At 41.9% G+C, this 225,157-nt stretch overlaps 1 protein-coding gene across 5 annotated transcripts; it reads left to right on the top strand.

The window, feature by feature from the left end:
- The first annotated feature begins 23,054 nt into the window (after positions 1-23,054).
- Positions 23,055-182,531, top strand: add3a (adducin 3 (gamma) a). Of its 5 annotated transcripts, XM_080030203.1 has the most exons (17): positions 23,055-23,148; positions 64,220-64,364; positions 67,765-67,802; positions 138,653-138,893; positions 151,292-151,430; positions 152,108-152,259; positions 154,613-154,693; positions 159,003-159,152; positions 159,461-159,604; positions 160,725-160,823; positions 162,002-162,178; positions 164,583-164,834; positions 168,823-168,927; positions 171,750-171,836; positions 173,576-173,672; positions 177,503-177,595; positions 179,515-182,531. In XM_080030203.1, the coding sequence occupies exons 4-17, from the start codon at positions 138,699-138,701 to the stop codon at positions 179,757-179,759; spliced, it is 2,016 nt and encodes a 671-aa protein (XP_079886329.1). In that variant the 5' UTR covers positions 23,055-23,148; positions 64,220-64,364; positions 67,765-67,802; positions 138,653-138,698; the 3' UTR covers positions 179,760-182,531. The 5 variants fall into 5 exon arrangements, with proteins under 5 accessions (XP_079886329.1, XP_079886331.1, XP_079886330.1 ...); XM_080030205.1 differs by lacking the exon at positions 64,220-64,364 and having other exon boundaries at positions 23,103-23,148; XM_080030204.1 differs by lacking the exons at positions 23,055-23,148; positions 64,220-64,364; positions 67,765-67,802 and adding an exon at positions 83,692-83,824.
- The last annotated feature ends 42,626 nt before the right edge of the window (positions 182,532-225,157 follow it).

Below are 225,157 nucleotides of genomic sequence, written 5' to 3'. Positions count from 1 at the left end.
TAGTTACTTTGTGGTGTTCAGTTTACTGTAAGAGCATGGCTTAAAAAAGACCTACCTGCAACCAAATGTCAGCCTTTTAGGTGGTTGCATGACTATTTGAGCTAGTAGAGTAGTACAATAATAGTAAATGAATTATCTTGTAAAATTCACAACAGGTATACTATATGGGTATGATTTGTGGGAATGCAGACAAATAAGGTGCCCAGAATCAAATCATATCGATTTAAGCCTGTTGCGAGTTGTAGTTTCATGATGCCTTCTTTTTCTTTCCCCGTTTACGAACCTATTTCTGCCTCTTCCTCTTTCTCCTCACAGAATAGATTGCAGCTGTCCTTATGACACCGTTGAGGGGCAAACATAGGGGAGAAAATAGTAACTTGCTCTAAAAATAGCATGCCCGATGGCTCATCATTGTGGGCTGTTTGGGGTAGGCCACAAAGCCATTTACACATATTGGAGGGCCTGTGAAGTGGCTCAGGTCCTTCACTTTGCTTGTTTAGATCACTGATTGCAGGCAGGAGCTTAAATCGTGACATGACCAGCGTCTCTGTCTCTGCACGTACACATAGGTTTTCCATTTTGCCCACACACGCACACACACACAGGCACGCACACACACACACACACACAAGGAGACCATTATAGTAATTTAGCCTACTCGTAATAAAGGCATGTACAAGTTTTCTAAAACAACAACAAAACAAAGACAAGCACAGGGTTTGGGTGAAGCATCACGATACATGGGTCACGATATGATATACAGTATCAAGATACAATGCGAGTGATACAATACAACTTGCCATATCGTTAGCCTCATAGCATAATCTACTTTACCCTCAGAGCGGCCAAGTCTCACGCTTTGGCCGTGAGACACACGCATATCAACCATGGATATATATATCAACCAGTTCACACGCTCACACACCACACCTCCAATTTCTCATGCAGAGAAATGAATCCCCGTAATATATATATATATTTTTTGGTACTTTTACTTTGAAAGTCTTATTTTGAAAAGCTAAACGGACTGAGTTCCGTGACATCCTCTTTCTGCCATGCTTTCTGCACGCGCGGTTTCTTTATAGGCCCATGGCCGTGTGCAGCCCGTTGCCGCAGCAGCCACTTGGCAAACCACCACGGCCACGCCCCCCTGCGTTACACTACAAAACTAATAAAAGCCCAGACATACAAACAGATCGCGGAACATTCACTAACGAAACAGTTAGTGGCTGAGCGAAGAATGTGGACTACTGTAGGCTACTGGTGCAAATTCCACAACTCATTACTTGTGTTACAGTTTAGTACAATATGTATTCATTTATATTTGGCTGCTCCACCAGTCCAGGCAGGACAGGACAGGATAGTTAAGTTTCAGTTTCGTTTTTCATCTCCGTGTCGGACAGCTGTTCACTAAGCTGATGGGCTCGAGCCTCACGGAGCAGACAGCACGACTCAAGGTGCGAACACACTAGGCATTTTACACGCGTAAGCTTTACGTGCGTAACGCAGCTAAAATGTTGCTTCATCATTTTGTGTCAAAAATGGTTCTACGCGCGTAACGTGCCTAGTCTCCCTCCCGATATTGTATTTCCCTAATCAACCATGGCTGACCCGACCCGACTCAACAGCGTGCATGTCCGCACAAAAACAACAACAACACGGCCAACAACTGTGCCAAAAGACAAACTGAACAGCACAAATAGCCTAGCATTAAAACAGCATTGCATATTCACAGCAGCTACATAACAAACACAGTTACAGCAGCATCGGTGCACGGCGGCACAACATAAAGGCAAGTAGCCAACATTACCCTACCTGGCTGTGACTGAGGACCGTGGCTGGCGTAGATCAACACCTGTGCTTCACTGTACTTGTCGTGAAAGTCCCCCGGACAGTCGTCATGTTTGGGTTTATAATATGAGGCGCTAGCCGCCCGCACACAACAAGGTGAGTTAACTAATGCTATACGGCGCTAACTTTGTTTATCGGCTAAAGCACAGCCGCACATATTCACTGAATTAACCAGGAAGTCCATTCTCCTGGTTTACTTTCCCCACGTCTTCTAACCCCGAGCGGCTTCATACAGCATTATGTTTTATGCAATACAGTTTCCTCCTCGGTGTCTCTCATCAGCAGCCTCTGTGTACAGTACACTGTTCTCCGACCCTGCCAATGTATGTGACGTCGGGTCAAGCTCAACGCTGATTGGCCAACGCGGCTAATCGTCTCGCGTAGGAGCAACAAAAGTTAAATTTTTTGAACTCCTCGCATAGCTGCGTAATATATACGCACGTAATATATACGCGCGTAAAAATTTTGCTTTAGCGCGAGTGAAAATGTTGCTTTAGCACGAGTGACGCATTTACGCGCCATGTACGCGCGTAAACCAATGGTTCCCTATGGAAAAACGGCCGATTTCATACGCGTCTGTACGCGTGTAAAGTGCCTATTGTGTTCGCACTTTCAGTCTAAAGTCAGCGGTGATCACTCACAAATCAAAAAGCTAAATTATAAAATAAAGCTATCTCTTCCTCCCTCTATCTGTCTGTATAGGGCCTATATTTCTCTCTCCACTGCACACTTAGTTACTACCACTAGTTTTAAGGAAGCAGAAGGAGGATTATACCCTCATTTTGCACTTTATTATTTTTAAATATTAGAAGATTGCAGGCAAGTAAAATACCACCAGCCACTACATTCTCAATGATAGAGACGAATAATTACTTTTTTTTTACAGTTTAAATCAAATATTTGAACAATACAGGAGAATAAATATTGAAAGCAATACAGAATGCATAATATTACTGCATTGTATTGTATTCTATTTTTGTCACCAGGAACCTAAATGCTGTTAATTAGCCAACTTTACATATATTTGGTGCATACAAATTCACCAGAATGCAGGAAATGAAGTGTTGAATGCTCAAAAATGTATGGGGGGACACCCCCAGACCTCCACATTAAAATGTGTCCCAAACCAAGGTTTAATCACAACCTACACCCTTGAAATTCATGATTTTTTTTGTTTTATTTGTATCTATAGGCCTTTGTATAAGGATACTTTGTAATTTTTATCACATTATTTTAAATTAAAGTCTTAGGTCCTGCTTATCAATTGCTCATAATAACCAGTAGGACTACTTCTGGACATTACTGAACCTCTTCCCATTTATAGCACCTAATGTCCCTGTCTAGTTCCATGTCCCCAAAAAATCAAATAAAGGAAAACCCCCAATTTACCGTGTCGTCTAGAGGGGTCGGGTATTTATCACCTTTTTCACCTCTTATGAGTTTGCAGGTCTGGTTTAAGCATTAAGCAAGAACTGTAAATAAATTGTGCAAATCATTTTCTGCCTTGTGGCATTTTGTGTTTAGATATTAATTTCTATACAAAAATGTCAAAATCTGTAAATAAAGACACAAAAGGCAAAGTTGCAACACCAACAATCCCATCTATCTGAATTGTAATTAGTGCATATTCTCCTCTCAAAGTGCACTAGATCAATGCATTCAAATGTAAAGGGTACAAAAAAAAATTGGGCGGGGGGGCATGCCCCCGGACCCCTCTAGGAGCTTCGGGGACCACGCCACCGCTGCTGAAAAAAATCCTGCAGGAAACACTGATAATGGTGAATTGAAATTGGATAATTGGATAACCCATACAATGTTGAATACATATAGAATAATTACCTTTATTACAGTTTAACCAAATGTTTTAACAATAGGCTACAGGAGATATTTGAAAGCACTACACATGCATTGTAGGCTATTCAACTAAATTTGTGTCAGCGAAACCGTGAATGTTCTCTTTTACTTTACATAAAAATGAATGCAGAAAAGGCACACATTGCTTCATAAAAATTCACCAGAATGCAAGAAATTAAGTGTTTAATGCTCAAAATTTTCTGGGGGGGAACCCCCAGACCCTAGACCCCACTTACAATATGTCCACACCCAATGTTTAATTAAAACATGTCCTACGACTTTGCAATTCATGAATTCGTTTATTTTAATAAGATTTTTGATGTTTTATCACATGTTCCAATTGTCTTTTATTTCTGATTTATTATGAACAATATGTAAACTCACAGGACACTAGCAAAAATGATTGGGTGGGAAAGAGGACACGGTTTTGGGTCCCTCGGCCAAAAAATCTCACTCCAAACTGTTGGTGAAACTTGGCAGCCCTGTTTACCCTACTTTATAACCTTTAAAATATGACTTAGGCAATTATGATATTAGGCTAACGAAATGTAGATGTAGAATAGAGTAGATGTAGAATAGAGTAGATGTAGAGTAAATATGATTTAGGCAATTATGCTATGAGGCTAACGATATATTGCTATGTTCGGCTTTGTATCTGAAAGGGCCGCTCTGATTTGGTCATCCTTGTTGACCATTCTCCTTCCAGATTTCAATCTGCCACAACACTGCCATACTGTAACATCAACATTCTCTCTCTTCAAAATATACATTTTCAGTATAAAGAGAAGTTATCACAGTTTAGAGGACTATGCTAAATGTTGGGGCTTAAATTGTCAAATAGCTTCCCCAGGACTGTTAAAGTGCAGACTGTTGTGGTCAGGGGATAAACAAGAGTGTCATATAGATTGAAGTAAACCTATGACGTTATGTTAAAAAGCATACATGGTTTTAACTGTCATAATATCTGTACTAGGCAGAGAACCTTAGAAAAACAGGTCAAGAGGCAGCTTTCTAGTGCTGATACTCAAGAGAAACTTGAAGACCTTACTCACATTGCATTCGCTCATTGATGGCTTTCTGTAGAAGTGCAGTATTTACACCATTGACATAGATAAGCACACAGACACAGACCATCACACAGGCCTCTAGAAGAGGTGAAATAGCCTGGGAGTCACGGATGTATTTAAATCATTTCAAGATTTCAATACATGCATGGAAGTGAAATTTTAAAATAGGCCGACAACCACTTTCCATTTCCAAGTTCTATTTAAGCTTAGTCCTTGAAATGTACATTATTAAAGCGATGACATCAGATCCACCACACATGATGTCTTTGAAACAGCTGCTTAATGTTTTATATCTTTGCGTGTGAATTTCCCCTAGAATATTAATAAAGTATCCCTTCTTTTCTTTCTGTTCTATGCATGGTCATCAGAATGCCAACAAACAAGACCCAATATCCAGATTTTTTTCTTAATATATTATGCTATGAATGGAACTCATTTTCCCACAAAGTGAACAATATGTTTCCTATACCACCGCACTACAACAGGAAGACAAAGACTGACAGGAATAACATCTAGGTCATCTTCAGTGCTATCAGTCCGTGGAGCAGATAAACTTGTTTACGTGTTTGGATGTCATTTATAGGTTTCAATGGGAAATTGCTTTCCACTGAAAATTGCATACAAAAAAAGATGCGAACAAAAGATGAAGGAACACATAAACTATGCAGACTCATGTCGTGCAAATTATTGATAAGATCGAACTCAGAGAGAGAGAAAAATAATACTCACGCAACCACAATGCAGGGACAATGCATACAACTGAGGTAAAATACATATACAGTATTATCTTAAAAGTATAATTAAGTTCAGTGTACACACACACACACACACACACACACACACACACACACACACACACACACACAAACACACACACACACACACACACACACACACACACACACACACACACACACATGGGGAGGGGGTATATGTATTCAGTTATTGATGCAGAATATGTTAAATAGTTTCTGTACGTAGCACTATTTCTAAAGCTATACCTCTGGGTGAGCTACTTGTATGTAATTAAAATAGGAACAGACAGCCCAAGAGTTATTTTTTCCCGGAAGACCTGCAAGGAGACCATTATAGTAATTTAGCCTACTCGTAATAAAGGCATGTACAGGTTTTCTAAAACAACAACAAAACAAAGACAAGCACAGGGTTTGGGTGAAGCATCACGATACATGGGTCACGATATGATATACAGTATCAAGATACAATGCGAGTGATACAATACAACTTGCCATATCGTTAGCCTCATAGCATAATCTACTTTACCCTACTTTTTAACCTTTAAAATATGACTTAGGCAATTATGATATTAGGCTAACAAAATGTAGATGTAGAATAGAGTAGATGTAGAATAGAGTAGATGTAGAGTAAATATGATTTAGGCAATTATGCTATGAGGCTAACGATATATTGCTATGTTCGGCTTTGTATCTGAAAGGGCCGCTCTGATTTGGTCATCCTTGTTGACCATTCTCCTTCCAGATTTCAATCTGCCACAACACTGCCATACTGTAACATCAACATTCTCTCTCTTCAAAATATACATTGTCAGTATAAAGAGAAGTTATCACAGTTTAGAGGACTATGCTAAATGTTGGGGCTTAAATTGTCAAATAGCTTCCCCAGGACTGTTAAAGTGCAGACTGTTGTGGTCAGGGGATAAACAAGAGTGTCATATAGATTGAAGTAAACCTATGACGTTATGTTAAAAAGCATACATGGTTTTAACTGTCATAATATCTGTACTAGGCAGAGAACCTTAGAAAAACAGGTCAAGAGGCAGCTTTCTAGTGCTGATACTCAAGAGAAACTTGAAGACCTTACTCACATTGCATTCGCTCATTGATGGCTTTCTGTAGAAGTGCAGTATTTACACCATTGACATAGATAAGCACACAGACACAGACCATCACACAGGCCTCTAGAAGAGGTGAAATAGCCTGGGAGTCACGGATGTATTTAAATCATTTCAAGATTTCAATACATGCATGGAAGTGAAATTTTAAAATAGGCCGACAACCACTTTCCATTTCCAAGTTCTATTTAAGCTTAGTCCTTGAAATGTACATTATTAAAGCGATGATATCAGATCCACCACACATGATGTCTTTGAAACAGCTGCTTAATGTTTTATATCTTTGCGTGTGAATTTCCCCTAGAATATTAATAAAGTATCCCTTCTTTTCTTTCTGTTCTATGCATGGTCATCAGAATGCCAACAAACAAGACCCAATATCCAGATTTTTTTCTTAATATATTATGCTATGAATGGAACTCATTTTCCCACAAAGTGAACAATACGTTTCCTATACCACCGCACTACAACAGGAAGACAAAGACTGACAGGAATAACATCTAGGTCATCTTCAGTGCTATCAGTCCGTGGAGCAGATAAACTTGTTTACGTGTTTGGATGTCATTTATCGGTTTCAATGGGAAATTGCTTTCCACTGAAAATTGCATGCAAAAAAAGATGCGAACAAAAGATGAAGGAACACATAAACTATGCAGACTCATGTCGTGCAAATTATTGATAAGATCGAACTCAGAGAGAGAGAAAAAATAATACACACGCAACCACAATGCAGGGACAATGCATACAACTGAGGTAAAATACATATACAGTATTATCTTAAAAGTATAATTAAGTTCAGTGTACACACACACACACACACACACACACACACACACACACACACACACACACACACACACACACAAACATTGGGCCATGTTTGTGTGTTTCCTTGTAAGTCTCAAAGAATGTTTCCAAATAACCCTTTCAAATGAAATGAAACCACTAATGAGATACATTCCTTTAGACAGAGCTGTGCCAAGTTAGACACTGATCATTGAGTTTTTCTTGGCAACCAGCTTACATTATTGCCTTTCTTGCAACAGTTACACCCATGCCATCGCTAAAACAACATTTGTGATAGAGTGTTAATTAAAGAAGTGACAGGTACACATGCGTCCAGGGATTTTCCTGCCACACACTTTGGGTCTGACTATGAGGTTGGTTAACATTTCTTAACACAATAACTTCCTGCAGAACTGGTGCTCGAAGATGCTTCTTGGTTTGTCCCATTCGATAACAAGATATCCATATAGTTTATATATATATATATATATATATATTATATTATTATTTTTTCCAGAGTGAATATATTGCTTTAATAACCAGGGCTTAGAATAAATAGCTTTAAAATTAGAATTATGCATATTAGCAGTTAGCACACCAAGGAATCACCAGTTTACAATAGCAGCTTGAGATGATTTCAATAACAGAAATTAAATTAGTTCTATTAATTAAACTTCATGCCCCTGTAAAGCACTTTGAATGGCCTTGTGTCTGAATTGTGCTATATAAATAAACTTGCCTTGCCTTGGAGGATATAATGCAAATCATTTTGTAAATTTAGCTAAAAACTGTGCCCACACATTCTAGTGGGGCATAAATGATCATTGACAAGGATTTTTTTTGTGGGAATACTTTGTTTTTTAATGAAAAAACAGACACATAGTGTGCCTTTTAGATCAACTTGCAAAGACATGACATGACAATTAATCGAGCAAGGTCAACATTTAGACCAGTTTATACACCAGGGAATGTGTGTGTGTGTGTGTGTGTGTGTGTGTGTGTGTGTGTGTGTGTGTGTGTGTGTGTGTGTGTGTGTGTGTGTGTGTGTGTGTGTGTGTGTTTTTCGTTTGCACATTAAATGTTCTCCATTTCTATTATTTTCACTTTCAGGTAAAATATTTTTAGTTTTTTTTTTGTATCCAGATGCAGCAAGAGACCACAAAATCAAACATATGGATTGAATGGTACAGTTTAAAGTATGATACACACCGTCTTTGCCAATGACACACACAAAAAAAAGTTCGTATGTAAAATCAACATGAACAAGACTTTCAGCTGTGAGAAGAGAATCTGCTGTACAGTAAAAGATTGTTATGGTGTCACTGTCTCAGTTTGTGTCCCCGCTTATGACATCACCATGACCATTTATTTTTAAAATTAAAGTGCTGTTCCTGGATCAGCACTGGCACCAGCACCTTAAAGTGGCCACTAGGTGGAGGCAGTGATGCATATTTTTTTTTAGACGAATTTGATATTTTCTTGGACTCTAAATTGCTGCCCGGATCATCAATCTGATTATATTCACACATTATATGCACCATTGCACTTTTTTTTGACAATATAAGGCTTGAGCCACAACAGGCACCTTTAACAATAGGATACAGATGATCTAGGCCTATAGGCTATACAGCAGAGGAGTCATGAATTTGATGACTTGAGACTCGACTTGACAAAATGTAAAGAGACTTGCAACTTGACTTGGACTTTAACATCAATGACTCGTGACTTGACTTGGACTTGAGCCTTTTGACTTGACAAGACTTGCTACTTTCCCCAAAACACAAAGATTAAAAAGTATATTTTTAAGTAGGCCAACCGCTCTGTATCTTTCATCATGTAGTGTAGCGGAGGAAACTGGTGGATGTAGCCTACCGATACCGCGCTGATCTGCTTATCACTGGTTTCACTTCAGAGGTGTCGGGCAGAACTCCACTTAAAGGTCACATATTATGCTAAATGCACTTTTTAAATGTGTTCTAACATATCCATGGGTCCACGGTGTGCCTAGAGACTGCCAAAATATAAAAAAAATAACAATCTCTCCTTTTCTCACTCTCCCCCTTTCTGAAACCCCCACCCCTCCCCCCCAATATACTCCAGTCAGAATTCTCGCCGACTATTACGTAATAGTCGGCACAGCCACATCCCCATATTTTCTTTATATGTCCATGCTTCCCCCCCAGAAACGTCCACCGTGCACTAGTCTATGATAACCCCACCCCCCCATTTCTTATTGGTCCACGGCCCCGAGATCCGATGGAAAATTTTCCGAGCGACAGCCATGTTGTTTTCCCCGCTAAGCGACAAGATGCCCTTAGTACAGCCTGAATGTTACATACACCAACACAGAATTCTTTTGCTCATACTCCACTAATTTATCTTAACCACAGCAGTCTATTAATGCCTCGTTTTTAATAACACAACGGATAGGAAGCTACCTGTGCTTTTTTTAAACGGTGAAACTAAAATAATAGTTTTTATTGGTAGTTTTGCCTGACTGGTGTATAGCTATTAGCTTTGGGACAAGCAACCAGCTTTTGCTCATAACACGCTGATTATATTCCCCACAGCAGTCTGAAAATGACTCGTTTTTAACATGACAAAGGATGGGCAGATATTCCTGTAGAAATCACACTTTGAAGCTACTGTTTTCACTGGTTTAAATCGTCTGAGTCTTATTTTTAGCGTTAGCGCCCATGTAGCTTCGGTTGTAGCACCAAGTTTTGCTCCTAATACACTAACTTAGCTTTCCCCTTGCAGTCTAATAATGCCTCGTTTTTAATAACACAACGGATAGGAAGCTACCTGTGCTTTTTTTTAAACGGTGAAACTAAAATAATAGTTTTTATTGGTAGTTTTGCCTGACTGGTGTATAGCTATTAGCTTTGGGACAAGCAACCAGCTATGGCTTAGCTCCGGGTAAACACTGTGTTCGCAGTCACGCAGTGTCTCTCTAGTATCGCGAGAGCACGGCAGAGACGGTGAGAGAGCCTCATGGACATATAAAGAAAGCCCGGCAGAGAGGTGGGAGGGGCCAGCCAGATCGCACAAATATAGGTCATCCTGAGACCAGAGGACAATCAGGGTATAGAGGCTTGCTACAATAAATGATCTGAACGGGTTTTTCAGCAAACATCTAAAAAAATAAGTATTAGGGACTACTTAGACCATATAAAATTGACAGCAAAGTGCATAATATGTGAGCTTTAAGGCCAAAAACGTAAGACTATGAGCATGCGAACTAGGAGAGGAGGAGTATGGTTGATCCGCTCTTTATTTTCCTTCTTTCACAGAAACAGCAGCATATAGATCGTGGGAAAAGAACAAAAGCTTACATTCCGCTTGTGAGGAGACGTTAGAACAGCTGTTGCCACCGGCGAGTCGCGGCCGTTAATAACATCCATAAACTGTAACTTATAACAGGGACTGCATGTACTTACTCACACACGGGTGATTCACATAAACTCAAATAAACACGTTTCAACTGTGGAATGATCGACTACTGCAGCAACATGAACGCTCACACGTACCGAGAGAGAAGAGAAAAGGAAACTAAAAAGACTCTCCGGCCGACTGACGTCACTGCCACTAACTGACAGCTATAATGTCATCCACACTGAACAAAACACATCTTAACACACTATAAGAAATAACAACACTGTAACCTATAAACTTTGGGGCCTTTTCTACATGTAGCCTATGTGTGAGTGTCTGTGCGTGTATGTGCTGTCGGCACAACATCCAATCAAATTAGACCAACGTTGTTTTGATCCGACAGCATTCATCCAATGAAATTGTCAAACAACGTGCCAGTTGGAAAAAATTATTCCAAAGATAGTTTTGTTCAGGCAGGCCTGCCCACACAAATGGCTGGGTCCCTGAAAACCTCCAGTCAATGGGCCCCCCTTACCCATTACTCCTATCAACAATGAGTGTGAGTGCGCTCATCCCTCAATAAACACATACATGTATTTGTAGAGAGACTAACTATCTTATCAACCAGGGACTTGCAGGGACAGTTGGGGGAGCAAGGGCTCATTATTATTTTAAAATAGTAGCACATTTATGACTTAGCCCAACATACATACCAATTTATTTTGATTCCCTTACACTCACACAATTGTTTAACAGATCAACAGATCTCTACAAAATAACCAGTTCACACAGAGACATTGTTCTTCTTTAGTATTCACTAAAGCAAACAGTTTTTTCACAATTTGCACGTTTTCTATGCTACTAGTTTCTGGTAAGATACATTTACACTAATTGACTGCACCATATATTGCACTTTTTTGTATTTCTGCACATGACATTAAATCATTTGAAATCTGTTGGTGGTATTGTTGAAATAAATAACACTTAAAAAACAACATCAACAACAAATTCTTCACACACAAATGAAAAAAGGCGGTTCTCTACATGAATAACCAAACCAACCTACCCTCAAAACTATAAAGTTGGCCTATGTTTGGTTGCAACATTTAGGCTTAGTTCATTCTGCTCTCATCACTGCAAAAGCACTGAAATCATTACAAAAAAAGTTCTTAATCTTTGAACTCAAATCTGTTCTTTCAATTATTTCCAACTTCTTTGTGTCTTGTGTCTTTCTTTGCATTAAGAACTTTTTTAGGTCTATTTTTATTTTTTATTTTTAGAAACAATACAGAAAGCAGGACCTTGGTGGTTACGGCAATAATTAAAACAGGATGATGCTGCTCGTCAGCTTCATTGTGGTATGACCCGGCTGGTTGGTCAATTGGCCAGGTTTCTGAAAAACTGGTCAGACTTGGCTGGTCGTGTCAACCTGAAGACTTATGTCAAAGCCTTTAGAAGGTATAGTCCCCAAAGGGAAATTATTTTTCACAAAAATTTACATTATGTGGAGAGAGAATTTAAACCTGTTTTTAGACTCAAAGACTTTGTAACTTAAAATTACAGAGTAACTAATGTAGAAGAACTACAAAAGGTACCCAGTGTTTCCCCCAGCGCTTTATAGCTAAGGCGGCCGCCTTAGCAACAATTATTTTTATTTTTTTTAGTGCTGCACAATTAATGTACTAGCAAGTACAAAGTGTGTGTGCATGGTCATAACTGCGCGAAAGGCCGCAATTTGCGGTAAAAAGCATGTGTCTCCAAGCATGTCTCGATCAGCTGCTCTGTGTCTGCGGCTTTGCGCGCGTGACCGTACCGCACCGCGCGCGACTACGGCATGTGCGCAGGAGAGTTAAACGAGCAGAAGCAAACCGACATTTAACTGGTGGCGATAATAAACGTAGTGCAGTTCTATGGGGATATTTAGCTGAACAGAAAGAAGTCTGTGCAAAGCTAGAACAGTTTAAGACTCCACATCACCGTGGCAACACAAGTTCACAACCTATTTATCAGCTCAGACAGGGCAGATAAAAGTTTGATGAATGCATGAGAGTGATGGCCCAGCCAAGTTTCAGTAAGTTTACAGAAGTGCCACACTGTTACTGTCTTTGAAATGCATTTAGTCATTTTAAGGGGAAAACACATTGTATTTATTATTTCAACTATTGAGTTATTTTTCAAACAGTGTAGGCCAAGAAGATTTATTTTCAGAATTTTCAATGCTGCTTCATTTTTATGTTTTAAATTGGGAAATACATGTTCCAAAATGACCTATAACCTCTGTATTTAAAAAGAAATCAAGCAAGTAGGCTCAGAATAACCATTAATGAATTATAGGCTATCGCATCAATCGCAGCAATATCAAAACCCAATCTTGTCACCATTTGGCACACAAAGGGTTTATAGGATGGATTATGTTTGAAAGAGTTACACCCCGCTGTGCTCAATCTGAAACATTTTGAACATTTCTGCTTTTCTACTGCTTTTTAAATGGCCGTAAGCGGAGCCGCGGCTCTGTGTAAACACCCAACTTTGAATAGATATTGACATAAATATCTAAAAATAAAGTTTAGCTTAGTTAGGTTCTTGGCTTCCAAAGACCATGGGCCCCCCAAGTTAGTGATGGGTCGGGCAACACCGATGCGTCGGCGCATGTGTCGAGCTCATAGAGCGAAGCCCCGTGTCGGTGCGCGTATCGCTTTAAGAAAGTCACGTGACGATACAGTTGCAGTATCGTTTGTCGATGCGGCTCGCCGGGCGCGCCAAACTGTGTTTAAAAGGAAGCGTATCTGTGAACGGGATGCTTCTGTGCCAAAACAATCACGCATCATTTCAAACGAAAACCTTGTCTGCAAGCCATAATGGAGCCAGAGAGAAAAATAAAAGTTTCCGCCGTGCGGGACCATTCTGATCTTATATCCGCAAATAAGGTATTTGTTTTTATTTCCTTGTAATTTCATATGGTTCTTCCCAGTTCCCACTTGATCTATCAGAACTCAACACCCCAACTTTCACTACAATATCAAAGATATTCAAACTTTGATTAAGATATGAAATAATACAATATAAAATACAATAAGTTAAATTATATTATTGTATAGCCTATCATGGTCATTAAATCAGTTGAGTCTGTCGTTGGGTTGTCGGTAATGATTTTAAAGATCCAGCAGATGTCAGTATGGAGCAGCACAGTGACACAGTACCGACACAGTATCAATACAGTTTGGTAATGTGTCGAAACGCTTCACGAGGCTTCATCGACCCATCACTACCCCAAGTGTCTGGGCCCTAGAAAGCCTTCCCACTTTCTACCCCTTATGAGCGGCCCTGTGTTCGGGTATAAAAACTACGAGGTGGTCAACATAATGTCATGATCCCGTTTGGGCTCCTTGGCCTTATATGTGTTTTCCCTTTTCACCTGTGTTTGTGTGCTGAGCTAATTGCAGGGGTGGAGCCTGGTGTGCTGGAGTCAATTAACAACATTCGCAGCTGCCTTCAATCTTCATCAACTGCGCTACTTATACCCGGGCCTACCTTCCAGACACTGCCAGATTGTAGCTTCTGTTTTTCACACAGTCAGTTCACTCTCTCGCTCACTTGTTTTCAGCTATGCTCTGTTCCACTTTTTCCTGGTTAACCCCTGTTTCTCTGCCACAGTTCTCCCGGCCTGACTCCAGCCACCAGCTCCAGCCCTAGCTCTCCAGCACTACTCCTCGGACCCCTCCTGCCTGCCCGCTCTAGCCTGCTTCCACTCAGCCCCCTGGACTTGCCCCGTTGCTCTCTCCCTGGACCCCCATGCCAGCCAGTTTCCCTCCCCGGATCCCGGTCCTAACACCCTGCTGGTTTTCTCCTAAAATAAATCTTCTTTTACTCACACTGTCTCTGCGCCTTTGTCCTCCAGACCCAACCGTAACACATAAAACTAATTAAAAAATGTGTTTATTCTGTAAAGGAGTGGTTTAAAATGAAGAATATTATTGCAAAATACGAGTCAAATGTTAAAAATCACTGGTAAATTGCACTTGTTCTAATAAATAAAGATAGATTTTAAAAGCGTAGATGATGTGGGTAAATATAGTACAGGGTTCGACATAACGAATGGCCCGTAGGCCCGGGGCCAGTAAAATCATATGCAGGGCAAGTTGATTGGCCAGTCACTGTCCCGCCCGGGCCAGTAACGGCCAATCACAGTTCAGAATCTTTTTGTAGACTACATCATGGTTCATTGAAATGCGCGTTGAGAGTCGTAATGAAAGCAGTGTTTATTTAAGACTCAATATAATAAACCTAATATAAAATATATTTTTTAATTTAAGGCCAGTGGACAAACGATGCGTGGGCGTTTTGACAGGCGGAGCAACAAGCGGGCGCACTCTCGCTCCGTTGGCAGAGCTGCCTACCGTCCGCCTGCGAGTCGACAAATCAATCGACTTACTTTGCCCCCTTTCTTTCTTCCCACAGCAGAGGTTGAGGTGCAGAAAATGAAGTGAAAACTGCGCTTTTCCTTTGGCTGCCGCCGTAATGTTACAGTATTTGCATGCAAGCCCCAATGGTAATACAAATGAGAGGCTTTATTTAAACGCTGTGAATGCGTCTCCGGTGATTGTGTCGGTTGTAGACAGAAACCAACGGAGGGACTCGGCTCACTGGACAGTTCCTATAGTCGCGCAGTTTGTCTGCCGACATGGCACTGTGTTTTCAGGCTCGAGACATACAATCAGATCGCGGAAGTCTTTCCCATTGAAATCGCTAACGGGGGGAATATCCCCGGTTATTATTTTAGCCACAAACCACAGTTCATCTGCGCGACGGCTCACTCACTGGCGAGATCTCACGGTGAAACGCTGCTATGCTCGGACGAAGGCATTGTGTGTTTCTAAGGTGATTTAACGTCATAGTCTCAGACGAGCGTTTAACTTTTGCTGCATATTTTGCACTGCATTGTTTTTTATCAATAGTTTGAAAAAATGGTCTCACACCGGACTCTTATGTGAAGCTGACACTTCATGCTGAAGTGACACTCCTGCAGCGCGCTCACGACCTTCTCGTGAAGCCCCGGGGGACTACAATAAACATACTCGTAAAAGATTAGTAGGACAACTTGAAAAACATGGCCGCCATTGACCAAATAGTTTACGCAGGGGCGGGGCCTATCCACAAATTGGCCATAACTCCTCAACCATTGTTCCTATCATCATCAAACTTGCTGGGTATGTGCAGAAGTCATGTGATAGAACAACGACAACATTAGGCTCCTCCCCTTTACAACATTAAGCTCCTCCCATTTACCATGTTAGGCCCCTCCCCTTTACGACATTAAGCTCCTCCCCTTCACCACATCAGACTCCTCCCCTTTACCATGTTAGGCCCCTCCCCTTTACAACATTAGGCTCCTCCCCTTTATAACATTAAGCTCCTCCCCTTTACCATGTTAGGCTCCTCCCCTTTACCACGTTAGGCCCCTCCCATTTACCATGTTAGGCTCCTCCCCTTTACAACATTAAGCTCCTCCCCTTTACCACATCAGACTCCTCCCCTTTACCACGTTAGGCCCCTCCCCTTTACAACATTAAGCTCCTCCCCTTTACCATGTTAGGCCCCTCCCATTTACGGCATTAAGCTCCTCCCCTTTACAACATTAAGCTCCTCCCCTTTACCACATCAGACTCATCCCCTTTACCATGTTAGGCTCCTCCCCTTTACCATGCTAGGCTCCTCCCCTTTACCACATTAGGCTCCTCCCCTTTACCACAATAGGCTCCTCCCCTTTACCATGTTAGGCTCCTCCCCTTTACCACAATAGGCTCCTCCCCTTTACCATGTTAGGCCCCTCCCATTTACCATGTTAGGCTCCTCCCCTTCACAACATTAAGCTCCTCCCCTTTACCACATCAGACTCCTCCCCTTTACCACGTTAAGCCCCTCCCCTTTACAACATTAAGCTCCTCCCCTTTACCCTGTTATGCTCCTCCCCTTTACAGTGTTAGGCTCCTCCCCTTTACCACATTAGGCTCCTCCCCTTTACCACATTAGGCTCCTCCCCTTTACCATGTTAGGCCCCTCCCATTTACCATGTTAGACTCCTCCCCTTTACAACATTAGGCTCCTCCCCTTTACAACATTAAGCTCCTCCCCTTTACCGCATCAGACTCCTCCCCTTTACCACGTTAGGCCCCTCCCCTTTATCACATTAGGCCCCTCCCATTTACCACATCAGACTCCTCCCCTTTACCATGTTAGGCCCCTCCCCTTTACAACATTAAGCTCCTCCCCTTTACCATGTTAGGCTCCTCCCCTTTACAGCATTAAGCCCCTCCCCTTTACCATGTTAGGCCCCTCCCACTTACCATGTTAGGCTCCTCCCATTTATAACATTAAGCTCCTCCCCTTTACAGCATTAAGCTCCTCCCCTTTACCACATTAGGCTCCTCCCCTTTACCACAATAGGATCCTCCCCTTTACCACAATATGATCCTCCCCTTTACAACATTAAGCCCCTCCCCTTTACCACATTAGGCTCCTCCCCTTTACCACATTAAGCTCCTCCCATTTAGCATGTTAGGCTCCTCCCCTTTACCACATTAGGACACTGACTCTGATTGACCTGTATTACACTTGTACAGCTCATGGTGCTGTACAATACAGCCTCTCGGACAGTTTTTTGAATTTCCGCTAGGGGGCGCTGTTATTAAGCCCCGACTGAAGAAAGTTTGAGAGGCCACGCCCCGCACACCGTAAGTCCGATTGACTTGAAATATCTCCCACAGGTGTATTTTAGGGTGCTCTACAAAAAAGCCTCTTGGATCATTAAAGTCAACCTGGAAATATTTTCGGCTAATTAGCATAAACTGAAAAACAGGGTTTTATCCACAACTTTCTCAAGTTTTACTTTATCAACACCAAATGTCTCACGAAGCCCCGGGGGACTATGACGCATGTCTCCGAAAAATATTAGTATGATAGCTTGGAAAACGTTTATGCAGGGGCAGGGCTTAATAACAAATTGGCCATAACTAATTGACCATAGGTCCTATCATCATGAAACTTGCAGGATATGTGCAGAAGACATGTGGTAGCATGGCCCACCGAAGCGGGGATTGGCGGCCTGCGCAGGGCTGCCCATACTTTCAAAATCTCCGCGGGATTTTCTAGTTTTTCTTTATTTTTCTAATACAGGTATTATAATTATTGACACTAAATTATGAAGAAAAAAAAAGTGTGTGCAGGGCCAGTGGATCTCCTTGGCATGATGGCTTTTCTACAATGTGTATGACATTAAAATAAAACATATGTCATGTAATATTACATTAAAATATGTTTAAGACTAAACTTAGCTTGTGCCTCATGGTGGGGGAAAGCGAGACAGTGGCTCACTTTCCCCCACAGCATTTGGCTCACTTTCCCCCACCACCACAATTTGAGAAAAAACTACCTCTCTTAGCATTTCAGGCTAATCTTCAGTTATCAGCATCACATGGTTTCATATGTTGGTAGTTCATCAACACGTATGATAGAAGTTTTTCTACGTGAATAAATTTGCTTTGGCACAACAGTTGATTAAGTTGACAGCACGAAAATGTACTTATACATGCAAAATACCTATTTTGGTGAAAAAAACATGCTTACCACAGCACCATGAGGTCCTCTCTTTCAGGGCCATGGGGAAATGAGAGGGACTTGAAAACATATATCTCACATGACCACAAATGTTTTCCGTTGCCTAGATACAGGGGGTGGCTCACATTACCCGATGCCTCAGATTCCCCCGTTCTCCCCTATATATGTTTTTTTTACATTCAAATAAACTAAAATAAAATATACAATTGTGGCTGTGTTTCCGCAGCTGTGTTATCCTTGGATATTACGGCGGTTATCATCTATATATTTACATCTGCATTAACTCAAAAATAAATATACAATTGTCCTCTCTTTTTATCTCCTGTCCACACACAGAAATCAATCAATCCATCAGCGGTACAGTATGGCTGAAAACTCAGTAGCATGACAGCCCAGCTTTACACTGTATATGTAATAATATAGGGGTAACGGTAATGATTATGCGATGTTTACAATTTAAATAAATGTTTTTCCATCAAAAGCCTTCCCCTAGGTGATCCTGTCCGGCTGGACAAATGGGTGACCGACATGAAGAGACAGAACTGGACACCCAGAGGGGGAGATCGTCTTTGTAGTGACCATTTCAAGCCTCAGATGCTCACCACTGACTCAAGGGTAGAAACCTTTTTTTTTACCCAACAAAGGAGGGAACATTTTACTTTAAAAGTACAGGCTATCAATAAAGTCTCTTTACAATTCAACAAATTTATTACAAAAGCAAATAAATAGACAAATATGTTCTAATTATTATATATATACACACATACACACACCTATACCTATATCCCACTTTACTTAAGTTAGGAAAAAATCCCACAAAGAAAACGTTGAAAGATGAAGAGCTACAGAGCAGGAATACTTCTCCCAGGATGGACAGTGCAGAACAAAATATATCACAAAAGATCACAATCAATGACAATTATCACAAGCAGATAAGATGAGGATAGCGTGAATGTAGGTGGACTTCAGTTGTTGCCAGCTGAAGGGCCACACCGTTGCTCTTTCACCGTGGAGATCAGGGAGAACAGAGGCACACATTCATTCCTCCATGTTAACCTGGAAGAGGACAAAGAGACAACCACTGAGTCCAACAATATAGGCCAGGCAAAGTAACCCATTTTTGGGACAAAATACAGACAAATTGTAAAATAATTTTTTTCAGCTCAGATCATTTCTATGAGGTGTCCAGAACAACATACTAAAAGTCCTAAGAAATCCTAGTTGAGGAAATATTAATTCTCATCAATCAGAGATGTGTGCCAATAAGGCGAGACACCAATCAATCCCAATAGGGCTATTTTTTTCCTTTTTGTCCTATCAAAATGAAACTTTACACAATGAAAGTATCCATGAAAATAAAAATAAATTGTATTACAAGTTTCTTTGAAAATTAATTTTAATATGTAAATGAGCTATACACTAATCGTACATGCCCAAAATAAACCCAAATAGGCTTAATTTTTTCCTTTACTCCTACCACAATAAAACTTTACATAGTAAAAGTATACTTGAAAAGTCACCTTTTTTGTATTACAAGTTTCTTTTTAAATGAATTTGAATATGCACATCAGCTCATTGAATATCCAATCATCCTACTGCCAATGGGTGATGGCAATGCTGCTTTTAGACTGTTTCATTTATAAGAGTTTATATTTGTATGTGATTGACCTACTTGTGATAATTGTGAATTAAAGAGACGGATTTCGGAAGATGTACACAAAGCTTCGTTGCTTCATTCATCTTCTACCTCAACATCTACTTTTTACCACCGTCCTGGGCACTTGGGACCCTTAACAAACTGACTTATTTTACTGTCTACTAGCACCATAACCGGTGGAAACTGTGTCTTGTTATTATTCACCGCTAGGTGAACGCCGGCAGTAAAACAAAAAGAAGAAGAAACGCTGGGTGATCGCCGCCAGTAAAAAAAAAACGAAGAAGAAATTTCGTATTTCCGGTGGAGCTCCGTTTCCCCATGTCACTACCAAGCCCCAACCTCAGCGATTTTACCGGCATCCAATAAGGAAGTGACCTACAACTGTAGTAACCAGAAAGTGCCACTGGGGGTGGCGCCAAGACTAGCAGTTTTTCTTTGACTCACTTGTTAGATAGGCCGTTTTCAAAGTCTTATTAAACCTATTTACAGCCTGGGCCACAAAACAATTTTAGTCTGTATGTTTAGGTCATATCTCCATGACAACACTAAGGGGGGTGAATTTCTTTGGCCCACGCTAGTTTTTATTCTTTTGGAGGTTAAAATGTATTGGCGCGATCTCTTGAGTGACAGCTCTCCGCCCGTTGTCCCTCACTTTGCCTCGGAGGTATACGTCAGCTATCTCCCTCCCCCCAACGTGACGTCGATTCCCCTTTTCGGCCGTGTGAATAACTGAGGTCAGCCCGGATGCTACATCCATATTATTTACTATCCATGGTCACTACACGATCTGAGGAGCCTGCACGATATGAGGACCGCATGCGCAGAACGGCCGCCTTTGAGCTAAGCGGGCTGTCAATGATGGCGGCCATTTTGCGCACGCGCACCTCATATAGTGCAGGCTCCTCAGATCGTGTAGTGACACCCCATGTGTCTGCAAATAGGTGCCTCTCGAAAAAATGCGTCGCCTATTTGTACTGAGTGACATCACTTCCTGCCATATTGTGAGTCGGTGTTCCTGCTTGAGCCGGCAGCAGATCTATAGCCTACAACATGTGCACTGCTTTGTGTGGCCGCGGGGAGCAGGCTCACACCGCCATGCTCACTCAACACTCAGGCAAAGCGCTCCGACCATAGACATAATAAATCCTTAATAAATCCTTTATTATGTCTATGTCGACAACCACCATTCCGACTTGTTGTCATTGGTTGTGTCTGTCTTTCACAAATTAAGGCTGCACCACATTGCCAAACTCGCGGTAAAATGCGATTGTAAGGATGGTTAACTTTGAGTAGCCTATTATTGTTTGCTGTTGTTGTTTGATTTTCCCTTAATTTAATACTTTTGATTGCTGTGGTTTTGTATTGAATGTGTTTTTAAATGTACCGTGCTGCAAGGCACGCATTGATTTCCTGTCTGTGTCTGAGGAACCAACTCGAGACTAGACTGAACTTGGTATTCCCCCCCTAGTATAGAACATTGGACAACCAAGAAGACTTTGCTTTTAAATAATCCCGTCCTCTTTTATGAGGCAATTGCCTAACAAGCTTGTGTTTTAAATTTGAGAAATAAAACATATTTTTACATGAACACTTATGTTGTCCTTCTCTTTTAATGAGATATTATATACACTGGTTTTTATTTATATTTAATGCCTTCATGGGAAACATCCACCCTTCATATGTACCATGCTCGACTACTCCTCCTAAATTTCCCCAAGCTAACTCCAGTTTAGGAATAACTGCCTTTTCATGTAGGCCTAGTGCCCCTAATTCATGGAATGCTCTGCAGAGCAACTTAAAAATGACTGCTCTTCCTACTCTTGGTTTATTTGAATCTATGATTTCTGAATTTTACACATCTGACTGTAACTGTTTTAGCTGAATTAATTGTTCATTTAGTGTGATTGTCTTTATGCTCGTCACTGTAAATGAATAAATATATTTATATATAGCCTAATCATATATTGTTAACTTATTAAAATAGCTGGCTTTACTGCCCCTATCTGTTTCTGCTTCTCTATCATATTTAGTCTATAGTGTGTGATTTGCAAAATACCTATCATAGCCTACATCACATATCATAAAGGTGACCAGACGTCCCCATTGTTGGTTGCCTGTCCCTGGCTAAACAGAAACAACTACCTGTTCCCGTTTTGTTGACACCTCATTAGGTTTTTCAATCAGATTGCTAGTCAAACTGGAAATGTCTCCGTTTTCCCCCTTTTCGGGGGATGTTCCTCGTTTTGATCTCGGACGTCTGGTTACTAAAGGCTGTTACATACTCCGCGAGAAGAAAGAACAAAGTTCTCGGTGACAGAGCTGCGAGAAGAAAATGACGTCATTTTCTTCTCTCAGCTCTTGATTAGCTGTTCTCGCAGCTTGTTCTCGACACATCACTCGGGCCGAACTTTCTTCTCGCAGCTTGTCCGAGAACTATTGTGTGATTGGTCAGTCTGAAGTCAATGAGGAAAGCGAAGTGAAATCAGCTGGCGCTACTGGGTAAATTACCATGGTAACAATGCGCCGCGGTGAGGAGTTCGGCAGTTGAGTTCTCGTGAAGTATGTAATGTCAGACCAGAAAGAACTTCTCGCAGCTGTGTCACCGAGAACTTTGTTCTTTCTTCTCGCGGAGTATGTAACAGCCTTTAGCCTATAGCCTATCATATCAGAATCTTCTATGACTTAAGCCCACTATGAATATTAAAACACGTCGAAACTTGTGCCCTGTATCTTAGCTACATGTATGATCTTTGCAGCAAAGAAAACCGCGTGAAAATCAGTTTGGTATTTAATGAGATATGATTAATTACATGCGCTGACAGTTCATTGCACCTGCCAAACAGACTACACTGAGTGGAAGGTTTGACCGGTTCAAGATGGTGGCCCCACGGCTCGTCAGCGCCAATAGGCAGTAGCGGCCAACGCGGCGTCTATCCTTTATTATGTCTATGGCTCCGACCATAGACGGAACCATTGAATTCAAACCGTCAATCAGAAGGTCCGGGGACGGCCAAAGGGGGACACTTGTGTTCCGGAGGGAAGACTTTCACCGGTTGAGGTTGTCCTAACTGAAGGTATTTCTGTCTGATTTCATCCATATAGCGGCTAACCCTATTGGTCTTAAGTAGCCGAACATATCGTGGGAGAAACGGGTGGCTGTGTAGCGACATATCCCTGCTTTGCATGCTTAAAGGTCTCTATTGATGTTTACATGAGTAACATGCTGCCACCTAATGACACTTTGTACAGCAGTTCGCGACAATATGCAACATTGTTGTCCGCAGTTGAGTTACATGGAACGTCAAAATAGCTGAAATATAGTTCACTTTGAGTCCATAGTATAGCCTACTCATTGAGTAGCCTGTTTATATGATATTGTTGGGATAGGAGGCTCTCTGTTTGCTCTTTTGAAGCAATGGCTAGTTATTCCATCATTTGTGTATTTACTGTGTTGTGAGAGTGTAGGCTACCACATTATTATCTCATAGGATTATGAATAATGAGCTATCATTCTGTATTAGCTGTCAAAAAATAGGCCTATATATTTGTATTTATTTATGCATGATTTCTAAACAAATTGTGTATGTTTTAAGTTGGAGGGAAACCAAATGTATTTTCTGTATGGCTAAAGCTCTTTAACTCTCTCTATCCCTGCTTTCCAAATCACATACTCTTTAATTTACTACACGATATACTTAAGTAGAAGAGTTTTAGGGCCACAGGATGGGAAAGAAAAAAAACAGATAACGAAGATTTTTTCGTCATTATGTCAAGAAATGTCAAGAATAAAGATGAAAACTCCAAAATGCTATTGGAGTTAGTGGGGCATTTATGTATTTTCAGCATACTACAATTGACGTGCATGTATTGGGGCATCCTAAATCTTTTTCTGGCATACTAAATAGTAGGGAAGTATGGGTATTGGAACCATAGATAGTATATAAAACACAGGAACGCAGGGTGTCTCTCTTTTTATAAATCAAGGAGGTCAGGGTCAGCTACAGCTCAGACTAAACATTGATATCAGTGAGATTTCACTTGTGCTACCACCACCAGTGGTATAGAGGTTTTTAAAATGTGTTTTGTCTTTTGAAAAACTAGTTAATTCCAGGGAGAAATGCATTTGGCCTGGCCAGTTATGTTCTTTGCGTCTACCACTATGAGTCGCCAGAGTAAGAGCATCAAGTCTTACACAAGGGGGGGCTTTGAAAAGCAAGCAAAATGTCCAAAACCTCACTGTCAGTTATCATGAGTTGTGCTATACGTTTTACATATAGGTTAGGTTATTAAAAAACAACAACGTTATTGTCACTTTAATTTACAGTTTTCCGATCAGGTTGCAGATACAATTCTTCATTGGCTGAACTATCCATAAATCATTCAAGTTAACCGAGTTATTGTAAATTATTCACGATTCAATAATTAGTCCCACATAAAAGAGAAAATATGTTAATGTGTCCATGGAAACCATTCACTTCTAGTTTATGTCATCAAAACCTTTCTTTCTTTATATGTCCATGATCAAAACAAGCTCAGTCATTGATGTTAAGAAAAAAACAGTGCCTCAAGCAGTGCCTAATATTGTTACTGGAATTCTATTATCCCCCCTTCCCCTTCAACCCCGGAGCACCTCCGCAGCACCTCTGACACTTGGAGATTTCTCAACCTGCGTTGACTCTGTGAGGGGATCCACTTCCACACCAAAGCCAAATATGAGAATTGTCTCCAAAAAACCACTGCACTCTGACATACTTGATTTTTCATTTCTCTTTCTTTTTTCCCCCTCTTCTTTAATTTGCTGTGCGGCACTTAAAAACTGAAAACAGCTGTGAAAGTTCACCATGGGCCATGAAGTCTAAAACAGTGTTCCCCCTTCATTCTCTGATTTTCTCAGATCAAAGAAGTGGGCCTTCGTTCAAGATCCTTCCGGGACTTTTCTTTGGGTGAAATATTTTAACCCAGAGCTGATAACGGAATAGAAAGAAAAATGCAAACATACTCTTATCTGAGGCAGTGGCGAAGTGGGCAGGGAAGTCGCCTCTGGAGTGCAGGGTCGGAGGTTCAATCCCCTGCCTACCCGCCACAAGTCGAAGTGTCCTTGGGCAAGACATTGAACCCCGAATTGCTCCCGATAGTTAGCTTGCACCCTGCGTGGTTATTGCTGCTATTGGTGTATGAGTGTGATTGGGTGAATATGTAGGAAACAATGTAAAGCGCTTTGAGTCTGTGAAAAACCAGGGAAAAGCGCTATATAAGTGGACTCCATTTACCATATATTTATCCCCCCCCCCCAACCCTAACCCTAACCCACCTCCGCACTTCTTCTTTTATGTGACCTCTATTTTCTGCTCGGAGTGTTTCATAAGGTGCTCATGAATACTGCAGCTGTTTAAGACTCTAGGGAGAGGAGACAGTGATGGGTTACTGGATATGGCCCGCCACGCTTCTAAAGCTTGACAATGAAGTTGTTTTAAATCATGTCAAAATGTATTGAGCTTCAAATAGGAAAGCTTATGACACCAGTCTCTGTAAACTGATCATAGCCTTATTTTCCCCGAAAGATTGATGGTTCATTGGTCATCTTTGCAGCCCCTTCAAAATGCCCATTACAGGCCCATTGTATTCCCCTTTAAAAAGCACATGCAAATGACTCCAACCACCATGTATACGTTTCATTGCACGCATGGGTTCAAAGGCCTAAAGTGTGACCTGTTATTTCCATTTCTAAATCGGTTATAATATGTATTTCTGCAAGGCACCTTCTGTAGCACACTTGATATCCTTTACAACTAGTCTCTCCATGCATCCCCTTCATGCAAATTGCTAGTTGCCTTGTTTCAATTTGCCGTTTGGATTGGAAGACAATTCATTTGTCCACCCCCAGTCGGGGAATGGACACAGCCTTATAGATTGATAAGAGTTGCAGCAAGCGGTTGACTGGGTCCAGTCTGCAGGGAGGGTCAATGAGGTGTGTCCATACTGAGACTTGATTGCTTAGGAATGTTTTGGGGAAACAAGAACCGAAGAACGAGGAGGGAGATATCAAGTAGCTTGTTTCTGTGGAGCGCGTATACTTCCACAGGTGTTTAGAAGAAGATGAGCTACACACATGTTACAGCCCCTTCAGTCATTTTCTGGTCTTGATTCATACTGCAATCTCAAATATACTGTTTAGCACCCCAGCAAAACAACAAAGCCTGTGTGCGTGCGTGCGTGTGCGTGTGTGTGTGTGTGTGTGTGAAGCTTTTCAGCCCCGTGAATTTGAACTTGTCCAGAGGACAGATGACTTCATCATTACCTCACCCTGCTCTGCTAGAGGACTTATCAGAAACATGTGGCTCCACTCTCCCTGTGCAATGCAAAGTGATGAAGTCTTGGACTCCACTGTTTTTCCTTTGTTAGAGGACGTGTGTGCGCTTGTGTTTCTTCATTTTATTACCTTTAGGATTTTCTTGTCTCTCTCTCTGAGTTTTGACTTTCATTCATTTGGCTGTTTTAGCGTTAAGGTCTGGGATTGGTCAGGCAAGGCTGAGGCCTGCCCAGTTGGACAGGATTATAGGCTACACACCGTGCCTGTGCACACAAGCTTGGGTGTATGTGTCTTTTTACGCCTGTGGAAATCACATGAAAAACATTATGGAGATTGACGACTCGCATCTGCACAGTTATTTTGAATCTACCACTAGTCGGGCAAACAAGCACAAGATAAAAACCAAGCTTAAAAAAGTTTGTTTTTAAATTTTCTTTCAAAGGTGTATTGAAAAAAACTTACTTTGTAAATATTACTGTGATGTCTTTTACTGTGACATCACAGTAATATTTACAAAGTACGTTTTTTTTAACCCTATATTTCTCTTTCTGTGATGTCACGAGAAAGAGAAATATAGGGTTAAAAAAACACTCTTTCTGCCTTTTCTCAGGCTAGGATGAACCGATTTTTTTTTTTTTGCACATTTATACTACATAGGATCTCAGAATTCAATACACCTTCATATTCAAACCGGTGAAGTAGGCCTTTAAGTCAGAGGCCCAGAGTACCAATGCAGATCCAAATTAAGATGACTTTGCTGTGACATGGTTAATATTTTGTATACGTATCCCTGTTGTACTAATGCTTTATTGTTTTTATGCTCTGATTACTCTGACTGAAGGTCTCTTGTTTCATGCTATTGTGCGTCCACAGTGAGGGTGTTGTTTGATGTGATACATGTGTGGGCTGAGTGTTTAGATTCCAGGGTTGTTTGGTTGCCGGAGAGTTTCCCAGCGGGGTGGGGTTAGAATAACCTCATTATACACTAGTGGGTGGATGAATATCTGATAGAATCTGGCCAGACATGTCGTATACTGGAGCTGGGGAGTTGTGTACGTCGACCCCATGTGCATCCACATGCCATCACTTTGGATGAGCATATTTTAGCTTGAGTGTGGTATAAATGTAAATGTGGTCTCTTATGAATTGTGTTTCTGATACATTTGTGTTTAAACACACAGGACTGCCAGCAGTGGGTCTTCCCATGCAGCGAGAAGGGGCTTGCATAGATATTAGAGTGGAGTAACCACGGCAACGGGGTCAGCCTCTGACCATGGGAGAAGAAGAGGTGCCAAGTTTTGGGCCAAATGAGCTTTTGAAGCTGTTGATCCCGGGGCCGCCATCTTATTAAAGACTCTCTCTGAGGGTCAAACATGTGAGGTATAAGAAGAACGAAGCAGGGAATGTTGACCCAAGCAGACCAATAGTACTCTTAATCATCTGGAGTCTGCATTTTTTTCATTTTGAAAATGTTTTATTTGAGGATAAGCCCTTTGAGATGTAGCATCTCGTTTTCGAGGGGGTCCTCAAAATGAATGATAACACTGAATAAGTAAACTTGTATCGCATTTGAAATCAATCATTCAAAATGCGGTATTTCCGTGGAGCTGAAAGTCAACAGTTCTGCCATGTGGAAATATCAATGATCTAAAGGTTTTTGTTAATTATTGTGCCCCCTTTGGACAAAGGCGGTAGTGTTTTTACTACACCAGCTGTAGTTCCAGGGTGAGAGACCCATGACAAAGGAATTAAGAAAAAACATAATTTTATGCACTGATGGTCTTGTTTGCTGTAATGTATGATCATCAGAGGGAAAATGAGACTGCTTCAGAAATATTAAAAAGTTCCTCGTAGCGCCCATAACATCAGACGTCAAGATTATAAAATCACAACAATCTATTAATAATGTCCTTGCCAAGTAACAACCATGAAGTCTTAAATTGCAAACATTTAGTTAACTGTTGATGAGCAATGAAATGCTAGGTATGTAGTTCTGCCTGGGCCACTTGCAAGTCACGAGAGTGAGTCGGCTGCCACTGTTTGTGGAGGAAGGGGGGGACCTCCCTATTACTGTGCCCCCGGGGTCTGCATTATTATGGAGATTAGATCAGAAATTTTCCAGGTCACTTAATCTACTCAATTATTTCACTGTCATTTTGCATATTTACTGGCAAAGGAAAACTACTTGTGTGTCCAGTACAGTCAGCCATGTTCATTAGCCAACATAAATCCAGTCATTGCTTTCATGTGAGCTTCTATAATAGTTTAGCTCTCTCCCTCTTTTATTAGCCCACACCTAGGCCTACACACACGGTAATTCTCACACATGTTATGTACAAGTCCAAGTGGTGGGCAATTCTGGTGCCGACTAGTAAGGCAGCGGACGTTAACGGACTATGCATCCTTAATAAATTCACGTCAGGAACGCCGCCTGTTTGTGCGAGTGTCATCTCATTAGCATCTGTACTTTGGCCACGGCACACCTCTCCCAGTTGTGCCGTGGCCAAGGGGGTGTTCCGTGCTGGAATACGGATGGCGTGGTCACACTAGCCAAACGTTCTAGACTTTAGTATGCAAATGAGCTCGGGCACGGAACAGCGGCCCTAGTGTGAGTGTGCCCTAAACTTAACTCTTCAAAAAACTCACTTGTATAGTGCAGTTTACCTTCTAGGCTTGTTGACCACCATTTGAGCAATTTCTGAATTCATCCACTGATCTGTGCTGGTCTACATTCATTACAATGGAATCCAGTGTATGTTCCAGTTTTGCTTTTGTGCATATTTGAACTGTCATTGACCTCATGTGCCCAGGAAACATGCTTTATTGCCTCTCTGACCAAAATATCTCCACTTACCATGCCATCTGCCACGCTTTCAGTAGGCACACCCATGCCTCTGTTCCTGTTTGTCGACACACACAAACACACCCCATGGTATTGTCACATCACACACCCAACGACAAATCATAGTTGGCAGCGCTGAGCTTCTAGCTGGCTGCTGAATCCTGGTGTGGTTGTTGTGGGTTTGTACTGCGCTGTCCTTCTCTGTTGTCTGGTTTCTAACTGGGTCAGCCTGTGAGCTAAAGGATGGTTCTCATCCTGGCTGCCACTGAACTAAAACGCTGTGTCAGCGCTGCCCAGTGTGGTCGTGGTGTTGTTATTTGTTGTGTTTAGGCATGGTTTAATGTGCTTTACTTGGATGTGTGGTATGGTGCTAGGCTAGGGCATTTCATGCCGTGACACCAAGCCAATCGTCATCCTACAAAACTATCCCTGCGTTCCATATCACATACTCTTTCTTTTTACTACACTACATACTAAAGTACAGAAGAGTTTAAGGGCCACAGGAGAGAAAAAAAAATCAGATAAGGAAGATTTTTTCTTCATTATGTTGAGACATGTCAAGTATAAAGAGGAATACTCCAAAATGCTATTGGAGTTAGTGGGGCATTTATGTATTTTCAGCATACTACAATTGACGTGCATGTATTGGGACATCCTAAATCTTTTTTTGGCATACTAAATAATAGGGAAGTATGGGAATTGGAACGCAGGGATAGTTGGTGTTTTACACAGCAGACAATCAGAGTTGTTCTGTTTTTGAAGACATCTGAGATCTATCACACGCTCAATACTGTCCCTCATTAACCATGGTGTGTGTGTTTGTAGCAGGTGTGTGGCTTGTATTTAAAGGAACGGTACGTGGTGGTGGTGGAGGGTGAGCTATGTGTGTGTAGGCCTGTCACGATAACACATTTTTCTGTGCGATTAATTGCACCAGAAATTATTGCGATAAGCGATAATATTGCCGTTTTGAGACCATTTTCAACTAATATAATGATAATGGCATAATAATGCAAGTACACCCTTTAGAAGATCAATAAACTTTCATTTTTAAAGAACACTGGAACTGGACGTCTGGAAGACATTTTAAATATCCAGAATAAATTAACAAAACAACCAAAAACAATAAATAAAATTGACTCAGTCTATTTGTTTTTTTCCCAAACTGGGAAAACTGCATCGGGTGATTGTGTTTAAGGTGAAGATTCAGTGTGTGTTGTATTGGTGCGTTTTGGTGATATTAGCCTTGTTTGAGAAGGAGCCATCTTGCTCAGACCTGCGCAATTATGACGCGCTTCTTGCTGAGTGCGCTGCAAAAATGCTGTGCTCTCAGCAAGACACGCATTATAATTGCGCAGGTCTGAGCAAGACGGCTCCCACTCAAGCGAGGATATTGTTTTCAAACAAATGTGACACGTCGGCTCGCTCAGATTAGTTGGTTCGCCCCGGCCGTTGGGTTCAAAGCCGAAATGCTCCCACACGGCAGCTGTCGCGTTCGGCTTTTTGTTTTGTTGCTCTCTTCCTCACGGGGCTCTCATGCTGCACTGTGTGTAACGCCGGGGCTCCGCCTCCCACACAGAGACCAATAGGCTCGTTCGACCTGTCGCCGTCTTGCTAAGACCTGCGCAATTATGACGCTCGTCTTGCTGAGCGCACTGCATTATGGTTAGACTTTTTGTCCCACTTGCACCCGTGGCTGGCTGCGGCTCGGCTGCTTGAGACTTTGAAGTCCCGCGGTATCAAGACGGACACAGACACTGGAGCAAGTCGCTGCAGTTGCTCCCAGGCCCCCAGGACTGTGCCTTCTCCGAGCAACCAGCATGGACATGTGGCCAACCCATTAGTATTGCATGGTGAGGGGTGGAGCTTATTTTCATACGGCCCGTAGGCAGATTTCCCTGTCCACACAGTACAAGCGGCGAACAAGATTGTGTCTCTGCAAAATTTTTCTGGATATCAATCATAGGCTCATACTTATCTTTAGACCATATACTATTAAAACTGAAGTTTTCTCATTTCAAAACGCCACCTCAAGCGTTTTATTAGCCCAACGGCTTTTAACGGCTTTCAGTTTGTTTTCGCCAGGCTAGATGCTACAGAACGAGAATGATTCTACTCCCGCCTCCAGTCCGCTACGCTTGCCGCCCTCTTTCTTGATAGGTCCATAATGCAGCTACGTCGATGCTACGTCATGCTTTGGGCCGTATGGAATTTCCGGATTATACTTCCTTGTTGCTTCTCTGCGCCTATGAGCAGCTTTCATAGGAATGAATGGGCGCCATGTTTCAATACGGTGTCCATTTCTTTATATGTCCATGGTTGCTCCCCACGGGCTGCGGGAGCGAAATGTCTGATGGGAAACGTCTTGCTGACAGGCGGAGCTGAGCGCTAATTGGGAGTTTAAACCTCGTGCCTTTGATGCGTTTCCCCAATTGGTTAGGCAAAAGTCTGACATCACCGCTCAAAATTAAATTACGATCCATTCTTTTTGATTTTAATTTATGTTTAATCATTAGGCCGCCACAATATGCATTTAAGCAGAAATGTACTTAATCAGAGTTAAACCTCTGAACCCTTGACATAGAAATAATTTGGATGTGTAACTCTCCTGTATAGATATATTTAAAAGTGAACGCAAACTTGAGTCACATAAGATCTTGGTGAAGTGATTTTTATACCATTAAGATTAAATCATAGGCTTATTTCAAGTGATCTAAATGGTCTGGGAATTGTATTTTACATGTAGTGTCGCAAAGCCAGACCAAAACTACAACAAGTAGTTTGTTTGTTACACATCATAATACAGTTCATCATATCCATCTCTACAATAATAATAAGGGATCTTTTCTTAGACCTTCTTTATTTAGGCCGATCATATTCGTTATGTGAAGGGAGAAATACTAAACCTCCTTTATTTGGATTTGTAAATTATTCTTGTAAATTATTCTTTATCACTTAAAAGTAGGTTTTCTAGTAAAGTAACAAGAAAGATAAAGATGTGTGGGGAATGGGGATATTATATCTCGTTTCTTGTTTTGAAAATGCCCCTCGCTTTTAAAGTGTTTACTCGTCTTTGTGTTGTGTTCTGCTTCTAATCGGTTGTAGCATGTGTGACTCTCCTGCGAATATGTTTCTAATAGGCCTTCAAAATAAAACTAGAAAACGAACTGCATCCGCAACAAGGACGCTACTTCCGACTCGGAGCTGTCCGGCTTCAGTCAGGCATTTTCGTCACTCCCCCGACTGCACTCGGCTACTCTCGTCTACTTTCCAGACGAGCTGAAAGTTAGGTCGAACGAGCCTCATAGGCTCGTTCGACCTGTCGCCGTCTTGCTAAGACCTGCGCAATTATGACGCTCGTCTTGCTGAGCGCACTGCATTATGGTTAGACTTTTTGTCCCACTTGCACCCGTGGCTGGCTGCGGCTCGGCTGCTTGAGACTTTGAAGTCCCGCGGTATCAAGACGGACACAGACACTGGAGCAAGTCGCTGCAGTTGCTCCATGAGTTGCTCCCCACGGGCTGCGGGAGCGAAATGTCTGATGGGAAACGTCTTGCTGACAGGCGGAGCTGAGCGCTAATTGGGAGTTTAAACCTCGTGCCTTTGATGCGTTTCCCCAATTGGTTAGGCAAAAGTCTGACATCACCGCTCAAAATTAAATTACGATCCATTCTTTTTGATTTTAATTTATGTTTAATCATTAGGCCGCCACAATATGCATTTAAGCAGAAATGTACTTAATCAGAGTTAAACCTCTGAACCCTTGACATAGAAATAATTTGGATGTGTAACTCTCCTGTATAGATATATTTAAAAGTGAACACAAACTTGAGTCACATAAGATCTTGGTGAAGTGATTTTTATACCATTAAGATTAAATCATAGGCTTATTTCAAGTGATCTAAATGGTCTGGGAATTGTATTTTACATGTAGTGTCGCAAAGCCAGACCAAAACTACAACAAGTAGTTTGTTTGTTACACATCATAATACAGTTCATCATATCCATCTCTACAATAATAATAAGGGATCTTTTCTTAGACCTTCTTTATTTAGGCCGATCATATTCGTTATGTGAAGGGAGAAATACTAAACCTCCTTTATTTGGATTTGTAAATTATTCTTGTAAATTATTCTTTATCACTTAAAAGTAGGTGTTCTAGTAAAGTAACAAGAAAGATAAAGATGTGTGGGGAATGGGGATATTATATCTCGTTTCTTGTTTTGAAAATGCCCCTCGCTTTTAAAGTGTTTACTCGTCTTTGTGTTGTGTTCTGCTTCTAATCTATGGAAGAGTTTATTAGACTTTAATATCTGTGAAAGCAAAACAGTTTTGTAAAAGCACAGAAGACAATTGACAAGTGTGTATCATGATTCACACGTATTTCACTATCCACAAACCTGTAATTTTTGACTTGCAAATATGTAGAACTTACTCTGAAAATACAAAGTCATATTTACGCATTTACGGATCTGTTTCTGCTTGTGAAAAGGGGTTTGCATATTTGTGGATTGCCTCCTGTGAGTTTGTGAGCCACATTACATTTTTACATAATTTTGTCCAACTTCTACCACCGAGATCTGTAGAACAAGCGTTACAAATGTGAAGTGCAATAATTTGTATGTGTGTAATTGTGTTTTGTAAAGTTATATCCACACAAAGAAAAAGCGATTTGCAAATATGTAGAATTTAGTCTGTAAATGTGTATTTTAATTTTGCATAATTTTTTAATTTTTTTTTAATGCAAATAGTTTCACCACAAAAAAAGACATGTCAACTCTTATTTACACATTTACAGAACCATTTCTACATGTGAAACTGGCTCTGCGCATTTGTGGATCGCTTCCTGTGCGCTCACGGAATATTGTCCCATTCGTGCCGCAGGGATCTGCAAAACGGCACCTGTAAAATGAGACCTGTATTTTGAATTCTGTACTTTAGGTGCAGTTAGACAGGTCCACCAGCAGATGGCGCACTCGCGGCGCAGCCTTTATCTATCGGCGAACCACATGGTCCCCTTGACCAATCAAAAGAGCTTGTTTAGGGGCGGCCACCTCATTGGTTCATTTGGAGGCCTGTCACACGAACAGAGGAGGGAAAAAAAGCTGTCCACAGCTCAAGCTCATTCTCGAGTTCGTCGGACATTATTCCTCGTTAGTGAGCAGGAAAGCAGCTGGCTGCAGACTAGCGGAGCTGAGTATCGGTGATAAGAGAGGTATGTTGTTATGCTGACCCACCATTATACTATCATACAGTAGTTTGTGCGCTGGTCACCTGCGAGGGTAATCAGCATTTCTTGCTAGGCTATTTAGCGAGCTAGCTGACATGTTACACACTAAGCATGATTATTTGAGTTTGTCGCCATCATTTTTAGCACACAGACATGCCGCGACCCGCGACAGGCAAAGCTTCTCCCTTTCATATAATATTTCAATTGTAATACAACAATATGCCAACTAATTAGATGGTCATTTAAATGCAGGCTATACATGTGTGGGGCATACCTCTAAAAAAAATTAACGTTTTACTCTTAGTAATATGTGTGTTGGTCACCTCCTGTGTATCTAGTAAATGGTGTTACAGGGTTAAAGTGATAGTATTGTGAGCTTGGTGTAGTTAAAGAATTGCAGTAACATTGCCAAAGTATTGTGATCAGACGAGTTTCATAATTATGCACTTCAGGGGAGATTGCCATTATAAGAATTTAGCATGGTAAAACATGATTAGCATCACCTTGTTTATTTTTATATTATCCATAGTTTACAACGTAACACATGCTGTCAAAGAAAGCCTCCCCCTGACTGTTATGGTGCTTTCAGCTAGACCTGATTTAAAATAAAATAATGCTAAGAATACCAAGAGCCACTCGAAGTGTAATGAGATTGTTATTAAAACATGTATATTCGTGTCACATGATTGTGTAACCTATAAGGTTTCTGTCATTCTTGTAACATATGGTATTTTTCCTCCTTTAGGAAATGCTGCTGAATCATTGACTGACTGCACTACGGACCAGCAAAGCTGTCACCATGGTGCACCTGTGGACCTAGACCATCTCCAGTTTATACTGTTACGGGACCAAACCAACTTCAGATCCCACATGCAAATCATTGGTTATGTGAAGGGTCATCTCTCTCATATCCCGGTTAAAATTACCCTATAGATATCACACTCAAGGACTAAAGGCAGTGCATTAACCCAATGCTCATTACTTGGTTACCCATGTACATTTTGCATTAGTCCATTGTATACAAGTTGGAAAATTACAGAAATAAAATAAACAAGTGAATGTAGTTGAGCATATGGTTTCATGTTTTGCATGTTGATGAAGTGGGATGTTCCACTTGCTTCCACTCATGTCAGCCCTGGGAATCTCCCAGCCAATCCAGAATTTGACCATTTTAAAGCTTGTGGAAGTGCAAACGACTAAAGGACTGTACTAACAATTACCAAAGAACTGGAAACGGAGATAATTGAGTAACTGCATGCTTGACACAGACACATACGGCTAGTTTGAAAATGGTTAAGTGGTGAAAATATTGTATTTATACTGTACACATTTTATTTGTTTTAGGGGGTAATTGTTTTTTGCTGCTTGCCCTGTTCACAGGCGTTACATTGCTATGCTCGGGCACTCCTGCCTGCTTGTACAAACTGTGTGATGTCGACCACAATCTACTGCAGCTAAACACAATGACTATGGATAACCAAATTCTGCAAATAATCTGAACTGAATCCAAACACTGTATCCTGAGGATGTATGTTTATTTGACATGTTTCTTTACTTTTTATGCATCGCTATGGACCCATTTGTGAATCTGAAATAAATTATGGATATCCCTTGAATGGCCACATAGTGTGTTGCTGTGAGTTCACTTTGTCCATGGGCCAGACCAGAAATCGGTACAATCTTGGTGCTCATGTGCACCTCTCGAATATGTATTGATGCGATATACCTTTTATATTTTAAGCTTTATGGTGGTTTTCCCCTCTTACAGCAAAAGTAAGAGCTAGTCATTGAAGGTGAGACACTGCAGGGGAATAGGATATGTTATATTTGTAGATATCATCTTGAAACTTTTCCAGTTGATTACTAGCATTAAAACAATTCGTTTTTGTGTTACCATTTGTTCAGAAATGCTTTATAAATATTATATTCTGACTGCAGAGATGCTAATTCACGGAAAGGGGTGCATAAAGGGCAACTAGTGAGCTCTTGTAAAGCTGTTGGGAAAGTCCTAAGCCCTCAATTAATTAACATGCTGAAAATTGCTTTTAATTTAAAGGCTCTATCCATCCTGGCTTTATCCAACATCTATATTTTGGTTTGATTTTGCTTTTGCAAATGTTCACAAAATAAGTCACTGTATCCTGAGGATGGATGTTTATTTGACATGTTTCTTTACTTTTTGGCATTGCTATGGACCTATTTGTGAATCTGAAATAAAGAATGATTGGTAGGGTGAGTTGCCCTAATGTGGGACACTTTTTGCAATTTCAATTTATGTACGATATTAACATATGAAGCCAATATATTTGACCCATACATGATACCATTCTGAAATCCCCAAGATGTTGGCTAATTAAAAGAGAAGAATTAATATCATACTCAGAGAAGTGATGGCACGTATATTAGTGGTCCATGTGCAAAATTGCTCAAGAAAAGGTGTTTGCTTTAATCTGGGACAGTGTGTCGCTCTAATCTGGGACAGTCTGTATTATGCAGAAAAAAACAATATCCCCTTTACTAATTCAAATCAAACGTATCTGCTAACACTCATGGTCTTAAGTACATTACTCAGGTTTGATGGTTTCAATTTGAACAATACTTTTCTTGCACTGGCTTCATGTCCCAACTCTGCGCTTTGCCATAATAGCCTGACCTGTAATACATTGCATTGAGTTAACATAGGACATGAGAAAATTACTATTTCCTAGGCACAGGGTTTAGTTAATTTCTATTTGCTTCAGGGATGCTTTCTTTATAAGAGTATTAGACCTGTAAACCTTGAATAAAATTCATATTGCACATTTGATTTTCCTGCATGTGTATTTCCCCAATTTAAATGACTGTCCCAGATTAGGCAAATCATGCTGTCCCACTCTTGGAAACACCTTTCCGAATGTGGGACAGCTACAGATTGATTGAAGATGAAAAACAACTTAAAACATTTTCCCAATATCATTGCATACTTTGATGCATAGTTGTATCATAAACATAATCTGATAACAAATGGCAACATTGTTTTGTTAATGAAAAATGTATAGCCTTAGCATTGAGTTCCTCTCAAACCATGTCACTGTCCTTTGTCTGGACTTCACATGGTTTACTTCCTTTTTGACTCCCTTATCTTTAAAATCAAAATTGTAAATTCATGTGATTTCAATCACATGGAACCCCTGCTTGGATTTGACAACAATATTATCTATTTACATGTGTTAGAAATAAAAGATAAATGCTCTAGACCTTAGGTGTCCCACATTAGGCAGTGTCCCACATTAGGGCAACTCACCCTACCAATCATTCTTTATTTCAGATTCACAAATAAGTCCATAGCAATGCCAAAAAGTAAAGAAACATGTCAAATAAACATCCATCCTCAGGATACAGTGACTTATTTTGTGAACATTTGCAAAAGCAAAATCAAACCAAAATATAGATGTTGGATAAAGCCAGGATGGATAGAGCCTTTAAATTAAAAGCAATTTTCAGCATGTTAATTAATTGAGGGCTTAGGACTTTCCCAACAGCTTTACAAGAGCTCACTAGTTGCCCTTTATGCACCCCTTTCCGTGAATTAGCATCTCTGCAGTCAGAATATAATATTTATAAAGCATTTCTGAACAAATGGTAACACAAAAACGAATTGTTTTAATGCTAGTAATCAACTGGAAAAGTTTCAAGATGATATCTACAAATATAACATATCCTATTCCCCTGCAGTGTCTCACCTTCAATGACTAGCTCTTACTTTTGCTGTAAGAGGGGAAAACCACCATAAAGCTTAAAATATAAAAGGTATATCGCATCAATACATATTCGAGAGGTGCACATGAGCACCAAGATTGTACCGATTTCTGGTCTGGCCCATGGACAAAGTGAACTCACAGCAACACACTATGTGGCCATTCAAGGGATATCCATAATTTATTTCAGATTCACAAATGGGTCCATAGCGATGCATAAAAAGTAAAGAAACATGTCAAATAAACATACATCCTCAGGATACAGTGTTTGGATTCAGTTCAGATTATTTGCAGAATTTGGTTATCCATAGTCATTGTGTTTTAGCTGCAGTAGATTGTGGTCGACATCACACAGTTTGTACAAGCAGGCAGGAGTGCCCGAGCATAGCAATGTAACGCCTGTGAACAGGGCAAGCAGCAAAAAACAATTACCCCCTAAAACAAATAAAATGTGTACAGTATAAATACAATATTTTCACCACTTAACCATTTTCAAACTAGCCGTATGTGTCTGTGTCAAGCATGCAGTTACTCAATTATCTCCGTTTCCAGTTCTTTGGTAATTGTTAGTACAGTCCTTTAGTCGTTTGCACTTCCACAAGCTTTAAAATGGTCAAATTCTGGATTGGCTGGGAGATTCCCAGGGCTGACATGAGTGGAAGCAAGTGGAACATCCCACTTCATCAACATGCAAAACATGAAACCATATGCTCAACTACATTCACTTGTTTATTTTATTTCTGTAATTTTCCAACTTGTATACAATGGACTAATGCAAAATGTACATGGGTAACCAAGTAATGAGCATTGGGTTAATGCACTGCCTTTAGTCCTTGAGTGTGATATCTATAGGGTAATTTTAACCGGGATATGAGAGAGATGACCCTTCACATAACCAATGATTTGCATGTGGGATCTGAAGTTGGTTTGGTCCCGTAACAGTATAAACTGGAGATGGTCTAGGTCCACAGGTGCACCATGGTGACAGCTTTGCTGGTCCGTAGTGCAGTCAGTCAATGATTCAGCAGCATTTCCTAAAGGAGGAAAAATACCATATGTTACAAGAATGACAGAAACCTTATAGGTTACACAATCATGTGACACGAATATACATGTTTTAATAACAATCTCATTACACTTCGAGTGGCTCTTGGTATTCTTAGCATTATTTTATTTTAAATCAGGTCTAGCTGAAAGCACCATAACAGTCAGGGGGAGGCTTTCTTTGACAGCATGTGTTACGTTGTAAACTATGGATAATATAAAAATAAACAAGGTGATGCTAATCATGTTTTACCATGCTAAATTCTTATAATGGCAATCTCCCCTGAAGTGCATAATTATGAAACTCGTCTGATCACAATACTTTGGCAATGTTACTGCAATTCTTTAACTACACCAAGCTCACAATACTATCACTTTAACCCTGTAACACCATTTACTAGATACACAGGAGGTGACCAACACACATATTACTAAGAGTAAAACGTTAATTTTTTTTAGAGGTATGCCCCACACATGTATAGCCTGCATTTAAATGACCATCTAATTAGTTGGCATATTGTTGTATTACAATTGAAATATTATATGAAAGGGAGAAGCTTTGCCTGTCGCGGGTCGCGGCATGTCTGTGTGCTAAAAATGATGGCGACAAACTCAAATAATCATGCTTAGTGTGTAACATGTCAGCTAGCTCGCTAAATAGCCTAGCAAGAAATGCTGATTACCCTCGCAGGTGACCAGCGCACAAACTACTGTATGATAGTATAATGGTGGGTCAGCATAACAACATACCTCTCTTATCACCGATACTCAGCTCCGCTAGTCTGCAGCCAGCTGCTTTCCTGCTCACTAACGAGGAATAATGTCCGACGAACTCGAGAATGAGCTTGAGCTGTGGACAGCTTTTTTTCCCTCCTCTGTTCGTGTGACAGGCCTCCAAATGAACCAATGAGGTGGCCGCCCCTAAACAAGCTCTTTTGATTGGTCAAGGGGACCATGTGGTTCGCCGATAGATAAAGGCTGCGCCGCGAGTGCGCCATCTGCTGGTGGACCTGTCTAACTGCACCTAAAGTACAGAATTCAAAATACAGGTCTCATTTTACAGGTGCCGTTTTGCAGATCCCTGCGGCACGAATGGGACAATATTCCGTGAGCGCACAGGAAGCGATCCACAAATGCGCAGAGCCAGTTTCACATGTAGAAATGGTTCTGTAAATGTGTAAATAAGAGTTGACATGTCTTTTTTTGTGGTGAAACTATTTGCATTAAAAAAAAATTAAAAAATTATGCAAAATTAAAATACACATTTACAGACTAAATTCTACATATTTGCAAATCGCTTTTTCTTTGTGTGGATATAACTTTACAAAACACAATTACACACATACAAATTATTGCACTTCACATTTGTAACGCTTGTTCTACAGATCTCGGTGGTAGAAGTTGGACAAAATTATGTAAAAATGTAATGTGGCTCACAAACTCACAGGAGGCAATCCACAAATATGCAAACCCCTTTTCACAAGCAGAAACAGATCCGTAAATGCGTAAATATGACTTTGTATTTTCAGAGTAAGTTCTACATATTTGCAAGTCAAAAATTACAGGTTTGTGGATAGTGAAATACGTGTGAATCATGATACACACTTGTCAATTGTCTTCTGTGCTTTTACAAAACTGTTTTGCTTTCACAGATATTAAAGTCTAATAAACTCTTCCATACTAATCGGTTGTAGCCGTAGCATGTGTGACTCTCCTGCGAATATGTTTCTAATAGGCCTTCAAAATAAAACTAGAAAACGAACTGCATCCGCAACAAGGACGCTACTTCCGACTCGGAGCTGTCCGGCTTCAGTCAGGCATTTTCGTCACTCCCCCGACTGCACTCGGCTACTCTCGTCTACTTTCCAGACGAGCTGAAAGTTAGGTCGAACGAGCCTTGAGTAAACCACCTTGTCACGTGTCAGTCACTTGTTGCATGAGGCTCGTTCGACCTAACTTTCAGCTCGTCTGGAAAGTAGACGAGAGTAGCCGAGTGCAGTCGGGGGAGTGACGAAAATGCCTGACTGAAGCCGGACAGCTCCGAGTCGGAAGTAGCGTCCTTGTTGCGGATGCAGTTCGTTTTCTAGTTTTATTTTGAAGGCCTATTAGAAACATATTCGCAGGAGAGTCACACATGCTACAACCGATTAGAAGCAGAACACAACACAAAGACGAGTAAACACTTTAAAAGCGAGGGGCATTTTCAAAACAAGAAACGAGATATAAGCTAATATCCCCATTCCCCACACATCTTTATCTTTCTTGTTACTTTACTAGAACACCTACTTTTAAGTGATAAAGAATAATTTACAAGAATAATTTACAAATCCAAATAAAGGAGGTTTAGTATTTCTCCCTTCACATAACGAATATGATCGGCCTAAATAAAGAAGGTCTAAGAAAAGATCCCTTATTATTATTGTAGAGATGGATATGATGAACTGTATTATGATGTGTAACAAACAAACTACTTGTTGTAGTTTTGGTCTGGCTTTGCGACACTACATGTAAAATACAATTCCCAGACCATTTAGATCACTTGAAATAAGCCTATGATTTAATCTTAATGGTATAAAAATCACTTCACCAAGATCTTATGTGACTCAAGTTTGTGTTCACTTTTAAATATATCTATACAGGAGAGTTACACATCCAAATTATTTCTATGTCAAGGGTTCAGAGGTTTAACTCTGATTAAGTACATTTCTGCTTAAATGCATATTGTGGCGGCCTAATGATTAAACATAAATTAAAATCAAAAAGAATGGATCGTAATTTAATTTTGAGCGGTGATGTCAGACTTTTGCCTAACCAATTGGGGAAACGCATCAAAGGCACGAGGTTTAAACTCCCAATTAGCGCTCAGCTCCGCCTGTCAGCAAGACGTTTCCCATCAGACATTTCGCTCCCGCAGCCCGTGGGGAGCAACTGCAGCGACTTGCTCCAGTGTCTGTGTCCGTCTTGATACCGCGGGACTTCAAAGTCTCAAGCAGCCGAGCCGCAGCCAGCCACGGGTGCAAGTGGGACAAAAAGTCTAACCATAATGCAGTGCGCTCAGCAAGACGAGCGTCATAATTGCGCAGGTCTTAGCAAGACGGCGACAGGTCGAACGAGCCTTCATTGTGCCCTCAGCTCGGCCTTTAAGGCAGCGCTGCAGGAAAGGCACCATTAACCATCACCAACTGAATGCCCTAACCCTGCGCGCTGCCTTGAAGAAATCAGTTGGGGCAAAAAAACACCAATTAGGCGAGAGGGCAGATACACCGGAGTTTGATATCCAGTGTCTTTGATAGAGAGAGACACGAGGAAAACAAACAAGCGTGCGAAAGGAAATTATCGCAGCTGGCAAAAAATTATCGCTCATTTTAATTTATCGCGCAATTAATTGATTTATTGCATATCGCGACAGGCCTATGTGTGTGGTGACACTGGAGCCGCAAGACCACCGTGGTCCTAAACCACAGACTGTTTATTTCCTCTCCTGCTGGACCCTAAATATTCCTGTTATGCCCTATGTTTGTGTTTGTTCAGTTTCATTTGCTAATATGATCTCTCATCCTTTCATTTATGTCCAAAGATACCACACACAGGACACATACATCATTTGTAACTGTGTTTGTTCTGGATATGGTTGGTTTAGATCAGTCTTTATCACTGGATAGATTCAAAATACAATTTCTAAAGAGTTTTTTGTTGAAATGTGAAATAAAACGCAACACAATTATGTATGTTGTACGAAATAAGTGACATATAATATTTAAGTAGCATGCTGTACAGTATATTGTTAAATCTGACATTTCAATTGGACTGACAACACACATAAAGGAGGTTGTCAGTTTTAAAGAGCAACTTAACACCAGTGGAAAATCTTGTTTTTGCCGACTGACTGTCGGCAAAGCAATGCTGCAGTCGTAGAGGTTTAATCTAATCTATTCTATGTAAGTATGACATCACTGTTCAAATCTAAACTCAAAAGTCACCTTTTCAAATTTGCATTCCCCTCCTGATCTTCCCTTCCCATTTCACCATATCACAATAATCCATTGCCCACTTTATTTTAACTGTTTCTAATTCAATTGATTGTACTGTATATTTCTCTGATTGTACGGTGTCCTTGAGAGTCGTGAAAGGCGCCTTTAAATAAAATGTATTATTATCATTATTGTTGGATCTAGTCAGAAGTGCAACATAACTGAAATGTCATTGTTGTGAGCAGATGAATTGCATCACACCCTGTGTACATGATCTTAACAATGGAACTGATTGATAGACATTTGCAGACCGAGCAGCCATTTTATTTTTGCCAGGCCAGCTCATGCATCCAGATTTATCTTTATGTGATAAAAATGACAAGAACATGATAGCATAGTCAACGTTTGTCTGCAGGCTGAGGAAGTGTGAGGATACCATTTGAACCAAAATGAAAGAGCATTAAAATGCTACATGTTTATCACGTTCAGACTACACAATCTTTTTTGTCTGTACACATGGTCACTATTGCCACGACTTGGCCGAGAAACATGACAGACTACATGTTGATATTTAAAGGTGAAGAAAGCAATTTATTTATGTTAATATAAGTGTTAAATTTATTCATACAGTGATCACTTAGTGTGCGCGTTTCATAAAGCCGATCTCTCAGTCACCCGCTCTGCATGTAATCGGCAAATAAACTTTTTGGGGATCCCACTACTGATATAACTAATCAGAAGAGAGAACGCTACACACCGGCACCCGTCTCACTGCCGGTGCACGTGCAGAGCGACAGATGGGTGAATGTAATGTGTATGCGCCTATAATGGCAGAGCAGGTAAAAATCCTTCCCAAAGTCTGTTTTGATGGTTTTTATCATGTTTTATCACACTTACAGATCTGAGATGATGCTAGATGACTCGCTGCTCGAAGACCGCAGTGCATTAATGTGGTGACGTAGGGACGAGCGAGGGGACTGCTAACTGCAGTCACTGACAGGAAGTTAGCTAAAAGAACCATTCCGCTTACTGAACCTTTAATCAGAATCACATTGTGATTTGTGAATGAATGTACATTTCATTCCTCAACCTTTGAGGTGATATTAAGCTGTGTCGTCACCTCAGTGTTGTATGTATTCAGGTCAATGTTTCTGCAAGACAAATCCCTCACTGTACAATTAGCTGTGCTGTTGTTAACGTTACTGCACTTCTCCTGTGCTTGAGGGTAAATGCATGTCATTATTGATGCACGTTGCTTTCTGTTCAGTAGCCCCCTTTGGGCATCTCCGAGCAGTCTGCCAGTTTCTTTGTTTTTTGCGCTGTGCGTTGTGTGCACACATTACACAATTTGATGTTTGTTTGTGCTTGGTGTGTTAACGTTCTGACGTGCAGCCAAGCGAGCTCCCTTGTGTATTTGTTTGAATTCACCGACTAGTTATTTGCACACTGTAAATGTTTATCTTCTTACAGTCAGAGAGTGTGTTGGGGCTTGCTTTTGTCTATATGCATAGTGTATACAGTATACTGTATATCCTCAGCCACTGCAGGGGAGCACCTGCTGAGGCTGAGCAGAAATAAAACACACTGATCATCAGATAAAGGATCTTACTCTGACACACTCAGTGTTCTGTTACCAGTTTCGGTTACTCAAGGAGTGATGTTGCATTACATCCTGTGCATTCATATGGCAACACAAAGGAAATATCCACCCTAATGAAAAGTTGCGAAAAACAGTACTTTTTTTGTCATTGTTGTTTTTTTGGTCATCCATGTAGGGGAGAATGGGGTAATCTGAGCCACTTTTTACATTTCCTCCCCTCTAAGCGAGCTAAAATGATTTATCACTCAAATTTACACATTTCCCATTAATTCAGGATGTTTCCTAGAAATTTGCATTAGCAGAATTTGTTCAACACAAATGGCAGTGAAAATATGATTGTTTTAAAAAAAGTTGTCATGTGGCTCATTTTACCCCAGCTGTGGGGTAAACTGAGACAGACCAGAACAATCAAGGGGGTAAAGTGAACCAGCTAGGGGTAAACTGATCCACTTACTTTTTCCACTCTGAAACTACCAAGACAACACATATTGTAACTGTTAGAATCCTGAATGCTAGCCACACATTCCAGAACTAATGTCGGACAAGTAAAAGAATGATGGGGTTTGGTCAATTAAGCAAAGCAAATTTTCTTAACACTTGAAAGTAACTCTGAACAAAATCAAATACAACATATTATAATTCAAAAGGTTTTAATAGGATTCAAATGAAACATAGAACCAGTTAGATTAGAACACAGTCTGGGGGTCAGAACACAGGACCCTTAGAGCCAGCTTGTGTCTGGGGGTCAAAGCATAGGAAAATCAGAACCAGCGAGAACAGCCTGGGACTCAGAACACAGGAGAAGACCCAACTGGATAATAACATCAGCCTGTCATACTCTACAACTAGGCATACTCTAAATTCCAGCCCTGAAGGTTACAGGGAAAGATGAGAAGGTGCTCTTTCCGTGTGGTTGCCCCAGGTCGTCTTCCTGGTGTATTTCCTTGGCATGATTGTTTTTCTACAATGTATATGACATTAAAATAAAACATATGTTATGTAATATTACATTAGAATATGTTTAAGACTAAACTTAACTTGTGCCTCATGGTGGCCACAGCATTTGGCTCACTTTCCCCCACCACCACAATTTGAGAAAAAACTACCTCTCTTAGCATTTCAGACTAATCTTTAGCTAATATCATCACATGGTTTTTATATGTTGGTGGTTCATCAACACGTACGATAAAAGTTTTTCTACGTGAATACATTTGCTTTGGCACAACAGTTGATTAAGTTGACAGCAAGAAAATTTACTTTTACATGCAAAATACCTATTTTGGTGAAAAAAACATGCTTACCACAGCACCATGAGGTCCTCTCTTTCAGGGCCATGGGGACATGAGAGGGGCTTGAAAACATATCTCACATGACCACAAATGTTTTCCGTTGCCTAGATACAGGGGGTGGCTCACATTACCCGATGCCTCAGATTCCCCCGTTCTCCCCTATAGGTGGAGCCAGCCGTTGTGGAGAATGTTCCAACATGTATCACACTCTCTGCCTTTTTATAAATGATTCCAATATGACTCCTACCTTGCATTATAGGACAGTGATATGCACTCTGTAAATGGGCAGTTGCTAGCTACAGTGGGCCCCCTTTGTTTACATACCCTTTGGATACATACCCGTTTACAGAGCCTAGGCTGTGAATTAACAAAAAAAAAGCCAGCTCTAACACAGTACCGACAGGTATTGGATCATGAGGAGATATTCACTGATGTTTAGAAGAACAGATTTTGACAACAAGAGTTCTCTAGAATCGCGGACGCCCCTACATAATAACAAAAAACACGATGTGAATACATTTTAGGGAGGTAGCCATACATTTTCCATCACACTGAAATAAAATGTACATTTTCTAATCACCCTAACTTAACTAAATGATTAATCTTCACACCGCTACTCGGGAACACTTTGATTGATCACAACAAAGAAAGAGAGAAGACAACGTGCTATTTCTGCCAACAAAGATGTGCTCTATGCCTACAATTTATTTATTATCCTTCTATATACTACTCGACATCATTGTAAATGAGGTTCAGCCCTCAATTGATCTTTCGAGGTTAAATAAATAAAATTAAAAAGAATGAAATATGGATTAAATAATAGATAGTTTTCTTATGAAAAAGTAAGTCCCCCATTTAACTCCCGACAGTGCTGCTTCCATTTTATTTTAGATCAGTTTTTCCTTCACAAATGCACTTTCAGTTATCTGTCCTGATGGGATCACAGCCCACACAGTCGCACAAACTCCCAGTTTCCATTGAGGAAGTATCTGGTCAGAGTCAGGGAGAGATACCCTATCAGATGTGCGTGGTGCCGTGTCACATGTCTCGGACACTTGTCGCAGGATGGGACGAATGGGACGGCTGTATTTCCTTTACTCCAGCAGAGGAAATCACTGGAAGGGATCCATCTTTTGTTCTGTCCTTCCGCGACGGTCACTGATACGCTCCGGGTGGGAAGTCAGACAAACACAACATATAGCACAAGGCCATGTGATATCTTCCTCAAACCGTGTTTCTGTGTCCTTTACGGACCAAGTACACAATATGTTTTTCAAAATCAATTGTTGTGGATTACTTGACAATTGATGTCATCCATGTTGTGGTCAAAGACACTATGGTGATGATGTCATCAGTTTGAGCCTGATGCTGGGTTTTGTTCTGTTCCGGAAAAATGTGTTTCATGGCCTCTGGGACAGTGAGTGGAAAAGATGACAAATAGGCTTGGCTTGTGACGAGTGTGCGTGTGTTACAGTTTGTTTTTCATGTGTAAATTGTTCCCTGCTTGAACTCAAGAGAAGGATAAGAAGTTGGGTTAGTGGTGGACCACCTTACCTATAAGTCACACCTAATTAGTTGTCTTTCATTAGTTGGGAACTGCTGTTAATCTGTTTTTATATGATAACCAGAGACTCTCCAGTATGGCTGAACCCCAACCCTAGCCTCTGGGAAGAGAAGAGTTTACCTTTTTAATGTATCACACTTTTGATTTGTTATTATTAATAAAACAAACTACAGTGGGTGTTTAATGGGGCTGTAGCCATGCTGGTCATGTACTCTGCCTGAACTCATCCTTCAGCGAGGCCCTCTTCCTGTAAATACAGCTGTTTGGTGATCTGTTCAGAATGGCAGGTTGCCAGATCAACACAGGTCAACCTGGGGGAGGAGGAGCAGGAGACTGTGTCACCTCACCAGAACAATAGGCAAGATTTAACATCGTACACAGCACTGCTGAATGCATGCCTTGTATTATCAATGTAAGAAATGAACAGTATGAAATTGACTCGACCTCTAATGGGTTTCCTTATATTCTGTTAACCGAACCCACTTAAAGCTGGGGTATATGATTTCTGATTGGTCAAAGTGAACATGAGCTGTACACTTTGACCAATCAGAGCGAGGCTCCGATTCTCTGTTCTTATTGGCTGTTGGGACTGTCCATTCACTTTGGCACAACATTGTTGGTGTGTAGAGCGTGTCAGGGAGGGACCATAGGGGAGGGACCAAAGAGAACAAGTGGAGCGGTTGAGGTATTTGGATTCAAATTTCTATCCCAACTGCCATTTTCTCCCCAAATTATATACCCCAGCTTTAATGGAACATCTTTATTCAAACAGAACTTAAGTTGTTGTTCAGACGTTTACAGTACCATCTCTCGACCCACAGTTATTTACAACCCCAGTGTTTCTCTGCAGCCTGTGTGGCGGTGTTTTCCTCCCAAACAAGTTGTTTCTCGGGTGGTTACCCAAATTGGTTTATAATGTTGTTGGTCTGGGATAGAGAGGTTCCTGCTGGGCTGGGCTCTGTGTTTATGAGTGTTTAGTTAATTCTTGCCTGTTTGTGTTTCTCATAGACCTTTAAAATCCTAATGTTAACAATGGGTTATCTCCACCAAAAAAAGAAAACTCTGGTTTGGAAGTTTGTACACATTTTCAAATGAATGAGCTCAGGAAACTATTGGTTTCGTAGGAAATGTTCCTATATGCAACCCTTAACCTTACTTTGGTTTACATACCTAGATGAGCAAAATCTCACACACTAAACTAAATAGTTTTGCCTCACAGTTCAGAATTTGACCAATGCTGGTATGTTATAGTTCAGCCTCCCTCTCTTTGCCTTTCCTTTGACTGTCTCTCCAGCTCACTCACTTACCCTCAATTGATTTCAAAGTCACAAGTTACACAAATCAACTCAGCAGCAGTGAAAGGATCACCTGTCAGAACACTGCGGTCTAGCACAACCGGTCTGACTGAATCACATTAATGAGATGTTGGGATTATTGTGTAACTGTGACAAAACGAACAAGGCCCACAGAAAATAAGTAAACCTTCCCTTATCAGGTTCTTTCCGACTATAAAAGGTAATAATTGGTTTAAAAATAGCACAATCAATTTGTCTGGATTTTCTATAATGAGGCCATGCTGCGTGGCTGGACAGTCACATCTACCAAATCACAGAGACTCCCTTTGACTGGTCTGTTTTATATTGTTTGAGTGGAAGGTTCAAAAAGATCTCTGCACACAGGAGTGAGAGCTAGAATCAACAAACCTGAGGGAGTTTGTCAAAAAAACACAAAAACTACAAGAAAGGGTGCGATGATGTGCAACAAGATGGTGTGCTCTTAGGGGACCAATAAGGATTACCTCTTTCTAAGGATGTAGGCGAGTGATGGGAATGGAACGATGGAGTAATTTTTTTGACTTTGTATGACAATGCTTACCGGTACTTTGTTTTATACTCCCAGCAAAAGTCTGAAGAATTTCCTATGGTGACTGGTTTTTAGAAGATATTTGCACAGATTGCAATATAGATCTTCGCCTTTTTGTGTCCAACTACTATTTTTTTTGGCATTTTTATGCTTTACTGATAGTGTAGAGACAGAGTTGAAATGGGGCAGAGAGGGGAGTGACATGCAGAGAACGACCGCGGGCTGGAATCAAACCCGGGTCTGCTGCTGGCCGAGGCCCATGGGGGGGACGCCCTACCAACTGAGCTAAGGGTGCCCCCTTGTCCAACTACTTCTTCTCAGCACTAATTTTGAAGCTCATCCCCGCTTTCGGACACACAAGGGAAGCCATTCACCTATGCATCCTTCTGAAGCGTTTGTGGTCTAGTGTCTTGTTCAAGGACTGTTCGAAATGTGGGCAGGAGAGGCCATGGATCAAACTGCCAACCCCTGCGATTAGTGGACAACCTTCACTACCTACTGAGCCCTAGCTGCCATGCAAATTTTAAATCTAGTCGCTAAAAAGATCTGGGGCCGTATTCACAAAACATTTGATCTTAGCTCTAACAGTACTCCTAAGGAGCACTAAAAGTTCTTAGTAAGGAGTTATTTCTTAAAACCTATTCACAAAGCTGATAAGACCAACTTTTACTAAGGAATGGGAGGGACTCCTAAGCTAAGACTAGAGGGCGGGGTTGACCCTGTTGCTATGGATGACGTCATGTTCATACCTTCTATGCCTACAGTGATTGGCTGAGAGGGAATGAGAGCTAAGAGTGAATTTATGATAGAAACACTGTGGGAGATATCCATATCTTGTTGCTCTATTAAAGTAAGCCTAAAGGCCTTTTTATATACAATTAATGACAAGTGACACTGGTCTATTCATTTTAAATGTTACAATGATTTGAATCGGAAAAAATATCCTCATTGAACAGCTGCACGCCATGCACTCTCACTGTATTTCTCTGAACGGCGGACTATGCAGCAATAGTCAGACAGCGACGAACCGGGAAATTCACCATTTAGAAACAACAGCCGGCGAAATCGTAAAGTGCATGCGGAAGGAAAAAGGCGAGACGCGCAACTATACAGTAGCGGACCTGTGGAACGGAGGAGATGCTGCGAAGCGCCACACAGGCCCGGATTAAGAGGAAAGAGTACACTAGGCATAACGCATTTTTTCGGGCCCCCTCCAAACGGATACTTCACGATTTGGTGAAAAAACTACATACATTTGAACTGCCACAAGAGTATTATGCTCATTCATTTGTTTAAGAGTTGCGCGTTTGTAAATGGGAGTAAAGAGAAACGTAACCGTGTATGCAAGTTCACGTCTGTTCGTGAGCTCAGTGCAGGAGCATTTCTGTAAAGTGCGTGCAGAGTCCAGTGTGGGAGAAATTTTTCAAACTGGATGAAAAGCAGTGCAGTGCAATGCTTTATTCAGCATAAAGTTAAAACGCTCGTGCAAGCCTGAACACAAAAGCCTTGCGCGTGCGAAGCAGCGATTCACCTGGTAAAACCTGGCGTGGAACTCTGTGGTGGGTAATGGCGAAATTCACAGTGAGACATCGCCGGTGTGAGCTGCAGCACAGAAAAACTCTGGTTTGACCATGGACATATTGACGGCTAAAATAATAACCGGGGAGCAGAGCCGGCCAAAGCCTTTATAAGGCCCTAAGCCGAATTTGATTAGGGCCCCCCTCTCCAATGTTATCATGGGCAAATTATTGACTATTGTTAAATGTCATTCACACACCCAGTTCATCGCTAGTGCCTCCAATGTCCAGCTTAGTGAAAATAGTAGCCAGCCGAGATCCTGACTTTCCTAGGGGGGTCCGGGGGTATACCCCCCCGGGAGATTTTTTTACCTTTTTAAAGTGAAATGCATGAATTTGGTGCACTTTGAGAGGGAAATTAAGAGGCTAAATCTGAGGAATTTTGTGTGAACAAATACTTTGGAGATACTGGCTCGAATGAAGTAGAATTAAAAGCAATTGAAGAAAGACATATGGATTTTCCATAAAAATATGAATATAGAAAAAATATAATTCAGTATCCTCTGTGATGGGTTTGGTGTAGGGATGTAACAATATACCGCAAAACGGTCGTTCGCGATATGAAAAGGCCACGAATGTCAACCGTAAGTTTTTTCTTGTTATACCGCGTCACGGTATTGAGGCGAGCGTGCATGGTAAATGTGCTCCCTCATTGTGGAGAGTCTGGTAAGCAACGTTGTCATAAACGTAGCACTCAATCTAACACTGTATGGGCCACACCAACATTGGAAACCAAACAATAACACATTGACACAACATCTTATCACTGAAACATGACTTCTAACTTTAAACTGAACAGTCACGTCTCACGTGGGCCGTTGTTTACACTAGCGCGTGCAGCTTCACAACATTGAGTCACGTAGCAGCAAAGAAGAGAGAGAAAGAGAAAAGGGAGAGATAGAGAAAAAGATCGACTAGCTTACCAGACTGAAGGGAAAGTTGCTCGCGGGTCAATTATATCATTATGAATCCAGGCGAACGTGAGGAAATGAGATTATAAAAAAAAAATAAAAATAAAATAGAACAGAATAGAATAGAATCCACCGCCACCGCGCGTTAAATCCCCGGTAAAGTCGGCGAACTTCCGTGAAAGGCAGATGAAGGAAATAAGTCCAAAGATCCTTGATATATTCATCACAACTTCACGTGAACTCAGCAGACAGTAGCTAACAGCATGTTGCGCAATACTATGGAATCCCTACTATGTCAAACTTAGGTGACACTACTTTGGTCAAATGTGACGTTGCGAAAGTGTGAGGAAGGGAGGGGGAGAGGAGTGCACTGCAAAAACATTGATTTTGAGACTGCAATTTAAGTTAATAACAAATAAAAATCATAAATAAATATTTTACAGAGTTAATTGTGCTTGTCATAATGTAGGCCTAATAAGGTAAAAGCATGGCTTGCAAAAATAGAGTTGATAAGCAAATAAAACATAAATAAATGGGGAAATTATCACACTATTTAAATTATTTTTATTTTATACATACTTTTACAGTTACAGACAAGTGACTAAATTAAGTTTAGATTTAAAATTCCTATTTCAGTTTGAAAAATATAGATGTAAAGCTTCTTTAAAAACAGCAGTAGAGAAGCAGTGTCTTTGTTTTGGTGATAAGTTGTTTAAATCTCTCAGAAATCTCTTCTTCATATTAAGATATAAAAAATTTGAATTATTCTTGCGTTTATGTTTTATTTAAATCAGCGGTACAACATTTCATTTGAGGGGGTAGAAATGAATTCCGCGCTTAATATCGTATCGTGATATCGTGATATCAATCGCAATATCGTATCGTATCGTATCGTACCCAAAATTTCATATCGTTACATCCCTAGTTTGGTGCTCTTTTTCTTTTACGGGACATATTTTTCTGTAATATAATGAATGCATTTAAATGCAGTGAGAGGAACGAAGCAGAAGAACTCTCTTGTCCAGCTATCTTTTTTTCCACAGATGAGGCTGAAATAGGCTATAGACTATACACAGTGCATGGGCAACTGAGGGCAGCCCAATTTCCATTTTTTTTAAATAAACGCAATACCGAGTGATAAGTTAACCTTGGATGAACTGATTCAATTATTAGGCTTTTAACTATCCAGACCAAAATACTGTATTCCTTTTTTTGTATGATAACTTACATTTGCATAATATGATGTTGATATCAAACACACATACTAAAAAAAAAAAAAAAAAAAGATTTTTCTCACTGGGCCCCCTAGTGGAAATGGGCCCTAGGCACGTGCCTAGAATGCCTATGCCTAGATCCGGCCCTGGCGCCACATATAGGCCTACTCTAGCAACAAATTAAACCCAAACGTGACACCAACAGTAACTTTCAGTGCATCGTAAACCCAAAGCAACTGCAGGAAAAGGAACGTAATAAATATTTTTTTATATAAATGTGTCTATACTTTCTAAATATAGCTTTACTAAGATCATTAACCCCTGACAGCTATTAAGGTACCTTTTGTAACGCTCACTAGCATTAAATCTCTCCAAAACACCATCAAATGAGTGTCTGTGATTTACTCTTAGTGACTTAGGAGTCCTCTCGAGGACTCCTAGCTTTTCATAGATTTAGGAGCTAGTTTTAGCACTAAAATGCTTTGTGAATTACACTTATCTTAAAAGTTAGGAGTCCTAAAATTTGGAGTGAAACGCCCCTTATTTTTGAGAGTTACTCCTAAATCAGCACGTTAGGACCTACTCTTAGCCTTAAAATATTTTGTGAATACGGCCCCAAAGCTATGGAAGAATGCTGACTTGCTGTCGTGAGTTTCATGCTTTTCACAGTTCTCATTGTCACCTGAGAACTGAAGGAAAACTAAATTGTTCCTCCTCTACTAATATGAAAAACATCCCCACCAGATTCGGCAGGTGGTTTCAATTCCCGTTCATTGAGCCAACCTGGGCAGAAGTGTGTTTCAGCAACGGCCGTGCCATTTGGGGCTTCTCACATTTTCAGGTGTATTACAACCTCTCGTAAGACTCCCAGAAGTCACAAACACTTCATTACACAGTCATTGTGCCCAACGTTACATCATTTTGACCGCTCAAACTCATACTACATTCAGCTTTTGGCTGTTTTGCTGAATGCAATCTAATATGAGTTCCGTGGATTCATGCCGGGTTAATCACTTTATCATTCATGGTTGCACAGATTTTTCTCCCAACACATTTTTTCGTAATTCTCTTAACCCATTGATGACGGCTGCTGCGTGACGCCACATTGTATCTCCCGCCGGTTACTGCATTTTGCAACTCAGACTCTCCTGCCGACAAATGCTTCGCGAGGCAACATCGTATCTCCCGCTGGTTACGGCGTAGCGCAACTCTAACTCTCCTGCCGGCTGCTGCATGGCGCTGCATTTTTGTTTTGTTGACATTTTCATGGCGCGTGGAGCATAGAATGATCTGACATTGGTTCAAATACACATGAGGCGGGTCGTGTTGAATTTTTAAAACCACGTGACCATCCAAATGCTGTCTGGTTGGCCGAAAATCACGTTAATCAAACCGACATACACGTGCGTTTTTTTTTTTGAAAAGAGGCGAGATGGCTGAGTCAGCGGACGAGTTTGACAGCGAGGGCAGCGACATAGAGTTGGGAGAAGAGTTTGAGAGGGAGGAAGAGGTTTGTGGTGTAGTGGCGGATGATCCTTTGGATCGAGAACAGGAGTGGGATATGTGGGGTGAAGTAGAGGAGGAGGAAGACTTCCTTGGATTCCAGGACTGGAAAACCGAGGGCTATCACCCTCGCCAAGCGAAGCAGTTCACCCGCAAAGCGGGGGTGAAGCAGCCGATTCCCGCGGACGCTACCCCCCTGGATGTTTTTTTGTTAATTTTTGGCGATGAGCTTTGGGCCTTGTTGGTGGAGGAAACAAATTGGTTCGCCGAAATGACACGCTTTCAGACCCCCACCAAATCCAAGTGGAACCCCGTCTCTAAAACGGAGATAAAGACATTCGTCGGGCTGTGTTTCGCCTTCGGAGTTATGAAGCTACCAGCACGCAGGGACTGCCGGAGGCAGACCAAATGGCTATATCAGACCAACGTCGCCAAGGCCATGGCAAGGGACCGGTTTGACATGATCTGGAGGTAGGTTTTTATTTTTATCTTGCGCTTTCTTGCAAGTTTCGTTCTCTTCTCTTAGTTAGCAGTAGCGCACTAAAGTCTCAGTCATGGCTAGTTATGATAGTGGTGACTCTCTCTCTCTCTCTCTCTCACACACACACACACACGCACACACACACACCTTTTTAATGTTTAATTGTATTTTCTCATACAGTACATGTATTTTCTTGATACATTTAGAATTTTAAAATATTTACAGTAGCTACTAAAAATTATTAATATTCAGAAATGTATAAATTAAGTTCTGAATCGGCCCTGGTGCTATAGCTATATCTACTATATTATAAATACAATAATGGCATAATGAATAAATAGTTATTAATTAGTAGTGATTTATTTTATTTCTGGACATATATAAAATAATACATAAAAATAAATACAATTAACTACAATTAAACTCATTGATCTTGACATTTGCATTTTCAGATATCTCCATCTCCAAGATATCTCCTGCCGTGGACAAATCTGACAAGCTCTGGAAGCTCCGGAGGTTCATGGACCTCCTCCTGGTTAGATTTAGAGGACTGTACGAGGTCAATGGCTTTGTGACCGTCGATGAGTCTATGGTTAAATTCAAGGGACGCCTGGGCTTCCGTCAGTACCTCCCCATGAAGCCGGTGAAGTAGGGAATCAAAGTGTACACGGGCAATTCAGGGAAAGACAGAGAAAAACCCTAGCTCACCGTATTGTCTCCGAACTGGCCGAACCATATTTCGGGTCCAACCTGTCCATATATATGGACAACTTCTTCACTGGTGTAATGTTGATGGTGGACCTCAAGAGCAGGGGGGTGCAAGCTTGTGGAACGGTGCGTGCCAACAGAAAGGACCTCCCCAAGAACAAGGACCTCACAAAGAACACTGGCTTGAAGAGGCATGAGTTCAAAGTGGCGCAGCAGGATGACTTGACCTTCTGCGTCTGGCAGGACACCAAGGCAGTGATGGTCCTCTCCAACTACCATGACCCGACAGCTTATGGGTCAGTGAAGAGGATGTCCAATGGTACCCAGATGGAGGTTCGGGTGCCAGCATGCCTTGCTGACTATCAGCAACACATGAAGGGGGTAGACCTTCTGGACCAGATGATGGGCTACTACCAGATCCAACATCGGTCTTCAAAGTGGTGGAGGAGGCTGATGTTCTACTTGTTGTCGGTGGCGTGCTACAATGCCTTTGTGGCTGCCAGGTCTGCAGGAGGAGCTGAGTGGAAGTATAGGAAGAGCGGCTACAAGGACTGGCTGGAAGATCTGACCCAGGAGCTGATCGTCCCCGTCACTACAAGAAGTGCTCCCCAGGTGCTCCCCCCTGTGCTCCCCCCTCCCAGCCCATCTGAAGCTTCTACTGAGCATGAGCTGGAACGGATCAACACCAAGAGGAAGACCTGCACTGATAGGCCTTTCACACCGCCGCAAAATCGGCGCTAGTTCTGGGCTTGTTCGGAGTTAGAGCCAGTGTTTTGGTTTCACACCGCCAGAGAGCCTGCTCCGGGCCGTAAAAACCGGGGGAACTCATACCCCAGGATTGAGCAGGGTTTGATAAGAACTGCTTGCGCGAACGGTTGGGGGAGGGATTATCCTGACCAACCAGAGCAACTCAAACCTCATGCCCGCCATATTTAAAAACACCGCTACTACGAGACGTAAACATAACATAATTACCGAACGTAGCGATCAAATTGACCGGCGAGAATACCCTGTATGGGTCCTGTTTGCTTAAGAAAGCAAAGCGAGAGCCAACAAGTGTAAAAATAAGACGTATTCGCCGCTGTTGTTGTGCTTAACCCTTTAGGCGCCGGGTTTTATTTTTAAAAATACTAGATTTTGACACTTACATTTCAGAAGGCTCTGGATTGAAAGTGGTTTGAGATAGAGACAAAGTGTAAATGAGACAAATATTGAGAATGACCTAAAGTTTATCTGGGGAGTACATTTTCTGATCTAATTAGCATATTATGACGTCATATGGTGGCGGCCATGTTGGATTATGTAATTTGCATGAAATACCTGATATTTTGAAAGAGAGTTGAATTTATTTAATCAGATTCACCCCTCCATCCATTTGTAATGATGTCCACTTTGTTGTAAGCCAACAGTTGTAAACTAGAACTAGAACTACACAACAAAACTCATGTAAACAGTAGGCGTTTTTTATTTTTTTACCCACCACCATTTTTATTTCCTTTTTTCTTCTATTCTTCATTATTATTATGATGATTATTATTATTATCATCATTATTATCATTATAATATGATAATATTGATATATATAATGCTGCGTTGCATGGCTGCACCACTGCTGCGCATGGACGCACCGTGACCGGGGCCGTAGAAAGAGTGAACACCAACTCCCTACTCGTCAACTTCAGCATAAATAGCTTCGTGGCACACTATCTCCGATTTCGCACCTAACAACAGCGCGATTCATTTGCAGCCTGGACGCGGAGGTGTTTCTCCTCTCTGCACTGACAGCAGGCTGGGACTCGCTCCGAGGGGCTGCTCCGAGACTGACCGCCTCGTAGTGCTTTGAGACGGGGAGGGGCTCTCGGCAACACCCGCTGCTCGTTGAGCAATGAGCACAGTAACTGCAGAGTGAAACGTGCTTTCACGTCAGAGTCTCCAAACACCACAAAAGTTTTCAATAAAACCAGAAAAAATCGCTAGGAGGATATGACAAAAAAAGTTTTGATGGGATTTTTTTTTTTTTTTTTGGATGGGATTTCCGGATTTCCGCGAATATTTTGCATTGAAGGATGACGTTTTTCTGAGCTAAGGTCTAGGTATGGGATGTCTGCCAACTAGTGGAGGGGAGTTTGAACAAAATATAACACTCTATTTAGAGAAAACAGCTGTTTGATTCAGTAAAGCGTCTTGTCGCAATTTTGCGACTTTGGCGCCTAAAGGGTTAAAGCTAGCGGTAGCTTTAGCGTTAGCCACAAGAGCAGCGGCGTCGGGTGACGTACACACACGTTTACAGTGACGTCATGACGTTGCTCTCTTGCCGGCTCCATGGCTGTCTCTGGTCGATGTGAAACCAACCGGTTCATAACTGGGATAAGGCTGTAACCAGTTTTGAACTGACCCCAACACCAGCCTGGAACTGACTCTTGGTTCATTTTGGTGTGAAAGGCCTATGAGTGTTCTGTCAAGCACTACGGCACCAACGTGCGTCCTGGGTCAACTCAGATGGGGTGCAGGCAGTGTGACCTTCCTATGCACCGCGAGTGCTTCATGCGCCACGTCCTTCGCCACAGATGACTTGCTCTCTGTGTGTGTGTGTGTGTGTGTGTGTGTGTGTGTGTGTGTGTGTGTGTGTGTGTGTGTGTGTGTGTGTGTGTGTGTGTGTGTGTGTGTGTGTGTGTGTGTGTGTGTGTGTGTGTGTGTGTGTGTGTGTGTGTGTGTGTGTGTGTGTGTGTGTGTGTGTGTGTGTGTGTGTGTGTGTGTGTGTGTGTGTGTGTGTGTGTGTGTGTGTGTGTTTCTGTCCGTCTGTACGTGCGTTAGGGCTGCTCGATTATGGCAAAAATGATAATCACGATTATTTTGATTGATATTGTAATCACGGTTATTAAAGACGATTATTCATTGTAGGGATGCACCAAAATGAAAATTCAGCCAATTCTTTCAACATTACATAAACAAAACTCCCAATTGTGTTCCTCAAACATAGCCTACAACAACTAAAAAGCCACACAAAATAAATAATCAGTAAAACCTTCGAATCTAAGAGTAAAATTAATATTTTACTAGGGATGTGATTGTGAACCATTCATTGATTTGTACTTCGACTTATAAGAGGAGGTAGGCTATGAATCTACAAAAAGATCGACTTATTGCCTTCTTTTTTTTTGCAGTGCACGTTGAGTTGCTGTAAAAAAAACTACACCACAGCTGACACCGTAATGTTCAGACTTCAGAACTTGCATCAGAGCGCTGATCATAAAAATTAGACGCTTTATTTAAACGAAGTCCATGCTTAGGTGCTGGTTGTAACTTTTCGTCTGTAGACTGAAAGTAACGGAGGGGGTGTGTCTCACTGTATATTTGCTCTTGTCGCGCAGATAGTTTGCCGACATGGCACAATATATTCAGGCTCGAGAAATGCAATCAGAAAGCGGAAGCCTTTCCCCTCAACAACGTTAACGTGCAGGAATCCCCGATTATCATTTTACCCGTAAAGCCACAGAGCTTTTCTGCGCGGCGGCTCACACCGGCAAGTTCTCACAGTGAATGACACCGTTACCCACCGCCATCACAGTGTCTCACTCACACCATGTTTCACCGAGTGAAACGCTGCTTCAATCGCGCAAGGCTTTTGTGTTTCGGTGTAACATCCTGGACGAGCGTTTTAACTTTATGCTGAATAAACAATTGCACTGGAATCGCTGAAAGCGACAGTGTTCGGGCGGGGGCGGGGCGGAGCGCAGGTGGAGACAGAAGGGTGCGCTGCATTTACTACACATGACCCGGCGTGCCGCACAATAACCGTTTTATTACGATTATCTTGTTTTCATGATCGAGGGAAGCCAAAATTGTAACCGAAATCGAAATTCAATTAATCGCCCAGCCCTAACGTGCGTGCGTCAGTCAGTCAGTGTGTCTGTCTGTGAAGGATAATGCTATGCAATAGCCAAAGAGGAGAGATGTGAGCCATGGGGTACAGAGACTGGGACTGTTCCCAGTTCAAACTCAGGACTTTATCCACCCTTCCCCACTCCTTCCCCATCTCTCACTCATACCAAGGTGCCTTGGTCTGTGTGTTGGCATGTTAAAAAAAAACAAAATTGTAGCCTATGTTATATTTTATATTTTATATTATTTATTCATTTTTTTCGTTTCTTTTTCATCTGTTTAAATAAAAACCTGTGAACCTTACCTTTTTAAAAGTATTTTATTTCATGCTTCTATGTGCTACAGAGACTTAGATATTTAGGTTTTGGTTTTCAGAAAACCCTCAGGAGATAAGCATATGTATCCTAGATTGCCATAGGGTTTAAGAGGTGTTTTTTACAGGTGCTATAGTCATCAATGGGTTAATACATAGAAAGCAATTTTTTTTTTTTTTTTTTACTTTTATTTGAATGGTTTTTACAATTTTTTTGCATACGGACAAAAAAACTGAACAAGTAGACACATACAATACATACACACCAATAGTTATAACAATTCGGACATTCCCAAAAGTGGTGAGCAAGTGTACCCTCTGCAATCTTACACCTGTTACATAAAGGCGAAATATTTGGGAAAATGTTATGCAGTTTAACCTTAGAATAGTGCAATCTAAGTGTGACCTTAAATTGAATTAACTGAAGCCTTGAGTTTATAGAGCAGGATTTTATGCTTTTTAGCGCTCCCTCCCAGACATCGTCAGCTATTCCAATGTTTAAGTCTTTTTCCCAGGCTTTCTTTATTTTTAAAGTAGACTTGTCCTGCCGGTCTAAAAATATTCCCACAAAAGATGAAATCAGGTTTTTAGCTTCTGGTGAGCCCAGCAAAGTTTTGGACAATGAATCATGTGCGGGCAGGGACTCAAAGGATGGTATATTCTGTCTGACATAATTCCTCAACTGCAGATACCTGAAGAATTGAGCTTTCAACAGTGAAAACTTTGATACTAGCTGATCAAATGAAGCAAAGTGACCATTTATATAAAGGTCCTCAACTGTTACTATTCCCTTCCGTCTCCAATCTCTGAATGCTGAATCTGTGAACGATGGGGGGGAAGGCATGATTATGCCAGATTGGGGCATGTATGGTCGTGCTCGGTAGTTCACAGGCCTTCCTAATTTGGTTCCAAATTCTCTTACCGTTGGACAGGATAAAGTGGTCTCCTCTAAAGGAGGCACGCGGTCTGGGAGAAGAGAAAAGGAGGGCAGTAAGAGAAGTTTTTGGGGCCAAGCTTTTTTCAATAGCCAACCAGGGGGGCAGATCAGTTCTAACGTCTTTTTCATATGTAAATTGCCAATACACCATGACTCTAGCATTGGCAGCCCAGTAATAATGTGAAAAACACGGTAACCCCAGTCCGCCATGCTCCCTGGGTTTCTGAAGATGGGCTTTTGAGATCTTATGTGCTTTATATCCCCAAATGAAAGGCATTATAATAGAATCAATTGACTTAAAGTAAGATTTAGGAATATACATTGGCACATTCTGAAATAGATACAGGAATCTCAGCAGGGAGACCATCTTTACTGCGTTCACACGGCCAATAAGGGAGATCGGTAATGTTCTCCATTTCTCTATGTTCTCCTTTAGTTTGTTCAACCTTTCCGTAAAATTTAACTTAAAAGGTGTCTTTGGGTTTTTAGATAATTTAATGCCCTGGTACTTTATACTGACCAGATTTGTTTTAAACTGCGTATTGGCTAGGAATGTTGGGTCCAGTTCTGCTGTTAACGACAAGAGTTCACTTTTTTGCCAGTTTATGGTGTAACCCGAGACTTCGCCAAAAGAGTTAATTAGCTGAAGTAGGTGAGGGATGGAATTCTCGGGGTCGGCTACAAAGAGGGCGATGTCATCTGCGTACAGAGAAATCTTATGGTCCATCCCACTTAGTGATATTGGCTTTATAAGTGCGTGCCCCCTTATGCTATTAGCCAGGGGCTCGATGGCCAACAAAGAGGAGCGGCGAGAGGGAGCAACCCTGGCGCGTGCCCCTCTGAAGGGCAAAGGGTGTGAATATTTCCTGGTTTGTTAGAATGGAGGCGGTGGGATGGGCATATATTAAATGCACCCAGGAAATAAAGGGGGCCCCAAGACCGAACTCCTCCAACACCTTGAGCAAGTACCCCCACTCAACCTGATCGGAAGCCTTTTCCGCGTCCAGACACAAAACGGCTTGTTTGGAAGAGCTGTCGAATTTGTTATACCGTACTTTCCGTACTATATGCCGCACTGGACAATAAGCCGCAGGTGTTTATAATGTTTAATTACCACATGTAAGAGTTCGTGCACAGAGGGGATTGTCGGGAAAGCATGGGCTGTAGTTGGCTAACATTCAAAATAGACATTTAAAATAAGAAGGGCAGCAAATACAATAAAATTATTGTCCTACAATTTAAACACATAGATAGGCTTAATAACTCACCAAAGCAGTAGAAGTAGTAGGCTAGTATATCCAACCGCGTAATGCTCACTCCTGTCCGTGACTAATTACCGCGACTAATTCCTCGTTAACGGAACGTTACACCGTCGGCTTTTGAATCTCAATCCTATATTCCATAATAAAGGCTTCTTAAATGTCGTTTGCTCGAATGTGCCCGAAGTCAGCCTGCCTTCTTTACGTGACTTTCCAAGTTTTCCAGCACCGCATTCAGATCCGCGGTGCTGTGGAGACCACACACTGGCTGCGCTGCACGGAGGTGGCAGTTATTTGCGGTTTCTGTTTGACACAACGCTTAGTTTATTTAACTTGGATCAAAATATTTAATTTTGTTAAACTTTATATCCGTTTTGTGCCGTTTTGTACACGTAGGCCTATATAACATTTTAAAATAGGGGCGGCCCGCCGGCCGGCCTAAAGGCTACAAACACTAAAAAAAACAAAAAACGATTTTCCTCATCCACCAATCGAGATCATTTGAAACGAGGAGTACTCGAGTACTCGATTACTAACGCCCATCCCCAGTAGCTACAGAATATATACTGTGCTGTGTAATAACAGGGTCGAAAAACGGGGAAAAAGTCGCGGCTTGTAGGCCGAAAAGTACGGTACATAATATTTAGGACTCTCCTAACATTAAAAAATGAAAACCTATTGGGGATGAACCCGGTCTGATCTGTGTGGATAATGGATTCTATACATTTATTGTTTAGTCTATTTGTCAGAATTTTTGTGAACATTTTGAAATCCAAGTTAAGCATAGAAATTGGTCGAGGACGGGTTAGTTTCATCCCTGTCTTGTTTTAACAAGAGAGAAATGTTTGCGTTATACAGTGTTGGTGGGAGCCTATTCGCTTCGGTTGAGTGGGAGAACATTCTGCAAGATCGGGGTTACTTGGTCAGCAACTTCTTAGAAAATTCAACTACGAAGCCATCTGGCCCAGGGCTCTTGCCGTTATGCAGTGATTTGATAGCGTCTGTGATTTCTGCAGGGGACAATTCAGAGTTTAAGGCCTCGCGGGAGGCGCTGTCTAGCTTTGGTATGTCTAGCTTTTTTAACCATGCATCGATATCAGAGCAAAGGTAGCCAGTTACTATAAGGAAACGACCAATCGGGTCACTTATTGTAGAGATATGTTTAAAATCTATGTTTTTCTTAATAATAATTGCCACACCGTGGGCTTTGCTTGAAAATGTGGATTGAAATATCTGGTCAGCCCATCTGCACCACTCTGATGGTCTAAAAAAATAAAAAGGGGCATGGGACGCACAAAGGATCAGTGTTCGGCCACAGGGTGATGAGCAAAAATATCAGTAGCCTGCAAAGGATATCTTAATCTGGATGTATATTAATTTTTAAATAACTATATAATAAAATAAATGTATTTAAAAAAAAAAACTCTGGGCGACTGGATGGGGCGGGATAACAATAATCCACAAAACGATGTGTAACAAACAAAAGAAAATCCCAAAGCCCGTGTGGGGATGGAGTAGCCTAGATATATGTAAAAAAAACAAAAACAAAAAACACCCCACACACATCAGCTGGGAAAATATTCTTTAAGTGGCCAATATCTAGGGTAAAGTCTGTTTTTACCTTACAGGATGAGAGAGTTCAGTAGTCTGTAAATCCTCAGTGAGCAGAAAAGTGCGAATCGTAAAATGCCTGGGCTTTTCGGGCACTCAAGAAATCTCTTCTCCCCGCGGTGTTCCACGTGCAGACGGGCCGGGTACAGGAGGGAAAACCTGACTTGCTTCAAGTAGAGGCAGCGTTTCACACCGTCAAAGGATGCTCTCTTCTTAGCGATGTTAGCGGTCATGTCGGGGAAAAAGTAAACCTTCTGTCCATGGTACTTGAGCTGCTGTGCATCCCTCTCTCGTCTCAGAACACGGTCCTTATCGCTGAAGTAGTGGAATCGGAGTCTGGACCCCCTGCCCTCCTCAGCCGAGCGCGCTGCGCCGATGCGGTGAGCTCTATCCAGAGTCGGTGGGGAAGAAAAGAAGCTGGCGCCGAGGACCTCGGTGAGAAAGGTAACCATAAACTTTACTGGGTCTGCTCCCTCTGTCTTCTCTGGGATTCCAATCACGCGTAGGTTATTGCGACGTGACCGTGATTCCAAGTCTTCGGTCTTAGCCATCAGCTGTGTATTTTCAGACTGCAAACGAGTACATTTCTCCTCAAGGGCAGTGATCCGGTCGCTGTGGTCAGACAGGGCTGTCTCCATGACGGCTATCTTCAGGTTGAGCGAGTCGGTGGTAGACTTGACGGCATCTAAGGCAGCGGAAATGGGCCTCAAGGCTTCACTCACTACCATTTTCATGGTTGTTGTAAGGGTTGTTGTTAGTTCGGATAGCAGCACAGCGCGGAGCTTGTCGAGATCAGGCGGCAGGGAGTCGACTCCGCCATGACAGTGCAACATCGTGGCTGCCTCTTTTTCCGGCGAATTCTGCCCTTTCTCTTTCTGCCTGCTGCGACCCATCAACGCCAAACAGTCAGTGGTCGCAATAACCAAGCAAAAAAAACTTATTTTAAGTAGTGTGTGGTGCTAAAATATGTCAAATAATAGTGCAAGCTTGGGAGCCCCCGTCCTGCACGTCCTTCTCCTTCACATGCTAACCCGGAAGTCGAAAGTAAAAATATTTATAAGTATGGGCCCTCAAGTATTTGTATTTATACTTATTCTTATTCTTCCATGACATTTTTCTAGCTGCTACTCCTCCCACACTGATGCACTTAGACATTCCAAATTTTCACAGAACGTGCATCCCCACCCCACGGGGTGTGTTTTTATTCATATTTTTGAATTTCCACTAGGGGGCGCTTTTATTAAGCCCCGACTGAAAAAAGTTTGAGAGGCCACGCCCCGCACATCATAAGTCCGATTCACTTGACTTTTCTCACACAGGTTTTCGTTAGGGTGCTCTTCAAAAAAGCCTCTGGGACCATATAAATCCTCTTGGGAATATTTTCCGCTAATTAGCATAAACTGAAAATCTGGGTTTTGACCACAACTTCCTCAAATTTCACTGTATTGACACCAAACTTCTCATGAAACCTCGGGGGAATAAGATGCACATTTTCGTAAAATATTAGTAGGATAGCTTGAAAAAAATGGCCGCCATTGACCAAAACGTTTATGCAGGGGCAGGGCTTATTAACAAATTGGCCATAACTCATTGACCATAGGTTATATCATCATAAAACGTGCTGGATATGTGCAGAAGACATGTGGTAGCATTTCTCTCCAAGCTTGTCGAGATTAACCCATAGGGGGCGCCACAAATGCGAAAACCATAATTCAAAAATGCAATGTTTGACAGGCCAAGGCTCTTTCCCACTCACTCTGATTGACTTGAAATTTTTTACACATGTACGGCTCATGGTGCTCTACAATAAAGCCTCTTGGACCATAGGGGTCAGCCATGAGTTTTTTTCTTCCCTAATTTACATGACATGAAATAGAGTCAAGTGATCTACTTCGTGGTTTTCCAAACTATCATCACCAAATTGTGTACAAAGCATCAGGGGACCAACATACACAGTTTTAGCGAGATAGCTCAAAAACATGGCCGCCCTTAACGAAAACATCTTCGCGAGAGCGGCCATCTTTCTGAAGATTTGCCACGATTGCAACCTTCAATTGGCCACAACTTGGGACTCAAGTTTGGAAAGCGCGCAGCGGCGGTTCGTAGAAGTGCTTGAACCCGGCCAACGGGTGGGGCGCCGCCGATGTGGGGCTGGCGGTCGGCGCCGGGTGGCCCGTACTTTCAAAATCTCTGCGGGATTTTCTAGTTTTGATGTGTTATTTTGGGCAGATCCCAAAGTTCCCAGTGTAACGGAATGCAGGAACCAGGACCCCTCAGCAATAACACATCTCACATGCTATTGATAGCTCTAGTGGTCTCCTAAGGTGAGCATGCTCCCCTGTGTTGACACAGTTGGTGTTTGTGTGGATGACATAGATGACTATCAAGGGCAGACCAAGTCCCTAAGGCCTGCCTGCTGCTCCGTGTAGCCTCCAGTGCAGTATAGAGGCACAGCCCACTCTCTCTCTAATGGAAACTCCTGAAAACCGCTGTGACCGATAACAAACACACCGAGACCTTGGCAGTTATTCAGCTGCCTCTAGAGATGGTAGGGGTTCCTGTAGTATAGAATGCATACTAATAAATGACCTGCCCATTCTACAGTCTTCCCTCCTGGAAATGAATCATAGGAGAGGAGGAATTTCTTTGTAGGGCAGTTAGAAGTAGTTGTTTGAAGTAAGTCTGCTGAATCTCAAATAGCGGGTGCCCAGTTTGTAATTTGGCCTGTATTAATAAAAGGACGCCTAAGATAGCAAATGTGAAAGTATCAAATCCTTTTCTGTCACCTGAGGTAAAAGAAAGATATCTTCTTTAATTATATATATATATTTATTTTATTTATTTAACCTTTATTTAACCAGGAAAGTCCCATTGAGATTAAAAACCTCTTTTTCAAGGGAGTCCTGGCCAAGAGGCAGCAACAAGTTACATGTTCACTCACAATAATACACTCACAACATATAGACAAAAATTTAAATTATAAAAAGCTGTTATCAAATAAAATCAGAAAAAACTGTTTTCAATTAAAATAATAAAAACAGTTCCAAGTAAATTAAAAATCATAAAAAACAACTACAAGTAAAAGAGGTGGTCTGAAATGCTCTCAGCTTAGATTTAAAAGCGTTCAAAGAAATAATTTCGGTTAATTTAAAATCTTTTTGTAGCCAGTTCCATGTGGTGGGAGCAGAATGGATGAAAGACCTTTTTCCTAATTCTGTGCGTGCAAATGGAACTGACAGAAGCATCTGATTGTTTGAACGCAGATTGTGGGAAGCAACACTTTTCTGTGTGATTAAGTTACAAATATAGGAGGGAAGTAGCCCTAACATGGCCTTATAAATAAAAGTGCACCAGTGTCCCAGCCTTCTGGTGGACAAAGAGGGCCAACCCACTCGAGAATACAAGTCACAGTGATGGGTCAGGGCTCCACAATTAGTAATGAACCTCAGAGAAGCATGATAAACAGCATCAATCTTACATTTCTTGAGTATGTCAAATATGCTGAATTACAGACCATACCGAGTTTATGAGGATAATGAAAAGGGTTCACGTTTCAGGCTATGAGGTAGACTTTAGAGTTGTAATGGTCTTCCCTTGATTTCAGGTTTTTATTTCATGCATTCCTATGTCATTTTTACTTTTGTATCCTGGAATTACAGACTTCAAAAGCAAGCAGGAGTAAATAACATTTAAAGCAAAGGAATCTGTCTGATCCTAACTATGACAGATCTCCTCACCTGAGACACATTATAAGGCTCTGGGTTTTAGTGGATAGCTGTTGCAGCCCCCAGAAGACCTGGATGCAGAAAGTAATAATGTGTTTGTGTCTGTTTTTTCCTTCTAGTTGGCGAGACGTTATAAAGTTAAGCAGTCCCCTGGGAGGTAAGAATTTCTACTTTGAACACTCACAATTTCAGCTCCTGCTCAAGCTTTTAAAATACCTGATGACTGCATCAACAGCAAGGCTCTGCTTCTCGCTGTTATTTTACACTAACAGTTGTTGGGGAAATAAAATTAAAAAAATTGTCTGAAAGGTTGTTCTTTGGTAGCCTGGTTCTACCAGACCATCGTACTTCATTTCATTTGTACAGAAGGTCTGGAACTGCTCAATTGACAAACTTTCACTCACTTGGAGGCGGGTGTCATTTGAAGTTTAAAATGATAGGATCTGCCCAGTGCCACTCCGGATCTACCATAAACAATCGCATAGCGTTTGGTCATGACATATGTCTTGCGCCGGGACCGGCCGGGAACCAACAAAACTCAGCAAAGCTTGTTCTTGCTCCGACTTTAATTTATCGATATATGGCAGCGTTGCCACAACAGACTGAATAGCTTCTCTCGTATCCTTATCTATTGTCTTTCTGTGACTACAACTTAAACTGGCGCACAACCTCGACGTCATTGTTCTCAGCCACTCCCTCTGTTCTCTGATTGGACTGGTAGAAATCTGTTCGAGCAGGAACACATGACTATACCGCAGACCCAGACTGACTACTGAAGGGAAAATAAAATTTGAGCGGAAGTAGGTAGGCGGGCGGAGCCAGGCTAGTGCTTTGGTCCCCTCCGCCCTCCTCCTTTGGTTTTCTCAAGGACACCATAGGCAAATGGGGAGTAGGAGTGACTCTTTTAGAAAGCCTTGAATAAATGAGACAGCTTTGGTCAGTGGTAAGTTTACAAAGTGCTTCTGGCCAGACATTTTACTATGCTGGAAGTTATCCATTGAAGGAAATAGTGACAACTGTCTCTCCCTCTCCTTGAATATGATGTATATTTATATATATTTTCCTTCCTCTCTTTCCTTTGCCCACTTGTGGTCAGGAAAGCTTACCAGGATCTTGTTTTAACAACCACTAATGCCTTTTTGTATCTTGGCTGGCTTATTGAGTCTTGTAATATTTTTTCTCAACCTGCAAGATTTACTGAGGTACAATTTTAAGTATTTTTTCCTGAGATTGTCAAAACATTTTGGCTCTCGTTGATTTGATGCATGGAAATAATGAGAACGTGAACCTCTTTTATTTGCCAAGTACACTATGGATGAATGACCGATTGGGGGCATAGCACGTGAATTGCCACTACACCAAATGACGATTGTTTCACTGAATCCAGGGAGTTCTGATTTGCTCTCGGTTCTCAGCCAGAGTTGGACTCATCTTCAGCTGACAGTAAAAGGATCTTCATGTGTGTTTTGCAGCAGTTTGCTACAGAGCTGGAACTTGGGCCTTTAGATATTACTATGTTGAATGTGTCATGAGGGACACAAGAATCCATGTTATCGTCTCTCTCTGTCCCCGTATCCACCCTGTGTGACTCCTCACCTCTCTTGTCTCCCAGTCTCTGTGTCTCAGTCTTATCTTTCCCTCACACTCTCCCCCCTTTGTCTGTCAGATACTTTTAGCACAACTCTCTCATCCTCTGGGTCCCAGTTTGGCATATCTCCCAGGTCCTGGGCTTGCGTGGACATAGGGGAAAGAAAAACAATGCAGCTCTTCTTGTTCTCCTCTGTCATGTCTCCTTTAGTTCAGAGTCCCTCTGAGTTCTGCTGTGTGCGGTGACAGTCGTCCTCATATCTGGGTACTTCGTCCCTGCATGGGTACAGTTTGAAACCCTTGTCAGGTTTAAGCTGCTGAAAGCTTAAGTTGTGCTCAAGATTTTATTACTGTGTATCTCTGATGACTTTGGTGGCTCTTGCTTGCTGATGATACTGTTCTTTATATTTAGAGCAGTATGTTGAGTGGCTTTACACACATTACCATTGTATCTTCTACTGAGCATGTGGTCAGGACGCAGGGTCAGTTTGCAGAAACAACCTTGTATGGTCTCAAATCAGACTGGGCGAAATGTCCTTTTTTACAAACGTATGGTAATTGTTAAATAAAATACGAGTTAAATAATGGAGGAAACATCATTTTATGAACTGCCTCTTTCTTTTGAACATTAGGCAACACAATTCCTTGCAGGAATTCTTGAAGTGGTATGAAGATATGTCAACATTTCCTCATTGGCTCCTTTAAGCACTTGACCCATGATTGTTGTGTATTTGTGACGTTTCCCAAATTAACACAAATGTGTTCAGATTTGATAATAAGACGTAATCTTGTTATAGAAAATGTCATCGTTCTCTCCAACAAGTTGATTCAGTGTATTGTCAACAATGACTCAGGATTGGAGCTGACAGCTTTATGTTTTGGACATGTTTGCCATTTAGAGTGCAAACAACAGCTAAGCCATCTGGCTAAGCTTCTCATGCTGCATTTCTAGTACACAACAATAGAAAGTGGATTAACAGCTGTTGGTGTTATTCCTTAATGATAGGGATTTCTGTGATTTTGAGTTTATCCCGCACTGATAGTAGAGTTCATACACACGATTGAAGTGGTAAAGAGTCTTGTTAGTACTTTTTAATTTGTTCATCCTTTAAATCTGCCATTACCAAGGTTTTGGCCATATGGGGGCAGGACAACAAGTTGTGAGCTACATTTTGACATATTATCACTGTAAAAAGTTGATGTAGCGGACGCCTTAGCAAGCACTTGCTTAATTAAACATTGAGCAATGTGGAGCAACATTAGCGTTAATTTTTTGTTTATTTCACCTGATAAATTCAAGTGCTGAGGGAAGTTCAGGCGTAATAAAGCACTCCTCGGGGGGTTCAGAGGGTTTATGCAGAACTTGGGAGCGCTGAAATGAAGATTCAAGGACCAAGGAAAAAAGTACAAAGGAGGAGAGAAGAGATAGAAAACCACCTGACTGCTAAAGCGTTTAGGGTGGTAGGGGACACTAAGGTCAGGACTTTCCACAGGTCATTCGTATTCTTTTGTAAGTCCTTGATATATTTGTCTTTATCTGTTGTCCTTTAGTCTCTGCTCTTGTTTCTCTGTCATTCTACATCTAGCACATGCTCCTCTCAATGTCTCTGTCTGTTAGACCCCGTTTCCACTTGGCATTAACATCTGATTTTGTCATCTGATCACATGAATACAGCTCAAACTACAGGTGGAAACACTCTCAAGACACATTGAAATCGGATCACAAAAAACACATTTGGAGGTGGTTTACGGCACTTGTGTCTGATGTGTCCGCATTCAAATCGTAACAGCAATGTGACTCTTGTCCACATTAGGGACCTCCTACTCAACTGCCGCCACCTGCCTGAGCGGAAATACGTTGAAAATGCATCACTGGCGTTCATGCAGTTTTTATAGAAGCCTCATGAACGTTAGTTGCATCCGCCAGTATTGCAAATGACAAGCTTTCTGTCCTCTGTTTTCATTTCACTGCGTAAATCTGAAAACACGGAACTTCCTGTTCTTATCTGCTTAAAAATAAAAGTCAACTCGCGTTTGGCTAGTAACAGGCTTTTAATGTGAAGGTGCACAGGAAATATTCTGTTCGCACGTAAAGTAACTTAACTGCATGTAGAAAGCCATGTACTGGTGGTGGTGACAAGAGTGTATCAGAGGCAGACGTTAGAAAAGCCGCCCGGCGAGCACACATCTTTCACCAGCCAAAGTGGCGTAATAACTTACTCGCCTAAGAGTTTTTACTTTGATATACTATCTATGATATTTACCCGCATTTGGCGAATGTGAATGTAGAGCCCTCTAAGCAGTGTTGTGCATCGCTCCTCCTTGTCTAAATGAGACAGTAGCCTATCTTGTCAACCTAGACTTGCAATTATCTTCCCACGTTATGCATTTTAATAGCAAATGCGATTAAAACTGTGTCACTGTACAGCCCTGCATGTCTACTTGTTTGAACCCCACCGGTTAAAAACACCAATGCAAACGGAAATTATGTACGTGTTGATTTACATACAGAGCGGGGAAATGGTATCCGATCACAAGTAGACAAAGAAGTCACATGTGGAAAGACAAGTGTGAAAACACGGACTGAGAGCTGGCAACCTTTGATCGGATTACCAAAATCACATCATAATCCCAGGTGGAAACAGGGCCTTAGTCATCTGTTATTCTCCTGCTTCCCTCGCCCCATCTCTCTCTTCTCTTTTACACATCCTCCAGTAAGACAATCTGTCTTCTACTCAGCCGGTCAGCAAAGGGACTCCAGAGTCTCCCTTTGGTCCCATTTAGAATCCCCTGGTCCTCTGACAGTGGGTAAAAAAGACCCAGCATGCTCTCTGGTTCTGTCTGCTTCCACCTGTTGATGTCCTGCCAGGGCCGCCGTTCCCTATACGCAGGGTACGCAGAGCGCGTAGGGCACCAAGTACCTGCCCCATCTGTACACCCTGGTTTTTCCTCCCCATTAACTATCTTACCTCTGCACTACTATCTTTGTTTATATGTGGATGTCTGGGCTTTATGTCTTTTATTTTGGTTATTTTTATTTTACCTTCATTGTTTACCTCCTGAATGCACTAAATTCAGCACCTTGGACAGTGCAAACTGTTATAAATGTGCTTTTATAAATACATTTTACTTACTTACTTATAACTCACCTAGGCCCTTTGGCACAAATCACCCCAACCCCAGAATTTGGGATAATAAGCACGATGCAGCAGTTTAGGGCTGACATCGTGCTAACTATATAGACACAAAGTGTAGTATACTAAAGCACTAAAACATGTGTCAAATGTTTTCAAACGTGTCTATAATTGTTCAGACACAATAATCAAAAAACCTTGATCATGGAAATTTTACTTTGAAAGGCAAACAACTGTTTTTTTTAGCTTAAATGTGCTTATATCTTATTCCATGTTTCTCCCTTAATTAAGCTCCTCCCCTTTACCAAATTAGGCCCCTCCCCTGTACCACATTAAGCCCCTCCCCTTTATCAAATTAGCCCCCTCCCCTTTACCAAATTAGGCTCCTCCCCTTTACCAAATTAGGCTCCTCCCATTTACCACATTAGGCTCCTCCCCTTTACCACATTAGACTCCTCCCCTCTACCAAATTAGGCCCCTCCCCTGTACCACATTAAGCTCCTCCCCTTTGCCAAATTAGGCCCCTCCCCTTTACCAAATTAGGCTCCTCCCCTTTACTAAATTAGGCTCCTCCCCTTTACTAAATTAAGCTCCTCCCCTTTACCAAATTAGGCTCCTCCCCTTTACCAAATTAGGCTCCTCCCATTTACCAAATTAGGCTCCTCCCCTTTACCCCATTAAGCTCCTCCCCTTTACCAAATTAAGCTCCTCCCCTTTACCACATTAGACTCCTCCCCTCTACCACATTAGGCTCCTCCCCTTTACCACATTAAGCTCCTCCCCTTTACCAAATTAGGCTCCTCCCCTTTACCAAATTAGGCTCCTCCCCTTTACCACATTAGACTCCTCCCCTTTACCACATTAGACTCCTCCCCTTTACCACATTAAGCTCCTCCCCTTTACCAAATTAGGCTCCTCCCCTTTACCAAATTAGGCCCCTCCCCTGTACCACATTAAGCTCCTCCCCTTTACCACATTAGACTCCTCCCCTCTACCACATTAGGCTCCTCCCCTTTACCACATTAAGCTCCTCCCCTTTACCAAATTAGGCCCCTCCCCTGTACCACATTAAGCTCCTCCCCTTTACCAAATTAGGCTCCTCCCCTTTACCACATTAAGCTCCTCCCCTTTCCCAAATTAGGCTCCTCCCCTTTACCAAATTAGGCCCCTCCCCTTTACCAAATTAGGCTCCTCCTCTTTACCAAATTAGGCTCCTCCTCTTTACCAAATTAGGCCCACCCTCTTTACCAAATTAGGCTCCTCCCCTTTACCACATTAGGCCCCTCCCCTTTACCAAAGTAGGCCCCTCCCCTTTACCAAATTAGGCTCCTCCCCTTTACCAAATTAGGCTCCTCTCCTTTACCAAATTAGGCTCCTCCTCTTTACCACATTAGACTCCTCCCCTTTACCACATTAGACTCCTCCCCTTTATCAAATTAGGCTCCTCCCCTTTACCAAATTAGGCTCCCCCCCTTTACCAAATTACGCTCCCCCCCCTTTACCACATTACGCTCCTCCCCTTTACCAAACTCCTTAACCATAGGTCCTATCATCATCAAACTTGCTGGGTATGTGCAGAAGTCATGTGGTAGCATGTCCCTCAAAGCTTATCGAGATTAACCCATAGGGGGCGCCACAAATGCTGTTATTAAGCCCCGACTGAAGAAAGCTTGAGAGGTCACCGTAAGTCCGATTGACTTGAAATTTCTCCCACAGGTGTATTTTAGGGTGCTCTACAAAAAATCTTGGATCATTAAAGTCAACCTGGAAATATTTTCGCTAATAAGCATGAACTGAAAAACAGGGTTTTATCCACAACTTTGTCAAGTTTTACTTTATCAACACCAAATGTCTCACGAAGCCCCGGGGGACTATGACGCACGTCTCCGGAAAATATTAGTAGGATAGCTTGGAAAACATGGCCGCCATTGACTAAAACGTTTATGCAGTGGCAGGGCTTAATAACAAATTGGCCATAACTAATTGATCATAGGTCCTATCATCATGAAACTTGCAGGATATGTGCAGAAGACATGTGGTAGCATGGCCCTCTAAGCTTGTCGAGATTAACCCATAGGGGCCCCCACAAATGCGAAAACCATCATTCAAAAATGTAATGTTTGACAGGCCACGCCCCTCGCCCCCTCTTCTTTCTTCCCTAACTTACATGACCTGAAATACAGTGAAGTCACATTCACTCTGTGGATTTCCAACCTATCATCACCAAATTGTATACACAGCATCAGGGGCCGGCCACAACTCGGGACTGGAGTTCGGAAAGAAGCGGCGGTTCGTAGAAGCGTTCTGGCCCGGCCGACGGGCGGGGCGCCGCCGAAGCGGGGATTGGCGGCCTGCGCAGGGCTGCCCATACTTTCAAAATCTCTGCGGGATTTTCTAGTTCTTACTTCTTACTTCTTCTTACTTCTGACATCTTCCTCACATTTCTAGCTGCTTCTCCTCCCACACCGTTGCACGTCACACAACGTGCGCCCCAACCCCACGGGGTGTGCTATTATACAGTTTTTCCCATTTCCGCTAGGGGGGCGCTGTTATGAAGTCCCGATTGAAGAAAGTTTGAGAGGCCACGCCCCTCACACCGTAAGTCCGATTGACTTGAAATTTCTCACACAGGTGTATGTTAGGGTGTTCTACAAAAAAGCCTCTGGGACCATAAAAATCCTTCAATAAATATTGTACGCTAATTAGCATAAACTGAAAAACAGCGTGTTATCCACAACTTTCTGCAATTTGACTGTATCAACACCAAATTTCTCGTGAAGCCCCGGGGGACTACAATAAACATACCCGTAAAAGATTAGTAGGACAACTTGGAAAACATGGCCGCCATTGACTAAAAAGTTTACGCAGGGGCGGGGCTTAATAACACGTTGGCCATAACTCCTTAACCATAGGTCCTATCATCATGAAACTTACTGGGTATGTGCGGAAGTCATGTGGTAGCATGTCCCTCGAAGTTTATCGAGATTAACCCATAGGGGGCGCCACAAATGTCACCCGACTCCAATTGACTTGAAATTGATTACACTTGTACAGCTCATGGTGCTCTACAATATAGCCTCTCGGACAATAGGGGTCAGCCATGATTAATTTTTCCGCCGCCATTGCCCAAAAAGTTTACGCAGGGGCGGGGCCTATTAACAAATTGGCCATAACTCCTTAACCATAGGTCCTATCATCATGAAACTTGCTGGGTATGTGCAGAAGTCATGTGGTAGCGTGTCCCTCTAAGCTTATCGAGATTAACCCATAGGGGGCGCCACAAATGTCACCCGACTCTGATTGACTTGAAATTGATTACACTTGTACAGCTCATGGTGCTCTACAATATAGCCTCAAGGAATTTTTTTTAAATTTCCGCTAGGGGGCGCTGTTATTAAGCCCCGACTGAAGAAAGTTTGAGAGGCCACGCCCCGCACATGCAAAAATTTCGCACAACGTGCGCCCCAACCCCACGGAGTGTGCTATTATACAGTTTTTCCGAGTTCCGCTTGGGGGCGCTGTTATGAAGCCCCGACTGAAGAATGTTTGAGAGGCCACGCCCCTCACACCGTAAGTCCGATTGACTTGAAATTTCTCACACAGGTGTATGTTAGGGTGCTCTACAAAAAAGCCTCTGGGACCATAAAAATTCTTCAATAAATATTGTACGCTAATTAGCATAAACTGAAAAACAGCGTGTTATCCACAACTTTCTGCAATTTGACTGTATCAACACCAAATTTCTCGTGAAGCCCCGGGGGACTACAATAAACATACCCGTAAAAGATTAGTAGGACAACTTGAAAAACATGGCCGCCATTGACCAACAAGTTCACGCAGGGGCGGGGCTTAATAACACGTTGGCAATAACTCCTTAACCATAGGTCCTATCATCATGAAACTTGCTGGGTATGTGCGGAAGTCATGTGGTAGCATGTCCATAGAAGCTTATCGAGATTAACCCATAGGGGGCGCCACAAATGCCCCCTGACTCCGATTGACTTCAAATTTCTTACACATGTACAGCTCATGGTGCTCTACAATATAGCCTCTCGGACAACAGGGGTCAGCCATGATTAATTTTTTCGCCGCCATTGCCCAAAACGTTTACGCAGGGGCGGGGCTTAATAACACGTTGGCCATAACTCATTGACCATAGGTCCTATCATCGTGAAACTTGCAGGATATGTGCATAAGACATGTGCTAGCGTGGCCCTCTAAGCTTGTCGAGGTTAACCCATAGGAGGCGCCACAAATGCGAAAAACGTAATTCACCAATGCAATGTTTGCCAGGCCACGCCCCTTTCCCCCTGACTCTGATCGACACATCGTTTGTCAGACGTGTACAGCGCGTGGTGCTCTACTGTAAAGCCTCTCGGACCACGGGGGTCGGCCGTGATTTTTTCGCTTCCCCGATTTACGCGGGCGGCCCGTACTTTCAAAATCTCCGCGGGATTTTCTATTTTTCATTTACAATGCACTGAAGCTTTAAACTAATTAAAAAAAAATACCGTTTGGTTTTACACTATACATTTAAGTAAAATAATAGGCTTTCTGTTGAATTTAACAGTAAATGTACAGACACATCCAGAACTCCATTAGAACCTTAAAAAAAGATAGCTGGAGTTAAGAATCTGTGCCCACATATTGTTTGTGTTTTGGATCTTACTCACTCATTCACAAAAGCAGTCAACACACACGCTAAGCTGGTTTGAGTTTAGAGAGCACTGGGCGAATGTGCAGGACTAAGGAGGTTTTGAATTATACACATTTGTTCTGTAGAGATGGGCAGCTGACGCTACAGCAACATAAAAAGACGGCCGGCATCCAGCCAAAGGGATGGATTTTAAACAATAAAAGGCGTGAAGTGTGAGACTTTCAGGGAGAGTCTGCGTTGTACATCAATAAAGGCCAGGCACATCAGATATAGATGATGGTGTAATAATGTTCAACCCAGACCTCCCGTAGCTTATTACAAGTTTTTTTCTTGTTGGTCTTGTACATTGATTTTGAGGGCTTTAATGAATTCAATTTGAAATGCCCAAACTTTTAACTGTGTTGCCAATTTTAGTTCATAAGTTTGTTTTGTGTAGTGTGGTTAGGTTGCGTAAAAAAAGATGACGGCATGGTTTGACACAGATGAATCTGGAAAAGTTTGCACTCTGACTGACTGCTCTCTCTGTAGACCTGAAAAGACACACGCACACACACACACACACACACACACACACACACACACACACACACACACACACACGCTGACTTACTGACACACACTGATTTATAGTAACAAACTGCTTTAATCATAATCAGAATGGGTGTTCCCCTGATAAATAACAGCTGTTTCCTCTGACTCATCAGTCCTGACAGCACCCGGAGGGAGGAGTTGGCTTTGTGTCTTTGCCTTAAATTGCTCATGTACTGCATTTGGTTTATGTTTTACAGCCGTATTTTGATATGTTTGGTCGGCCTCTATTTGTAGTCGTGTTGAGATGTGGGGAAACAGTTCTGGTCTTGTTGCATATCTCTAGCTTTATGGACGTCTCTGTGTGCCATGCTTTGGTGGTTGGGTTTGTGTCAGACTCTGGTTCTGGGCCACATGATATGTCTGTAATCATTAGGCGCATCCTAGTCAAATGCAGACTTGGTGTATGCGGTCACATACTGACCCCATACACCAAAGGTTGCATGCACATGCGTGAAAATACTAATATTAAAAAGCTGTGGATAGCTTTTGCTCATACCCATCCACATGCACATACACAAATAATTTGTCAATCCAAGCGCATATAGACCTATAGTCAAAGACACACTTACTTACTCACACACATTCACTTTCAGCCCTGGTGGCCTGTGGGGCCTTTTGTAGTGCTGTACAAACGACAGCTTTGTGTTCGGTGAGGCTGGGAAAGTTGGGCCACAACACACACACACACACACACACACACACACACTCTTTGACTCTCACACAGACACATACGCTTCGGCAGTGTCAAAGCATGTGCACAGTTCTCCCCGGCTCAATAGGCTGATTCATTAGAGTCTCCTCATGACAGTAGAGGAGAAAATGGACTTGTATTAAAGGGAGGACGAGGACACGGAATGTTGTCGGGCACTGGATCTTTCTTTTTCATGTTACAGTATAGGGCCCTCTTGGGAAAGAGCATTAGCAACATTCCTGTAGCTTCATAAGTGTCAGCTATAAACATATATTTGTCACTTAACTTGTCCTATCCTTATTAGGTTTTTGGTCACAATTTAACTTGTAATGAGGCGAGCACAGCCAAGGATCTCTCACAATACAGGTACAATCATGCAAGTTGTGCCAGTGCCTTGTTCACTTCCACATCACCTACCTCTGCAGTGCTTTACAGGTGTTATATTTGTGGAACTTGGAACGATAACATATCTTGTTCCTGAATGACCCAGGTGCTGCGTGTGTGTGGTCTTCTTCAGGCAAAAAAATAAATAAAGCTAGTTTAGTTTAGTGTTTGACCTCCTCTTGAAACACTCAAAAATAAATGAACAAACAGAACCAAGGGTTTACTGTCTCAGTTGTTGCCCAACTCTGCGTTGAGGGTCCAGATGTTTATTAGTTTTTTTTACTAGCGTCATCATGGCTGTCCTAAAAGTGCACAATGAAAACATCAGTCTGCTTTATTTTATTAACCGCACATCCAAAGCCCCACAACATTGACTGACAGCCACCATTACCCATCATTATTCAAAATGGAGACACAAAAAGGATTCAATATTGACACTGTCATGACATTGACATTGTCATTGTGACTTAATGCATAAAAATCACACTGACAATGTTTTTCATTCCAATGGCTCATCTCTCTGAAATGAATTTAATTGGCTCTGCAAGAGGTGCTGTTTTTAAAAATGTTATGAAGGAGTTTGTTTTTATCTAATATCATGATTACTCAACCTGGCAACCAGCAGTGGAAATGTGCTGTGGATTGGAGCAGGCTGGGTGTTGTGAGTAACGATGCTTGGCAGAGAGCTGTGTTTGTCTGGATCTTTCCCTTGCTGTCTCCACTGGAGCCAGGCTGACTTGAAGCCCGGGCCTCCTTTCAACCAGGGTCTCAACCTCCTCCTGAATGGCTTTTAAGCTTTTTGCTAAACCTGACATTTGTTGGTATTAAGACGCCTACAAGATACATTCCTGGCTATTTTTAGGAATGGGATTATTACATTTTAAAGCGTGGACAAAGATGTATACTATCACATGGTGTTGTTAAAGTCCCTGTCACAGTGTGCTTTTTTAATGTACCATAATGAGCAACTCCTGACCTTGGGCCAGACATGGGCTCATTAGTTGAAACGCCATGTTTACCTCTGTCACATGGTGTTACAGTCAACATAGGGGAATTAAAAAGAACCCCCTCACTCCCCAATACAAATAGGCCAAGAGTCTCCACACCCCATGCTGTGAGGGGTGGGGGTGGGGGTGGGTCGCCTCTGGACTACAGTCGCCCACATTCTGCCAATAAACAAGGAAAACTAAATCTGGAGGATTAATAAAGGCGTGCGCTTGGGGCCATTTTGTCAGGTTTAGTTAAGTAGTAATAAAGTATGAATCAAACCCATGACTTATTTAAACACACACACACACACACACTTTTTCTGTACTGTGTTTGACAACATATTTGACTCATATTTCTTTACAAAATAGCTGTCAGCCAATGTAATAAAGGCCCTCTTGCATCAACTTCACTCTCATCCACAAACATACGTTATTCCAATGCTGGACACATGCCAGTGGGCCACTGCAGGCTGCTGCAGGTGAATCGTAGCAACTCCTCTGGGTTTTAGGGGGATTTGAGCTTACGTCAGCAGTAACGTGGCCTTGCTCTAGTGCCTGTAGGGAGGAGAAAGGGTTTATTCACTTTGCATGCGCAGATCTGGAATCTGGCATGCAACACAATTATTTCTACTTTTAGACAATCAAGAGTGTATTCTCTTTCAGAAGAATACATTCTGACAAATAAAGGAAAACTTTCATATTATTTAATTCTTCTTGTTGCTGTGCTTTTTTCTACTGCTCCTGGCTGTGAACTTTTCTCACAAATGTAAAAGCGGACAGAGATCCAAGAATGGTCTATGTTGGCTCTACTACATGTCGGCCTGCTGCTGCTGTGACAAGGCTTATGTCAGTGAGATGTGGCAGCAGAATCATACGCATGCACGTGAACACACAGATGTTGGTACTGCAGTGCTGAGTTGAGTGATAATATGTCAAGATCTATGAATGAAAGGATACTGACCGATACAAGCATATTACAATTTGATGATTTAGAGAGCATGGATCCTACTATGGTATGCACTATCATATACTGTATATACACACATAGAATTACCAACTGGCATAGATTTATAACTTCTTCTTCTGCTGACTTAACAACTTTATCATGACCTGCCTGTGAGGTTCGATACACAGTCTGCCAAATGCAAACAGCACTTTCCCCTTCCTCTCATTAAAGGAGCTATTGTAGAAAGTAACAACTGTGATCTCGCCCATAAATAATATAGACGACGTGCATCCCTTTTTAACCCATGGGGACTGCCAGGCCCCTGCACTGCATTTTGCTCAGATATGTGCTAATGTTAGACCAGGCATCCAGCGCTGGCTATGCTGTGGGAGGCCATAGGGGCAGGGGTTTATTCTGGGACTGGTATGCACGGTGCCAAAGAGCTGGGGGGGGGGACCTTGGGAGTGGATGCAGTGCTGGTTCGTGTGTGTGTTTTGCTGTATGTGTGAATATATTTTTTATATGAAACATCTTACCGTCAAGAAGTAAGGCTTATAGGTTAGGCGTTAGGTCATGAGACAATGCAGGATAGCATTAGCTGTCAAATGATTTCTGACAACAGAGAAGATGTGGTTTAATACAGCGCAGCTTCAACACACCACAACAGAATAGTTTCCAGAGTGGCAGATTCACTGCTCTGTATCCTTGACATAGTATGACAAAATAAAAATAAAATGCACTCGCCGAATAGACAGGCGAAGTAAGCAGGGAATCCCTTCCACTTAAAGATTGACAGCTGGGTATACAGTCGCTTGGCCAGAGTGTGTCCACTCATAATCCCCCCCTCTCTTAGCTTGAATAATTGATTCTGAGTTGATTTAGTCTCAGCTGTCTCACTTGCTTCTCTCTGCCGTCTCTTTGGACAGTAACATGTATTTTTGTCTCCTATAATTATTGTCCGTCTTGTGTCTGTGCTAGTCAGCGAAAAAAGGCAAATTTTTTACTCTCCAAATGGAAGCTCCCAAGTGTCAATTAAAAATTCATTTGGGATTTGTTTGTTGCTCTGACTGACCATAAATTACACACACGGCATCAATTTTCCTTTACATTAGGGAAGCTAAATGGCAGCAGATGCCCATTTTAAATCTTCTGAACGGAGCTCTAAGAAAGCGCAGGCGTCTTGGAAAGTGGTTATCCTCCATATACATTTTCGTACAATCAGTTGAAAACCAACTAATGAAATGATGTCCATAAAAGCCTTTTAATGTGCGGAATGGGGTTTTCTCTGGTAACCTATACATGCTTAATCCAGGAAAGTGTGTTAGGAGGCATGGTAGGGAGAGATGTGAACATGCCCTCAGCCCCTTCAGTGGGAAAATCATTAAGTTAGCCTTTCACATGCTAATCTAATGTCATTCCCCTGGCCTCTTTTTTTACCCCCTCCGTTAACAAATTGACGAGCTGTGACACAGAACAAATGAACCATCAGTGTCATCTACACGTCTCAATTTTCATTAAAGGGAATGGGCTAATAGTCCTCGCAATGTTGGTACAAGTAGTATTGAACATTTTACCGTTTATTTTTGTGTTTGAGCTTCCTTTTAAACGGAGTAATAAAATACACCTTTTTATTTATTTTGCCGAGTGTGTGAAGTGAGTGTGTAGATTGATGTCACTCTCCTGTCTGCACAGTACATTTGAAACTGGCCAGCTAGCTTAGCAAAATACTGTAAACCTAAGCTGTCTATGTCCAAATGTATCAAACATAAAGCTCACAGCTTAACAAGTTGTAGCCTATCTTATTTATTCTATACAAAGACTAAAGTTTAACAAAAACAAATTATGTATTTACCTGATTATTTCTTCAAGCTAAATACATTGTTTATGCTAAGCCAAGCTAACCGCCTGCTAGCTCTGCTTTCATTATCTCTTCTGATTCTTGCTGAGGTAGTGAGTAAGCATTTTCCCTCCCCAAAATATCAAATTGTTCCCTATCAATGACAAAGCACAGCATGACTTTCATATGTATTCTGAAACTCTACAAGCTCAGAAGAAAAGATCACAAAATATTGGAAAAGCATCTAAATGCAGTTTCCCCAATTTCTAAATACCGACATCTCTCTACTTCCTTTTGCAAATCCCCCCTTCAAACTCTTTTGTGTTGCGAGTGAGATTCCTCACAACATGAGGAGGTTGTTAAGCTGCTATCAGGGAAAGGGCTGGATGTCTTTTGGAGGAGTAATGGGGAGCGAGGGAGGGATGGAGGGAGGGAGGGAGGGATGGAGGGAGGGAGGGAGGGATGGAGGGAAAAGTAGGGGAAGCTCCTCTTGTCAAACCTTGCTGAAATAAATTGTGACCTTTTATGTGCCTCTCCCCTCTTACACTTTGGAAAATGTAGCTACAAAGATGACGGGGATAATTGAAATGACTAGTTTTGATATGAAAAGAGAGGACTGATGAGAGGGTAAAGGGGAAAGCTAATTGGGAATGCAAGGAGAAAAATAAACAAAATAAATGAGGAGTAGGGAAGACATCCAATCAGTGTTTTTTTTCTGAAAAGTTTTACTTTCTGTTTCACTAGTCACTTTGTCCTGGAGTCTGGGCTTATTGAATTCATAATGTTGAAAGAGGGAAGAATGGCCCAACAATGTTTGAAGGTCTCTTTAACCTCAATAGATCACTGAAGCCCCCTGAGGGGAAAGGACCCTGTCATCTCACCCCTGTTTGTGTGTGTGTGAATTTAAATCAGGTTTGACCCCTCCCCCTCCCCCTTCCCCTCTTCACCCATCCACCCTACAACCATCAGCACCCACTGTGACACCCCTCCCTTTTGCATCAATGCTGGCCAGTCCTCTGGCGCTCTTGCTGCCGGTAAGTTGTGTTTTCTATCAGTGTGGATCTCTGCACAGCCCCACACATACCGGCTCCTGCTTTAAAGGTGAAGGAGGAGCACCAAAGAGAGGGATTGAATAGGGAGACACTGTAGGAGGGGCGTGAAAGTAGGCAGCCGGCGCAACAGTTTGACACTGCCTTCAGCTACAATGGGAGAGGCGTGTTAGAGAGAAAGAGAGAGAGAGAGGGAGCAGTAGAGGCAGAGGACTCGCTGCAGTGCAGGTGGATCTCAACTGTCTGGTGAAGAGGAAGGCTCAGAAGCGGCAATTTAACTTTTATTGCCCCCCCCCCCCCCACGCCCTCAGCAGGTTTGTAGTGCTATTTCTTAACAATGCTAGCTGATTGTTGCATTGGGTGTGTGTGTGTGTGTGTGTGTGTGTGTGTGTGTGTGTCTGTGTCTGATATAATGGATGCTGTGTTCACCACCATCAGGGCTGAGCTGCTTCTATCTCTATGCTGTCTATACTCTTGTTTCCTCTGTGCAATTGTGACATTTTCCAGAGCTGACCGTATACCAAGGAAAGAAACAGACAGAATCTCGGATAAACTTTATCCCTTTTTTTTCAAGCTTGAGGCATGGAGTTCTTAGTTTTGTCTGATGCACAGTAACATACGTTCAGGCTATATGAGAAGAACGTTTAAGCTTTGGGGGGAGAATAGGAGACTTTGTGCTGGTTGGTTGCCCCGTGCTAAATGAAATACCGGAGGCCCTTCTCTTCCCTCCTTTCAGATCACTTTTTTACTATGGAGAATAATAGAGCTGGGAGCTGTTGAATGGGCCCGAGATTGCTTTTCTGTGTGAGGAAGAGAGGTGCCGCCATCTCAAGTGACAGCATGCTTAGTGGTTTTGGTTGGGTGGGGAGGTAGGTTCACGTGCATGTATTTTATAGAGGGGGCTGTTTTTGGTATTAATATAACAGACAAGCTATTACCTTTTTTCTAAAAGTAGTTTGTAGAAGTTTAGGATTTCTAAACTTTCTTCCTGTCTTGTCGGTCTTATCCCACTCTCTACCCCCTGAGGGAGAGGAGGAGTGCGGGACAGTCAAGTGCTTTATAGTCCACCCCGTCTTTTCATTGGTGTCTTTTTACTGAGCAGTGATAAGAAGCCGTTAAGAGCTGTTTAGTTTTCTATTTCTGGCCCTTGTTTTCTGGGTGTTCCTCTCAAAGGCTCCCTTTCACAGTTGGATAACCCAACGGAGTGATGGGAAAGTGGGTTGGTTATATGTGCTCTTTGCTCATGTTGTTAATTGTTTGCCGGCCCTGAACTGAACTTCTTTACAGTCGCACCACTGTAATCAAATTCAATATCGCTTGAGGTGTTTTGCATGATCGAAGACAAGCATTCCAGGCCTTGAGGTTAAAGAGCATTTCTACTTATTCTCTCTGGCTGTGTTCGGAAAGCCATACTAACGTCCTACTCATACTCATTTTGACTTCAATTTGAGTATGTGACGGTTTGGGTATGAGAGTTTGGGTATGAGAGTTTGGAGAATTGCCCGGATGAGTATTAACTTCGGGGAAGATTTTGGGTATGGATCAATAGGATACTTTTCCTACTCAACCGACCCACAATGCATTGCGTTTTTTCAAACGACAAGGAAGGTTTTTTTTTATTTTTTATTTACAATGCTGCATTTCCTGCACAACAGGACTGTATGTAAAAATCTAGTTCAATATTTAACCTGTGTAAGGCGGTAATACGCTAAACAGCGTCTAAACGGCCGGAATCTTATAAGAAGAAGAAGACATTTTTTATCGCTTGAGTATACCTCAGTGTGAATGTTTTGATGCACCTTGCATACACAATCGATCTTTAAGTAGACAGTATGTAGTATATAGATGTTGAGTATGTAGGAGGGAGGACGTTAGTATGGCTTTCCGAACACAGCCTGTTTCTTCTTAAACCTCTACAGAGGAAGTGGAAAACAGGATTCAGAGTTGTGCAGCACATTCTCCTCCTTGGGTACTATAGCGTAAAATGTCACAACATCTTTCTGCTATGAATCCAATCTGCAGTGCCAAGATAAACCTGCCGACTCAATGATTCTATTTAAAAGAAATCCTAACACATCTTAGTGTCATGTCCTTATTTATGGATCGATACAAACTTGATTTGTATTTCTTTTTGTAGCCTACATGTGGCTATCTGCTCATTAGTAAACTGGGTTTTGTCCTACTCCCATCCAATTGTTCCTCCTGACAAATCAAAGCTGAACTATTTCCCCAGCCACCAGCAAATAAAGTCTGATTGACTGCGCAGCTCTTCTTCTCAGTGCAGAAATATGCTACCTGCAGCCATTTAGCTCATAACACGTTGTAAACACGCTGTCCTCCACCGTCGTTTCATCACCTTTTCTGTCGTTTTTCCCAAGACACAAATTGCTTTATACTGTCATCAATGATAAGAAAACACTGGTAATAGAAAGCATAATGCTTAAAGTCTCCCCAAACCTGGTCTAAAACTCATTAAATAATGTGGAAGATTCATTATTTGAAAAAATTATTTTTTTACTTTGGTTGAATTTGTGAGAATGTTAGTTCTTGTTATTGCTTAAAAGAAGATTAGTCACATTGGTTTTTGCTCACTAGTTAAAGGTTCAGTAAGCGGAATGGTCAGTTTAGCTAACTTCTTGTCAGTGACTGCAGTTAGCAGTCCCCTCCCTCGTTACCACATTAATGCACTGCGGTCTTCAAGCAGCGAGTTATCTAGCATCATCTCAGATCCTTAAGTGTGATAAAACATGATAAAAACCATCAAAACAGACATTGGAAAGGATTTTTACCTTCTCCGCCATTGTAGGCGCATACACATTCACCCTTCTGTTGCTCTGGCGTGCACCGGCAGTGAGACGGGTGCCGGTTTGTAGCGTTCTCTCTTCTGATTGGTTATCAGTAGTGGGATCCCCGAAAAGTTTATTTGACAATTACATGCAGAGCGATTGACTGAGAGATCGGCTTTATGAAACGCGCACACTATATAAGTGATCACTGTATGAATAAAGAGCGATTTAACACTTATATTAACATAAATAAATCGCTTACTTCACCTTTAAGATTTGGGATTGGATGTTGACACTAAGTGACGTGCACAGCCTTTTCAAGTGCAATTTCAGCTGCTGATAGTCTTGCTCTTCAGAGAGACTCTTTCTGCTTTGGCATTCAGCTCAGTCTGCAGGGGAGGGGGTATAACCTGCGTACTCAGTCTGCAGGGGAGGGGGTATAACCTGCGTACTCAGTCTGCAGGGGAGGGAGTATAACCTGCGTACACATGCTGCTCCCATGGCACTCGCTGCCATGGCGATGGCCTCTGTCCTCTAGTGAATCCTGAAGTCTAATCAAATATTTGTCTGTGTTCTTTTCTGCAGAGAGGTAATCAAACAGGACCCCTTGTGACAGCTTTTGTTTGGGCTTCATCTTTTGGCCGTTCTCCGAGACTTTTCTCATTCTTCCAGGAATGACTGTGTGTGTGTGTGTGTGTGTGTGTGTGTGTGTGTGTGTGTGTGTGTGTGTGTGTGTGTGTGTGTGTGTGTGTGTGTGTGTGTGTGTGTGTGTGTGTGTGTGTGTGTGTGTGTGTGTGTGTGTGTGTGTGTGTGTGTGTGTGTGTGTGTGTGTGTGTGTGTGTGTGTGTGTGCACCGAGCCCCTGGAGAAGATATTGCCGTTTCAGGCCCAATGATTTGCAGTCATGCCGGCCTTGATATCCTCTCAAGCCATTTGTGTGTCTGCGTTCAACACCGCATGCCTGCTCTCGTGTCAAGGTTCTGATACAAAGATATTTCTTCGTGGTGAAATAAGACTGCTTTATCTCTGTTAACTTCTTGCACCTCACGCTTGTACACGTCGTCCCATAATAATTAAAAGTTGCTGAAAGTTACTTTTGCCCAAAGCACAGGCTGAGGAGGTGAACACTGGTGAGACGGTGAAGTATTGTCCCGCTGTCTCAATCAACCCTGGTGTGTGTGTGTGTAAATGGTTGTTACTCTTCTTACTAACTCGCGTTGTAAATCACTGGTTTATGTAATGGGACTGTGTGAGCATGTGTGTTAAATGGTTTGGCCAGCCCGCCTGCGATTATGTCATACAGCATGGTTTCCAGCTGTCCCAGTCTGCTGCATTTCATTTAGTTTAAAATCCAAGTGTGTGTGTGTGTGTGTGTTTGTGTGCGCGCGCGTGTGTGCGTATGTGTCTGTACAAACTGTATATATTTGCACGTTTTAAATGTGTGCTTTAAATGTTTGTATAAAAGTGCACACTGGAAAAGCTCCGTGGAGCCTCACCATGTTGGCCCGCCCAGTGAAGAAAGCATTGCTGTCAGATTCTGACTAATGAAAGCTGTGAGCTTTTTTTCATCTTTTTTTTTTGTCCCTTTTGATGATTGTGATTGGGGCCTGATTGAATCCTGCAGTCCAGCTCTAAGTTAAACCAAATGTATTTGGGCTGGGTCCCACTGAGGGGCTTAGACGTGAGCTTTGACAAAAGACTGCGCACATTTCAGCTTTAATGCAGGTGCACATGCAGGGGCCCGATCACTGCGATCAGGTTTCTTTGCAGAAAGCAAAAGCAGGAACATAACATCGTTTAGCAAGCAATGTAAAAAATGGATGACACTGAGGACTTTTAAGGCTTGATATTCCCATGGACAAGGCTTACTGATCCTCAATTTCCTTCAGACTTAAATTCATATCTAGTGTTTTGTTGACATTGTCCTCTCCCACATTCATGTTATTCAATTAGATTCTGGGAAACGCCTCAAAAACAGAAAGATGCTGCGTGGTTCCATCATTCTTTGATTTACTGAGGGCAAGTCCCCTTGTTGGAGTTCATTTGGATTTTCAAATTGGATCTGTATCTCAGAGGGCAGGATTTGTGCCACAGAGAGAAACTGTACTTACTATATCTATTGCATGTTTCTCTGAATAATAATATCAGTTAATTAGCCAAAAGTCTTGCTGGTCTCTTTGCACAGCAGCGTTTAGACCCTAACCCCTAACTAACCCCAGGCTCCCAGTCGGCCTTGGCCACAGTACTCTATCTACTGTGTGTGTGTGTATATCTAGTCTATATACTGTGGCCAGGTCAGAGTTCATGGGAATGCTTTGCTGAACCTGTCTTCACCCAGTAGGGAGAACCTGCTATTATGTTTCTCTCACGACTTCACACTAAAATTAGATCCAAGTTATTTGTAGAAGAGAGTATCTTCAGTACATGCACCTGTTACTTACTGTAGGCGCTTCAATAAACTGTTAAGAGTTCTGAACTGGTAAATATCAATGTAGTGGCAACCTACATCTGCCACTCTTGCAGGAAGTTTCTGTAAGCCAATTAAACTCCAAAGAAAATCCAAGAAGGAAACGAAGCCGATGTAAAATAAAAAAAATGCTGCTTATTCTCAAAATATAATCCACACAGAATAAAAAAAATCCTGGGTTTCCGGTCTGTCACTTCAAACTAATTGACAGGAAAAAATAAGTTTCTTATGCCTAAATGACGGTTAAGCAGGACAAAATAAGAGCATAATAAAACCTTATGAATAGAAATGAATTACATTAAGATAAAACTAAATATCAGTTATTAGGGTTGCAAAATTCCGGGAATTTTCAAAGTTGGAAACTTTCCATGGGAATTTATGGGAATTAACAGGAATTTTGGGAATTAATGTGAATAAACGGGAATTTACTCAATTTAAAAGCAACCCAAATGCACTAAATCCTTCTAACTATGTTATTTCAGTCCTGGCAAACGTTCTAGACTGTAAAAAGCTGTTTTTTCAACAAATGCTGGGCTTACACTAGAGGACTTTTAAAAGACTTTGAAAAGACTGAACACTGAAACCGTCTTACATCTAAAGACAATCAACTCACACCTGAAGACAACTAGTCATTAGTTCTCTGAGTTTTCAGTCACAGACTGAGATTTTGAAAAGACAGGGGGTCTCATATTGCAAGACTACAACTAGATTCCCTTTGAAATTAATATTATTTCCAATCCTGCTACCGGGGATTAAAAATTATTTCAGTCAAATAAAAAGTTGTTTTTAGCAGGTAAAATGGACTGGGTGTATAAACAACTATATGCAAATCACGTAGGCTATATATGTCATGCATAATCACGTTTAAAACGGCACACGCGATTGTGATTATATTTAATAAAGAAAAAGTGAATTCAATATTCCGAGCGGGGGACATCCTGTAGTTATTTGACCAACTTTATTTGCTGATCTCGTCCCCAAATAACTCTCACTCCTAACCCTGTAATCGCACACTACACAGACGCGTATAAAATCGGCCATTTTTCCATAGGGAACCATTGGTTTACGCGCGTACATGGCGCGTAGATGCGTCACTCACGCTAAAGCAACATTTTAGCCGCCTTAGCCGCGTATGAGCCACATATATACGCACCTACGCGCCTACGCAGCAATGCGCGGAGTTCAAAAAATTGAACTTTTTACGCTCCTACGCGTGACGATTAGCCGCGTTGGCCAATCAGCGTTGGGCTTGACCCGACGTCACATACATTGGCACGGTCGGAGAACAGTGTACTGTACACAGAGGCTGATGAGAGACACCGAGGAGGAAAATGTATTGCAGGCAGCCGAGCCGGTGCTGTACGACAGCAGCTCGGGAATAGAAGACGTGGGGAGAGTAAACCAGGAGAATGGACTTCCTGGTTAATTCAGTGAATATGTGCGGCTGTGCTTTAGCCGATAAAACAAGTTAGCGCCGTATAGCATTAGTTAACTAATGCTATACGGGGCGACCGTGGCTCAGGTGATTAAGCGGGTTGGCCAATGATCCAAGGGTTGGCGGTTCGATCCCCGTTCTGCCACCTGTGTCATGGTTGTTGTGTCCCTGGGCAAGACACTTCACCCACCTTGCCTTGTGTGAATGTGTATGATTGCTGTATGTTTGAGGTGGTGGTCGGAGGGGCCGTAGGCGCTGAATGGCAGCCACGCTTCCGTCAGTCTGCCCCAGGGCAGCTGTGGCTACTATGGTAGTTTACCACCATCGGTATGACTGTGTGTGAACGAGTGGAACCTGGAACCCTGTAAAGCGTCTTTGAGTGCCTTGAAAAGCGCTATATAAATCCAATCCATTATTATTATTATTATTATTATTATTATTATTATTATTAACTCACCCGGTTGTGTGCGGGCGGCTAGCGCCTCATATTATGAACCCAAACATGACGGCTATGTCCGGGGGACTTTCACAACAAGTACAGCGAAGCACCGGTGTTGATCTACGCCAGCCACGGTCCCCTGTCACAGCCAGGTAGGGTAATGTTGGCTACTTGGCTTTATGTTGTGCCGCCGTGCACCGATGCTGCTGTAACTGTGTTTGTTATGTAGCTGCAGTGAATATGCAATGCTGTTTTAATGCTAGGCTATTTGTGCTGTTCAGTTTGTCTTTTGGCACAGTTGTTGGCCGTGTTGTTGTTGTTTTTGTGCGGACATGCACGCTGTTGTGTCGGGTCGGGTCTGATCGCAGCCATGGTTAATTAGGGGAAATACAATATCGGGAGGGAGACTACGCACGTTACGCGCGTAGAACCATTTTTGACACAAAATTATCAAGCAACATTTTAGCTGCGTTACGCACGGAAATCTTACGCGGGTAACGCGTGTAGTGTGTTCGCACCTTTAAGGTTGCGCGTGTCAGCCTGGTTCTCCATCCAAGGCTACTACGTAAAAGTGTCCGAAAAAGTACCTGAAAGGCGGCCACAGTTCGCGACTAATGCCACTCCTCCTGTCTCGTGCTTGGTGCTGGAGAGAGTGTGACAGTGTTCACGTCATTTCGCTTGAGCCAACCCCCTAAGACTAACGATAATATCAAACATGTTTGATAATGTCGGAACGTCAAGACGGGAAGAAGACTGGCTGAAATCGGGTCAGAAGACCACCATACACCAAACGACTGAGATTACGTGCGCGCGCCACAACTCCAGCACGACTCCCGTGATTTCAGTCCGACATTGGAAGATTGTCTGCGACTGTCAAATCGCGTGAAAAGTCGTGTAGTAGCCCAGCATTGGTATTATAATACTTATGAACATTTAATTTCAAATCAGATTTTCTTTAAAGCCTATTAAGAAACCCAACTTGATATAATACGTTGATTTTTACTAGACCAGGTTTACAGAGGCTTAAACAGTGATTTTAAATATAGTTTGGGAAAATATATTTTAGCATAATCTTGACTAAAACAACCAGATTTCATACAAGTACACTTGGCAAGTTGCACATAGCACTGCTTACTGCAGGGGTACTGAGGCCACGCCCCCTACATGCACTGTGCATTCCACCATCACATGGGGGGGCATTTTACTTAATTTATTGAATGGGTTGGGTCAGACAGATAAGTAATATTTTACTCAACATTCATCTTTTTGTTTTCAGTGAAATTATTGATTGTTCATAAAATAATCAAAACTTGATAAAGTTCAACTTACAAATAAATCTGTTCAAATGGGATGTTTTTTAATTGTATTATTTTGCATGGATGTCTGCCTATGACAAAATATAGTGTTTATATGTTTAGATTTATGTTTGGATATGAAAAAAAAATATTTCAACTACTGCCATTTAGTTAATTCCTATAATTCCCAATTTTGAATATTCCCAAAATCGAGCGAAAGTTCCCGTGGAAAGTTTCTGGAAAGTTTCCGGAAATTTACCGGAAACTTTCCACCCCTTTAGTTATGATTAATCATTATAAATGCAAGCAAAATACATGATTGACAAATAAGGCACAACATGCAAACATAGGCCTAATCCTCTCCATGGCAATCACTCTGTAGTCATAATTACTTTGAAGGAATGCTCAAGGTTAGAGCGTCACTATATGCTGCAGGAGTGGACACCTTGAGTAAAAGTTTAATCAACAGACTAATCGGGCAGTAATCACCAAACCAAGTGACTCAGAGCTTGGGGACACAATGCAACAGGACATTTCAACCAGTTATGACCAAAACCGTTATTTTTCCATTCTCCAATATGATGCCTTTACTCCACACTCATTTACTGAGCCTGGTCGTAAAAAGCTAAAGTTGTACTTCAATGTCAAACAAAATATACCATCCTTTGAGTCCTTGCCCGCAGATGATTCGATGTCCAAAACTTTGCTGGGCTCACCGGAAGATAAAAACTTGATTTCATCTTTTGTGGGAATATTGTTAGACCGGCAGGACAAGTATTGTGTAAGTTATGTATGTGTCTTCATATTATGTTTTTTGTCCGTATGTGTAAAAATATGTAAAACCAGTAAAATAAAAGTTAAATTAAAAAATGTAAAAGTTGTACTTCAACTTTGACCTCAGATACTTGATGAGAATTTCTCTCTGCTGATCTAGCTCAGCTTCTGTTCAGCCTCAATGTCTTGGCAGTGATAACAGCAGACTAGTATCTCAATCACAAGGATCCTCATGTGACCTACAGCAGTTCAGCTGTTCCATATCATGGTTTTTGTCTGTATGAAACTGCCACCTTCCTCTCATTAACTTTAGTAGTAGTAAACAATGCTGATACAAGCTAGTGGAGTAATAAAGCACAATTTGGCATGTAACTTAAGCCAATCTTTTTTTGGTTGTTTTTGGTAGTTGTGGTAAGTGGGAAAAGGGTAAAGTAACAAACAGTTTAAAAGGTGTTTTTAGCTTTTTGTATTGCAAGGTTCAATGCCCCATTATTTTTCACCATAAATGCTAACAATTGCAAGGTCACAAGTGTTAATTTTCTCAATTGTCAAGCATAAAAGCTTCAATAGTAAGGACTTCTATAATCCCATATTCAACTTTGTTAATAAAAAGTAATTAAAAAAAAAAAAAAAAAGGGAAAGGGAAACCTGTACTCCGAACTCTGAGGGAGAATTGAGAATATCAACGCAGATTTGACCTTTTTGACAAATCCTTGGTTAGTTTCAGTTTTGACATTTGTCTGCAGGGATTGGCAGCTCTGTGCAAAGTGATGTGGAGTATAAAAGGACGAGCGGGCACACAGGAAAGAGTATATTGCTTTTCTACATAACTAAGAATCATACCAGCCAACAAGCCATCACAAACGGCAAACTTACAGAACATCTCTGGGATACAAGCAAAAGGTTTTTGCAGAGTCCAAAGACAATGACTACATCATTCAGTCGGAGGCTTTTCTGTCCTGCCAAATATTGACTATAGTGGTGAGGGGGGCTGGGCACACAGCCTTTCAATATCCCCTTGAATCTCTTTTTGCTGCTTTCCTTTCTTTCCATACTTTCTTTGGTCTGTCGCTCCCTCCTTCTTAACCTAAACCTGGAAGTCATTCATGAAGTCAGGATGGGATTTCCCCCCGGTCAGAAGTTGATATGTGAGTAGAGCCCAGTCAGGGTGTCTCACACCTCCCATCAAGGGAATTGCATCAGAGTGAAGAAGAAGGTCCCTGTGCTGGATTCAAGCTTTGGTTTGATGTGTGGCTATAGCCAAAGCAGAGACTGTTCTGTTTACCAGTCCTTCTAACAACCTAGATTTTCCTCCAGATCACCAAGTGCAAACAGGTGCTGGAGGCATTGGCTTTGATACTTTGTTTGAGACACTCAGGTATGTGCAGGGAAATTGGGAATATACTGGCACAGGTCACCACAACATTTTATTATCAGGCTGTATTGCATTGTATTATGGGCAAAAGTCAAGCAATGCTAATTAATCTAGAAGGTGAAAAAGTGTATGCTCAAGATATGTTAGTGACTGTGAAAAGAAGAAGGAGGATAAGTTTATGGACTTTAAAGTGTAAAAAAAATAGTTTAAAGCAATTTTTTTGTGCAATGTAGAAGGGCATTTCACTTGGCTGCCCTCATTGTTTTATGTCTGGGCTTAGCTTAAAGGAAGCGATTGCTGAGTCACCTTTTTGAGGGAATTACATTCAAATCATCTGTTATTTATAGAACTATCCAAATGGGAAAGGGAGACAACATTATCAGACAACATCCATGTTTCAGTTTCAACCTTTATCCTTTCTTTTTCTCAGAATCCTGTTCATCTTGAACTGGTGCATGATCATTGCCTTCCCCTCCTCTTAGTGGTTGAGGAAATGCAAAAGAAGGAATGAAATGAACCTCCAAATTATTATTATTATTTACTATACTCAAGAGTAACAGAGAAATCTCACGATTGTGTTGTTGAGTCATTATGCCCTATAACATCACAAGTTGGATTAGAGTTCTATGAGTCCACTCCCCAAGGCCTGCTAATCATTGTGGGCTTGAAGTCGGAGAACACAGCCAAGATTCCTCACGCATGAGAGAAGACAGGGTCCAAAGAGGGGAAAAGAGGGGAGAAAATAAGTGTGTGTGTGTGTGTGTGTGTGTGTGTGTGTGTGTGTGTGTGTGTGTGTGTGTGTGTGTGTGTGTGTGTGTGTGTGTGTGTGTGTGTGTGTGTGTGTGTGTGTGTGTGTGTGTGTGTGTGTGTGTGTGTGTGTGTGTGTGTGTGTGTGTGTGTGTGTGTGTGTGTGTGTGTGTGTGTGTGTGTGTGTGTGTGTGTGTGTGTGTGTGAGCCTCCCGAGTTTGTGTTTAGACAGAGCGACGGATGAATTTCATGGGTCAAGGTTCACAGCCTTAGAGATGAAACGAGTAGAAGTGCAGATTGAGAAGTGGGGTGGGAGGTCGAACAAGCCTCATTCATGGAAAAAAAAACGTTTGGAATACATGAAGAAAGAAATGAGCGAGGAGGTGGGGAGGGTTTGTTATCAATCTCTGTTGTTTTCCCCTTGTATTGTCATTTCCTCTGCAGCTGGTCCCCGGGTTGAGAGGGAAAGAAAAACACAAGTGGAGAGATCAGAAATCTAAACAGTGGTCCTGCCAGTGGGCGGGGTGTTCCCCCCACCGCTGACACATTTGTAATAAAACACATTGTCTCATTCCGTAATGTGCTGCTAATGAAGGTGAACAGAAGGCCAGGCAGGAGACTCTTGTGTTGTTTAATTAATCCAAATTGTCCACGTTTGAAAAAAAAAACTCTTCTGGACATGATGGAAAAACAATCTGTTGACGCAAATGCATCACATATCATATTTTAAAATCTAGTGTGTCAGAAATGAAATCATTATAGTTTACAGCAGGCTGTAAAGTTCGAAAAGTATTTCATACACAAACTGGTCTCTTTTTCTTTCTTAAAAAGGTCTGAACATTTGTGAGGAGTAATTCCGCAGATTTACTGCCCTGCCTTGGCCCTCGACAGAGATCTCCATCAACTGCTAGTCTACTCCCATGTCAGGTCATTGGAGTTTGACCTGACAGTCTCTGGGTCATGGCCCCATTAAAATACACTTCCAACAAGGGTTTTTCCCACCTGACAGTGAGCCTCTTTTGAGCCTTAGTCCCTGCAGATTGGAGGTCTCATGTGTGCCCATTATGATCAGCTACAGTTATAACAACCTGCCTGTGCAAAGTAAAAACAGTAACATTGGAGTGAGGAAAGACTACCTTACACAGGATCCACAGAAGAACCAACAGATGAACATAGGGAGACTATTATAAATGCCACTTTCTCTGTGGTATTCTGGCTGACCACAAATGTTGAGCCAATCGGTTGCAATGACACAGCTCACATGCTTTTTTTTGTTTTGTTTTGTTGAAAGTTTTATTTTGCCGGGCCTATTTTAAAGCCGCTCGGCTCTTCAAAGGCCACTACTTGGCTCATGCTCACAAAACTCGTCATCAGTGCCGCTAAACTGGCCCACTCAGAGTCCCCTGTTTCTCTCATGCTGCCTGCGGTTTGGCAGGTAGGGAAGCCAAAGTTATGGAAGTCATTAAAATTCCTTGGGAACATGTGGACCCTTGTTTATTTTTCCGCCCAGGCAGGGAGGATGGAGAGCTGCCAGGACCCCGCGCTGTCCTTCTCAGCCCAGAAGGACAGCAGAAAAGTGTGTGAGAGAAGGAGGGAGGACCTGGTGGAGGACAGAGGAGATGAAAGACAGATGAGGAGGGATGTAGAGGACATACGGATGGAGGGAGTGAGGAAGAGGTTAAAAGAAGAAAATGGCGAAGTGGAGAGGGAGAGGCTGATAGCCTCTTCTGGATGCCAAATAAATAAAGGCACAAATGAACGTTGAGGTTCAGTGATCCGTACAGGAAGAGGATTAGAGGAGGATGGCTTCACATCACACACAGGCTGCAGGCCAGAGAGAAGACTCTGAGAAGGACAGAGATACAATAGCAACATTTTGTCCAACTGCCAAGTGAACTTAATAACAAGTTGGGTAAAAGGAGCATGCAGCCGTGAAAAGGAATTTGTTGGTAAAATAGCAAGAGACACGAGGCAATTGGTGAAAAAGACAACATCATAAAATGTCATATTCCTCATCCTCATTTATTCAGTTTTTTTCTCATTTGGTTTATATTGATAGAAACACATTTAATTGAATATTAACTGATAAAAGAAGAGCACAGAAAGACAGTGAAAGAACTTCAGTCTTGTGAAGAATGGTTTGAGGCTTGTATAGTGTCCGACTTATTCCTGGCCGCAGAAAGACGTTCACTGAACTGGAATCTGTGAGAGTTAGCGGAATGCAACAAGTTCTTGCACTTTTCTTAGAGAGGCTTTGGAGATGAAAAAAATGAAGGGGGACACCTTTAAAGGGACTAATGTGATGTAACGTCTACTTTCTACTACAGTGAGATGTAAGGAATAACTTACTTCAACACATTTAGCTACTGTGTGTGTAGGCATACCAATAAATGATCTTAGTAGCTCTGAGGTTTATAAGTACTTCAACAGTAATAGGGTTGGGTGCATATTTGGGTGCAAATGTATTTACATGATCTATCTGGAAGCAGACATAGAGTCGTGTCAGAGCCTCAAAGTACATCCTTTAGCTAATGCTAGGCTAACTCCTTGATCATACAGTGTTTGATCACATTATCCTGTTTAAGGTGTGTCGGCTGTCAACACTTTTAGTCAACCCTTAGTTTGAGCAGTGAGGTTAGACATGCACACACAGCTTTGACAACGTACTGGTTATTTCACATGAACGCTTTCTGTATTTCTTTTTTCGTCTGTGATTTTTTCACTAATTTTGTAGTGGGCTGGGATCTGATGGATCATGTAATGTACTACTGTGTACCATTGGCAACATTTCAATTGTACTCTGATGAGTTAAGGGGCTTTTTTCACGTTTCTAGCACTGTATATCAAATTCTTCTAAACCTTAACTTTGAATGTTGCTTATTTGGTCATACACATGTATTGTTATAGATGGAATGACTTGTAAAATCTTGATGTATCATTTTTAAGGGTCTCTAATACCGACAGAAGCTGCAAATGAAATCATCACATCATTTTCCCATTGTACATCCCAGGCCGGTCATTCCACACCACTGCCCTCTGTTTAAACCATTCAGCATTTTCGGCTGTTAATAAGAGACCTCAGATGGCTTCTCATTTTCTGTGACCAGTTAGTTCCTGCATGTGCACTTATCTACATGGTCATGCTTTACATCACTGACCGACTAGCCATAAATCTGCCTTGCCTTTTATTTTAAATGTGGAAAGATCCCTTCATGCTCGTCTTTTAACACCAGATCCAAAAAACAGCCAGCTGCAATGGTGGGAGTTTTTTTCTTTTGATTGGTTAAACAGAGGGGATGACTTGAAAGGGATATAAGTGTGGTTTTACCACTAGGGAAGCGATACTATAATGTGTGAGTGTGTGGGCGAAACAACTCAAATGAACCTGCCTGTCTGTTCCATCAGGCACCTTCAAAACTGAGTCAAGTCACCGCCACGACTTTTAAGAACTTCAAACGTTCCTTTATTTCACCACTGACAATTTTCAGTTTACCATATGATGTAATGGTTCTCATCAAGAAAAAGGTAGGGCAACTGCTGTGTTGTGGCTACCATTAATTCATCTTTCAGCCATGATATATTATCTAATAACCAATGGTGAATCAGGCGATTATAAGGATGCTGCAGGGAATGAGGGATGGGGACAATGCTATCAGCCCAGGAGGAGATGGGGAGAAAGAAGGGAGTTGTGGCATTTCGTAGTGCATAGCTGTGGTATTGCCTTGCGCAGCTGAAAAATGTATCAGGGTGATCTCTCTTGCTGCCGTTAACTCCCCACATCTCGGGCCAGGAGAGAGATTTCAAGAACAGTGAGGTCACTCTACATCTCTGTCCCTCTTTCTCCTCCTCTCTCTTTCCCCCTGTGTTTGATCATGCTAATTGGAAGTGACACTGCAATGTGGGCCCTGGGGGTGATCCTAGCATTTACCTGCCTCTCTGACAAATCGTTGGATAATTGAGATGTAACACGAGACCCAGTATCTCCCTCCCACCTAAATGTTCACTCCCAGAAGGCTGTGGCCTTTGACAAAGATCCAAGTGCCGGATTACATGTCTGTGATTCCAATTGAAATCATTACGTGGGATGTCTGTAAAGCTGACCTGACATTAGTACCTTTGGGGCAGATGCGTTCCAAATGCCAAAGAAGTGAATTAACAGTGGGGCATTGTAAATAAAGGTTACTACTGGAAGACATACTCCAAAGGTCTGTTAAGGTTGCACTCTGGTTTCATGAGCATCTTTGAGAAAATATGAACACATTTCCATTCCAAGTTTAATCTTGAGTTGAATTGCTAGTTAATGATAAGTAGGGCAGAACATCACTTACTCTTGTAATGTGAGATGAGTAATACCTTTTAAGGTTTCCCTTCATTTTAAAATGTATGGAATCGGGGAAGAAGTTGCCTGGTTTGAATCCAAATGGCCACAGCATGTCGGACCATCTAGCGATGTCTGAAACATTGTATAATTGTCGGTCACGGTAGATCTTACTATTACGCCCACTTTAAGCAGATTGGCCAGTAGTGCGGAGCCATGTGTGAAGAAAGCAGGCATGCAATTCTCTGTCGAGCTTTCTCTAAATCCTCACACAACCATTGTCAAGATGACTTCAACACCATGAATGCCTTTAGAAGAGATTGTCTGGAAGTCTGCTTCCTTATCCCTGGTTTATCATGTCAAGACGGCAAAGCCCCGCATAAAACACAGAGTGCTTCTGGATTGATAGGGGAGGCAGAGGAATTCAGCCAGGAGAAGCTCATTTTTTAGAGTTTTTACCCATAGAGTTTTTTTAAAGCTTTAATTGCTTAGCTGTCGACGTGTTCGGCTCACACTTGACATTTTTGTGTTGGAAGGTGCTCATTGGAACAAACTTTGGTCGTACATTATGTTCATTTTGATCCACCAGAGTGTTAGGTTTGTTTATGGTTTGAAAGGGTATAATTCTCAGAAAAGTGAGTTTAGCTAATTGGAGTTGACAGTCAGTGCGTTTCCATGGCACAACTAGATTGGATTATCACATATATCGAACAAGACACTCGAACAGACCGTGTCACTTGTCTGAGTATACATGGCCTTTCAGCCATGCTTTCAACAAGTGGTTTTAGAGCCACGTCCGGTTCCCTTCCGTCAATAACCCATGGTGTAGCCTATCACGCGCAGGCACACAAGCACAGAACGAGAAGTCCGATATGCGATATCCGATCCCTGTATACATGCAGAGAGAAAGCCGACAATGAACAACTTATCTAGGTGTTCTTATCCGACTTCTCTTGTCCGTTATTGTGCCGATTTGTGTCCGAAGTAGATAGGATTAAGGTGTTTACATGCAGTTTAAAAGTCCTGTTGAGGTCTTATTCGTTTAGTTATCCGATTATGAGTCTGCATGTAAACGCACTGACTGACTCACAGTGACATGCTGTAGTTCCTCGTATAAGCCTGCAGGGGTTTTTCTGAATTTACATCTTAGTGATCTTTATCCCAACTGGAAATTTGTCAGATGTCAACTTTTGAAGGTTTGAAAGGTTAATCCCTTTTGCTTTATCATCTGGCTGAAGTTGTGTAATCCGTCCTGCTTTGCTCTTGTTAAATGTCTAAAGGTCTCACTGTCTCACAGCGGCTCAAAGATATGTCATTAGATCACATGGTATGTTCTCCGCCTGTCTCAAGTTGACAGTGACATGTTTGATGTTGGCACAGGCACGCTGCAAGTAGCCGATGGAGGATCTAAAGTTCCTACTGTCATGATGCCAAGTCAATAAAGAAGCAGGGCAGCCTGCAGCCAGACAAAACAAATCAAACCAGATGAATACCACGAGGATGCACTCTTGATGCGTTGAACATTTCTGTAAGTTCAGGGCTTTTTGACATCCTTCATCTTGACAATGAAAATAACCTTTTTATTGTGATTACTGTGTAAGATCTAAGCTACTAGCTGCTACACCAAAAAAACAGTGTTGTTTCTTGAAGGTTTAACCTGTAAATCGTGAAAGGGTTCTAGCTCTTGTCACTGTATTGACAGATACAGGAGCCAGAAGGTTTTCATTTGGGGAAAGAAGGCGGGACAAGCAGCTGACTACCACCACAGTTTACATTGATAAACTGAGATTCTTTCAAATGGAGCAAAGCATACACATGGTTAATATCATCTTTAAGAATGTATAAAAAGAGACATTGACCTGTAAAATGCATTACGCTGTGAAAACTGAGTCTTGGGTTTTACATGGGCAGCATCAAACAGCTCTTAAGGCAACTGCACTTTTACAGAGAATTGACTTTAGCACTCAGCTCTGGCTTGCTCCAAAGTTTTCCTTTTCTGATTGCATCACTAGGTCTAGGTCTCTGTGGCAACAGTGAGTCATTTAGCACACGAGTTGGCAGGAACAATACGTCACCACAATAATATGCTTGTGCTCTTTGGATATCCTTCAAGCTCTTCCTGACCGGGAAAGGATGGTAGTTTGTATGTGCACTAGTGTGTACGAGGGAATGTGAAGGGTGTGTGTGAGGAAACAGCTGGACCAACTTTTACAAACATACACAGAAAACACCAACGCTCACATCCGTACAGTTGATAGCGAATGTGAGGTCACTTTTGAAGTTTCTGCAGAAATGGGCTCGGTCCCGTGAAATACTACCAAGGTGCATAGCATGTTTTGACTCAAATCCAACGTGAAAGAAGAGCGTGTCTGACCAATTGCTGCCACTTTAAAACTAGTTTTTCAGGCCTGAAATTACAATTGTACCAATGAAAACATATCATATGAATCTGCCAGAGAGATATCATGGCAGTGGGAAGATTGTTATCTTCACTTAAATCCAATAGCCAAAGACAGGGAACTCATAATTATCTTGGTTCTGAGAAGGATTGTAATTTCAAGGTGTTTATTGACCAATGTCACTTAAAGGGGTAGTTCAGGATTTTGGACATAGGGCCTTATTCCCAAGTTAGCCTTGGTGTTCTTTATCATTGGAGACAGTTTTCAACACATTTAATTCAGTCCTTCTAGTTGCAGAGTGCGCTCGTGCTAAGCTAGCGCACGGCATCGGGGGGATATCTAGCCTGCAACTAAAACAGTCTTACCCACTCCACAGTACACCCGAGGCCAATCAATTATAACGCCAGACTATCGATGTAAATGTCTGTGTTGATAGAATAATTTTAGAAATAAAACCAACCTCGCATATTGCATTTTGAGGGACTTTATTCCTTGTAGGCTGCGGCAGCGGCGGACTAATACCTAGGTTACAGGCTCTATAATAGTTTGTTTACCTGCTGCTGCCCGTACCTGTACGAGCCGGAATACACTGATGAAGAATTGAGAGGGATGCTCAAAGGGCAGAAAGAGAAAGAGCGTCTGTAGAGACAGCCCCCGCTGGAGCTGCAGCAGAGAACCGGGACAGAATGACGGTAGACTGGTGGCAGTGCAGTTTCAGTTTCTGTCCCACGCTGCTCTGTTTACTTTCTGCTGTAGTGATTCGGTTACACAGCAAAGTAAAAGTCCGCTGCTGCTAAGAAAGTAGTCCCTCAAAATGCGATAATTCATGCGATGAGAGGTTGGTTTTATTTCTAAAATTATTCTATCAACACAGACATTTACATCGATAGTCTGGCGTTATAATTGATTGGCCTCGGGTGTACTGTGGAGTGGGTAAGACTGTTTTAGTAGCAGGCTAGGTATTCCCCCGATGCCGTGCGCTAGCTTAGCACGAGCGCACTCTGCAACTAGAAGGACTGAATTAAATGTGTTGAAAACTGTCTCCAATGATAAAGAACACCAAGGCTAACTTGGGAATAAGGCCCTATGTCTAAAATCCTGAACTACCCCTTTAAGTCCCTGATGTTTTCCTGATAGTTCTCTAGGTTGTTCTTTGTTACCTTCGCACTTTCCTGAGCATTACATTTCTTGGTCAATTGAGAGATAATTCTTGTTCAGAGCATTAAGGATTTTACACAATGCAGACAGAGAAAGCAAAGGGGATGAATGGATGGAGCAGAGAGGAGGTGAAAGATTAGATTGGCAGGAGGAGGGGGTTGAAAAGCATTTATAAGGCCCAGGCCCTGGAGTATCTTTCTCCTCTTTGGTGGTCTAACTTTCTCGACTCCGTCTGGAAGCCTTCGACTGTGGCTTTGGTGCAAGAGAGACTCTGATAATTGTCATTATTCAGGTTCATTTGGACTCTGCCATTTAGGAGTTTATGAATGAAAGCGCCGCCACAGTATGTGCCTCCAATCTCTTTGAAGTCGAAGAAGAATTTCCTACAGTCGATGAAATGACTCCTCTGAAATGAAGTATGCCCGTTCAGTGGTCAGAGCAATCAGGTCGCGGACAATTGCACAGGAATATATGCACTACAAGGACACACACACACACACACACACACACACACACACACACACACACACACACACACACACACACACACCTACACACACTCACACCACTTACACCACATACACACACACACACAGAAAGTTGTGACTTCTGGCTAAGTGCCACTGTCCCCCTGCTGGACCCCACATCCTGACTGGAGGCCATTTTGACAACCGTGGAATGACAGTGATAAGGAGTACAGAGAAATAGAATGAATGGAATGAATTATACAGACAACACATTAGGGTAAATGGTGCCCAAATTACAGCCTGATTTCCTAATGGAGATCTCTGAGACCACCTATAAGGCCAGACATACCAAAAGCATTTCCACCCATTCATTCCTTGATTGTCTTGAAGTAGAACTAAGATGCTATGTGTCCCAATATGACTTTGGGAAGTAAATGTTCAAAGTTTGAAGTCAATTTTATAATTTTTTACAGAAACGGCAAACACACTTTCTTGAAAACTTAAATTCTGGTAGTCAATTGATACATTTCTATTTGTCAACTCATCAATTATTGACTCTGCATTTCAGCACTTATTTTCAAAAGAATGCATTTCAGTTGTATCCATGAAATAGATATTGCATGTTTAATGTCAAAATTGCAATGTTCAGATTCAGTTTTTCAGTTTTCACTTGTATTGGTCATACAGTTTATAGGTTAACACAGGGTTCACATACAGTACAATGAAACATACTAGACGAAAGCAAGGTCAGCTCAGCAGTAAGACAATTAAGCAATTTAAAAAAAATATGAAATTCTCTCTTTATATAAAAAAATAATAATATACGATCAAACATTACATCATTCTTCTCAACACAGTGACGCACACTTGTTTTCTGACACTTGTTCTTCTAAAATGGACTTCTTTCCCCCTTTTTAAAGCTGATAATCCCTGGGTTCCGAATCGCATACTTTCTACTATTTAGAATGGTAGAAAAAAGATTTAGTATGTACCGATTCTTGTGGCCAGATTTAGGATGGTTCGAGAGACCCGGATGTCTACTACATCCGGCCAAGATTTTTAGTGTTGAAAACAGTATCCTATTTGGGCGATTCTGACCCACAATCCATTGCGAACCTGAAGTGACGTCACATCAACGGAGCCTCCATATGAAAACAAACGGGGATAAATGCAAGAGGCAAGATCAAGGCGCAATGTTATGATGGAATATATAACTAAAAGTATGTCCCAATAGTATGCCTACTGCATTCTAACTAGATTATTTGTTGTTTTATCTGCAGCCATGTTTGCTGGACTCTCAATTCCAGCCGGGCTCAGTGAATGAACTGTTGACAAGGGGAGGAAGGACCCCAGGCGCTTGTGCAGCAAGATGTCTGACCTCCTGGATGTCACCAACATCACTTTCCGTCACTTTCGTTTCCATGATGGATGCTTTGTATAGATTTGTGTCGCAACCCCCAAAGATCGAGCCTGACAGGCCCGGAAACATGGAAGGACCCGCTCACACACACACACACACACACACACACACACACACTGGAGGCTTTTCCCTCTCTGGCAACATGTCATTGAGCGGTCATATGTGATAGAAGGGGTCACAGCACAGTGACAGTGCCTCGCTGAGAAGACCACCGCTTGTTTCGTTTCCTGTTGTGACACAGACACGCTGAGATTTCCTTTCAAATAAAAAATCCCCTGGCCAACTTTCAATCCCTTGAGACCACCCCTTTGATTGGCAGTCCACACGGGTCCACCATGTTGTCCAAGTCTTGCCCAGAGAGCAGCTTTTTGGACTTGAACACTAATATCAGTGTTTTCTTTTGTTTATTTTACCAAATGTCTAAGCTTTTCTGCCCAAATAATCAAATCCTCAGAAATAAATTCAATCGTAGTCAGCTACTTACTTGATTGGTTGTGGATCCTTTTTTTTATGGGGAACAAACTATTGGTAATAAGTCCTCTTATTGGCTATTCAACCTGGTAGGACAGCAGCTTCCTTTCAGCAGACAAAAAAACAAAAGAGAATTGATGGTGGCTACCCTCTTTTAAGGTTGTCTTATCAAGATAAGAAGCAGTTGTTATGGCAGGAACATGGTTGAGTGAGAAGAAGGCATTAGTAACAAAATACCTGAAATTCCCATTTGTTACAAGTTATCTTAAAGGATGTGTATGGCTGCACAATCCGCTCTGTTCAAATATAAAGATAACATTCTTTTGGCTGTCCGACACTAGTGAAGTATTTTATTTTAATGTAGATTAGAATTTCCACTGAGACAGTGTTTTTATTGTGATACCGTGTCAACCCTGCTTCATTACGGTGAAACACATCTTAGTTTCATCATATCTCATGCTTGGCCTTTCACCAGCAGCATCAGTCTTTCATCTTGGCAGGATTAATCTAAAGAGGAAAATTCCAAAGGATCAAGTGGTCAGAGTGGTTCTTCAGCCAACACAACATCTAAATGCCAGTGTCTTTTTAATATGCAAATGTGGCGTCTTCTTTAGTCTGTTCCCTTTTCTGTTTCTGGAGCTCTAAGGTAAATGAAAAAGGCCTTTTGTGGGGGCTGGATGTCCCTTTGGTCACTCTGTGTGTGTGGGGGGGGGGGAACTACATATAAGGTCAACAGGACACTGGTGGGATGAAGTTATTTCACAGTCCCTCTTGTCTTCTAGTGAAGTCAAGTCTTTTCGAATGACTACAGATACTTTAGGGTTATGGTTGCAAGTGGTGAGGGGATATTTTTGATGCATGTGATACTTTTTAAATGTCTCTTCTATGACTGAAAGATCCAGCTTGCATAAAGTGAAGTGTATGCAGCTGCGGAATTTGACGTCCCTTTCCGCTGCCTTCGACTACGTTCTCCATTTCCATCTCACTTTCACGTCTTTTTTTTTTGCCTCCAATGTCTCAGTTTCCCCCTTAGTTTCTGCTGGGGTTGGGTCACCACCACATGCGCCGACTGTTTGTTTGGAGTTGCCATAGAAACTCATGTGTGAGTGTGTGGCTGTGTGTATTGGTGTGTGTGCGTTTGCGCTGGTGTTATGGGACTGCAGCTCTGCTTCGCGCATAATGACCTCATCCAGACACAGACCTGGACATATCCAATCCGTCTGCTTGCTCGAATCGTGTAATGGATAAGTCCCCCCACACACATACACACACACACACACACACACACACACACACACACACACACACACACACATACACACACACACACACACACACACACACATACACACACACACACACACACACACACACACACACACACACACACGCACACACACACCAGTTCTCTGGCCAACACCCCTTCAGTTTTGGGCCCCAGTGCTTGACCACAGGCCAGTCATGGGGCCCATTGCTCAGCAATAATAGTACAACTCCATTTGACAACAGGATTAATGCATTATTACTTGATAATTAGATTTCATAAACTGCTTAAGTATGGAATTAGATTTATTTTCCCCTTCTCTGGTCTCCTCAGAAAAGGAGAAATAAAGTTCATGAACTCGCAATGAACCGTCAAACTTCAGTGCCCTTCATCAATTCTGTGTGCTGTATTTCTGTGTTTGACGTTGTTACAAAATGTTCCTACTCCCACCTTATCTCCCAGGGTCTTACACTTGACGTTCCTCAGCTAGGGTAATCTCAGATAGCGTGAAATTGTGGAACGCAGCCCAACTATTGATGTGCATTTATTATAGTTGAGAGTCAAGTCATTGGTAAAAAAAAAATATTTGTGGAAAAGAATGCTGCTTTCTCTGCAGGGGGAAAACATTTTCTGGAAGATCTATTTGTCCCCTGAAGCATAAACTTAGACAGTAATAAAAGTTGTTCAAGCCTTCTTATTGATCAGCCATGTGACTGATGTGACTGTGGCTTTCATTCACTGTAAAAAAGGGCTCTTTCAGGAGCACCGGCACAATGCACACCCGGGCATGCTCTGGTTGTTTTCAGTTTTTCGATTTCACTACTTCTGCACAACTCCACTTAAAGCTGCAGTTGAGAGTTTTTTCACTGTAATATTTGGCAAAACTGTCATAATAGTCATTCAGCTATATGTAGGTGAAGTGGTCTGAAAATATTTTTTTATCACTTTGCTCCCCCCTGCCTCTGTATGCTGCCCCCCAAAATTGCCACCGCTCATGTTAATTTTGACCAATCAGAGCAAGGTCAGATTCTCCGTTCTTATTGGCTGTGGGACCTTGGCAACGACGCTGATGCGTCAGTTGCGTGAGCGTTCACGACCCTAGCAGTCTGACACTAGGCTACTACGGTGGACAGCGAGTAACAATGTCTTCACAAACAAACCCTCAATTTACCATTCCCCGGATACCAACAACTAACACGCTAAGACAGCAAAAAAACGAGGAAAGACGAATGATGAAAAGTTAACTGCTAAAAGGGAGACGGAGAGAGCTCGAAAAAAAGTACACCGACCATGTCTTCTTGCCCTATCACGTCAAGACCTCTCCGACCGCGACCTCGTCCCCTTCCTCTGCCCCTAGGCTGCCTGCCGCTAGCAGCAGGACGTCCGCTGGCCCTATATATCCCTCGTCCTGTGCTCAGTGTTGCCAACTCATAGCGATTTTGTCGCTATATTTAGTGGCTTTTCAGCCCCCCTGGCGACTTTTTTTTTTCAAAACAGCGACAAGCAACAAATCTAGCTTTTTTTTCTGGTGTTATTGGTGACTTTTTTCGCCAAAGCAAGTATCACCTCTTCTCAACGAGCAGCGGGAGCACTGATAGGCAGCCCGCTCCTCGCGTAGCAGCCCCTCCCAGCTGCGGTCAGAGCAGGAGATACACACACACCTCTCCGCTCTGTTACAATTAGTTTGCTATCTTGCCTGGCTGTTACAGCTACTTTTCTTAGGCCTACCAGCACACTTACAATGATTTTAAGCTAACATACATGGTCTGTCTGTGATTAAAATGTAGATGCTCAATATGTACGTTTGTAGTTATCATTAGCTACTAATGTTTAATCACCTCGGAATCGGACATGGTGTTTGTCTCCTGTCAATGTAACTGAATTCACATGAATGCGCATAGCTGTCGTTCAGAGGGAGGAGCTACAGCAGGTAGAGCGTTGGGAAAACAGCCGTTGGGATCCCAACGGCTGAAACTCTCAACTGCAGCTTTAATAAATCAAAAAACATTACTGCTGATCTTATATGAAACTGTATAAGTTCAAATTGCAGACATTTAATATTGGAACAAGTAAAAAAAAAAAAAAAAAAAAAGATTTATTAATTATTTGACTCCATTAGTTTTCAAACCTGTCCATTCAGGAAGAAAAGGGATTACAACCACCATGCTTTAACTCAAGCAACATATCACAGAACTCCCCCTTAGCTATTGTAGTGTTGCAAATACACTATTATTTACTATCTATGTGCAAATACAAGTCCCAACCTCAGCGATTTTTACCGGCATCCAATAAGGAAGTGACCTACAACTGTAGTAACCAGAAAGTGCCACTGGGCGTGGCGCCAAGACAAGCAGTTTTTCTTTGACTCACTTGTTAGACAGGCCGTTTTCAAAGTCTTATTAAACCTATTAACAGCCTGGGCCACAAAACCATTTTAATCTGTTTGTTTAGGTCATATCTCCATGACAACACTGAGGGGGGTGAATTTTTTTGGGCCACACTAGTTTTTATTCTTTTGGAGGTTAAAATGTATTGGCGCGATCTCTTGAGTGACAGCTCTCCGCCCGTTGTCCCTCACTTTGCCTCGGAGGTATACGTCAGCTATCTCCCTCCCCCCGACGTGACGTCGATTCCCCTTTTCGGCAAGAGGAGTGAGGCGGAGTAAAAATCTCACAAGATGGCGACGCGCACAAACCAGGATTATTGGATGCGGTGTGAATAACTGAGGTCAGCCCGGATGCTACATCCATATTATTTACTATCTATGTGCAAATATCATTTACATAATCTGTTTCCGCCACGTCAGTTCAGGCAAATTGTGTGCTCACCTGGTGCAGACACGGCTCAGATTGTTGGAGGGATTGGCATAGCAACCATTTGCCTTGCCTTTAAATGAACCACTAAGGTTCAGTAAGCGGAATGGTCAGTTTAGCTAACTTCCTGTCACTGACTGCAGTTAGCAGTCCCCTCCCTCGTCCCTACGTCACCACATTAATGCACTGCGGTCTTCAAGCAGCGAGTTATCTAGCACCATCTCAGATAAGTAGGTGTGATAACACATTATACAAACCATCAGAACAGACATTGGGAAGGATTTTTACCTGCTTCGCTGTTGTATGCGCATACACATTCACCCGTCTGTTGCTCTGCACGTGCACCGGCAGTGAGACGGGTGTCGGTTTGTAGCGTTCTCTCTTGTGATTGGATATTAATTTCGGGATCCCCGAAAAATTCATTTGCCGAATACATGCAGAGCAGCTGGCAGAGAGATCGGCTTTATGATCTATGTAAGTAGTATGACTGTATCACTGTATGAATAAAGAGCGATTTAACACTTATATTAACATAAATAAATCGCTTACTTCACCTTTAACATAAATAAATCGCTTACTTCACCTTTAATGCATCCCACTAAATGAAATATCTACTATTACAGTAATGGTGACACACAATCCTTCTCAGTGCTTCATTCTGCAGCTTTTGCCCCTGAGACTCATGCCAAAAAAGAACTCTATTATCCAGGACAGAAGTGTATTCTTGTCCTCTCTACTGCAGGGAATCCATATAAACTAATGCAGCATAGAAAGGGATCTCTCCACAGGGTTTGTAAATATGGAAAAAGGTTATACACGATTTTCCGCTGCAAAACTTTTGTGTACAGCTAAAGACAAACGGCAGTTTTGGTTAAATAAAAACAGGATCTTGATTTCATGGCTCAATATTTATCTGATACATTAGCATTTCATAAATCAGTTTTGAAATTGTAGCAAAAAGACACTCCCTACAACTGGAGAAGTCGCTTGAGAGTCATGCTATGAGGTTTTTCTTCAGTGTCAAAGTAATTCAGTGATAGTTGTCTGTTCATGGTTCATTGCTGACAGGCAATTCAGCATACTTTCACTAGCACCAATTTGCCAAAATGTAAATATTTTTTCAAACATGGCTCAAGCTGTCGACCACATTGTAAGTCACTAATTCCATGCGAGTGATTTAGGTATAAGCACGGTAGCAAACTTGCTAACAGGCTTTCTAACTGGTGTCAGGTTTGTTGATTTGAATGGACTTGCCAGCACATAGACTCCAAATGTTATTTGGAGTTAATAAGTACTCATGTAGGTAACACTAAATGCCACTGTGCTTTAAAACAAAGCAGCACAGCGGTCAGTATTGATGGGATATCTGAGGCTTTGTATCTCAATGAGAGAGAGACTGACTGAGCCCCAGCTTGTGATTTGAATCTTAACTAGGAACCATGAAAACCTTTTGTAAAGGGTTTTTGTTAGTAGCATCCATCAGGATGTAATTAAAGATTAATACAGAGGAGTTCACCTCAAAGAATCCACCTTGTTTTTCTCTTTTTTTTTCCAGGCAGGCATTTATGTTAGTAAGAGCTTTAAGAAAATGTCAGGTCAATTCACACTGAAGCTAATTCAGCCCCCACAGCTCTCCTATAAAAGAATATTGTTTTGTAGCCATGGAGTAGCTCTGGCTGCGTTTGCTGTTAAGCCCCTGCTTGACTATAAACCAGTGTCTAGTGGTGAGGACATACGGTAGCAGTTAGAAGCCGCGACACCCGGCAATGGATTGTTTTTGTTTGTGTGGCTAAAGAAATGGGGGCTGTGCTGCTGTGTTATTACCAGCTATAATGACAGGGTGATTAGCCATCATCAGTGTGTGCGTGCATCTTCTGATGTATTCCTACATTTTACTGGGGTTTGTTTGTGTAATCCTTTTCAAATTGTCCCAAATTGCTCTTGCCTCAATGTCACAATCACTTTACAGAGCAAGCCCAATTAACTTAAATGCAACAATAATAAATGACCTACATTCAGCATTGTATGTAGCTGCTACGAAGCTTTAACTCGTAAACTATCTATGATTTCCCTTGTCTTTAAACTAGTTACCTTAGCCTAGCTTAGCATAGCATAAACAATTTTACACATTGGTGTATGTACTAAATAAAGTGCTTTAGAAGCACTGGTTGGCGAAGTATACTACAATTAAAGCTGCTGTAGGATGTTCTTAGTGTAGTATTTGTTTATGATATTCCATATCATGATTATTGATTTTTTTTTAATGAATATTGTTATATGAGTTTCAGTGCTAGTTTGTGATATGCCAGTGGTATAATGAGTTGATGAAGCTTTATCAGCCAGCTGTCTCAATGACCATGCCACAAAACCACCTTTTGAGGAAGATGATTCAAATGTTAGAAACTAAAAATGTAAATCTTTTTTCACTGTTACTTGCTTGTTTCAACTTTTAACATGAACCCTGATGCTTCATACAAACAATTTCAAAAGACACATCCTGACCAGTGCATTTCAAATGGCAAATTAAGAGTGTCACAACAAATGTATACCACTCCCCTGCTAAACAGTATTGACCGATTGTGTTCTCAGTGTCGACTCGGCACACACACAAAGGCTTCTTAAAAGCATACACAAACGCACACACATGCTCCAGCCAGGTTTGATGGTCACTGGCATTCTTTCATGCCACAAGCATGTGGGCGTTCAGTCGCAGAGATAAAAGTGGTTGATCCCCCTCCTTTTTATGGCTGTAGCCCCTTTTACACAGAGATTGCGGCATATTGACGGAACAACATCAATCCAATATGCCGGCTTTGCTTGCTTCTGTGTTATTTACACAGAACCAAGCAACGCCGGCCTGCTGGCGCATCAGTAGCTCCTTTTACACAGCGTTCCGGAATGAAAGAGGTGCTTGTAAACAGCGTCAGGTGGGACGTAAACATTTAGCGCCGCGCCGGTCAGCTGCTTTACAACAACAACACTGGCAGGTGAATTGAGAGCAGAAGTGCTGGAGCTTGCAGTAAGAGGGCCGTATTTTACTGTTCCTGTGATGTGCCGGTTCATCTCGCTACGCGCTGAGTCCAACATCACTGGGACTGTTAACCAAACTGACAAAATCAATCCGCTCACTGCTTCACCTGTGTGCGTGTGTGTTTGTGTGTTTGTGTGACAGGTTGGCTGTGAGCGAGTCTCTTTGTGAGGGCAGCAATCTGCCAATCAGACATACACATACACACAGTGGCCCTCATTTATCAACTGTGCGTAGACCAGAAAAGTGGGAGTACGCACATTTCCACGCAAACCTCGGCATTTATCAATATGGACGTGAGCGTAGGATACGCTCAAATCCCACGCCAGCTCTCAGCTCGTGTACGCAAGTTTGTGAACAGCATGGACTCGCAGTGCAGGCTGTGCCGGGTAGCCGATGAGTTTGTTGGACAATTATTAGAAGATAATACAAATGCAGTGTTTGCTCAGACCGAAATAAAGAAATTAATCACTTAAAAATGTGCAGCTTATGGTGTGCAACTGAGTAGGAGAGCTGATTCAATAGTGCGCACACCGGCCACTTAGGAGGTCTGCATGGGACTGCGTAAGGGCAGTTATCTCCAACTTGGAGCAGCTGGGGGGACACTGAGGCACGGGGGCTGCATTCATTCAAAATGTTAGCCTAAGTATTAAATAAATAGCATACTGCTCTTTATGATAAGAAATACACAGCACAACATTCATCTTAAAGGCACTACGAGTAAGATGGCACGTTGGCGTCCCCTTTGGACAAAAGCGGTAGTATTTTTACGACGCCCGCTGTCGCAAATGCTCGTGCCAGGCGCGTGAGCGTGGACTGAGAAGGGCGCAATATAGTGCATGTTCGTGTGTTGAAAGTGTGAGGACTCTTTTCGGCTCCGTGAGAGTGGTTTTGACACTGCATCAACTAATGCCAGTCAGTACACACACCTGCTTGCAATGAGTTGATTCAGCAGCGTCACCTAACTACTCTCTCTCTCACGGAGCTGTGTCCTCACAGAAAGCGAATGAATGAGAGACGGCAGTTAGTAGACTATGGATCACGATGAGGTAATGTGTTTGTGTTGTTGATGTAAATAATGACTATTTCAGATAATGGTTATCTGATGATGGTGAAGCAAAGCAAACTTTGTGTTAGTACCAACCGCTCATTCATTTAGCAGTCTAGTTTCGCTCTCGTGAAATTGTATACACGTTGCTTGGCAACGTCCTCCCGCCCGCCTATCACTCACTCTCCCTTTTCGCTTTTCTTCATTGCATTCTCTTTTTTTTCTTTGATGGTTCAGCCCCGTTATCAGTCATTTATGACGACAAATAACTGTCTCAAACAAGGCTCCCGCTCCCCTTCCCTCACCTGGAGGGATAGGTTTCTCAAATCGCGTTGCAGCGCCACACTGAAATCTGCAACCAATACGGATATGTGACCATAGAGCCTGCACGAGCGAACCGAAAATCGGACTGGGTGTGCGACCAGACCAAAAGCAGTAATAAAAACTATATAAAAACGTCTTTCTTTGCACTGATGGTCTCGTTTGCTGTTAAAGGTAATTTATGATTATCAGAGGAAACATGAGGTTGTTTAAAAGATATTTAAATGTTACTCGTATCCGCTTTAACATTTTATTTATTTGACCCACTTTTTAGATGTTAGTTCCTCTTTTAATGTGTCATTGATCGCTTAAGCGAGCGATTTATTTCCACCATTAACCGGCACGTGTCGGCTTGTTTTTCCGATCTGCTGGTGGAGCAGGACGGTGGGCGCTCTCACAGCTGATCGTTGCCGGGTCGGCTTGTGCAGCTGACGGCCGGGCTGACCACTCGTGCCAAGCGCATGCTGTCATACAGTAAAACGCAAAATGTGTTATTTTTAGTTTTTAAAACCCTTTTGAGTAGTGCTATCTAAAAGGGCCAATACATTCTAATCATTCAAATCTCTGCAGACGTGTATTTCTTTTATAGGGACCATTATCGGACAGTTTGTGCGTCTTTTTCTCCTCTACCACCCGCACCTCCAGTTGGTGTTGCATTTCAGAACAGCAACACGCTTTTTTAGTGGCGATTTTTGAGTCAGACCACTTTTTCTTCATCTAGGCCTATGTAAAGAAATAGCGACATATAATTGTATATGCTGTTTTTTAGCATTTGAGCGATAGTAGCCTACTGATGTAAACCTAAAATGCAAAATCCTCAGCTGGAGATCGTTTGTCAACACCAACGCTGTTGACCGCAGCAGTTATTTCCTTCCTAACTGCTGCCTTCTGTCATTCTTTGATGCCGCTTGTAATGCTCCTAAATAAAACAATTATTTTTTCTAATTTCGTTATTATGTCGATTTCTACTTCAGAAAAGTTCCTCTTCTTTGCCGTAATGCGCATATCCATGTCGTAAAACCTCTGGGCGAGGCCTCTAAACTGAGAAAATATAGGGGCGTGATATTCAAATAACGATTGTTTTCAGCCGCCGCATTTATCAATAATGGTGTGGCGTATGCTGAGATTGGCGAGATACGACTGTTTGATAAATACCACGCGATACCTGGCGTAGGGAGGTATTTGCGCCAGAATTTGCACCAGTTTCCACGCAAGTTTGATAAATGAGGGCCAGTGTGTGAAGTCACGTTACTGTAGACAGAAATAAAGTGTGGATATACGCTCAGACTTAGGATAGATTTAGGCGAAACAGATTGTGTCGGCAATCTTACTACCCCCCGAGGTAGTAAAATTCCCGGAACAATCTGTTGCGCCTCTCGGCCCCCGTTCCGCAACGGTCGCATTTATACAGCAGGGCGGAGGGCCGAAATTCCGGCATATTCCCAGCTTTCACTGGCTGTGTAAAAGGGGCTTTTGATTTAGAAGAACTGGCCAGGGGGATGTGAACCTACAAAGCACTTTTTTTCTTGAAAATTTGTGTAAGTCTCAATACTGTGGCGGAGGTCACAGTTTCAATGGACAGTCATCTAACTGGCAAATTGAAACTTGAAAGAAAAATTAATACTTTTGGAATTTCTATTTACATTGTTGAAGTCAAATGAACATAGTTACAGTACTTAATGGATCAAGTGGCAAACTAAAAAGTATATTTTAAAACCAAAGGAAATTCTAATAGTATAAACTTTGTAAAAAGTCCTTTTCTGTTGACTCAAGGTGCATGTGTGTGTATTAGGTTATCTGATATGTTGTGATTGCTATGGGGAGGGACAGGGACAGGGCAATCCACGGATAAGGAGGTCTCGGTCTAAGGGCCCTCCAGGTCAGAATCTATGCACTACATTGACTTCATAGAGTCACTTCCAGGTATTGCTTTAGCTCCATCAGTACTCATTTTATTTGCTCGCTCTCTTCTGTCTCTATACGGGTCTCATATCTCTCGACCTGAACCCTGAGGCACAGGCAGACTTCCCCGCTCATGCTTGACTACGTCGCTGTAATGGTGTTTTTGTGCTTGCTTCTTCTTGCTAAGTAACACAGCTGCTCAGACAGTGACAGCATTGTTCCCAGTGAGCGCTCCAGGAAGTGAATCTGAACACGTCTCAGTGTGTTAAACATTAGACACTCTGGAAAAGGCCTCTTTACCCCTCAAACATGGATTACAGGCTACAGGCTACTTAGGATCACTCTCCGCGTGAGAAGATGGCGCTGAGGAAGGCTGCCGTGTCTCAAGCTCCTCCTCACCTTCTTATTGTTTTACTTTATTTTGCTAGTTTATTTTTATATTTACGCCTAACTCTCGGTAACAGGCAAATGGCCAAAGCGAGTCCTATCATACGATATGATAGAGAAAAACTTTTTCACCACCACCCGCAAACAATGGCGATCTACCTTGGCTACCTTCACCTGGACAATGGAGGAGACGGAGGAAGCGAGGGTCGCGGGCTGGAGTGCTGGTCAGGCTGAGGAAACGTGATAACCGGCCTCCTCTCCCCAGTATTCTTCTGGCGAACGTCCAGTCACTGGACACCAAGCTGGATGAACTCCAGAGTAGGATGGCGTTTCAACGGGACATTAAGAACTGTAACGTTATGGTTTTCACGGAGACTTGGCTCGACCCTTCGGCCCCAGACTGCGCCATTGTTTCACACGGATTCTCCATTCACCGCCAGGACAGGACAATAACATCGGGGAAGAGCAAGGGGGGAGGTGTCTGCTTCATGGTGAAGAACAAGTGGTGCTCAGACGTGGAGGTACTTTCACCGGACTGTTCTCCCAACTTAGAGCACCTCATGATCGGATGCCGACCTTATTATTTGCCCAGGGAGTTAACATCGGTTGTGCTCACAGCGGTGTATATACCACTGTACGCTGATACCAACCAAGCGCTGCACGAGCTGTATGGAGTTATCGACAGGACGGAGACCTCACGGCCCGAGGCTGCTTTCATTGTGGCTGGGGATTTTAATAAAGCCAACTTGAGGAAAGTCCTGCCGAGATACCGCCAGCACATCAGCTTTCCTACGCGAGGCGCAAACATGCTCGACCATGTTTACTCTCCCTTCCGCGACGGCAAATCAGACCACAGCTCAGTACTGCTTCTGCCTTCCTATGGGCAGAGACTCAAACGTGACAGACCAGTGACGCGGACCATTCAGCGTCGGTCCGACCAATCAGACTCTGCATTACGGGATTGTTTCAGCACTACAGAGTGGGATGTGTTTAAGGATGACAATTTAAACACACACACGGACTCAGTGATTTGCTACATTGGCAAATGCATTGATGACGTCGTGCCGCGGATTACTGTACGGACATTTCCCAATCAGAAGCCCTGGGTTAATGGAGAAGTCCGAGCCAAACTTAAGGCACGGACTGCTGCCTACAACTCAGGTGATTTGGAGGAGTACAGCAATTCCAGGTATGCACTCAGGAGAGCTATAAACATTGCTAACATTCCTGGCAATCTTGTTTGCCTGTGTATGTGTACACACAGTGACACAATCATGGACTTTTTTTCTTTCCTTTATCTTAGCCCTGAAGGGCTCAAAAAATGATCAGGACCAAAGCTGGCCAACAACCAACAACTGTGAAAACCATAAAGGCTGCTGACAAGAACAAAGAGACTCTAAACCTGGTGCCTTCCTTTTTGGTTCCACTTGCTGTTGTTGTACCCTTTTATATAGTTGCTAATCAAGATATTCATGGTACTCTGCTTTGGAAGATTTCAAGTCTTCTTCAGCACTTAACAATTATCTGGCATAGACCCTTAGATAGGAGCTTAAATTGGAAATAACTGGGCGTTTTTTGGCTTTGCAAGCATACGCTGCATGCTTGCACTTAAAAGACCTGTTGTTTCCTATGTAGAGTACAACTGGACAGAATTCTCCAGAAAAAGCATCAGTTTTATCACATTCATTCTCTGGATCAACACATCTCACCTAGTGTACCCTCTCTCTACTACTACTGTCAGCATCATGCAGCTCAATGCTGCTGTCTGCCATCCTCAAGTGTAGCAGAAATGACGGAGGGAAGCGGTCGAGGAAAACAAAGGCTGTCATGTAAGATGTTCACGGCTTAGCAGAGACCGCAATGAATGTACCGTCACCTTTGTCTACCCACTTGAGTTCGCTGCAATGTGTCATCATCATCATCATCACTTCAAAAGACAATGTTTGAAGTGGAAGTATTCAAAACACGCTTTGTGATGAAATGATTATCTCATGTCAGCAGGCAGCCTGAAGACCATAAACTGAACGAGTTGTATTTACTTTAAACACTTTACCACATCTGTCAATTTCCTCATCGTGAGGTCTCCAAACACCAGTCGGACATTTTTTTTCTGTTCTTTGGGTGAAAAAAGCTCAGAGGTCCCAGCAATGAGCTCCAGTGTTTGTGCATTCCTGAACAGTTAGCATCAGTGAACGTGCCCACTCCTTCCTCTCCTGTTACTGCTTGGGCGTTTTTGTGGGAAATGCCGGACAGAACGCTGATGGCAGTAAATGGATATCACCATGCATTTTACCCTCAGGTCTTCCCCCATTCTGTCGTGTTTTTGTTTTTGGTCCGCAGCTTATCACAGAGGTCAAGGAGGGGGATGACTTCAACTGAAATGTGGGATCACTTAAGAGCACTGTGGTGTGCAAAGGGAGTCATTAATCGTCAGAGTTGAAAACAGTTTGCATGGAGACGGTGGAGTATCAAGCACACGCACTGGAGCGGCCTGGGTTTAGTCTAACCTGGTCTCTTAATGTGTCACATGAGTCAACCTAAAGCAATAACAGTCATTTGGGTTTCAACAGGGTTATGATGATTAGCTGTCATTAAGAGACAGGCCTGCTGTTATCAACCAGTGAGACATAGCTGCTATAAGGTGCTGTCCATGGGCTGTCCCCGTTTGATGGCTTCCCTTTGCTTTGGCGGTTCTTTGCTCTCGTCATAAAGGCAACACCAAAGTTGAGCTTCTATATATCAGTTTTCAGTTTCATCTTTACAGTTATGTAAATTATGGTATTATTCACACATAATTATTCATATATATATATATGCATTATTATAGCTTTTTATCATATAGCCTATACTGAAAGGTTAATAACATAATACTAATAATACTAACTATCAAATATAAATTGATCTGTTAAGGGGTAGGACTAGATACGTTGTTTTACTTCCTCCTTTGAGCATGTAGAAAGTGTGTCTGTTTTTTTTGCATTTTGCAGTTTGTTTTTTATTTATTCATCTATTACTATTTAAAAAAAATGTATTGATTGCATGTTTGAAATAAAGACAATCAATCAAATGGTTGAGCAATCGGTTCTACTTTCAGATTGCCAATAAAGTTAAATAGAGAGTGCTGAGAGACGATGCAATCGAGCAAAGGGGTGGGAGGAGTTACATCACTGCACGCATACTTATGTGGAGCACAGAGCAAAGGTTTGGTTAGCATATGCAAAATGGAGATGCGGGGTGTTGGCCTCGGAAAGAGACACAGTAGGCATACTAGGTTGTAAATTAAAGCTCCCATATTATACACTTTTCGGTACTATTATACACCATATTATATGGTCTTAGTGGCCCCTAATACGTTTTTCTTTAATTGTTTGCTGAAAAAAACTTTCAGATAATTTATTGTACTAGGCTGATGTTCAGCTAATCTCACAATGGCCTATTTTTTAAAAAGAGCTGCAGCTCCCCTCGTAAATATACAATCTTTGAGCTCCCCCCGCCCCCTGTCCGGAAGCGAAGCCAGATACGCCTCGCCCTCTGTCTGTCAGGGCCGTGGACCAATAAGAAATAGGAGTGTGGGCTGCACAGTGGAAGCTTCTGGCTTTCCAGTTTGTGAGGTCAGAAACGAGGAGAATTCTGGAGTATATTGGGGGGGAGGGGTGGGGGTTTCAGAAAGGGGGAGAGTGAGAAAAGGAGAGATTGTTATTTTTTTTTATATTTTGGCATATGGACCCATGGATATGTTAGAACACATTTAAAAAGTGCATTTAGCATAATATGTGACCTTTTAAGGGTTACACTCACTTGTCAAACTACTTGTTTACTGCACTAGAAACATCTCTAAATTCATGCAGTGAGCTGCAAATTATAGAGAATGATAGTTAGTGAGTCAGTTAAAGGGGTAGTTCGGAATGTTGGACATAGGGCCTGATTCCCAAGTTAGCCTTGGTGTTCTTTATCATTGGAGACAGTTTTGTGTTAAACCTGTGTTAAGAATCTGTTTGAAGTTGCATCATTCAGTATTGTGCTGAGATGTGTGAGTTGGGCTCTGTTTGTTGAGTCACAGTGTGTGTGTGTGTGTGTGTGTGTGTGTGTGTGTGTGTGTGTGTGTGTGTGTGTGTGTGGAGAAAGGAGTTGGCCATAAAGTGCTGAGTGATGCACCACATCCAGGAGAAGGAGGAGGTGTATGTGTGGGGATCAGTCCCCTTTCTATGCCAGTCTTTACTTGGCATAGTCACTGCACTGCAGAGGAGAAAACTGTGTGCAGACACAGGGCTGGGCATGACAGACAAACCTAACATTGGGCAAATTTTTGCAAGGAAATATTTTAGTGTGACTATTGAACTGAGCATGCCAAAAAATGGAAAAAGTGTCCTCCATGCAGTTTGTTATTTTACTGATAATGGAAACGAGGATGACAAGGCATTGGTTTCAATCAATCAGTAATGCAGCTTTTGCAGCTCAGCTTACCTTCACACAAAATAGTGAAACGAATCAGGGAGATCTGCTTTACTGAGACAAATGCCTTGCACCTTAAGAGTGTCTTTTTCATTTATTTATTTGACGATTCTGCAGAGGACAATTCTCAATCTGAAATTAAATAAATTTAATTAAATAATTTCAATAAACGTGGCTTATAATGTCATTTCACAGACTAGCAGAAGAGCACATTATTGTTCTTTGTGTAGAGAATCACGTTGGTATGAGGACTGAGTCATGTGGTGGCTGCAGCAGGCAAGTGCAGACATAGACCTGAACAAATGCCCGGGCACTTGCCATTTGGCTTATCACAGATAAGTGCCCTTTTTCTGATTTTGTTTTTATCTTTTCTTCAGATAAAATAGATAGATTCCTGTTTGTCCAAAGCGTGCCCAGCCATATAGATATACTAACTGAATCCACATTGGGAATTGGATGCTCCCTGGAGATGCCCCTTCCCTCCCTCCCTCCTAAATTAGCTATAGCAGTCATGGGTTTGTATTTCAATACATACATTTTGATATTCGATGCAAAAAATGGCCTTATATGAATTTGGAGCCCTTGGCCCTCTGAACATCCTCTGCACGTCAATGAACTGCAGGATGATAGCTCTTGTTTGTGGGTACGAACCAGCTGCAGCCCCCCGAGCAAACGCTCCACTGATTTCCTTAACAGACATGTGATGCCGTTTAGAAGAACCAGCCTGTTTTACTTTGCCAGCAGCACTCGGCCCATGTCTGTGGAATGCATAACAAGGGCGTGTGTGTGTGTGTGTGTGTGTGTGTGTGTGTGTGTGTGTGTGTGTGTGTGTGTGTGTGTGTGTGTGTGTGTGTGTGTGTGTGTGTGTGTGTGTGTGTGTGTGTGTGTGTGTGTGTGTGTGTGTGTGTGTGTGTGTGTGTGTGTGTGTGTGTGTGTGTGTGTGTGTGTGTGTGTGTGTGTGCGCGCGCGCGCGTGCGTCCGAGCGAAAGACACAGATAGAAATGCAATTCATGGTGCAGCTAGGTGAAGATAGTGGACTATGCAGTAATGATGCAGTAGATAAAGAGCATCAACAACACTTTAAAACTTGAAACATGTTATAGAACACCGTTTATCAGTATTTTTTCAAAACCATTGTGTGATTTTTCTTGTTTTATGGCTGCCAGTTGGTCATCTTTAGTTCACATGGTTGCACTGTGTTACAACTTCACCTTCAAGGTTTCAACTGCCTTCTGTGTCAAGCTGTCAATCATAGAGTGGCTGTTTTAATATGTGCAGAATCAATGCTGACTAACTGGTTCTATCTATTATTCTTCATATATCATGACTAGACATGCATATGCCTAAACAGGTGTTACACTATGTTCAACGTTAACCCTACCGAGCATATCACTATCACCCCTGTGTATAACAGAATGGAAAATATCATTCTCAACCAGCCGGTGGACGCTGGTCTGAAGAGATATCAGGAGTAAATTGAGATTCTGTTTCCACATCACAACACAGGAGTTAGTGTAAAGCTTATTTTTGTCAGGTTTTCCCTTCAGTGCAGGTCATTGAATGAGTTCGGGCTCTGCAACTGTGTTGTTACAGTTTATGTCCTAGGTCAGGAGACTGAAATAAAGTTGTTATCATCTTAGCTATCAGGCAATGGCATTGGATGTGCATTACAGTTCTTTATTAGCCAAAAGCCCTCTGCTTAAAAATCCTTGGCACTCGAGCCTGGGGATTGCGTAATTTGTAAGCTGCAATTTATGACAGCATTCTTGTCTCAGAATGAGATAAAGACATGTGTTTACGAGACAGTTTAAAGCTAAAAATGAATCTTACTAAGACAGTTACTAATTCACATTTACAGTCTTCGACTAAGCCAGGGAAGGGAGTACCTACATCGTACGCTGTTTTGGACATTTAGATGATAACAAATTATTTAAAGGTGGTCCTCATCCATTGTGGAGAATACTTGTTGTCAAAATCACTTTATGTCAACATTTGTGAATATCTTCTCATGATACGCCCCCTCTACGTACTTGTGTGTGTTCTGAAAAAGATCCAGAGTTGACATTCAACCTACGCTCTGTAAACGGCCATGTTGCTTGCAACGGTGGGCCTCCTTTGTTTACATGCCCTTTATTGACATACCTGTTTTAAGGGGCCTAGGCTGTCTATTAACACCAGATTTGTATCAGCACACACAGTATGGACATGAATCGTGTGGCTGCGGCTGCATGCCCCCACCTTCCTGAAAATTTCCCGCTGCTGGAAGGAAGGTAACCAATCACAACGGAGTGGGGTTTGCAGCAGGGGGGGGGGGGGGGGGAGAGGGGCGGAGAAGCTCAAAGCAGTGTGTAGAGAGAGACTGCTGTGCTCGCTAGGGTAAGAGGAAGAGAATCTACATAGCTTTTTTGTGATGTGATTCGTGTCAGGTTGCTCTATAACAGTTTTTAACAAGAAATGAAGACCAGAAAAGTAGTATAATAGGATCTCTTTAAGTGATTTTGACATCAATCGTTCTCCTAAACTGCTGACTCCACATTTTAATTAAATCAACCCATAGTTGTATTTTATAAACTTTAATTTATCAAACCTGTGTGCACAATCTGTCTCTTCAGGATTACATCTAAAATAATCTGAATTAATGTCACGGACAGTGGAAGAGGATTCCAGAGGCAACCTGTGAAGCTCTGGTGATCTCCATGCCAAAGAGGGTTAAGGCAGTGCTGGAAAATAATGGTGGCCATTGAAACTTTGGGCCCAATTTGGACATTTTCACTTAGGGGTGTACTCACTTTTGTTGCCAGTAGTTTAGACATTAACCCATTTAATCCCAAATTTTTTCCAGACATGAAAATATCCAAATCATGTGCTATTGGTAACCCTTTGAAATAGTCTATCATTATTTTGGGAAATTTTCATGGAAAAATAGGTTAAAAAGTGTGTTTTATTGTCGGCCACAATTGTGACCGGTGGGATAATGTATATACTGATTTTATGTTTTTCTTGTTTCCAGTCATCAAATTTCTCATAGTTCAGCTCAATTATATCTGGGTTGGAATATAGAGCTTTGTTACTGGCAGTACCAGTATCAGCATGTATTAAAATATGCTAGTGTTCTTTATCACATGTTAGTGTGACTGTTTCACATATGAAAAACATGAATACGACAAATGAAAGCAAAAACGAAAAGACACCCATCAGCATTAACATTATTATCTTAACATTTATTAAAACATTCATATGGTAACTTTGTTGTAACATTTGACCTTGCACTTTTGTTTAATACTAGTAGTATTTTAGTGCATAATTCATTTTAACATTGTAATTGTAACATTTTAGTGCAACATTCACTGAACACTATGGAGTAGTCATATGCGTCTTTAAAACTAAACGGACCACTCAGAATAGAGGTAACTTGCATTCAAGTAGAAGCCTGCACTAAACAAAACTTTACTTACTGTACATAAAGGCCTCAGAACTAAGTGCATGTGCATCACAACTATGGTCATTGCTTGACTGATATGAACTGACCTTTTCAAAAACCTCTTTTTTGTCAACATTTCATCCTATAGTATGTTTTACTCCTTATTTCTTGCAGACTTTTCTATTTTTCTTTTATTGGCTTTTCTAGCCCTTTTTTTATCTATCCCGATCTCTTTTTCTACTGCCCATGGTAGGCCTTGAAACATTCAATGTGCAGTGGTGCTGTGCATTTTTCACATGCATAAGTAGTGCGTTTGTCACAATGACGACATCTCTGGAATCGATGCATGGTGTTGATTGGCCAGTGAGAAGTTTTGTCAAATCTTCCCTGATTTTCTACAGAAGCAGCCAGTAGAGACTTCCTTCCGTGGCTCAGTGGTTTTCTGCCAAACCTTTGCATAAGAGACTGTGCCACTGTACGTGAGAAGGTGAGCAGGTCAATTGTCCCTCCTATGACATCTCTGTAAAAGAGATGGCTGTTTGTTAGTGCACTGCTGAGGGACCATGCAAAGATGGGCCACCACCATTTTTTGGACCTGATCGAGATGTGGTATCTTGAAACCTGTAGATCGTGAAGGTCAACACCACCCATATGCTCATTGTATTGGTTGATGCATTTTGGCTGTTTGACTGTGTCAAATGCACGCCGCTGCTTGTTCCATCTCTTTACAGAGGTCTCACTGTATTTATCTTCCATGTTTGTCCCCACTGTGACAATGTTGTTGTCTTTCCAACGGACCAACAGCTTCTCTTCCTCAGTCAGGACTTCAGATGTTCCCCGGGGGAATTTCATGAATTTTTTCTGTGATGTGAATGGGACATCAAACAGACGATTTTGTCTCATTGTTCCACAGCTCCCATACCCTCTTTTTGTCATTTCACCGAGGAGTGCAAGCGAAGTGAAGAGGTTGTCATGGAAGAATTTGCAACCTTGAGGCACTTCAGCCTGCTCTGCAAGGCCAAGAACTACGCTGGGTCCCTGACCTAACCCAGTCTCAGGAAGGAGGGTGTGGGAACCACCATATGGCTCCATGTGATGCATGTAACCACTCGATGAGGCAAGGCTCCATAGCTTGTAACCAAAACGGATTGGTTTACCTTTTATGAATTGCTTACATCCATGTCGGCCATAGTATGGGACCATACTTTCATCCACTGACAGCCATTCCTGAAATGGCATGATTTTATATGACTGATTGAGCTCAGCAAAGATGGGCCTGACTTTAAAAAATGGATCATCAGTGATTTGAGTGTTATCAACCACATGAACTGATGCCATTATTTCATCAAAGCGATTTCTTCGCATTGTATCGGAAATGCTTTCATTGTGTACATCATTGTCAAGTGACCAGTACATGTGTCTTCTTGGGACAGAGCTGTACCCAGATGTGATCAGTATTCCATAGAATTTTAAGAGTTCATCCATTGTTAGACTCAGTTGCTTGCCCTTGGTCTGGGTGGAGTAGAGGTTGGACATTTCAAGGGTTAGCTCTCTAAGGGTGGGTGGATACATTAGTAGGAAAACATCCATTGGGCTGGGGCAGTTTTGTTTAACACATTCTGCAGCATTTGGGCTGTATACTGTGTGTTTTGGAATACCTGCTGTGACAGGCCTCTTAGATCGTTTGAAGGTTCGGTTTTTATTTTTGACCACTTGCAACTTGGTCCTTGGCTCGTCTGTCTGCACCCTGTCTGTCTGGTGGGTAGATGAACATGGCTCTTCAGAATCAACAGGAGGTGGAAGTGGGGTAGTGGTGAGGAGGGAGTTATCATCACTGATAACATCTGTTTCATAATTTCTTTGCATAAGTTCAGCACTTGCGTTTAGCAGCCTAGCGGGCAAATGGCCTGTCTCACCCTCAAAGTCCATGTCTGACCCATCACTGTCACAGTCACTGACGACAGCGTCTTTCTCACTTTGAGGGACAACTGTAATGTTGCATGCCTTGTCTGAAGGGTCCACAAGGTCCAACATACAGAGAATTTCATTCAAAGTTAAGCTAAAAGGAAGAACAGAGTAGAAAGTTAGCTAGCTAGCTACACTGTGTTATCCCACCGGTCACTATTGTTGCCATCAACAACTTTACTCATGCTGTGACCATACTGAACATAGTTGAGTTAAGGTAAATAGACCTGTCAATACTAGACACCTTGAAGATGATGTGTACCAAAAATATTTGTCTCATCTTTATGTTAACCCTCTTTACTGACCTCTTTTGTTGGTGCTTTGATGCAGCCATCCTCCTCGGATGGTGCAACCAGGAAGTAATCAGCTCTGATCATGTGACAATTTACACTAAACATATGAAACTGCACAAATGTGTTTGGGAGTTTTTTTAACATCAGTATTTTCTGGAAATAGGTTGATTCTCCATTCAGTAACATTTTTAGGACCTTTAAACTGGAAATGTTTTTTACGGTCACTTTTGTGACCGATGGGATTAAATGGGTTAATGGCTGTGTCAAGTTATTTTGAGGGGACAGTACATTTACACTGTTATTCAAGCTGTACACTAACTACTTTACATTGTATCAAAGTGTAATTTCTTCAGTGTTGTCCCATGAAAAGATATTATGAAATATTTGCAGAAATGTGAGGGGTGTACTCACTTTTGTGAAACACAGTAGCATGTGTTAGTGATCCACCTGTAAATGTACACAGCAGCCGAGGTGATGCACAATACTGTGAAGATCAAACGGCATCACTCATGACTTACCTCACAGGTTGTTGACATCTTGCTGGCTGGCTGGATTGTTTGTTTTCCCTCTGTATGTGGGTGTTTCTCTGGTGGTTCAGTCGTCTGTGGCCCAACTTCTTCTTCACTGGGTGAGTACAGATTGTGGGTTTAGGTTGTGGGCTTTTTTGTAGGTCCTGAATGAATGTGGATCAACAGGTGGTGAAACTTCCCTATATCCTCACTGTGCATCCTGAAGTGTTTTATACCCCCATGATCACGTATAGTTTTCCATCTTACTAAGTCTCTGTTCACCAAAACCCAGAGGCCAGTGCACAATCCACATATCAATCAAGTAAACACTGAAACCATGTCTTTAAATTGCTCTGAAGTCAGTTTGGCTGGGCAATAATGTGCTATAAAGAACTGTTTTATTCATCAGTGCTATCATATTCTGACAGTATGATCATAACAAAAAGTCTGTCGTCCAAATTGGTTATTAGAAACTAACACAAAGTAGTTCTAACAGTTTCTGTTATGTCCATTTGAAGAGTTAGGTCTGATATAAAATACAGTGAAACAGTTCATTATACTGTTTTGTGATTTTTACAAACATTTGCTATATAGTGATTTATATCGCTGTCGTAAAAATATTCATATTAATATGGAAACCCATGACCATGTTATTTGAAGCATGGAACCATTTCACCCAAGTTCTTTGTCAAACTCACAATTAATTCTCAGCCAGTAATCTCTGTGTCAACTACACCAGACCAGCAATAACCAAATACAATCTGACCTCACTGTACGACAAGCTGCCGTTTGTGTGTGTTGTGTCTCAGTACAGATTGAGCAAGAAGAATGAAGCCTGCACGCTGTGTGTGCTTTTGGGCTTTTGTTTCTGAAGCATGGTTTGCCAGTGTACTGTAGACAAGCAGGAGGTGGGTTGGTTAAGCATTCACCGCTTTGTTGAGAATTGAACAAAAAGCAAACAAATCATCAGCAAAATGAATGGAGGGAAAAGGAGGCCAGATTTGAAATGCAGTTTGGCTGTAAACCCCTGAATCCCCAGCAGCTGTTTGGGGCTCACCCTGACCTCTCAGCAGGGATGGGACCCAGGATCATTAAACTGTGACCTTTTTATTGTATCATCTTAGTTTTGACAGTGTCCTCTGACTCTTTTAGAAGGGGCTCTGAAGGCAGTGCTGGTTCCTGATGCTGCAGCTTGTGTGGCTGTAGCTACGCCACTGCCAGACACAGCCATAAACACTGACCTTTAGTGCAGTCGCCTGGAGGGATGGCAGGGGGTGTGAAGAAGGGACATGAACAGATAGAAAGCAAGAGAGAGAGAGAAGGAGGATTGTGGAATGTGGGAGAGAGACCAGAAATGAATGGATCAAAGAAAGAGAAAAAAAGATGACTAGACAGAGAGAGAGCGAGAGAGAGAGAGGGAGGGAAAGCCAGCGAGGGAGTGATTAGTGTGTGATCCTGAGCTCTGATTGGTCCATCAGCCTGTGTGTGTGTTTGCCTGAATGTGTGTGTGTGTGTGTGTGTGTGTGTGTGTGTGTGTGTGTGTGTGTGTGTGTTTGCCTGAATCTGTGTGTGTGTGTGTGTGTGTGTCTTTAGCCAGTGGGCGGGGGATTAAGCTTGCGTCACGTGGTCCCTTTAGCTTCTTTTCCACACAAACACACACCCTCATTCGTAGAGGCCACATAGACACACACACACACACTCTCTCTCACATATACTACACACTCACAGCTGTTGATACTTCTCTCTGCTACGAAGGCCGGCGGAGGCAGAGCCCTGCATGATTCCGTGAGAATCTGCCGTCTGCTCGGCTACCCCACCGTAGAGCATCTATATGGAAAATCTGCAGGGACAAGCAGACGGACCGGTTTTGTGATCGCAGCCTTGGCTCTCACTTTTTTGCCATTCCCATCCGACCTCTCTCTCTCTCTCTCTCTCTCCCTCTGTCTCTCAACGCTTCTCTCTGGGACTCAGTGTTGGAATTTGAGCGCAGACAGCACGCCGTGGAGAAAAATCTAGACATGTGTTTTGACTCAACCGCCTACTACCACTGCCTTTACTCTCTCATTCACTGACCAAGGAGGAAACACAAGGTTGGTTTGGGCTTGGCTTATTTGTTTATGTGATGATTTCTTGCGTCATCACACGTTTGGACCTTTGTGTGTGTGTGTGTGTGTGTGTGTGTGTGTGTGTGTGTGTGTGTGTGTGTGTTTATGTTGCAATTATTTGTGTCCTATTTTTGTTTTAAAGACAGCCAGTCTACTCCAGTAAGGCTTCTCTTTTGTTTTTGTGTTCCCACCAGCTGCTAAAAGCATGACTCCCTAGATAGAAGATCCCTAGAACTGATTTGTGGTTTTAGGGGAATTCCATGGTACACTCCTGCACCATAATCACACTTGGCAGTACTAGTGCAGTGAGTGTGGGGAAGATTAGCTGCGGCTGTTATCTCTAACGTGTAGCTTAGTGATAGAAGGAGTAGAGTAGTAATACTTAATGGAGTCTGTGTGGTAAGACTGGGAGGATGTTTGGGTCACTGCGGCATGGAGCCTTCAGCATACCTTTTTTTGAAAGTATAAATCAATGCTTTAATTTAAATGACTGTAAAAAGAAAGACCCCACCCCCCCTCAACAACCTGCCGCTGTCATGCGTCCATGTGTGAACTAAAAACACTGGCTGCTGGCATGTTGTTGGGCTCTGCAGAGTTGCCTCTGTCTCATAGTAAAGCCGCGGTAAGAACTGTAAGCTGCTGAGCATTTTTCGTCCTCCAGTTTCACTGCTGGATCTGTCATGCAGGCATGTCAAGACACACCTACTCCTCTGAGTGCGTGCTCATATTTACAGTGTGTGTGTGTGTCTGTGTGTGTCTGTGTGTGTGGGATATAATTAGCCAACGTACAGATAATTTCCTAGTATTGTTGCCATTAGTGTTGTAACACAACCCGTAAGACAGTGTCTATTTTGTGACTGGAGCAGCCATGCTTTGAAGCTTACCCCAGGCAGGATAAAGAAATGAGGGGTGTGTGTTCTCGCATGTGTATATGCGTGTTGTCTTGGTGGGCATCTTATTTCATGTTTCCTATTTCATCACTGCATTATTCTGAGTTCGTTTTTTGTTTGTCTTGTTTCGTTACAAAGGACAGAAACTCAAATGTGTAGAGAGATAAAGTCAGAGAGAGATTGAGAGAAATGTTCATCCCAGAGAGAGCGGGCCGGGTGGAGAGATGGAGCCACAGATACTCAGGCAGACGTAGGTTTCCAGATTATCTTGTCCATCATCAGATGGAGATGGAGGGTTGTGTTTTGTCTGACCCCCTCAGACAAAACCCCAGACATTATGGGTAACCGTTTTGTAGAGATATACAGTAAGCTCCAAATCATTGAAATGAAGGAATAAAACAATTCTATTAAATAGATAGAGAATTCTAAATATCTTGCTCTCATGCATTACCAACCTATTGTTGAGGTTGAAGCTTCTAGTATCTAAAACATGGGCAGTGTGAAAAGCAGTGATTTGGTTGTTATCTCTTGAAATGATAAAAAAATAGGTTTTCAATGGAAAACTTTCCAATTGATGGAGCTGGCTTCTGTCTGCAGAACTGCTGAGGAAGGGAGGGAGGGAGGGAGGGAGGGAGGGACGGAGGGAGGGAGGGAGGGTGGGTCACTAAAGGTCACAGGGTGAGCGGTTGTGGTCACCTTGCCTCAGGCTTTGTTGGTAGTCTAGCGCCCTTCAGTCAACACATCCCGCCTCGTCCATCTACCACCATTAATGGACTGTAAATCAATTACAATACAGCGCTGTCCTCCAATGCTATATTGTTAAAGGGTAATTGTGTCTGGATTTGTTTTCCGTCTGTCGCTGTGAACTGCATTCCAAACTTCTGGCATTGTTGTTGTCGTGAAACTTCATTTTTTTTTATTCTGAAAGTTTGTGAATCTCGAAAAAGAGCTTCTACCACGAGGCATGACATTTGAATTCTAAACATTGATGCTGTGACTCAAGCATCAGAGTTCATTCTTACTAAGATGAATAGTACACACACACAACCTCCACCACAACTCCTCCCTTTCACCCTCCCAAAACCTCCCACCCAACCATCCATCTCTCTGGATGCGACCAGGCCGAGGGTGGGGGGAGGATGGGGGGAGGGACAGGCACAGGGACAATGATCTATTGACAGAGACAGAGAGAGGAAGGAAGGGTGGAAGCTCACGCTGAGGGCTGCTGGATGTGTGTCTTTGGTCTAAGCAGAAGTGAGATGGTGTAACTGGTGCATGTGTGTGAGCAAAGGGAGGGGAAGGGGCAGGGTTTAGAGCTAGAGGCTGCTGTGTTTTCTTTATTTTTTGGGACAGCTGTTATCGGCCACGCATAATTCCACTCATTCAGCAAATTTCAGACATGATCTTCCACTGTCAATCACAGCTTCTCTGGTGCGTTTCTGAGCTTTGTGGCCGATTTGTATACACCCCATTTCAATGACTATTTTGGTGACTGAAGTGCAACAGAAGAATAAGCAGGTGTGAGTGTAGGGATGTAACGGTATACCGCAAAACGGTCGTTCGCGATATGAAAAGGCCACAAATGTCAACCGTAAGTTTTATCTTGTAATACCTTATCACGGTATTACAGGCGAGCTTGCATGGTAAATGCGATCCGTCATTTTGGAGAGTCTCGTGAGCAACGTAGCACTCAATCTAACACTGCATGGGCCACACCAACATTGGAAACCAAACAATAACACATTGACACAACATCTTATCACTGAAACACAGTGTTGGGAATAACGCTGTTTAAAATAATAGGTAGGTTCTTTTTTCAGTAACGGGGTAATCTAACTAATTACTTTTTCCGTCGTTACAACGCCGTTATCGTTACTGAACGTTAAATGCGTTAGTATGAATTGATTGAATAAACTGTGTAATCCGAACGCACCCCTGGCTCCATACTACACAAACTGCTAGTGAGGAGACCAGTGTGTTTTAAGTTGTGTTTTATTCAGTGTGGATGACATTATAACTGTCAGTTAGCGCCGTCACGTCAGTCAGCCGGAGCGCCTGTTTAGTGAAGTTTCTTTTTCTTTCTCTGTCTGTTGTGTGAGCGTGCACGTTGCCGCAGTAACCACCTATCAATCCACGGTTGAAACGTGCTCTCCCTGAGTTTGTTTGCATCGCCCTTGTGAGTAAGTGCATGGAGGTTCCCGATCTCTATAAATTATAATTTATGCACGTTATTAAACGGTTGCAACAGCTGTTTAGCGTGTCATCAGGAGCCGAATATTGCTACTGTTCTTTTCCTGGGCTCCGTATGCTGCTGTGCATGTTAAAGAAGGAAATCGTCTCATGCTTCATAGTCTGACGTTTTTGGCCTTAAGTGGTGTTTTAGCCGACACCCCTGAAGTGAATCCAGTGATATAGCAGATCAGCACGGTACATTCAGCAGTTTCCTCTACTACTTTTGTTGAGAACAAAATACTTGAAGTGCAGGATAAACCTCTTGCTGTCTGTTGATGTGCAATACATATTGAAGGTTATGTAGCCTACAAGTAGGCCTACCTGTCTGTTCTACTCATTTCAACTGACTTGTGAAAACTGCTCAGAAAAATCCAAATTTGTTGACATATAGCAACTTTTTTCTTTTTACAGTAGGCTAACACAAATAGTTAGCCTACTGTAACAAGTTACTTCTATTATAAAGTAATTCAGTTACTAACTTTTTGGAACAAGTAGTGAGTAACTAACTAATTACTTTTTTAAAGTAAGGTTCCCAACACTGATGAAACATGACTTCTAACTTTAAACTGAACAGTCACGTCTCACGTGGGCCGTTGTTTACACTACGCAGACCAGCACGTGCAGCTTCACAACATTGAGTCACGCAGCAGCAAAGAAGAAGAGAGAGAAAGAGAAAAGGGAGAGATAGAGAAAAAGATCGACATAGTAGCTTACCAGACTGAAGAGAAAGTTGCTCGCGGGTCAATAATATCATTATGAATCCAGGCGAACGTGAGGAAATGAGATTATAAAAAAAATAAAAAATAGAATCCACCGCAACCGCGCGTTAATTGAATTGATTGAAATGCTTTAATGATCCTTTGCAGGAAATGACAGTGTCACATAAACAGCGTCTGGACAGACATAACAACACACATTCCCTCATAGCTAAAATACTTAAAAGATAAAAAACAATAAATACAATAATAAATACTAAAAAGTGCAAAGTTATATTTGTGCATTATAAAATCGAATGGCAGCTGGTATGCAGGACTTCCTGTAGCGCTCTGTTTTGCACATTGGTGCAATTAGTCTGTGACTAAAGGTACTGCTCTTGATGACCTTCAGGGCGTGGAGTGGGTGAGTGGGGTTGGTCATCATTGAACCCAGTTTGTTGAGGATTCTGGCCTCTGCCACCTGCTGGACCTTGAGCTGCTCAGCCCCGACCACTGAGCTGGCCTTCCTGATCAGCTTGTCCAGCCTGTTTTTGTCCGCTTTGCGGGCACCTTCTCCCCAGCATGCCACAGCGAAAAACAGAGCACTGGCCACAACTGAGTGGTAGACAGTGCACAATAGGGGTTGGCAGATGTTGAATGACCTTAGTCTCCTCAAGAAGTAGAGTCGACTTTGTCCCTTCTTGTATACCGCCTCCATGTGGCTTTTCCAGTCCAGCTCACTGTCGAGCTGCACACCGAGGTACCTGTGTTTGGCGACCATCTCCACCACAGTGCCCCCGATGCTGACTGGTGCTGGTTGAGTCCTCCTCCTCCCCCTCCTGAAATCCACAAATCCCCGGTAAAGTCGGCGAACTGTCAAACTTAGGTGACACTACTTTGGTCAAATGAAGGTGACGTTGCGAAAGTGTGAGGAAGGGAGGGGGAGAGGAGTGCACTGCAAAAACATTGTTTTTGAGACTGCAATTTAAGTTAATAACAAATAGAAATCACAAATAAATATTTTACAGAGTTCATTGTGCCTGTCATAATGTAGGCCTATTAAGGTAAAACATGGCTTGTAAAAATAGAGTTGATAAGCAAATAAAACATAAATAAATGGGGAAATTATCACACTATTTAAATGATTTTTATTTTATACATACTTTTACAGTTACAGACAAGTGACTCAATTAAGTTTAGATTTAAAATTCCTATTTCAGTTTGAAAAATATAGGTGTAAAGCTTCTTTAAAAAACAGCAATAGAGAAGCAGTGTCTTTGTTTTGGTGATAAGTTGTTTAAATCTCGTATCGTACTAAAAATTTCATATCGTTACATCCCTGTGTGTGTGTGTGTGTGTGTGTGTGTGTGTGTGTGTGTGTGTGTGTGTGTGTGTGTGTGTGTGTGTGTGTGTGTGTGTGTGTGTGTGTGTGTGTGTGTGTGTGTGTGTGTGTGTGTGTGTGTGTGTGTGTGTGTGTGTGTGTGTGTGTGTGTGTTCGTGTGTGTGTGTGTGTGTGTGTGTGTGCACAGCTACAGGAAAAGTGCATGAGAGCAGGACAAATTCAATATCAAGTTACGTAACTCCCTCTCTCTGCCCAGCTGCACTCAATTAAAGAGGATTTTTTGGGCGGCTTTATTCGTTTCCATAGTATAAATCACAGCTTTAGTAGGTTTCCTGTGTACCTATAGATTCTCTGTGGATACCATGGATATTATTGCATTTATGTATGTCATGTTTTATTTTACAGAAGAAATGCATCCACGCGTCATATGAACTATGACGCGTGAATGCATTTCCTCTGTTTTTCTTATTTTTCTTGCTTTTTCTGAAATGTGTACCAGTTTGTGTGTGACTCGGCAACCTACGAAAAAGTGGAGATCGTCTGCATAGATGTATTGTGATACATACTCAAGTTCCTAGTGGGGAGAATTTAGGTGGGAACAGTAAGCGATAAACACATGGAGCTACCCCTGACATGCTCTTGAGCAAGACATTAAACACTTGACCGCTTGCTGTCCAAAGGTGGAGGAAGCTACGAGGCCCCTAAAGGGACATGGAGGAAGAAAAAAATGTTGGTAGAAAAAAATTAAAAATAAATCAAAGTCGAGATCTCGAGTTTAAAGTCGAGATCTCGAGTTCAAAGTCGAGATCTCGACAATGCCTTCAAACCTCACTCACCGTCACCAATGGTCCATGCATCAAAGGCATATCAATTAATTTATGGGAAACCACACAACAGTGTCATGGAGGAGTACTTGGAGCATTCTTTTCTCACACTAACACCAAACTACAACCTATTAGGCCTAAATCTAATGTTTATTATGCACATTGGAGAGAAAAGTGACAATGCTTCACTTCATTTTGACGCACCATGGACAGAGAGCGGAGGTCTAATTGTCAATACACACACACACACACACACACACACACAGGCCATATGAAATTCAACCGGATTATGCGAACTTTCTATTTTTCCTCACTTGGAGAGAGAAAAAGCGCTGTTCCTGTGCGCTCTGGCACTACACCAGCTGTGCCCACCGTGAGCCTCAAACTGCGTCTTAATAGAAAAGATAACTGCAGGTCATATGACAAAACTAGCGATTGAACTAGGTTAGTAAAGCCTCATTCACACTTTCAGCCTTTCCCAGGAAGGGATCGTGTGTGAATAAAACACAGTCTGGACTACAATAATAATAATTAAATAAAAAAGCGAATTTTTTTCTCTTCCGTTCTGAGGGAAGCTTTCGTGCGTAAATGTGCCACACCGCTACATGCCTACATGTTTGTCTCTGTGTACAAATGAAACAATCGATCGCTGATTATAAAAACTAAATTAAACTAATAGTTTGAGGAGAGTCTGCACTGGTGAATTCTAATTATAGCAGAAATTCCTCTGCTGTGCGCTGGGGAGAAACAGCGCCTGATCTGTTTTGCCTCGCACACGGTCGAGAGAGAAAGATAAGAGGCTTCACCCGACGGCACATGTTATTCATCTATTGCACCCAAAAAATCACAAATTTTAACTAAATAGCAGCAAAACTGTCAGGATCGCGTGGCGCTGTCCAATGTGCAGATCTGGAGCAGAACAGTTACCAGCGTGTCTGTTTCTCCCCAGCGCACAGCAAAGGAAGTTCTGCTATATTAAAAATACGCCAGTCCAGACTCTGTGTTTTATTCACACACGATCTCTTCCTGGGAAAGGCTGAAAGGGTGAATTAGGCTTTACTAACCTAGTCCGATCGCTTGTTTTGTCATATGACCTGCAGTTATCTTTTCTATTAAGACGCAGTTTGAGGCTCACGCCGGGCACAGGTGTAGTGCTGCCAGAGCGCACAGGAACAGCGCTTTTTCTCTCTCCAAGTGAAGAAAAATAGAAAGTTCGCATAATCCGATTGAATTTCATATTTTGCCTGCACTATTGTGAGTGCTTCAAGATCCGATCATATGGAGTCACTGGAGAACGCGGACAGAGTCTAATCCGGTGCAAATGACTCTTTGCGACTCATAATAGCCTTCATCAGACCATGCAGCCAATACAGCCAAACAGAGTTCTCCTCAAGTGTAGGCGGCATTGTGTCTTGGAAACGTTCACGTTTTGATATAGTCAAATGTATACCGTCTACATATTGTGTGTGTGTGTGTGTGTGTGTTGACAATTAGACCTCCGCTCTCTGTCCATGGTGCGCCAAAATGAAGTGAAGCATTGTCACTTTTCTCTCCAATGTGCATAATAAACGTTAGATTCAGGCCTAATAGGTTGTAGTTTGGTGTTAGTGTGAGAAAAGAATGCTCCAAGTACTCCTCCATGACACTGTTGTGTGGTTTCCCATAAATTAATTGATATGCCTTTGATGCATGGACCATTGGTGACGGTGAGTGAGGTTTGAAGGCAAAGTCCAGATCTCCACTTTGAACTTGAGATCTCAACTTTGATTTAGATTTTTTGATTTTTTCAACCAATTTTTATTTTTTTATTTTTTTCTACCACAATTTTTTTTCCTCCATGTCCCTTTAGGGGCTCCGTAAGAAGCAGCGAGAGTAATATTGGGGTAAATTTAAGGTCTGAATAACAAATAATTGAAATAGGCGCTTACTCATATCATCACCTGTTTTCTTCCAAAGGAACAAGTAAGGATAGTGATGAGCGAAAAACACACTAAAAAAACACTGCACGTCATGGTACACATTCATCCACTTGAAAAGGATTCCTATAGCTAACCATTTGTTTGGTCTGAGCGAGACTCTTCTAAAGACTGTCATTACACTAATCTTAACCGTGTTTTTAAGTGGCATTTGTCCTGAGTGAGTAGCTTAGCGGCATGTGCACACCTAATCATCTCTCCTCCCCCCCTGTGTCCCAAATGGGGAAGGGACAGTCATTTCTGGCAGAGTAACCTCAACATTTTGATCCCGCCATGCTGTGAGACGACCACTGGGCTTTTGAAGAGGTGTAAACCGTGGGATGGCTTTCTTAAACTCTTTGTTGCTCTCTCTTTCTCTCATTCCTCTACTCTTCAAGCCAAAACACCATCTGTTAGAGCCGCCATAAGCTCCGCCCTTTCCCTAATACATCACCAGCTTATCTTCTACCACACAAGCAAAGCATTCTGGAAAATGCAGTTTTACACATGTTGTCGTGTCAACAACAAGGAAGGTTTGTTCTAATGTCAGTGTTTGCCTGTTATCATTTTCAAAATAATTGGTGGAGAGTTTATGCCACTCTTGGACAAATAAACACTTTTTATTGTTTTCATATTATCTTTGGTTAATTTAAGATCCAGGATTTTTTAAAGACTTTGTAGGATAGATGGTGCTCAACACTAAATCATTTCTCGTATCAATAAAAACTGTTTTTCTTCAACACATTCATGTTGTATAAAGTTTCTTAAGTGGTGTGACACTTTTTGTCACCACCGTCAGACAATCCATTAAAATGTAAGAAAATCAGCCAAAATAAGGGGCAGCTGTCACTATGAAGGACCTTTTGTCACATTCTACCTCTGTAGAGTACATTGGAGTCAGACAGGCTCTGATAAGTGTTGCAGTTTTAGAGTGTTTTAAATTAAAAATCTTGAAAGTCCTGCGTTAAGTTATTTGAAATGTTTTGATCTTTTTCTTTTCCTGAAGTAGTTCATACTAGCAGCACCTAACATCAAGAGAAAAAACAAATGTCTACTAGATAAATTCCATTTGTTCTGTTTAAGAAACGATAAATATGTCCAACACCGTCAGATGTCAACTCCGTCAGATTTCCTGTCTGACAAAAAAAGGACGAGGTTGTGTCAAAGCTTAGCTCAGTAGCTTAGTACATGTTGGATACATACATGAAGTTTAATTTGCCTAAACATAGGGTTTGTATTTTTTCAACATTACACCCTGTTTTTTCCCACTTCTCAAGAATCACTGAAAGAATAAAAATGCCCCAAAAAATCTTTCAAAAATAAGTCAGTTCTTTCACATACATACAGTTACAACCTTTTGCCATATTTTCGAAGCCTTTTTTTGGCTGTGGCCAAAGCACGACATCAAGGACAGGGAGAAGGGTCGGTCACACGTGTTGCTTTTACAGTAGAAGTTCCTGTATCCTGCAAATTGCTTGTTGTCGTGCCAGCTGACCTGAGGATGAACTGTGGGAGCAAACCACCTCACCAGTCAAGGCCTTGGATGTTCAAACAAAACTGCTCCTGTTCTAGTACACTTTGTTAGTTGTATCAGTGTGACCTGACTAATGCCTACGTGCAGTTGTGACATGCTGTATGTGTTTTGTGTGGAACAAAGCCCTGCCGTCAGGACAGTGGAGGAGCTTGTTATTTTCGTCAAACCAAAGAGCTTGACTTAGAAAGTAACTCTTGTTGAATGAATGACAACTATCATCTAACTCAATCATGTGGGATGGTGGAACAACATTAGGGGTATATCCATCATTGAAGGCTGTGCTGTTTTTTTTGGTAGAAATAAGGCACCATACACATTGTATTTCTAAAAATACACAATAAAACTATGTATTGTAAATTTTGTCTTTTTCATTTTGCCTTATACAGGTAAATCTGTTTTCGCATTCTGACGGCCATGTTAATTTCATACCAGGTTTTTTTAGTAAACCCTTGCACATTCTGTTTTGGTACCTTAACTCCCTCTTTTGCACTTTGAAATACTGTAAAGCATCTAAATCCATATGTTTTTTAATGCTAAATATAAAACTTTTCACACTTTCCTTTTGAAATGAAATGATTTGTGTTGTAACCCTGTTTGTTTCCATGTCCTCAGGTGACCGTTCGAGTGGCAGCCATAAAGCCAGTGCGGTGCTGTAGGCATGAGTGCGGACAGCCATCAGGTGGTAGTGACCACTCCTCCCCCGCCCAGTGGAGGGACTAAGGAGCGCTACTTCGACCGGGTCAACGTCAACGATCCCGAGTACATCAGGTCCAGGAACATGTCGCCAGACCTCCGGCAGGACTTCAACGTTCTGGAGCAGAAGAAACGTGTCACGCAGATCTTGCAGAGCCCTGTAAGTTGAATGGGGGAAAAGAGGGGGGGGGGGGGGCAATGTGTTATCCAGAGAAAATGTGTCAATGCCCATAAAGAGTAGAAACTGAATGGTACCTTGAATGATGTCATGGCACTTTTATTTTGGCATTCAATGGACTGGGGCAGGTGGAGATGTCAACCAGTCAGTTTTGAACTAAATCCAATGTTGACCCTTGATGTTACATACAGTACATCAGAAAAGAGTTTGAAAAAGTTGTTGTCTGCTGCTATAGGTGTTTTTGTACTACACAGTCAAAACGGAGGTAAATGACTTTGTTGGGGAAAAAGTGTGTTCTTATTAGGAAGGTATATACTGCATGGGTCTTAGAAAGTCTTGAAAGGTAGATCTGAACTCATTGCGGAGGTCCTTCTCTATGTTGATTACAGCCACAGCACTGTCCTCTACGATCCTCCAGAGATGATGGGACTCCCTTAAAAAGACAGTACACCAAGAGAAAAAGTCTGGCTGTACGGTTCAACAGTTATTATCAGTCACCAAGGTCTTAGGTTCATATCCATCGATTGAGGCAGGCCTATGTTTTCTTGGGGTTCTCTGGATTCCTAAACTGGCAACTTAAAATGTAGACGTGTGAATGCGTTTGCATAGACGGAAAAAGTAATTGGCCCTGTTCCTAGATGTTTGCCCAAATACGCCCAACCCACCATGATTCAGAACAAACACTGCCTGTATCTTCGTATATCTCTTAGCAGAGACTAGGGCCGTTGAATTATATAAGATTTCAAAAGACCCAATGGAGAACTTGCCACAGCCCAAGTGAACTTTTTACCTCCCTGGCTAAATAGTTTGTGAAATCACTCAGTTCCCATTTTTTTTCTGTCAGTTATTATTCCCCAATAAAGCAGTTTCTAAAGACGTTACAGCAGATAGTGCATCACATGCACTTGAGTGTTTGTGCTGGTATTGATGTTGTGACACTGGCCACAGACACAGCAGTCAGCGGCCTGCAACAAGTCTAATATAACCACCAGCTACCACGCCCTCTCTCAGGCTAACTCCAGACCGGAGGCTCTCACGTTGGGTCAGGTTTTGCTGAAGTCAACAACTCTGTGCGTGCGCGGCATATTTTAGCCAACACCCTCAATGTTGTGGTTAGATCGTATTTCTTTGAAGGTCTAGGATTATTCAGAATTACTGTTGCTCTACTAACTAGAGGTTTGCGCTCCTTTGGGACCATGCATACTAATTATTTAGGCTCTCATGTATACTATCAAGGCTAGGTATTGGGGAATTGTGTCTTTGTTGTGGATTTCTTAGTTTGCTGACACCTCTTCTCTTCAAAGATCTGAATGCAGTGTAAAGATTGTGATTAGGACACGGTGCAGATCAAAGTGAGCATAAGCCACGGCAACACTTGAACACAAAAACCGCACGTGACAGAGCCATGCTTCATGGATTAGTTTGTTTCCTTTTTTACCCTGAAGGCATGTGCATCATTCCATTTCAGGACCTCCGCACCAGTTATGATAGTCCAACTCACTCTTCCAATTCACCCGTCCAAAGAGTCACGCTCATGGGCTCATGTCGAGACTACAGACACAGTTTTTTTCCTATCTCGCTGTTTGTATTGCGACCTTTGAACATGTTACTTCACCTTGTGTCAAGATTTTACAACAAGCCCCCGTTCTTTTTAGTTCAGCCTCACACAGTATATTTACTCTGCACTATTGACTCAAGGCTGCTCTATGAAGTACTCCTCTCTTTACAATGAGAGAGGCAAGGTGTGGTCTTTATGCATTTTGAACTTTGGATTTCTTTTGCAGTGAAAACACGCTTTGAAGAGTTTAGAATAAGCAGGGATTGGTATACGGTCAAGTTAAAGTTCAGTGAAGGATATGGTTAGATGTAGGTCAGGCAGTGAATGGAATTAATGAATGTTCTGTGTGTGTGTGTGTGTGTGTGTGTGTGTGTGTGTGTGTGTGTGTGTGTGTGTGTGTGTGTGTGTATATTTTGCACATGCCCAGTGTGGCTTTCTTGGCACACTGCTCTTTGAGCGAGATGTCTGGAATGGCAGGAGCATGGTGCTGCTGATGCAGGTTTCCACTTGATACTCTGCGTATGTATGAATGGGTCTGTGTACGTGATTGAGGACCACAAGTGCAGTTTAGGGGTGAGCAAATGAGGGAGTACATTTAAGAGCCCTGACAGTGGGCTGCAGCTAACTGCTGGGCCTTCCTTGGGCGTCTGTGGCCGACCATCACTGGTATTCTTTTGCGGCGTGTCTGGCACAGCTGGCTCCAGTTTGTTCTTATCAGCAGCAAATTAGCATGTTAAAGTAATGGCACAGGCAGTCTGTTAGAGAGAGAAGATTTTGAGCCCCATGAACTCAGTGATTCCACAAACAGAGGACCACACAGCCTGATGTATTTCATGACACTGTGTTTAATTAGATAGTTATTTCCTTATGACTGTGTGTGATGTTAAACATATTGCTCATAGTGGTTTAGTGATTAGAACTCCACCTTGCAGTTCATTGGGATCATTGTGTTGGTGTTAGGGGCCAGCAACTTTCCTGTTTTGCTTTACTCTCTCTTTGATGTCATCAGCCCATCTCCAGTCACAGCTGTCTGCTGCAGTAAACACCCTGACAAACTAACTGTTCATACCTGCTCAACTACATCTGGCACAAACAAATAAGGGAATATAGCTGGTGAATATAGTGGAACATCTGGATGCAAAAGAGCCCTTTATTTCCCTCAGGAGAGTTAATAATTGATAGGATTTATATAGCGCTTTATTCCCTTAGGACTCAAAGCGCTTACAGGGTTCCAGGTTCCATTCATTCACACACAGTCATACTGATGGTGGTAAACTACGAGAGTAGCCACAGCTGCCCTGGGGCAGACTGACGGAAGCGTGGCTGCCATTCAGCGCCAACGGCCCCTCCGACCACCACCTCAAACATACAGCAGTCATACACATTCACACAAGGCAAGGTGGGTGAAGTGTCTTGCCCAAGGACACAACAACCATGACACAGGTGGCCGGGCGGGGATCGAACCGCCAACCCTTGGATCGTTGGCCAACCCGCTTAACCACCTGAGCCACAGTCGCCCCAAAGTTGGTGGAGACCACACATTCATCAGTCCAAATAAATGCTAATTGTGTGTGTGTGTGTGTGTGTGTGTGTGTGTGTGTGTGTGTGTGTGTGTGTGTGTGTGTGTGTGTGTGTGTGTGTGTGTGTGTGTGTGTGTGTGTGTGTGTGTGTGTGTGTGTGTGTGTGTGTGTGTGTGTGTGTGTGTGTGTGTGTGTGTGTGTGTGTGTGTGTGTGTGTGCGGACACTGAGTGGTATGTATCTGTCTCCCGCCTGGTGTGGTGTTGAACCTGAGCCAACTTGCTGTCAGTCAGCAGTAACAGGTGTCTCGCTGTGGGCCACAGAGGGTTTCTAGCCCGTACATTAGGACAGTTGGCCTCTCCGCGCTGGTTTACTCATATTCAACAACGTCAACAATAACAAGTGTGTGCCACCAGCTGGACTAGCACGTGTCCCCCTTCCTTTATACCGTCCTTCTCAGTCTGTTGCTCTCTCGCTCTCTCGCTCTCTCTCTCTCTCTCTCTCTCTCTCTCTCTCTCTCTCTCTCTCTCTCTCTCTAATGTAATGCCACAACAACAAGAGTCAGCAGCTGGCCGTCCACACATGTGCATCTCTCTCTCTCTCTCTGTCTCTCTCTGTCTCTCTCTCTCTCTCTCCCCCCTCCTTTCTCTCCCTCTGTTTGTTTTCATTCCAGTGTTATGGGCCTAGTGGCGGCTCCAGATTACATGTTGCTAGCTCTCAGATGGCAGGTTGTAGTTAAAGTTGGACCAATATAGACCAGGCGGGACCCAATCAACTCTGCTGGCTTCATCCTCCGGCCTCATTCATAAAACCTTGTTTACCTTTTGAGGTTAAAGGCTACAGCTGAACCTTGAACCCTCTGTTACCATCGTGTCCCACTGGGGAGTTGTAACATTGCCCGCACTTAACAACAATGCATGACAGGCAGATTGAGACAGAGAAAGAGAAGTGGGTAAGAGGGAAGGTAATGTATGCCTGTGAAAATTAAATTCTCAGGTCTTAAATATATACACATTTTCAACATTAAAGTTGATAGTGTTTTTCTTCCATATCATTTAGAGCAACAATTTATAGTTGCCTTAGATTAACATTAGTTCTGTGTGTCTGCCTCAGTGTTCATGAGTATGCAAAAGGGAAAAGGCATAAAAAAGAGTTGTGAATGATTTTTCAGAAGGCTTTTGTGGTAATGTTGGTTAATAAATTGTGTTTTATGACAGGCTCTGATCTACATATGTCCCGAGTTTGGTTGTAAGACACGTTAAAATGGTTTTTCCGTTGAATTCAATGCCCAAGAAGGAGATGGTTCACAGATTTTTGGCAGAATTTCCAAATGATGTCAGGGTTTGGTAAATCATGATATTCATTTGTTAGTGTTCAATTCTGCGGCTGAGCCTCTCTCCTTCCTTGCTCTCTGTATTTGCACGTTGGAACTAGGTTGCCATGACTGTATTTGTGACTCCAAAAGGTCAAAAGCCCTCCAGAGGATTTTTAAATTCAATCAGATGAAATTGAATTGGAGTCGTCATCCCACATGCCGCTTCTGGTTTCCGTATCTCAGCTCATCTTTAGCTTCTCTTCTCTCGCACCAGTCCCGTGGTTTTCTAGAAAGTCCCCCAAAAAAATACCATGGATTATTGATGGTGCTTTTGGCAAATGTCATGGTTGCTCTATGATGTTTTCCCTTTCTACTATTTTAAGTTTTAAAGGTCTCATTTGTTTGAACATTAGTGCTTCAACTCACTCCAGAGACCCTCTTTTTTTAAAACTAATGCCTTACCCCTCAGAGAGCCATGTCTTGACAGCTACATTTCAGTTTGGCATTTTCGAAACATCCCTTGGGTGCCGACTGAGCTCAGAAAAAAGCTCCACTAGTGAAGCAGTGCCCTCGGGATTAGAGGGAAACATAACTGAGTCCACGTTAGCTCTTGTGCAACCTCCAAAGGACAGGCCAAAAGTCAAGGAGAGTCTCCCGCGGCGCTTTGTGTGTTAACATTCACTACTTTGTCCATCTGGAAACTGAAATAAACATTTGTCATTTAAAATCAGAGACATAGGTTTTGTATTCACAAAGCAAAACAAATGTAAGCAACCTTTTCTTGCTGATACTGGTTAATGGACCAACTAGGGGATGCACCAATTCAGTGTGCTGAATCGCTAACAGTGTTGATACTGGGTATATTAAGAGGATCATTTGGGGGAGAAACAGCAACTCATTTGTTGAAACGCAGGATTTTCCTAAATCCACACACATAGTACAGGGTCATTGTGACCTAAAGGGTATAGCACTAGTTGCTGGCTAAAGACATTATATACATTCTCACTCCTTTGTCACTTTTAACAATGTGATCAGTGGGAATGATCTGCTGTTTTTTGGTTTCCATGTACTTTCTCTGTCAAGTTGAACCAGTTCATCCCTTAAGTAAAAGGCCAGAGAGCTTTAGTCCAGGGGAGGGAGTTGCTGGCTGCAGCTGGAGTTGGGGACGTATTTCACTGACACACAGTCTGAGGTGAGATAGGGAGGGAGGGGGGGATCAATAGCGTTGGCAAGCTTGCAGGCAGGAACTACTTTGTAACACTGTCACGTCGGCGGTTTGAAAGAACAGCATTGTGCTGATATAACTGGGGAGGCTGTGACTGAAATTACAGGCCTCCTCTGGTGTGTCTACCAACTTTAAGGATAGGGTGTGTGTGTGTGTGTTTGTGTGTGTGTGTGTGTGTGTGTGTGTGCGCGCGCGCGCGCGCGCATGTTTGTGTGTGGGGAGGGGGGGTTTATATCTTTGCATGTATGTTTCTTTAACATTGTTTTTACCTAGACTCTGGTGAGGTGACTCCTTTTGTCCGGTATCTTTGCTAAATTGAGAGATGAATGCAATCTGACCACAGCTGACATCACCAAGTGCCCTGAAAATGCAGGTCCCTTTGTCCTCCCAGATAAGCCCTGGTGTAGTTTTGTAGGAGTGAGAATGTAATGCTAACCTGCTTGAGGAAATGAACCCAAAACATACACAGCCTTCACAGGTATAGGGAAACAGAAGTGGACATTAGATATATTGTGCTGATAAAGCTCTGTGTAATGCAAGCTACTTGTTGTTCCCAAGCCTTGATGGCTGAATAACAACAAGGTTATTTTAATTTTTTAAATGCACCTTACTAAACTCTGCTTTAGTGAGTCAGATCAAACCATTAAAGGCCTACTTCACCGGTGGAAATATGAAGGTGTGTTGAACTGAGATCCTATGTAGTATAAATGTGCAAACATTTTAGAAATCGGTTCATCCTATCATGAGAAAAGGCAGAAAGAGTGTTGTATGGTCTCACTGTCTAACCCTACATTTTCCCATGTATGACATCACACATGGTAAAAATGTAGGGTTAGGATTAACAGGACAGCTGGGCCAAGGGAAGACTGAGGGAAGACTGAGGGAAGAAAAACCTCATTCATTATATTATAATAGGGATTTTATAATGATAGAACGCTGGTTCCGTATATGGGTGAAGTATTCCTTTAATGTTTCATTGTTTTTCACATGAAGAGACGACGAGTGTGTGTTAGCTGATGTCATGCCGAAACCGTCAGGAGCGACAAGCACTTCTTTGATCGGTGCACAAGCACAGGCGTGCAGGGATTGACCTTGCTCAAAAAAAAGGCATAAAAAGTCCCTTCTTGCTTTTCCCACAGCATGACGTACAACAGTTTAAGTGTCTCCTGTATAACCAACAATAAGAGCTGTAAGTCATATGCCACAACCTCTTGGTAGACACAACCTCCCGCTGTAGTAAGAATTCCAAAGAAAGGTTTCTATTGTTCCTTAGAGAATGTAACTACAAATACTTTCTTTACAGATGCTCCGGTAGAGAAATAAATAAATGTCAAAATAACATTTATTTTTACAATAGAAAAGTTTTTCAGGAAGCATTTTGCGCTGATGTACTGTCACAATGGTGAGTGGTGAATCCTGGCAGCTTATCCAATGGAAGCAACCCAGAGACTATACAGAACCAACACATTCTCACCTGTACAAGAGCATGACTAAAACATTTAAATGCCTCAAGTGCGAACAAGCGTTTGAATTGTCAAACCCACATTTTGTTTCTTTAGGTGAGTGGCCATGTTTTAACTGCTCTCCACTACACAAGTTGGCCAAGCTTCAGCATAATACTCTTCAAGATGGCTGCAGCTCCATTTGAAAGATTAACGTCATTTCTCTGATAGGATCCCATTTTTTTTTCTTGCAGTAAGTGGAGTGGCCCAGCTAGCACTGTTAGCCTGTCAGTGATTTTAATCTGGCAGGCTAAAACCATGGATATTTGTGCAAGTTTGACTCCTGTGCTTTAACTGTAGTTTATTGTAACATCAGTTTGAAGGTTCACCTGACCTCCTGTCTTTGGATTGAAGTCAAAGTCAAAGTAAAAATTATTTCTATAGCACATTTAAAAACAACATCAGTTGACCAAAGTGCTGTACAAGATACAATACAAAATAACATATAAGATACACAAAGCAGTCACGCCACACAGCAGCTAAAAGATCCACTTGACGTGTGATGTTCTTTTTTGGTGCAGATGTGTGGGGGGTTTTAAAAAAATATTTATGACACGCTCCACTCTAGGCCCCACGGATTAATCTGTTTTAGATGATGGGAAATCAAATCCCTGCTGTCATAATCTTCTTCATAACACACACATCAATTGAAGAGCAGATGCCTGTGTGTGTGTGTGTGTGTGTGTGTGTGTGTGTGTGTGTGTGTGTGTGTGTGTGTGTGTGTGTGTGTGTGTGTGTGTGTGTGTGTGTGTGTGTGTGTGTGTGTGTGTGTGTGTGTGTGTGTGTGTGTGTGTGTGTGTGTGTGTGTGTGTGTGTGTGTGTGTGTGTGTGTGTGTGTGTGTGTGTGTGTGTGTGTGTGTGTGTGTTTTTATACGCACATGCTCTTCAATAGGTTTCATTAAAAACGCTGTGTCCGGTGCCGCCCTTAGCTCAGTTGGTAGGGCGTCCCCCCCCGGCCCGGGCCCAGCAGCAGACCCGGGTTCGATTCCCGCCCGCGGTCGTTCTCTGCATGTCACTCCCCTCTCTGCCCCATTTCACCTCTGTCTCTACAGTACACTATCAAAAAAGCATAAAAATGCCAAAAAAAAATGTCGGACAAGTGTGTGTCCGAAATTGATTGAACAATATTTCAAAAAACAAAGGTGATTTTCAAGCTGTTACACATCGCCAGTCCATGTGACTTTAAAGCAGCTTAAATCAATGTTTTATATTTGCAATGTATCACATGACTTTTCGTATCTTGAAAAGGTCCCTTGTAGTGAATGTTATCATCAGACTCTGCAGCTTCCCTCAGCTCATTTTTTTCAGGGCCATAAATGTCCTGCTTTTCTCTACTCTCGTCTCTTCTAGTGTCATTTACAGCCACAGAAGGCAGCTGTTTGACGAAAAAAGCTCTAAAGTCTTCTGTATACCTTCATCCCACTAGCAGACAGACCATGTCAGGAGAAATGATTGGACTTGCATTTATAAGGTCACTAGAAACACCGCTGCAAATTAATTTCATTATTTTTGGTACCTGCTAGATGTGTAAAAATACAGTTGTCACTACTAATGGGTTTCACGTTAGTTTTGTACGAACCGTCAGTGTCAAGCTATAGCAAGAACATTCCAGCTTGACCCAAAAACAAAGACCTTTCTAATGGAGTCAGTAACCCAAAATCTGCCTGACGGTCAAATGTCTGTGAATTGAAGAGCAGATGCCTGTGTGTGTGTGTGTGTGTGTGTGTGTGTGTGTGTGTGTGTGTGTGTGTGTGTGTGTGTGTGTGTGTGTGTGTGTGTGTGTGTGTGTGTGTGTGTGTGTGTGTGTGTGTGTGTGTGTGTGTGTGTGTGTGTGTGTGTGTGTGTGTGTGTGTGTGTGTGTGTGTGTGTGTGTGTGTGTGTGTGTGTGTGTGTGTGTGTGTGTGTGCGTGTGTGTGTGTCACCTGCAGTGTGTAGAATTTTGGGTTTTATTTCCTAGCAGATTTTGTAGAAAAGTACATTTAATTTAGTGCATAATAGCTGAATTTCTTTTTTTAGAATTTCTTTTTTTTTCCTTAGAAAGGGTCTCATATAGGGGAGAGTGGCCTAAGTTGTGCAACTTTTCACTCCAAGTGACTTTAAAGTAAGGCCTTGACAGTAAAGTCTCCAACTCAAATATGTACATATATTTCAGGGTGTTGTGCATCCCTGGCAATAAAAACTTTGGATCTGGAATAAACTGTTGAAGAAATATTGCTTTCGGAAAAAAAGTTGTCTTGATGCACAACTTGCCCCCGGTGTGGTGTAAGTTGTGCGGTTGGAGAGAATACCATGGGGTGAATTGTGCAATTGCTATATATCTCATAAACTGTAATGCAAGACAAATCCATTAGACAATCACTTATTTAAGGTTTATTTAAAGTAAATAAAGTAAATATTTTACAAAGATTGAAGGACAATTTTCTTAAACAAGGCCTTGCAGATCTAATGGTTTTACCTGCAAAGCTCACAATGACAAAGTCACCATCATCATCTTTCTGGCCATCTGAACTGTCATCAATGGTGTCGTTAAGTGGAATTGAGATGTCACTCTCTTCTGAGCTACTGTAGACAATCACTTTCTTTTGGTGACCAGCGTATACAGCCATGCCACTGGCACAACTCTCAGAAATGTACTTTGCACTAGTTGCTCCGTGCTTGTGGAACCAACTGCCACCTGACAAATGTGATTCCCCTACATTTCTGCCTTTAAATCAAGGCTAAAAACCCATATGTACACCCTGGTGTTTCCTCCCCATTAACTATCTTACCTCTGCACTACTATCCGTGTTTATGTGGATGTATGGGCTTTACGTCTTTTATTTTGGTTATTGTTATTTTACCTTCATTGTTTACCTACTGAATGCACTATGTACAGCACTTTGGACAGTGCAAACTGTCATAAATGTGCTTTTATAAATACATTTTACTTACTTACTTACTTACTTATAACTCACCCAGGCCCTTTGGCACAAATCACCCCATCCCCAGAATTTTAGATAATAAGCATGATGTAGCAGTTTAGGGCTGACATCGTGCTAACTGTATAGACCCAAAATGTAGCATACCAAAGCACTAAAACATGTGTCAAATGTTTTCAAACTTGTCTATAATTGTTCAGACACAATAATCAAAAAACCTTGATCATGGAAGTTTTACTTTGAAAGGCAAAACACCGTTTTTTTAGCTTAAATGTGCTTATATCTTATTCCTTGTGTCTCCCTTCTTTACAGGATGAGTCAAATGGATGGCTCTTCTTAAATATGTGGTCACATTTCCAATTTCTTCCACAGTTTTCTAGAAACAAGGGGTGGAACAACTTCCAAAATGCACAACTTAGGCCACTCTCCCCTATGTCCATATTTCTCCATACTTTGGACCAAGGCCTTGTCACCGCCATTTTGGAAGTGTCATAGTTGGAATGTCATCAGGCGCATTGTTTAAAATTTAGAATTGTTCTTGTCCTTGAAGGCCACTGTAGCTTCTGTTATTATTCGAAAGGGGTGGGTTTACCCAGGGAGCGTATCAATCTAGAACTTTCTAGAACTTACTTGATGATGTCATATTACACACTGCACCTTTAAGCACCGCGACTTCAATGTCAATGGGAACTGCAACAGAAATGCCCAGAAAAGCACCAACAACAACGGAATTAAAAAAAATAAAATAAGAAAAAACTGACCCTCTATAGAACACACAGCAGGCCGGTTGCCACAGCAACTTGGCTACTAGGGCTGGAGGAATGCTTGGCCCGGGTTGACAATCAGCAGTGCTCCGGGACTGGATGTGTCCTGACACGCGGGGGTTGCTCCACTTTCAACAAAACCACCTCACATCGGCAGAAAAACAAAAGACCCCCGACTGCATTGGCATTAAACAAATGCACCATCCCATGGGGTGACTTGAGGGGATGTTAGAGGGGAGGAGGGGTGGCAGAGACGAGGGGAAGTCAAGTGTCAGAGATGGGGTTTTTTTGCACCGATGCAGCTCTATTGGAGATTTGTCGACTGTTGCATAAGCATTGAGATGTAATAAATGAATGAGTATATGTTGCTCATGGACGTATCACATGGAAACAGTAATGTGTCACTCACGGCTTATTGTCACTCGGCTCAGTTAGAACAGATTTTCATCACTGTTTTTTTTTCAATTTTAACCAGGAACGATAAAGTAAATATCAGGTCAAGCCAGACAGGGATTTTTGATGAATTAATTAATTAGAGATGTGAGGACAGCTCATCTACCCTGGTTAATGTATCTTAAATTGCTGTGAAGATGAAGAAAACATTGTCTCAAATGTTCCTGAAAAAAAAGCCAACGTCGAATTATTGCTGAGACACAAGTAAGTCTGCGTCAAATTAGGCATGCAACAATCTAAAAGGTCAGCAAAGTATTCTTAATGGCTGACTCAGAGCCAAGGGTGTATTCAAGTGCCCAGTCCTTGAAATCATTTATATAATCCAGCACAATGAGATGCTGATGGGAAATAACATACTCCATGGAGGGAAATGCCACTTCACAGTACAGTGTTTAACTTCCATAAGCAGCTGTACAGTATGACTGTGTTTGAGCTGTAACAATGTGACATGTCTGCAGAAGCTACACAACCGTTATTGCATCATTACATTCAGACTATCCCTGATACTTTCTGTCATGATCCTCATGAGAAGTCTAAGGATTTCTTTTTCTTTTTTGAACATTTCATTTATAGAAATTTCATTAGATGTAAAGTGAAAGAGATTTTCACCTGTGTGTGTGTGTGTGTGTGTGTGTGTGTGTGTGTGTGTGTGTGTGTGTGTGTGTGTGTGTGTGTGTGTGTGTGTGTGTGTGTGTGTGTGTGTGTGTGTGTGTGTGTGTGTGTGTGTGTGTGTGTGTGTGTGTGTGTGTGTGTGTGTGTGTGTGTGTGTGTGTGTGTGTAGCCAATCATAACCCAGTGTACAAGCAGCTAGCCAGACAGCCAACCCTGACTCAGCTTGTTAGGGAAGCCGGGCCGGCCGTTTTTACACTGAAGCTCCATTTTCAAAGTGAAATGAGAGAGTTGTTTCTTCTCTGTTTAAATACTAGATTGAGGCGTCATATCTGGTTCATTCAAAGTAAAACGTTCCGATTTCCACATATATTACCCTTACTGTATACTGTGTATTCACACTTGTTAATGCGTTCCTGTCTTCAAATCTGAGGGTTCAGTTTTCCAAGTTTTTGACACATTGTATCATCTCAGTGTGACATTATTAACTGTGTCCCCTCTCTCCTCTCCTCTTCCAGGCCTTCAAGGAGGAGTTGGAGGGTCTGATCCAGGAGCAGCAGAACAAGGGGAACAACCCCAGCGGCCTGCTGGCTCTCAGACAGATTGCTGACTTCTTCATGGCCAGCTCAGTGGCCGGCTTCAACACCTCGCCCCTCAGTGAGTAGCCTACCCAACGTTACCCCAGGCAACCAGTCACTAACATTTAGCACAGAATGCCAACCTTGCCCAGGGTGCAACCGCTTTCAACTCCACTGAAAAACAAAAACACTGCATCTGTATTTGAAGTGAGGCGAGCCGTACCCAAACACATAGCATAGCACGCTAAAGGGAGTGAATACTCAGAGACGACCCAACCCCGACACTCCGGAAGAGCTGCGCATATTTCCCTGGGTTTTCATCCTTTGTGAGTTCTGTCCAGGAGTCCATATGTGAAGTCTGCTTCCAATCACGGCGCTGGAATGCACGACTAATGCCGAATTTACCCGTCTGAGGCATATATAGCAGTTCAGTTTACTCTTCCCTAAAATATGCCCATAATGAATATGTCCAAAGTTGGCAGTAAACAAAGCGTGTTTAATTCACCACTGTGTGGAAATAAGGCACTAGTGGGGTCCAGATGTGAGAGATGCATAAGTTCAAAAGACAGACGTCGGACAGTATTGTTAAGTGTATGTCCTTCAACGCACACACTTGAAGCGAATTTGTTCTTGTAAAACCCGAATGCAAAGGAGATGATATCATTCATTCTTTACGATTCTGCGAATAGCATTTTTTGCTTTTATACATGTTCTTATTTTCCCCCTTGACTTAACCCTGAATGCACCACTGTTTAGGTCTGGGGATGGTCACTCCAATCAACGACATGTACGGAGCAGAATCCAGCACGCTGGTGAAAGGTGAGAAGCTGACGCGCTGTAAGCTGGCCAGCCTCTACAGACTGGTGGACCTGTTCAGCTGGGCACACTTCACCAACTCCTACATCACAGTAAGACGCTGATTCCAGAACATGAAAGAAATCAATCAAATCAAATCACCGTATTGTCCGTACTATATGCCGCACTGGACTATAAGCCGCAGGTGTTATAATGTTTAATTACCATATGTAAGAGTTTGTGCACAGAGGGGATTGTCTGGAAAGAGATGGCTGCTTGAGGAATCTCCCATTTATTAACATTTCAACAAACAAGTTGCATATTTGCATAACGTATTCAAGTGTTACCATTTAGTGCAATAGCTACTAGGGATGGGCACGAGTGTTTTCACTACTCGTGTGATTGCTTGCATTCCTCGAGGATCAATCGATTCCTCATTAAACTTTTTTCTATTTTTAGAACGCAACGCATCTGTCTGCAGAACAACGGTTCACCGCAATAAAGCGCTCAATGCTTATTGTCAAACAGTCACAGTTACCATATGATATTAAGGATTTATTCCCACAAGTATAAAACACCTTTTCCTCACTGAAAGTAATTAAATAGACGGGCCACAATTTAAACCGATCGAGTAGGTCTGCGTTGGGAAGAAAAAAAGTATGCGCTGTAGTTGTAACAAAATAATAGCCTAAGTCACCATTTAAAATAAGAAGGGCAGAAAATAATATTAAATGATTGTCCTACAATTTAAATACATAGGCATTAAATAACTCACCAAAGCAGTAGACTTAGTAGTTGTATATCCAACCGCGTAATGCTCACTCCGTGTCAGTGAATAATTACCGCGACTAATTCCTCATTAACGGAACGTTACACCGGTCGGTTTTTGAATCTTATCCCCATATTCCCTATTGAAGGCTTCTTAACTGTTGTTGGCTCGGAGTGAATGTGCCTGAAGTAAGCCTTGCTTCTTCTTTACTTTTCTTTCCAAGCGGAGAGCACCTTGCATGCTCACCTGGAGTCTAGGCTTCTCATCATTACTAACTGAGCGTAACAGGTGTCACCTGTTACTCTCAGTTAGTTTAAAATTAAGTTTAAAAAAAGGGGAGATGACACCTGGTGTCATCTCCCCTTTTTTAAACTTAATTTTGCTGCTTTGAAATAATTGGACAGTTATATTCCTGACAATGTTCTGGAGAAAGGAGAGACCGTGTTCAGCTCCGCGGTGCTGTGGAGAACACAGGCTGCGCTGCGGTGGCACGGAGGTGGCAGTTATTTGCGGTTGCTTTTTGACACAAGTTAACGCTCAGTTTATTGCACTTGCATTAAAATATTTAATTTTGTTAGACTTTATTTTATCCGTTTTGTGACGTTTTGTACACCTATATAACATTTTAAAATAGGGGCCTAAAGGCTACAAACACTAAAAAAAAAAAAAAAAAAAAACGATTTTCCTCATCCACCAATCGAGTTCATTTGAAACGAGGAGTACTCGATTACTAACGCCCATCCCTAGTAGCTACAGAACATATACTGTGCTGTGTAATAACAGGGTCGAAAAATTGGGAAAAAGTCGCGGCTTATAGTCCGAAAAGTACGGCAGTTTTATTTGTACAGCCCAATATCACAAATAGACATTTGCCTCAGTGGGCTTTACATTCCATACAGTACGCCCTTAGACCCTTAGCTCGGCTGACAAAAAACTCCCAGTAAAAAACCCTTTATCGGGATTTTAAAAAATGTAGAAACCTCAGCGAGAGTTGACAGAGTAAGGGATCCCGACCCTCTCCCAGGACGGACATACTGCAATACTGTAGATGTCGAAACACATTTAAAAACACAGGAGTTCTTAAAAGAATTGACAGTATGACACTGTTTCCCAAATTATTCCCTATTTACAATATAGTTTCATTTATTATTTAATGTACGCCATTTTATTTACGATTTAGATGATAATACTTAAAGGTGCTCCAAGGTATTTTCAGTTTGTGTTAATTCCTCTCCCCCCTTTGGACAGAAGCGGTAGTGTTTTTACTAGGCCAGCTGTAGTTCCTGGCTGAGCGTACCCACCGACAAAGGCATTTTTAAGACTATATATAAAAATAGCATTCTTTGCACTGATGGTCTCGTTTACATGTAATTTACGATCATCTGAGAAAAAATTAGACTGTTTCAGAAATATTTAAAAGTTCCTTGTAGCACCTTTTAATAATATGCTGTTCGTTCCAGGAGATTTAATCGATGAATTGTGTTGATTACCATATTACATTGACTTGTGACTTATCACTCACTTAACTATCGTACCAGTATATACTATATTCACCGCTCAATAGTCAGAGCAGAAAGAGGAAAAATGATATTATATACCTACTACTAAGGACTACATTTTTCAGTCAGCCGTTGCCATCTGATCTAAATCAATTTGTCACCTCAACAAAAAGTGATTTGACTGTTTCCTGGTCTTAGGGTCGAGTCAGTAAAGAGCAAGACCACATCCTCATCATCCCCAGAGGACTGTCATTCGCTGAGGCATCTGCAGCAAACCTGGTAAGGAACCAATGAAAAGGCTTGGACTGTTTCCCAACATAGTGATTTACTTTTAAAATAAGCCCTAAAACATTTGTATTGTATGTGGTCATTTCAATGGACTGGATGATAAAACTGTAATAATTACATTTATTTTTAAGCTGATGAATGAGTAATGAGTGTATTGAAAAAGACTATTTGGAAATATATTTTAAAGCTTATTTGATTTAGAATAAAACAAATGTACTTAGTTATATACTGTACAGTACAGTATGTCTGTGTGGATGATTTTGCTAATGTCTGATTATTAAGGATTTGGCCTTGACCAGACAAAGTTAATGTTTTTCCACTTTGCTTAATCAGCCATTTACCTTGAATTGTACTGGGGCCAAATAGTAGATATAGAACATTTCAGTGTTGCATCGGTGTCTCTCTCTCTCTCTCTCTCTCTCGCTCTCTCTCTCTCTCTCTCTCTCTCTCTCTCTCTCTCACTCTGTATGTCTCTCCCTCACTCATTCTCTCTCTGTCTCGCTCTCTGTCTGTCTCTCTTTCTCTCTGTCTCGCTCTCTGTCTGTCTCTCTTTCTCTCTCTCTCTCTCTCTCTCTCTCTCTCTCTCTCTCTCTCTCTCTCTCTCTCTCTCTCTCTATGTCTCTCGTCCTGAAATAGCTCTGCAAATATTGTGGCTCTAGTTGTTTGTTCGTCTAGTTTCGGTTGAAATAGTAGACACATTGTCACAGCGCTGGGAATGCCTTGTCATATCATGTGAAATAAGGTGTGTAGTAATGTGTTGGCAACCTGGCTTCCTCCTTCCCTGCATTTAAGTGTTTTATACTGTTTCCAATGAATAAAGTTGAATAATGACCTTTTCACAGAGTTTTAAACAGCGGTGGGGGTTAACAGCTGGATGTAGTAGCCTTACTGCAAACAGGTGGATTTCAATGTTTGACCTGGAGTGGATGGCAGGCAGAGATATGTAGGGAAATTCAGTTGATGTTTAGTTTCAGCTGGTTACCTGCTTTCTGCCGCGGCCTGAGGGCAAATAGGAGGGCATCTAGTATTTTAATTTTCAACATCATATTTCATCATCTTTTCTTTTAAACATGTTTTCTTGCTACACATTCTGGGCCGTCCTGGTTAGTTTAGCTTCTGTCGGGCACATACCCTATTCTCAGATTTGTTATTAGCATAATGTGTCTATTCTGAGAATGAAAAAATACAACAATACAATGTATATAATACAATGTACAATGTAGAATATAGATGAAACGTTTGCATTTTATACCCCTTAAACGTTTGTATTCGCATATGTTTGACTAAGTTACTGTCTTTCACAAGCTGTTCTCTAATATAGCTGTGTGAATCAGTTACATGGGATCCAAGCTAGCTTATTCAGGCTAATCTAAGAATGAAGGCAATGCTTATGTTGCTCTCTGTTAAATGCTAGATAAATGAATTGTCTGAATAACATCTGACTCGACTTAACAAAGACAATAGGATGTAGTGGCTGCAGCTAACTGCAGCTAACTGCCTCAAGACAACCAGACCAGATGCTGCACTCTGGCTGGCCCTCTCTGTGTGGAGTGAAACCTTATACTGTAATGCTGCCACATAACCACATTAATCCTGATAACATTCAAACCACCAAATATATAAACAGTCTTTAGCTTTGGCTAACCGAGAGCTAAGGGTTAACCCTAACACTAACCCTAACCACTAATAGCTTAAATAGTACACCACAGTTCCTTTTTAAGCTTATTTTAGCTGTAACTTAAAAGCCTCACATCACAAGAACAGTGAAAAAATAGTCTTATTGACTATTTTTTCACTGTTCACAGTGATCATATAAAGAGTAAATAAAATAGCAAACTTTGAAATCTTTTAAGATAGTACACAACCTGTTCAGACATAGTAGTTGCTAACAGCTGATTATTAAAGACAATAGGGTTTGAATATAAGGCTAAATCATTTATTATTGAGTGTTTTTAATTCCACCTTTGCTGCAACAGCCATGACCCTACAGCTGACAGCCATGACCCTACAGCTGACAGCCTGTTCACCTCTGGCTTGTTGTTGTTTTTAGCTCTGAGGTGAAGGTGAGGTCAATGGAGGTCATTGACGTTCACAGTTGTCTTCATTTATTTTATTGGTTTAGTTCAGGGACATTGCACACTAATCAACATTCAAAATGTAAGTGAGCCAGGGTTAGCCTAAGAGGCTAGTTTTCATCTGTTGTCCCCTGCCAGATATTTAAAAGGCAACCTAAAATTACAGAAATAAAATGTATAAACATAGTCGACTCAGAAAATACAGTAAGAATGAATTGTCATCTTAGTGTTTTACTTGTAAGTAACATTCATCTTTTGGTTTAGTTTCAGCGTTGTGTCATAGGGTTTGGCAGGTTAAAAGTCCAGTTGTCCACTTGGTTTTGACTTGAAATAACCTTTAAGAAAGTTCAAGGGCTTAATGTTGGAGTTGCATCTGCCCACACTTCTTATTCTTCTTCACTCTCCTCTACTGATTTCTTATCATATACTTTCCATCCAACTGAGTCGCAATTCAGATTGTCTCTCACACGTCCTTTGGCTTTTCTTTTTTATAATTAGAAGTGCTATGTTAGTCCGAGGGGCCTCTCAGCAGCAGGGTGGTCTGACCGGCAGGCTGCAGATGAAGGACGTGACAGGGTGAACTGACGCTGTACTTGACATGTTAATGTTAACACCAATCCATGTTGGATCCTGTGACAGCTGGCTGCTCACTGTGGGAGTGTGTGGAGACAAAGATGGCGGTAGTTAGTTAGTTACGCTCGACCGGTGCCATTCACTTTTCCTCTGCGGCCTAATCAATAGACAGTCATTCATCCAAACATCCATATGGCTGTTAAAAAGGCCCAGCACCACTCAGGACATGTCTCTGGATTTTCAGCATGAGTTGACCCAAAGATCAACAGCAAGCTGTGGACTGTTTTAATTCATCGATATTATACTTTAAGTGGCACAATGCAACACAATGGTTTGTTCTCATACCAAATATTATCAAAGAATAAACCAATAACAAATGCATGCGCCCCTTGACGCGTGCCACTAAAATAAATGGAAAAGTTCTTGGTATCTTTGGAGCACCCTTTCCCGGCCATGTTCAGCTGGCTCCAGCTGAGCTGGGTGTGTTCCATTAGGCTGGATGATGGATGCCCTTTCCTGTTGCGATAACCCGACTTGGTTTGTATCACGGAACTACATGCGGTTAGTTAGACTGATGACAATTTGTATTCAATGTCTGTTGGCGAGGCAGGCTGTGTTCTCTGTTTTCCTTATTAGGTTGCCATCTGCAGTCAATGTTGTGGTTGGTCTTCCATCAGGTTTTATACCTCAACCCCCCTTTATTCTGCTTATCCAATTCTCTCCCCTCTCGCTCTCTAACCTCTGTCTCTCCCTCCATGTGTCCTGTCCTGTAATCTGATTGGCTGCTAATGAAGTTGTCATAGTTAAAGGACGTCATGTCCACTCTCTCTATATTGTGTTTCCTGGTAACGCTCCCAATTCATTTCCTGAAGAGGAGCGGACAGAATCGTTGATAATGTCATTTGTGTTGTCATGCTCGTTGATATTGACGTACGTTTATGTCTTTTTAGTTAATGTTGGCGGTTTATCAGCTCTGTGTTTGTGTGTGTGAGGGGATGGATGTGGTATGTGTGTGTTGGAACCCTGGGCTTAATATTGTATTATATTATATATGTATACACTGATCTGGGCACAGTTAGTTTGACAGTAGGCCTATGTCTCCCTCTGTTCTCTTCCACACTCATCATATTCACTCTCCTCCCCGTCACAGGATAGCCGTCTAGTTGATGCTGCTGGCAAGCTATCAGAAAGCTTGTATAAAGCCTGTGTTTGAGTGTCTTTGCATAGCACAAAGGTGGAGTTAGCGATTCTTGAGAATGCTTGTTGTCAGAATTACATTTTGTCAAAATCAGTGAATATCTCTGCATGATATGCTACCTGTCCGTATTGTGAGCGGGTTTAAAAAAATCCAGTGTTAATACACAGCCTATGCTTTGTAATCAGGCATGTTGCTAGCTTTGTAATCAGGCATGTTGCTAGCTACCGTGGGCCCTCTTTGTTTACATACCTGTACAGAGCATAGACTGTGTATTAACAACAGATTTAGCGGATCGTGAGGAGATTTTCACTGATTTTGACTAATTGATTTTGACAACAAGCCTTCTCCAGAATCACTGACTGCACCTTTAAGACAAAGGCATCCTCCAGTTCAAGAGCAGATATCCATAGATGGCACATCCACTGACCCTGTCTCCTCTCCCTGTCCCCCCCAGGTGAAGGTAAACATCATCGGGGATGTGATTGAACAGGGCTCCACCAACCTGAGGGTGGACCCCTCAGGGTTCAGCCCCCACGCTGCCATCTACTCAATGCGTCCCGACATCCGCTGCATCATACATGTGCACACTCCTGCCACGGCTGCTGTAAGTAAACATTACTACTAGAAAGTTGCCAAAACCCCTAAAAGTCTTTTTGACATGGAACGTCATAATGAGGTGTTGGATTTTGAGTTGTTTCATGGAGGTTTAGACATTTGAATGGTGTCATCACATAACTCCTGAGCTGAAAAGGAAGATGTATCTGCAAATAGAAGCCGTTGTTATAGTGTTTGTGGTCTGTGTTTGTGTTCATCTCTGCATCATCTCATTAGGTACGTTCAGTGAAAAGTATCAGCTGTAACACACGTGTCAAAGCTTCCGCTGCCTTTCTTCTTACCTTTCTTCTTCTTTAGGTGTCTTCTATGAAGTGTGGCATCCTGCCCATTTCCCAGGAGTCCCTGATCCTGGGTGATATCGCCTACTACAACTACCAGGGCAGCCTGGACGGACAGGAGGAGCGCAGGGAGCTGCAGAAGGCCCTGGGGCCCACAGCCAAGGTAAGGAGAGAGTAAGCTCTTCTAGCTCTTCTAGCTGGGAAGTCTTCAAGGCTGGGCAACACAATGCAGGCAAAAACATTCCTCTATTCCTCCAGCACCACTTTTTCAAGCAATGGTCAATTTTGAGATTTTTGGCTATTTTACTTCCATAACTTGTCTTCTTTCATTTCAGTATGAATAAAAGGTCTAAAAAATGCATTTAGGTGTTTATTTCACCATTTTCTGTTTGCGTATATTTCTCCTATACAAGCATCTTTAACGGCCATTATCTTAACATTGGTTTTAGCATTATTCCGAAGGTTATGCCACAAGGATTTGCTCATAATGTTGTTAATTGTCTGATTTAAGGAACATCTTAAAAACATGCCAAAAATGCCTTTGTTAAACCAGTACATAGTATTTTTGGATTTATAAAATAACAAAAAAAGCTTTTGGCTATATCCAACATTGAGATTTCTGGTTTTGAAACAGATGCACATTTTCACATAATGTTGTCAGCCAAGTGTGCATATTTATTCAAACATTTCAGAAAAACTTAGTTATACAATGTTAATGTAAGTATCAACTAGCAATGTCATAATGACATGTTTAAGGTAACCTGCAGTGTCTCGCCTTTTAAGGAATATTTCAGTCGACGGCAGAAAAAATATGCAAGTGCTACGACTGTAATGTGCAGACGAGATATATTGAAAGGTATTTTTAACAGTCCTGAGGAAAAGGAGTGTTTTTATTCCTTGTCCTTGTGGTCAAGAAAGAGAAATGAGCTTATTATCAGGGTGTGGTGTATCTCAAAGAGGAAACAGTAGCTGGACAGACACTAGCCCATCCTGTTGAAATGTCAGTAGTGTTGCACAGAAAAGCTAACTGAATTTAGATTGGCTAAAAATTCAGGGAATTCAAGGGAATTTCCAACGGAACTGTTGCCAGGTCCTGCTCTCGTCATCGAGTGGCCCAATCCTTGTTGATACGGGACAACAGAAAAAGCGTTTGGTGGTTACTAATTAATTAAAGGGGCCTGACGCATAAGTGTACAGTCTCAGCTAAGAAGCAAAGTTAGACAAAAGGACCCTCTGACTGTTGTTTCGTTCCTAATCTCAGTTTCTGTGTGTTTCTTTTGCAGGTTTTGGTGCTGAGGAATCACGGTGTGGTTGCTCTCGGGGAGACCATTGAAGAGGCCTTTCATTACATTTACAACGCCCATTACGCCTGTGAAATCCAGGTACGCAAACACCAACTGGCAAACTGCTGCTGTTGTGGGTTACCCAGCACATCCTCATGCTAATGTATTGGAGCAGCAAGGGGACTAGCTTTCCCAATCATTCTAATCCCTCCACAGCACCTTTCACTTTTTCCCCAATCTCAATATTTTAAAGGTTCAGTAAGCGAAATGGTACTTTTAGCTAACGTCCTGTCAGTGACTGCAGTTAGCAGTCCCCTCCCTCATCCCCTACGTCACCACCACATTAATGCACCGCGGTCTTCAAGCAGCGAGTCATCTAGCATCATCTCAGATCCGTAAGTGTGATAAAACATGATAAAAACCATCAAAACAGACATTGGAAAGGATTTTTACCTGCTCCGCCATTGTAGGCGCATAAACATTCACCCATCTGTCGCTCTCTCCGCATTTTTCTCTTCGAGCGATTTAACATATATATTAATGTAAATACTATATCGCTCACTTCACCTTTAACAGCAGAGCTTGGTAGAGATGTACGGATGTATGGATTCTTGGATTCTCGGCATACCCTCTGTGTTGACTTGGGCGGAGGATTTAGAGATGTTGTGTCCCTCGCTGCAACAAGCAAAACCATATCTCCCGATTGACTCTCCCCCCGACTGAGGAAAATAAAACATTAATCCATCCGGCAAAGCCTGGCTTAATATCTATAAATAAATCCCCCTACCATGTTTGTTGTATGCCATGCACTGTACATCCCTTGTAGCCTTTAGGTAGCTTTAGATTGAGGATTGATGTCTTTCGGAAAGTGGTCATAAAAAAATCGGCTCCTATGTTACCCATTTCTGCTTATTTTATGTTGCTTAAAGACCTACTTCACCGGTGGGAATATGAAGGTGTATTGAACTCTGAGATCCTATGTAGTATAAATGTGCAAACATTTTAGAAATCGGTTCATCCTAGCCTGGGAAAAGGCAGAAAGAGTGTTTTGTGGTCTCATTGTCTAACCCTAAATTTTCCCATGTGTGACATCACAAAGTAGGGTTAGGAATAACAGGACAGCTGGGCCAAGGGAAGACTGAGGGAAGAAAAACCTCATTCATTATATTATAATAGTGATTTTATAATGATAAAACGCCGGTTCCGTATGGGGGAAGTATTCCTTTAAGCCATCAGTGGGTCAGTAAAGGCTCACACACTTTACTTTGTGGTTCTAGGTGAATGCCATCTCGTGTGCTGGCAGTGTGGACAACCTGATAGTGCTGGACCCGGAGAAGTACAAATCCAGTGTGTTTGACGTGGCCGCTAATGCCGGGGCCAACATGTGTGGCCAGTACAAGTGGAAGGTCGGCGAGATGGAGTTCGAGTCACTGATGAGGATGCTGGATAACCTGGTGAGTCCACTGACATGTGCATTGTGTAGACTGAGAAGATAAGGCTAGTTAAATGACCTGACCTGATATACTGTAAACACATTGTATTGCTGTTTCACTTACACTTACCTGATAGTAGTTTCTGTACAAATAAGCTCAGAGGCTGAGATTCAAAATGACATGAAGATAAGACAACTCAGGGTATTTCTTCTCCCTTACCAATCTGGTGAATCTCCTTTTCTTTTCTTGTTCCACATCGTACAAAACAGTGGACAAACCACTATAGAGAAAATGACTAGCAATGCACACACAAAAGGTAAACGAGGTGAAGGGACAATCACTAAATCATGGCAAATCCGCCATGATTTTTAAGGTAAAAATTGCTCACGATGCAATGCTGATGGGTAATATATCTGACTGGCAAAATACACACAACATTTTTCCTATTTCTTTTCACACACTCCTTTTTGAAGTTGTATGGAGTAGGTTCATTTTACAAAAGATGCAAGTGTGTAACAATATATTGACAAAGGCACCGGCACTAGGCCCATTCTTCTGAAGACAGCACTATGTGAGGATCTTTTTTACTTCAAAAAACCTTCTGGCCATCACCTTTACTTGTCAGGAAAATAACCAAGGTAGAGAGATGAGAAAGTTGGACTGAAACTCTATATTTTTTAAATAATTGCATATGTTTTAATTAATTTGCTGTTTTTATTTCTATTTGTTTCTTGTGTTTAAGTGTTTGATTGTATATCTGTTTGAATGTACAGGTTCTTCAGAGCCATGCAAGGCGCCTTTTAAATCAAATGTATTCTTTTTATTATTGTTGTTAATGTGTTACATTTGCCTCCTCACTGGAAGAAATCGTCTGTGGTTTGTTTTTAAGTACAATTTCTGTATGGGGAGACTATAGGAATATGCCAAGAGCAGCCAGCCACCGTGGGTGAACAGAGTTAGCCAAGAGCGCCCCCTACAGAAAAAACAGCAGTGCTGTTGAACTGGTCAATGTTATTAAGGAGGGCCGACTACAAAAACAGTTAGAGGAAGGAGAGATTCATTCTCAATGACACTTTTGGACATTTGGGGGAAGAAGACGAGGGGGAGATATATTGGGAAGAGGTGAGTGTTGATTCAATAAATATGATCCTGGCGTCAGCACATAGAGCAGCTGTCTGTCCTTCTAGGCCAATGTTCATTCATGGCCATCAAGTGTGGGAGATTTGGTCAAAGTCTTTGTGAATCATATGGCTCTCGGCTAGTTGAGTCGCTGAACAGCTCATAGCCGCGTGTCCATCCCTCTCTCTCCTCTCACACCTCATGAACACTCATTTGTTTCCCATAATGTCTTGTTACCAGGACGAGATTCTGACACAGTTATAAAGTCAAAGTCAAAATTATTTCTATAGCTCATTTAAAAACAACATCAGTTGACCAAAGTGCTGTACAAGATACAATACAAAAAGGCATATAAGATAGGCTACATGAAGAAGAAAAAAAAGTTAGGAGTGTCAAAGTCTCAACCTGTGCCAAAGGTCAACATTGGCCTTTAACACAAGTTGAGACTCGAGACTCCTGCAACAAAAGTGAGTCTTCAGCAACGTATTAAACTGTTCAACTTTACAGGGATCCAGGTTATGAAATGACTCTGTCTCTCCATCCCTCCACCCTTTACAAAACTAGTTTACAAATGTGAAGAACTTCCTGAAAAAAAGAGAGAGAGAGAGTGCGAGAGAGAAAAGAGGGCAAACAGCCTCTCTGTCCTCTGTGCGGTCTCAGCACTGTCTCTCTCTCCTTCTTTTCCATTTGGCTCAAGGTGAAACTGTCCCGCTCCACCAGCGTGACAGGAAGGAAAAGTCACAGAATAAAAACATGATCGGTCATTTGGGTTTTTGCTTTTGAGTCAGCTCAGTCTCTCCTCGCGTGAAAACGACAAACTGGATAAAAAAATCCATTCTCTTTATGTACTGTATATAATGCTCTAGGACCATGTGAATGATACTCACGTGGTGGTACACAGGATACCAAAGCAAAGGAAGAAGTCAACGGATGAGTAGAGGTCAAATAAACATGAATTATACCTCTTGTTATTTCAGATCAAAGATGGACACATTGTATTTTTAAGATCATTTGTTGTGAATGTGGTTAACGCACATGTATTCAATGTATTTTGTTTCACTGGTGCTTTGTGTTTTGTTGTTTTACCTTCTGTTTGTTCTGTGATGCCCTGTGTTGTCTGTTTAATTGTATTTTATATTAACATCGGTGTCAGCCAGGGGACTACAGATGAAAAAAAATTGCCTTTTGGCTAATTCTGGCTTTCTTAACCCATGTGCGATCATGTGTTTTATTGATTTGCACTCTCTCCTTCTTTAAATAAAGTGAATTGAAAGATGTGTGCCCCTTGTTCCCCCCTGCTATATAGGGCTACAGGACGGGCTACGCCTACAGACAGCCCATCGTGCGAGAGAAGCCCAGGCACAAGAGTGACGTGGAGATCCCCGCCACGGTCACAGCCTTCATGTTGGAGGAGGACGGCGAGGCCACGCGGCTGCCCTTCAAGTTCCTGCAGCAGAGGCAGGCCAGGGAGAAGACGCGCTGGCTCAACTCACCCAACAGCTACACCAAGGTCAGCCTGGAGGCAGGAGAGGAGCGCTACAACAGCCGGACTACCACGGTAAGTGTGTGTGTGTGTGTGTGTGTGTGTGTGTGTGTGTGTGTGTGTGTGCGTCTGTGTCTGCGTACTGTTTCTGTCTGTGTGTGCGTGTGTGTGTGTGTGTGTGTGCAGGGGCGCAACTACCCACTTTCTGGGGGGTATGCAGACACTTAGCAGGCGCTTTTTTGTGATTTGAACATGTAAAATAAGCAATTTGGTGAACTCTGGTGAAGAAAATGTAGTCAAAGACAAAGACAAAGTTGTCTTTGTCTTTGTAAAGACAAAGACAACTTTTATTTAAGTTAAAATGAATAGTAAAATGAGCCAAACAAGTTAGTCAGCCAACCTTCTTGACTTTACCCATACAACGTGTGTAGGTATTTACTAAGAAAAACGTTAAAAAACAACATTAAATAAGACAGAAAATAACTTAAGAGCCTCAAATCTTTCGCACCAAATTCCCTTACAATAAACTATTAAGATTGTGGCAAACAGGATTTTCATTATCATTGCTACACAACCATCAATCAAACACATATATCTCTCTGTCTCTATCTCTCTCTTTCTGTCTCTCTCTCTCACACAAACACAACTCAGTTGTGCGCTGGAACGGTGCAAAATATGATAATAGTGGGAAACAGGTGAGCGTGTTGTTTGGGCGCTGACCTGCTAATCACTACACTACCATTCTAAAACTGTGAAAACAGCAATATTCAAACATTTGAGGTGACACGTTAATCAGCAGTGACAATCCGCGAGTCGCAGCCGATAATCAGTGTGCATTAATACACCGTGCAATACACGGTGTATTTTTCGTTCAACCACTTTGAAAAGCTTTTTTTCATCCATGCATCCATCTTTCTCCTCTTCCCGTTTTCTGCCCCGCGAGAGCTTTCTTTACTGCCGCCTATCCAATCCATCTGTAGGTCCCTGTCATCAGATGACAACACGATTCAAATTAAAGCTCTCGCGCCACAGCGCGTGCTCGAGGGGGCGCGCACTGGAGCGCTATAGTGTGGGTAGGAGGAGGCGAAGGAGCGGGGGGCGCCTAATCAGTGACGTGCCTCTGTTATTGATCATATCATTTACACAAACGCTGGTAAATACAGAAAAATGCCGACTCCAAATAATTTTCCCCCGATCGCTTTGGCGCCCCTATGCGCCGCATATAGCCTAGTGCATACCCACTTTTTGCGCCACTGTGTGTGTGTGTGTGTGTGTGTGTGTGTGTGTGTGTGTGTGTGTGTGTGTGTGTGTGTGTGTGTGTGTGTGTGTGTGTGTGTGTGTGTGTGTGTGTGTGTGTGTGTGTGTGTGTGTGTGTGTGTGTGTGTGTGTGTGTGTGTGTGTGTGTGTGTGTGTGTGTGTGTGTGTGTGTGTGTGTGTGTATCCGTCCAAATGTGGGAAAATCTTAATTTGTTTTAATCTCTCTTGAAAAAATAATCCACTAAACTTTGTTCCTGAGGTTTTAAAAAGTTCCGTATGTGTTTATGTTTGTGTGAGTTCACATTTAGATATGGAATTATTAAATAAACCCAAACATGAGGATTTAGGGTTAACTTCATACTATGTCGCCCTCTAGTGGCTTTACAGTGAGCTACATTGATCTTGATTCAGTTAAACTGATAGATGTTTGAAGCTGGTTTTACCATTAATGTCATTCAGATCAGTGATTAATAATGAAGCAAACTTTAAAAGACTACTCCAGGGATTTACTTTGGCAATTCTCCAAGTCTATAATAGTAGTGGATCTTAGAATCCCCATAAAGCAACTCAGTAGAGTTCACCATTAGACCCTCCCTGACTGACATCCAGATAGTTTAACAACTCGCCAAAAAGTAGATAACATGTTGTAGGAAAATGTTTATAATAAATGATAATTACATGATTACAGTTGAGTCTTGCTCTCATATCTCAGGCTGTAACAACATTGTTTAATGTGTATTAAATCATTACGGCTGCATATAATAGTCAAGTCAAATCAAATCAAATCAGTTTTATTTGTATAGCCCAATATCACAAATAGACATTTGCCTCAGTGGGCTTTACATTCCATACAGCAGTGCTTCTCAAATGGGGGGGGGGGGGGGGGGGGGCGCCGTGAGTTGTCAGGGGGTGGGGGCGCGGGTGGCCTTGATTTTCAACTGACCAAAAAAAAAATATATATACAGTGTAGTGAGAAAGTTTGTGAACCCCTTGAGCCTTTTGGAATTTTATTTATTTTAACCATTATTAATTCATTTTTATCAATACCAGTATTTTTTATATGAAATAACAGATGTTTGTTTAGCAATTCAACATTTTTCTTTTCCAGAAATCAACTGTTAAAACAGATAAAACAAATTATTTGACAAATGTTGTATCTACAAAAGTTTGTGAACCCTGAGCTGCATTGCTTAAATGGAGCAGGTAAACACAATCAGATGGGCCAAATTGAGTGATGAAATGGACCAATGTAGTGAGAGATCTTTAGGGAAGAAATTGGGCGGCACTAGATAAAACAGAGATCAAACCAGGTCAGTTTAGGCTCAACAAAGTGAACCCATACAGGTCAGACATGCTAAAAGCGAAAAAAAATCTCAGAGGATCTCAGGAATAGAGTTGTGATGCTGCACATTTGTCTGGGGACAGCTATAAATTAATTTAAAAAAAGTTTGAGCTCCATCGGTCCACCGTGAGGCAAATCATCTACAAATGGAGAGCTTTAAGAGTGACTGAATATCTGCCTAGAAGTAGACTTCCTTCAAAAATATCCATAAGCACCACAAAAAAAGTAATTCTTCGGTTAAAAGCCAACCCAAACATTACATCTAGTGATTTGCAGACCTCTCTTGCAGCATCTGGGACAGATGTGCATGGTTCCACAATAAGAATAAGAATAAGTCAACATGGCTTTCAAGGGAGGGTTGCTGAAGAAGCCTCTACTCTCAAAAAAGAACAAAACTGCTTGTCACAACTTTGCCAGAGAGCACCTGGAGATACCTGAAGTCTTTTCTGTGGACAGATTTGTCCAACATTGAACTGTTTGGTCACAACCAAAACCGCCATGTTTGGGCAAAAACGCAACTCTGCCTACCACCAAGAGAACCTTCTCCCAAGTGAAGAACGGTGTTGGCAAATGGTCTGCAAATCTCCAGATGTAATGTTTGGGTTGGCTTTTACCTGAAAAATCCCTTTTCTTGTGGCACTTGAGGATATTGTTGAAGGAAGTCCACTTCTAGGCAGATGTTAAGTCACTCTTAAAGCTCTCCATTTGTAGATGATTTGCCTCACGGTGGGCCGATGGAACTCAAACTTTTTTATATGAATTTATAGCTGTCCCCAGACAAATGTGCAACATCAAAACTCTATTCCTGAGATCCTCTGAGATTGTTTCCCCTTTGAGCATGTCTGACCAGTATGGGTTCAGTTTGGTGGGCCTAAACTGACCTGGTTTTATCTTTGTTTTATCTAGTGCCGCCCAATTTATTCCCTGAAGATCTCTCTTTACATTGGTCTATTTCATCACTCGATTTGGCCCACCTGATTGTGTCAACCTGCTCGATTTAAGCAATGCAGCTCAGGGTTCACAAACTTTTGCACATACAACATTTGTCAAATAATTTGTTTTATCTGTTTTAACAGTTGATTTCTGTAAAAGAAACATTTTGAATTGATAAACAAACATCTGTTATTTCATATAAAACATACTGGTATTGATAAAAATGAATTAATAATGGTTAAAATAAATAAAATTCCAAAAGACTCAAGGGGTTCACAAACTTTCTCACTACACTGTATTTTAATTTTTTTGCTAGCGAGCGCGATGTGTGCTTGTGTATGGTCATAACCGCGCGAAAGGCCGCGATTTGCAGTAAATAAACGTCCACATGTGTCTCTGTAGGCTATTTAAAAAGAAATCAAGCAAATCTAACATCTAATTTGATAATAAGGTAGAGTGTTTTCAGAATTTTTTATATTGTTTTGACAGTTTTGATCTTACCTGTTTTTCCTCATGCCTCCCTTTCTCCAGTGGATGAAGGCAGACGAGACGGGAACCCCGATCCGGATCGAGGACCCCAACCAGTTTGTCCCTCTCAACACAGACCCCAATGAGGTGCAGCAGAAGAGGAACAAAGTGAGTCTCCTTACCCTCAGTCAGTAGTACCATCAGTGATGCCGGTAACGCGCGGCATCGGACCACTTTTTTCAGTAACGAGTAATCTAACGAGTCACTATCTCCAAACCAGTAATCAGATTAAAGTTACTCATCAAACTCACTGTGCGTTACTATTTCTGTCATTTTCCTTAGTGAAACATTTTACATAACTGCACAAATGACAGCGATTGCGATTTAATGTAAATAAATGTGCACACGTGTCTCTAAACGCTCCAACTGCTCCAACGGCTCCTCTCGTCTTTTTGGTAGCGCCCCTCGTCTCTGACATACAGTGTGTGTGTGTGTGTGTGTGTGTGTGTGTGTGTGTGTGTGTGTGTGTGTGTGTGTGTGTGTGTGTGTGTGTGTGTGTGTGTGTGTGTGTGTGTGTGTGTGTGTGTGTGTGTGTGTGTGTGTGTGTGTGTGTGTGTGTGTGTGTGTGTGTGTGTGTGTGAGCAGCAGCATTACGGCCGAGTCTAGGCTGAACTGTAGCGCAAAACAAACGTTTTCCCCCCATGAAATATAGCGTCTGCTATGGGGATATTTAGGATTCGGGTACAGTGACGTTGAAGAGATAGAAGTGTTTAAAACTTGGAAACTTATAGTCACGTGGCGACCGGTGGCCGCTCACACCCAGTCTATCAACACATGAGACAGCGCAGAGAAAAGTCAAATGAATGCATGAGAGTGAAGGGCCAAGCAAGTTAAGTTTAAAGACACTGCTACTGTCTTTGCACTTTGGAGGAATGCATTTATTTTCATGGCGGGAAAAGCGTTTTTTTTTTTTTTGTTATAAACCATAATTTTTATTATTTTGAAAACAGTATGCCTATAGGCTACTAGTCTAGTAGAAGCTTTATTTTTATATATTTTCAATGATTCTTAATATGTGCATGTTTTAAATTGAGATATATGGGTTTCAAAACCTGTAAAGTAACATTTAAAGTAACTTGTAATCTAACTTAGTTACTTTTAACATCAAGTAATCAGTAAAGTAACTAAGTTACTATTTAAGGAGTAATCAGTAATCAGATTACTTTTTCAAAGTAACTGTGGCAACACTGAGTACCATGGAGTGTTACATGTCGTCACCCTCTTAAAATAATGGCCTAAGTAATTTTTTTCAGGAAACACAAAAAACTTAATTTAAGATTGAATATATGATATTAATTAATAATTTCACTCAAACAGGTTATGTCAAAAGATGACTGATGACATTTTGATATCAATTTCTGTCAATTTTGTAACATAATAGGAATAAACCCTTTTAATTAATGTTTAACTTGAGACAAAAGCCATTTTACACCAGCAGCATAGCTTGTAAAATTACCTTAAAAGAAAAAGTTACAGTAAATTCTGACTTAAAATAAAACATCACACTCTTGACAAAGTGTTACTATGGTATAGTGGCCTATGTCAAGTAGAATCACATGATCTGTTCAACTGAGGATTAAGGCCAGTTTACCAGAGGTGGCCAGCATCATGAGGAAATGATTTAAAGCCACTACGAGTAACATGGTCCATTGGCGGCCCCTTTGGACAAAAGCGGTAGTATTTTTACGACGCCAGCTGTCGTGAAGCTGTTTTCTAGCTCGTGCCGGGCGTGCGAGATTCAAATAATCAGGAAGCAATATAGTGCATGTCCGTGTGTTGAAAGTGTGAGGTCACCGGACTCTTTTCGGCTCCGTGAGAGTGGTTAGTGACACAGCATCAACTAATGCCAGTCAGTGCCACACACACCTGATTGCAATGAGTTGATGCAGTGTCACCTAACTACTCTCTCTCATGGAGCTGAAACACTCCGTGTCCTCACAGAAAGCGAATGAACGAGAGACGGCAGTTAGTATGGATCACGATGAGGTAATATGTTTATGTTGTTGTAAATAATGACTATTTCAGATGAATAATGGTCATCTGATGATGCTGGTGAGGCAAAGTAAACTTTGTTTTAGTAGGCTACCGCTCATTCATTAGGAGTAAACACTGCAGTTCGCTCCCGTAAAATTGTGTATACGTTGCTTGGCAACGCCCTCCCGCTCGTCTACCACTCTCCCTTTTAGCTTTTCTTCATTGCATTTTCTTTTTTTTCTTTGATGGTTCAGCCCCGTTATCGGTCATTATGACGACAAATAACTGTCTCAAACAAGGCTCCCGCTCCCCTTCCCTCACCTGGAGGGATAGGCTTCCAAATCGCGTTACTGCGCCACACTGAAATCTGCGACCAATACGGATATGTGACCATAGAGCCTGCACGAGCAAACCGAAATTCGGACTGGGTGTGCGACCAGACCAAACGCAGTAATAAAAACTATATGAAAACGTCTTTCTTTGCACTGATGGTCTCGTTTGCTGTTAAAGGTAATTTATGATTATCAGAGGAAACATGAGGCTGTTTAAAAGATATTTAATCGTTACTCGGAGCTGCTTTAAAGAGGACCTATGATACTTTTCGACTTTTATGACCTATAAACGTTGTTATAATGATTTATAGTCATGTTTAACCATACAAGCGTATCAAATAATTACGTACATTCATTATAAATCTGGCTTTGTTATCTACAGTAAAAAAAAATCTTTTATAAAGTTACTATAACATCAAGATGAGGATCTAAAAACGTCTCAATGATCACTGGCTGTCAGGTGAATGGCCAGAAATAAAGAATACAAAGGAGGTTTTTGTATTTTCTAATCTTGCATTCCCAACGCATTTGTAAGAAGGTTTACATTTCACTCATTTAAATTAGAGTTCTGGATTGTTTTGACTGTAGTTTAAATGTCCGGCTTCCTATTTCGTCCTCCTACAGATCAGAGAGCAGAACCGATGTGATGTGATGACGTCAGGGCCACGCTCTCAGCACCTTGCAGGCATCCCTGTTGATCAACCACGTCAGGTGAGAATGCCCCCCCCCCCCCCCCCCCACACACACACACCCTCTGATATTCACAAAAAATCTAAATTCCCTTTTGTTCGCTGGCCTCACAGCCTGATTCTGTTCTGTTCAAACACTGGTGCCAGACAGTGGGTCTAGAAATTAACAAGTGTCCGTCCGCAACCAGCAAACTGTTTGTTTTTAGTTGAACTTTAACCTTTGCTGTAGCTATGTACCAAATCTTACCCTGCGTTCCAATTCCCATACTTCCCTACTATTTAGTATGCCAAAAAAAAAGATTTAGGATGTCCCAATACATGCACGTCAATTGTAGTATGCTGAAAATACATAAATGCCCCACTGACTCCAATAGCATTTTGGAGTATTCATATTTATTCTTGACATTTCTCAACACAATGACAAATACATCTTCCTTATCTGATTTTATTTCTCTCCTGTGGCCTTTAAACTCTTCTGTACTTTAGTATGTAGTGTAGTAAAAAGAAAGAGTATGTGATTTGGAACGCAGGGTTACTGTGTTTTGCTGGCCAGTTACCCAATGAGAGTGAGTTAAAAGAGTGGTTTATGGTAAAAATACAAAATAAAGTAACCAGTGTAATGGCAGCCTTTGACCACTGGGTGGAAGCAAGTAAACACATTTAGCAAAGGCCAACTTAACCTCCACTATGTAGATAAGAATAAAATGTATTAAAGTTTACACAAACTCAAAATAGTGATGGTGTTGTGGTTGGTGTCTTGTCTTGAAGGATCTTGTGCAGATAAACGTTCTGGTAACTATCCACAAGTCATTTTTATATTCTTTTGAATCGTCACTGTTTGCAGTGGTGATGTCATTTGACTCTATATATTTGTTTTATGTATTTATTTGACACATTTTTGCCAGTTCAGAACCCAAAACATCGTTGCATGCGTTCATTAGTGTTGTGTTCTACGATTGACATCAGTTTTGTAATAGATTTGCACCAGTTCCATTTTTCGTTGGACAAAGTTGCACTCCTTGTTTCCCCCATGTGTGAGCTCTTGAAAACAGATGTTGTGTCGGAGCATGACATATTTATTGCACAGAAATCCAAGCAGCCGTGTCATGCCATTTGTGTTTTTGCGTGCATGCCTGTGACATTGTTCCATGGGTCTGACAGATCTCCTAGTGTGTTGGAGTGTTTCTTTTCTACAGTTTGTTAAAAAGATGTTTGGGGTTTGGGCAGTGGAAGTTTTGTGAAGAGCCGGTGGTTAGATGAGCTCTGTGTGATGTGGTCCACACTTTTATCTTTATATGAGCAGCTTTCGTTATGTTGAAATGATGAATGACTGTCCCTCAGACACAATGGATGTGTTTCGCCTGTGTTGTGTGTATTTATGTTTCTTTGTGTGTGTGTGTGTGTGTGTGTGTGTGTGTGTGTGTGTGTGTGTGTGTGTGTGTGTGTGTGTGTGTGTGTGTGTGTGTGTGTGTGTGTGTGTGTGTGTGTGTGTGTGTGTGTGTGTGTGTGTGCGTGTGTAAAACAAACAGGAAGACAGAGATCTGATCTTTAGTATTTGCATGTGTGTATGCTCTGATGCACTCATCAGTCTGTTTGTGTGGGTGTGTTTGAGCACACTTTGTTTTTTGCATGTCAGAGTGTGTACATGTGCTGTGTGTGTGTGTGTGTGTGCGCGTGTGCGTGTGTGTGTGTGCATGCGGGTGTGGGTGTGCGTGTGTGCGTGCGCTCCAATCCTCACCCTTCTCTCTGTCTCCTCCCCAGCCATACGTGCCCACAGAGGAGGAGCAGATGGCTCCCCTGCCTCCCAACCCCTTCAGTGAGCTGTTAGACAAGGATAGGAGGCAACTGGGCCTCAGTGGTAAGGCACACACACACACACACACACACACTCTCTCACACACACACACACACACACACACACACACACATACTCACACTTAAACAAACATGCAAACTCATATACACCAGCCCTTAAATTCAGGCCTGTTTGATTCCGAAACTCGTTCACGCTCAACTTGCAAACACCACAAGAGGCCAGTCCCACTGAGAGACATATGGACTGAACATGCTGGCACACAAACACACACACACACACACACACACACACACACACACACACACACAGTGACTTGTACTCAAAGCCAAGGACTTGTACCTCAGTGAGCAGCAGACACTCCTACCAATCTGTGGAGGTTCATTTAACAACATATGATTGTCATCAATCAGTCATTTATAACCAATCTGTAAACCAGTTTGGTAGAACAATGGAAGAGAGTAGTTTGTAGCATTCCCAGATATTGGTATCTGCCTTAAAAAATTCAGCTTAGCTCTAGTTTGCATCCCCGTGGGCACTGTATATACATACTACTATACTACTACTGTATATATATACTAAAATGTATTCCTCCCTTTAGCTAGTGTCAGGCTAGGCCCTCTTTTGTGCTTCAGGAGCTTTTCCTTTCAACTGGCATGTAGCCACCGTTGACCCTTTCAAGTGCTCAGAATCGGATATAAACTGCAGGAGCCCATTTCACACTTAACTGATAGGAACTTAAATCAGAATTTCTAAAAAACTTATCTTAAAATTTGTTCCCACACACAACCTCAAATGTTGACTTGCTGATTGGTTGATGTGTGTCTTCAGTTAGTTCTGTGCCTCCCTTTAGCAGTCTTGTTGTTTCTACACACACCCTTTAGAATCCAGGGTCTATAGGGCTGTTGTCTTAGCAGCGCTCTCCCAGCGGACTCTCTTACATTTCTAACGCCCTCACACACACACACACAGAGGATGATCCGTGCTAATCATATTATTTTTTATTTTTTTATTTATTTATGGCTCTCGACCATTACATGGTATGGAGCACAGCATTCAAATAATAACACAACAAAACAATGGTGCACGCCATGGGCGAAAAACTAAAACACTACTTAAACAATGGTAGGACATAGGCTATTTTAGAAAGGCTCCTTTTTACCAATAACTTTTGCCTTATCTGACCTCAAAAGCAAAATCAGTTAAAACATAGATGGAAAATGAACATAATATTTCGGCAGGTACTTTTTTCTATAATACATTACATTTACAGTATATTCATACACTCAAACAGGACATGAAGTTCATCACCAAAACAATTCTCATCACAGAGGTTACAAATTCTCTGACTTCTAGCCAGCCCTTTATATCTTCCAGTGACTTTCGGTATTCTGTTGTTGATGGTTCTAAAGTTACAGATAGCCTGTCTGTACTTTTGGTTCATACAGCAGATACTTTTCTAATTTAAAATCTTGTTTTAATTCTACATAAGTGTCACAAGAAGTCATGTTTGTGAGCTTGCTCTGCCACACAGTTAGTTCCGACCAGTTAATGTTGTTGCACTTTTGTGTGATCCAAATGTAGGACAACCCACAGTCATCTAGAATTTGCTTTACCTGTAAGACCCAGGGTGATGCATATGCACCGCTGCTATGCAAGCTGTGCAGATGCTTATACATTATTTTACTAAGTTATTTACTTTCTAACAATCTCCCCTAATATCCAATTATTCTTTTTTTTTAACTATAACACAAAGCGGGTATCTTGCAGCCCTCCGTCCCTCTGCCTTTCACAGAAAAATCAATAGTGAACAAATAGTGATCGGGGGTTGTTCACAAGTCCCAATTCTGCGCAGGCTCCTGCCTTCTTAAGGCCAGGACACACCAGTCCGACTGCATGTGAGTACTCGCTGAACGAAACAAACAAACACATTAAAATGATGGCTAACTGTTGTTAGCTGTTTGTGCTACCCGCCTCACTTCCGGGCTTCACTGATTCGCTAGCCCTCCACCAATCAAATTGCTCCAAATGAAAGACTGCCCGCCGCCGATTGAACCGACAACATCTACGTCGACCGATTTCACGGCACACACTAAACAGATTCGTGTCCCCGCCCCCTCCCGACTCTACGACGGCGATTATCGGGCCGGTGTGTCCTGGCCTTTAGACCAGATTTATGTGTGTATGTGTGCACATGTGTTCATGCATGTTTTATAGGATCATCCCTATACTCTTATGTGCATATGCAACCTGGTATCTGTGTGTGTGTGTGTGTGTGTGTGTGTGTGTGTGTGTGTGTGTGTGTGTGTGTGTGTGTGTGTGTGTGTGTGTGTGTGTGTGTGTGTGTGTGTGTGTGTGTGTGTGTGTGTGTGTGTGTGTGTGTGTGTGTGTGTGTGTGTGTGTGTGTGTGTGTGTGTGTGTGTGTGTGTGTGTGTGTGTGTGTGTGTGTGTGTGTGTGTGTGTGTGTGTGTGTGTGTGTGTGTGTTAGTGTGTGCACATTTATGAGAGGCCGGTATGACTAAGATGGCAGACCGAACAGACAGCAGGTCTTCACACCCGCCACATGAGTGCAGCCCGTTGCTATGACACTGTTGCCCCCACAGCCCCATCAATCCCAGGTGGCCAATCTGGATGCAAGCTGGAGACCGTCTGTAATGGCCTGATATGAGCCTGGACTAAACACACGCACACACACACACACACACACACACACACACACACACACACACAACCAGCCAGTGTTTAGTCTTATCCAGTCCACTCTGTGTATTCATTTTGTATTGAGTGTGGTATTAATTCAAACAATATTCAAAACGATACTATAATCGGGGTTTTTAAGGTGAATTTCTTCAAGCTCATCTTTCTGCATGTTCCATCTGATGAGCACATACATACAGAACAAACTTTGACTGTGACTGCGCAGGCCAGGCTCTTATGCAACCTCAATCTACTATGTGCTGTGTACGACGGTGATGCCTCAGCCAACTGAACATGTTAACCCTCAATGTGCTAACAAATGTGTTCAAATGATATGGGAATGTCATTCCTTCACAATAACCCTTTTTGAAAATGAATAAAACTACGGTTGCTTTGCTGCACTGTAACATTGCCGTGCTCACTTTGAAATGCTGCCCGGTTCTGACCTCAGAAGGTCTGCGTTTAGCTAGAGATATCGTAACATTAAGGTGATATGCTTCATTTAAATACCGCAATATATAAAAAAGAACATTTTCCGTTATCAATAGAAAATGTATCATGATGATGCAGCAAATTTGTAAAAAATCGATAAGAAGGATTGTGTGTGTGTGTGTGTGTGTGTGTGTGTGTGTGTGTGTGTGTGTGTGTGTGTGTGTGTGTGTGTGTGTGTGTGTGTGTGTGTGTGTGTGTGTGTGTGTGTGTGTGTGTGTGTGTGTGTGTGTGTGTGTGTGTGTGTGTGTGTGTGTGTGTGTGTGTGTGTGTGTGTGTGTGTGTGTGTGTGTGTTAGCATTTAGCACAAAGATACACTCACAGCTTTCTTAAGTTTCTGTTCAGGACATCAAGGCTCAACACAATGTTCCAGTGATACTCACAGTCAACCAAACAGATACAAATAACAATGGAATGATGGCCTTCCAATCACCATGCAAAGATTTGGGAATATTTTGCAGGGGGGGGAGTCAAGTTAAGCAGCTGTGCATGGCCTGATTCTAACATGTGTGTTACCACTAATCTCTCTGGAACCCCCCCCCCCTTCTGACCCCTCGTCCCAAATACCCCACCCTCTCATCCTACTCATCCCTTCTGTTGTCCCACTACATCCAATCCCCTGCACCACCCTGCCATCCTCTCACTCACTCACCCACTACTCACCCCTCCCCCCCACCTCCTCCCCGCAGATGGAGAGCACGACCTAACCTCTGACGACGGCTCCACTCTCTCTCAGTGTCTGTCTATCACCCAGTCCCCGCAAAGCACTCCAGCTAAAGAAGGTATCACTCACACCAAGAGAGAGACACTTTTTCTGAATGATCCTCACTGCCATGTTGTGTGTTTTTTTCTTTGTTTAAGATGTGTTTTTGATTGTGTGAAACACAAACACTAGCGTCCTAACTCCTACACTGTGCTGAATGAAACTCACCTGTCTGAAGCCAGTACAACTGCTTTCAACCATTGAGGCGCAGACTGCTTTAAGAAGCATATATATTTAGTATTTGAATCATTTAAGGATACATATTGGGTGTTTGTTACCTTCTCACTAGAATTGTCAAAAACCAATCCATGTTACCGACTTGTTAGATTGTTATAACATGAGCAGGCCAGTGACGTCACCTCACGTGATTTATGTTTTTTTTAATCAATGCCTCTCACTGCCATTTTGGATCTAGCTTCAAGTATCTATATTCTTGAGTCTGACATTTGAAGCCAGTTGGTGTTTGTCCAAGAGAGACAAAGATCACAGCGCTCCCTTTTTTTACAAGTTGTAAATAACGCCAACACTCTGGGATTGACTTGCTGTCAGCTTCCCTCCACACAGAACACGCTAAACCACACAATGAGTAACAATCAACCCAACCACAGCACATTGGCTCAGGGGAACCATATTTTTTCTCACTCCGCTGCTCTGAGGTCAGCCAGGCCCCGTGCTTTTAATCCAGGTCAATTGTGTTACCGAGCTGCTTCTTAAGTGACGCCCCCTGGGTGTTTTTTTAAATATATTTCTATGCAAAGTCCTCACTGTTTTTAATCGTAACATGATGCCGCTTGCCCTGCATTTCCCAAACCTACATTTGCAAACCAAAGTAAGCGACGTAACACCAGTAGTCCTGTTATTTGAACAGTCATTAAGGGAGTGAGGCTCTCTGGGCTATTGGCTCACCAGAGTTTTAGGAAGGGGTGTTATGAAATAAGTAGAGCACAGGAGCTGCGTGTGTCTTTGTGAGAAGTCTAGCACACAGTTTGAATGGTATCAGTGTGTTTGGTACAGCAGGGACAGTAGAGCACCACACTTACTTTACAAGAAGAGGGAGACATTCAGGAGGTAAACACAATGATGTGAAATATAGAGTAGTCCAATGCAGTAATCTGCAGAAAAATACAACTTTTGAGCAGCTTCTAATATTTACTTTGTCTGTTCGGACAGAAAAGGTGTGGATTTTAATCAAAACTGAATGCTGTTATTTTAGGTGGCAGATTATATGGTCATACTTTTAGATTGGATCAATATACAAATAGTTTTTCCCAATTGTATTACATTGATCTGTTTTAATCAAGTAGGCAACCCTGGTTCCAGCCACTGTTCAAAAAGAGATAGAAATGATGTAGAGCATTTTATTCCTGATGTGGGTTTACTGGATACACTGTGATTCCATTGTTTCCAGTGTGTAGCATGTCACTCTTCCCCTCATCATATACTCTTCTCCACATTAGCACAGTTGTTTGTAAGTCGACATGACTCCTATGCCACCACGTCATTATTTTGTTATGTGTAATTGTTGTCTGTTGACACTGTTAAAGGAATATGTCACCCATAAGGGACCGGCGTTCTATCATTATAAAATCACTATTATAATATAATGAATGAATTAATTTTTCTTCCCTCAGTCTTCCCTTGGCTCAGCTGTCCTGTTAATCCTAACCCTACATTTTACCATGCGTGATGTCACACATGGGAAAATGTAGGGTTAGACAGTGAGACCATAAACACTCTTTCTGCCTTTTCTCAGGCTAGGATGAACCGATTTCTAAAATGTTTGCACATTTATACTACATAGGATCTCAGATTTCAATACACCTTCATATTCCCACTGGTGAAGTAGGTCTTTAAGAATGTATACGGTTGTGTGGCCTTTTCCCTGTGTTTCTTGTTACCTGTCGTCACATGACCTGTCCCTCCCTGCCTTCCATTTAGAGAAGCACACGGTGATGAACGGTAAAGACAGCCACGGGGAGGCGGAGGAGGAGCTGGCCCGCCGTGTGAGCCAGCTGACGGTGGAGAGCGTGGAGATCACAGTGCGCTCTGGGGAGAAGATCGAGGAGGCGCTGCAGTCGCCCGAGAGCTCGCCCTCCAAGTCGCCCAACGGCAAGAAGAAGAAGAAGTTCCGCACCCCGTCCTTCCTGAAGAAAAACAAAAAGAAAGAGAAGGCGGAGGCCTGAGAAGCAGACAGAGGGACAAGGCCCGGCATTGGAAAGAGACGGTGGCCATCTTTTCTGTTCTATTGTCTTTCATGTTTTTATTTCTATCTGCGTTTTTTTTCAAATGTTTTTAATTTTATTTGATTGTTTTAACAAAAAAGGTTTTGTTTATGTGCAACAAAGACAAAAGAACGGATTAAGTTAAAAAAATCGATAATAATGAATTGGTTTGTATCATAAAAGAGAAAGTTCTCAGTACGCCATAGGAATGTGAAGTGAAGTGGCAGCAGATGTAGGGTAACTCGGGTGTCCAAACACACACACACACACACACACACACACACACACACACACACCCCGGTCACCCCCATTGCAGGACTCTTTAGCAGGGTTTCCCCCGAAAGCTGTAAAGCTGTGTCATTGGAGGCCATTTTTTAGATTCTGATTAACTGGCTCCTCCTGTGTTGTTTCCCAGGGGCTGAAAGCAGAAATTGAAAAAAAGTAATTCTAGCCTCAAACCTCGGTTTTATGAAACCATCAGATTGCAACATGGGTGTTGTAAAACTGAACAAGGTAAAACTAAACTATTTTTTTTCTTCTTCTTCTTCTTTATTATAAGAGCCTCCCCTGGTCCCTTTCTTTTTACATCCTGTTAACCTGACTCTGCCCATACGGAACCTGAGGGGCCACATGAAATTTGAGGTCACTGGAAAAATTGGTTTGTGTTGATTTATTTACTGTGAGAGAAGTTTTTCCTCTCAGCCTCGCTCCCTCACACTCTCCCAGCTTCTCTGTGGAGCTTGAAGCTTCTGATGCAAACCTTGTGTTGGGCTGATGGGTTGAACTACAGCCCATTTAAAGGGTTAAAAGACTGGACAGAGATGGTGAGGATATGAAGGCGGACGGTCCATCACAACTAAGTTGAAATGATCTCAAAGAGCCGCTGACTCCCTCCGAATATTTATGTAGCATTTACCATATCTTCTCCTCATCATCTCAATGGTTTTTATTTTGCTAAACTAAATGGAAAAGAAGAAACAATCTCATTTTAGTGAAGCGTCACTGTCCGTGTCTAGTTTTGTCATCTCATGAAATTTGATCTCTTTTCTTTATAGAACACAAAATGAGTCCACCATGTTTGTACTCATTTCTAAGCTTTTAACAGAGAATACGGACAATACGCATGTTTTCTCTTTTTGTTGTCGTTGCTGCAAGAAGTGAATCTATATGGCTGACTATGTTCTGTAGTGCTGCCTGATTGCTCAAATGATATTCTAATCTTCAGAGTACACACATTTACTATATAACACAGATATATGAAAACTGGATACGTTGGCTATAGATTTTTTAACTATATATTTTTATTTGATTGTGCTGCACTTTTTCCTGTGGTTATATATAACACCATTTTTAGTTGCAGGTGGTTTCACCAGTGAAGGAGATAGTGAAATATTTGGTAAAAAGTCGTGCAAGTAGGCGAGCAAGGCGAGGTGTTGGAGAAAAGGTCAGGACCCAGGAAAGTGAGTGGAAAGAAGAAAGAAAGAGAAGCCTTCCATTGGTGCCACACGGGAGAAATGATCTCTACTTCTCAACTAAAAATAAAAAATAAAAAAAAACAGGAAGTGTAATGCCGAAATGAGAATCATGGGTCGTGGTGTGGCGGCGCGGTGACATCTTTTTGTTTGGTGTGTGTTTGTGTGTGTGTTTTTTAAAACCATATTGTCATTTTCTTTTTCCCTTTCCATTGTTTTTAATGATGAAACAAGCGGTTGGTAATCTTGTCCGCCTGCTCAGGCATCAAGAACCCTAAAAAGACCCTCTGTTTAAAATCACCCCAGTGGACTGCATAGAACTCCCAAAAAGCTTTTTTTAATTTTGTTCAGTAGCTACATTCACAGCAGCTACGCTTCCTCGCTTATTACGCCATTTATTTCCTCCTAGAACTGGAACATTATTAGGAGGTTATTTTATTTTTTATTTTGAATTGATCCCGTCATCATTTCATTTCCCTAAAGCCTCCCTTCATGTCATTTCTCCTGTAAACCCAATCAGGAACTGTCAGATGACCCACAGTTGAACTCTGCATATTCTCCCACCCCGCCCCTCCCCACAGTCTAACCAGATCAACCAACAACATCCCAGCTAGCAATGTGAAGTATTGGATGAGGAGGAATGGCTTTTGGGGGCACATATTTAGCCGTGTTTAAACCATACAGCGTTTGGCTCCGGGCAAAGAGCTGAAGTCACACAACTGAAAGATGGAGAATAGAAGTGTGTGTTTGGAAATGGAAGTGCAAACGTGTGTGTGTGTGTGTGTGTAGTAGAGAGAGGGCAGGGGGAACCCTGACACTAGCGCACCATGTTTTTATCACTCGGACTGTCGTTTTCATACTCCACCTGGAAAGTTGTTGTTTTTTCATGGTCCATTGGTATCGCAGTATGCTTTCTTTCTTTTGTTTCTCTTTAGTTTGCAGAGAGCTCTAGGCTTCTTTTTTTATTAACAATTTTATGAGCGTACATTTGCTCCCAGATAAACTGAATGTGCAATCGCATCCTTTTTATTTTTTCTCCTTCTGTTTCTAACTGTTTGCACCTTGCTTTATTAATGCCTCTCTAAACACCTTTTTTTTCTGTTTTTAAAACCAAGAATGAGTTTTGGCTTTGGCATGCCAGAATGAGCCAAGCTACTTTGTGACCTGTGAAAATCCTATTATAAATGGTTATCTAATGGAGTTGCTTTTAGATGTACTGCTAATCAGTGTAAATTCACAAATAAAACTGTATTTTAAGAAACGCAAAGCGTCACTATTCATGTCATTCCTCACAGCAACATTTTTTTTTTAAGTTCAACATAACCCATGCACACTCATTTTACTTTATGTCATTATCATGAATGGACCAGTTATCACAAGTCTTATGCTGCATTTTCTTCATAATAATTTTACAGTATTGTATAAGAGCTTTCAATAGAGGGATTTATCAAATACAGCAATTTAGTGTCAAATGAGCAAAAAGAAAACGTAATTGGTGCCTTTTATCTTTATTCATGATATAAGATCAGAATGAATATGCTTTATGTGTAAATAGTTCAATCAGGAAGTCATGGCACATTTCTAGTGAAGATTGACTTAAATGCAAGTATGAATGTGACAATGATTAGAACAGAGGCACAGGAAGTAAGTGATATTGTTTTGTTAATATACGTGTTAAATCTCTCTATGTTGATACAGCAATCACTTAAACAGTATGCACAGTTCATAACACAGGTCTCCCAGTCATTCAGCTTTGCAGTAATTGCCCGTTAAAATTTTGAGTATCCCGCTAATTTTTATCCAATCATGAGACAGAGCGCTATAAAGAGGCGGGTCTCTGTGCCCGTGAACGATGACTATCCCATCGCGGCACTATCTGATGAAGACGGCTGTGTGTTCATGTGGTGGTGACGTAGGGGCGAGGGAGGAGACTGCTAACTGCAGTCACTGACAGGAAGTTAGCTAAAAGGACCATATTCCTTACTACTCCTTTAAAGCACTGATTCCCAAACTGGCAACCGGGACCTCTACATCAATCAGCTGGATACCAGTGTAGGAAATAATAAATAATTTTCTGCAATTTCTTTAATTGTTTTTTTATTTCCTGTGAAATACTGCATAGTTTCTACCTCTATGAAAATATTAAAATAAAACAATCTGATACAATCCTTATGCTCACTACTCAAAGATGTACTCAATCGATTGATGCAGAGATACTGTAATCCCTGCGTTCCAATACCCATACTTCCATACTATTTAGTATGCCAGAAAAATATTTAGAATGTCCCAATACATGCACGTCGATTGTAGTATGCTGAAAATGCACAAATGTCCCTATAACTCCAATAGCATGTTGGAGTATTTGTCTTTATTCTTGACAATTCTTGACAAAATGAAAAAAAAACTTCCTTATCTGATTTTTTTTCTTCTAAAAACTGTTCTGTACTTTAGTATGTAGTGTAGTAAAAAGAAAAAGTATGTGATTTGGAACGCAGGGCATGACAGAAAGGAGGTTCACTTCTGTCCTACGCAGTTGACTCCGTGACATCACTTGAGGCATCACTTATCATATTTCTCTCAGCTTCCTCTGGAGCAAAACTTGTTTTCACGCTGTAGCTGTAGTCCTAGACTTGTATACAGAGAGTGTTACATTGGTGGAGTTCCCCCATAGAGAGAATCAAAGTAAAAGGGGTTGTGAACCACTGCTTTATGTGTAGGTGTGACTCTTTGATATGTCTACAGAAGAACAAGTGCACTATCCTTGTCTTGTCACAGCTTGACACAACATGGCGTCTGTGTTGCACAGAGAGCATGGACTGTCCCATGACGTCTCCTGGCAACTGGGAGACTTTGTATCCATACGAGCAGCCAAAGTGCCTTGACTGCATTTATATCCTCAGATGCAAAACAAAATATGCAAAATGTATATCCTGATAGTGTGTGCAGCAAACTTCCCTGCACGATGCATCTCTCTTGTCTTTTGGTACTTGCCAGTTGACTTTATATATACTGCATGTGCCCTTGCTGTTCTGCAGTGAATTTTTATTCATTTATTTAGCTTGATTTTAGCTGAATCTGGACTGTCCTTTGCTTCTCATGATGTCTCTTTATATAAAATAAGATTACAAATGTCAACAAAGCAACAATGCCTTTTTTTCTAACTTTGGACTATTTTCTGTCCTTCAGCTCTTTGCTTGAACTCTCCTGGTGGGGAAACAACATTACTGTCACTGATTAGATTGTCTTAGGAAACCAATACACCAGATATTTGAGTTGGATCAATCAATCAATCAATCAACTTTATTTGTCATTGCACATGTTTCAGGGCAACACAATTCTGTTTACAGTTACACCCTGCCAAGAAACATAAGAAAACAGTGACCAAACATGGGAGACAGGAGGGATGAACATTCGAATAAATAGATAAAAAGTTACTTGAATATAATCAGAGTGAGAGGTCACTATTCTGAAACACCCTCCAGTATTATTTTGTACGCAATCATCAGATTCTGTTTGACCAGAAATGTGTCTCTCCACTGAGATTATCGAAAAGGAAAGAAGGAGATGAGAGGAAGATCTGCTCCATTTTGTTTCTGCCCATTCGCCCGCTGTTGCTATAGGTGTAACTTCCATGTATAGTATATTTACAACAGTAATCATGTGCTGGCGTCAGTGACATCAGTAGCACTTTATTTGGCAACGTTCCTGGTATGAACAATAAAAAAATTTATGAGTGACCCTGTGGCTTTGTGCATTTTGTGTTTTCTCTGTGAATGATGGCGGAGAGATGAAGTTGAAGATACTGGTGTTTCATTTTGTTTGGTTGACCATTCTTTAAATATGGTGTATTGAGAGACAAATAACAATATAAGAGATACAATATTTGGTTCCCATGGGGCAATTTGGTTTGGGATCAATAAAGCTTAATCTCGCTAACGTGTATAGCAGAAAAGAGGACTACAAAACATGATAAAAGGTATATTCATTAGTACTATGTCAGAGTTACAACCATGCCGTCATTTCTATCCATTCAGAAAATAAAAAATGTATGAATGAATTCAGTCTTTCAATAACAGAAGATTGATTACTTATTTAATGTTTGTGTAATGTTTGTTTACAATGTTAGTTAAGTGCAACATGTCAATAGACAGAACAGTCAAAAAATAAATCTTCACCATCTCGACAACACATGAGAACATCAGGGGGGAAAACAAAAGGCAATACTAACCAAATATAAATAAGTTGCGGAAGGAAAAAAGGTTTCATTGAAGTGATGAAGATAGCAGCCATATTTAGTGTTCCCTGCAACTTGTTTTTAACCTTTCAGTGCATTTCTTTCACACTATGAGTTTCCCATTTAACACTGAAGCACTAGCAATTGACTGGAATTTGATACAGATACACACACACACACACACTGACACACTAACATTATCCACAGATCCATACTATTGCATCATGTTCAGCACAGTTCCAGAGGTGAAGAGGGGTTTCTCCTGTCCTCTCCAGACAGCGCCACGCTGTGAGTGTCAAAACAATCAGCCTACTTGTGTCCAGATGGATGCCCTGCTTGGGGCGTGTGGAAACCATGATAGGCCTCACAATCCCCGCCAATACCCCTACACACACACACACACACACACACACACACACACACACACACACACACAAACACACACACACACACACAAGCCCCTGCCCCACCTCACTCCACCACCCAATGAATAACAGCCACCAGAGACTGCAGTGATGCCCAGATGCCACTGGGATGAATTAGGGACTGATATACAACATAAGGGGTCAGTTACGTCTAAGCCCAAATGCACACCCCATGAGACCACACACACACACACACACACACACACACACACACACACACAGTCATACCACAAGCCGGTGGTATTTTTTCTTTATCCAAGAAGGCCTCTTTTATGAGTCAAGAAATAATAAATAAATAATGCATTAATTCCTTTCACTCATACTCACATTCTGTACCATACACGCATTGCCAGTGTATGCAGTTAACAAGTGCTCATTGATAATATTGCACATAATATGTGATTGCACACTGAAAATGTTCTGTTTTTGGGGACTAAAGGGTAACTAAACCCTCTTAGTTTGGGCTGAACTGCCTCCTCCCTGAAATTCAGAGTTCAGTATGGTGATAGCTTTGGGGTAGAAATCTGTTCAAATCTTTTGCTATTGACTGTAATATGCAACTGTTTGCTGAGAGGTTTGCCATGTTAACTTAAAAGGTAATGTCACTGTGTTTAAAGCTTGTTTCTGCTGCCCACAAAAGCCAACAAAATCATCAATGCTGTTTCAGTGAAGTATTTAGTGATCCATGCAAGACATCTGCCGCACAAATGTGTCAGCGACATTTAAAGCTCACATATTATGCACTTTGCTGTCAATTTTATATGGTCTAAGTAGTCCCTAATACTTATTTTTTTAAATGTTTGCTGAAAAACCCGTTCAGATCATTTATTGTAGCAAGCCTCTATACCCTGATTGTCCTCTGGTCTCAGGATGACCTATATTGGTGTCTGCCGCCTGCGATCTGGCTGGCTCCTCCCACCTCTCTGCCGGGCCCTCCCACCGTCTCTGCCGTGCTTACGTAATACTAGAGAGACACTGCGTGACTGCGAACACAGTGTTTACCCGGAGCGAAGCCATACTTTGACACAACAGTTTGACATGACTTGACATGATTAAAACCAGTGAAAACAGTAGCTTCAAAGTTTGATTTCTACAGGAATAACTTCCCACCCTTTGTGGTGTTAAAAACGAGGCATTATTAAACTCCAATGGGAAAGCTAAGTTAGTGTAATAGAAGCAAACGTTGGGTGCTACATCCGAAGCTACATGTGCGCTAACGGCTAAAAGTAACACTCAGACGATTTAAAACCAGTGAAAACAGTAGCCTCACATTTGGTTTCTACAGGAATAACTTCCCACCCTTTGTGGTGTTAAAAACGAGGCATTATTAAACTGCAGTGGGAAAGCCAAGTTAGTGTAATAGAAGCAAACGTTGGGTGCTACTCCCGAAGCTACATGCTACACAAGGTAAATAACAGGCAAACAACCATTGAGGAGATTCCTTTTAGTTTCACCGATGGAATTACTACACAAGTAGCTCCCTAAGCTTTGTCTCGTTATAAACGCGGCATTATTAAGACTGCTGTGATTAAGATAAATTAGTGGATTATGAGCAGAATGCTTCTGTGTTGGTTTATGCAACACTCTGCATGGTTTGCTGTACTATGGGCATCTTGTCGCTTAGCGGGGAAAACAACATGGCTGTCGCTCGGAAAATTTTCCAGAGGATCTCGGGGCCGTGGACCAATAAGAAATGGGCGGAGGGGAGCTATCATAGAACACTGCACGGTGGAAGTTTCTGGTTACTAATGTGGGAGGGAAGCATGGACATATAAAGAAAATATGGGGATGTGGCTGTGCAGTTTATGACGTCATAAACGGCGAGAATTCTGACTGGAGTATATTGGGGGGGAGGGGTGGGGGTTTCAGAAAGGGGGAGAGTGAGAAAAGGAGAGATTGTTATTTTTTTTTATATTTTGGCAGTCTCTAGGCACACCGTAGACCAGGGGTGGCCACTGTTTTTCAGCTTGTGAGCTACTTTTAAAATGACCAAGTCAAAGTGAGCTACCACCTACTATAAGGGGTCAAAAGTCACGGTTCGGTACGTACCTTGGTTTTTAAGTCACGGTTCTGTTCTGTATGGTACAGTTCTCAGTTAAGAGGAAAAATGTGTGCAGAATTGAATTTTCACTGAGGGCCACATACAGAAAAATCTACGAAGGGCCAGGCCACTTTGCAAAAATAACACATTTATCAGGACGTAGCTGCTCTGATGTTTAGTTTCATAGTGTCTTCGTAAATTGTAATCCTTCTTCACGGCAACACTTTCCTTGCACATTAAACAGATACACCCCCCCTCTTGTTAAATGCCATTGATACACCCAGTGTTTTCTGCTTTTGCATCCAATGTTCAGCTGGGTGGTAATAGTAGCCAGCCGAGATCCCGCCCCTCCAAGGGGGGTCCGGGGGTATGACCCCCCGGGAGATTTTTGAAAGTTTTTAAAGTGAAATGCATGAATCTGGTGCACTTTGAGAGGAAAATTAAGAGGCTAAAGCTGAAGAATTGTATATGAAAAAAAATGGAGACACTGTGTCAGATGAATTGGAAGCTATTGGAGAAGGACACATGGATTTTCCATAATAATATTAATTTAAAATAAAATATTATGCAGGGTCCTCTGGGATGGGCTTGGTGCTCTTTTTCTTTTATGGGACATATTTCTCTGTAATATAATGAGTGCATTTAAATTATTTAAAAATTTAAAGGGCCATATTACATCATATTTTTTAAATGTGCCACAGCCCAATCAATCAGTTTTGACACCCCTGCACTAGTGGGTTAACTAAGAAATGCAAAAAAGTTTAGTAGTTTGGACACCCCTGCACTAGAATATGTGGTGGTCTGTTTGTGTGAACAGTCTTCCTCTCTCTGGCTGTATTTTACATAGTATAATTTGTCACAGTGCAGAAGCCTCTCCACTTCCTTGACTTGGATTAGCTTTGGTTAGCTCACTGTCAAATTAGAAAGTGGTGTCCTCTCTCCCTCCACCGAACGTCGGCGCATGCTCGCACGGCTCGTTCGCTCTTTCATAGTATAAAAAAAAAAATAATAATAATATTATTATTATTTTTTTTTTTTTTTAAAGAATGCCACGCGATCGACCCACACTACCCTCGCGATCGACCGGTCGATCGCGATCGACCTAGTGGCCACCCCTGCCGTAGACCCATGGATATGTTAGAACACATGAAAAAGTGCATTTATATGTGACCTTTAAGGTCCCATTGACTTGTAGCCTATACATCTAATAAAAATGATCACAACAGAGTTAGGTTAAGGTTAAGATAAGCACAATGCATTATACTGTCTTTATTATAGTGCTGTGTTATTGACTTTGTTGGCTTGAGTACATAATGGTTCCCTCATAGCAATGTCCTATATCACGCAGCAGGTGAAAAGTGCAGGGCTGTGTGTGTGTGTGTGTGTGAGAGTGTGTGTGTGTGTGTGTGTGTGTGTGTGTGTGTGTGTGTGTGTGTGTGTGTGTGCATGTGCGTGTGTGTGAGCACCTGTCTGCAGTAAGGATCTAATTTACTGTCCCTTAATCTTCCATTTATTGAAGGCCGTTGGACAGACATTATAGACAAGGAAATCTGCTGAGCAGCATTACCATGGTGTTTTATCATCGCTCCGCCGACAGACAACCCAGAGCCATTTTTTAACATTCAAGGGCAGGGGACACAATGGTGTCCTCAACAATGGCCTGATGGTTCAAAAAACAAGTTTGTCATGGAGTTGTCAGTGGTTTGAATACCTAAATTGTCTGGGAAAGTCGGACAAGTTTGTTGAGCTCAACAAGTTAAGCTGGACATTTCACCAACACAGGTAGATGACTAAAATGACAAAACCGAGGCAACACAACAGAATTGGGCTTAATTGCATTATCAAGAACAGTTTACAAACAAAGTATGGAGCTGATAAAATATGATCCTGTATATTATACAGTATATATTGTATACTGACTGTCTTTCTTTTTGAAAGTTATAGAAATGAAGTTAATTTATATTTCCTTAAAAATTCAGGAGAAGCAACAGGACAGAGAGACAATAAAAAGTAAACAGAAGTAGCAGTGGCAGATTTACAGAAAACAATATACTGTATATCTAAGAACTCCAAACCCTAAGGACTAGGACTCCAAAATAACCATAACACTATCAAATAGGAACAGAGGGTACAAGTTGGAGCTAACCAATAGTGGAAAGTGTCCTTAATCAATAACCACGCAGGAGGTCCCCACCGACTCCAGCTCTGGAAACAAATAGAAAGCTGCTCTATGCTCTCTCGCAATTAAGAGATCCATGTGACAAATGCTGGAGTGGAATTAGTAACATAGATTGCCTTCAGCCACAGTGTCATTTGTTCCCCTGGCTATTGACTCCCTGCTATGGGTAATATAGAGGCCACTCTGTCACAGGCTCCTCCCTTTGTAGGATGGGGAACTGTATGCTTTTGGCCGTTGGAAATCCAATCCTTCATTGAAGATCAATAGCATCCTATTTCCCCATTGCTTTTGAGTGATTAAATAGAACACTAGCGGGGGCCGGACGTCTGCTCAATACTTTAAAAAAATGCACAATTTATTTGATTAGAACAAAGAAACATACTGTATAACGCTGCACTGTTGGCTAAACTGAGCGTAGTGTTTGAGAGTAAGTGCCTTGTGCTTTCACCTTAATCAATCTGACCTGATCATTTGTTAATACTGCTATAGACTGTTTCAGGGATCAATGTTGTTCTACAGAAGGGAGCATGGAAGGAAATGTTTGTGCATCCTCAGCAGAAAGAGGGAAGAACCCATGGCAACTCAGAGTGATCTATAGTCCCCTTGTCAACCAAATAAACACACCGCCCTTTAACCTCCTTATCGGCAGAAAGCAGGTCCCCAGGAAGGAAAAGACAGAGGAGGGCCTGAAGTGTGCTGCTGATCTCAGCTGGCTTTGGCAGTGTGAGTGTCGCTTGCTTTAAGTCATGCAGGTTAAGGTGACAGGAGGATCTGGAAATACATTCTAGGACAAAGTGGGCCAGACTGCTGGGTCGGACTATAGAGTGGGCAAATGTAGGCTATTTGGCATGGTGTGGTTGCCCTGGGCGTGACCCCACTCAATGTGGAACCGTAATGCTATCCTATAATGATTTAGATAAAGGAAACAAAAATGCATTTGAACTGTTTACTGATTATTTTCTTTTTTTCCACACATCAACTGGGTGATTAGACAAGATTCTTGGATTCCAGCTGCTTCATTTGGAGAGGAGCACCCAGGCCTGGAGTGGCCAGCAAACCCAAGAACTGGATCTAAAGAGAGCGAGAGATTATAAATGAGGGTCACCCCTCAACTGATCTTTCAAGTATAGATAAAGGTTAAATGAAATACACATGTGCTTATTGAAATAACAGTGATAGGGCCAGGTTAAACTAGTGTTTAGTCACAATAGAGTGATCATTATTTTGTTTTATCTTCAGTCCATAATTAAAAATGGAACTGTTATGTTCTTTGTGTATTTTATTTTTGTTTATGTTGCAACATTGATATACACTTCAAGGAAGAGAGTAGAAAATACATATATCTTACATCTACCTGTTAAACTGCTGAGTCAGGGTGTCTTGTTTCACCATTGCTGTTAGTGATCCATTTCCTCCTGTTTGTTACTTTCAGAGAAAATCATTAAACTGGATATAATTAGTTGAAGAAACTATTTTGGAGTTCTTTGACGGTATTCATGTCAAATGTGAGAGCCGTGTTTCCAAATAAAACTAAAGATTCTAAATAAAATAAAATGTTCTTTCTTTTTTAAATTGTGACTGAATTGTGTTGATAACAGATTGTTGTCATGAATTGATTTCCAGTTGGGAATATTTTAGTATTTTCAGTATGTTTCATATTGTTATTATAGAGAATGTACACTGGTCACAAAGAGCATTGTTGATTGATGGATTGTACTTAGGTAATCCTTATTAAGCACTATTTTGCATTTATTAAGTGTAACAAGTGATAAATGGTTCCCACTTTACAATAAGGGTCACACATAACATTAAGAAATGGTTAATTATGCTTAAGTGATGCTTAATCAGCACTAGTAGCACAGACAGCACTGTCTGTATAAAGTGTTAATTCATGAGAAATGGTTCCCACTTTACAATAAGGGTCACAAAGTCCATTAATAAATGGTTCATTACACTTAAGTAATGCCTATTATGGTTAATTATACTTCAGTAATGCCTATTCAGCACTGATGTGCATTTATTAAGTGTCACTTAATGGATAAATTGTTCCCACTTTACAATAAGGGTCACAAAGAGCATTAGTAAATGATTAATTATGCTTAACTAATGTTACGAAAATGACATTTGTTAACAGTTAATTAATGCTTATTATTTTATTAATCAACTTTTGGTTCATGCTTAATTAATGTCTTAACTAAGGTTAATATAGGATATTTATAAACATTAAATAATGAATTAATGAATACCTTAGTTAACATGAACACCATTAGTAAATGCTTACTACACACATTAGTTAACAGTTAACTAATGGTTAGTTAACCCTTATTAAGCATTAACTAACCATTAATTAACGTAACCTTATTGTAAAGTGTTACCTTAGGTTCTGTTATTACTTTTGTTTATAGTAGTAGCATTCACCTTTAGTGGCAGAGTCTGCCATTCCTGTCCTGGATTCCAAATCTGGCCATAAGTGGTCACTCAGGATGCATCTAGTGTATGATCAGTGTGATGCATGGAGTCAACTTTAGATCTTAACACAAACTACATGTAGTTGGATACAATCTATCAGACACTACAGCCCTATTGCCTCAACCTTTTAAACAACAAACTTCCCCAACTTGAAAGTGAGACGTATTTAACGTCATAGTTAAAGCAGAAATAAGCGATATATATTTATGTTAAATATAAGTGTTAAATCGCTCTATATTCATACAGTGATCACTTATACAGTGTGCGCGCTTCATAACACAGGCTTTTCAGTCACACCGCTCTGCGCGTAATCGCTGATAATACAACCGTTTATCCAATCAGAAGAGAGAACGCTACAAAGAGGCAAGTTTCTGCCTCTGAACAGAAAGCGATATATGGGTGAATGTGTATGCGCCTACAATGGCGGAGCAGGTAAAAATCATACTCAATATTTGTTTTTTATGCTTTTTATCATGTTTTATCACACTTACGTATCTGAGATGATGCTAGATAACTCGCTGCTTGAAGACCGCAGTGCATTAATGTGGTGACGTAGGGACGAGGGAGGGGACTGCTAACTGCAGTAACTGACAGGAAGTTAGCTAAAAGGTCCATTTGGTTTACTTGTCCTTTAACAGAAAGACGGCTGCTCTGGCTCCAACACAGGTCCTTCAGATGGAAACAGAAGAAGTCAAACCAACACCTGCTTGTTTGGCTGCAGATATCCTAAACCAGCAAGGCCCACAGGGATGACAAGATCAATTGGATTTTACTTCTATGTCCTCTTTTGACCTTTGAACTGCAGTTGTCTGACTCCTGCCTGATAAATAGTGTGTGTGTGTGTGTGTGTGTGTGTGTGTGTGTGTGTGTGTGTGTGTGTGTGTGTGTGTGTGTGTGTGTGTGTGTGTGTGTGTGTGTGTGTGTGTTGCATTGGGTATATATCCTTGAGCTGAATTTCGGGGTCATGGGGTATCCTGAAAAGAGGGTGTATACGTTTGGGCACAATGCCTTAATGGAGACACTGTATAGTTTTCTTTATTTATCTCTATGCTCCTGTCCTTTCTCCCTTCTATCTGCCACACCCCGTTAAAGAAAGGGGGTAGGGTGGAGGAGTGAGAGGACAACCAAGACAGACGCCTCACTCCCTTACAAAAGGGGTGCATCTGCCATAAATGGGGGTCAATAAGGTGCAACCAGGCTACTGTGAGTTGTGTCTCGTGGGCTGATCCTCCTCTTCTGTGTCAGCCGCAATCTCTACAATGGAACGCTAATGGGAGGTTTGGATTTCCCTAAGTGACACTGATTAATGGCTGAGAATGCATGCCGATCCTTCCCCTTGGTATCAGTTCTAGTCCATTCTTATCTAGCCTTGGAGTACGAAGAGAGATGTGCCTTTGAGGGAATGTTATGACTTAAGAAAAATAAAAAATGTATTGAATTACATTTCTTTAAAGGGAAGATACATGTCTTGACAAGTTAAACAGCTACCATTCTATCTTCTTTTCCGCCACTTCTGAGCAATATTGACATATTATCAATATATAAAGTTTCCAGCGGGTAAAGTGTAAACACATACAGAAGCTCACGTCCAGCAAACACAGAGCAACAGTAGCTTTTATGTTTATGTGTGTGTGTGTGTGTGTGTGTGTGTGTGTGTGTGTGTGTGTGTGTGTGTGTGTGTGTGTGTGTGTGTGTGTGTGTGTGTGTGTGTGTGTGTGTGCGTGCGTGAGAAATCAGGTTAATGGAAGTGGGGTGACAGTGTAGTTGGCAGACATAAAACCAACCTTAAACTTTTGTACCACTGTTAAATCATGGAATGCTAACAATGCTAGCAAATAGTGCAAAAATAACGGGAAATTCAGCTCATGTCCTAATATTATTGCCAGATGAGGTCAACACTCATAAAAGTTTCAAGTTGTTTCTATTGAGGTGTCCTATTTTCATGCAGAATGACTTGGAAGTGTGTTTCTTTGCATTCGTCATTCATTTCAGTGGATACCGATGGTATTAAGACATACTGTGTGAGTCCCATAATGATTTCCACCACTTGAGAGATGTGAGTTATGTACATTCAGACACCATATCGTACCCCTGGTAGCCGACAATGGTTTTGTCTGGCCTGGATCCCTCTTTTGTCTCTCTCTCTCTCTCTCGTCTCTCTCTCTCCCCCCATACATGCCTCCTTATCCTCTCCCACCCCCTTGTCCCAAAACCTGATTTTTAAAAAGGATTAATGGAAAACAACTTGGGTCAACTATGTCTTTGTTGAGAAGACTCCCAAACCTCCCTGTACCTTTTACAATCCCTCTCAATCCCCGGGTTGGGTGTGCTGCAGAAGAAGTCTATTTTGTTTCTGTCTGCCCGTCTTCTGCTCTCCTTAGTCAGTTGAGATATGGAGGGCAACAACAACAGAGTGGGGGGGAGAGGCAGAAACGAAGAAGGAAAGAAAGACAAAAAAGTGAGAGATTTGGATGGAGGTAAAGAAGGGCACAGGGGAGGAGAGGTGTAGCAGACAGAGGAGAGATGTGAACTGGAGGACTGCAGTGAGGGATCAGGTTCAACTCTGGTTGGTTATATTGAGGGAAATTGAACTGCTACTTGTAATGTGAGTCGCATCATGACAGAGTACGGTGTATAAGAAATCAAATAGACAGCGAAGAGGAGAGAGACGGCAAGATGAGAAACGGCTCACATTTTCTGGAAAAACCTGCACTTTTAAACGCATCACACAAAAGTTATTTCCATCTGAAGCAAATGACGGCAGCAATAACCTGAGTGGATTACCAAAATGAGTTTTAGCCATTGTCACTTTTCAAGTTTTGAAATTAATATTAATGCAGCCGAATCAATTTTTCCTCCACGGTTTATTTGCATGTATATATATTAGCCTGACATTGACGTGACGCGGAGTGACTCGTGATGCAAGAAAATACCCAGGCTGACATCATAATGGCATAGTACACATAGGAAAGAATATAGGGCGGTATTTCTCTTTCTATCTGTACTACAGAAAATATGCATATACCGGTAATACAAATGTGGTGTATGAATGTGTGTGTGAATGGTAACGTGGGAAAGGAAAACAGGTCTCCCTTGCAAAAGAGTCTCTGGTCTCAATGGGATTTACCTGTATAAATAAAGGTAAAAAAATATATATGAAAAAAGAGAGCAAAAGGTTTACAGATTGAATATTGCTGTGAAAAATTACTGAAGGTCACCAAGAACTGAGAGAAAGAAGAAAAATGAATCACATTTGCCGGAGAGAATTTTTCCCAGTTTCATGCTCCCCCACAGGATTCAATTCTCCTTATTTGCTGATGGGGCTAAGGCCACTTTCACACTGTGTTTGATGTGGGATCATGCAAGCTTTCAACCCGCATGATGTCATGATGATCCACACCGTCTCGTCTCCACCAGGGAAAACTGGAAGAGGACAGACAGAGTGATACAAAAAGATCCTTTACAACATTTGAGGATTTCTCATCAGACTTCCTGCTAGTGTCCGGTCTTTTAGATTGAGATCTTATTACCAATATACAGCAGCACTAGCGGGGAATGTTGGCTACGCCTAAACGTGGTGTGTTACAATGATGAACTTTAGTGGTATAGAGCATTTAGCACTTTACTGCTGAAAGGCCATTTTTACCTCATGTCTTTAGCTTTACATTTATAAAGTTACGCACATCAAAAAGTCTACTAACAGACCACTGCTATTGGATAAAGGGCAGTTAAGGTGTGAACACAATACACGCGTTACCCGCGTATGCTTTACACGCGTAACGCAGCTAAAATGTTGCTTGATCATTTTGTGTCAAACATGGTTCTACTACGCGCGTAACGTGCCTAGTCTCCCTCCCGATATTGTATTTCCCCTAATCAACCATGGCTGCGATCAGACCCGACCCGACACAACAGCGTGCATGTCCGCACAAAAACAACAACACGGCCAACAACTGTGCCAAAAGACAAACTGAACAGCACAAATAGCCTAGCATTAAAACAGCATTGCCTATTCACGGCAGCTACATAACAAACACAGTTACAGCAGCATCGGTGCACGGCGGCACAACATAAAGGCAAGTAGCCAACATTATCCTACCTGGCTGTGACTGGGGACCGTGGCTGGCGTATATAAACACCTGTGCTTCGCTGTACTTGTTGTGAAAGTTCCCCGGACATAGCCGTCATGTTTGGGTTCATAATATGAGGCGCTAGCCGCCTGCACACAACCGGGTGAGTTAACTAATGCTATACGGCGCTAACTTGTTTTATCGGCTAAAGCACAGCCGCACATATTCACTGACTTAACCAGGAAGTCCATTCTCCTGGTTTACTTTCCCCACGTCTTCTATTCCCGAGCTACTGTCATACAGCACCGGCCGCTCGCAATACATTTTCCTCCTCGGTGTCTCTCATCAGCCTCTGTGTACAGTACACTGTTCTCCGACCCTGCCAATGTATGTGACGTCGGGTCAAGCCCAACGCTGATTGGCCAACGCGGCTAATCGTCATGCGTAGTAGCGTAAAAAGTTAAATTTTTTGAACTCCACGCGTAGCTGCGTTAGGTGCGTATATACGCGGCTCATACGCGGCTAACGCGCCTAAAGTGTTGCTTTAGCGCGAGTAACGCATCTATGCGCCATGTACGCGCGTAAACCAATGGTTCCCTATGGAAAAATGGCCGATTTTATACGCGTCTGTACGCGTGTGCTCGCACCTTTGTACTGTAGTCACTGCTTTAAAGCATGGCTCTTAATGGGGATGGAGGGAGTACAGTCAAATTATGTGTGTGTGTGTGTGTGTGTGTGTGTGTGTGTGTGTGTGTGTGTGTGTGTGTGTGTGTGTGTGAGAGAGAGAGAGAGAGAGAGAGAGAGGAGCTTTTGATTCACCCTCTATCTGTCATGTATTCCTCTCTATTCAGGAGTCACACTGACCTCCATTCAGTGACTACTAACAAGAGCTCCACCCCTCCTCACTGTAAAGCTATACTCTGGGACTCTACACACACACACTTGCACACACACAGTGTACAACTGCAACACAAAACCTTTTCTTACGCACTTACCACCCCCTCATTCCAATTGCACACAATGTTTTCATGCACACAGCCTTGATAACAATCCCTCCTTTATCCCAGTCACTCTGCAATACGCACACATACGCACACATACACACACGTACGCACATACTGTACAGTAACATACTCAAAAAAATATCTGTGCCCGGGTGTGTGTATAAATGTTTAATAAGGTTGTGCATGTCCTCTTTACGCCTCAGCAGGAACCAGTTAAAACTCACTTAGTCACACACTGTCCACATGCACACTTTCAGACATGTTCTCAGGAAGCAACCCATGCAAAGGTATACACTTAGGACTTGGTATTCTCCCCCTTTTCTTTATATGTCAAACACAGACACACACACACAAACACACATACACACACCCATGCACACACACGCACAATTAATGCCCATAGGCGCACATTTACACAACAACACAACACATGCCCCCTTTGACTGAAAAACAATATTTTTTTCCCGCCCTTTCTTTCTTTATTACATACACACACTTAGACTTGCAAACAGTCTTCCCCCCTCCCCTCCCCTCCTTCACTTTCCTCCTCCATTAACACAGACACACAACTACTATACTTTCTTCGTACAGTGTATGGGACATCTGCCAGATCCTACATACATACATACATCCCACTGGCGTTTATAATGCACACATTGTGGACCAGTCCCCCTGGATCAGGAGTGGGTTGACAAGCGTCTCACTGTGCCTGAGGTCCCTACCAGATAAGCCATTGTAAGCCTTTCACTATCACAATATAGGCCCCCCTTCTACAAGACCAGGATATAGGTCAACGGGTCGAAAAGGGCCTAAGTGCAGTGTATTACATGGGAATTATGAATGTGAACGCCCGCTCTCTCTCTCTCCTCTTCCCTATCAGGCGCAGATAATCACCTGCAGGATTATCCCGCATCCAATGTTGCCCTTAATCAAATTCTGCTTAAAGAAAGTATAGAAAATGTATGTGTTGACATGTTTTGGTGTGTGTATAGCCTAAACATGTGCGGGGGAATCGGCTCACTGCTAATCAGCCCATGTTGCACAGTTTTGAGGGTGTTAAAGCGGTATAACGAACATGCTATCTGAAGTGAGTTGAATGAAGAAAAACAAAGCAAACCAAAGTACTCCGGGTCGGATTAAAGGAAGGATGATTGTGAAAAGAACAAGAACAAACACAAGCAGAACAACCTCCCCCAGAGATAAACATGTTTGTATTTAAGATGACTGATCATTCTGGGTCAGTGTATAAAGGCTGGTACATACTCTGCGTGAAGAAAGAACAAAGTTCTCGATGACAGAGCTCTTGTTTAGCTGTTCTCGCAGCTTGTTCTCGACACATCATCCGGGCCGAACTTTCTTCTCGCAGATTGTCCTAGAACTATTGTGTGATTGGTCAATCTGAAGTCAATGAGGAAAATCAGCTGTCGCTACTATGGTAACAGCGCGTGACGTGTGCCTGCGTGAGGAGTTCGACGGCACTTTTCAGTTCTCGTGAAGTATGAAAGTTCTTGTAATGTGTAATGGCTTATTTTCTCTTAATCATTTGGTCTTATTTGCTTATTTAATTTTATTTAATTTTATTTTTTTGTCTGTTTGTGTGAGGGAGGGGGTGGGGTGGGGGTTGTGTGTGTATTGTATGTATTGTGTCTACTTGTTCTGTCTTTTTTTGTCTGTATGAAAAAAATAAAATATAAAACCATTAAAATATAAGTTTAAAAAAAAAGTATGAAATGTCCAGACCAGAAAGAACTTCTCGCAGCTCTGTCAGCGAGAAGTTTGTTCTTGTGGAGTAGGCCTATGTTAATGGCGCTTTTCCACCGCACATGTAGCTCGACTCGACTCGACTCGACTCGACTCAGTTCAACTTGGTTTGGTAGCAGCACGGGTCGTTTTCCACCGCAAATAGTACCTCCTGAACGTGGGCGGGGTTGTCATAAGGGGCTGAAAGCCTACTCCGGAGCAAAGTAGCAAAGCAGAAATTACGAGCAGTTGTTGCACTATTAACTGAACCAACCGCCAAAAACACAGATGAAAAATGTTTAAGAAATACCCCCCTTGTATCTGTTTGCTAAAAGAAGTAGAAGAATATTGCTACGGGCCATTAAAAGGGATGGTTGTTGTCCCGATGTGTGACTCTGCCACACAGTCAGCTGTAGGGATGCGTCACGTACATCCCTATGCACGTAAACACGGGCATGATAAAGTTGACTGTTTAGTGCTTGTTTCAGGATACGTGTTTTCAAATGCAAGCCGTGTCTCAACCTGAATATTTTATTGAGGTAATCAGTTCAGTCCGAGGCTTGTAATGTAATCGCTCGCTATCATGTCTGTCCCAGCTGACTACTATCTATTTAGCCTAGCTGCTAGCTGCCCTACATGTCTCCTCTCGTATGTTAAAAGTAACTTCCCCAACAACCAACACTGGGTGAGCTTAGCGAATATATGGAAAAATAAATCGGATCTGTGATGCAAATCAAATAAAAGAGAGCCAGAGTAGGCTGCACGCGGCGTAAATACACTCAAAAGTCCCGGAGAGTTGGGGAGAATAAACAACAGAATGAAGCCGGTAGTCTCAGGCCAATCAGAAGCGTCGGCAGACGGCCGGCCACTGATTGGCCAGACAATAGTCTCTGACCAATCAGTGGCCAGCCGTCTGCCGATGTCACCTTTTAGCATCGGCTCAGCTTGCTTGGAACCTAGAGCGAGGCGATACCAAAAAAGCAGCCGCTACCAGGTACCATGAAATTGCGGTGGAAACGCCAAAAATGCGAGTTGAGTCGAGTCGAGTTGAGCTGATACCATGCGGTGGCATGGTATCAGCTTAACTCTAATGGTCTAATCATTTTTCTCCTCCGTCCATCTTTTCTCTTTCACCAGCTTTGTCTGTACTCTCTAAATTTGTCTCCATATATTTTCCTTTGCCTTGTGTGCTTGTTTAACTCTCCCTTCTCGCTGCTGTACAACAATGTGATAACAATGTACATATTCTTTGTTAGGATTAACACTTAAGGAAAATGACTCTTTTACCTAAAGACAGTGAAAACTAGCATGAAGCATTACTTGCAACAAAGGACATCCGACATCATGTAGTGCTCCTTCTGGCTGCCATTTTGGAGGCCAATTCATTTCAAATTTCAAAAGCTCATTTGATTTCCTTCGTTCTGTCGTTAAGGCCGTTTCACACGGGCCGAGGCGTTTGTTGCGCCTTAATGCATTCTCAATGGAGAAGCGGGCGGGCAGAGAGAAGGCGCAGCGTTCTGTCAGGCGGCACGACAAGCAGGCACACTCAAATCTATGGGCGTACTCCTGTGGAACTGTCTCTTTCGTGCTCATTGAACGCATGTGCGCACTCGTAGGAGCTGTTGGAATAGTTGATGAATATCTTTTTGACTCAGTGGAAAATCAGAGTTGCGATCCTTTTTGGTAAGTCTATGTCTCCAAATTATTCCAGAAAATAGTACTAAATAGCTCACATAGTATACAGTTGATTTAGCCTTAGACCCCGTTTCCATCTGGCATTAACATGTGTTTTTTGTGATCCGATCACATGAATACAGCTCTAACTACAGGTGAGAACACTCTCAAGACGCATTGAGATCGGATCACAAAAACCACATTCGGAGGTGGTTTACGTCGTGTCCGCTGTGTTCGCATTCATTTGGTAGTGGAAACACCAATGTGACTCTTGTCCACTTTAGGGACCTCCTACTCAACTGCTGCCCCCTGCCTGGGCGGAAATACGTTGAAAATGCATCACTGGCGTTCATGCAGCTTTTATAGAAGCCTCATGAACGAGTTGCAAATGACAAGCTTACTCCTCTGTTTTCATTTCACTGCGTAAATCTGTAAACACGGAAATCGCTGCTATTGACTGGAGAGCTGCAAGGCAACGACTTCCTGTTCTTATCTGCTTAAGAATAAAAGTCAACTCGCGTTTGGGTAGTGACAGGCTTTTAATGTGAAGGCGCACAGGAAATATTCTGTTCGCATACAGTATCTTAACTTCATACAGAAAGCCGCCCGTGTAGCCTACTGGTGGTGGTGACAAGAGTGTAGCAGACGTTAGAAAAGGCGCCCCACAAACACACATCTTTCACCAGCCAAAGAGGCGTAATAACTTACTCGCCTAAGAGTTTTTACTTTTATATACTATCTATGATATTTCCCGCATTTGGCGAGAGCCCTCTAAGCAGTGTTGTGCATCGCGCCTCCTTGTTTAAATGAGACAGTAGCATATCTCGTCAACCTAGACTGGTAATTATCTTCGCATGTAATGCATTTTAATAGCAAATGCGATTAAAACTGTGGCACTATACAGCCCTGTATGTTTACTTGTTTGAACCCCACCGGTTAAAAACACCAATGCAAACGGAAATGATGAACGTGTTGATTTAAATACAGCGCGGGTAAATGGAATCGGATCACAAGTAGACAGAGAAGTCACATTTGAAAATACAAGTGGGAACACACGGACTGAGAGCTGTCCACTTGTAACCAGATTCAAAAAGTCAGATGTTAATGCCAGGTGGAAACAGGGTCTTAGTTTTCTTCTCAACGTGCACCAGATTGATGAATTTTACTTTAAAATTTTCACATTTTTCTTCAGGGGGAGCATTCCCCCAAACCCACCTAGAAGGCCCAGGGTACACACCACAGTCTTCCAAATTCCTGTGAGAAACACTGTGTGTGTGTTTGGTTAAAAGTCATTAGACTGGTCAGTCTGAAGTGATGGCCGAGCCTTCCGCCCCAGACATTTGATCGAGTGTCCCTGTTTTTCCTAAATCCAAGGTGGCACTGGCAACCCTACCTGAGAGTTGATGGAAAACTCAACTTAAAACTTAACTTATTCACTGTCTTGCAGAGAGAAAGTTAAGGACATGAATAGGGATGGGAATTGATAAGAATTTAACTATTCTGATTCCGATTCTGCTTATCGATCCGATTCCTTATTGATTCTCTTATCAATTCTCATTGTGTGAGAAAATAAGCACAAATGTGTTTATTTGTATTAACCTGCTTAAATATCTGATCAGACAGATTTTTCAATAGATTTGACTGATTTCATCTGCCTTCAATACCATCCAGCCACGTCTGCTAGGGGAGAAGATGGAGATGATGAAGGTGGATCCATTACTGGTACTGTGGTGTTTGGACTACCTTCATCTCAGACCACAGTATGTTCGCCTACAGGACAATACCTCATGCACCATCCTCAGCAGCACAGGGGCTCCACAAGGAACTGTGCTGGCTCCATTCCTGTTCACCATCTACACAGCGGATCACAAACATAACACCAACAGCTTCTTTTTGCAAAAATACTCAGACGACACAGCTGTTGTTGGTCTCATCACAGGGGGAAATGAGGAGGAGTACAGAGACACCATAGAGAACTTTGTGGAGTGGAGTACAAACAATAACCTCCATCTCAACACCACACAAACGAAGGAGATAGTTGTGGATTTCAGGAGGGGGAGGAGGAGGACTCAACCAGCACCAGTCAGCATCGGGGGCACTGTGGTGGAGATGGTCGCCAAACACAGGTACCTCGGTGTGCAGCTCGACAGTGAGCTGGACTGGAAAAGCCACATGGAGGCGGTATACAAGAAGGGACAAAGTCGACTCTACTTCTTGAGGAGACTAAGGTCATTCAACATCTGCCAACCCCTATTGTGCACTGTCTACCACTCAGTGGTGGCCAGTGCTCTGTTTTTTGCTGTGGCTTGCTGGGGAGAAGGTGCCCGCAAAGCGGACAAAAACAGGCTGGACAAGCTGATCAGGAAGGCCAGCTCAGTGGTCGGGGCTGAGCAGCTCAAAGTCCAGCAGGTGGCAGAGTCTAGTGTGTGCAAAGATTATCAAGAGTACTTTAGGATTAGGAAATTGTCAATTTTCACATTAATTGGTCCGGACAAAAAAAAAGGTTTGCCTTTTTAAGCCCAAATGCCTTTATGTTCCCTAAAATCTAAAAACACAAACTGAAAACAGTCAAGGAAGAGCTTGTGCCTTTTGGAACATTAATTGTGCTCATTTGCATTCAACTTGAAACTAAATTCAACTGACATACAAAATACAAAGAAGTCTTCTGTAAAGATAAGACCAACTATCAACTTTGGCAAATTAACCATTTGTTTGCAGGAAGGATACGAGATATTTTATGTACATGCTGTTCTAATGTGCAGCGCGCTGTTTATTATTAATATAACGGCCCGTCATCAGACACATTTGCACATCGGTTGCTCCTCAAGTAATCCAAGTCTTTTTTTTTTGTATGGGCAGAGATCGTTATTTTAAGTGTGTAGTTACAAAGTTTCATGTTTAACTTTAGTGTAGGGTTCGTCTCAACCACCGTGCGTAAAGGGTGCATTAGAACAGCTGACGGGAGGAAAAAGAAAAAGGCTCTCGCCTCTTTATCTCTCTTCCTTTTTTATAAGCCCGCCCGCTGTTTATTATTAATATAACGGCATGTCATCAGATGTGCCGGATGGTTTTTGCACATCGATCGCTCCATCAAGTTATCCAAGTCAGTGCTTTTTGTATGGGCAGAGATCGTTATTTTAAGTGTGTCTTTATGAAGTTTATTGTTAAACTTAAGTGTAGACTATTGTTTCCTTTCCTTTTTGCTTTGCTTTATGCTGCTCTCACCTTTTTATCTCTCTCCCTCTTTTATTAGCCCACACATAGATGCCTGCACACACGCTAATTCTCACACATTGTATGTACAAGTCCAATGAGCAATTCTGGTGTCGACTAGACAGGCATCGGACATTTAAACATTTAACCGTCACGATCGCCGTCTGCTCGCTTGCGCTCGTGCTTGTGCGCGTGTCATTTGACGAAATGGAAACTTTACAATTGTTGCAAGTGGCCGTATTGTCGTCTTTTCAAGTGAAAAACAACCAACATTTAGAGAGATTCTGTCTCAACGCCATGTTTGCTGCGTTCTGAACCAAAATAACGCAGCGTGAGTCAAGTCATGACACATTTGCAACGAGCGGAACCGATACGCGGAATCGTTAAGCAGGCATGTTAACGATTCCAAGGAATTGGTTGACTCGGCACCGGTTCTGAAGAGGAACCGGGTCTCGATTCCCATCCCTAGACATGAACGCCATTCTTATGTCAGTACGGTATGGTAAATACGAAGCTTTAGCCAGCAGCTGGTGGTTAGCCTAGCTAAGCATAAAGATAGGAAGCTGGGTGAAACAACTTGCCAGGCTCTGTTCAAAGTTTAAAAATATATAAGGCAGGGCAGTTAAGTTAAGCCAATCACCTTTTGGCTCTAGCTTCATATTTAATGTACAGGCATGAGAGTGGTCGGACTATTGGTCGTCTCAGCGAAAGTAATGCATCTGATATTTGAACACATGCTATTCAGTATTGCAAAGCTTCGTAGATTCTCTCATCTTCTAACAGCTAACCCTTTCTTAAAGCTAGTTCATATAGACCCCTTATCAGTCTACGTCACACAGCGTCACTCCCCGCTCAACTGCGCATGTCAGCCGCAGAAAGAGACAAGAGCGACACGAGCCACAATCATGTCTTGTTGTGCTGTTGGATGCACAAACCGTTTATTTTTAGTTTGAATGGTGATAAAGCTAGTAAATGCCCAAATGCACCGCTGTATAATTACATAAATGAGTTGTGAAATGTTTACAATAAGGACAGTGACCGGAGACGAGGCTATAGCAATGGAAAGCAATGGAGGCTTATTTACAATGACCCAGACGTTATACATCTCCGTCCTCTTCCCTTGTGTTTGACTCTATGGTTTGACTAGGCAGTAGGGGTTTGCACGTGTACACGTGTAGCCGGTAAGTAGGCTAAATCATACCATTTAGGAAAAATCAATAACCGAAAACCGAGTGGGGTCGACATGTGCTAGCCTACTGTAGGCTACTAAAGCAGATAACACAACACATTATTGTGTTTGGTTATAATATTTATTCATTTAACTATTTAACTGCTCCACCATAAGTTTCACTTTCCTTTTCATCTCTGTCTCAAACAGCTGGTCTGATAAGCTGGTCGGCTCGTGAGCCCAACGGCCCCGAAAGCAGGAGTCAGTCTAAAAACAGATGATCACGGCTAGTTATGATCACTTTTAAATCAAAAAGCTAAATTATGAAATAAAGGCATCTCTGCCTCTCTCTGTCTATCTGTCTGCCGGTCTTTACTGTCACTCTCCAACAGCAGTCCGGCCACTGAAGTCGTCGGGGCCATTTCTTCTCATCATTTATCTACTCAACTGCCGGCAACGCGTATGGGTCATTAAGACGTATCTCGTTCAATAGTGTTAATGTTTCCGCATAACCAATGTTATCACTCGCTGATAAACTGTTTTTAGTAAGCTGACAACATCGCTATTTAACACCATGGACCTATAAAGAAACACCGCAACTGCAATATAACCAAACGGGTAACCATGGCAACCAGCCAAACAAATTTTCTTTCTGCAGCTATGCAGCGCGCGCATCCGCCGTGTTGATAAACAGATAAGGGGTCTATACTCTCTGATAGGGGTCACTGATTATATTTCATTCCAGTAGCCTATACTGAAGCAGGAAACTACAGTTAAAAATCTACAGTTAAAATTGCATACACTTGCATAAACTCACTTACATTTAACCCACTGTTTGAGGCTCAGATCTCCCTAACACATAGACGGTAACTCTCTTTTATAACCAGATCATTACATAAAGCTTTTAGTGTAATATCAGATAAGTTCTTAAAACGTCATGTTCTCGTGTCCAGGATGATCCCTGTGTGCGCCTGTCTCATTCCCTCCGTCTGCTTTGGCATTCCTCCCACCTTCGTTACTGTGGAGCTGACCTGGTGGGAGGCAGAGGTCATGGGCCAGTGGAGAGGGGGGCGTCAGGCCAGGAGGGTTGGAGAGGTGGGGGTCAGGGTCTCTAAGCCTTCTTGTTATAAGCAGGGCCCCCCCTGTCCGCCGGCTCTTTCAGTGGGGAACTGAAATGAACTCCATGGGAGGGCACGGCGCTCCGTCGCAAGCGTCTGCTGTGCACCACCCCACACCCAAGGCTGAGGAGGGCCAAGCCATCTGCGCCCTTTGTCTGAGGAGGGGGGGAAGCCTCTCTGTTTCTTCTCCACACACCCCTTCCGACACACACACACACACACACACACACACACTCACATGTGCACAAATACAAGAAGAACGGCTCGCAAGAAGGTGGAGGAGATATCATGCCTGTTTGTGTATTTGTTTTCCCCAGGAAGAAAGAAAGAAAGAAAGAAAGAAAGAAAGAAAGAAAGAAAGAAAGAAAGAAAGAAAGAAAGAAAGAAAGAAAGAAAGAAAGAAAGAAAGAAAGAATTTATTTTCTATTTCTTTCCCTGTGCAGCTGGCTCAGTTCAGTTTTCCATGGTCCCACTCTCTCAGTATGAAATATCAACCTTGCCTTCTCCTGTCCTCTCTTCAGTCTCTGCCCCCACACAAAGAGAGGCTGTGTTTTCCTGGGAGTTGCCGATTGACTCACTGAAATTGTTCACATAGCTCATTGTCTCTGCCCAGACTTTTTTGGGGTGAAAAAAGAACCATAACCCCCCCCCCCCCCCAAAGATAATGTTTGAATTATTCAAAAGAGCAATAACTTCTCACCAGTGTCGTTTTCAAGCCGCAGTAGATTACGGTTTTACATTTGAATATCAGACATGACGCAAAGGCAATAAGAGAACACCAAGAAAGAAACTCCTCCCCCGGGTGACAGCCAAGGCTTCAATCATAACTCATTTTAACGTCCAGCGAGAGAGCAGGGTGGATGAAACAGTGGAAAAGAAGTGACATCTGACATGTAATCAGCCGTGGAAATGGGATATTAAAGGCCCATTTCACTTTTTAAAAACCTCACTGGGAGTAAAATATCACAGAGCGGGTTCATGACCAGAGGGTCGAACAATAGACATCAAATCACCATTCAGGGGCTGTATGAAAGAGGAGAAGAATGGAGGAGGGCCATTTGCTTTTGATAAAGCACAGATGTTCAGTAGGGAGAAATAGTTAGATTTCAGAGAACCAGTAACTGGGTTGCAAGTCTCAGCTATCGGGGCTCCATCTGTTTGTGTATGTAGTTCATGTACGTTGGTTCCCTTAAAGAAGGCAAGGCACACACGTGCACACACACGCCCTAAACATTCATGCATGTGCTTGCCTGGCACAGGCACATTCAACATGCCTATGAAGTCTTCCCTCACCAACTCACACACTCACTCACTCACCCCATCCAGTCCTATTGTCTGTGGAGAACAACTCAGTGAATGGAAGACCTAGTTTTGTCTGTGGAGGTTGGAGGACCCTCTCCACCACTCTTTCCTTTGGGCTCCTATTGTTTGGCTGGGCCTCCTCTGTCTTGCTGGAGGCCCATCCAGGACCTACTTACCCACAGACAGCCAACTGCTGAGGTCACACTATTTCCATTGTAGGTCAGTAGGGGAACAGATAGTATCGTAGTCCTGAAGCACATTTCATACTATAGTTCAAATAGCCATTGGTGTCTACTTAAGTTGAGCTGAGATGAGTTACCTTTATTGATATTACAACAAATGGTGAGTCCATGGCAATGTAATGGCACTTCAAAAAGGTTCAACGCGTTTTTCCAGAATCGTTGTTAGCTTCAACTCTTAAGAAGAAATAATACTCTTTGACTTAAAGCCAGTAAAAACTAGCATGAAGCATTAGGTCATGTAGTGCTCCTTCTGGCTGCCATTTTGGAGGCCAATTCATTTACACCATTGGCTGTGGCTTTTGTCACAACGGGTATGATTTGCTGGACTGGTAGGCAGGGCTGCCTTTACCTGCCACTAGGCCCTGGGGCTGAGAGGTTTCGTAGGCCCCCCCGGGCGGCGGTCTTACAATACAGATGCGTTAAAGCCATGTTTGTCTACACCACAATATCTCTATTGATGAAATACAAAATCACTTAAGGTAACATGTAAATAACCCCCTCCTGGTCTAATGACTTTTAATAACCAAACACACAAGTTATTGAGGAGACAGCGGTGGGGTCCCAGGACCTTTTAGGGGGGTCCGGGGGCATGCCCCCCCGGAAGAAAAATGTTTACCTTTTTAAAGTAAAATGCATCAATCTGGTGCAAAACTAAGGCTAAATCAACTGTGTCCTATGTGAGCTATTTTCTGGAATAATTTGGAGACACAGAAATACCAAAAAGCAGAAACAAAAATATAAAGTATTAAAAAATCCAGTCATTCAGCATTCCAATTTTTTTTTAATAATCCCTTATCCCAAAGATACTTCTCTCTTTGAATTCTTCGTTTTGTTTTTAATGGTTCAACTCAATATAGGCCCTTGATCTGCGTTGCCCCGAACAATGTTATTTAAACAAAAATAACAAAAATGTACTGGTGAATGATAGGCCCCTTGATCTTCATAGGCCAAAAATAATGTGATTTTTTTTTCCTTTTTCTTTACTGGTTCATGATAGGCCCCTGTTCTCCGTACACCCGCCCCCCCCTCCCCCCCCCCACGAAGATTAGGGGCCTATCATGAGCCAGTTGAGAGGCCCCTAATCTTCGTAGGCCCTGGGGCTTCAGCCCAGGTAAGCCCGTGCATAAAGGTGCTGGTAGGCGGAAGAGAGTATTTGAATACATGAATACTGATGTTCAGTTTTAAGTCTCTGCAACTTGACCTTGCACTGAGTTTTTAGTCACTTGATGGAGGAAGAACAAACTTTTAAAACAATACTGACATATATCATCCATACTAAATTGTTATATGGAAACATTTTGGCAAACCCCTGCCAATGTGCACACACAGGAGAGAAGGAATAGCATTATTTTAAGTCGAGTTTCTGGCCAACTGACTAATGAAAGTTTCAGAAATGATCATTGTCAGGATCCTAGTTCGGGGCACACATTCATGGATGTTTGCCTGTGTGTGTGTGTGTCTGTGTGTGTGTGTGTGTGTGTGTGTGTGTGTGTGTTTGGGGGTCCCCCCCAAAAAAAATTAATACTTTTTTCGATTTAATATTACAAAGGAAAAAGAGATGTTCCGGGGCGGCCCCCAAAATGTAGGTTTCTTGTCATGATAATCATTACATTACAAAAAATATATAAATTAGTTATGAACAGGTCCACCGTTGCTCGGGCTCTGCCCACCCAAATGTGTCTGTGTGTGTGTGTGTGTGTGTGTGTGTGTGTGTGTGCGCGTGCGTGCGTGCTTGCGTGCATGCGTGCGTGTGTGTGTGTGTGCATAGAGGTGACGCTTTATGTTAGTCTCCATGGATACCAAGAGGATAACAAACAGCATGTTGCTGTCTCGGGCCTTAATTTCATTAGCTTGGTCGTCTGCATGCAACTTCTCCAGTCTTTTCTATCCCATTTGGACTAAACAGATTAGAGATTCAGCACTATATGTTATACACAAATTGTCTCTTCTGGCCCTGTTTCCACCTGGGATTATTGATGTGGTTTTAGTGATCTGATCAGAGGTGGACAGCTCAGTCTGTGTTCCCACCTAGCAGTAACACATGTGACTCCTTTGTCCAGCTGTGATCCGATTCCATTTACCCGCTCTGTATGTAAATCAACACGTACATCATTTCCGTTTGCATTGGTGTTTTTAACCGGTGGGGTTCAAATATGGAAATATAAAGAAAGGTTCAAACAAGTAAACATACAGGGCTGTACAGTGCCACAGTTTTAATCGCATTTGCTAATAAAATGTATCACGTGCAAAGATAATTACAAGTCTAGGTTGACGAGATAGGCTACTGTCTCATTTAGACAAGGAGGAAAGATGCACAACACTGCTTAGAGGGCTCCACACTCGCCAAATGCGGGTAAATAGTCTAGACCAGGGGTTTTCGAAGTGTGAGAGAGTGAGCCCCCCCTCAGAGAACAAATTTCAGCGGAGCCCCCCCCCCCCCCCTCCAAAAAAAAATCCCTGTGTGTTTTGAAAGATCTTTTAATTATTTTACAAATTTAAACACATTTTTGAAACATTCTAAAAAAAATGTGCGTTTTTAAACAACATTTTTTGTACATTTTAGCATCGTAATCCAGTGTTTTAATCCTGCTTCCTTTAAGCACGGATATTAGTGACTGAGTGTGCAGCGGAGTGAAAAAGATAGGCAGACAGACTTGCCCAAATTATTGACAAGTTAAATGTCATTCACACACCCAGTGTTTTTTCGCTAGAGCCTCCAGTATCCTGATGGAGGAAAATAGTAGCCAGTGGAGAACCAGACCCTCCTAGGGGGGTCCGGGGGTATGCCCCCCCGAGAGATTTTTTTTCACCTTTTTAAAGTGAAATGCATGAATCTGGTGCACTTTGAGAGGATAATTAAGAGGCTAAATATGAGGAATTTTGTGTGAACAAATAATTTGGAGACACTGGGTCAGATGAATTAGAAGCTATTGAAGAAAGACACATGGATTTTCCATAAAAATATTAATTAAAAATAAAATATTAATTTAAAATAAAATAAAATGATGCAGGGTCCTCTGGGTTGGGCTTGGAGCTCTTTTTCTTTAACGAGACCTATTTCTCTGTAATATAATGAATGCATTTAAATGCAGTGAGAGGAACGAAGCAGAAGAACTCTTGTCCAGCTATGCCGTGATCTTAATATAAACACAAACACAATTAATTTTTAATTTTATTTTTTCTTATTTTTTTTTTCACATATTCATCCGCGCACCCCCTGCCATAACCCCGCGTCCCACAGTTTGAAAACCACTGGTCTAGACGAGTAAGTTATCAAGCCGCTTTGGCCTTTCTTTATACACTCAACAAAAATATAAACGCAACGCTTTTGTTTTTGCTCCCATTTTTCATGAGATGGACTTAAAAATCTAAAATTCATTCCAGATACACAATTGTACCATTTCTCTCAAACATTGTTCACAAATCTGTCTAAATGTGTGATAGTGAGCACTTCTGCTTTGCTGAGATAATCCATCCCACCTCACAGGTGTGCCACATCAAGATGCTGATCTGACATCATGATTAGTGCACTGCACAGGTGTGCCTTAGACTGTCCACAATAAAAGGCCACCCTGAAATGTGCAGTTTTGTCTCACAGCAAATTGCCACAGATGCCACAAGCATTGAGGGAGCGTGCAATTGGCATGCTGACAGCAGGAATGTCAACCAGGGCCCGGTTTCCCGATAACGTCCTCTCTAGCGAGCTACGAAGACTCCTACGTTATGACTTACCAAAGTCGTGGTTCCCGAACGGTCTCTTAGGAGAAACACTCCTTACGTCGTTCGTACACTGCTGAAATCGGTTGCTCCGAGTTCGATTATCCATTTCCTGCTCATTTCATGCGCAGCTGCATCTGTATGCTGTCTAATCAAATCTACCCGTGCATTTCTAGTGTAATATAAAGTCATAAATTAGTTTGTTGAATCATCATCTGTGTTTTGTTTTATAATCTAAGTATCTTTAAGAACACTAATCACGTTACTTGCTGGGTCAGTAATGAAACTGAAAGTAGATATAATATCGCCAATAGCCTATATAAATAAAAACAGACGGCCCAAACAGCGTCCAAATGAGCTAAAATACAATAAACAGTAACATGGCACACTTATTTTAAGGTAAGCTCTAATTGATTATTCATTCATTTTTTCGCACGTGTACACAGCTGAGAGCTGTCAGCTGAGCCGGTGTGGAACACAGTGCGGAGGTTCTAGTGTTAACCATGGTCGAACATACTACCATAGCCTATACTGATTTTTTAAAAAGATATAGAAAATATAGAAACAGCGGAGGAGATGAAGATTGTTTATAGCAATTATTTTCATCATGAATGACTTGTGGCAGTTCCATGCGCAACAGGGATGTCACTCGTGTCCGTTTTACGCATGGTGCTTTACGGAAGGAAATGTGGGGGTTTGTATCTCCGGCGATGCCACAGCGATCGCAGGGACTTTCACTTGTGTCATTAAACTTATACATCTGACTGTATTTCATATCACAGGGACACAGCGATGACTGTATTTAATAACTGATAAAAACGATCCGACTGTAGGCTATAGTGTATCACGTATAAAGTATTTTCATATTGACGGACATCGCATCCATTCAGTTAATGCTGATTGTCAAGTCAGTTAGATGACTAAAAAGTAGGCTACTTGTTCATATAGTTTGAACACTTTGTGAATCAGAGTTAATGGTATTCTGCTAAAATATATAATAGCCTAAGCATACTTTAAATATACGTGATATACACTATACAGTTGGATCGTTTTGAACAGTTTGTTATTAAATACAGTCATCGCTGTGTCCGTTTGATATGAAATACAGTCAGATTTATTAGTTAAATGACACAAGTGAGAGCTGAAACATCCCTACGGTAGAGCTAAGAAGGCTCTGCGGGCACTCCAGACCAACCTTACCAACGTATGATGTACGAAAGAGATTCGTAGCAAAGAACGTTTCGGGAAACAGGCGAAACGTTAAGTAGGAACTCTACGTAGGGGCTACGAATGACGTAGCGTTAAGAAGGCTCTAAGAAGGCTTTGGGAAACCGGCCCCAGATCTGTTGCTCGTGCATTGAATGTTCATTTCTCCACCATAAGCCGTCTCCAGCAACTTCGCACAGCCATTGAAGAGGAGTGGACCAACATTCCACAGGCCACAATTGACAATCTGATAAACTCTATGCGAAGAAGATGTGTTGCACTGCATGAGGCAAATGGTGGTCACACCAGATACTGACTGGTTCTGAGTCCCCAGACCCCCAATAAAGCAAAAAAAATGCACATTTCAGAGTGGCCTTTTATTGTGGACAGTCTAAGGCACACCTGTGCACTAATCATGATGTCAGATCAGCATCTTGATGTGGCACACCTGTGAGGTGGGATGGATTATCTCAGCAAAGCAGAAGTGCTCACTATCACACATTTAGACAGATTTGTGAACAATGTTTGAGAGAAATGGTACAATTGTGTATCTGGAATGAATTTTAGATCTTTAAGTCCATCTCATGAAAAATGGGAGCAAAAACAAAAGTGTTGCGTTTATATTTTTGTTGAGTGTATGTCCATGACTTAGTCTGGTGAAAGATGTGTGCTCGCCGTGCGGCTATTCTAACGTCTGCCTCTGATAAACTCTTGTCACCAACACGACTCTTGTCAGCCGTGGACTGGCTTTCTATGTAGTTGAAGAATTACTTCACCGGTAGAAACATGAAGGTATATTGAACTCTATACTCCTATGTAGTATAAATGTGCACATTTTTTAGAAATCGGTTCATCCTAGCCTGAGAAAAGGCAAAAAGAGTGTTTTTATGGTCTCTCTGGCTGTCTCTGGCTCAAAAGTCAGAAATCCTCCGACTACCACAATGCACTGCGCTCGCAGCCCTCCAAGGCCCCGCCCACATGTTCCTTGAAGTCTCGTCTGACCTCTGACTCCGATGAGAGTTGGTAAACAAACTACCAGTACTTCCAAATACAGCTGTGGGCGATACCTCGACAAATACAGACACTATTTAGATTCAGTAGCGTACCGTGGGGTTTCAGTCAGGGCCTTCAGTAGCGGACTCCAATCCCCCCCCCCCCCCCCCCCCATCCAGCTTATGTGTAGTATTCCTGTCGAAACTATATCTAAACTATGTTAAACGATCACCTTTAAATAGCCACGCTAGATCGGCAACGGGATGACTAGGTTGTGTGAAAGCGATGGCCACAGTAGTTCATTCACATCACAATGCTAATAGCCCGCCGGAGTTTCAAACTTCGCTGATGACATCACGGGGGACTAGCGGCTGAGATATCGCTGGGCTTTGGGGCGGGCTGTCACTACACATCAAAATCTGATTGGCTGATGAGACATGTCAGTCAAAGTTATTATCCAATAGGAGAAGGCAGTTTCAATGAAAGGCTAGCAATACTTCTAGTGCTGCTCCACATAGCTGTGATGCCTTTAGATGAGATATGCCTGGGAAATCCAGCTCAGCCTCACAAAAAATAACTATATTCCAAAAAAAAATTTATTATTATTGTAACGTACTGACATTTTTTATTAAATTCAGACACATTTAAACACAAATTAATATAATTTTAAACAACAAAAAAATATGTATTATTTGGATTTTGACAGGGCCAGCAGAGAAGGCCCTGCTGGCCCTGACGGCCCACCACTGTTTAGATTCCACAATGAATGATTTTTTCTAAAGTATGAATGTATAGTGTCCGGTTTCACTGTAAAACGGAGTGAAGGAAACGAGCACTATAAGCTAAGTTTCGCCACTGTTTGTAAGACAACTAAAGAAAAAAGTTTTCATCCGACTATCATTTTCAGTGAGTGCTCAAAGCTAAATGTTTCACTTATAGAAGCCTAACTGTCGTATTTTATGGTGACATTTCAGAATACGATGTCTACAGCCTCCATGTCAGCTGTGATAGTGGGGTAAAAAGTTGATCAATCTGATCAATAGCTGTCTCCCACTCAACTGCAACCTGTGCCCACACCAAGGTGGCTGCAGTGAGCTTCTGAGAGGACATCTGTCCCCTACATCAAATTCAGGAGCATCCCATCTAAGGCTCTTCTAATATAGGTCCTTCTCATTAATTAGCATATTGTGATAAAGTTCAATATTTTCTGTAACGTACTGATAAACATTAGACTTTAATATATTTTAGATTCATTACACACAACTGAAGTAGTTCAAGCCTTTTATTGTTTTAATATTGATGATTTTGGTAAAAAAGTTAAGAAAAACCAAAAATCCTTATCTCAAAAAATTAGCATATTTCATCCAACCAATAAAAGAAAAGTGTTTTTAATACAAAAAAGTCAACCTTCAAATAATTATGTTCAGTTATGCACTCAATACTTGGTCGGGAATCCTTTCGCAGAAATGATTGCTTCAATGCGGTGTGGCATGGAGGCAATCAGCCTGTGGCACTGCTGAGGTGTTATGGAGACCCAGGATGCTTCGATAGCGGCCTTAAGCTCATCCACAGTGTTGGGTCTGGTGTCTCTCAACTTCCTCTTCACAATATCCCACAGATTCTTTATGGGGTTCAGGTCAGGAGAGTTGGCAGGCCAATTGAGCACAGTAATACCATGGTCAGTAAACCATTTACCAGTGGTTTTGGCACTGTGAGCAGGTGCCAGGTCTTGTTGAAAAATGTAATCTTCATCTCCATAAAGCTTTTCAGCAGATGGAAGCATGAAGTGCTCCAAAATCTCCTGATAGCTAGCTGCATTGACCCTGCCTTTGATAAAACACAGTGGACCAACACCAGCAGCTGACATGGCACCCCAGACCATCACTGACTGTGGGTACTTGACACTGGACTTCAGGCATTTTGGCATTTCCTTCTCCCCAGTCTTCCTCCAGACTCTGGCACCTTGATTTCCGAATGACATGCAAAATTTGCTTTCATCCGAAAAAAGTACTTTGGACCACTGAGCAACAGTCCAGTGCTGCTTCTCTGTAGCCCAGGTCAGGCGCTTCTGCCGCTGTTTCTGGTTCAAAAGTGGCTTGACCTGGGGAATGCGGCACCTGTAGCCCATTTCCTGCACACGCCTGTGCATGGTGGCTCTGGATGTTTCTACTCCAGACTCAGTCCACTGCTTCCGCAGGTCCCCCAAGGTCTGGAATCGGCCCTTCTCCACAATCCTCCTCAGGGTCCGGTCACCTCTTCTGGTTGTGCAGCGTTTTCTGCCACACTTTTTCCTTCCCACAGACTTCCCACTGAGGTGCCTTGATACAGCACTCTGGGAACCGCCTATTCGCTCAGAAATTTCTTTCTGTGTCTTACCCTCTTGCTTGAGGGTGTCAATGATGGCCTTCTGGACAGCAGTCAGGTCGGCAGTCTTACCCATGATTGCGGTTTTGAGTAATGAACCAGGCTGGGAGTTTTTAAAAGCCTCAGGAATCTTTTGCAGGTGTTTAGAGTTAATTAGTTGATTCAGATGATTAGGTTAAGAGCTCGTTTAGAGTACCTTTTCATGATATGCTAATTTTTTGAGATAGGAATTTGGGGTTTTCATGAGCTGTATGCCAAAATCATCAGTATTAAAACAACAAAAGACCTGAAATATTTCAGTTGGTGTGCAATGAATCTAAAATATATGAAAGTTCAATTATTATCATTACATTATGGAAAATAATCAACTTTATCACAATATGCTAATTATATGAGAAGGACCTGTATGTCCTCACACCTCAACCTGTGCCCTCAGCCACCAGTCACTCATTTAAGGCTAAATTGTAAATATTTTTTGTTTATAGCTCATCTTTATCATGTTCGTATATTGGACATTTTACTTTTAAGAATTGTTTCATTGTGTGTTACCTGGTTTCTTTAGCATTAAGCATGATGCCACAAGATTTTCCTTTTTTAAACAATAAAATATCTTATGTTGTTGTACCTTACCTTGGACTCCTGTCTACACCCATGTTCACCACTACATACTTGTTGGTTGGAGGCTCAACAATAGTTACTGATTTTGATGCACAGATTACTGTATGTCATATTGTTTAAAAATACAATTTATGAGGTAAATGTTATAAAATCACAAGGATGCAAGGTAGGTTCATCATACTGATAGAATCACAGGAAAAACACAGATACACAGAAAAATAACTAAGCTATCAGTTTTCCTACCAAAGCTAGCCAGAATATATTTCAATGAAGTACTCCAGGTCACATTTCTATATTGATAGCATAAAAAACATTTGCTTATTTATTAAATACAGTAGCTCAGAATCTGAAGTTTGTCCTCAACCTTTTCCCCAGTAGAAATGAGTATTTCTCTAATAGTACTCTAGTTGAACAGCACTCTGGTTAGTAGACAAACCACATCAATCAACTTGAGTTCAAGTTTTAATCACAAAAATATGAACAACTATTTATAAAAATAAAATGTGTAGTGTGTTGGCCCAGGTCATTCTGGTCACAGCTGTTCTGGTTTCTTGATAGCCACGGTCCTGCCCGTCGTGTGTGCTCTCTCTCTCTGCAGGATTCACGCCAGGAAATGGCATGAATCGGCGACATTGTCTATAAAACATTGAGCAAAACATTAGTAAGGCCAGTTAATTTTAGCCTGCAGCGCATACATGAAAAAGAACTGCAAGGTTACGTCACGTTAGCTTTGCTGCCCATGTTACCAACTATGGGAAATCGTAGTACCAATAATACATTTTAGAACAGGATTCAAAACTGTAAGGTATAACACTTGTGGCGTGTTTACGCCCGGGTCACATCCTACATATGTGCAGTGCATCTCGCTCGCAGTTTCTTTTCCACACAGTCAGTTTCTCACTGCTGCAGCGCTGCTTTTACCAGCCTGTTACATGAGTTTTTCTTTGATAATTCCCATTAATAAAGCGCTGTGTGGCTGCTCTGATCTGCTAACACAAGCGCCAGGGGAAAAAAGAAAGGCAGGCGCAAACGCAAGATGTGTGGCGGTGAATGAGTAAAAATAAAAACTTACTGTGTTGTGGTTGACGTCCGTCTCTCCCCGTGGCCTGTGACTGGCGCCTCCAGTTCACCGTCTCAATACTGAAATATGTCTCCAGAGTCCCTCTGTCCATAATTGCTGCAAAGCTACGGTGAAGTTTCTAACAGTGAACACCGGGAACACACCAGGCACAGTGGCTGGAGCTCCTCGGCCACAGCATCGAGCAGCTGCTAGTGTAGCTAGCTTTTACTCTTCCTCCTTACGACTATAACTTGTCTTCCTCGCTGTAATCCGGTTTATACAGGGAGACACGAATTTTCGTTCACTGCAGACAACATTAAAAATCCCCTTCAGGCGTTACAAATGGAAAATGTCCGTGTGCCATGGTCGGAGTTTTTCGGGACTCGGCTTCTCCGCTAAGCGGGGGAGAAACATGGCGGACGTTGTGTTTACATCTCGTCCGTGAGCTCCCGCCCCCCTCATTCCTTATTGGTGGGCATAAAAATGTGCGGAACTAGAGGCCTGTAGTCCTCGGGCCTTCTGGCACACATCACAAATGTGGGGTGTGGATTATCAGGACAGCTGGGCCGAGGGAAGACTGATACTTATAATAGCCATTTTATAATGAAGGAACGCCGGTTCCGTATCGGTGAAGTAATCCTTTAAGTTATTCCTTGTGCAAACAGAACATTTCCTGTACACCTTCACTTTAAAAGCCTGTTACTAGCCAAGCGCGAGTTGACCTTTATTTTGAAGCAGATAAGAACAGGAAGTTAGCGCTACACATGCCTGCAGCTTGCAGGGCACCAGAAAAAAATCAGCGACTTCCGTGTTATCAGTTTTACTCTGTGAAATGAAAACAGGACAGATAGCTTGTCATTTGCAATACTTTTAACTGGGCTCACACTAAAACCTTTAGTTGCTGCCGCCAGTGATGCATTTTCTACGTATTTCCGCTTGATGGATTGTATTTAGGTAATCCTTATTCAGCACTATTTTGCATTTATTAAGTGTAACAAGTGATCAATGGTTCCCACTTTACAATAAGGGTCACACATAACATTAAGAAATGGTTAATTATGCTTAAGTGATGCTCAATCAGCACTAGTATGCCTTTATTAAGTGTTAATTCATGAGCAATGGTTCCCACTTTACAATAAGGGTCACAAAGTCCATTAATAAATGGTTAATTACACTAAAGTAATGCCTTCTGGGGGTCCCCCCCCGAAAACATTTAGCTTCAAAGACACTGTTTCCCCTAATTCTAGCGACTTTATAAAAACTAAAATGAGTTGTTCACATCATTGTGCACTTCCACATTTTAGCCTAATAGGCCAGGCAAAGTAACCCATTTTTGGGCCAAAAAACAGACAAATTGTAAAAGAATTTTTTTCAGCTCAGATCATTTCTATGAGGTGTCCAGAACAACATACTAAAAGTCCTAAGAAATCCTAGTTGAGGAAATATGTTTAATTCTCATCAATCCGAGATGTGTGCCAATAAGGCGAGACACCAATAAATCCCAATAGGGCTATTTTTTTCCCTTAGTCCTATCAAAATGAAACTTTACACAATGAAAGTATCCATGAAAATAAAAATAAATTGTATTACAAGTTTCTTTGAAAATTAATTTTAATATGCAAATGAGCTATACACTAATCGTACATGCCCAAAATAAACCCAAATAGGCTTAATTTTTTCCTTTACTCCTACCACAATAAAACTTTACATAGTAAAAGTATACTTGAAAAGTCACTTTTTTTGTATTACAAGTTTCTTTTTAAATGAATTTGAATATGCACATCAGCTCCACACTTATTGAATATCCAATCATCCTACTGCCAATGGGTGATGGCAATGCTGCTTTTAGACTGGCCTCAAACCTGAAAAACTGCCTGGCTTACCTGCCAGGGGTGCCTCTCATGAATTAGATTTGTCTCTTCAAATGCCACTGCACGCAATTTGATAGCACTACAACCAATCAGAGCAATGAACAATGTGCCGTATTAAGCCCCGATCATTTAGCGAACAGCGGGATTAACTGTTAAATTTAACTTTTGCCGTGGTCGTCTGCAAAACAGAATATTCCTCTTACTTGCTAATGAAAGATTGAGTGCCGTCTTCCAAATTGTAAAGGGTCGAAGCCAAAGCCGTCTCAAACTCAAACAACATATCCGCAGCTATCTTTGATGTTTACTATCACGGCTTCGACGGCGCACTGTCGTCATCCGTTTACGTCCGCCCCAGAGCACCATACATAGGGCTCTGTCCCGCCCATATCAGATAGAACCAATTGAAATGTAGCTCAGGATTTCTTGACATATTTAATGAGCTTCAATGGAGAGTGCCCAGACCAACAGGCGCATCACATTTAATTTGCCAGCGCCTAGTGGCAGGTCTGGATTTCCAGGCTAGTGCCATTCCCTTTCCTATGCCAAATAGACGAGACGTAGAATCACAGCCTGAAATGGCATGGAGAAAGAGGAGATTGTCACGCACCTTGGGACCAAGTAACTCCTTTGTCTACTTTATGCACCATATCCCTCTTGTTTTTGTTGCTTTCTTTGGTTCTTGTGCCATAAACGGCTCGTGTGCATTCAATCAGTATGATGCAACAAGAGTACTAACAAGTCTGTGTCATCACCTACTGAGACTGTGTCTTTTGTTCTGGCAGAGGCAATAGCAGTTTGGACAATGAGCACATCTGCATTGTGCTTTGCATGGTTTGTGATATTCCATTTTTATCTTTGAAAATTGATTTTAATATGCAAATTAGCTATACTCTAATCAAATATAGGCTACCCAAAATATATTCGCATAGGCTTCATTTTTTCTTTTAAAGATCCAAGTGACTGCTGCAGATATTGCTGCAGTTGGTCGCATACACATTCAGTACTTTATGATTCCTCCTATACGTGAACCTATTGTGTATCAGCCACTGGCTCTGTTGCCAGCAGATAACAAAACATCACAGCTGAATGTTTTGTGGAAGACAACCCTCCTCCTTCACTCTCAAAGGCCATCATGATGCAGATCCTGCATCTTCTAGAGATGAACACCCTGGGAGAGCTTCAGTAACATTCCTTCCAATGATTGATCTTGATCCCAGTGATTAATCCTGCATATACTCAACATTGAGGTTTGTGGCAACTCAAGCTCTGCAGTATGATGTGACCCCTGTTCTGACGTTCGACCAACCCCTTCTGGAAAGCCTTGACCATTATAAGTTAACTTCTAATACAAATGTTTTACTTTTCATGTAGACTTTCATTGTGTAAAGTTTTAATGTGGTAGGAGTAAAGGTTCAAATTAAGCCTATGCGGATATAATTTGGATAGCCTATATTTGATAAGTGTATAGCTCATTTGCATATTAAAATTCATTTTCAAAGAAACTTGTAAGACAAAAAATGGTGTATCACAAACCATACAAAGCACGATGCAGATGTGCTCATTGTCCAAACTGCCATTGCCTCTGCCAGAACAAAAGACACAGTCTCAGTAGGTGATGACACAGACTTGCTAGTACTCTTGTTTCATCATGCTGATCTTAATGCACACAAGCTGTTTATGGCACAAGAACCAAATAAATTAATTGATAGCTGTCCCCAGACAAATGTGCAACATCACATCTCTCTTCCTGAGATCCTCTGAGATTGTCTTTCCCTTTTGGCAAGTCTGATCTGTATGGGTTCACTTTGGTGGGCCTACACTGACCTGGTTTGATCTCTGTTTTATCTAGTGCCGCCCAATTTCTTTATTACATTGGTCCATTTCATCACAAATTTGGCCCACCTGATTACCAATGCAGCTCAGGGTTCACAAACTTTTGCACATACAAAAGTTGGCAAATAATTTTTTTAAATCTGTTTTAACAATTGATTTCTGGAAAAGAAAAATGTTTAATTGATAAACAAAAATCTGTTATTTCATATAAAAAATACTGGTATTGATAAATAAAATTCATAAAGGCTCAAGGGGTTCACATACTTTCAAGCAGCACTGTATCGTGCATAAAGTAGACAAAGGAGTTACTTGGTCCCAAGGTGTGTGACAATCTCCTCTATCCATGCCATTTCAGTCTCGTCTATTTGGCATATGAAAGGGAATGGCACTGAAAAAAGTAAAAAATTACACTAGCTAAGGGAGGGGTTAATCTAATTCATGAGAGGCACCTGTTATACCCCTGGCAGGTAAGCCAGGCAGTTTTTCAGGTTTGAGGCCAGTCTAAAAACAGCATCGCCATCACCCATTGGCAGTAGGATGATTGGATATTCAATAAGTGTGGAGCTCATGTGCACATTCAAATGCATTTAAAAAGCAACTTGTAATACAAAAAAAGTGACTTTTCTAGTATACTTTTACTACGTAAAGTTTTATTGTGGTAGTAGTAAAGGAAAAAATTAAGCCTATTTGGGTTTATTTTGGGCGTGGACGATTAGTGTATAGCTCATTTGCATATTACAATTAATTTTCAAAGAAACTTGTAATACAAAAAATGTTAATTATCATGGATACTTTCATTGTGTAAAGTTTCATTTTGATAGGACTAAAGGAAAAAAATAGCCCTATTGGGATTTATTGGTGTCTCGCCTTATTGGCACACATCTCGGATTGATGAGAATTAAACATATTTCCTCAACTAGGATTTCTTAGGACTTTTAGTATGTTGTTCTGGACACCTCATAGAAATGATCTGAGCTGAAAAAAATTCTTTTACAATTTGTCTGTCGAAAAACGCTATTTTGCCTGGACTATAAGAAGGGAGGATGCCTTACTGCTTTCATCTTTACTAACATTTAAGTAAATTAGACTGGAGAAAAATCAATGTGTCGCTACCATACAGTCTTTGACCGCTGACAGCCAGATACGGAAATATTGAAGGAAGTTTTCCTTCATGTTGAGGTGATAGCTGACTATTATCGTCTCTCTTGTATGACATAACTTACACTTGAATGAGGACCGGATCTTGACACTCAAAGAATTTATATAAATTTTAAACGGATTATGCAAACTGAAAATATTAAGTTTTTCTAACTTGGCATCTAATTGCTCTTTTCCACTATGGGTACGGACATTCTCTTAATCCGCTTTTTGCTTTGTTATCCAGTAGAGATTTAAATACCACTCGATGTAGCTGTTTGTCATAGCGACGCCACATGAAAGCAACGCCTCTTTCGCATTCCCCGTTCGTCGGCTACCAAAGAGAGGAACGTCTGCACCTCATTAGAGTACCACAACACAGAATAAACACTAAATATAAAGAGACCTGTTCCTCTTAGCCCACGCCTTTTCAATAAAGTCAGCAATTTAAAAAGTTCTATATTGGAACAGCCAAGCTAACATATCAGTATCACACATATAATGAACTTCTTTAACATCGACTTTTTTGAATAAACGTAATCTCAAATCATGGTAAAACGGACATTACAAAATAAAATGAATTTCATTTTCAATTTCCTCAAGCTCCCAAAAATAACAGCCTATTGATACTATTCGACCAGTGTCTGTGCAGTTATCACATCTCTGTAAACATCCAGTTGTGTTACAGTCACCGAGCCTGTCTTTGGTGATTCATTGATGGCCACTGAAGCTGTAGCAACGAGGCATGGACTAGCACTCTAGGCTGGTATTTGTGTTAAATGGCCTACAAGCACACACAGGCTTCTGACTTCAATTGAAACTGGAGCACGACTTCGACGTCATCGTTCTCAGCCACTCGCTCTGTTCGCTGATTGGACCGGCAGAAATCTGCCTGAGCAGGAACCCATGAATACACTTCAGCCCCAGACTGACTACTGAAGTGAAATGAAAATTGAGCGGAAGTAGGTAGGCGGGCGGTGCCAGGCTAGAGCAGCAGTCTATGGAAGTGGACCTTTGTCACAGCAGACATTTTGACATGCCGCCCTCAGCAGGACAGGCACAGATGTTAATAATTTAAAAACATAAAAGGAGAGCGCACTTCATTTTGGTGCGCACGTTTGAGAGCATTGCAGATATGTAGCATTGGCTTTGCCTTCTGGCACACTAAGTGGAACATGGCCATTATTAATGTCTTTAGTTACACCGGGGCTTTTCCTGTCATGTCTTCTGTCGTCCTGGGGGAAAACAATGAATCTTTCTCAGCAGAAAACAGACATCTGCTAGATCATGAAAAATATGAAAGTATCCACCGACCCATTTGCTGGAAAAGAGGTTAAATAGTCGGAAGGTTTGTGTTTGCAACTTGTGCAATTTGATACATGTATTTTATTTATTTATTATTTTAGGTTAAATGATTGACAATGTCTAGTTATATACATCAGATATTAAGAGCAGATTAATATGCCTCTATGACTTCCTCATAACTGCCGTTATGTACAGGTCATGTATGGCTGATTAGATAAGCAGAATGCCATATACAGTATGTAGCACACCATGCTTATCCAGATATACAAGGATTATAATGATGAGTATGTGAATAAGGGGAAGCACTGGTTGCAGGTTTCCTTGGTGGTATTTGCTTACAGGCAAATAAGTCACAAGAGGTGCACACTAGCTAGTAGCTAACAATAAAAGTACATACAGTGATGGCTACATTTGATGCTTTTGTATAATGTAGGGTTTTCTTCTTTATCAATTATTGCTTCTGAGGGTATTTACTGAATGATGGCATATATGCACCTGTCACCTTTACATGTAGCTTACAACCCTATTGGCTCTCATACATGATCAATTTGAAAATGTTTGTATTTGGATAATTAGCAAGGTCTCAAAGGGTCTCGTTTTAGTTTAAGAAAAATATTTGAAATCTCAGTTTAACCCCAACCTACTGTATGTACTGTATGTTACTAATATTAGCCCAGTTCAAACTATCATATATTTAGATCGATGATTTTTATGAATAATAGAAACATCTATTCAAGTAAAAAGGTCAAATATATATCACAACTGAGACATTTAAGATGTAGATGGCCTGATAATCCGGGTAAATGCAGTCATACTTTGGTCTAGTGTCTTATCCTGCGGGAGCCCCATATACCATAAACACACCATACACACACACACACACACACACACACACACACACACA

This window comes from Ammodytes marinus (assembly GCF_949987685.1).
Source record: "Ammodytes marinus genome assembly, chromosome: 6".
NCBI lineage: Eukaryota > Metazoa > Chordata > Actinopteri > Uranoscopiformes > Ammodytidae > Ammodytes > Ammodytes marinus.
Note: the sequence above shows the minus strand (reverse complement) of the source record. Positions and strands in the feature narration are given on the sequence as shown.

Excerpts from the sequence above, each read along its gene's own strand:
- add3a (XM_080030203.1), top strand. The coding sequence starts at position 138,699 with ATGAGTGCGGACAGCCATCAGGTGGTAGTGACCACTCCTCCCCCGCCC. Across the intron at positions 152,260-154,612 it reads TCACCAACTCCTACATCACA|GGTCGAGTCAGTAAAGAGCA; the intron begins GTAAGACGCTGA and ends TCCTGGTCTTAG. Across the intron at positions 168,928-171,749 it reads TGCAGCAGAAGAGGAACAAA|ATCAGAGAGCAGAACCGATG; the intron begins GTGAGTCTCCTT and ends GTCCTCCTACAG.